We start from the raw sequence: 213,238 nt of genomic DNA, 5'->3' as shown, positions 1-213,238 counted from the left end.
TTTTTCCACATTCACTCCAACATTCAGCATTTCTTTTCCTCTCATCTTAGCCAATTTGACAAGTATGTAGTACTATCTCAGAGTAGTCTTAATTTGCATTTTTGTGATCAGTCATTATCATATAACTAGAAATAGTTTCAATTTTTTCATCAGATGATGAAATTAAAGCCATTTATAGTTATATGAAAAAATGCTCTAAATCATTTATTGATTATAGAAATGCAAATTAAAGCAATTCTGAGGTACCACCCTATATCTCTCAGATTGGCTAAGATGATAGGAAAAGACAAAAATAAATGTTGGAGGGGATGTGGGAAAACTGAGACACTGATACATTGTTGGTGGAGTTGTGAATGGATCCAACCATTTTGGAGAACAATCTGGAACTATGCCCAAAGGCCTATAAATCTGTGCATACCTTTTGACCCAGAAGTGCCATAACTGTGTCTGTATCCCAAAGAAAACATAAGGGGGGGAAAGGACCTACATATGCAAAAGTGTAGCATCTCTTTTTGTGGTAACAAAGAATTGGAAAATGAGTGGATGCCCATCAGTTGGGAGATGACTGAACAAGTTGTGGTATATGAAGGTAAAAAATATTATTGTTCTATATAAATGATGAACAAGATGATTATAAAAAGGCCTGGAAAGATTTACATGAACTGATACATTATATCATTGTATACATTGTATATGTTGTATGTAATAACAGCAAGAATATGCGATATGAAAGGCGTGGTTCTTCTCAATAGTTCAGTGATCCAAAATAATCCCAATAGACTTTGAAACGAAAATGCTATCTGTACCCAGAAAAAGATTGAAGGAAACTGAATTTCAATCAACCTTTGTTATGTTCACTTCTTTTTTCTGTTTTTTTTAATCTCTCCCATAGTTTTTCCTTTTTGCTTTGCTTTTTCTCTCCCAACATAATTCATAAAGCAATGTGTATGAAAAATAAACATACTACAAAAAATAAAAAAAAGAAAAACATGGAATTGGATGAACTGATGCAATTTGAAATGAGCTGAAGTAGTAGTACATTGTACACAGTACTGGCAATATTGTTTGATGATTTACTGTGAATAGCTTAACTATATTCTTAGTAATACAGTTATCAATAGCAATTCTGAAGGATTTATGAAAGATGCTGTGCATCTCTACAGAAAGGACTGGTGGAGCCTGAATGCATACTGAAAATACTTTTTCTTTACTATTTTTTTCTTGGTTTTGTTTGTTTTTTCTTTCACTGCATGACTGACCTGGAAATGTGGTTTCCATGACCGCATATGTATAACTACAATGTTAAATGGTTTTTCAATGAAAGGGACAAGGAGGGAGACAGTTGGAAACTCAAAATTAGAAAAATGAATGTTAAAGTTGTTTTTATATGTAATTGGGGAAAATAAAATATTAAATTAAAAGAAAAATTAAAAAATGTAATTGAGAAATATTTAGCAAAACAAAATCATAATAGAGCATAAATAATGTTACTATATGGTTTTCTGAGTCAATATGCTGCCTGCAGGAATCCTTAGATATTTGCTTTGGAGTTTGATACTCTATATCTCTGGTATTACCAACAAAGTCACACAGCATCTTATCCCAGTGTTTAATAATAGTTTAAAAGCATATAGGCCATGCTTTTTTTCCTTCTGAAATTTGATTTTGGCAATACCTGGCAGCAGATTAGAAGAAGTGTTTTATTTGAGTTTTTTTCCTCACTGTGTACTTTTCAAGACTCCAGGGCTCCATAATATTCTACCTTGATTGATGGCTCATCTGAACCCTCCAACTATTCAAACCCATTATTTGTAATTTTCTATTCTATGAATGTTTCAGTCCACATCAGAACTCAAACATTTCAATTGACATTTATAAAACTGACCAGCAAAGTAAAAACAAAGATTGGATCCCCACCATTGTCTTCCACAAAGAGGTTAGTCTCCCACAAATGCCCAGGAGAAGCTCCTGTCTGTGGCCCAATCAGGATCTTGGGCTTGTTTTCTGTCCACATTTCATTGCTGCTTCATTTTGCCTTGGAAGCTATCATTTGCCACTTCCCCCCAAAACTGGTCCTGCTGCCCATCACATCTGCTGCTAGTCCGCTTCTCCACTCTTGTCATCAGCTGAAGTTGTCTTCCTCCCTGGAAGAAGCTCTTTTGTGAAAAAGATCACGTGCTGGCCTATTTCTGACAGCAGTGCCCATCAACACCATACTGAGATTGGTTTTTTATCTAATCTCGTTCCCTTTCCAAGGAAGCTCCCCCAGGCTCTTAGGCTGGAGTAAGTTCCTTTCATCATGCAAACTATGCTGAAGTTTCTGAGTGTTTCAAGGAGTTATGTAACCACGCTGGAGCTGGCAATCTTAGCTTTGCATTATTGCCTCCTTGGCTAGATCACTTACCTCCTTATACTTATGTGTGTGTTCTTTTTTCTTTCAAAAATTCATATTTTAAGGGTGTGACCTATATTCAGAGGCAGTATATTTTCAAACCAATACAGTAATCCCAAATTTGTTGCCCTTTCCAAACAAATCCTATTTTCTAACCCTTTAATTATAGTAATTGCTCTCTTCTGGACCCTATCTAGATTTTCCACATCCTTTGAAAGACTGGAAAGGGAAAGAAGAGTGAAACAAGAAATTCTTCCAAATGGGATATGCATGGAAGGGAAAAGAATTTTCGAGAGCAGATTTAAAAAGTAGAAAGTGGGAAGTAAAAGAGATAGGCTCTCATTTCTATCTTTGGGGGGAAAGTAGCTATGTGGTATAATGAGAATAATATTGGCCTAAGTTGCAATCCCGATTGTGACATGACCTCACTACATGACACTGGGCAAGTGACTTAAACTTTCTAGATCTTAGCTATAAAACAAGGGGGTTTTATTACTTCCAGAGTTCAGCAACAAGCAGCTGTCCCATTAGAAATTCTTTAACTATAATTAAACATATCTGTATATGTATATGATTAAAGATATATATGTATTTGTATTATATATATGTATGTGTATATACACAATCTGCATTAATGGTAGCCTTCTTAGACAAGAAGAAGGCAGAGAATAAAGTAAAAAGTAAATAGCAGAAAACAAAAGAAAACCTATAAGAAAACAAAATAAAAATGGGCAATTCTGAAGAAAATGTGTAGTATTACTTTATAGGCTTCCTGAAAATGCAAATTATTGCTTTATATTTTTGAATCCTCATGTTCTATTGTATACATGAAAACATTTTTCTTTTTTCTTTTGTATTTGCTTAAATAAAATTTTAAGAGAAAAAATTAACATAAGCAATAAATATGATATACTATTGCTCTGCATATAATATAATCTCTTGAAATAAAATCTCTTTGGATGAAAAATGTGTAACACAGAATCAAATCGAAAGTATCAATGGCTACTTGGCCCAATCCTTGACCAAAAAGAATTTCTACTCTAACATATCCAACAACTTAGCCAGCTTTCCTCTGTTTGAACTTCTTCAGAGAGTGAAGAGATCTACTCTCTTCCTAAGGACTTTTCGAACCATCCCATCGCATATTTCTTTCAAATAATCATTATATGACATAGATTCAAGACACTTCTTGGCTTTCTCTTCTGACCCACAGTGAGGTTTTACAATGGACAGAACACTTTGCCTGAGGTCTAGAAGACTTCTGGTCAAAATCAGTCTCAGATAATTATATGCTAGCTGTGTGACTCTGAGCAAGTCATTTAACCTCTGTCTACTTCAGTTCCCTAAACTGTAAAATAAGGATAATAATACTTGAAGATCAAATGAGAGAATAATGTGAAAAGCACTCAACACAGGATTAGAAACTTCCTTCCTTCTTAAAATGTGATACAGAATTAAGAACAATTTTCTAGTTGTGTCTGACGAAGTCAGAGTAGACCTCCCTATTCATGGAAATTATACCCTTATTAATGAATCTCAAGATTGCATTAGTTTTGGCCTGACACATCATACTACCTATCCTGAAATACACTGAAATCTTCAGATCTTTTTTCTCCAAAAGTACTATTTATTTATCCATGTTCTCCAATCTTGTACATATGAAACTGATGTTTAATTTTCATCTTATATTTAGTTCAAAGCTCTAGATTATCAAGGTCATTTTGGAACTGAACTTTGTCTTCCATTTTATTACCTATTCCTCACGATTTAGTATCACCTATTAATCTAATGAGCATGCCATCTATGCCTTTACCTAAGTCCTTGACAAAAAATATGAAATAGTCAAGCATAGATGCCTGGGGTACTCCATTGGAAACCTTCTGCCCTCACAAAATGAAACTAAAATTTGAACCGAAGTCCAGTGACTCCCTAAAGAATGTTCTTTCCTTTAAACCATTCTGACTAAAGTACACTTAAAATACCAATTATAGGCATACCAAGGCTTTTGCAATCTGTCTTCATGGAGAAAAGTATACTTGTATACCCATTATGGATCAATACAGTATATCTGTATAGCTTTTTTGGTTAAGATTAATGAATAGGACATACTTGTATATTGATTTAACTCATTAAGACCAAATATGTTATGTACAATAAGCAACAAATTGATAGATTTGGAGATAATTGGATCTCACACTTGGAACTCTCCTCCTTTCTCCATGCAACCAGAAGTGCTTTGCTTGACCTCCTTTCTTTAGTCATTGACTACATTTTCTAAATCTCTTTTTCCAGAGATTGGCCACATGGGGGGCCACATGTCCCTTCTTTTGCCCAATTTTATTCATTCCTGTCCAGTCATTTAAGTTGAGTCAATTGATATCTGCCTTTCAAGAGAATCATTAGCTAATCTGATCATCTCATTATATCACTGCTCTAATGTGCTTTGGTCTATTTAATCGTTTCCTAGGCCATAGTAATATAACAGAACACAGGCCTCCTGGAAAAAAAGGGAGGGAAGAGAGAGGGAGGGAGAGAAAGAAAAGGAGGGAGAGAGAAAAGAAGAGAAGTAGAGATGGAGAGAGGAAGAAGAGAGGAAAGAGATAGAGACAGAGAAAGAGAGAGAGATAAATCCTATTTCACTTTGTTCAATACCTCAAGTATCTGTGATTTGATTGATAAAGACCACTTCTACTCAGATAGAGCATGTTCTATGTACGACTAAATTAAGAATGACCATGATAGACAACATGATCCTCTTATAGCCAAATCGGGTGATGATCCAAACAAAGGAACTGAATTGGTCTGATTTTTAAACAACAAATAGTTCATCATCGAATCATATTTGAAATCTTTCCAGTTTGCCAGTTGCCTTGTATTCCACTGATTTAACTTTGAGAACCCAGGTTCACCTCCATGCCCCCTTGAGGATTCAGACATCATGCCTTGTGTTGTATTATACATGACAGAAGGGGCAGTTGGGTGGCGCAGTGGACAGAGCACCAGCCCTGCAGGCAGAGGACACGAGTTCAAATCTGGCCTCAGACACTTAACACTTACTAGCTGTGTGACCCTGAGCAAGTCACTTAATCCCAATTGCCTCAGGGAAAAAATCATACACACACACACACACACACACACACACACACACACCAGAAGTTAAGCTGATGAAATGTTCTCTGATAACAACTGAGATATACCCATGTGTTAATGCCTTAATGCATCTGTAATCTCAGGCTATTGCGGGCTTCCTCCAGTGAAGCTGATTACAACTCCTCTATGCCTTCTTGTTTTAGCTCTTATCCTTGTCTTCCTGTAGATCCTTCTTCACAAGAACACTCAGAGGTTTGGGGACCTTCTAGATATTGAATAGATATCACTATTGCACATGTTCTATCCATTATCTTTCTATGACTTTCTCTGCATAACCTGCCCACTTCTTTAATATTGTTGTTACATAGTTACCCTTATCAAATTACTAAAACCCAGGGTTTTGCTCCATGATCTCTTGGATGATCTGCACATTAATTTTTTGGGGGGATGTGATTACCTATGCTTCATAGTCATGTAGTATCTCTGGGAAAATATTGGTGACAAAAAGAAGAGCCTTTATTAAAGGGAGAAATTGGAACCAATAAAAACACAGAACAATTTCAAAATTATTTAATTGTGAGGCCAGTTCATTGCTAAACTATAGCTTCTTTTTAACATATTTGTGAAATTTTGATTTCCTTCTGATATCTTAATCAAAATTTTTCCTAAATAGGAGTATATATTATTCTCATGAAAATTTTTCAGGGACAGGAAAATATAGATCAATAATTATTGATATTCCTCAATCTCCTTTTTTCATTAATAATGATATCTAGAACTAATTCACAAGCATATGCTAACCTCTGCTCTTTCAGATGACTAATCAGTCAACTAGCTTTTATTAAGTACTATGAACCACACTCTGCAAAATGCTAGGGACACAAAGAAAGGTGAGAAATAGTCCCCACTTCCAAGGAGTTCTTAGTCTTATAGAAAAGAATTGATAGCCCGTTATTATCCAAATTGTGTCATTTCTAGCCTCAGGTTATACTGGATCTGGTTTAACTTTTCTTCTCATTTTTGTTTTTTAGAGTACCATTTCTAATTCTTCATAGCACAAAGGAGCTAGGATGTTGGAGTTCAAGTGTGGTGAAGCATTGTCCTGGATAGAAAAAATAATTTGCTATAATATTTCGACAATTTCTCGCCTGATTTTTCATCATACTCTCCCAAAATAGGAGAATTCCTTGGAGCCTCAGTCCTGTCGCCATTCTCATAAGCCTGAACTGGGCTCCTGTGGGACAGCTCAGGTTACTTTGAAGCAGCTGCTGTTGCCATAAGAGCTGTCTGGGAGACCCCCACTTCTTGGTGACAAGATCACCAGCTGAGGAGACAGGACCACAGAGAGTGACAATGTCAGACCAGGTCAGAGAGGAGACTAAGGAAGGACAAAGGAGAAAGGTAGCTTTAGTACCTCAGTTCCAGGAAGGGATGCTTTTGAATGAATATTATGTTGAAATTTACAGTAAGAAAGGAACTTAGAGATCATTTAGTCCAACCCTTTTATTCTGTAGATATGAAAAGTTGTCAGAGATGTTAAGTGCTTACTCAAAGCCATGCAGTTATTAATATATATATATATATATATGAATTTCAAATCCTTTCACTTATTTTAGATTGGTACCTGTGATGTGATGCAATAGCATCATTGAATGATATCTTTTCTCAGAGATCTGTGCACAAGTGCTTTAGTTGTCTCCTTACTTTCAGAGCTGGACATGAGAAAATTGCCCTAATTCCACTTCAGTCATATCTCCTCAGGATATCCAGAGACTCACCCTGCAGGGTCCATGTCCCTGGAAATTATTCATCCAGAATTAATATTGTAAAGGAAAAAAGGCTTTTGTGATCATCTGCTCAACCCCATCTTAACAAATTAACAAATGAGGAAACTGAGGCTAGAGTGTGGAAATTCATGGCCAAAGTCGACCATGGAAGACAGATTAGAACCTGATACTCTTGACTCCTAGACTATAACTCTTTGCAGAACAACAGGAACTAATAAAGAAATCTTATTTTCCACATTTTTCACAGACATTCTTGATATTTCAATTCCTGGTCTGCAGGACAGACTCCACCATACCTTTGTATAGAAAATACTTCCTAATCTCCTTTGTTGCAATGAAGCTCATGGAATCCAACAAGACAATATATGTCTGAGAAAGTCCAGGCAATGCTTCACCCTCTCAATTAAAAACACATTTGCAGAACTGACTGCTAGAGAATAGCCACCAAGTTCTATAAGCTGAGAAACTTTCTTAGTCTCTCAATCCAGCACGTTCAGACAATTGCTGCTGAAAACTAGCAAACAAAAGAACAGCAGAAAGAAGGAAAGATTTGATTTGAAGGCATTAAAATGCAGCTAGGCTGTGCACATTTGTGGAAAAGCAAAGCCTTCATATTAAAAAACCTGATGGAATTTATTTAGCATAAAATCAAATTTCTCTAACATAAACTTGGTTTTGCCTTTGTAAGTTCTCTAGTGTATGTCAGAAGACTGAATCAGGTAGTGTGTGTACATGTGCATGAGTATATATGTGTTTTCACACACACACACACACACATATATATATAATATATGCATGGATATGCATCTTTACATTAATACATACACATTTATACATAATATGCTTTAAAATTTCACTTGCACCTAATTCTGCCTGAGATATGTTTATAGTCTTATTAATGTACAAAAGATATTGTATAAACAGCTTTATCTTCTCCTGGTTCCCCAAAACCCACAAAGGACAATGGGCTTTCTTCAAGTCCCACTACTTTGGAGTAATTTCCTTCCTTGTAATTAGACAGTGGCACTTTCTTACTAGTGTCAGTTCAAATGTTACCTTTAAAATGTTGCCTATCAAGCCAAAATGATAAGAAGAGAGCTATTTTATGTTTAATCTATCTCAGATTGCTTATTGTCTTGGGGCGGTAGGAGAGGCGGGATGGGAAGAAAAATTTGGAATACAAGGTTTTGCAAAGGGGAATGTTGAAAACTATCTTTGTATATATATGGAAAAATAAAATACTATTTTTAAAAAAGAACATACATGTTTGCTACCTGTCTGCTCTTAGACAATTGATTTGACCTCTCTGTGTCTCAGTTTCCACATCTGGAAAAGGAAGCCTTTCCTAATCATCTCTAAATTCTGGTGCCTTCTTCCTGTTCATTATTTCCTATTTATCCCATATGTAGCTTTTTGTATATATGTGTATTGATTGTTTCCTCCATTAGATCATAAACCTCTTGGGACCGGGACTATCTTTTGCCTTTTTTTGTATCCCCAACACTCAACATAGTACCTGACACATAGAGGATGTTTAATAAATGTTTATTGATTGATTAATTGGGTTGGATTTAGTGACCTCTAAGTTCTTTTCTGGTTCTACACCTATGTTCCTATAAGATTGGAGGGAGGCTAAAGGATGAAGAAAATTTCTATTCCTGGATTTCCATCATCCCCAAAATTGCCATTGTGTTCCCAGGAAGCCACTTGTCCTGACATCTATAGCATCCATTAATATGTTCACTTGTTAGGGTACCAAAGAGTAAAGACATTAAATCTCTAAGGGAAAGAGGAGGAAATAGGTCAGTTTTGATTCAGGAGAAAAGAAAGGGATAGAATCATTTTGAGGGATATAGCTCAATAGGGAAGCCCTTCAAAGTGTAAAGGGAAGTAAAGGTTATATCAGGGAAGCAATAAGTCTTAGGAGAGCCATTGGAAGGTGTGTGTGTGTGGTGGGGTGAAGTTCCAATTGGAAGTCATTAACTGTGGAATCTTGGAGATAGAAATAGGCTCATTTAGAGTTAGAGGAAGGCAGATTTAAACTTCATAAAAGGAATTTTCCCTCACATTTGAATTTTTAAAAATCGAATGGGTTGCTTTGAGTGGTGATGAGTGGATAGGATCTCAAAGTTATTAGGGGGAATCAGAGGTCAGCTACTCTAGTCTATCCTGGGATCTACCCTTAAAATGTCACCAAAACTCAACCAGCCTCTATTCAAAGACGTCTTGTGAAGGAGGAACTAACTGATCCCACTGAAAAATGAAGCATCTTTTATTTAAAATAAGCTACAGATTTTTTTCTTTCTTTATAGCTCCGATTTTTCTTGTGCATCAAGATAACTATATAAATATGTATACATATGTGGAATTTAACATATACTTTAACATATTTAACATGTCTCAGACTACCTGCCATGTAGGGAAGGGTGGGGGGAAGGAGGGAAAAGTTGGAACAGAAGATTTTGCAAGAATCAATGTTGAAAAATTGTCCATGCATATGTTTTGTAAATAAAAGGCTATAATAATAAATTTTTTTAAAAATCATTAAAATTAGCTATTAATGGATTTTTGAAATAGTGAGCTTCCCATGATTCTAAGTGTCTGATACTGCCCAAGGCCCTTTCCCTCCTCTGAGATCTTGTCATTCTAAGGTTGACCAAAGTGAGGGTGCCCATCGTGGCCCATGATGAAGGGGTTACAGAGCTTCACCCAAGCCCGAGGTTCCTGAGCTCCAGCTCAGCTATACTTCCAGAGGCACTGCCCTACGGACTAACCTTGCATGGATTGATAGCTTTAATCACACAAGCACAGCACCTTTCCTAATGATACAGAAATTAGTCTTAATGGCACTTTAGAAAAGAGAAGTGACACAGACCTGACACAACATTCTCATCCTACACAGGCATCGCACACCCGACATTTGCCTTTATTGCATCTGGAAGTTATGAATCTCTACAGCTGTGGTGACAGATGAATCTGTAATGCAAATTTCCTTTAATCTACAGTGACAGGCAGACTGGGGAAATTCAGCGTGTGGAGGGGATCGGAAGTACTGGGGGAAGGGGAGGATATAAGGTTCAGTAGGGGGGGGCACCAAGGGCCTGGGACCGCTGAAACAGGGGTGTGCTGGGACCACATACTCTCCTTTAGCTCATGGGAGCTGATTCTTACATATCCAGCATCAGCATTTCTACCTGGGAAATTGACAAATGCTACAAATCAGGGCTGGGTTTATTGTTTTATTGATTATCTAGATGTAAGAAAGTGATGAGAAAAATACTGATAAAGTAATTTCAGCTTCCGGTGCATCTATTGGTTTGTTTGTTTATTTTTTGGAGAACTGACTCAAGGGAGAGAAGCTAGGAGAGGAAAGAAGTGAGAGGATAAAAAGCTGGTACCTCTGCTACCTTGGAAATTTAAACTCCACTCTTTTCACTACATTGGGATGATAGGTGGGATTTCACCTTATCTTGTCTGGATCCAATATACAGCCTCTCTATTCTACCTTCATTCCCACCCTTCCCCTGTCTTTTGCCTTTATAGTATTTATTTATGCAATGACTTCTCCCTTTAGAATTTAAACTCCTTGAAGGTGGGAAAGTCTTTGCCTGCCTAAATCTCTCTCTCCAGAACTTAGTAAAGTGCTGACACATAGTTTAGTTCTTAATAGATATTTAGTAGATTTGTCTATCAGTGCTCTAACAGCTATCTAAAAGTTTCTGGGAAGGCATTGATCTGCCTTGGTAGAGGAATTTCACTAATGGGAGTTCATATCTTGATGAAAACAAAGGTCCAGTTGAAAAAATAAACAAACAGATATGGATTTATCATGAACTTTGAGAAAATGTTAACTGGCACTTTGAAATAAAGCAGACTCCATTAGAATTAAAATCTGAAAACTGTGAAACATTTTACTACATAAAGTGTAAGAAGGACTGAGATTTTGTTTAAATGGCAGGTAGGGCTGGGGAGGAGAATGGACCAGTGACAAGAAGGTTAGTGATATCATAAATTCATCAAAAATTAATTTCTATTAAAATCAGCATGTAGGAATTATCATGAAATTCACTCATAGAATTCCCAGTGTCTGAGTTAGAATTTTAAAGGTTTTACTAACAACTTACAAAACAGTTTTCTCTTCCTGTTAGTATTGAAAATGGAGTACTGATCATTTTGATATTGATGGTAATGGCACTTATTTGCCAACATCTGTTTATTTATTTGAGACAAGGTACTTTGAGAAGTCATTCACTTGTCCCGCTCATCCCATTCTCCCTGGTGTATCCCTAACATGATGATAGTAGGTTAAACAAGAACTATTTCCTAACTTTTAACCTTTTACCCACAGATCTATCTCCAATGCAAACAGTTGTTCAGTTATTTGTTTTGGGTTTTTTTTTTTTAACTACAAATAGTTTAGTGAATGTTTTGATTTTATTTTTAGAACTCTCCCTGTAGTTTGGGTTTGAGGTAAGGACAAAAAGTCTTGGTGCCTGATTACTATGATAAAAGTAACCTCATCCTTATTTTTGTCCCAATGAGATCGTTCACCTTCTTATGTTACACTGTGTTTTGAAGAGGCAGACCAAGCTGTCAAAGACCACGAACCTCCAGGGAGGAAAGGAGTGGTTACTTATGGAAGAAGGATAGAATTTCCCAACCAATGTGAGGTTTTTCTGACATGTGGGGAGAGAGTTGGCCTGAGGCAAGAGTTGATGAAAAAGCTATCTTTACAGGATTTATCCATTGTTCATCTTTCATTCTCAAAAGAGGGCCAATGACATCACAATGAAGTGAATTGGATTTAAGTAAGAAGAGCTCTGAAAAGTCCTCAGTCTCACTTTCTCTTACACAGTTATCAAAGTCCAGAAGAAAGACAAAAATCAAGATGATTTAGGCCTGATTCTTATTCCACACAGCTTCTCTTGTTTGTCCCTTCAATTGTCTGTGCTATGTCAAAGAAATTAGCTCTTGTAAATCTGTGGGAGAATACCTTCTGAAAGTTTGCACATTTAACCCACAGGCAAGTTCATTCTAGTTTGAAAAACTATTAGAAGCAAGAAAAGAACCAAATGTGATCCTAACATCATGAGCTTCCTCCATATGTGCTTCCTCACTGACATCCCTAGATCTATATATATGACTTCCCTTAGACCCCATTTCTGGGAGTGTCTATTGGCAGTCATTGTACATATCTTGTGTATCTCGCTAACACAATTCAGCTCACTCTTTGGGGTGAGTTGGTAAGGGGGAGCCCTGGAATAATCACAATTCTATATCATTATAGGTCACATTGCACTTTAAGACTTAGAAAGTTTCCCCATAACAACTGTAGGCGGTGGGTAGTATAAGAATTATCAGTTCTAGTTTCTGGGCAAATATACTGAGGTCAAGAGAATTGAAATGACTTTCTCATTGTTACAAATCTAGTTAAGTGTTGAATGCAAGTGTTAAATGCAGATTCCCTGAATCCAAGGTCAGAGGTTCTTCCATTTTGTTACCATGCTGGGCACTATGACTGCCGCCATATTGGAATAAGCAATAATGGCAATAGTAAGTTTCAGCTCAAGGAGCTATTCTGTTTATTTGGCCAGCAGACCTCTGACATCATCATTATAACAAAGACTCAACTAGTCAACTTCAGCCAAGAACAATTACTCGATTTTCCCCTAAAATCAATCTCCCATGCAATCCAGTGGAAGGAGATTTGAATCTGGATCTCAACTGTGGTACTGCTACTAACCAACCTAGTGATCAGAGACAAATCATCTAACTTCCATAGGCTTCAGTTTCCTCATCTGTATAATTCACAAGTTCAAGTAAATGATCTTCCAATAGTCCTGATAATTCTAAATCCTAAAGTCCAATAAAATTTGGCCAAGTCAATTCTAGGACAGGGATGCAGCAAAGGGAAAACTCCAAAGCACCTTTGCCTAAGCTTCTGGTCAACAAATAAGAACCATAGCCTAAATAAGTGAGTTTGGATCCATTTGTGATGAGATCAGAGGAATCTATCTAGCTGGAGCTATTTTGAAGTACATTTCCCCAGAAAGCTAAAATACAGTATTGATTTTTGATTCATGGCACCTCCCAGGCAGATTGCATCCATTTGTAGCCCTTTAAGTATAAAGGGATTTTAGTTTCTTGCTAAATGAAATCTCATAGTTTCCTCCATTGGTCTACCCCTCCTCCACTACTAAGTAACAGTAATTACCCAGACATACCTTCTGAGGATCCACAGTCTGTCCCTTGGGATTTAGAGGAGCAGGAAATCTTGATTCTGCTCTGGGTTAAGTATGCTGGCTGAATTTCTCAGGCACCTATTTGGAGATGCTCACTGATGTCCTTGGGGATCCCCATGTTCTATTGACAAATTAATTAAAATAACTTCCTCGGGAGAACCACACTTGGTGGTATAGGCAGCTGGTTAGCACTACTCTAGGGCCTGTCTTCACACTCCATATAGCAATGCTGGCTCAGGATTTTATTCTTCAAATATTGATCCCTTATGTTCTTGAGGGAAGATGAGAGCTATTGTTTTGAATGAAGAAAATAAAAGAAGATTTGAAAGATTCAGATTATCTGAATATTGATAATCATGCTAGATATTTTCTGAAGAAATAGGAAACCATTTTCTCTTATGTTAGTTTAAAGGTGGCTTCATGATCTTAGGATAAAGTTATATTCTTATTCCATGTTCTGCTATCAGATTTGTCCATTAGGACATTATGCATTACTATAGGCATCCTAAAGTCATGGAAAGAACAATGAGTAAAGAATCAGTAAGTATTTTATAATGTAAAGAGCATTAAGTTTAGTGTTGGAAAACTTGGAATATAAATTCAATCTCTTAAACTTCCTATTTTTGTGGTTTTGAGTGAATAATGTAATTTCTACAAGTTTCAGTTTTCTTATCTATAATGGGCACAGTAATACTTGCTTTCCTGCCCTAACATCTACCAGATTCATTATGGGAGTAAAGCTACATTTCCCAGAATCTCTTGGCCTATGGATTGTAGAAGAACAAGGACCCATTGCCAATAAGGGCATGTGCCCATGGTGAAATTGTTAGTTGGTCAGGGAATTTTTGGAAAAGCAAAGAAAGAAGAATGAAGGTCTCCATCAGGTTTGTCACCACTTGAAGCAATAGATTCTTCTTAGAAGAGCAATGATAACAGAAGAATCTGTATGATTGGGCTTTAAATGGAAAATTTGTTTTTGGAATAGAGAAAGGAGATGAGACATTCTGGTTATGGAAAAGGTGAGGCAAACAGTATTCAAAAAACGTCAAGCTTGTAGTGACATGAATAGATATAGCAGAACCCAGGAAACAGGTCATCCATGAGACATGAATTTGACCTTCTACTGATGTTAAACCAAGCTTGGATCCTTCCAGGAAGACATTCAAGCTGCTCAGACTTATACTATTGCTTCTTGGAAACCATGATTCACCAGAATGCTTTTTCTCTGAAATCCTAGAAGGAAGCAGGATTGGGATTATATAAATTTGGTGGAAAATGTGCCTTTATTATTTCATTGCCTTGCTATTTGTTTTTTGTGCTGGTCTTTGAACAATCTTTTCTGCCTTCCTTATTATGATGACCCTAGAATAGAATTACCTTTCAAAAATTCCCAGTTCTCAAAATGAGTAGAGGGCAAAAAGTGAGCCTGAAAAGCTAAACATCATGCAAGATCTGCCATAATATGCATCCAAATCTTTGGGGCGGCTGGACTAACAGCTGCATGAGAATACGATGATCTCATGGATGCAAAAAGTCGTCTAGTTATAAGGGATCATTATTACTAGGCTGAAGCCCATTGTTTGCTGGGGAGCTCAATCAGTTTATCAGACATGCTTACATTTGAGCATTTTGTACCTTCTTAGTCCTTAGCCTGAGTCTCTTTCCATGAAAACTTAAGTATATTCTCTTTCGGTATTTATTAATCATTGGTGTTGCAAAGTGAAATTCTCCATCAGTCATGAAAGAAAAACAAATAAGGGAGGGGAGAGATGAGCTGCTGCTTCCTCAAAGATCAGCTGCAAACAGAACTTGTGAGATGGAGAGCACAGATGCTCCTCAGAGTGATTTGTTCCTTTCTTTTCTTAACCTCAGCCTCCTATTGCCAAGGGAGCAGACTAATTGTTGACTTAGTACTTTCAGTCCATCGATGAGTGGAATGCATAATAATTGCTATCATTAGAGGAGGAGAACCACCCTGAAAAGGGAGGGCAGAGGCCCCAGGGAGGCAAGAAGACCAGCCTCCCACAGCTTTCTACACCGGCAATTATTAGGCTTATTGAATAGAGCAACTGGGAACGCTTCCAAGCACTGAAAATTTGGGGGAGCAGGTGTCATGCTCCATATTTTAAGAGTTCCTGGGAACTAAAGATTATGCACCCCGACAAATACACCTGCTTCTAGCACCAAAAGGTGCTGGAAAGCAGAGACTAATTTTGGGTTTTGTTTTTGTTGTTTTCCTTTGGATCCCCAATACTCGACACAATTTCTTGTCCAGAATAGGTTTAACAAATATGTCTGTTGAATTGAATGATATGGTATCTAAAGGCAGCCTAGTGTAAAGAAAAAATCACTGGATTTAGAACCCATGGCTCTCACTTATCACTCATGTGACTACAGTTTCCACATCTATAAAGAATATAATAAACAAAATTGATTTCATATAGTATTTAAACTTTGCAAAATTCTCTCTGTCTGTATATGTGTATACGTATATATATATGTATATACATATGTGTGTATCCATATTTATGTATACACACACTATATATGTGTGTGTGTATATATGTATATACATATATGTGTATGTATATATATATATATATATATGAAATTTCTTTTGCACTCTCTCCACAAGATCACCTCTTAGTCAATAAACATTTATTAAGTGCCCACTATATGCCAAATTTTGTGCTTTTCTTCAAAGCTCAGCTTTAATGCTACTTCCTTCATGAGAGTTTTCCTGAACCCCTGCATGAGAATTGTTGTTCAGTAATCTTTTCGGTCATTGCTGACACTTTGTGATACCATTTGGGGTTTTCTTTGCAAAAGATACTGAGTGATTTGTCACTTCCTTCTCAAGTTCATTTTATAGAGGAGAAAACTGCAAAAATGGTTAATTGACTTGCCTAGGGTCATATATGTAGTAAATGTTTCAGGCCATATTTGAATTCAGGTCCTCCTGACTATAAGCCAGGAATTCCATCCACTAAACTATCTGGCTGCTCATGTAAGATCCTCTCCCAAAATTAATTATATCAATTTTGAATATATTTATACATCTAGAGCACTTAGCCCAGTACTTAGCACAGAGTAAGCACTTAACTAATGCTTACTTACTTGTTGACTTGGCTACTTGTAATCTCTTTCAATGTATTTCTGTTTCAATGCAAACTCTGTTTCAATGCTCTCTGAGGACAGATAGTCTCTTTTCTTTTTATCTCCACTTTTTTGGCTCCTAAATACTTAATACATGTTTGTTGAATAATAGTAACCTAATTATTCAAATGAGGAAACTGAAACCAATAAAGGTCAAGCAATTCAATCACTGTCACAATTGGTATCAAAGGCAAAATTTGAACCCACCGGCAAATCCAATACCTCACAATATTGTTAGGAGCATTTTGTCAACCAAACCATTGATGGAAAATCAGTGGAAAGCATTTTGTTAACCAAAAAGTACCATACCATCTTAAACTCAGTATTATTTATAACTTTACTCTGAATAATTTTTAAGTTATATGCTGCAATGATGTCTGAAATACTGCAGACTATTTACATATTTACAGAAATATGTAAACTATAATTGCAAACTTAAAGGCCCAGGATTTAAAAAGGGCCAGAAGGATCATTTAGTCCAACTCTTGTCATTTTTCAAATAAGGAAACAGGACCAGGAAAGTTGTTACCCACCTAAAGGTTATACAGCTACTAAGTTACAAAACTGGAATTTTAATCCCTGTCATCTGACTCTAAATCAAGGGAATATTGTCCAAAATGCCGAAATTTATTCATCCCCTTACCTCTACTGAATCTCTCTTGTGCTTAGCAACTCAGCAATCACTAAACAATCAGCTGCTGAAATAAAGACTCTTCCTCTCAACCTCCTGAACATACACACACTGAATGCAGTTGTATCTAAAAGCTACCTTTCAGGACTAAGAAATGATACAGAACTCTGCTTGGACCAGACCACATCTGGAACATTACATTCTATTGAGTTGTAGATGTCACTGTTTAGCACCAGTATTCATTGATAAGCTGAGGAGGATATCAAGAAGGGAAACAGAATGATAAGGGAAGGCACCTGAGATCACTTCTTGTGAAGATCCATAAATGCAAATAGAAATGTTTAGCCTGGAAATGAAAAGGTTCAGAATAGCTGCCTTCAAGAAAAATCTGTTAATGCACATAAGGTTTAGATTTGTCTTTCTGGGCCAGGAGTTCTTAACTTTCGGTCCAGGATGGAGAAGTTACCTTTAGGGTCTGCTGATAGATTTCACTGGGTCTGTGAATTGTGATAGGTGAAAGGTGAAATAAGTAAGGGCGGGAATTTCACATCTTTATCTTCACTAAACTCTAATCAAAATTTAGCATTTCTTTTAGTTATTTAAAAGCATTATTCTGTTGTATCATATTCTGATGACTTCCAGATTTTCAGAGGAATTCTTGACAGGAAAAAAGGTTAAGAATCCTAGTTCTTAAAAGGCAGAAATGAGAGGAAAAGTGGTAAAGAGGCAAATTTAAGCTTGACGAGGAAGAATTTATTAACAGTTAAATATGACCAAAATTCAATTCAACTCAGTTCAAGGAGTATTGATTACATGTGATGCCAGCCGTTGAGAATAGAAAAAAAAAGAAATAATTCCTACACTCAAGGGAGGGCAATCTAAAGAGAATGAGGATTACAAAGCACTTAAGAAAAGAAACTACATAGTTTCTTTTCTTAAGTGCTTTTGTAAATATATATATATATATACTAGAGACTAGTGTTTTTCACATATAACTCTTTTTTTTTTGTTATACTTTGTATGTAGAAGTGGGATTTGGGGGGGTTCGTTAAATTCTGAATAAAAAGATTAAATTTTAAAATCAAACAAAAACTGTTCTTCTGGAGGTTTGTGAGAATCTATTTTTTTTTTTTTTTAACTTTGTCGGTCACTGTCTGGGTTTTGCTGGTAATATCCTTCCTATTGGAAATCAAGGAAATTAGGAAATTTAAAACATAGATGCAATAAAGGTCTTAAAACAGTGCCTTATGGGGTTTTAGTATGGGAGAATTTTTTTTTATGAGTGTCAGAAGGATCAGAGTCTCTTTAAATCACCTTCTTCATATTCTGATCCAGCCAAACTGAACTCCTTATTATTGCTTGTTTCCCTATGCTCATATAACACATGACTTCTCCCTTCCCTTCCAATTTCTGTATATTCTCATGGTAGGCCTAATCCTTTCAGATTTAAGAAATCCCATTTTTAAAGACCACTTTGACCTGTTCTACACAACAAATCATTTCCTAACTTCCTGTCATTCTCTCAGCCAGATTATAAACTCCTTGAGGGCAGCCACTTAGCCATAAAAAAATTCCAATTCCTAGAACAATACTTTGACCACGGTAGATGTTTAATAAATGTTTATTTATACAAATTTTATTTAAGAGGCATCTATCAGGAATTTTCTCACTTCTCATGGATGATATATACCCCTCTGGAACATTCTTCACTCCTATAGACTGAATCCAATCTCTCACTTTTTGGGGAGAGGCAGAGCGTTAAGTGACTGTCTTAAACTAAGTTCTCACTTGGAAACTGTGATTAATTTTTTTAAAATTATGTTAAAGAGGTCATAAAAATAGAAACCCTTAAATAAGGAGACAATAGTCTCAAAGATCTAAATTAATCCTTGGAATTGCTCAAGGGAGCCAAATACAAAGGCCCTTTGACTAATACCCTTCCTACTTCACCCTATCCCCTTCCCAAATCTTGTCTTTTCTCACTATTCTCTGCTGGTTCCAACGATGTGGGGATGGCTTTCTCTCTGTCTCTCCAACTTCCTGTCATGTCAGCAGCACAGCTGTTTTAACTCTACAGAATAGCTTTTCAATGCACTCTCACCCTAAATGAGGAAGAATCTCTAAAATTCCCTAGGTTTCCATGGGAGATGGGGAACCAAACCTCAGAATTCTCTTGTCTCACCAATGTCACTGCTCCTTTCTTTCTGACTCTCCACCCATTTCTTCCTCTCATTTCATTCCAGTAAAGCTTCTGAAACAAATGAGTGTAAAGCACTGTGCAAACCTTTAAGTACTATATAAATGGCATTATTATCATTATTATTATTAGTCATTTACAGATATTATAGAGGGAATTTCTGTCCTATTATGGATTGTTTCAGAAAATTTCTGAAGTCCCATTTCTGACATTTGTGATTCTGAATCTAAATTGTAGGTTATACAGAATAGATTAACTGGGGATGCTGATACCCAGAGATGCCAAATATATACTCATTTCATAGCTGCATTTGAGCAAATGTGATTTAACAATTCCCAACAAGTAATGGAGAGTAGTCCTTTGATAGAAACCTATTTTTCATATGGCAGTTCTTCACACATGGTTATAAAACATCCTTTCCCAAATGTTCTTAGAGAAAGCTTCTAGATAGCCAATTTAGCTTCAACTTAATTAGTCAAATAATCACTTATTAAGCACTTGTTAAGATTCTCTTATGTGCCAACAGATGTCACAAAGACAAATGTTTTTTTCTAGCTCTCAGGGAGCTTACATTCTATCACAGCGATGATAGCATTAATAATAATGATTATTCTTGCACTACAAGCTTTCTTTTTTAGACTAGAATGTAAAATCATCCCTACTGTAGCTGGTCTTACCATAGAACATAGTCATAATTAGGGTAGACATACCTGAACAGAGTTTTTCCCCAAGGTATTGATAGTACTTATATTACAGGAACTTAGAAATGATTGGTCTTAGCATCTAGTTAGCAATAATTGTTAGTGGAGAATGAAAGCTATCTCTCACTATTTCCCCACATTGCTTATAGGCCAAGGAAGAACTTTGTTTCCCTGCCACAGGCTCTCCTTTAGAGAGCTGTTCCAAAATGTCTCCCCAATCCAGCTGAATATATCTTTAAAAGTTAATTTGAGGACATTTTTTTGTTTGTTTCCTTAAAGTTTACTCAGTACATTTTTCCTCTGGAACTAAAAAAAAAAAAAAAAAACAAAAAAAAAACAACCTACTAGTATAGCTCTAATACTGAGTTTGTCTTTTAGACTTTTCCCTCACATAGTCAACAGAGTTTGGACATCAATAAATGTGTCCAAAACAGAACCAATTGTTTTTCCCTAACAAACCCTTCCATCTTCCTAACTTTCTTGTGGTATCCTTTTAATTATCCTCTTACATGACCTCAGAAGTATATTGAATTCTTCTTATCCATACTATCCAGCCAGTTGCAGGGTCTAATGGGTTCCATCTCTAAAGTTCCTCTCATACTTGTCTTCTTGTTTCCAGTCATTTGGCCACCATGTTAATTTAGAATCTCCTTACTTCTCACTAACATTTTAATTAGTCTTTCTGGCTTACATTATTTACTTTTCCAATCTAACCTTCACACAATTATTAAATTGATATTTCTTTTTTATGTATAACAGCTGCTTACTTTAGTTCTTTTTTTAAAAAGCTTTTTATTTTTAAAACATATGCATGGATCATTTTTCAACATTGACCTTTACAAAACCTTGTGTTCCAAATTTTCCTCTCCTTCCTACCACCTCCTCCCCTAGATGGTAAGTAATCCAATATATGTTAAATCCAATATATGTATACATATTTATATACTAATCTTGCTGCACAAGAAAAATCAGATCAAAAAGGGAAAAACATGAGAAAGAAAACAAAATGCAAGTGAACAGCAACAGAAAGAGTAAAAATTCTATGTTGTGACCCACCCTCAGTTCCCACTGTCCTCTCTCTGGATGCAGATAGCTCTCTCCAACACAAGACCATTGGAATTGGCCTGAATCATCTCATTGTTGGAAAGAATCACATGCATCAGAGTTGATCATCAATAATATTGTTATTTCCTTGTACAATGATCTCCTGGTTCTGCTCATTTCACTTAGCCTTCGTTCATGTAAGTCTCTCCAGGCCTCTCTGTGTTCATCCTGCTGGTCATTTCTTACAGAACAATAATATTCCATAACATTCATATACCACAATTTATTCAGCCATTCCCCAATTGATGGGCATCCACTCAGTTTCCAGTTTCTAGCCACTACAAACAGGGCTGCCACAAACTTTTGGCACATACAGGTCCCTTTCCTTCCTTTAAGATCTCTTTGGGGTATAAGCCCAGTAGAAACACTGTTGGATCAAAGGGTATCCACAGTTTGATAACTTTTTGAGCATAGTTCCAAATTGCTCTCCAGAATGGTTGGATATGTTCACAATTCCACCAACAATGTATCGGTGTCCCAGCTTTCCCACATCTAAATTGATATTCCTTAAGCACGGGTTTGACCAAGTCACTCCTCTTCTCAAAAAGCTCCAGTGGCTTCCTCTTGCTTTCAGAAAAATACAGATTCTTTTGTCTGGCATTCACAAATTGACTGTGACCTTTTCCAGACCCATTGTATATTACTTTCTTGTACAAACTGGCCCACTTCGTGTTCCCCACATACAGTATCCTATCTCCTATCTCCAAGCCTTTGCACAAACTGCCTCTCTCCATTCCTGAATCACATTCCACTCACTCCCTACCCCTATCTCTGCATCTTGGAATCCCTAGCTTTCTGCATGGCTGATTAAAATGCTACATCTTACATGAGGGCATTTTATTCTAATAATTTCAATTGTTAGTGACTTTCCCTTAAACCCTCAGACATATACTCAATGTTTACTTTGTATACATTTGTACTGATTAATTCAGGTACATGCTGTTTCCTTCCAATAAAATGCAAGCTTTTTGAGGTCAAGGACAACTTTATTTTGCCTTTTTTATCTCTATTTTTAGCTCACAGTAGTTATTGAATGAATGCTGAAGCAAAATGAATAGTTTGTTACTTCTTGAAGAATCCAAATAATATTCAGCTTAGCTACTTGATTACTAAAAGGGAAAAACAAACAAACATTGTTCTCAAACCTGAGAAGGTAATTAACTTTATCCTATTACATTGGTATAACTATCTCACTAAACTTGTTGATGATTTTAGTCAACTAGCTCAATGCAACATCAATGAATTCTGAGTGCTATCCCTATCATTAAACCCTCTTGGAATTTGACTGGATTCAACATACAAGGAGCCTTTCTTTTCCCATGATGAACTGGATATATATTTGAAGCACAGACTGTCTATTTCCAAGAGCTGCCTTGGGCCATTGCCATGGGCATGAGAAGTGGGAGTAGCCCCTGTTGGAATCTGCTCGAGCAGGGCTAATTGTACCAAACAGAACAGTTCAGTAGAGTGGAAAATAGTCCTCATATATCTAACTGAAGAAGATAATGACCTTTTAAATAACAGAAGCAATTTTATTTCAATACCTCAATTACTCTGAACTCTCAAATGTCAAAGTGCCGGGCACTTTCAAAATAACTTAATATAGACATTTATAGCACTTAGACACAGCTAGTTTCTTATCTAACCTAATTATGTGTTGTTCAGGAAATTGCAAAGCATCACAATTAATGTTATTTTTTATAGTGATACACAGAAGCTGCCTTTGACTTTGCCCATCGTCAGACAGGCTGCGATTCATGGGGAAGTCTCAGATTCAGGCGGACTTATAGAGACAATGGGGCTCCACTCTTCCTATTAGAGTCATCAGCCCCCAGCTTGTTGAGGGGTAGGTTCCCAAATGGTGGATATGGTTTGGTGAAAAACAAGAGGCCATTCCAAAAATAACTCACTTTGGGTATTTTGTACAAATAAAAAGCTCCCAAAGGTATAATGAGTGAAAGAGGGAATGGATTTGGATTCAAAGGACCTGATTTTGAACTTGAACTTGTCAGAGAGACCATGTCATAGTGGATTGAGAATTATTTTGTGAGTCAGGAAGACCTGGGTAGATGTCTTGCCTTTGACACATACTGACTGCATGACCCTTAGCAAGCTGATTAACCTTTGAATACTTCTACCCAGACAGCTCTCTGCTATTACAAATTGCTGAACAGTAGTTGGTAGTTTCTTCATCAAGAAGTCCTTATGCCAATGAAATCACAAGTCAATCAGTGAGCCAATAAAATTTTTTAAGCATTTATTATATTCCAGGCACTCTGCTAAGCATTGGGGATACAAAGAAAGGCAAAAGATGGTAACTGCTCTCAAGGATCTCACTCCAGTGAGAAGAGGGGATCTAGTCCAATCTCCATTCTCCAGTACCTCCTCACTTTCTGTGTGACCTTGAGAAAGCTATCTACCTTCTATAGTCCTTGATTTCATCATTTGTAGAATGTATTAGTTGTTTTAGAAATAATAACAAAACATTAGCAAACTGTGTAGGTGCTCTGATCTGGTAGAAGTATTCCTAGATATATCCCAAAAACATAAAGGAAAGAAAGAAAGAATCTCTATATACAAAACTACTGAAAACTGCCATGCTATACCAAAAAAAACCTGAAAACTAAGGAGACTCTTCTTATTCATTATGGGATTCCTGGACAAATTGTGGCATATGATGGGAAATTTTAGCACCATAAGAATGATGAAAAGAATGGTTTCATAGAAATTTGGGAAGGCTTATATGAGCTAATGAGTAAGAATAAAGTGAGCAGAATCAAGAGAAAAATGACCAGATCATAGTGAAATAATAATAATAACACTTATTTATGTAATCTACTATGCTCCAGTCAAGTGCTTGACAAATAATATCAGTTGATCCTCACTACATTCCCTGAAAGGACAAAATTTTGGGAAAAAATAATTGAGGAGGAAGAGAAAAGGAGGAGGAGAAGAAGAAGGAGTTCTCAATTTCTGATGATTAATAATCACATGCAAAAATGAGTTAAATTAAGATGAATCATCATTAAAAGAGACCCCAAAATCTGGCACAGAATTTTTGACACCTCCTTCTGGCTTTATCAAATAATTTTCTTTTGCGTGTTCACACCCACTATGTAGCACTGTAAATCCAGCACCTTCCTCCTTCATTGCCCCATCCTATAGCAGTTGCCTTTGCATTGGGGAACCATTTACTCTCTGCTGTATAAAATAATGGAGGGATGCCAACGGGACTCCTTTTGCCTCCCCACTCCTTTATGAAGAGAGAAGGAATCAGGCTAAGTGCTAATAACATGCAAAAGGAGGCAGACCCTGCTAGGTGAGCAAAAGACACTCTAGGGTGTAAGAAAGGCATTAGAATAACATTTAGTGAACTCAGGCAGTAACTTACTAAATGGTGCCGGGTACCTATACCTCCCCAAATGCCCAACTTATATTACACATTTAGCTTACTGCCCTGTCAGGATTTGGCTTCATAAAGAAAATAAGAGTCTTATGATGTCTCTGTGGAAAGTGGCCCCATGTGCAACTGTGGCTGTAACAACCAACAAAATGTCAGGCATTATCAAGAAGGGAATTGGACCAAAACAGATGCCGTACCCAGCCCACATGTCTAGTATCCATCTTTGGAATTTGGTGAGAGTTTGGGCTGCGGAAGCTAAAAAGGAACAAAAGAAACTCAAAGAAGTCACCGAAGGGGCAATCACAGTGCTATTGTCTATAAGCTCAGAATAAAGTTTTGACCCAATTCTTCTTTTTGGAAAGAAGACTGAAAGAGGACATGATCGTGGATTATAAAATCAAGAATGGTACGTATGAATAAAGATGTGTTGCCCAATCCTAAATATGCACTTCCTCTTTAACTTGCTTCTGTGCATAATTAGTTTCCTTCAGGACCAGCTCAAGCGAAGAAAACTTCATGACATTTCCACACACCTCATAAAGCTGTATCTTAGGTGTAGCTCTCCCCGGGCTCTTTGTAGAGTTTATGCTGAACATTTTTTCTGCTGAAGGGTCACAGGAGAAAGGATGTGTCGCACCTTCCTGAAGTTCATCTTCCCCATTACATGAATTTTTACATAGGAGTTGGAATGGACCTTCGATATCACATAGCCCAACGCCTTCACTTACAGAGGTAACATAACCTGCCCAGGGTCACATAAACATAAAGTAGAGAAGCTGGGAATGGGACCCAGGCTCTGTAATTCACATCCAAGGTTCATTTACATTGTTCTGTCTTACCTTCTTGATATATGTCCCCTTGTGAGGAAGGACTGCTGACTTTTTATCTTTAAATTCTAAATAACTAAAACAATACCTTCTTGGCATTAGACCTGTGATTTCATCGGCTTAGGTAACTCAAAGGGAGGATATTTCCTTTACCAGTGTCGACCAGCACCTCTTTTGAACCATTATCATCAAGTTTTCTGAAACAGCGAAAGGGTTAATGACTTACCTAGGAACACACTCATCCAGCGTAGGACTTGAAGCTCGATCTCCCTGACTTCATGGTAACTTCATCTGGAATAGAGTCAGTGCTTAATAAATATTTTAAATAATAAATTGGATCAAAATAACAAAATAAGTAGGACCCCTTTGAAACTGAATGAGCACATGGAAAAGAATGAAAGAACTACTTTACTTGCTTGTTACATTCATGGAATGTTTTACCTCAGAATGCATATATGTTTCAGGTATATTTTTCATATAGATGTCTTAACTTTGGGGATATATTACAGTCTCTCTTTCTGATGCTATTCCTCCTTTTAAACTTGAACACAGAAATTGCTCATTTTAATTCTTATGCTATCTGATTCTTGATTCTGAATGGTACTTTTGACCCCGATAAGTTAATACATTTTATATGGAAACAAAACTAACCAAATAGAATTAAAAATGTATCCCTTCTTGCCCTTTGCCTCTGTGATTCTCAGTGACTCCCTATTATAAGAGACATCTCTTTGTTTACCTAATATTTTCAAAAGCTAAGACATTCCAGGACAGAAATCAAGAGAAAGTGTTTTGGTAGATATCCCAACAGCATGGTAGTCCATGGATGCCTCTTGATCCATGTTAAATGGATCAAGTTAAATGAGTTAACTTAAAGTTAAATGTAAAATTTAAGAGAGAGTTAAATGTAAAATGGAGACAAGTCAGAGAGCTTGTGGTTTCATTCTAAGCACAGTTTGGTGTCTCTATCTTCCACTACTTTAGGATAAATAGTGTTTTTCAGGAGAAAAAAAGGCATTAACTAGGGAATCTCTGTTTGTATGCAATCTTTAAATTATCTCTCTGGGAGGCAGCTGGGTGGTGCAGTGGATAGAGCACCAGCCCTGAAGTCAGGAGGACCTGAGTTCAAATCTGTCTTCAGACACTTAACACTTCCTGGCTGTGTGACCCTGGGCAAGTCACTTAAACCCAACTGTCTCAGCAAGATAAATTAAATTAAATTAAAAAATAAGTTCTTTCTCTGGGACAAAGAACAGCTGGCAGCCAGAGGCGGCTATGGCAAAATCTACGTGTGATGCTACAAACGACACAAGTCTTTGAAATAACAAGAGAGTCAGGGCGTTGATGTGGTGTGGTCCTTTTGGCAACTCATAATATGGAGATGATGTCAGTCCGTATTTAGACAGGAAGATTGAGGGCAGGGAAGTTCTCTGTTGTGGAGCCCTGAACAGGAATCGAGTTTAAGTCACACTCTACCACTTACAACCTATATGACTCTGGGCAAGTTACATCATCTTTCTAGTCCTCGGTTTCCCCATTTGTAAAATGAAGAGGTTGGACAAAAAGACCTCCGAGGTGGCTTCAAATCCTGCTTCTCCATCCTATGTAATCATCTTGGCTGCTGGTCGTGGTCTCATTTGCCCTGACCTTTCCTTCTGAATGCTGACTCGTCCTTTTTCAGCTCCGTGGAATCCAGTGCCTGTTGTGGGTGTATGTGGCTGGTCCCCAAGGCTATGTGCACCAAATACATGTGTTTTCACCCAAGTCAGTCCTCCCCCACATGCCCACACCTACATGCACACTGCCACAGAGCTTCAATTACACAGACGGTTGGATAAGCTTGTTTTGTTAGGCTGGTCTTTGATGGAAACTAGTGGAGGGAGGCTACCCAAAGGATAAAAATAGCACAATCTTTCCCTGAGCTGAAGGAGTTCTATAATATTTGGTTTCAAATAACATATTTGAAGACCTCATTCTTTTATTCCTATTAGAGAGAAAAAAGTGCATAAAGGAATCAAACCATACCAGAGTTAGTGTGGGAATCAGGCACTGTCCCAGGATACAAAAATCTATAAATGATGATCTTAATTTTAAATTTATTTATTTATTTTATTTTAGAGAATGCTAACAGAACTTCTATCTTTAGCAATATAGAAATAACAGAACTTAGCAACAATAATTAGCTAAAAATAGAAAACTACAAACAGCAGGCTAGGGTAAGTGTCTATCGTGTCTCTCTTTACTTTTCACCCTCAAATGAGGTGAATTTTGCACACTTTGCCCACAGTCTATTATTTGGAACTTGCCTCTGTCTTAAAGGTTGCTTCTTAGGATTTTGAATAACTCCAAAGAATACATCAGTTCTTCATAATGTCATATTACAAAGCTTTTTCAGGTTTGCTAAAATTCCATCATCATTTCTTCTCTCCTATTATCTCTCTGTATCTCCCCCTTTTCATCCCCTATGGATATATCTTTAGCCATTCTCCCCTGGGCACTTTACCCAATGACCAAATGAAGAACTCAGCCTGTCCCATTATCTGGGGACCGTTCCAACAACTTTCTCCTTCTTTTAAACTTTACTCTTCCATGAGACTACCTAGATTCCCCCCACCCAAGCTGGGTGTTATATTTGCATCCTCACATCATAGGCTAGTACACATTTGTTTAGTACTCTTTTATCCCTATCCTCTTCCACTCTGTACTATACTTATTCTGGGATATGTGTAAGTGTACAATATTATATTGTGTGTATGAATAACATATGTACATGTGCATATATATGTGTTTCTATGTGTTTCTTTTTTTTTCTTTAAATTGGCTATCTTACTCCTTTGTATTAGACCAAGCTTTTTGAAGTTATGAATTGCCATTTTTCATCTCTGTATCCTATCGACGAGTATAAAACATAGATTCTTGCATGTAATAGATATTAAATGAGCTCTTGTTGAATTAGCTTGAATAGCTATGTTATTACATAGCTTTTAAATTAGGAGAGTCATCATTAGTTCCCAATAACTTGAAGGAAAGGATAATTTTATTTCAGCCACAATTTATTTTCAGCTGGGTTTGTCTAAACTAAGAGTGGCTTAAATCATGATCCAATCCTACACAATCATTCTTACAATCCCTAGCAAGAGAATTCTGAAATGAAATTTAAGCCACAGGAACATTCAGAGACAGACAGAGTGGGGGGGGGGGGGGGGGAGGAGGTGGAGAAAAGAGGCATTCAGAGTATGGGTATAGCCATGAAATAGGATCTCAAAAATAACCCACTTAATTTAAGGCAAAAATGAGTTTAAATATAAATTCTGGAACTCATATACAAGTATCAGAGAGCCACAGGATCCTATATTTAGAATTGAAAAATACCTTAGAACCATCTAGTTCAATCCTTTCATTTTATAGATGAGGGAAGTAAGAACCAAAAAGGTCATCATTGGCCCAAAGGCACATAAGTAGTAATTCATGTGTATATGACGTCTCTCCAGTTAAATGCAAATACCCTGCAGGCAGGAAACTTTCACTTTTGTCTTTGTATCCTCAGGGTTTGACACAATACCTGTCCCCTAATAAACATTTAGCAAATGGTTGTTAATTGAGTGATGGATTGATTGATGTGGTGTTTTCCCTTTTAAAAATAATTTTTTTCCAACTTTGGGAGATAGAACAAGTATTACTGCATTACTATACAAATGATGAAATTTAAATGACTTATCTATAAATATTAAAGTCAAATTTGAATTCAGAGGGACTCACATTCCTAAGGATACACCTTCAAAATATTTAAATGGCTATAGATGCCCATAGCTAAAGACATATCAGAGGAGAACTCCCTTTTCATTTGGAAGTGGCCATGCTTTAATGGTTAAAATATCCACCTCAGGAAAATTCCCTGGACTGATTTGGTTTGCTCTATAGCTTCACTAGGGAATTATTTGTAGAACTGAGGTTCTGAGTGAGATTATGAGGACCCTGGTCTCTCTGAGCTGCATTTAGGACAAGAAATCATCCTAGAATCTGGCAGGAATTTAGAATGACTGACAACCCAACTATAGGTATAAAACATCTCATGTTTAGGATGAAACCTACAGAATGCTTTTCTGGAACAAGAGTTGACCCAATAGGACATATTGATGCATAAGAAAGTTGCTACAAATCTGAGACTAACAACTATATTACTTCAGTTCCATGAAAGTCCTAATACTTTTTCCCTTCCAGAACTCAGTTGTTCCTATCAATCAAGCAATCAATCAGACAATAAGCATTCATTAAACAACTAATGTATGTTAGATATTGTGCTAGGTACCAAAGATAAAAAGGCAGAAAAACAGAAAATAGAAAAAAAATTGAAACATAATCTCAATAGTTTACATTCTATTAAATGAGACAATTTGCATATATGTATATATGTATGTGTATATATGTGTACATACATATACCATACATTAAAAAAACTATGAATTATCAAATAAAGATTTCTATTAAAAAACATATACCATACATATATATTTGCATACAAAAGATATATGCAAAATAAAGACAAGATAGCTTTGGTAAGGGAACTTCTTATGAATTTCTACTCAAAACAAAATGCATAATATTTCAAAAGAAATAGTTGGGATGGAAAGAGAGGAACCAAGAAAAGTTTTATGTAGAAAATCTATAACTGAACTCTGAAGGAAACGAGGGATTCTGAGAGGCAGCTATGAGTGATAGGTGCATTTCAGAAAAGAGATAGAACCATTGCAAAGACATGGAGGTGGGAGATGGAGGGTTATACTTGAGGAAAAATAGGACCAGAAAGCATGAGACTAGAAGAAATATGTGTCCAAAATATCATGAAGGCCATTCTAAGGCCATCATGAATGTTCAATGGGCTCTACTACTTAATATACTGGTTAATTACAGATTCTTTTCAAGAGCACTGGGGAACTTGGATGGAGATTTTTCCATGATGAATTGTATGGTGAGGCTTTCTTTGCTCCTGTGTTTTGAGTATGTGTCTTTGCTTTTCCTATTATCAGAATTCTAGGCAACGAATCTAAGGGAGCTAAGTCATCTTCCAGAATTACAAGGTCACATGCAAGGAGCCTCTGGTCTGTGTATGTCTCTTAGGGAACAGGGATTTGAGAAGGGATCTAGAGCTGCTTAAGTTGAACAGAAAGGTTCCCTAATAAAGGATGGCTCCAAGTTGATACAGATAGATTTCTGGACTAAAGTGAGATTCTGAAGCTTTCACTATTTCTAATCAAAATTCAAATAGCAGGGAAGATATAGCACCTTCATAAGGTCTGTAAAATCAAAGAACTGGCTGGAATCTGAAGATCTATGGCCAAACCCTACCTACAACTCTTATGACCTTTGGGACTCTGGATAAATCATAGAATCATTTTTGTGCCTCGGTCTCCTTTTACGTGAAATGATAATGGTTTGAAAAAATGGCTTTTTATGTCCCTAATATTTCTATAGCTGTGAACTATCAGGAGGGGTCCCTGAAGTTTTAGAACTCATTAGGTTAGTATATGAATATCTCAATTTTCTAACTCTCTGTTTCTTTCTCATTTTCTCTTTCTCCTTTCCTCTATTTCCCCTTCCTTTTTCTCTCCTTCTTTTCCCTTACTTTCTCCCCTCTCTCTTATCACTTCCTTCTTTCTTCCTTTCTCTCCTCAGAGTCTGAACCAATCAAATCACCTTGAGGGACAGTTCACATCACTTTAAACTCCTTGGGAGTTGGTTCTTTTCCATCAATAATCAAGAGCAGAGGTTCTTAACATTGGACAGTGTCTGACGAATGCCATGAAAAAAAATGTTTTTAATTGTACAAAATAGAATACATAGGATTATAAAGAAAACCAATTATATTGAAATATATCTATCAAAACCTTTAAAACTTCAACTTCAGAGATTCCCAGACTAAGAACCTCTATTCTATAGTGATAAAATGTTTATGGAATTGATCTAGGGGACTCTCTTAATCAATAGTCGTTACAATAGTGCTTTTCAAACTCTTGTCCAGAAACTCTTGGGGATCCTTATGATGCTTTCAGAAAGTCTTCAAGGTTGTTTCATGATAATACCATGGCATCTTAATTTATAATGCAGTAAATATTGATAGATATAATTCACATAAAAACTCTGGATTTCTCAACTATTTTTAAGGCATATTGGAATCCTGAGACCTAAAAGTTTGAAAACTGCTACCTTACAGGTGTTATTTAGCTCCATTGACATCTGTGTAAGTCTTTAAAACTCCCGCATCCAAGAAAGCTTTGAAAATCATTGAACAAAAGAAACCATGACCACCAAGTTCCCTGCCAAGCATTTTTGGCAGATTAAAAAATCTAATAACTTTAAGCACGCAAGATTTTTTTGCTTACTTCTCTCAATCTCTTGTCTTTTAACTATACCCATTTATTCAAGTTCCACCTCCTGGTGCTTGGTTAAATGATTTTTTTTCTTCTCTCTGAACACTGCCATATTTGAAATATACCATAACTTGCTCTCCAAAAAACAGTCAACTTTAATCACTACTTTGTCAAATTAGCCAGTTTGGGCTCTTTCAGCCTCTTTCCATAAATCCTTTCCTCCTTCCTCCCTTCTACTGAATCATTTTGTCTCCATCTTTTTGTTCCATCCAAATTGCCCAAGTTCTTTTTACTTTATAGGAAGCCAGGATAATGAAGAGTTCCTCAGATGCTGTTACATAAACATGAGGGACCGACAATTCTTTATCCCTTCCTTGAGATACAAAGCTTTTTCACGTGGGTCTCAGTGATAGTAGATTTTTAAAGTTGGAGATGCCATGCCTTCAATGTACCATGATCACATAAAGACAATAGAATGTAGTAGGTAGTGAATGAGCTGGACTTTCAATGAATCAGAGAACATGTGGGTTCCGATCCTATTTCTGACATTAAGGCCCTGTGTCACCTCAACCATGCAAGTCACTTTAATATTCTGGGACTCAATTTCCTCCTATGTAATATGAGAGGGTTGGATCTGATGGTCTCTGTGGTTCCTTTTGGTTCTAAGTATGTAATTCTATTTAACTTTAAAGCTAATTTAATTTAACTTTAAAAAATAATATTGTCCAATTTATCTACGCTGATGAGCTTTTTAAATTAAAAGTGCCATTGCTTGATTTATTTGACCCAACTTTAATTACTTCATTTTCTACTGTACCAATGATAACTTCTAATTTGGATATTTCCTCTAAATACTCCCATTGAAAGAGTTACATGTGTAATTTCTATTGAGTTACAGTGGAATGGGACAGACTCCAAATAGGCTTGGCGAATATTACATCAGGCCACTCAGGAGGGTGTCTAGTTTTCCTGGGCTCCTGCCATGTCCTTTTACCTGGAAAAAATGCAAAAAGCTTCACAGCAGAATTGATAATAGAATTTTTGCAATCCAGTTCAAATCCTGTAGTTCTTCTTCCATCAATTGTATAAATTCTCTCATCTGCAACAGCCATCCTGGTGCTTTATCATCTTACAGTGAAATTAGACATAGAAGCATGTGGTATAAAACTGAAGAGAAGCTTAGATGATCCAATGAGAACACAAAAAGATTTTTATTTTGCTCTATCTCCCCAGCATATAACACACTATCCATATACAGGGATTAGTTCACCATTCTATAATTTCTTTAGAATAGTGAACTCCCAGTTGATGGAGATCCCTGCCAATGAAGGTTGGCACCTTTAAAATAAATAAGACAAAATGGAAGAGGGAGGGTTTAGGAGAATGATAATGAATTCTGTTTGGGACATATTGGGTTTGAGCTGTCTCCAGGACATCTAGTTTGAAATAGTCAATAGTGATTGATGATGTTGAACTGAACTGAATTCAAAGGAACAATGGGAGCTGGATATATGGATGTGTGAGTCATTCACAGAAAGATTAATACATATACTCAAGAGAGTTAATGAGGTCAGAAAAGAAAATAAGAGAAAGAAGAGAGAACAGAGAATAGAAAAGAGGCCCAGGATAGAACTTTGTTGGAGAGCCCCAGTTAGAGGATGAGATTTGGATCCAGCAAAGGAGACAAAGACTGACCATGTAGAGAAGAAGCAAGAGGATAAGGAGAAAATGATGGTATCACAAAAACCCATATCCAGGAGGATAAAAGTAGTTGATATTGTTAAATGCATCAGATCTATTATGAGGAATGGAGACTAATTAAAGACTATCTGATTTGGCAAATAGATATTTGACATCTTCAAAGAGATCGGTTTCTTTTTTTAAGTTCATTTGTTTTTAATACACATTGCTTTATGAATCATGTTGGGAGAAAAAGATCAGAGCAAAAGGGAAAAACCTTGGAAGAGATTTAAAGAAAAACACAGAAAAAAGAAGTGAACATATCATGTATTGATTTACAGTCAATCTCCATAATTTTATTTCTGGATACAGATGCATTTTCTGTTCAAAATCTATTGGATTGCTTTGGATCACTGAACCACTGAGAAGAACCAAATCTTTCATACATTGCTATTTTTATGTATAATGTATTCCTGGTTCTGTTTGTTTTGCTCAACATCAGTTCATGCAAATCTTTCCAGACCTTTCTAAAATTAACCGTTCATCATTTCTTATAGAACAATAATATTCCATTACTTTCATGTACCACAGGTTGTTCAGTCATTCCCCAATGTTCCCAAAGGACATCCATTCCTTTTCCAATTTTTTGCTAGCACAAAAAGAGCTGCTACAAACATTTTTGCATATGTGAGTCATTTCCCCTCCTTTATGATTTCCTTGGGATACAGACCCAGTAACAGTGCTGCAAAGAGAGCAGTTTCAATCTAGAGATAAGTTTAGAAGCTGCCATATTGAACGCATCTGCTTTAGTGAATTTTTGAAGGAAGATGGATGACAGTTGCATAGGATAGGTTGATACTGCTAAGCTGAGATTTGACCTGTTCAGTCAATCTCCCCAGTGATGTGATTATAAGTCCACCTGAGACCCTGAGGGAAGGATTCAAAATGTCCAATTAATTGGTAATGGTCAGAGCTGCTCTAGAGCTGGCATTTGCCCTAGAAATCTGGAGAGGAGAGGAGAATGCTGAAAATCAACATTGGAGCACCGTAGGAGGAAGGGGCCTCGTGGTCACCCAATTCAGCTCCTCATTTTACAGAAGAGAAAACAGAGCCCAGGCAGGTTCTTTTAATGGCTTGTCCAAGGGTGGACAGATAGTAAAGAAGCAGAGCTAAGAATCTAGTCAAGAGGCTAGTGAATAGCACAGTGGATAAAGTGAGGGACCTGTTTTCAAATCCTGCCTCTAACACTTACTAACTGTGAGACCAAGATTCAAGTCAACTAAACTTTTTGGTCTTCTAGTTCCTTGATAATAATACCTGGACTCTCTGCCTCAAAGGATAATTATGATGATCAAAAGGGAAAATAAAGGGATAATGCTTTGGAAACTTTGAATCTTTAAAATTATAATTTATTGATAGTGGATGTATATCCTCTATCCTCCCTAGCTTGGGGGAAGGTTCTTCTTTCCTTCCTTCCTTCCTTCCTTCCTTTAATCTCTCTCTCTCTCTCTCTCTCTCTCTCTCTTTCTCTCTCTCTCTCTCTCTGTCTCTCTGTTTCTTTCTTTCTTTTTTTTTTTTTTGCTGAGACAATTGGAGTTAAATGACTTGCCCAGGGTTACACAGCCAGGAAGTGTAAAGTATCTGAGGGCAGATTTGAACTCAGGTCCTCCTGACTTCAGAGCTGGTGCTCTATCCACGGTGCCACCTAGATGCTCCTAAGCTAATATTCTTTCCATCTTAGTAATTGCCTTTGATAAGAGTAAATTTAAAAAGTCCCAAAGAAAAGACATAATAAGACATCTTCCTTTTCTTGGAAATTTGGAACCATGTTTGTGGGATGCTGCATACAGTGTCACACTATATGCATACATATAGGTATATGTATAGATGCATATATTTGTTCATATAATATATACTATTATTATATATATTCTGTAAAATTAACCTATATACATATAGATTCATTTCACAGAATTTTTTTTCTCTTTTTCTTTTTCTAACATATGGCTCTCTGGAAGAGGGTAAAGGGAATGAAACAGTGGGTAATCTAGGTAATTTTAAAAATTAAATATATTATATATATATATTAATAGAGATATATTTTTTAAAAATATATAGTGCTCTTACTAATATTTACACCTCTGCTGACAGGGGAGCCCTATCTATTTCACAACTTTACTTACATGCAGACTAGCCAGAGAGACTGGCACCCTGCCTGAGGAGTGGAACCTCCAAGACAAATAAAAAATAAAGGCATTCCACCCACATCTGCCAATGAGAAACCAGTAATAGTGCATAATAAAATGCCTGTTCCTTGATCAGCAGTCAGGACGCCCACACATTCCCTGCCACTAATGGCATTTTCTCCTGTTTGCTGATGGAGGACTCTTCTAATAAAGTTTAATGTGGAAGAACCAGGTGCATTTAACCAAAGTTGTAAACATCTCTAATTCTATTTAAAACCAGAGGATGCAGCACATTAACATTTGACAAGTGGACACTTAAGTGGGTGTGAAACTTAGAGAGCTTCTGGAAGGGACCAGGGTATCTTTGGCATCTTTTATTGATGACAGCAGGAAGAGGGGGAAACAGCACAACTCAATCCCTTGCTCCTTCCCTCCACTCAAATGAATTAGGTTTTCAAAATCCTTTCTAAAGCTCCTGATATGTAAAAAGACAATGGTTCTCAGGATTTAAAAAATGACCAGCCATGGGCCAGTTTAGCTTTGTGTCCATGAAAGATGGATATCAATTAATTTCCCCTGAATTAAACCGTTTAAAATCTAACTTTCAGAGTTAGAATGAACCTCTGTAGTCCAATCTCCTTGTCTTATAGATGAGGAAACCAAGGCTCAAGAACATTAAATGTTTTGCCTAATTTTATATGAGTAATAAAAATCAGAAGCAGAATTTGAACACAGATCTTCTCCCTCTTTCCACCAATCATGCTGCCACCCATGTCTTAGTTTCCTCCTACAAAATGTCTGGATTAAAAGTGGTGATCTCTTAAGTCCCTAAAGTCAGAGGCAGCTGGTGTTGTAGTAGGTAGATCACTGGGTCAGGATGGCAGATCAGTCAAGAAACATATATTAAGTTCCTACTCTGTGCCAGACACAAAGAGTCCCTGCCATCAAGAAGTCTGTGATTTAATGGTGGAAACTTCATGCAAATAAATATACAGAAGATAGATGAGAAAAAAAATTAAGGGAAGAAAGGCAGTAGAAACAAGAGGGAAAATTTCTTGTTGAAGATGCTGTTTTAATTGGGACATAAAAGAAGGCAGGGAGGTCAATAGTTGGAGTGGAGGGATGTTCCAGTTAAAGGGGGACAAGCAGAAAAATGTCAGGAGTCTAGAGAGTATCTTATTCATGAAACAGCCTGGAGGTCAGTGTGTGATTGGAAGTAGAGTTAAAAGAGCTTGGAAAGGTAAAAGGGGAGGATTATAAAAAGCTTTGAGCGCCAAAAAAAAAAAAAAAAAAGGATCTTGTATTTAAACCTGAAAACATAGGAAGTCATTGGAGTTTACTCTTGTTTGTTGTTGTTGTTTTGTCCTTCCTTCTCCAGAGGACCAGGACCTCTGGGAGGTGATGCTATCACATGCAAGTGGATTGGATTTGAGTGAGGGAGGGCTGGGCAAGGTCATGGCTTACTTTCTCCTCCAGAGCCACCTGGTCCAGTAGCCAGATACAGATACAGAAAACCACTTTTGTGGTTGAATGAGGATGCATGGGAATGGAGAAAGACTTGAAGCAGGCAGAACCACCAACAGCCTATTGCAATCATCCAAGCATGAAGTCATGAAGTCCTGCATCAGGGTGATGGCCATGTCAAAGGAAAGAATGGGGTGTAGGTGGTGATGCAATACGGTGAGGAGTCCCGCATGACTCTCAGCTAAGAGCCTGAGGGACTGGGAAGATGGTTTAGTTCTCTATAGTAAAACTAAAGGTAGGAAGCAGGGAAACTTTAATGGGAAAGTTAGAGATCTATTTTTGGACATAATTGAGTTTAAGATGTCTCCTAGATTTCTAGTTGAGATTTCTGAAAGACATTGGAGATATAAAATTAAAGATCAAAAGAGAGATTGGGGCAGAATAATCAGCATAGATGTATTAATTAAATTGCTGTGAGCTGATGAAACCACCAAGTAAAGAAGTATAGAGGGAGAAGAAAGAGAGGACTGGGGACAGAACTTTGAAGGATGTCTATGATTAGAGAACAAGATCTCAAGGAGATCCAATCCGACAAAAGAGACAGAGAAGGAATAGTTAGATAAGTAGGAGGAGAGCCAGAAAAGAGTAGTATTCAGAAAATCTAGAGTGAAACAAAAAGAAAAAAAAAACTGTGAAAGTTTACAGAAATCAAGGAGAAAGAGGCTTAAGAAAAGCCCCTTAGATTTGTCAAATAAAAGATCATTATTAACTGAAGAGAGGCATTTTAATGAATGATAGCCATTTAAACTGTCTCAATTTCCTCAATTGTAAAAAGGGGGAAAATAACACTCCGAGGGTTGTTGTGAAGACAAATAAGGTAATATTTATAAAATTGTTTAGCCCAGTGCCTGACCCATAGTAGGAACTCTTCCCCTAACCTTTCCTTTCTAGCTCTAAATCGATGATCCTGTGTTTCTATGAATGCAAATCTCAGTGAATTAGGATGGGATAGAAGTTTTCCTTCTCAGTTCTGAAAGCTCTGAAAGCCCTAAAACCTTGGGAATACTTTCAAACAGATTTTCCTATAATTTTTATTTTTCTTGGAGATTTCAAGGGTACTTGGAAGAATGGGGCACACTTGATTGGCAGCATCTGCTCCCTGTCTGCTTTGCAGCTCACCCTTCCCTGCTCTCTCCTAACTTCCTCCTTCATCTGTCCCAAAGCCCAGGGCAGCCAGGAGGAGATGAGCTGAAACCATTTGTGCTTCCTGCATCTGTTGGGGAGTCTTCAGCCCGGCCAGTGAGGCAGGAGACATCCACAAGCCCCACTCGGCGTCTGGAGCCAGAATTAGTCACAGGAAACGGTCTCCCAGGGAACCAGCAGGGGAAAAATGATGCCATTTGGGTTGTGAAAGAGGCAGTACATTCTAAATCACAGGCTCTCACTCTGGCCCACAAGTAGCCTCCAAGTACGGGACAGTCTGGTTCTCTTGTTTAGAAATAGGAATAGAGATTTAGAGTTGGAAGGACCTAAGAAGGCCATGGAATCCAACCATCTCATTTGATGGTGAGGAGCTGAGATCCTAAGAGCTGGGGTGTTTCATGAATAACAAATAACAAAGCCAGGCTTCAAACCCAGTCTTCTTATCCCAAATTCTGCATGCTTTTCATTATACCAGGTCACCTTTACATGAAGCAGAATCGTTTTGTTTATGTTATGAGAAAGAAGGAAGGAAGGAAGGAAGGAAGGAAGGAAGGAAGGAAGGAAGGAAGGAAGGAAAGAAGGAAGGAAGGAAGGAAGGAAGAATAGAAGAAAGGAAGGAAGGAAAGAAAGAAGGAAAGAAGGAAGGAAGGAAGGAAGAAAGGAAGTTAAGAAGGAAAAAAGAAAGGAAAGAAAGAAGGAAAGAAGGAACGAAGGAAGATAAGAAGGAAGAAAGGAAAGGAAGGAAAGAAGGAAGGAGGGAGGGAAGAAAGGAAGGATGGAGGGAAGGAAAGATGAAAGGAAAGAAGAATAGAAGGAAGGAAGGAAGGAAAGAAGGAAGGAGAGAAGAAAGGATGGAGGGAAGGAAAGATGAAAGGAAAGACGGATAGAAGGAAGGAAGGAAGGAAAGAAAGAAGGAAGGAAGGAGGAAGGAAGGAAGGAAGGAAGGAAGGAAGGAAGGAAGGAAAGAAGGAAGGAAGGAAGGAAGGAAGGAAGGAAGGAAAGAAGGAAGGAGGAAGGAAGGAAGGAAGGAAAGAAGGAAGGAAGGAAGGAAGGAAGGAAGGAAGGAAGGAAGGAAGGAAGGAAGGAAGGAAGGAAGGAAGGAAAGAAGGAGGAAGGAAGGAAGGAAGGAAGGAAGGAAGGAAGGAAGGAGGAAGGAAGGAAGGAAGGAAGGAAAGAAGGAAGGAAGGAAGGAAGGAAGGAAGGAAGGAAAGAAGGAAGGAAGGAAGGAAGGAAGGAAGGAAGGAAGGAAGGAAGGAAAGAAGAAGGAAGGAAGAAAGGAAGGAAGGAAGGAAGGAAGGAAGGAAAGAAGGAAGGAAGGAAGGAAGGAAGGAAGGAAGGAAGGGTGTGGAGTGGGTGCTGGACCCCTTTATCCAAATTAACTAATCAGAGACAGCTTCAGATACAAAGAGAAAGTCTTTATTTAGTCCCTGCAGGGAGAGGCTCAAGCACACCCGGGAGGCATCTCAGCTCCCAGCTTGTGCCTGACCAGGCAAACTAGAAAAAGTATAAGTGGTTGAATAACACAGACCCAAGTCTTTTCATTGGCTGGACTAAAAAGGAAGTAACCATTATTGACCAATGGTCACCAAATGCTGTCTGTTTCCTGTGGGTCATGTGACTTCCTGTCACTTCCTGAAGCTTAGACCCAGGTTCTGACCTTTCATGCTCTGGAGAATTCTAGGTCTTTAGATCATGTGACTTCCTGCAACTAAGACCTCTGTGAATAGGGATCACATGACTTAAGCCTAAGGTATGACTCCATCTCATAGACTTTGTGAGAAAACTTCATCTGGTCTCATTCAAAAGGAAATAAGGGAAGAAGGAAGGGAGGGAGGAAGGAAGAATCAAAGGGAGGGAAGGAAGGAGGGAGGGAGGAAAGAAGGAGGAAGGGAGGAAAGGAAGAAGGGAAGGAGGAAGGAAGAAAGGAAGGAGGAAGGGAGAGAGGAAGGAAGGGAGGGAGGGAGGGAGGAAGGGAGGAAGGAAGGAAGGAAATTACAGAGAGAGGAAGGGAAGGAGGAAACCAGCGTTTATTAAGTACTACCACGCGGCTCTCTCATTTAGTCTTCATCCCCCGGCGCTATTATTATCCCCATGGTGTAGGAGAGCCGACAGAGGCAGGAGGGAACTCCCCCAGTCCCAGAATCACCGTCCAAGGCGGGACTGAGCCCAGGACTGCGGCCCTGCCCCAGCTCACCCCCCACAGTCCCGCTGTGTTTTATCCCTAGGAGGAACCTGAAAGTGCAGAGGATGCGGTGTCTTGTCTGGTCAGTGAATTAGTAAAAGCGGGGAGAGGTTGAAGAGCTGGAAGAGTGAGGAAGGCGGGTAATGAAAGACTTTGAAGGCCAAAGAGTCGGTTTTCTGTTTGCTCTTGAAGCTGCGAAGGAGCCCCCGGAGCTTCTTGAAGGGGAGGCGGAAGGGCAAGGGTCAGAGGCAGCCTTTAGACTCGGGAGTACCACGGACTGGAGAGGCTTAGGCCAGAGAGGCCAGCCAGCATTTACTACCAGTCCAGCTACAGGGGGACGAGGGACTCCTCTCTCAGTCACCATTAAGCGGGACCACTGCGCAAGTGCTGGGTGTACAAAAAGAAGCAAACGGCAGTCCCTGCCTTCCCGAGGCGCAGGCACACAATTTTGTGGACCAATGATAGATGAAATCCAGGGGGAAAAGGGAGTGGCTCACTCTTCTCAAAACTCGTTTGCATATCCCAACAGAGAAGATTTGGGGAGTGTCTTACCATAAACCAGATAATTGTCTGGGACAAATGACTGGGATCTGCTTTCAAATATGATGGTTAAAAAGGAAACAAACGTAGGGAGCGCTGTTTAGTTTTTATTAGCGGGGATTGATGGAGATGATTTAAGAGCTATCAGCTTGCCCTTAGCAGACAAAGGTTTTCCAGCCACTACCCCCTAGGTATTCATTCATTTAACAGTAAAATGATTATCACGGCCTAGAAATTGCATTAGAGGGAGGAGGAAACAGGCACTTATTAAGCACCTACTACGCACCAAGCACTATGCAAAACACTACAAATAGTTAATTTGACCTTCACAGAACTCTGAAAGATAGATGCCATTATTATTCTCATTTGACCTTTGAAGAAACTCAAGCAAAAAGAGGCTAAGTGACTCACTGAGGTGGTGGTTGTCCTGGTGGTGGGGATGATAGACTTTCCTTCTCAAGGAGGACCAAGGACATGACTAGAGTGATGTCTTGAGTTGGATTTTGGGTAGGGCAGAGCTGAACCAAAGTCATCAGCCTATCTCCGGCTTCCAGAGTCATGGAGGCCAGAAGACTGGGGATGTCTCAGTGAGTGTCATCTCAGACAAACTGAGGCCTGGGGAAAGACCTTATAAAAATGGAGTAAGCCAGTCAAGGACAAGAATGAAGTCTCACAGTTCTCTATGTTCCCCATAGGGTCTAGACAGAAGTTCAGCTAAGTGTCTCCAAGCAGATTTGGACTCACAAGCCCTTTGCTTTATGGCACCTCTCAGCTGCCTCCATATTGTCCTTTGTCCTAAACACTGAAGATGCCAATAAAGCATTAACCTTTTGTCCAGGGCTCATGAAACTGTGGGTCTGAGTGAATGTGGATCCACAAAGAATTTATTTTCTGCTGTTATTAATTAATCTGTCAGCGTTGTGTGGAAGAGGAGAATATTCCCACTCTGGATAGAAAACAAGGGAGCTATATTAAAACCTCTACAATTCCCTCCAGACACCTTTGTTGAGTGAAGGGAATATGTGCCAGACAAGGCATGAGCTGGTAATCCATGGCTAAGGGTCCAGATGCTGTAGTGTGAAACCGCCAGGAGAGATACTCTTCCCATCCTATAGCATTTTTGGCTTCATAAGAAAATGGCAAAAACTAATGAGATGATGCCCCTAAAGTCATTTGAGCTCCATAAAGAAAAATTGTCTGCTCCTACTGTCAATTGAGACAAAAAAACTCAGAAAGATCTCTGAGAAGCAATAAATACAAAGCCTTAGGATATAACTTTTTAACAAATTGCTTTATGTATTAAAAAAAAATGACTGTATCATTATGTCTCTGTAAGGAAGCAGGGGAAGGAAGAATTATTCAGCATAGGATCTACTTCCCAGCAGCTATCCAGGTTTGTGGAAGTTTTCCCAGGTGTTATTATAGGACTTTCATCCATAAAACTCTCTGAATTTCCTTCCATTAGTAAGTACCTCAGGGAAAGAAATCTTCTGCAATTCCCTTGCAAAAAACAAGGGAAGGGGAACCTGGTAGCAAAGCTTATGTACAATTCCTTAGTTAGGTTCTGAGAAAACCAGATTGTAAATTGGCCACAGAATGTGCTATCAATGGAGACTCCCATCAAGGAGGGATTGGGGTCCACAAGGGTTTGCTGATTTTTTAATGGGATTGCTGCCTGTTATTTATTTTCTCGATATTTTGCAGTATGGTAATATATTTTTCTGCAGCAGTGATAGTTATACTAATTCCAGTGATTAAAGTATTCCTTAATTCTTTGCCTCTTTTGATTTCCCCCATTTACCACCACGAGGAAACTCATTTCTTCAATTACAAAATAAAATTTCTTTAGAGTGAGGATCCTTAACCTAGGTGGGGTTCATGAAAAAAATGTTTTGATAGCTATATTTCAATATTGTTTTTCTTTGTAATCTCATATATTTCACTTTACACGGTTAAAAACTTTATTCTGAGTTCAGAGGCCTTGCCAGCCTGCCAAAAAGGTCCAAGACATAAAACATAGTTAAGAGCCACCTTGCATTAGAAACACCACCTTGCATTAGAAACTCATTGAATCTCAAAGTTAGAAGGGATCTAGAGATCATGATCTCTCTAGTCCAAGCCAAACCTGAAAGGGATCCCATCTTTAATATACCAGATAAGTGGTCAACTTTCCTTTGTTTGAAGCCAGCTAGGGGGACCCCATGATTTTCCCAGGTATTCCCCATTTTTGCTCTGTGTGTTTTGAGATGTATGTGTAAGTTCCTGTGAGTAGGGATTGTTCCATTCTTTGTACTTGATTGTCAGTCTCTCGCATAGTACCTTGCATCCTGTGGATACTTATAGATTGACTGATAATTCTAATGATATTGACTTTTCCTTCACATCAAATCTTGCCTCTTTTCAATTTATACTCATTGCTCTTGGTTTAGACCTTTAGTACCAAGCAGAGCATAACCAATCTTTCTTCCACATAGCAACTCTTTTAATATTCACTTAACATTTTAACTTCTTTTTTAAAGATAGGGGAACTATCTCCCATCTTTTCTCCTCTCTAGAATACCCTCAGTTTCTTCAACCAATGCTCTTATGGCCTTATATCAACATCCTTCACCATCAAGAGGGACTTGCAACTAGGTGCTTCAATAGATACAAGTTCTAGGCTAGAGTCAGATCTGCAGTCATAGCCTCAGACACTTACTGGCTAGGTGATCCTGGTCAAGTCACTTCACCCATTTACTTTTATTACTTCAACTAAAAAATGGAGGTTCTAACAACTTTTTTACCCATGACCTTATTGTGAAGATCAAATGAAATAATATTTGCAAAGCACTTAGCTCAGTATCTAGTATATAGTAGGTGCTATATAAATATCATTCCCTTCCCTTCCTCCCTGTCTCTGTTATGTTCTAGCTTACCAGTGCTCATCTTAAAACGTGGTACCCAAATTGAACATCATTCTCCAGGTGTGATCTCACCAGGACAGAGGACTGGGGGACAGTCATTTGCTAGTTCTGAATAAATATCTCTAAAGCCTGTACTTAAGATCACCTTTGGTCTCCTGGAAATTGGGATCATAGCTTTAAAGATGGCTGTATCTCCTGTCTCCATTCTAGAATCACAACATAATTTAGAAAAGAAATGGCCAGAAGGAAGAAAAGGCTTTTGTTTATTATTTGTACAATTGACAGTTCATCTCAGGAACATTTGTTAAGCACTTACTATTGTCAGGCACTGTGTAAGCTCTTAACAAGTGTTATCTCATTTGATTCTGATTTTTACTTAAATTCTCCATGGATCTACTTTTTTACCAAAGAGTTTTGATGAATACTGTAAGTTGAGATCTATTCATGTTATGCTTTTGTTTCCATTTTTTCATCATTTCTCTTAAGATTCTTTTTATCTCTTCATATAAGTTTTTTTTAATTGTCAACTTCTATAAATAACTCAGTAAGTTAATTGATATAAATCTGTAAATTAATTTAGATATAATTTTTATCCTTTTGTTGCAACCCAGTCACAAGCAACAAGTTACCTTCAAGTATTTGTTATTCTTGATTTCTTTAAAGAATATTTTATAATCAAATGCATGTTTTGAGTATGTCTTTGAAGATTGACTAACAGATTTTTATGCATTTTGTTGTAATTTCCAGTAGAATTTCCCTTTTGTTTCTTCATGAATTTTGTTATTGATATATAGAAATCCTGATGATTTGTGGATTTAGTTTTTATCTTACCATTTCATTTATTAGCTAATTTTTTGGGATTTTCTAATGATTTTAGAAAATAAATAGGAATAATTCTTTTTTTTTTTTAATCAATGCTTATTCCTTTACTTTATTCCAGGGGTCATATTGCTGCCACGAGCACTTTTAGAAGTATACCATCTAATATTGGAGAGGAAGGTGGTTTTTTCTTTACTCCTCTCTTTATTGGGAAACTATCTAATAATAAAATAATTATAGCTTTTGACTGTAGATATGATGAAAAATTTTAAATTGTTGCTTTCATTTTTAATGTGATCAAATAAATATATATACATTTTCTAATGTTGAACCATCCTTTATATATTTAATATAAAGCTGACTTTGTCTTAATTTCTTGAATGCATATTTTGCATTAATATCCATTAGTGATATTCTATAATTCTTGATTTTATGCTTTTCTGGTTCAGGAATTAAGACTGTATTATAAAAGGAATTTGGAATAATGCTTCCTTTTTCAATTTTTGAGATTTTGTTGTGTTAATTACTTTTTAAATATTTGAAAAAATCACAAGTAAATCCATCTGCCTCAGATTCCTCCCCATCCTGCTTCAGTCTTGACAGCTTTGGATCTGTCTTTTGCAGATGGCTGCAAGGCCTTCACTTGCTTTTTTGAAGGAAGTTGGCTTTTACACAATGATATCAAGCTGAATTGAACCTCATAGTGCAACTGTTTTGGTTCTTCAAAGACAATGGGAAACCACAAAATTGTATACTTATATAAATGAAGGAGTGCCATGGAGAGGTTTTGGTACCATGATTTATAATGCTTTTGTAATTGGAACATTTCCCCAAAACTTGTCTGCTATGTTATATCAAAATCAAATCTTCATTTCATTACAAATGCATACTAATTTCAGTTATCTTCAGCTGGGCTTTCTTCCTGATGTTTACCATTTCTTTGATTCTTCTCTTCTACATTTCCAAGCTTAAGCCCTGCTGTTTCTAACCTCTTCTCTCAAGCTCCCAATCACTTTATTTACTTCCCTACATTTGGCTGATAACCATTTCCTCCCCCCCCCCCCCAGTTTTTCTGATAGAACAAAGATGTCACTCACTGGCATTAACTTGCTTTGTTGAAGAGGAAATGCCAATTCTGAAGATAAACACACTGTGTGGGACCATTTTTATTGAATATGTTCCTTTACCTGAGTGTAGAGAGAGGAAGTGAACATTACAGTCCCTTCTGTTTAATTAGAACTTGATTGAATCTCAGAATCAGAGAATCCAAAGAAAACTCAGAATTATCTAGCAGAACCAGTGCATAATATTAATCCTCATTATAAGCACAGCTTATAAGTGGTCATGCAGCCTCTGAAAAAGGAGAGGGAACCCATAAGTTCTTGAATCAATCTATGTATGCACAGTTTTGATTGTTGTTTTTGTTTTTATTTCGGGTATAAAACCTAAATTGTGTCTTCCATCTATGGCCCTGGTTTTGTATTTTGAGGCCAAATAAAACAAATCAAATGCTGCCTGCAGATGAAAGCCTTTTATATCTTGAAGGTAGCTATCATGCCATTGCTTAATCATCTCTTTCTAGGATAAACATTCTCAGTTCTTTCAAATTTCATGTTTTGTGTTTTCATTTTATTCTCACAAGGGCTGTATGTGGTGGATAGGCTAAAGAATAGGCTATTTTCCTTTCCCAGGCTATTTAGCTATTGAGGGAATGAGTCAGAACCAAAATCCAGAGGAGACTTTAAAATATATTATTTACATTATATACATGTTTCATGATGTAGCTCCCATCCCCAAACTTGCATAATGTTCATTCAACAATCCCTCACAACAATCAAACACATCAGAAAAGATCACATTAGGAATTCAGTTTATGCAAAATAATCCTGCTGTTGAAAATCTTGGATCTGATTGACAAGTTACAGGTCTATGCTTTTTCCTCTTTCTGTGCAGAGGGGTGATGGTGTCAGGTCCAGAAACCCCTTTAGCACTCCATGAAGTATTTCTCTAAGATAGCTTGGCCAGGTGGGTTTCAGTGTCTTGTTCTTTCATTTGTGGAAGATGGTCAGAAGAATTTTACACATTAAATTATTTCAGTTTATGTCCCCAATCAATGTTGATTGTATTCCACAGCTGAAAAGGGAAGCATCCTCCCAAAGTATCAAGAGAAAATGGCAGTAATGACGTATGTTGGGGGGCATAGCTAATACATAATTATGCTGTATACTCACATAGATTGTCTCAACCATAGAGCTCCATTGCCTATACCAATATTACCTCATTTGACCTCACAATATTGGTTTGGGGTGGAGGGTATCCAAAGATATTTCATCAGAGTAGGGATCTCCAGGTATAAAAATTGTCTCCACCAATGCATATCAGCAACTCCCCTGTAACTTATGGTCAGATTAGTGTTCTGAGAGAATTCAGAAATTAAAGTGATTTGCCCAAGATCACACAGCTAGCTAATATGCATTGGAGGTAGCCTTGAATTCAGGTGTTCCAGACTCGAAGGTCTGATTTCTGTTTGCCATAACATGCTGCTTCATCTTCATTTTGCATATAGAAAAGATAGAAACACCACGAAGAACCAAAGTTCACAGTCAGTTTGGGAATGAAACTTATTCTACTCTAAGCCCACTCCCAACTCAGGGGTTTATCCACTGGAGTCCCTGGGATCTTATAATCAAGGGAATTAGTAAGCAGCCAAAAAAAAAAAAAAAGCTTACAAATGGATTTTTAGCTTCTAGGTGCTCTCTCCATATGATTCTGGTCCTTTGGAAACCAATTATGACAGCTACCATCATACACATTCCTCTATAATGGCATTTTCCTCTAGCTATATGTTATAAGTTTGATATCATCAGTACAGGAAGAGTAAAAAATACATTCTCTAGGTTTCAAACAAAGTCCTGTGAAAGAGGAGACTTTAGGAGGTCTGTCTGAGCAGAAAACTATTTTCTATTGCTCTGGAATTTGAGAAGTGAGTCAGATAAAGTCCTGATAGGAGGAAGGAAGGAAGGAAGGAAAGGAGGAAGAAAAAGTAATGAAGGAAAGAAAGAAAGAGAAAAATAAAGGAAGGAAGAAAGAAAGCAGGAAAGAAGAAAAAGAAAAGAAATGAAAAAAGAAATAAAAAGGAAGTAAGAATGAAAGAAGAAAGAAAAGGATGGATGAAAGAAAGAAAAGAAAAAAGAAGGGAGGAAGAAAAAAAAGAAAGAGGAAAGAAGGAAGACAGGAAACAAGGAAAAAAGAAAAAGGAAGGAAGGAGGGAGGGAGGGAAATTAGGAGGAAGAAAAAGAAAGAAAGAAAATAGACAAATCCCTCATGGATTCCTTTAGAGAAGAGACTGAAGGCTGGGATTTCTGTGTCTTTGTCAGGAGACAACTCTGTGCCTCCTTTAAACACCAGGGATGTTACTGAAGAAAAGGCCCCACAACAACACAGAAGTGTAAAAGTAAAAAGTACAAAAATAAGGACTTTGTTTCTGAGGTTTCATAAATAACGGGCCTGATGAGTATTAAATAGGACACTGAGAAAAGCCCTGGGAGGCAGATGCTGGGAGGCAGGTTTACATCTTGTTCTCCTCAAAAAGGATCTGGGCATAGACTGTGCTGGTGGGGAGGCCCTTGGATGCCTGGTGGGGTTTAATCAGCTCCAGTTCAGCATATGTTAAGCTTTCCTCCGTGATTTTTGGCTGCAAGACAAGAACAACAACAGAGTTACAGATGACTGCTTTCTTTTGGATAGTGTACCATCACCCGAAGAGATCTCCCTTACCCTGAAAAGTGGGGACATGGGGGTAAGTGGTGAGAAAGGGAGAGGAGTTTTGTATTTAGAGGTCTTTAACCTCTTCTTAATACCTTTGACAAAAAAGTGAAGCTAGTTTATTATGCAAATATCAGCAGTCACAATTCCAGAAAAATTGATGGGAGTAAATGATCTGGCATCTAACCAGCTGACTACCCAACATCTGGACATATAACAAGAAAACACGCTGGTCCTTGGAAGCCCATAAGTTGGTCACAAGTCAAACTGATCAAAACTTCTTAACCCTTAAAATACTTGTACAGGCAGTTGTTTTGTCTTGTTTTATACTTTCATTCCATATATAAGCCTTGCCTCCATGAATGAACGTAGGGAGAAAATAAACATTTATTTAGTGCCTACTATTTGCCAAACATTGTGCTAAATGTTTTACAAATATTATTTGATTTGATTCTAAATGATGGAGCAGTTTAGTTTTGTCTTAGGAATTACAGAATCTTAGAATTAGAAAAGACCCTACTAGAAAGGACCTCTGTAAGATCATCTAGTTCAACTTCTCACCCTGCTTAGGATAGTGACGATGACAGTGGTAGTGATAATGACATTTATATAACACTTTACAAACACATATAACACTTTAAAGTTAGCAGCACGTTTCATAATTTTATTTAATTTTGTTGGAATTTTTCCCCAATATTGTAATGGTATATTTATAGACTGTTTCATAATTTACAAAGCATATTCGCCAAAAAATCCTGTGAAGGAGACAGACCAAATGCTATCCGCATTTTATGATAAGACAATGAGGCTTAGAAAGTTATGAGATTTGGCCCAGAAGCCATACAACTAGCAGAGCTGGGGTCTGATCCCAACTTTGGGAGCTGGAGATCTAGTTCTTTTCACTTCTTCCCTCTGATTTTCTGATAACATCCCTGATAAATGACTAACTTCTTGAATTCTTCTACTAGCAGGGAGCTCACTGACTCCCCATTCCATGACAGGATACCTCTTAGAGCTGCAGGATTTTTCTTTCTACTGAGCTGAGATCAGCCTCCCTGTCTCACTTGACTTCATCATCTTGGTCCAGGCAGATCAAATCATGAGGAATGAATTCGAAGCTACATGATCTTTAAAGTTTCCCATGTGTTCCAAGAAGGCAACAATGCTGATTCCATATCCAAGGAAAGACCAAATCTCCTCTTCTGAATCTTCTAGTTCAGGACCACTTGGTGAGCCATTCACCCAAAATGGCCCCAGCACCTGATTCACTATCTCAGGCAATTAATTATCCAAATGACTTTGGGATATTTCCAAAGGTTAAAATAACCCTCAGGGGATACAACTTGCCATCATTGGTGATACACAGAATGGGTTGCAGCTAGATTAGCACCAAAAATGATTCCAAAGCTATAGTAAATAAATGTTGTCCCATTCCAATCTGTCTTCTACCCAGCTGTCAAAGTGATTTTTTCAAGGACAAGGTCATGTCACCCTCTCTCATTGAATTCCAGTGGCTTCCTATTACTGCTAGGAAAAAAAGAACAAAATCCTCTGTTGGTATTTGAAGCTCACCCAAGCTGATCCTAAGATTCAGCCATACTGACCTATTTGGTGTTCCTTACACAGTGCACTTAGTCTACCAATTACAGTCTTTTTACTTGCTGCTCCCATGCCAGGAATACTTTCCTTCTCTTTGAATTCCCTTAAGATTCAGTTCAAATTCCACTTTCTACAGGAGGCTTTTCTCCATCTTTCCTGTTGCTACTGACTTTCCTCTTAAATCACATTCAACATATATTTCATTTGATCCTGAATAAGTCATTTGGTTTTGTTTTGGGAATTGTACAGTCTTAGAGTTGGAAATGACCTTAAAGATCATCTAGTTCAAAGCTTCCTAACTGTGAGTCATAAACCCATATGGGGTGATATAACAGAATGTGGATATCACAAAATTGTGATTTATTATCAGTATATTTTCGATTTGTATACATACTTTATATATCTATATACCCAGGGTCACAAAAATTTCTCCAGTAAAAAGTAGTTAATAGTGGAAAAAGTTTAAGAAACCTTTTTTTTCTAGTTTTAAGAAACTAATTCAATCTAGATAATTATGTGTTTTTGACAGAAAGGTGTCACAGTGCATAGACCATTAGACCTGGACTCAAGAAGACTCATCTTCATGAATTCAAACTCAGCCTCAAACACTTATTAGCTGTATAACTCTGAGTGAGTTGCTTAATCCTATTTGCCTTAGTTTCCTCAGCTATGAAGTAAGATAGAGAAGGAAATGGCCAATTCCTCTAGCTTTGCTAAGAAAACCACAAAAAGGGAGTCACAGAGAGTTGGATACAGCAAAATAATTGAAATCATATATATATATACACTCACATTCATGTTATGGCATATATAAATACACATGTGCACATAATAGTATGCATTTATGTATTTCGTTTATGCATAGATATTTGAATGTTGTCCCCTCTCATTAAATGTAGGTTTCTTGAGGGCCATGCCTTTTTACCTTTCTTTGCATCCCTAATGCTTATCACCATGTCTGGTACATGGTAATTGTCTAATAAATGTTTGTTGACTGATGGACAGATTCTTCCAGTTAAGAGTTTGAGCATGTTTGTTATTATTTTACATAAAGCTAAAGATTAAGGTTTGCTTGCCTCCTGAAGCGAACAGGATTAAGTGATTTGCCCAAGGTCACATAGCTAGTGTCTAAAACTATTTTTGAATTCAGATTTTTCTGATCCTAGGCTTAACATTCTATCCATTGCAGTTCATAGAAGCTCAGCATTCTATCCATTGCAGTTCATGGCAGCCTCTGAGCAATTAGAACTATCAAAAAATGGAATGGGATGCTTCCCCCAAAAGTCCCTTCCTTGAAAGTCTTCAAAAGTAGAAGCTAGGACACATACTTGTCAAGTATATTAAAGTGAGAATTCCTTGGAGTAAGGATGGTTCTAGCTGACCCCCAAGATCCTTTCTATCTCTCATATTCAGGGACTCTGAGAAAGGGAGATATGGAGAGAGATTGCACTCCAGGAATGGAGGTGGAGGTTGGGGCTGGTCTACATGAATGTAATGACTGGTTTAGCTTTTTGTTTTTCTTGTTTCTAAGACACTGTCATTCTCTGGCTCATGTTCATCTAGCTTGGTGTTCTTGCTAAAATTCAAAACACCTCAAGAGGCCCTTACATCCTCAACAAGCCTCTATGTTTTCATTGAATTGTAGGACATCAGGAATCCATTCTGTGAAGTTTTTTTTTTTTTTTAAGTACTAAAATCAAACCCCCTTAAGGACTAAAAGCTTTCAGCTCTCTCCTTGTAGTGAGAATATAGAGCAAACTGTGTATCAGAATGCCAGCTGGGTAACTGAATGAAGCTCCTATACATAGCAATTGAGGGCTTAGGGAACAACACCAAGGTTTTCTCCATTCAACCAGCCATTCTACAGTTGTAAAGTTCCAAAACTTCACAGGATAGAACCATTACTCTTTCTTTTCCCTCCTCTGCTTGCCTTTTGTTATTAAAACTATTTTCCATTTCTCACTCACCAACTAAAACCTGTTTACTGACTGCTTTTTGGGTTAATTACATCTGATATTATAATGATTCCATTTAGAAATACCATGTGTCCTAAAATAACCACCTAACACCCAACTCATGTAAATTTTAGAGCCAAGATTTATGAAATCATATTGTCCAGGTGTTTTATTCTATTACATGGAAATTGCATTGTTTTGTAGTGGAGAGTATCTGTTTATTCTTACATTATTCCATTATGTTGGGATATGAAAAATAACACTAGATTTCTCAATACAGGTCACTGGGCTAGCTGGGCTGATGTGTTGTTTTCATACATTTTTATGATGTTCCTATAGTAAACATAATTTAATAAAGCCAAAGCACACTAAATAAATAATTGCATCTGGAAAAGCAATAAAAACAAATAAAATTAGTACTTTCATAAGTGGGAAAGGTACTTCAATTACCGCTACCAGCAACAACATACCATAAAGTGCGTAGAATAATTTCCCTTATGCATATTTCTAGTGTGTAATAATTTGATTGAAAATATGAGGAAGCTCACAGGAGGTTCACAGTTGTGAAGTGCATACAGTTTCCAGCAAAAGATGTGTAATAACAATCCCCGGAATCTTGGAAGCAGCAATCATTTTTCTGATCGGCACCCGCGGCTATGGTTATCAGCCATGTGTTTAATTACATTTTCCTAGCATGGTTAACTGAAAATACATTCCTAATGGCCAATGAAAGACAATAGAGTTACTTCACTGCCTTTCACCCACTTTCCTCCTTTTTCATTATTATTTTGTCAGTGGAAGATTTGTACCAATTGAGATGTCATTTACTGAGAACCATTGCCAAACAAATGAATCTGAACTATATACTGAATTATCGATTAAAGCAAGAGTTAAGAAAGAGAAAGTAATGGGTCAATTATGAAGGCGATCTAATGGAAAGGCTATTATCCCCCCTTCACCTACTACCACACTAAGCTCTACAGTCTAGGATACTAATGCCAAATGGTCCTTGAAGTCACTTATTGGCTTAGAAAACCATAAATTAACCTTATTTATGTCATAAACTTGACTGTATGACCCTGGGCATGTCCCTTAAGCCTGTTTGCCTTAGTTTTCTCATCTATAAAATGAGCTGAAAAAGGAAATGGCAAACTTCTTCAGTATCTTTTGTCAAGAAAACACCAAATGGGATCACAAAGAGTCAGATACTATTGAAATGACTTAAAAACAACAAAAAAATATTTATTTTGTTAAATATTTTCCAATTACATTTTAATTTGGTTCCAGAAGCCCTGGACAGTTTTGATGACCATTGGCTAAGTGTTTGATACATCTGCTCTAATGGATATTATTGAAGGTAAGACTAAGCTAGATTTTATGATGGTAAAGTGTCATTTTCATCCATCGATCAATCTAAGTAAAAGATAGATGGGTAGGTAGACAGGCAGATAGATAGATAGACAGGTAGATAAACTGATCCCAGTAGAGATGACTAGGAGCTACCATGAGTTTTGACCTCACCCCATCCATGACATTCAGAATGCCAGTTTCTCAGCTTAATTCAATTATCAGGTTAGATAATTTAAGAGCTACTTTGAGTCATGCCCAACTTTTTGTGACTTCATTTGAGATTTTCTTGGTAAAGATACTGGGGTAGTTTGCCATTTCCTTCTCCAGCTCATCTTACAGATAAGCAAACTGAGGCAAACAAGGTTAAGTGGCTTGCTCAGGATTACACAGCTAGGAAATATCTAAGGCTGGATTTGAACTCAGGAAGATGAGTGTTCCTGATTTCAATCACTTTGCTGTGCCACTTAGCTGATGAGTTAGTGAATAAGACATTTATAAACAGATTACAGAATTACCCAACTCAAAATGACCATTCACTGAGCCTCTGATACCTTAGAGACCATGGATGGACAAAAGATCAAAATGACATACAGGAAAGACAAGTGATGACTCCTAAGCTTTAATCTTATAACAAAATGCAATGTGGTTTTCATTATATCACTTCACAGGGCAATTTTAAAATAGCAAGGATGTGTTCTCCTATTGAAAACCCTGCAAATGACATATTTACATGAGAGTTTCTTAAAAGAGGTATCCTATCATCATAGGTCACTTGTACTGACATATCCCTATTTCCATCATAAATTCATTATTGTGTTTTCCTTTATCTTAGCCTTCGGTGAAAAGAAAGTCAGATGTTTTTAATCAATTTCATTTCCTATTCCTCCTACAAAGTTGCAGTATTTACAGTGATCTCTTAGGAAACCTGTTTAGCCTTACATATGATCTAATTTTTATAACAAATCACATTTTGTCTTCATAAGTTTATAGATTAACTTGAAAGGGATGTCAGAGATCATCTAGTCCAACTCTTTCACTTGACAAATGAGGAAAGCTAGATAGAGCAGTGAATAGCTCTTGGTCAGAGAGCTTAGTCAGGAAAAGTTGAATTTAAATCTTGCTTCAGATGCTTATGTGCTATGTGATCTGGATTACACTTCTTAATTGTCCCTGGGTCTTGCTTTTCTTTCTTGTAAGTTGAAAGTGATAGACTTGATTGTCTCTAAAATCCTTTCTAGCTCTCAATTTGTGATCCTATGAAACCAAGATCCAGAGATGTTAATGACCTGTCCAATGCTACACAAGTATTACAGGCCAGGGCTAAGATTCAAACCTATGTCTTCTGAGTGCAAATCTAGTACTCTTCCCATGGCACCATATTCTCTTCTAATTGTTAATGCATCCTTGTCAGGAAGCTATAGACATGTCTTCAGTTTACAGGGACCGTGGAAAGAGAATGACTTATCTATAGAACAATCAGGTATCCATGGTGGATTCAGGAACAGAATTCTCCTAACTGCTGAATTCAATCCAATTTGAGACAATCCAAATTGAGAGACAATCCTAAAATCGACTAAAAAGGCACCTGGATAGTGGCTATTTGAAAGGGCACCAAACGGTCCCATAGCAAGTTATAGAATGTAAAACAATTGTGCTCCTGTTAAAATGTATATATGTAATTCCACTAAAATATATATCTCCTAACTCCGAGTCTAAAGATAAAGTATTAAAAGATGTTAAATCTTCTCATGCAGACACATACGAAACACAGAGACAGAAAGACAGACAGAAACAAAATAAGGCAGAGACAGATCAGAGGAGGGAGAGACAGACAGAAGTAGAGACAAAGAGATAGAGACAGACAAAGAAAGGCAGAGAGTAAGAGATTGTGTGTGTGTGTGTGTGTGTGTGTGTGTGTGTGTGTGTGTGTGACAGAGACAGAGACAAAGACATACCAAGCAAAGAGAGAGGATCAGAGAGATACAAAAAGTGATAACAAGAGAAGCAGAAAGACAGGGACAAAGAGAGAGAAAAAGAGATAGAGACATATAGCAAGAAACAGAGTGTGTTTGTGTGTGTGTGTGTGTGTGTGTGTGTGTGTGTGTGCACGTGTGTAAGAGAGAGAGAGACAAAGAGAGAAAGGAGAGAAGGGGTGGGAGTGAAGGAGATGTGAGAGAGGGAGAGACGGGGAACAGAAGGAGTAATGAAAGAAGGGAGGGGGGAAAGAGGAGAAAGGGAGAGGGAAAAATGTTTTCTTAACGAACTCTATAAAGTACGCAAGTTGAATTAAGCTTCAAGAATAAAAACAAAATACAATTGCTGGCCCATGCAAGTTCTAAAATGTTGAGAGTTCAGTTGGGTAATACCATTATGACAGCAACCGATCAATGAATAGGACATAGGAATGTTGATGTAACATCACCCTCATATTTGAAAATGGGATTCCAATTCTACAGAGTTGCACTATCAGGGATCTATGTACCCAGGAGAGAATCACATATTATCTGAAGTAGACTTTCCTTCTCTTTCCCTCCTCCCCCACAAGATAAGTGCTCATTTTTTATTCAATAGAAAAGCACCTGGTAAAAACCATCCCTCCTACAACAGCCACTACCCACAAAACCTGCTGCCAAATAACTCCAAGTTGGCCAGTCCCTCTATTGATAGATGGACCTCAATAAACTTTCCTAAAAAGCTCTCTCAGATCCCACTGAGAAAGCCCTCTCATGGTCATTTATCAGTCCAATAAGAATCAATAAGGCTGGGGTATTGATATACTTTGATTTAGAGTTCCAGGTTACTCACCTTCCTTGCCAGTGTCTATTTGGCTGAAAAAAGTAACATTTGTTTTTTATATGAGAAGGTTTTAGCATCAGGAAAAGGAAAAATGTTGGTGAGAAAGATAATATTAACATTTCAAGGTTTGCAAATTGTTTTGTAATTATACTCTTATCCCTCCCTAATAAGGAGATGTCCTTATTTATCCTAGGAAATCCTAGATGCAGGCTACAAGCCCAAGGGTGAACTATTCCCTCAGAAAGGATATGGTGATAGTGTTCTTAAGTGCCTTTGTCACAACAGAAGTTTCTAGAATGTATAACCAGTGGCTCAGTTAAAATTCAATGCTTTGTCCTTTATGTAGACTACAGTATTTAGTTTATTTTGCTACTGCAAAGCATTCAGGGTGGTATGGCACACAGATATCTGAGTATATCTAAGGCTGCCTATAAGTAATTCTATTCTGTGTGATTTGTGATTCTTATGCTATATAAATTATGTAAACAGGACACATGTACCATATGAATTTGGTGTCATTTGCAGGGACTGCAAACTTTTTGATGTGGAAGAGAATACAATGAGGTATTATTTCTCCTTCTTCATCCTATTTGTGTGTCACAAATGATTGTTCCAGGAGCAACCTCTTTCTGTGTTCCTTCCGTCTTTTATTTTCTCTATTGCTTTCTTAAAGCTGCTAATTTCCATGCCATGGCCCAGTAGTTGTGGAGGAAGGTAGGGAATGAAGTCAAAGGAGTGAAGGGAAAGAAAAAATATTTCTGAATCTCAAGACTTGTGGGGAGTTCAAATGTTCTTCTTTAAAATATTATAAAAGTTCTCTCTGGGTGCCTTCCCTGGAATCAGGATTTTGTCGGTCCCCCTTTCTTTTGTTTTTGGAGGAGTGTCTTAATGTCCCTGTTTCTTCTTTCTACGACTGCCTGACCTTGAGGATTAAAGGGTATGCCAGTAGTGTGTAAAATCTTATACTGTACACAAAAGTGTTCAAAATGTTTGGAGGTATATGCTGGTCCATTATGTTTTTATTTCTTGTGGCACACCCATAATTGTGAATGCTTGAATGAGGAATTCGGTGACCACTCGGGCTGTCTCTTTTGCTGCTGGTATGGCAAAAGTGAATCCTGAAAAGGTGTCTACCACAACATGGATAAAAGACAGATGACCAAAAGATTTATAATGGGTCACATCCATTTGCCAGATTTCATTGGGTCTCAAGCCACGAGGGTTCTTCCCTGGAGGCAGTGCAGGAGCATGGAAAGGAAGGCAAGCTGTACAGCTTTTTACTATGCTCCTAGCTTCTTCTTTTGTAATCCCAAACTGTAAACGCAAAGCTCGAGCAGCCTGATGGTACTTAGAATGGGATTCCTGGGCCTCCTGAAATAAAGGCGTACTGGCCAACATAGTTAAAAGGCTATCTGCCTTTGAATTTCCATCAAAAATAGGACCTGGAAGTCCACTATGTGAGTGGACATGCAGGATATAAATCTTACCTGGATGTTTTCTCACTTGCTCCTGAAGTTCCTTAAAGAGTTGATATATATTAGAACCTGCAAATTTTATTTGGGCTGTGGCAATTCTTTGTACCACACCTACTGAATAGGCTGAATCAGATATTATATTTATGTCGCTTGGGTAATAAGTGAGAGCTAACATGATTGCATATAATTCGTTCTGCTGAGTGGACTGAAAAGGAGTTCTGACTACTCTTTTTAAATCATGAGAGTATACAGCGCAAATATTTTGTTTGGCTGCGTCTGTAAAAATAGTTGGTCCTTTAAGAGGAACCTTAGAAACCTTCTCCTCAAAAATCCATTGCCAATTATGCAGTAGTCTGGTTATCTTTAATGGAGATCCATGTGCAAAATTTGGAGCCATGGCCAATAAAATTTGCCACTCTGGGATGGTTTCACAGCATACATTAATTTGTGCATTTGTATAAAAGGTGTATATCTTGTCAGGTCTTGTCCCAGATAATTGTACTGCTCGCTTAATGGCCTTTAATAAAATTCTAGCCACAAGCACTCCCCCACTGGGACCAAAATGTGGTGAGCTTTTTCTTCTCAAAACACAGCCAGGTGATAAAAGTTCAGATCTTTTATTATCTCCAATATAGCCCGGTTAGCTTAGAGGTCTATCTCTCTGCTTGGTTCCAAGAGCTCCCTCCGAATGTCGCCAAATCCAAGGGTTTTGTCCTTCAGCCTCTGCCTCTGCTTTCTTCAGCCTCCAACCAGCACAGAGATGGAATGAATCTCTTGTCTCCTTCACTTGGGGCTCGGCTAGCTTTCTGGTGAGTCTTTCAGACCAGCTTGGTCTCAGTGGGGGCGTGCAGGAGCCCAGCCACCTACCATAGTGGTGTGAGATGAAGATGAATCTGGTTGTCCACTGAACTCTCTTCTTATAGCCAATTGTATTACATTATATGTATTTAAAGAAAATGTGGTAGTTCAAACAGGTCCCTGTTCGGGCACCAAAATGTGGTGAGCTTTTTCTTCTCAGATGCAGCCAGGTGATAAAAGTTCAGATCTTTTATTATCTCCAATACAGCCCGGTTAGCTTAGAGGCCTATCTCTCTGCTTGATTCCAAGAGCTCTTGCCGCTTTGTCCTTTGCTTCTGCCTCTGCTTTCTTCAGCCTCCAGAGCCAGCACCACTCTTCATTCCGGTGAAATCTCTCAAAGTGCTCTCTGTCTGCACCAGAGTGCTCCTCTCTAATGCAGCTGAACTCTCTTCTGTGACCAGCCAGCCAAGTGGAATATATTCTCTTGCCTTGCCTCGGAGAGAGGGCTTCTGACGTAATTCCGCTGAAATCTAGACTTGTAGCTTCTTCACTCTGAAAAACTTCCTTGACTGGCCCATTGAAGCTCTATTTATGCTCCTTCAAGAGAGGGATTATGGTTTTTCTCCCATAGTGCTCTCTGGCCCAAAGAGCTTCAAGGGAGGTGTGAACTCATAAAGTTACAAAGTTTACTTTGTGAAACTCCCATACTTGTGAACTCCAATGAGTAAAGGTGTGAACACAAGCCTTGTATTAATTAGTTCTACTTAGTACCTTGTTTCAGGTTCTGCCAAAAACATCTTCTTGTAAGATTAGATCAACTCTAATTAGTTAGCAGTTTGTAAAGACTCCAACAAAGACTCAATGGGAAATGTAGAGTAAATAGAAAGCACCACATTTGGGAATGGGGGAAATGGAATCATTTGAACAGAAGTAGTAGGTATTTGCTGTAGTGATAGTAAAAGTCTTTTGTTTAAAGAACAGGTTTGGTGCCATTCCCTACAGAGAAAGGACAATTGCTAAGAATAATGAAGGTAAATAGCTCAAGTCTATAGCCATCCTAACTTTGGAGGTTAAAGAACACTAATTAGCTAAGCTAGTTGCCCAAGAACTGACCCCATATTTTGAGAGAATGAGCAGTTGCATTTATGGCAAAAGAGATAAACAGCCATGAGCAATGAAGATAGAACTACAGAAGTTAGTGAACAGGAGAAAAACCATGGCAAGGAGTCCTTAACCTCGATGTATGCTATAATCTCACCTGGAACCCATTATGAGTTACGGAGATTATAAAGGTTTTTATGGGGATAAAGGGAAAACCACTAGAAATAGAAAATGGATTCTTTTGCCTCTATAGCTAAGGTCAAGCATGAGTCATTTATATGTTCATTGCTACATAAATAATAGTTGTTCTGTTTTTTAATTAGCCTGAATGTTTTGTAAGGCAAGCTAATGAACATCTTAGTAGGTGGAGTGCTATATACTGATATACACAGGTGCCTCCCTTTCCCAGACTGGAGCGCTCCCAGTCTCTCACTGAATCTTAAGATTTGGAGGTACTTTTCTACTTCCTCTTCCATCTTAAAAAGGCTGTTTGGATGGATTATGCAAGCTATTTTGAAAAAGCATTAGAAAACTATGAGCCCATGAAACATGGTTTGCCTGGCTTGGCCCTAGATCCCAGGATGCCGATATGCTAAGGCTGAGCTGACCCAGAGACCTACATCCCAGACATGTTGACCCAGTGACAAAAGTAGAGCTAAGTTTCTCAGGTCCCTGATGTTCATTCCTGATTCCTCATTAGGTAATTCAAAGAGGACTCTCATTCAGTAATCCTGATTGATTCAATAGTGATAGGGTGCCAATTTGACTCTCACTAAAAACTATATAATTTTCAACACCAAATGGCTTGCAACCCTTCAATTAAAGTATAAGCTACCTGCCTGCCATTGGAAGTAGGGGTATTGGGGACCAAACATGTCTGCTGTTCTCTGTTGGCATCTGTTCTCCCCCATAATTTTTTTTTAAATTTTATTTAATAATAACTTTGTATTGACAGAATCCATGCCAGGATAATTTTTACACAGCATTATCCCTTGAAATCACTTATGTTTCATTTTTTCCCCTCCCTCCCTCCCCCCCCCCAAGATGGCAAGCAGTCCTATATATGTTAATTATGTTGCAGTATATCCTAGATACAATACACATTTGCAGAACCGAACAGTTCTCCCGCTGCACAGGGAGAATTTCTCCCCCATAATTGTGACAAATAAGTGACAATGTTATCCTTTGAGAATAATTCCATTCCCTTTGCCTCTGTAAAACTGAAGGGTGTTTGTTATTCCTAATGTCTTCATTATATGACACTGTAAAATCAGAACTAAAGATAGGATAGTAAAGAGAGTAAGAGAAGCAAGGAAATAAGGATTTATTAAACACCTACTATATATGGGCCACTTTGCTAAATATTTTAAAAATATTTCATCTGATCTTCCTAACAACCCTGGGAGATAGGTGATATTATTGCCCCCATTTTACAGTTGAGAAAACTGAGGCAAAAAAACAGTTAAGAGATTTGCCCAGATCACTCAGTGTTTGAGGTCAAATTTGAACTCAGCCTCATTCTTCCCAGTACTCTGCCCACTATGCCTCTAGCTAGCTCTCTGGAGTAAAGATAAGAGTCCACAAGAAGGTGAGTAAAGCCCATCTACAGTAAAAATTAAACACAGTAGAAAATTTTATAGCTCTGGATAATTTAGCAAGAAAGGGGCCTATGAAATATGCCGAAATGTAACCTGTTAAAACTACAGAAAATAACTCAATTCAATAAATGTTTGCTAAGCAGTTATTACACACAAGAGAAAGAGCTAAAGTATTAACTTTTGATGGAGAACTTAGCCATTTAAAGCTTTACAAGTCATCAGCTAAATGGATGTTTTTGAATTTCATCAACATGTGTATAGGATACCAAAATTCAATTATATATAATGACATTAAGCAAAGTACTGCTATTTGAAACCCCTCACAGTCCCACTGTGATAAGTCCTATGATCTAATACCATAATTCGTTTTCTGTATTCAGTGAATCTGTGACTGATATGCTAGATTTAATTCCCAGATGTCCCACAGAAGCACTTTTACTGGAAGCATCATTCAAGGGGATGTTTATGTTTAGGAAAATAGAAATTGTTTCTTGATTACCTAATTCTCCATAAGGTCTGTGTTAAGTAGTCTAATATGGACTGAAATACTTACCTGCATTCAGTATTTCTCAAGGGAATCTTGTTTGTACAGGGAAGTTGCCTGTAAAGTTATATCTAAGTCTAAATAAAGTTGAAATAGCTGTATTGGGTATAGGATCAAGTTATCTCAAATCTCTATCCTCTTCCATATTCCTGTTAAACAAGTTAATTCTGGGAATTTGCTTCAGACCTAGATTCTCAAGCTCTCTCAGTTTTAGTGGGGACTTAAAGAAGCTAGGAAGGCCAGGAAGAAAAGATGAAGAGGGAGATCACTGAAGACAGAGATCATACAGGGAACAGCCAGTGCAAGTAACAGCAAGGGAGTCAGAGTTATTACCTCAAAAAATACCTGGAGGGGCGTATAACATAAAAAGACTCGAAAACTATGACTGGGCTAAATAATGAAAGGCTGTAAAAGGATTTGGTCTTACAAGTAATAGGAAGCCACTGGGGTTCTGTGAAAAGAGAGGGGACATGGTCTTCAATTTCTCTCTCCAACTAGATTCTAAACTCCTGTTGTCTCCTTCTTGATTATATCTACCCTTTTCTCATCCAGAGATGACCATAGTGTTGAGTTCATGGTTGACAAGCAACAAATAATTTATTTCTTCTGATTAACAACCAGAAGTTAGATAAAAACTGATTGATATCGTCTTCAAATACTCAAATGGCTATATGTCTGTTTTGATTTGGAAGTTCCCTGAAAATATGCAGACTGCAACCAAGGTACAGCGGATTACCTGGGGTGTATAGACAGAGAAGACTTTGATTCAAATGAGTGTGGCTCTTGGACAAATCACTTAAGCTCTCTAAAACTAAGTTTTCTCTTCTGTAAAATAAATGAATTGTACTAAATAGTATTTCAAGTCTCTTTTAGCTTGAAAATGCATGATTCTATCATACTACAAAGGAAGGATCATTCATTGGTTTGTGAGTTATGAGCTTGTTTCTGGGGAAAAGCAATTGCTGAGTTGTCTGCCATGACAGTTCACTTGCCTGGGGCATAAGTCTTCCAAGAGTTTCTAAGAGAAGCAGTTCCGCTGGCCTAGAGTTATGAGATAGAAGTTGCTCATTTTGAATGTGACAAAAGATTGGATGCTGGAACAAATAGAGAACCACAGAACGCATGTGTTACCTGTATGTATTGTGTATGTTGATTTAAAGAAGATGATATATGAAGAAGATTGTATATGGAGATTTAAAGAGATGGTAAGCTTTAAATTATTTTCTAGGGAAATATACACACCAGAACTTTTCTAGGATTGTGGGACAAAAATAAATTATCATCTTATCATAGACAGAAGATGAAAATTTTGTTATTAACTATAAGTTAAATTGAGGTTAATTATCAGAGAAGACACAGAGACTGAAACTGGAAACATAAGAGAGAAATGAAAACAGAGTTCAGAACCGTGTGAAAGAGAGACCATAATACTCTGTATGTGTATGTGTGTGTGTGTGTGTGTGTGTGCCATCACCTGTTGTTTAGTCCAGATAAATGGAAGAGCAGATGGGAGGCAAAGAATCAGAGAAGTTATTCAAATCTCAGTGAAAAGGTGAGTAAGAAGCAGAGTGGAATAGCAAGAAATTTGTAGGGGTAGGCCATTTCAACTCAGAAGCCATATTCTAAGAAGGAACTTTTACAGATGGTTCTTGAGGTAGAAAGACAATACTAAAGTTACAGCTTGAATAGAAAGTGCATGAATTTTCCTCACTCATGTGTCTTTTTGGCCAATTACTTGTAAATGGATGCCCAGTCTTCCACAGAAATACTCGATAGATGAGAAAATGTGACACAAGTTTATGTGTGAATTGCGATGGATGTATTATTTCTGCATTTCCTTTCATTATAAGGACCTTGTTATTGGAATGACTTCTTTTTGGCCTCACTGTTAAGTCAGTGGCAACATAGCAGATCTAAATGTTGAACTACTCTGTTTTCTAGACTGGCCCCCATCACTGGAATGCTGGAATCCATTCTATCTTTTCTGCATCCCCATTCTGTCTCCAACCAATCTGAACCTGCTTCTGTAGAGCATCATTTCATTTCATCCAGGGTTTTGAAGCACTCTACCCCTTCATTACCAAAGGCACTGACTGCATTATGGAGAGCTAGACTGAAAAATAATATGAATTAAATACTGTTAGATACTCTGTTATCAAGATATTTTTGCACTTTACATGATTATGTAGAGTTATTTAACAGATAGAAGAATTTTATATTTTTGTGGGAAAAAACACATATATTCTGGTTTGTTCATTTTAGAGGCTTCAGGAACAAAAATGTCCCTTTAAAAATCTATGACATTTGAAAGAAAGAGAAGAATGGGATACAAGACTACAGAAATTGCAGAATTATGATACTTAATATCATATGACTATTCCAGATCACACAGCATATTTGGGAGATAGTATTTCAATTTAGGGCTTCCTTACTTCTGATTTCTTCACCTATCCTATATGTCTCTCAGTCTTAATCTTATCTCTCTTGATGGTCTTAACCTAAGAATAACTTAATTATAGAAATTGTCAATCCCTACATTTGCTACATCTATTTGAGGCCAAATACATTTCAATTGGATTCAACTTAACAGTCATTTGTTAATTCCTTTTCAGGTACAAAACCCTGAACACAAAGGAAGAGGTAAGGGAAGGGTAAATGGGATGAAGTTCCTTACTCTCAAGCAGCCTTTATCTTGTAAGGGAGATAAGGCATATTCAGAAAGCTCTGTGATGTAAACCACATGCATGTGTGCACATTAAGGTATTCACAGATGTGTGTGTTATGGAGGTCAGAGGAGGTCTAGGACACTTCTAGCTAGGTGACAGGTGCTAGAGCTGTATAAAACGAGATTAATTAACCTGCTCCCAAACCACAGGTCCTAGACACCCAAACTTATATCTCTGAAGAGAATTCAATCATCAGATCAAATGACTGAACAATCATTCTAAAATATTTCAACAAAGAAGTCCAAAGTAAATGAAAGCCTGCTATCTCTATTTACTTGCAAAAAATCAAGTAGGTGATGACCTCAAGATTAAGAGGAATATTGATTCAAATTTTGGATTTAGTAGAATAAAAAACCCTGTGGTTTCTAGTATTTGCTTTTAAGAACCAAAATGTGTTCACCGTAGTCTGCTTTTTTTCCCCAAATTATATTTTATTTCTAGTGCATTCTATTTGAGATGGAAAATGTCTTTTAATAATAACTCTCATATACTGCATGCTCAAAAGTGAAGTTTTTTTAATTAAATAGGTTTTTAAAAAATCAAATGTGAACACAAATGATATTGTTTCATGAGATTACAAAAATAAGATATAGCAAAAAGATTTTTAAAAAAAATGATTTCCCAGCAGTGCATTGAACATAGCTGCTAAACTCTCAATAAGAGAAAATAAGTTAGCACAATTCTACCCAATGGAAATAGAAAACTGAAACAGAAGCCCTTACACCAAATATCAATGACAAATATACAGGAGAAAGAACTCTTGGCAGAAAAACATCCTGACTGGTATAGGAAAAAGACCACCAAGGTTCATTCAAGCCCCATTTCTACCACTTACTAGCTGCATTCTTTTAGATAAAATTAATTTGAATTCTCTTATTCTCAGCTAGTGGCACAAGGAATAGAGTGTCTCCTCTCATCTTCCTGAGCTCGAATCTGGCCTCAGATACTATTAGTTCCAGCTGCCCTAATCCATATCTTACCACTGGATTCAGATGGCTCTGGAGGTAAAAGTGAGGCAGCTAACCTTGCACAGCCCTCCCTTACTTAAATCCAATTCACTTGCATGTCATAGCATCACCTTCCTGATGTCATGGTCCTCTTGGAAAATGTGATTCTAAGCAAGCCCCTTAACTCTTTTTACCTCAGTTGCCTCATCTATAAAATAAACAAAAAGAAGGAAATGGCAAACCACTTCAGTGTCTTTGCCAAAAAAAAAAAAAAAAAACCCAAAACAAACAAAAAAAAAACCCTAAAAGGGGTGGCAAAAAATCGGACACAACTGAAAACAAACAAACAACAAATTTACCTCATTGCTCTCATTCCCTCAGTAGAAGTTTCAGTTCTATTGCAATGCTATTTGATTTGTCCAAATAATACCAGGTAATAAATGACCAGTTCTGGACTAAAAGGATAAATGATGGGGGGTGGGGTATCTTTTTCATCCATAGAAAATTAAGTAGGAAAGTATCTATTTAGGACTAGGGATAGTATCTTATCCCTTCTCTGACTTCTATAACACATCTGTGAGTACTTCTCTTTTGTGTTTGGTGGGTACCAGGCACCTGAGGTGTGGGACTGCTGTGGCAGAATGGTACACATAATTCCAGATATAACTGCTGTACCCCTCAATTTTGCAAAGCATTTTTTTCTCTGTTACAAAGAATGGATACATAGACATGTAGACATAGAAAGAACATAACTGGGGGGAAAAATGTGGTGTGTAATCAAAGAACATTATCACTTGGATATTTCAAAAACCTATCAGCATAAGTAGAAAAATATATTATAGAAGTAAATAAATTATTTTTGAACATTCACTCTTAACGGCCATTGTCAACAGCTAATAATGTCAATAGCATCTAATTGCATGCTGTTACTCAGAAGTATTCAATCATAAGCTAAGTGTTCCCACCAAATATGTGTAGACAAATGTGTCAATGTCAATGGGAGGGGATAACTTAGGGAGAGAAGATTAATTTTACTATTCATTTACTCAACAGAATTCCCAAGTTAAGTTTCTTTCTCATAATTTGAATCTGCGTTATTGAATTCTTCCTAGAGAATACAGATCCAATTTGTTTCCATTAAAGTTTATGTTTTCTCAGTAATTAGTGAACAAAATATAACAAATCCTTAAAAGTACATTTTTCATCTGAATGCCCCAAAGGCATTTCAAACTTAACATGGCCATAATGTTATTTAATTTATTTCCCTTCCCAAAAGTCTCCCAACTCTCACACAAATTTTGTTATTTCTGTTGAAAGCAACAGTCTTCAAACCCTTGACCTTACTTTGAATCTGTCCCTGATAGTTCTGTCCCAGTCATTTTTCCAACAATGGCCAGACTGAAATTCCCCAAATAGATCAGATAATGCCAATTCCCTGCTCAAAAACCTTTGAATACTTTCTACAATGTTAATAATAATATCATCTTGTATTTACATAGAACTTTAAGGTTTATAAAATACAAATATCCTCACAACACTTTTGGTGAGGTAGATGTTAATGATAAAATACAATCCTTCAGTCTGGGTGTTTAAAATTCTTCTCAATGTGGCTCTCTATTGTTTTGCCAGCTTTTTCTGCATTCTGCTTTAATTAATTTGCCTTCTGGCTCATCTCTAATATCCCTTGTATCACCTCTGGGTTCTTGCATGGGAGCTCTCCCATATCTGGAATAGAGTCTTTCTTGACCTTCCTTTGTGAACTCTCCTCCATAGGAATCCAATCTGTTCATGCTTTTAAAGTGACTTCCTATTACTTTGTACAACCTTATTTGTCTAACTCCATTACAATGCAAACTGCTTCCGATAAGGGACTATTTTTTCTTGGTATCCCAAGTACCTGAGCACAGCGCCCTATAGGTACAATGTACTCAGTAAATAATTGTTGAACTGATAAAACTCTTTCATGAGACTAAAATACTATATTAATCTTTGGTGACTTTATAGATTGGCAGCATTCTGCATTTTATGGACAATTAGACAAGTGCCTTGGGTGTTCAGTTGTATGAGGCTCCAAGACATAATGTGGGTTTTTTTGGGGGGAGCAAAGATGTTAAAATGATTTGCCATTTTCTTCTCCATTTCATTGTTTTACAGTTGAGGAAATTGAGGCAAACAGGGTTAAGTGATTTACTCAGGATCAAACAGCCTGAAAAATCTATACACAATGGTGACATCTGGCTGTTCATGTGCCTCGAATACTGGGAGATTAAATCAATTGACCCAAGATTACACAGCCAGGAAATGTCAGAGAAGAGACTTGAGGGGGCACATGGCTCTGAAGCCAGTATTGTATCCAAAATGTTACACTGCCTTTCCTTTATAACTTACTTGAAATATGTAAGAATGGCTTGGCAATGACTTCAGATTTTCTGCACCTGACTCAAGGTGCTTTCCATGCAGTGAGATTCCAGTGTTCCTATGAGGGATGGAGGAAGTGAAATCCCTCTCTTCTTCTGAATCTCGAAGCAAGGAAAAGCTGACCTTCTTGGTCACTTGAAATGCTAAGAATCTTCTCTCGCCTTTGTAGAGTCTATCATCCCAGAAGAAATGACATTCCATCCAGAACTACTTGGTGCCACTCAAATGTAGCTGATGAAACCATTTCTCTCTCCCCTTTATTTTCTGACTCCTTCTTCAACCAATGAACGTTCCGTAATCACTATTCCTTCCAACATTCCAGCATCTATTCTTCCCTTCTCCGCCTCCCCCCACTCCTAATCCATCGACATACATAACTCCTGGTGACAATAATGGGAAATGCATGTGTACCAAGGGGAGCATAGAATTTTTATCTCTGCTGAAATGGTACCAATCCGATACAAGGAAGTTGTTGGGGTTTTTCATTTTTTTTATTTTTTTGCTTTTTTCCCCCAAGGCTTTTATTCAGGGCGACAAATTGTGTGATATTGTGTGTGTGTGTGTGTGTGTGTGTGTGTGTGTGTGTGTGTAATGGCGGTGGGATTTTTTTTTTCTTTTTAATTTTAAATCGAGATTATGTACATATTTTATGCAGGTTAATATATCCTTTTCATGTAAAATTTAACTGAAGCCAATTCTAACACATTAACGACAACAAGAGAAATTCTCCAGCTTATTATAAACATCCTTCAAAAAACCTGAAATGCATGTCCTCTGGAAATAATTTTGCCAGTATTTAGGTTATTATTAAAATCATCTCAGAATACTAACACTGGTGTCTAATGTGCCTTAAAGCCCCCTTTCCCCCCCTAGTTATGATAGTGAAACTCTTTTTTTGGCCCTGGTGGTATGTTCTCTATGGCTAGAACATAGTGATTAAGGAGAAAAGATTTTTTTTCCCCCATAATCCAAACAAGCTCTAAACTTGATGAGACAGCTCCATGTTATTCTCACTTCCCTGAGATCTAAGGCCACATCTAAACACAAACTCACTGAGGGGAATGATGAATGGAGTTCATTCTCTGTGTCTTTAACTCTGACAGGCCAAATGATAGCTCAAATTTCCTGTTGATGTTTGCTGAAATGTGAGGTGATCCTGGGAAAAAATGAAGCTGCCTTAGCATCCAAGATTTAGAGACTCCTGGGACTGAAAAGAAGCCCCGAAATTCACCTAGTTGGGCTTCCTCTTACCAGGTGGCTTAGACTATACATACAAGAGCAATACAAGATAGTTTATTTTCAGTAATGTTACTGATTTCTAGAAATGGAAATCTATGATCTCCTTTAGAAGTCAGTTAGCATGGTTTTATATTCTTTCTCTAACAACAGTTTTTTGATGTCTAACTAAACTCTTACTGAAAATTTGGGCTCCTTTGTCTTTGGAGAAAGTGGAAACAGAAGGCAGTGTTAACATAATGTATCCCTATTTTAATAAGCACTCCTATTCTCAGAAGTGGTATTTAAATATTATAGATGAAAACTTACTAATACCAAAAAAGTGACAGAGAATATGAACAATAACCTATTTGCCTGTTCTCCTGACTCTACAATCTTTGATTGTCATAAATATCAAGGTTTCTTTAACTTTTCTCACTTGCAACCTTTTTTTGCCTGTGAAAATTTTATATAACCAAGGGTACATAGGTATATATATATAAAATATGCATAAAAATCAATTTTTACTGACAATAATCATAATTTTGTAATCCCCACATTCAGTTACAAGACCTTATATAGTCATGACCCACAGTTAAAGAAGATTTGATCTAGATAAACATGCACTGAAGGCATTCTCAATGAAGGCATTGCTAAGAAACAAACACTTTCATCAATGATACACAACAGTAGGTCACATCTTTACTATTTCAAGATTAACTGAAAGATGCAGAAAATCTAAGATCTTATTGTATTTATTATTGTTTGTTACAAAAATGAATTCAGTATAACAAAATGCTTTTTATTATTCTGCTCCAACAAAGTGACTGATCCATAAAGTTGAATCATTTAATTGTAGATAAAGCAATGGAAATAAGTTCATTTGTCAAACATTTGATTAAAAAATATCAGCAAAAAGAGGATTATACTTGGCCAAAGTGCTCACCACTATAATGGGGAAGATCTAGCAAAATCCAGATTGACAAGTAATTCCCTATGGATGATTTGATCCTATAGATGCTTAATACTGTACAAACTTTAACAAGTTTCAGAATATTGCAGAGCTTCTTGGAAGAAATCTGTATACGCTCAAAGAAATCTGGCCCATCCATCCACACAGAAAAGACCAAATGGATGAAGGAATGTGTACCAATTAGATTTCATCATGCATCACATAATCATGCTTTAGAAATTGTCCAACATTATGTATATCTGGGGGAAATAGTACACTTGGATTCTAAGTTGAGCTCATAGTTGTACAGAAAGAAAAAAGCTGAAATGCTTTCAGGGAAGTGCTTTTTTGTGATTACAATTTTACAAAGAAAGGAAATTCTAGTTGATGTTAAGTATTAGAATACTTGGTCTAAACAAAGTTCTGATAAAATTTTCAACTTTAACTAGTAATTCAGATAGCTTGGTAGCAGGCAGAAACAGCCATTCACCTCCACTTTTCTAGATTGATGAACTCTATTAAATGCAATTCAAAATAAATATTGATTATGTATCTTCTCAACGTAAGGCATTGTGCTAGGAACTGAGAAACAAAGGAATTTGAGTGTATGTGTTTTTGCTTTTGTTTTTTTCAGGGACAGTTTCTATTCTCTGAGAACTTATAATCTAATGGGGAGGAAGGGATGCATAATAGCTAAGTATAGCAAAAGGTTAAACATGAAATAGAAAAAGGAGAAATTTAGACAAATTGATCTCAGAAAATCTAAGAACGGGGAAAACACTTTCAACTTTGGGATTAAGGAAGACTTCATAGAGAAGAAGGCCCCTAAGCTAGGTCTGAAAGGCAGACAGAACTTCAAAGGGTGAAAAGAAAGAAGTAAGTTCCAGAACAGAACCTAAATCTAAGGATTCTTAAGCATTTTTTCTTTATATGTGTCTTGGGCTCAGGAGTATGGAGCTCACCTGAGTATGAGCCAGTTGTTAAATTTTCAATATGAGCTTTTACTCCTGGGAAATCAGCAAACACTACAAATTAGGGTTTGATCTGTTTTGTTAATTTTTGAGACTTAAGGAAATAATGGAGAAAAAGTTTATAATGCATATTACACTTAAAAGTGTGTCATGCATGCATCCACCTCATAGAGAGTCAGTTGTTAAGTATTTACCAGCATACTTCTGAGTAGACCCCCATAGAAGTCTGGTGAAATTTATGAACTCTTGAAAATGTTTTTAAGTACATCAGATAAAAATGGATTACAAAGAAAACCAATTATTTTGAAATAGAATTATGGAAAAGAAATGTTTTAAGTTCACAAATCCCAAGTTAAGAATCCATAATAAGTGAATATACAGAGACAAGAGTTGTCGGGGTGATATCAGTAACAATTAATAGGGCCACTTTGAGTGACATAGAGAGTAAATAAGATGGTGCCATAATATATGGAGAACTGAGTCTGGAGTCAGGAAAACCTGAGTGAAAATCCATCTATAGACACTTTCTAGCTGAATAATACTGGGCAAGCCATTGATTTGTCTGATTCAGTTTCTTCAACTGAAAAGAGATAATAATAGCACCTCCCTCTGTTGTGAAGATTAAGTTGTGAGCTGTTGTGAGGATTTAAATGAGATAATATCTGTAAAATGTGTAGCATAGTGCATGGTATGTAATGGGTGTTATATAAGTGCTTAGTCCCTTCCTCTCATCCTCCCTAAATGGAATGAATATCAACACATGAAATAAAGTTGGAAAGAAAAGTCAGAACCAAACTGAAAGGCTTTATTTTTATTTTCTCTTATGGGCAATGGAAAACAGGCGAAGATGTTTTAATTGGGAACCTATTTCCCAGATTAGTAGAATTTTTTTTGTTGTTGTTGTTGTAAAAGATGAACTGGAGATGGGAGAAATTAGAGTGAAGATGACTAGTTGAAGGTTATTTCTTATCACACACTAAGAAAATGGTATTACTCTGAATGGGGGTGAAAGCAGTTTGCCCTGAAAGTCTGAGAGCAGACTTGAGAGGACGAACTAGCTAGATATATGTTGTGTGGTGGGGGAGGGAAGATCTTGAGGAAGAATAGTAAGAAACAACTTCTGAGTTATGAGCTTGGATTATAAGAGAATGATGAATTATGAATGAATTGTGTTAGGTATTTTAATAGCATTTTATTGTTGACTCAACAATGCCTGAGTTCCAACCTTTTATCATTCCTAACTAGTTTTTTTACTTCGTCCAAGATAGCTTTTTTAAAAAAATGGACATTATGAAACTTCATAGTGTTTTTTGATGGACCTCAGAGGCATATGCAGAAAATGGAACCAAGAGAAGGGCTAATGGCAATGCTTGCCGCAGGTGCACCAGGACACCAAGGCCACATTCTGCATAGGCCTGTGTTGGACCATCTAAGTAATTGATCATTTTGGATAGCTTGCTTCTCTTTCAAGGGCTTAGCAATTTGCCTCAATTCAACTCGATAAATAGCTATCAAGCTACCATTCTACTCAGTGGACTATACTGGATGCTGTGAGAGGCACAAAACACAGAGCTCACTTACAATTGCCCATAGCTGAGGAAAGCCATCATTCTCAATTCTGTTGTATTATTTACAGACTATGCCAGTATATGACTAACAACTGATTCTTGGGATAGAGTGGAAATCACATACATGACACAATTTTAAATTTATTCTGTATTATGAACATTTCTCCATTTCTTAACAACAAGATTGTACATGAAGCCCTGGTTTGTGGTGTCTGCTCATTTTCAGAGTGTGAATATTCAATGAAGATTTAACAACCAATTATTACTAGAAATTTAACAATCAGCTCTCATGAACCAGGTTGAGCTGGCTCCAGTATACCCCTGAATTTGACTTCAAAACCATTTCCTTTCTCCTTAACCCATTAAAATCCATTATCATTGATTTATAGCTTGAACATGCTTTAGCATTTATAGACTCTATCCCTTTAATTTTTTTAATGAGATAACTAAAAATATTTAAGGCATTAATTTGAACTCAGGTCTTCTACTTGACTCTGTTTTCTATACAATGCTTATATTTCCAGTACTTGGCACATAGTATGCACTCAGTAAATCATAACTGACTATTTACTCTTTCCTATGACGTTTTGCCACTTGGTTGGCAAGTTAGGAATAGGACTAAATAAGACAGTATCAGATGGACAACAATCAAACATATTTTTGTGCTTCAGATTTTAATGTATTTTATTGTAATAGTCTTTCTGGAAAGGCTTAGGAGTCTAACAGGCTGGACAAACTACTTTGTGAAGGGCCTCCATCCACACCAAACCACAGGAGGTGTTGACAAAATTCAGTCATAATGACCATCCTGTGACTTTGCTGATGATTATAGGTTTTTCTTCCCTTGCTTTCATACTCATGCCTCATCTTAAGCCAGTGGGTATGAGTAAAATCCTTCTCTCTCTGAGATAAGCATGCTTTTATTGTAGATAGAGATACTAAGATACCAAAGTGCATTTCCTGAATAATAGTTTGTTTAAAAAAATTTTCCTGTAAGCTGAGACAACACTAAGGCCTGGATTCCCATCAGTATATGGAAATGCAGTGAGTTTATGCACGCTGCTTTTTTGGTTTATTACGGGACTTCCCACCCCTCCACAAGATACAATGAAATCCAGTTCCCATTTTCTTATAGGATTGTAGTGAGACAAGTGCAAAATATCAGATAAATGGAAGCTGTAATTATTTCATATCCTTGTTTCATTGTCTTTTAAAGACTAGTTTGCTCAGTTTTGCCCAGAATACTCAAGATAATAGAAATAATTATTTTTTCTTCCCCTCTCCAGCAGCTCACAGAATCCACAACTGACCTTTCAAAAAAAGTCACCTTTCTGTCTTCTATAATTCGCCTTATGCCAACGAACTAATTACTGTATTTCCAAGAAATCTAAATAGGAATTTACCTGACGCAGTAAAGTATGTAAAGAGGAAGAAGATGAACTATATCTTGATCTCTTAAAAACCAAACAACCAAACAACAACCCAAATCATTACCATGTGGGAGGCAACAGCTTCTTGTTTACAAATAGACCTGAGCCTCCTGTGGATTGTCAGGATGATTGGATATCACCCTTCCCAGCTGTCCAAGTTTAAAGACTCAGATCTATGGGCTAACTGAGAATAATAGTTACATAGGCAAACTGGGTGATATGGGGGACAGAGTGAGAGAGTTAGACTTAGGAAATTCTGGGTTCAAATCCTGTTTCATATACTTAGTGACTGGGCAAGTCCCTTAAATTTTTTCAGTCTTAGTATCCTAATCTGTAAAATGGGGATGATAATAATAATATCTACTTCCCAAGGTGTTTTGAGGATCAAATGAGATAAAAATGGTGCTTTGCACTATAAACATTTGGATTATTATCGTTATTGCTATTCTTATGTGGCTCATTGCCCAGACTGAGCCTTTTTCTTTAACTTACCATGTAAGCATACTTTCTTTTTTGATTTCTTGGTTTAGGGTCTGTCCTGGGATCTTTTTTGATGATGATGATGATGATATGTGTGAGGCAAATGGAATTAAATGTCTTGCCCAGGGTCACACAGTAAACTCAGGTCCTTCTGACTTTCAGGGCCATCTAGCTGTCCTCATCTTTTTGCTTTTTTTGATGCTGATTCCTTCTCTAGAGGGGTGGCTAGGGGTATAGTGGGCAGAGCACTAGGCTTAGAGTCAGCAAGATCTGAGTTCAAGTCTAGCTTCAGAATTTTCCTAGCTATTTCCTTGCCACTAGAAAGGGAAATGGCAAATCATTTTAGTATCTTCATCAAGGAAACCCCATGGACAGAGATGCACAGGGCATGAAGAGTTGGGCATGGCTGCACAACAGCAGAAAGCCTTTCTGTGTTTTATTAAGAAATCTTAGTCTATTCCTTCCAAGGTGCCGCACAGAAGACCCGGTGCTTCTCTCCTCCACTGCTGAGACTCACCCTTTGCTTCTAGCCTTTTGTGGATGTTCCTGTCCATTTTCTATGGATTCTTGTACAGCATGAACTCTTATTCCCAACCCTAATGTGGATTCTTATGGTGAGATCATTTATCAAGATCTCCACTAGACTCAAATCCAATCCATATTCTGGAATATAGACAGAGACAGAGAGAGAAAGAGAGAGGGAGAGAGACAGAGAGAGACAGAGAAAGAGAGACAAAAGAAAAAGAGGGGGTCGATAAATATAGATAGATGATAAATTGATGAATGACAGATTGATAAAGATAAATGATAGATGATAAAATATAGGGAAAGATAGATGACAGATAACAGATCAATGATACAAAGATTGATTGATACAGATGGATGATAGATAAATAATAAGATATGTAACTACATTAAGCAGTATCTTCTTAAAAGATAATCATCCATATGTAATCTTTGAAGCTAGAAAGACACTGAAAGCGACCTATGACTTAGAGAAGCAAGGAATTTGAACGTTGCTACATTATCCCTAGGGCAGCAAGGTGGCACAGTGAGTAGATAACCAGGCCTGGAGTTAAGCAGACTCTCATCTTTCTGTGTTCAAATCTGACTCCAAACATTTATTTTATGTCATCCTGGGCAAGTCACTTAACTGTATTTGCCTCAGTTTCCTCATCTGTAAAATGAGCTGGAGAAGGAAATGACAAACCACTCCAGTGTCTCTGCCAAGAAATCCCCAAACAAGATCATAAAGAGTCAGACACAACTGAAAAAAATGAATAAATGAACTTTATTCCTAATTTTGTCATGAGTGATTTACACAGTACAGGTCTGATAGGAAGAGAATTATACAGTAACTCCCAAATTGATTTTACCTTTAAAATATGCTTATCTTCTGGGTGCTCTTCCTGCTCCAAGTCTCTCCCCATTCCTGTCCATCTTCCACTCAGCTGTCAAAGTGATTTTCCAAAAGTGCCCCTTTGACCATGTCATTCCCCCACTCAATAAACTTCAAGATTCATATCACCTCCAGAATAAAAAAAAGAAACTACTCTTTGATGTTTAAAGTCCAGCATAATCTGACTCCTACACACACACCCACTTCCAGTCCCGTTACACCCATACACATCACATACATACTCTAGGAACCAGTACCATTGGCATTCTTACCATTCCTTAAACTAGTCCTAGCATTTTCACTGGCTATTCTCCATGCTCTTCTTCTCAAGGACTTTGTCCCTGGATTCCTTCAGATCTCAGCTAAATTCCCCCAGAATCTCTCAGCAAAAATCAGCTAAAGACTCTACAGGAAGCCTTTCCCAATCAATCCCTCTTAATTTTAGGTCCTTATCTCTGTTCATTATTTTCTAATTACCCTTTATAATTTGTTTGTACAGGGTTATTTAAATGTTGTCTTCTTCATTAGGTTGTTAGTTCCACGAGAACAAACACTGTCTTTCTCATTTCTTCCTATATTCAGAACTTATCCCAATACCTGATTCATAGTAGATGATTAATAAATGTTTAATGACTTTAAATCATGCTGTGGTACTAGGAGTCTCAGTGGGTACTGGGGTAGGGAGCACATAGTAAAGAGAAATTCACTAGAATGATAAAGGGTTGCTGCCTTGGAAAGTTTAGTTCCCTTCCAAGGAGACTTTATAAGGTATTTTAATGCTTTAGGTGTTTCTGTATTTTTGTATGCAAAAATTTTTGTATGAAGGTTTTGTGCATATGCACTCCCTACAGCGATGGACTACCCTACTCAAATGCATTGTATCCTTGAATGTCTATTTGGGAGCTAACCCACATCTGCGGTCAAACCCAAGCCATATTTAGGGATTAGGCTGATATAGACTGCAAATGGGTTCAATGAGCCTAAGTCTTTCCTTTTTGGGTCAGCCCCCCAAGGCAGATCTAATCTGCTAGCCCAAAGCTTTAAAGGTCCTTGGACCATGGGTATAAAGCTAAGAAACAAGCTTATAAAGATGTTATAATAGCTGTAATCATATAGCAATCATTACATCATGTTTCTGTCCCCATCTGTTGAGACCCCCAAAAAGGAAAAGCCTTAGAGTAATTTTTTCTAAATGTTCTTGCCAAAATCTGTTAGAGCCAACAAGTAGATATTGACTGTTATTTCAGCAGACATCAAGACTTATTGATCCAAGAGATAAATATTGATTAAGGTGAAACTAAGGTCAATACTTGCCTCTTGGGACAATAAATCTTAACGTTCACTAAAACCTGCAGACACTACATATAACAATGTTGTGTACTGCAGGTTTTACCCTGGAATCCTTATAGGGAGTAGAGATCCACACATAGTTTGGTCCAGGGCTCAGCCAATTCTTTCCAATATGATGATACCTCATAAATATTCTTTGCTTTACATAACTGACAAGTTTCAGAAGTTGCATGTAAACCAAATATTTCTAAATAAAATGATAATTTAAATGCATTGAGGCAAATAGTGGTGAAAGAAATCCTCATATAAATCATTTTGTTAAATAAAGAATTTTCTTTAAATTTTAAGACGGGGTGTATCCCTATCTCATTGAATCTAGAAAACATAAGGGATACTCAGGGACCCAATCCCATTACTCATCAGCATGGAAACTTCGTCTTGCTCTGTTTTCAGCTTAGCTGGTTTATCCCTCCTTAGGCAACTGGACTGCCTATACTCCTAGAAGCTTACTCTATTAATACCACACTTAGTGTGGACATTTGATCGTCCTTATCAACTGCATCACAGAATTCCTGAGCTCAAGAGATCCTCTAATCTCAGCCACATTGATATCTGGGATTATAGGCATGTACCATCCCGCTCAGCTAAGAATTTCTTTTTCAGAACATTAGATCAATAAATCTTCTGATTTACTCTCTGTATAAATATTTTCATACATTGAGTTTATTAAAGACAAGTAAATCTCTTAAAGATTTAAGCAAACATACCTGGAACTAGGACCATTAATTCTAAAGATGTCTTTTGGTATTGATCTTAAATAGTAGGGATTTAACATTTCATACTTTCAAAGAAGTCAAAGCTTGTTTCAACCTTAGATGGAGAAGACACAAACAGAAAAAGAGGCAGAGGCAGTGCTATCTGTGGATAGAGGGCTAGATTCAGGGTCACAGTTCAAACCCAATGTCAAAAAGAATCCCATGTGGATGTGGGACAGTTGATGCAATCCATAGGTCTAAGGAAATGGGAGAAGGATCATATATCAGAAGCTAAAGAGAACCACTTTCCTGGAAGGGTAATGATGAAACTAACTGACTGCTGTTTTCTTAATATTTTTAAGCTAAAAACATCATTCACTTCTTTAAAAAAAAAAAAAAAACACTGAAAAGTGGAGGTGAAAAATAAAAGTAAGAATCAAAGGTACTCACCAGGATAACTTTTCTTTGTGGTTTCAGCAACTTTGGTTTGTGGAAAGCATTAGCTATTGGAGCTAAGGAAACAAGAAAATTTGTCAGCCTTACATAGGAGTTGGAGGAAACACGACAGTGATTATTCAAGATCATGTTCTTCTTTTCTTTACTTGGTCAGATATTCATAGGAATAAACAAAATTCTTCATCAAACCATCTCATGCCCCAGTCCACCATTTCAGATAGTTTTATATTCTTAAACATGTCCTTTGGGGATATCAAGGAAGTAAATGAGTGTTTACATCAGAATCCTTCTAGCAGTTCCTTTGTAGCTCCTTCTATAAACCTTCTTTCTCACAAAGGTGATAACTGGAAAGTGAACATCTCCTAGCCTATCAACAACTAGAACTACTGTGAACCAAAGTATTACCTCTGGAATTGCCTATCTATTTCTTTTACATTTGTCTATTTCTTTACTTTCATTAAATTATAATATTGATCTTTCCCCAGAGCATGCTGGAGAAAGTAATACTAATAACTATACCTAATAACTAATAACTTCAATAAAACATAGAACTTTAAACTTTTAAAAATATTTTCCCATACATTATCACAATTGATTTTCACAGCAACCTTCTGGAGAATGTAAAAGATATTATCCCATTTTCTTTTTTTGGTCAAACTCGTGATTTTTTTTTCAATATAGGGAGCTTCCAGCATGGAAACTCCCATTCCTGAATGGGATATCATATCAGCAGTGTGTCTATCCTGAAGAGTTGTCTGGGCCATGAAAATGCCAGAGAATCACAGAATCACAGAGTTCTAGATGAAAAGGCACGTAAGAGTCATCTAGTTAACCTCCTCATTTTAAATATGAGGACACTGAAACACAGAGAAGTTAAATGACTTGTCTAGAGCCATAGTGCCAGAAACAGTCTGAAATAGGATTTGAATCCAGGTCTTTCTAACTCTAAGATCAGCCCTCTGGGTATTGGGCCATTTTAAAAAGATAAGAAAAGTAGGATGCATAGAGATTAAGTCAAGTTGCCCATTATCACAAATGAATTAGATCCAAAACTAAAGCCCAAACCCAGGTGTTGAGTACTTCCTGACCCCCTAGAATCTCTCCATAGTAACCAAGTGTAATTCCTCTAATATATTTAGCACGTGAAAGGTATACTTTAATAAAGTAAAGTAGAATGTTGGGGTTATCTAAGAATTCCAAATTATAAAGAAGTTTCCTTCAACGTCAGTCAGGAAAAGGCAAAAGCATGCTCTAGGACCTCTCCAATATTTAGGCGTTACAGTAGAGCTGAGTACTGGGAAGAAGACGTCATGTCATGAGCTGCGTTATTTAGGCCTTTCCTCTTTGGAGCAAGAAATGGCAATCACTCCATATCTTTGATAAGAAAATCCCACATGGGATCACAGAGAGTTGGACACAACTTAAATGAATGGACAACAACTAATTATTATAGAAAACGTAGTGTAATGTAGTATGGTGGACAAAGTTCTAGAACACCTGGATTCCAACCCTTCTGAAACATAGCAGCTATGTCACCACGGGAAAGTCATTTACACTTTTTGGATAACTCTCCAGGACTGTAAATTAGAGACACATTATGATATGCAGAGCATAAAATTGCAGATCCTTTATAAAGAATTATGTAATTAAGAGTATATTTACAAGTATTATGCAACCACGAACCTCAAAAATAAGTCTTCCGATTTATAAAATTAGTTTCTTAATGCCTCTAGTACCCAACCTCATAAAATTTTCCTGGATATATATGTGTGTGTGTGTGTGTCCACAAATATGTGTGATTATCTATCCCTTTGCAACTTTAAGGACATATGTACATTTCAGCTCTTATTATTATTCTTACTGATATACTGGCATATTCACTATATGCCATCAGTCTATAGATTCTGAATCCCTCCTTTCAATCCAATTCATAAAACATCTATTAGTCAGTGTTTACTATGTGCTCACAGGAAAAATTCCAGACAAAATTTCAGGACTTTTTATGCTTTGAGTTTGTAAAGATTCATGTCCCTCTCAGTACCTTTGGCAGGAACTGCAGGAGGGACATCAGGCTTCTCTTTCCTCTTCTTCATCTTTTTTGGTTGGAGAGGTGACAAGCTTGTTACACTGGTGACTGTCTCACCTGAGCTGTAAAAACAAAGGCTCCTTGTGAAGGGTCTGAACAGTCAGGCAGGAAGGAGAAGCATAGAAAGAGGCAAAATGACTGGGAGGCAAGAAGAATGAGAAAGAGTCAAAGAAATAGAGACAGATGGGGAGATGTGGAGGAGATAGAGAGAAAGGAAGGAGAAAAAAGGGGGGGAGGAAAGAGAGGGAAGGGAAAGACAGAGGAGAGAGAAAGGAGGAGAGAAATAAAAAGATAAAGAAATTAGAGACAGGAAGGTGGAAGAGAGATGTGTGAGAGAGAGAGAGAGAGAGAGAGAGAGAGAGAGAGAGAGAGAGAGAGAGAAAGAGAGAGAGAGAGAGGTGAAAAAGAAGGAAGAAAAATGAGGAAGAGAAAAAGATAAGGAAACAGGCAAGGAGAAAAAGAGAGAAGAAGGAAGAGAAAAGAAGAGAGTAGAGCGAGGAAGGGGAGAAAAGAGGGAAATAAACAAGAGAAAATCAGAGAAAAATAGGAAGGAGAGTAAGACAAAAAGCAATAGAGAAAGACAGGAAGACAGAAAAAAAAGGAGTAAGATAAAAAGTGAGAAAGAAGGAAAAGAAAGGAGAGAGAAAGACAAAGAAATAGAGCTAGGGAGACAGAAGAGAGAGCAGAAGAAGAGAGAAGAGGAAGAAAGAGACAAAGAAACAGGAAGCAAGCTGTTTGCACGTTTCTTTTCCAAGCAGTGTTACGGCACCTGCCCCATTTGTGCTAAAGACCCTAAGGATCCCAGTTATCCCCTCTCTCCCTCCAAGGCAGGTCAGCATCATTCTTAATTTGGGATCTGTCCATGAAATGCAGTCATCATTTTACTCCCTATTTCACCTCTCATGTCCCGCTTTGTGTCTTTTTATAAGAGGTAATATCTGGACTATATGTCTTCACGAAAACTGTCTTAAAAGTACTTAGATTTGCATAGTGCTTCACGAATGGGACTGATTGGATGAAGTATTTCTCAGTATTGAGTCACATGATCCCCGTTTCCAGAGCTGGGACCCTGGGGAGGTCATATGATCTCTGGAGGGATGAACTTTGCTCTCTGGAGAGATGAACTTTGAACTGTGGGATACAAGAAATTGCAGGAAGTGACGTGATCTGTGGGAGGCAACCAACATTGGTGACCATTGGTCAAGAATGGTTACATCCTTTCAGTCTATCCAATGAGAAGGCTCAAATCTTTTGCTTTTAAACCCTGGACAAGCCAGAAGCTGGCTAAATAATACTACTACTAATAATACTCTTTCTTTCATAGGCTTGATGTGTCCAGTAGAATTAAGTCAGCCAAACACTTTTTAAACTGAAAAGATATACAGTAACTATTTGTTAGTCTTGTCATTACCAGGACAGATTCTAAGGTACGATCGCACTAAAGCTCTATTCTTGATACCTTCTTCCAAAACTCTGGGCTTCAGTCAGAACCATTAGAGTGTGAGATGCCCTTAGGCCGGCTTCGAATGTGGGCTCGGGGACAAACTACAACCGGTGAGCCGGGACGGCCAACGGCAGGAAGGTTCCCACCCAGGCTGGCTGCCCAGAGGGCAGGGAGTGAGAGGGAGCGACTCTCCGCGCTAACTCAGCTGCTGAATCAGAGAGCGCCCGCAAGGGTTGGGGCGTGTCCGCAGTGCCAGATTACAGTCACTGTAATAGTGGTCTCGTTATTAGTGAACGAGGAAGCAAAACAGGACAGAAAGTCGCTAGGTTTGAGTGGGAAATTAGGCATGAACAGCACTAACAAGTAAATATTATCAATAGGGCTTAAATCCACAGTCAAGCAAATGTTATATAACGCTATTCATTTTTTCAATAACAAGTTACTGAACATCATTTGTATGTAAACAGCATCCTATTAAGCATAAGTCTCTGAATGAACTAAGTGACTATACTTGTCATTGATTATGCCCTCCAGCTTCTATCAAACTAGCCTGTTGGTCCTTTTCCATTCATACTATCCCAACTCCCGTCGCTACGCCTCAGTCTGTGCCTCCTTCTGGAAGTACCTCTCTTCTGCCTCTTCAACTCCCCAGTGCCCTGCAGTGCCAGCTCCGCTGCCCTTATTGGCACAGCCTTTTGTATTTACTTCTCTCTATCTGCTTATCACTAAAATAGGATGTAAGCTTCTTTGGGATGGAATGGATTTGTTTCTGGCTTGGTGTTCCTAGCACGCAGCACATAGTGGGTACTTCATAAATGTGTGTTGAACAGATTGGAAGCATTAGTTCTGTATTTCTTGTGAAAAGAAATAAAGCAAATGAAAGGAGAAGGGAAAAGAAGTCAAGGCAAAGAAAAGGAAGAAAAGGGAAGGGAAGGGCAAGGAGGGGAAGGGGAGGGGAGGGGAGGGGAAAGGGAGGAAAGGGGAGAGGAAGGAAAGGGGGGAAGGGGAGGGGAAGGGAAGGGGGGGAAGGGGAGGAGAAAGGAAGGGGGGGAAGGGGAGGAGAAGGGAAGTGGGGGAAAGGGAGGGGAGGGGATGGGAGGGGAGGGGAAGGAAAGGGAGGGGAAGGGGAGGGGAAGGAAAGGGGGGAAGGGGAAGGGAAGGAAAGGGGGGAAGGGGAGGGGAAGGAAGGGGGGGAAGGGGAGGAGAAGGGAAGTGGGGGAAAGGGAGGGGAGGGGATGGGAGGGGAGGGGAAGGAAAGGGAGGGGAAGGGGAAGGGAAGGAAAGGGGGGAAGGGGAAGGGAAGGAAAGGGGGGAAGGGGAGGGGAAGGAAGGGGGGGGGGGAAGGAAGGGGGAAGGGGAGGGGAAGGGAAGGAGGGAAGGGGAGAGAAGGGAAGTGGGGGAAAGGGAGGGGAGGGGATGAGAAGGAAGGGAAGGGGGAAGGGGGGGAAGGGGAGGAAGGGAAGGGAAGGAAAGGGGGGAAGGGGAGGGGAAGGAAGGGGGGGAAGGGGAGGGGAAGGGAAGGAAAGGGGGGAAGGGGAAGGAAAGGGGGGAAGGGGAAGGGAAGGGAAGGAAAGGGAGGGGAAGGGAAGGAGAGGGGAAGGGAAGGAGAGGAGTGGAAGGGGAGGGGAGGGGAGGGGAAGGGAAGGAGGGAAGGGGAGGGGAGGGGAAGGGAAGGGGAGGGGAAGGAAAGGGGGGAAGGGGAGGGGAGGGGAAGGAAGAAGGGGAGGGGAGGGGAAGAAGGGGAGGGGAAGGGAAGGGGAGGGGAAGGGAAGGGGAGGGGAGGGGAGGGGAAGGGGAAGGGAAGAGGGGAGGGGAAGGAAAGGGGGGAAGGGGAGGGGAGGGGAAGGGGAAGGGGAGGGGAAGGGAAGGAGGGAAGGGGAGGGGAGGGGAAGGGGAGGGGAAGGGGGGGAAGGGGAGGAGGGAAGGGGAAGGGGAGGGGAAGGAGAGGGGAAGGAGAGGGGTGGGAGGGGAGGGGAAGGGGAGGGGAGGGGAAGGGAAGGGGGGGAAGGGGAGGGGAAGGAAGGAAGGGAAGGGAAGGAGAGGGGAAGGGAAGGAAGGGGAGGGGAGGGGAAGGGAAGGGAGAGGGGAAGGAAGGAGAGGGGTAGGAAGGGGAGGGGAAGGGAAGAGGGGAGGGGAGGGGAAGGAGGGGGAAGGAGAGGGGTGGGAAGGGGAGGGGAGGGGAGGGGAAGGAAGGAGAGGGGTAGGAAGGGGAGGGGAAGGGGAAGGGAAGGGAAGGGGGGGAAGGGAAGGGGGAGGGGAAGGGAAGAGGGGAGGGGAAGGGAGAGGGGGGGAGGGGGAAGGGAAGGAGAAGAGAAGGGAAGGAGAGGGGTGGGAAGGGGAGGGGAGGGGAAGGAGAGGAGAAGGAAGGGAAGGGGAAGGGAAGGGAAGGAGAGGGGAAGGAAGGGAAGGGGAGGGGAAGGGAAGGAGAGGGGAAGGAAGGGGAGGGGTAGGAAGGGAAGGGGAGGGGAAGGGAAGGAGAGGGGTAGGAAGGGAAAAGGAGGGGAAGGGAAGGGGGAGAAGAGGGAGGGAATGGGAGGGAAGGAAGGGGAGGGGAAGGGGAGGGGAAGGGGAGGGGAGGGGAAAGGGAAAGTAAAGAATAAAAGGAAAGGGAAAGGGGAGAGAAGGGAAAGAGAGGGAAGGGAAGGGGAGGATAGCACAGTGGAAGGGGAGGAGAAGAAAAACGGGAGAGGAAAAGAAGGAAAGGACAGCAAAGTTTCCAAGCCCACAGGGCAATTTCCTACCCATTATGACTCTAAGTTGCCTCATCTATAAAATGAGGGAATTTAACTGCATTATCTCTAAGACCTTTTCTAGCTCCAGATCTATGATCCTAAGAAATTTTCATCTGTAAAATGGGGTCACTGGACTAGAAAATGCCGAAAGTCCCATCTAGCTCTAACCAGACTGAGTTCTGATTCTCCAACCACAGAACTCCTATGATTTTTGGTTTTGAGTTTTTGAGTTCTGTTTCCATTCTGAGGCTGTCATGTGCGTATTTGAACACCACAGGGGCATTCAATCCAAACTGTTATCCTCAGTGCATCTTAGTTCCTCCACTGAAACAATAATACTGTGAGCACATTTGGCTGACAAACAACATGTCTTTGTGCCTCGGGTTACCAATAAAAGAAAAGTGAGGGTATTATCTTAGGGTCAAACAGTGTGGTATTATATCTCTGACAGGAAAGAACAAGTTTCTTTGGAGCCAGAAAAACTGCAGAAGTTGGGAAAACATGCACGGATGGAAACTCCCGGAAAATGAGGATGCTTGGTTAGCTGGAGAGCGCTGCTATTTGTGGGTAGCTTATTTTTAAACATCATTGCCTGATGTTTCTCTTTCTCTGGGTTGGGGCAGGGCCAACACACTCCACATCCAGGGGACCTGTATTTGTGTGGTGGACAAAAGCCTTCAGGGATTCCTTCCAAATCTTAAACACTTTCCATCCCAAAAGGATGTCAATTGCTTTGTGCTCTGTTTCTTCACATTCTGAATTAACATTTTTGCTCACTAGACCCTAGTGTACTGTAGAAGTGGGTAACAGTGAATTGTCTCCCATCCCAATAAGTCTTGTTCAACTTCCAGATTCTCAAATGATATTTATAAAAATAGCCATTTTTTTTGGTGTTTTCGGATTTAAAAGATATTTCCCTAAAAATGACAATTTGAACTTTGATAGCTTCAGTACTATACACCATAACATTTTAAAAATGATATATAAAAACATAAACACAGTACAGGTTAGGGCACCGAGCTTGATGTCAGAAAGGTCCAGATTCAAATCTGGTCTCCTATTTAATTTCTTTGTTGCTTTAGGGATACCTCTCTCTACCTCTGTGAATTCCCTTGATTTACTTTAAATGGACTCTAATCTGTTGATGGAGGAAGTGACCACACTCAAGTTTCCATAAAATGGCAAAATCACAAATCCTCTGAATATAAACACTAGTGAGTTTAGGAAATCTATGAGAATAAATCAAATTGAGATTAACCAAAAAACAGAAAATGGGCTAGACTTGGAATCAAGAATCTTGAATTCTGCAACTTCAGGTAATGCAGTTAGCCTGAATCTCAATTTCCTCATCTATAAAATGGGGATAAAACTTATACTTCTAATCTTACAGAGTCATTGAGAGGAAAGCTCTTTGTAAAGTCTTAGAGTGTAGAAATAAGAGCTCTTATGAGTTATTATTTCTTGAGATACTGTGATATGGCAACTACAGAGCTACACTCAGAATTAGGAAGACCTGGGTTCAAGATTATTAAAACGTTTATGGGCTATGTGACTCTGAGCAATCACACAGTATCCCACACAACTCTTTAGCCTATAAATTTCAGAATGGTTGTTTAAATCCTATGGTAAAAGTGTGTCCAAAGTGAATTCTCAATGAAACCATAAATCCAAACCAGAAGTTAGTATTTCTTTGATGAGTAAAATGATGACTTTAATAGTGATGATTTCATGCAAATAGACAAAAATATTCTTTTTATATTTACATCTGGGCTTTCTCCTTTTTATATTTTTAAATTTTTTTTCCAACTCATTTCTCTTCCTTTTTTCTTCTCTAGCCACAATTTATATGTGATACTACTGATGATATTCAGTAATATTCCTCTTACTTTTCTGTTTTAGTGAAAAAATAAAGCAGGCTAAAACCCTAAAGAGAGACAAAAGATTTCTTGATTCCACATTATGGCTGTGATTAGAAGCAAACTACCCAGCAACCTCAAGTCTTCATTGCTCTCATGCCCTTGGTGCGCTGGAATAATGTGAGCCATCTTGACATGAACATTTTAGAGGGGAAAAAAATCCTTTCAATATTTCCCACATCTATGACATGCTCTTATCTCAAACATATTGAAAACAGTGGGAAGAAAGTACAATCAGACTTTTTCAATGTCAGCTTTCTGGTCTACTTTTAAAGGCTTTATTCATAATCTGCTTGCCCACCCCAGCTGCCTTTCACTTGACCTTCAGAAAGGAAGACTCATTACTGAGGAGGATATCTTGAATCCATAAAAATGGCAGAGCTTCTTGGCAGAAATAATAAAAGTCCATTCAGAAATTGTGCCCATACTCAGTAACTCAGCCTCTCAACACTTTTGTGATACTGTTGTCGTCTCCTTTGTAGAGTTTGTGAAATCCTTGTTTCTCGTTTACCACTCATCATCCCTCATAAACTTCTCTTTCTGAACGGGATCTAGCAAAGAAGGATGCTCATACTAGAAGTTCATCACTTCCTGCTTCCTACATGGGGATTAATATCACACCTTGGAAACATCCAAAAGGATTAGATAAAAATTCTTATGCATTGTGCAATGGGAGAGCCCAATTCAGTCCGCTTTGGCAACCCAGACACTGTGTTAACAGCGAGAAAGATGGCAGTCCCTGTTCTGGAGAACTCTGTAATTTATGCAAAAGTATGTTGTTCTCGGGGAATGAAGCATGCATGCAAGCCAGCAAATCCAAAGATACTTCAAAAGGAAAAGGGCACTTATATCCAGCTTATCAGGAAAGGTTTCATGTGGAGGGAGGGAGCTCTGATTCTTAGGAAGTTGGAAGTCAACCTCAATGTAAGAAACAGACCACTTTGTTCTAAGGAAGAATGATGCTATCATGGAGGAGATTTATGGAAACATCATGCCCTGTGGTGGTAAGGAAAAACCAACAGAGCTGTTCACAGATACCACATAGGTTCCCATGGAAGTCTTCTTTTCTGGAACTTTGGGTGATGGGGTTATAATATTCTGAGGAATCTTCATAGAGCATATCTACAACTTCCAGCCCCACCTTCAGTCTGACCTTCCACTCCATTTAGTGAAATGTAATGCTTCCTTGCAAGCATGATTTGTGATGCTCTTAAAGGAACAACTTCTGCTCCTTAATTATATATTGCCTTTCCCTTAAAATCTTTATTCTTTGAATTCTTCCCTACTTCTGTACTGGGTTGACATTGCATTACCTGGAAGGGATAAAGGCCCTTAAATGACTAGCATATTAGCAAAGATTAAATTATTCGATTAATCCAACATGAGCTACTATGATATTGCATAAGGCAATGGTGCTCAGGGAAGGGAACACAAGACATGGAAGTTTAAATGAGAGTAGGGGGAGAAGACAGGATGTAGGCCAGGCTATCGAGAGCCTGTGAGACACAATAAACACTACACCATGTTGGAGAGGATAACCCAAAGAATTAGAAGCTGAGAGCAAATATGTTTGCAGGGCATATGTTTCTGGATACATGCTCAGAACATCATGAGAATAATATTCAGGTCTCTTAGGCAAAGATATGAGTATAGACAATTTTGTTTTAATAGCAAAGGAAAGTAAAACAATTCTAGGCTCCCTGGTTGAAAATAGAAAGAAAATAGTCCTACCTGTTCTGGGGGCATTTCACCAAATAATGTTTCACTGTAAAAGGAAAAACAAAACAAAACAGAAGACTGTAAATAAATGCTATTTCATAACTAAGTGTTTTAGGAGTTACCAGAGATTCTGGGGCTTGGGAAAGCTGCTTGTCTCATTACCACTAGACAGTCACCAGTTTGGGGGTCCTATAGGACCCATTTTGTGCTTACCTCTGGCTTACTGGAAATGGGAGGTGGGGGCCTAGCAAGAATTCCCTGGAACCAATGTAATTGTGCTATTGAAACCCAAGTCAGCAACTGAAAAAGGTCACAAAAATCCACCCAAGCTCTAAGGAACAATTGTATCAATAGGAATTTTCACATAAGGAAAATTATGACCTAGATGAAACTCAGCTGTGATATTATGCATTGTGATATGTGTTCAGTCTATCACCCTCTTCCATAAAGGGGGCATTAGTTATCAAAGAGTTCTGTCACACAGAATACTGTTTCAAAGCACATATCATCTGCACACTAACTGTTTTAGAATTTGCTGATTTCTAACAGACTCAGTAGCACTTTAAGTTATTTATTGGCACTGAGCCTCAATCACATCATCTATAAAATAGGAGGGTTCCGTTAGATTAAGGATTGTTAACCTGGAGCCTGAACTTTAAAAAAATTGTTCTTATTTAGTCATTTTCCAGTCATATTTGACTCTTTATGACCCCATTTGGAGTTTCTTGGCAAAGATTCTAGTCATTTGCTATTTCCTTCTCTAACTTATTTTACAGGTAGGAAATTGAAACAAATAGGGTTAAATGATGTGTCTGAGGCCAGATTTGAACTCAGGAAAATAGGTCCTCCTGATATATAGCTATATTTAACTATAACTGATTCCCTTTAAAATATTGTGAATTTTATTTGATGTACTTGAAAAGATTATCCTGGGAAGTGGGTCCACAGGCTTCACTAGACTACCAGAAGGGTCCTCAACACAATTAATGTTAAGAACTACTGTTCTAAGTAATCACTAGGTCTTTTTGTCCATCTATGAATTCCATGATCTTATTATTTAACACTTTGTAAATTCATTTTATAAGACTTAGGCTGTCATTTTAGCTTGTCAAGACCTTTCTGAATACTAATTCTGACATTCAATGAATTCTCTCTCTGTCTCAGCAACAGGACTCTCACAGAATTGATAGGCATGGTATTTAAATGGAGAAACTAAATGTGAGATAGCAGACATTTCCTTTCCAGTTGAAATTAATCCATTACTCGGTTCTCTTCAGATACGGTTGTTCAATAAGTTGTGAATTCACCTGAGTACACTGTCATTTTGTCTACATTTTTATATATTTTTCTACCAGATCATATGAAGAAACAAATTCCTTGTCAGAGTACAAATACATTTTATCTATGGTATCCTGTAGCAGGGAACAATGGAAAGACTAAAGGATCTTAAGTGGGAGGACCAGTTCACAGCTCTGTTGCTTTTACTTGTGTGACTTTTGATATCTCTAACCCTCAGTTTTTTCATCTATTCAATGAAAGTGCTTGACAAGATGACCGCTGAGGTCTCTTCTAGCTCTCAAACTCTTATCCTTGATCTCCCCATTTAATAATTTTATCCAAAAGAAAATTAGGCTAAGTCAGACATGACTTGTTATTAGTATACCAGGGTTGGCTTCTAATGATCACAGCATTCCTTCTATTTTCAGATAGTTTTCCTTTTAAATCCATTCTAGAATGTGAACAAGATATTCTACGAGAGTGAACCTCAGGCGGAGGAAAAGATGGTGAAGAGTGCATAGAATATTACCTGAGCCTCCCCTAGCTTCCCTCAGAATCAACCCTATAGCAAGCCTCTGCATGGATTCTGCAGAACCCACAAACATTTGGAATGAATATTTTTCCAGCCTAAAATATTTTAGGAGGACTTCAGGAAAGGTCTCTTTCAGTTGGGCAGGGGGAGCATGGCCCAGCACAGAAGTGGCGTGGGGAGGTCTGGTGCATGGAATCTAGTTGGAGTCTCCTAGGTAAAATAAGCAGCATTGGGTACTTGGCCCTAGTTTAGAAGGCCAATAGTAAGAAGACTTGCTGTGAGACCTGCAAAGCAACTACAGAAGGCAATTGGGAGCCCTTGAACCCCAGCACAACAGGGAGGATTTGGCCAGGCCAAGGGGAAGCCTGCAGTACTGGCCCACACAATCAATGAGAAGCCCTTGTCTCCATGGAGAGGAAGGTCGGCATGACCTCCCCTGTGCCCTAAGAGCAGCCTCAACCATTAACAATGACTGTAGAGAACTTCTACGGAGATAGGGGAAACAAGAACACAAAACTATAGCGGTGAGATAGAAGAAAAATGGAGAAAGGAAATGAGAGCTTTGCAGGAGAGCCATGGGAAGTTTGGAAGGAAAAGCCAACACACCTTGAAAAAAGAAGCACAGAACTTCATTGAAGAAAACAATTCCTTTAGGAGAACAATTGGCCAAATCCAAAAGGAGGTAAAAAAGCTAACTGGAGAAAATAATTCATTAAAGAATCAGAATTGGACATATGGAAATAAATGACTCAATGAGAAATCAAGAATCAGTCAAACAAAATTTTAAAAGAGATAAAAAATAGAAGAAAATGTAAAATACCTTATTGAAAAAATAGCTGCCCTAGAAAATAGATCCAGAAGAAAAAATCTTAAGAGTTAGTAAACTACCTGAAATGCACAATGAAAAAAAAAAAACCTATACAACATCTTTCAAGAAATCATCAAGGAAAACTACCCTGATGTTCTAGAATTAGAGTGTAAAAGTCATTGAAAGAATCCACTGATCACCTCCTGAAAGAGATCCCAAAATTAAAACTCCAAGAAATATTGTATCTAAACTCCAGAATTATAAGATCAAGAAGAAAATATTGCAAGCAGTCAGAAATAATTCAAATATTGAGGAACCAAAATCAGGATTACCCAAGACCTAGTAGCTTTCATATTAAAGCATTGATGAACCTGGAATATGAATTCCAGAAGGCAACTTCCCAGCAAAATTAAGCATTATCTTTCAGGGGAAAAGATGGACATTCAATGAAGTAAGAGATTTCATTCATTTCTGATGAAAACATCAGAGTTGTGAACAGAAAATTTGATCTCCAATACAAGATTCAAGAGAAGCATAAAAAGGCAAATAAAGGAAAAAATACGTTTTTCAAAGAGTAAAATGTTTATATCCCTACATGAGAAGAAGATACATGAAACTCTTGAGAACTGTATCTTTGTCAGGGCAATTAGAAGGGGTATAATTTGTAGGTATAGTTATAAATTGATTTTAATGTGATGATATAAAAAAAATTTGGGATGGAAATGGGGATTGTACTGGGAGGAGAGGAAAGTGGAGGTAAAATGAGAGTAAATTGCATCCCATGAAGAGGTACAAAAGATCTGTTATAGTTGAGGAAAAGAAGGGAGGAAGATGAGCATTGTTTGAGCTTTAATCTCATCAGATTAGAGAAAGAGAAAATCAATGAACTGGAAATGCAACTAAAAATGCTAGAAAAAGAACAAATTAAATACTTCCAATTAAATACCAAATTAGAAATTATGAAAATCAAAGAAAAGATTAATAAAAATTGAAAGTAAAAAAATATTGAACTAATAAACAAAAGTAAGGGTTGGTTTTATTTAAAAAAAAAACAATAAAATAAACTTTTGGTTAATTTGATTAGAGAAACGAAAGAAGAAAACCAAAATTACCAGTATAATAAATGAAAAGAGTGAACTTACCACCAATGAAGAAGAAATTAAAGCTATAATTAGAAACTATTTTGCTCAATTTTATGCCAATAAGTCTGATAATCTAAGTGAAATGGATGAATCTCTACAAAAATATAGATTACCCAGGTTAACAAATAAATTGCTTAAATAGTGCCCATTTTAGAAAAAGAAACTGAACAAGTCATTAATGATCTTCCTAAGCCTAAAAAAATCTCCAGGGTCAGATGGCTTTACAAGGGAATTCTGCCATTTACAGAATATTTAATTGCAATATCATATAAACTTCTCAGAAAAATAGGGGAAAAAGGAGTTTTCCCAAATTCCTTTTATGATATAGAAATGGTAGTGATTAACCAAGAAGGACCAAAACAAAGAGAAAATTAAAAACCCAATTCCCCAATGAATATTAAGGCAAAAATCTTAAATAAAATATTAACAAAAAGATTATAGCAACTTTTCTCCAGGATAATACACTATGACCAAGTAGGATTTATATCAGGAATTCAGGGCTGTCATATCAAGAAAACTATCAGCATAATTCATCATATCAATAACCAAACTAACAAGTAATAGGAGTATCTCAATAGTTACAGAAAAAGCATTTGACAAAATGCAATACTTATTCCTATTAAAAATACTAGAGAGCATAGAAATAAATGGAGTTTTCCTGAAAATGATAAGTAGCACCTATCTAACACCATCAGCAAGCATTATATGTAATGGGGATAAACTAGAAGTATTACCAATAAGATCAGAAATGAAAACAAGATTATCCACTATTGCTACTCCTATTCAATATTGTAGTAGAAATGTTAACTTTAGCAATAAGAGAAGAAAAAGAAATTGAAGGATTTAGAGTAGGTAACAAGGTAACAAAAACATTCTTTGCAGATATGATGGTGTACTTAGAGAATCCTAGAGAATCAACTAAAAAACTACTAGAAACAATTAAAATGTCAGCAATTGTGATCACATTAAGTTAAAAAGGTTATGTACAAACAAAACCAATTCATCTAAGATTAGAAGGGAAACAGAAAGCTGGGAAAATTTTTACATCCAAAGCTTCTGATAAAGGCCTCATTTCTAAAATATATAGAGATTTAACTCATACTTATAAGAATACAAGCCATTCCCCAATTGATAAATGGTCAAAGTATATGAACAGACAATTTTCAGATGAAGAAATTAAAACTACTCCTAGCCATATGAAAAGATGCTCTAAATCACTATTGATCAGAGAAATGCAAATTAAGACCAAAAAAAAAAAAAAACCATTACAGACCTCTCAAGATGACAGGAAAAGATAATGATGAACGTTAGTAGGGATGTGAGAAAACTGGGACACTAATACATTGTTGGTGGAATTGATTCTATTCATTTCAGTAAGAATCAGTTCATGTAAGTTTTTCCAAACTTTTCTGAAATCAACCTGCTCATCATTTCTTATAGAACATTAATATTTCTGTTACATTCATATACATAACTTATTCAGCCATTCCCTAATTAATGGGGATCCATTCAATTTTCCAGTTCCTTGCCACTATAAAAAGGGCTGCTACAAACATTTTTGCACATATGAGTCTTTTCCCCTTTTTTATGAGGTCTTTGGATACAGACCCAACTAGAGACACTGCTGGGTCAAAGGGTAGGCAGAGTTTGATGGTTCTTTGGACATAGTACCAAATTGCCCTCCAGAATAGTTGGATTATTTCACAACTCTACCAACATTAGTGTTAATTTCCCCACATCCCCTCCAACATTTATAATTTTTTTTCCTGTCATCTTAGTCAATCTGAATCATGTGAAGTGGTTTTGGAAAGGTATTATACAATACTGTACACAAGATTAAACAATGATCAATTGTGATGGACTTGGCTCTTTTCAACAATGAAGTGATTGAAGGCAATTCCAATAGACTTGTGATGGAAAGTGTCAGCCACTCCAGAGAGAAATATAGAGACTGAATGTGGATAAAAGCACAATATTTTCATCTTTGTTGTTTGTTTGCTTGTTTGTTTTTTTCCCTTCCTAATATTTTTCTTTCACTTTTTTGATATGATTTTTCTTGCACAGCATGACATATATGAAAATGTTTAGAAGAATTGCATATGTTTAATCTATATTGGATTGCTTACTATCTAGGGGAGGAAGAAAAGGGGTGAAGGAAGGAGAAAAATTTGGAATATAAGATTGTGCAAAGGGGAATGGTGAAAATTAATTTTGTATGTATTTGGAAAAATAAAAAAGCTATTAAAATTTAAAAAAACTGAAAAAGAATGAACCTCAACATTTTACTTCTTTGGTAATATTTCCAGTGTCAAATGCAGGGTTCTGCACATGGTTATTTTTAATAAATAGATATGCTCTGAATGTTTGACAAAGGAAACTTTTTTTAGACTACAATTTTATATATGAGATCAACAGCTGAAGTCAAAACTAAGAAAGGGGGAAACAAGCCAAAAACAAAAAAATTCTGTTTAAAGAAGATGGAAAATGCATAATCTAGAGACCACTGTGATTCACACCTCTATGCATTTATGATCATACCTGTGAATAATAACACATGACTTTAAGAACTCTAATTGTTATATAAATTTAATTTTCCCCTATAGCATTATGAATTTTGCTTTAAAAAAAATTCTCCATAGTAAATAATTTGATCCTATTAACTGACTGATTTGATTCAAAGAACCCTGTGAATAAGATTGCTAATTTAGAAGAACTTTCTTTCTAGGAGGTTTTTGAAGTTTGGGTTAAGTATGAGGGAGTCAGAAGTTACTTGAGCCCATAGGGCATTGAGGAGGAGGGACCAAAAGAGGAAGAGGAAGGCACATCTTCTGGGATATAACCACAAGATGGCATAGTAAACACACATAGCCACTCCCTGCTGTCCCAAGAAAATAATCTATAGATCAGAGAGATGGGAAATCGGGGGGGGGGGGGTGAGGGGGGGGAGATTCCCAGAGACTCCTTATAAATTTAAGATGGTTGGCAACTCTACCAGAGGAAATCCATTTAAACTTTACTTTTTCCATATCAAAGTCCTATATTGATAAGAAGACCTCTAAGGTTTCTTCCAGAATTAACATATAATTGGAGTGTTTGACTAGCATTGCTCTAAAGAAGTTAAAGGGATTATTACATTGAAGAGTGGTATTTTTGTGGGGTATGAAATATTAGACAGAGCCTGTAGGCAGCCCCCCAAGTCTTGTAAAGACATAATTAGTGCTGCATAGTAATGGAAATTTAGGAAGACTAGAAAAGTCTCTTCTCCCCACTCCCACCAAACATACACACACACACACACACACACACACACACACATTTATGTATTTTCCCTCTCTGTATTTTAAGTGACAAAAAGGATAATTTTAATGGGAAATAAAGCCCTTTATTCCATAATCAGAGATTATGATTAAAATGCAGATACTCTTGGGGAAAAATGAATTTTTTTTCCTTATGGGTGCATAGATTTAAAGCTATTAATATCTTAGAGATCATCTACTCCAAACACCTAACCTCTTTTCTTTTTTTTTAACAAATGAAAATAAAAGTTTCTAAACATTATGTGATTTGTTCAAAGTTACACAGCTAGTTAGTGGAATTGTGGGGATTCAAATCTATTCTTTTATTCCAAATCTAGTAGCCTTTCCATCATACCTTATTGCTCATTAACATCTGGTTATTTCTTGTGATTTGATTTTGATTGGAAAAGAAAGAGTAACTACCAGATAGGAGAAACCCAACAAGTGGGTTAGGGGAGCTAAGGGAACTCAGAAAAATCAGGGTAATCAAAGACAAATTTTGAAGGCTTCACAATCTTGCTAAGGGCTAACCCATTCTAAAATTAAGGTAGCCACTCTCTAAGCAGCCCATCCTTCCTGTTGAGTTAACAAAAGGATACAAAAGGAAAATATCCTTTTGGTTTGTTAACTCAATAAGAAGGATAGGCCTAATGAATAGAAAGATAGTCTAAAATTTGACAAGCTTTGGTTTTAAATCCTACCTTAGACATATACAGGCTGAACGATTCTGGGCAAATAACTTAATTTTTCAATGCTAAATAACTCTTTAAGACTCTAGATGGCAAAGAAGGTGCACATCTGCATTACTAGAGGGAGATTTTGCACTAGCAGACTCCAAAAGCAAAGAAATTACAGGTCTAGCACTGTGGGTTTCATGTTAGAACTCAGAAGCCTCTTAGCTCAAATATTTGAAGACAAAGGAACATCCATTTCAAGATGAAAGAAATCTTAAACTAAGTCCTGGAGAAAAGTTGACTATTCTGGGTTTTGATCTTGTATCCTTGACACTTAATCACCAGCCCTGGCCATCAATAAGCATTTTCATCAATCACTTAAATGACTATTATGTGTCAACACTGTGAACAGGTGCAGAGATGAAGTGGAACATTCCCTGCCCTCAAGGGGCTGGCATTCTATCAGGAAAACAACATATACAAGTATATACATAGTAAACACAATGTAATTTGGCAGAGAAAAAGCTTTGAGCTTTGAAAGAAACAAGTAATTTTAAAAACCAGAGGTGAAAAAACAAGTGTATTCCAGGCATGCATCGGTCACCCAAGCATCTATGGCTCGGCCAAGCTTTATTCTAAATACTAAAAACACAAAGACTAAATCAAAATAGTCCCTGCCTTCTAGAAGATTACATCTATTAAAGGAGATGATGTACATACAGAATATATAAAATCCACATAAGGATTCTGGGAGAAATCAACAATCTCAGATATGCAGACAATACCTCTCTGGTGGCAGAAAGTGAAGAATTAAAAAGTGTCGTGATGAGGATGAAAGAGGATGTTAAAGACTAACATTTAAGAAAAACAACTCAGATTATCGCATCTGGTCCCACCAGTTTCTGGAAAATAGAGAAGAAATGGAAGCAGTAACAATTTTATGTTCTTGAACGCAAGATCAAGATCATTGCAGATGGTGATTGTAGCCATATAGTTAACAGATTTTTGCTCAGGAACTGGAAACCGAGAAGATGTACATCTGGGAAATGGCTGGGGAATGGCTACATAAATTATGATATATGAATGTAATGGAATATTGTTGTTCTGTAAGACATGACCAGCAGGATGGTTTCAGAGAGGCCTGGAGAGACTTTAACTGATGCTAAATGAAGTGAGTAGAACTAAGTACAACCAACCATTGCATACAGACATAACAAGATTATATAATGATCAACTATGAAGGACTTGAGTCTTTTCAACAATGAGGTGATTTGAGATAATTCTAATAAACTTGAGATGGAAAGAAACATCCACATCCAGAGAGAGAACTGTGGAGACTGAATGCAGAACAGAACATAACATTTTCACCTTTGTTATTGTTGTTGTTTGTTGTTTTGCTTTCTCAATTTTTCCCTTTTGATCTAATTTTTTCTCAAGCAGCATGGTATATGTGGAAATATGTTTAGAAGAATTGCACATATGTAATCTACATTGGATTACTTATTGTCTAGGGAAGGGGGGAAAAGGGAGAGAGGGAGAAAAATTTGGAATATAAGATTTTTCTAGAGTGGATGTTGAGAACTATTCTTTGCATATATTTTGAAAAAAATAAAAAGCTATTATTAAAAATCACAATCATTTTTAAAAGACATTTGCTTTGTGACAGGAAAGCTATGGCAAAACTGGATAGCATACTAAAAAGCAGAGGTTCATATCGTTAAAGCTATATTTTTTTCCAGTAGAAATGTAGGGCCAAGAGAATTGGACTAAAAGAAAAACTGAGCATTCCAGAAGCTATGCTTTTAAATTCTAGTGCTGGAGAAGACTTTGGAGAGTCCCTTGGATGACGAGGAGATTAAATCATTTGAAACTTAATGAAATTAACTCTGTTTATTGGAGAGACAGATAGTGATGCTGAAGCTTAAATACTTTGGCCACATAATGAGAAGACAGAACTCACTGGAAAAGACAATTTCTGGGGAAAACTGAAGGCAAAATGAGAAGGGAAGGGACAGAAGAGATGAATAGTGTCATGGAAGTAATGAATATGATCTTGGACAGACTTCAGAAGATGGTGTGCCGCAGTCCATGGAATCACAAAGAATCAGACATGGGAGAGGGGTACTAGCCAGTAGGGATGAGGAAAGAGCTCATGTAGAATGGGACTCTTAACACTGATTTTAAGAGGGAAGGAAGAAGTCCTTGTAAGGGATTAGGATAGCCAGGGGTCAAATAAAGAGTCAGAAGATTGAGTATCTTGTATAAAGAAGAGCCCATTTGATTGGACTATGAACTATAGGAAAAGGAATACTATATAATAAGATTGGAGCCAGGGCTTTAGATGCCAAATGGAAAGTTTTGTATCTGATCTCAGAAGTAGCAGAGACAGTAATGGTTTAGTAAAGGTTTGCTCAATTGAATTCAAGATCTCCCCAGTTCAACATCTCCATTTTACAAACAAAGAAACTGAGGGCCCCCAAAACAAAGCAACTTAGTTGCTCATGGTCACAGATACTGTAAACAGTCAATTCAAATTCAGATCAACTGATGTGATATCCGTTTTTTGCCACATTACCTCTCATTCGACATTCCTCTGCAGGGAACATTATGATTCCCTCCAACCTTTCCTTCCTCCCACCAATTCTTTGCCCTTTTACCTCTAGAGTTTTGTGTATTTGTACCAAAGATGACATCTGCTTGATCAAGTTTCTCATAGTTCTGCTTGAGTGATTTTTGCACAGAATACCAAGCACAAGGGGAGGCTTTTTCTCACATTGATCCAAAGAAATGATGGATCCTGTTGACCAGTGTGTGTGTTTAACAAAATAAAATAAAAGTGGAATCCACAGTATTAGCATTCTGTGGCTGCTCTGCTGACCACTAAGGCTTTACAATACAGCTGGATATGGAAAAAGGACTCCCCAAAATCTTATGGTAGGAGATCCATCAGTAACTCTTCACATCTGTTTAGTTTCTGAAGCAAAAGCCAAGAGTCTAAAAGCAGTGGTGTGGCAAACTCAGCTTGCCATCATCTCCACATCCAGCTTAGTTGTTTCTGACTCAAACCATCACGAGTAACAGAAAAACCACAGAATTGGATTGTAGCTGACACCACCAATGTTGCAAGAAGTAAGGAAAAAGGGAGTTTTACAATCATGGAGTGTGGAAGCTGGAAGGGACTTTTTTTTTTTTTTTTTTTTTTTTTTTATAATAAATTTTATTTTATTTAATAATAACTTCGCATTGACAGAATCCATGCCAGGATAATTTCTACACGACATTATCCCTTGCAATCACTTATGTTTCGTTTTTTCCCCTCCCTCCCTCCTCCCCCCCCCCCAGGATGGCAAGCAGTCCTATATATGCTAAACATGTTGCAGTATATCCTAGATACAATACATATTTGCAGAACCAAACAGTTCTCTTGTTGCACAGGGAGAATTGGATTCAGAAGGTAAAAATAACTCGGGAAGAAAATCAAAATTGCAAATAGTTCACATTCATTTCCCAGTATTCCTTCTTTGGGTGTAGCTGTTTCTGTCCATCATTTCTCCAATGAAACTCAGTTAAGTCTCTTTGTCAGAGAAATCCACTTCCATCAGAATACATCCTCATACAATATCGTTGTCGAAGTGTATAATTATCTCCTGGTTCTGCTCATCTCACTTAGCATCAGTCCATGTAGGTCTCTCCAAGCCTCTCTGTATTCATCCTGCTGGTCATTCCTTACAGAGCAATAATATTCCATAACGTTCATATACCACAATTTACCCAGCCATTCTCCAATTGATGGGCATCCATTCATTTTCCAGTTTCTAGCCACTACAAACAGGGCTGCTACAAACATTTTGGCACATACAGGTCCCCTTCCCTTTTTTAGTATCTCTTTGGGGTATAAGCCCAATAGAAACACTGTTGGATCAAAGGGTATGCACAGTTTGATAACTTTTTGGGCATAATTCCAGATCGCTCTCCAGAATGGCTGGATTCGTTCACAACTCCACCAACAATGCATCAATGTCCCCGTTTTCCCGCATCCCCTCCAACATTCATCATTGGTTTTTCCTGTCATCTTAGCCAATCTGACAGGTGTGTAGTGATATCTCAGAGTTGTCTTAATTTGCATTTCTCTGATCAATAGTGATTTGGAACACTCTTTCATGTGAGTGGTAATAGTTTCAATTTCTTCATCTGAAAATTGTCTGTTCATATCCTTTGACCATTTATCAATTGGAGAATGGCTTGATTTTTTATAAATTTGAGTCAGTTCTCTATATATTTTGGAAATGAGGCCTTTATCAGAACCTTTAATTGTAAAGATGTTTTCCCAGTTAGTTACTTCCCTACTAATCTTGTTTGCATTCGTTCTGTTTGTACAAAGGCTTTTTAATTTGATATAATCAAAATTTTCTATTTTGTGATTGGTAATGGTCTCTAGTTCATCTTTGGTCACAAATTTCTTTCTCCTCCACAAGTCTGAGAGATAAACTATCCTATGTTCTTCTAATTTATTTATAATCTCGTTCTTTATGCCTAGGTCATGGACCCATTTTGATCTTATCTTGGTATGTGGTGTTAAGTGTGGGTCCTTGCCTAATTTCTGCCATACTAATTTCCAGTTATCCCAGCAGTTTTTATCAAATAATGAAATCTTATCCCAAAATTTAGAATCTTTGGGTTTGTCAAACACTAGATTGCTATAGTTGACTATTCTGTCTTGTGAACCTAACCTTTTCCACTGATCAACTAATCTATTTCTAAGCCAATACCAGATGGTTTTGGTGACTGCTGCTTTATAATATAATTTTAGATCAGGTACAGCTAGACCACCTTCATTTGATTTTTTTTTCATTAATTCCCTTGAGATTCTCGACTTTTTATTGTTCCATATGAATTTTGTTGTTATTTTTTCTAAATCATTAAAATATTTTCTTGGAAGTCTGATTGGTATAGCACTAAATAAATAGATTAGTTTAGGGAGTATTGTCATCTTTATTATATTTGCTCGGCCTATCCAAGAGCACTTAATATTTTTCCAATTATTTAAGTCTGACTTTATTTGTGTGAAAACTTTTTTGTAATTTTGCTCATATAATTCCTGACTTTCCTTTGGTAGGTAGATTCCCAAATATTTTATGCTATCAACAGTTATTTTGAATGGAATTTCTCTTTGTATCTCTTGCTCTTGGATTTTGTTGGTGGTGTATAAGAATGCTGAGGATTTATGGGGATTTATTTTGTATCCTGCTACTTTGCTAAAATTATGAATTATTTCTAATAGCTTTTTAGTAGAATCTCTGGGGTTTTCTAGGTATACCATCATATCATCTGCAAAGAGTGATAGTTTGGTTTCCTCATTGCCTACTCTAATTCCTTTAATCTCTTTCTCGACTCTTATTGCAGAGGCCAGTGTTTCTAATACAATATTGAATAATAATGGTGATAGTGGGCAACCTTGCTTCACTCCAGATCTTACCGGGAAAGGTTCCAGTTTTTCCCCATTGCATATGATGCTTACTGAAGGTTTAAAATATATGCTCCTAACTATTTTAAGGAAAAGTCCTTTTATTCCTATGCTCTCAAGTGTTTTTATTAGGAATGGCTGTTGGATTTTATCAAATGCTTTTTCTGCATCTATTGAAATGATCATATGGTTTTTGTTTGGTTGGTTGTTGATATAGTCAATTATGTTAATAGTTTTCCTAATATTGAACCAGCCCTGCATTCCTGGTATAAATCCTACTTGGTCATAGTGTATTATCCTGGGGATGATTTTCTGTAATCTTTTTGCTAATATTTTATTTAAGATTTTAGCATCAATATTCATTAGGGAGATTGGTCTATAATTTTCTTTCTCTGTTTTCAGCCTACCTGGTTTAGGTATCAGTACCATATCTGTGTCATAAAAGGAGTTTGGTAGGACTCCTTCAATCCCTACTTCTTCAAATAGTTTATTTAGCATTGGAGTTAATTGATCTTTAAATGTTTGATAGAATTCAGATGTAAATCCATCTGGTCCTGGGGTTTTTTTTCTTAGGGAGTTGATTGATAGTTTGTTCTATTTCTTTTTCTGAGATAGGAGTGTTTAGGATATTTACTTCTTCCTCTGTTAGTTTAGGTAAGCTATATTTTTGGAGGTATTCTTCTATTTCATTTAAGTTGTCGAATTTATTGGCGTAAAGTTGGGCAAAGTAACTCCTAATTATTGCTCTAATTTCCTCTTCGTTAGTGGTGAGTTCTCCCTTTTCATTTTTAAGACTAACAATTTGATTTTCCTCTTTCCTTTTTTTAATCAGATTTACTAAGGGTTTGTCTATTTTGTTGGTTTTTTCATAGAACCAACTCTTAGTTTTATTAATCAATTCAATAGTTTTTTTACTTTCAATTTTATTGATCTCTCCTTTTATTTTTTGAATTTCAAGTTTAGTGTTTGATTGGGGGTTTTTAATTTGTTCCTTTTCTAGCATTTTTAGTTGCAAGCCCAATTCATTGACCTTCTCTTTCTCTATTTTATACAAATAGGCCTCTAGAGATATGAGATTTCCCCTTATTACCGCTTTGGCTGCATCCCATACATTTTGGTATGATGTCTCATTATTATCATTTTCTTGGATGAAGTTATTAATTATGTCTATAATTTGCTGTTTCACCCAATCATTCTTTAGTATGAGATTATTTAGTTTCCAATTATTTTTTGGTCTACTTTCCTGTGGCTTTTTATTGAATGTAATTTTCAATGCATCATGGTCTGAAAAGGATGCATTCACTATTTCTGCCTTACTGCATTTGAGTTTGAGGTTTTTATGTCCTAATATATGATCAATTTTTGTATAAGTTCCATGAACTGCTGAAAAGAAGGTGTACTCCTTTCTGTCCCCATTACATTTTCTCCAGAGATCTATCATATCTAATTTTTCTAGTATTCTATTTATCTCTTTGACTTCTTTCTTATTTATTTTGTGGTTTGATTTATCTAATTCTGAGAGTGCAAGGTTGAGATCTCCCACTATTATAGTTTTACTGTCTATTTCTTCTTGCAGCTCTCTTAATTTCTCTTTTAGGAATTTAGATGCTACACTACTTGGTGCATATATATTTAATATAGATACTTCTTCATTATTCATTCTACCCTTTAGCAAGATATAGTGCCCTTCCTTATCTCTTTTGATTAGATCAATTTTTGCTTTAGCTTGATCTGAGATCAGGATGGCTACCCCTGCTTTTTTGGCTTCACCTGAAGCATAGTAGATTTTGCTCCAACCTTTTACCTTTAACCTGCATGTATCACCCCGCTTCAGGTGTGTTTCCTGTATACAACATATTGTAGGATTCTGGCTTTTAATCCATTCTGCTAACCGCTTCCTCTTTATAGAGGAGTTTACCCCGTTCACATTTATGGTTAAAATGACCAATTCTGTATTACTTGCCATCTTGTTGACCCCGGTTTATGCTTTTCTCCCTTCTTACTCCCTTACCCCCTCCCTTACCCCCCTTCCCAGTATTAAGCTTGTGAGCTCCCCTTGCTTCTCACAGCCCTCCCTTTTTCAGTATCCCTCCCCTCCCCTTAGAGTTCCCCCCCCCCAACTTACCCCTTTCCCTCCCAGTTACCGTATTCCCTTCCACTTAGCTTATTCCTTCCTTTTTCACTTTTCCCTTCTCACTTTTCAATGAGGTGGGAGAAGTTTCACCATAGATTGAATATGTCTAAAATTCTTCTCTTACTGCCAATTCTGAAAGCAGTAAAATAGTCACTATTTTCATTCCTCTCCATTCTTTCTCTCAGATATACTAGGTTTTCTTTGCCTCTTCATGAAATGTAGTACCCCCACTTTCCCTTTTTTCTAGTACAATGTCCTTTCCTCAACTAGTTTCTAGAACAAGGTATACATGTATTTTTTATACATCTTTACAGCCGAAATATAGTTCCCAAGATTAATCTTTACCTTTTTAGATTTCTCTTGAGTTCTGTGCTTGTAGATCAAATTTTTTGTTAAGTTCTGGCTTTTTCATCAGAAATAGATGAAATTCACTTATTTCGTTGAATGTCCATCTTCTTCCCTGGAAAAAGATGCTCAATCTCGCTGGGTAAGTTATTTTTGGTTGCATACCAAGTTCCTTAGCCTTTCGGAATATCATATTCCAGGCCCTTCGATCCTTTAATGTGGATGCTGCCAGATCCTGGGTGATCCTTATTGTGGCTCCTTGATACTTGAATTGGGTTTTTCTAGCCGCTTGCAGTATTTTTTCCTTTGCCTGAGGGTTCTGGCATTTGGCCACTATATTCCTTGGTGTTTTGATTTTAGGATCCCTTTCAGTAGGGGATCGATGAATTCTTTCAATGTCTATTTTACCTTCTGTTTCTATGACTTCTGGGCAGTTCTCTTTGATAATTTCCTGGAAGATAGTGTTCAGGCTTTTTTTTTCATCATACTTTTCTGGAAGTCCGATGATTCTCAGGTTGTCTCTCCTGGATCTGTTTTCCAGGTCTGTTGTCTTCCCCAGAAGGTATTTCACATCCTTTTCCATTGTTTGATTTTTTTGGATTTGCTTGACTGATTCTTCTTGTCTCCTCGAGTCATTCAATTCCAATTGTTCGACCCTGATTTTCAGTGAGGTATTTTCTTCACTCACTTTTTTAAGATCTTTTTCTAATTGTCCAATTGAGTTCTTTTGTTCTGTGGAATTTTTTTCCATTTCGCCAATTTTGTTTTTTAGAGAGCTGTTTTCTGTTTCCAGTTCACTAATCCTATTTTTCAAGGATTTGGTTTCTTTATCCACTCTCTCTTTAACTGACTTCTCCAGGCTCTTTTGCCAAGCCTCCCTCTCCTTTTGCAGAGCCTCCCTCTCCTTTTCCCATTTTTCTTCTAGCTCCCTTGTGAGAGCCTTTTTAATTTCCTCCATGAGATTCATCTGTGCTGAGGGACATAAGGTCTCCTCCTTCGGGGATTCACCTGGGGACTGTTTGTTTTTAGTCTCCTCAGGGTTTGGAGTCTGCTCTTTATCTGTATAAAAGCTGTCCAGGGTTAAATTCTTTTTCAGTTTCTTGCTCATTCTGTCTATTTATCAAAGACAAACTATCAAAGAAACAGAAGGAAAAAAAACCCCTTGAATGGAGGCTGCTTTCTTTGGGGGAGGGGCAGGGTATTCGTGAGGCACAGGTCCTACTGTGCTATGGCGCCTGCGCGCTGAGATCCGAGCGCTCTGAGATCCGAGCGGGCTAAGACACTGTGGGGGAGGGGTGGCCAGGTCCCTAGAAACTCCAGCTGTTTGGGATTGTATTCTTCACCCCCGGTGTTTTTAGCTTCTCTGCTGGGCTGCTGACTTGCTCCTATAGCAAAGCTCTCACCGCAGAGACGGCTGCGGTCCTACCCCCTCTCCGCTCCACCCGGTTCTGAGCTGCTATCTGTGCTCTGGTTGCCGCTGCTGCCCGCAGACTGCTTCCAAATACCGTCCCCGCCCTCGCGCAAAAACAGACCTTTCTTGACGAGTCTCAAGGATGGTTTCTCTTGGTAAGTAATTGTATGGTTTTTTTTTCAGTCGAGCATTAATTCAGAGGCATGAAATGAAATGAATAGTGAGAGAAAAACACGGAGATTACACAGAAGTGTATTTCCTCTCCGCCATCTTGGCCGGAAGTCCCTGGAAGGGACTTTGAAGGAAATCCAATTCCCTCATGTCATAGAAGAGGGAACTGAGACTGAAAATAAGATGATTTGACTTTGGACCCACAGCTAGTAACTACCAAAAGCTAAGATTCAAAAAGAAGACTTTAAATCTAATGCTCTTTCACTACCATTTGCAGCTTTTCTTTTAGGGCTAAACTGGTTCTGGAAGTAGAAAACAGGTCAACCACAAAAGTGATTTTGAAAGGAATTTCTTCTTCCTGTTATGACCTTCCTTAAGGATATTTGCATGCGGTTCATTCATTAGTTTCTGAAATTTCTTTAGCACTCTATATTCCAACTAAATTGACTTCATTCCATAAGCTCCCCTTTGCCATTTTCTTCTTCGGCTCATTTCACAGATGAGGAAATTGAGGCAAACAGAATTAAGTGACTTCCCAAGATCACATAATTAATAAATATCTGAGGCTGGATTTGAATTCATAAAGATGAGTCTTTCTGATTCCAGGCCAGTGTTCTAAGTCATCTAACATTTCTTTCTCTCAGTATAGCTAAGACCATATTTTCCCTACCATTAGTATCCTTCACCCACTTTTACTCTATTCTGAGCCTTCGCACTCTTATTCTTACTCAAGGTCACATAGTTATTAAATAGTTGACACAGGACCAAAGTCTTCCAGTTCTAGAACACGTAGAATACTTCTACCTGCCCTCAACCAGTACCCACAAGTCAGTGGGTACTGAAAGTACATGACAGTTCATCCTCTATCTGTACTTCTCATCACATGCAGTCCCCTTTGCTTAGAAGGCACTCTCTTTTTACCTGTACCTTAGAATTGCTAGTTTCCTTCCAATTGCAATTCAAAGATTACCTTCAACAAAGGCTTCCCTGAAAGCATCCTGATCTCCATCTTCTTATGCCCTCTCTCTCCCAAATTACCTTGTGTATAATATGCATGTATCTTGCATATATATACACACATACATATATGTATACATATGGATGTATATTGCTTTCCTGATAGAATGCAAATTCCTGGAGGGAGGACAGACACTGTTCATTTTTATCCTTGTATCCTTAGCACTTATCACAGTGCTTTAGATAGTAGATGTTTAACTGGTTTTTGAAAACTCACTATTTCTTTTCATCTTCCCCCCATTGCCTGAAATCATACCCTCCTTACTTTAGCCTCTTAGAATACTTAGCTTCTCTAAAGATACATCAGACTACTGGAGAATTGATAAAGTTAGGAATTGGACCTATGTCAGCTAGGTAATAAGACCACTAGAGTCAGGAAGACTTTCATTCAAGTCCAACTTCAGATATTTTCTAGCTATGGGACCCTAATCATATAACTGCTGTATGCTTCAGTGTACTTAACTGTAAAATGAGAATAATAGAACCTAAATTGTTGGAATCCTTACAAACTGTTAAGTTTGATAGAGACAATAATTATCTAATTTAGCATGGTTCAGAATGATTGATCTGATCTTACAAGGAGATGTTATGGGCCAGAAGAAACAAGGTACTAAGTAGAACTGATAAAAACAATGCTTGTGCTCACACCTTTAGAAAGCTCATATAAGCAAGAAGCTCTTAGGGCCAGAGAGTACTCTGGGAAGAAACCCATAATCCCACTCTTAGATCCCACAATCCCACTCTCTCGGAGAAGGAGCATAAATAGAGCTCCAATGAGTTCAGCTGAAAAGATTGAGAGGGGAGCTTCAAGTGAGTTCAGCCAGAAGCCCTCTCTCGGAGGCAAGAGAGATTCATTCCATCTTCCACCTTTGTGCTGGCTGGAGGCTGAAGAAAGCAGAGACAAAGGACAACTGCGAGAGCTCTTGGAACCAAGCAAAAAGATAGGCCTCTAAGAAAAACTAAGTGGCCTATTTTGGAGGAAGCAATAAAAGATTTGAACTTTTAGCACCTGGCAGCATTTGGGCGATTATTACTTTTAACTGAAACTAAGGCTGCCTCCAGAAAACCTCCCGGAGAAACCTGCTCCCAGAGAGAACCATTATATTTTAAAGAAGAAAAACACCACACTAAATCATACAAGTTTTTTTTAGGATGAAATGGAACTAGAAAGAATTTGTAAATTCTAGAATGCTATATTATTGCTGAGTATTCTTATTATGATGACACTGGCAAAGGGAACTCTCAGGGAAGAAAATTCATCCTACCAATGCAAGTTATCCCTTCTCACAACACTGCCTAAAAGCCCTAAGGGTAAGTGACTTGTCTAGAATCACAGTCAGAGTCAGATATGGAATTTAATCCAGATTTTCTTGATGCTAAGATTTGCTCTCTGTGAACTACAACAACCCCAAACTTGATAGGAAATTTAGGGAGATAACAGAGAAATAAAACACCTTGATCCGTTTCAAATGACTTGATCAAGATGAACTTCATTGCAATGATACTGAAAAAAAAACTCGTAGAAATTACCAGTGCCCCATTTTCAGTCTAAGATCTCTGAAAGATCTTAGATAACTGAACAGGTTCTGCATCATAGAAAATGTGCTTATTTCTTTGGGGGGCAAGATGGGGAAAGGAAGAGAAGGGGCACATTACCAGAATGGATTATTAAAAGGATGGTTTTACATCCCAGAAATTGAGATGTTGACTCATTATCAAAATAGTTCCAGTCAGAATGACCTTACTTTTCTTTTAAAATAACATTATTGTGCTAGGACACCACGATGATTTGGTAAACATGTCTTCTTTAGACTTCAGCAAACATTTAACAAAGTCTCTCATGCTACTCTACTGAAGAAGAGAGAGACGTGGCTAGATGGTAAAGCTGCTAGATGAATTCAAAACTTGCTGAGTGATTGAACCCCAAAGGCAGCCACTAAGGACTCAATGTGTTAGAGGAAGGCCTTTAGAAGAATGTCGGAGGTATCTTCCCTTGGTTCTGGGTTGTTTAATTGCTTTAACAGTGAATTAGAAATAGATTAGGGCACAGATAGTTTGTTTTTTGAGTTTGCAGATGACCCAAAACTGAAGAGAACAAGATGAAATTTAAAGATCTTGACAGTGTGGAAGGAAGAATAGAGACAGAATAAAATAAAATTTAGGTAATAAAAGTGATGTCTTAAAGTTGGGTCCTAAGCACACTGGATAGAGTACTGGGCTGTGGGATCCTGGGCAAATTACTTAACCCTGTTTACATCAGTTTTAACATCTGTAAAATGAGCTAAAAAAGGTACATGGTAAACCATTCCAATATCTTTATCAAGAAAACCCCAAATACGATCATGAATAATTGAAAATGATTGAAAACAATTGAACATACACAGTTGGATTGAATAATCAACTAAACAAATAGGAGGAATGAGAAAAGTGGTTGAACATCCAGCCATTCTGGAGAGCAATTTGGAACTATGCTCAAAAAGTTATCAAACTGTGCATACCCTTTGATCCAGTAGTGTTTCTACTGGGCTTATACCCCAAAGAGATACTAAAGAAAGGAAAGGGACCTGTATGTGCCAAAATGTTTGTGGCAGCCCTGTTTGTAGTGGCTAGAAGCTGGAAAATGAAAGGATGTCCATCAATTGGAGAATGGTTGAGTAAATTGTGGTATATGAATGTTATGGAATATTATTGTTCTGTAAGGAATGACCAGCAGGATGAATACAGAGAGGACTGGCGAGACTTACATGAACTGATGCTGAGTGAAATGAGCAGAACCAGGAGATCATTATATACCTCAACAACGATACTGTTTGAGGATGTATTCTGATGGAAGTGGATCTCTTCGATAAAGAGAGCCTTAATTGATCAAAGATGGACAGAAGCAGCTACACCCAGAGAAAGAACACTGGGAAAAGAATATAAACTGCTTGCATTTTTGTTTTTCTTCCCGGGTTATTTATACCTTCTGAATCCAATTCTCCCTGTGCAACAAGAAAACTGTTCGGTTCTGCACACATATATTGTATCTAGGATATACTGCAACCCATTCAACATGTAAAGGACTGCTTGCCATCTGGGGGAAGGGGTGGAGGGAGGGAGGGGAAAAATCGGAACAGAAGTGAATGCAAGGGATAATGCTGTAAAAAATTACCCTGGCATGCGTTCTATCAATAAAAAGTTATTTAAAAAAAAGAAAGAAAAGTGGTTGAACCATACCTGGTGAAAGATGAGAATGTCATGATGAATATCTCAATCTCAATTAGATTCAACAATACATAGTAACTATAATTTAATGTAATACAACCATAATTAAGAAGGGTTTTGGGTATATAGAATGTGAGGGAGTAGTCCTTCTGGGCTCTGTCCTACTCAGATTTTTATCGAAATATGGTGTTCAATTCAATTTTAGGAAGAAAATTGAGAAAGAAGAATGGAAAGGGAAATGTCCAGAATGTCTAAGACCTCAATGCTATACCATGAGATGATGGATCAAAGAATAAGATGTGTTTAATCTGGAGAAGAAAAGCCTTATTGGAAAGATTATTGCTCTCTTCAAATATTTTAAAGGCTGTCATATGGAAGTGAATTAGCCTGTATGACTCTAGTGGGAAGATAGTAGCAACAAACAGAGATTAAGAAATAAAATTACATTCAAGGTAAGGATTTTTTTATTATCGAGAGCCATTGAAAAGTGGAACAAATTGTTTTAGGATAAAATAGGCTTCCCATGACTAATATGTTTAAACAGAGGCTGAATGACAACTTGTTGAAAATATTTTAATAGGTATTCTTATACAAATCAGAGTTAGAGTAGATGGTTCTGAGTTCCTTCCTGTCTTTGAGATTTTGTGACTCTTGTTTCTGTGATGAGGTGATTTCTAAAAACCCCTTCCAAATTCTAAACTCATGATTCTTTCTTCTAAAAACATAAACAATAAGAAGTTGTTAATTTTATTAATGATGTGAATAAAAGCATGAATGGTATCATTATTAAAATTGTTTGCCTACACAAAATTCATATGAAATTGGGAGGGATAGTTGGCATTAGACTTCAAGAAAATCTTGACAACTTAGAACGATTGACTCCAAAATTAAATCTGGGCAATGAAGCAAAGTACAGAAGCCAGTAGAAACAATGGACTTCTTTTATCTTACTTGCTTAGATCAGAGACCCAATTTGACTTTCTCTTTACAGTAAAAAGTAGCAAATTATATGTTCCTTTGAATAAATCCCTTGGGACCAGTTAGGTTGTACAGTGGATAGAGTGTCAGGCCTGAATTCAGGAATACTTATCTTCCTGACTTCAAATTTGGCCTCATATACTAGCTGTGTGACTCTGGGAAAGTCACTTACCCCTATTTACCTCAATATTCTCATCTGCAAAATGAATCGAAGAAGAAAATGGCAAACTACTCCAGTATTTCAGCCAAAAAAAAACTAAAATTAAAACTAAATGGAGTCATGAAAACTGAATGAGTCAGGACTGAAAAACAGCTTAATATGAACAGCTTAATAAAGTCAATTAGATTAACTTCTTGGCTGACTGATTAACAATCAATATTCATCAATATTCAGTCATTAAGATCACCTAAAAGGAGGATTCAATTGCACTGAAATCAATTCAGAAACAAAGCCTGTATTAGAAATATAATATACATCTACATTTATATATATATATATACATGCATGTGTATATATATATATATATATACATATCTAAATATATAGGCATATATGTATATATGTATACTTGCACAATACAGTTAAAACATTCCTTCTGGCCATCTCAGTGGCATGCCATGCCAGTGAATATAAGTCCTTTGACCTCTTAGTTTCTCCTCAGGCAACTCAATAACAGTAGAAAAATATAGAGAATTTGCTAGGTTAAATCATCAGTAATGGAATTTCCATGGGATTCTATGTCCATGAATCCACAGGTCTAAAACAAAGAAGAAAAATAAACATGTTCCTTCCAAGAGCTACATTTCACAGCAGAATATGAATAACCTTCAAAAGGACTCATCTTATAAAAAACTGCTCCTTGGGGGAAGGGATCATTCTCATTTTTCTGCTTAAATCCCTAGAACTAGGTACACAATATGCTTATTAAATACCTCTTAAATGATCAAGTTATCTATTATTTGTCACTCCATTTCTCCAGCAGAAGCACTAACAAAATGATCTAAATGTCAGTATTCTTCCTACCCTAACTATATCTAAATACTGACTATGAAAAGTAAAATTGCCACCCTCCAGGTATCTTTGAGTCTTTAAGTTTCTCCTGATGCTCTTAACAGCCAACCATTGCAATAAAATACCTCTTGGCTAAGGGACTTGAGTCCTTATCCAACATTGAGACATAAGGCTTAGAAACTATTAGAAAATATCTATAGCACCGCTTTTTATGGCCCATCCATTGGGGAATGTTTAAACAAGCTGTGACATATGCTTGCAATGGAATATTATTATGCTATAAGAAATGACAAGCAGGATGATTTTAGAAAAACCTTGCAAGGCTTGCATGAACTGATGCATAGTGAAGTGAACAGAATCAGGAAAACTTTACACACAGTAACAGTAATACTGTTTGAGGAAGAACTGTGAATGACTTAGCTATTCTGAGAAATACATGATCCAAGAAAATTCCAAAGGACTAATGATGAAGCACACCATCCACTGTTATTGAGATATGAGAAAGAACTGATATTAGAATGCAGACTGAAGCATGCTATTTTTTTCACCTTTCTTTCACTTTTTTCTTTTATTCAAGTCTTCTTGTTTAAAAGTGACTAATATGGAAATGTTTTACATAAAAAATTGTTAGCCCTCCTATTTGCTGAATTCCCATCCTACCACAAATAGGGAAAAAGATGAAAAGCTGAAATATTTTTGCATGGGATGGCTGCAACCACAATAAATGGGCAAGTCTGTATTTTATTAGGATCCAAACTGAAGTCTTCTATTGAAGACAATGTGCTTGGGAAAACTTTTAAGAATAAATCATGGAGGCCTTTTGGCCACAATATTTTATATTTTCCACAGTGACTCATAGTTACAAAACCCATTAACCCATAATGAGGAGTTCCTGGTATTATTGGCACTCATGAAAAAACACAAACAGCTTTATTGCACTGGGAAGGAATTGAATAGTGTGTTTTTGCTTGGAAAATCAACAGGTATGTTCAATCAAAAACAAATATAACCTTTAAAATAAGGTATCTTAAAAAAACATAAGTTAAACTAATTTTTGAATAAAAACAACAAAGAAGAGAATCTACAGAAAAAATGTGCTGGCACTATAGAATGAGCCTTGGACTTCCCTTGGCCTCTCCTCATGCTGGTTAATTTGGCCAAGAGTGGGCACAACCATTGTCACAGGCTGTCCAGACAGAACTGCCAAGAAGAGTCTGAGCAGATGGACTGAGGAATTGGTATTTGTCAATACCAATGATGAAATCGAAATTGGATTCTCTTCTATTTCACAAATTGTGAGTAATGTTTCAAGGTGCCAGGAAAATGTCCCATTACACGGACTCAAGCTCTTAGGAATGAATTAAATGGTCACAATCACAAAGACATAAGGTCTCTATTCATCCAGGTCCTAATGGAGTCCTCCATCTGCTCAGATAGATAGCATTGATTTCCAAGGCAAGACGTGGAAAAATCTTAAGCTAAAAGAAAAATAATTATTATTATAAGTAACATTTATATAGCACGTTAAGTTTTTTAAAAGGGCTTTCTATGAACTCATTTAATCTTTACAACAATACAGTGAAGGAGATGCTAATATTTCCATATTATAAGATGAAAAAACTGAGACACCCAGAGTTGAATGAATCACTCAAGTTCACATAGCTAATGGACAATTCAAGCAGGATTTCCTGAGTCCTACATTCTATCAGTGCATCTAGCTGCCATTGACCCACGGATCCAAATTCTTCCCTCCACCCCAACTAATTGAGCTGTTTTAAGTGTAGGGCAAACTAGTCCAAAGCCAGATTGCCCGGGGAAAAAAAGCCAAGACATTTCCTATCAAAGGGTGGTGGGACACTTCCATAGCACATCTCATTTCTCTGGAGCCATCTTAGCTATGGTGTCAAGCTTACACCCAGCTCCTGCTGGCTTCTCTAGCTACTTTAGCATGCACCTTCCTGTCATTCTATGTGCCCAGTCTTAGCTTCCCATCTGCAACCTTCCTTGCCCATCCTATTTATTTCAATCAACCAAGAAGCCCTTCTTAAATACGCACATTAAATACGCAGCATTATACTATGTTCTGGGGTGCCAGAGAAAAAGTGAATTGGTCAATAGCTCCAGTAATAAAGGAATCGATCTTCTATTGATGGAGTCTTAATCAAGACTACTACGATGGGCTATCTGACCAGTCCTGGTGCCATTTTCTGTCTGAGTTTCCTGATCTTGGTGCTTATCTGTCTAACTAATCTCTCAGTCTAATCATCCTCTGCAAATATTTGTTACCGACACCTGCCAGTCTGACTTACCTGGCTCTCAACCCCACCCTGGGTCATACTCTTAGAAAATCAGTTAAACATTAATCTAGACTGTTGGCAGCATTCTGTTTCTAGGGAATGGTAAAGACAAAAGCATCTCTAAGAACAAACACATCTGGAGATGACTACCAATTCCACTAACTAACCAGCATGCAGAGAGTACTTAAAGTTTCCAAGGATACAAAGACAAAATGGTGAACTGTCCCTGATCTCAAGACACTTACATTTTATTGGGGTTAAAGATAAAATGTAGAAACACATAATATTATTTTCCTTTTAGATCTTATTTTTCTTGTGCAGTATGATAATTGTGGAATATGTATAGAAGAATTGCATATGTTTGACATATATTGGATTACTTGCCTTTTAGGAGATAGGGGAAAGGAAGGAGAAAAAAAATTTGGGACACAAGGTTTTGATTTTGTCTCTTATATAAAGGATGGATTGGAATAATGGAATGCCTGAAATTTAGTGAACCCAATTAGAAGATGTACAACAATTTAGATAAAAGATGATGAGGATTTCAGTTAGGGTAGTGGGAGTCTCTCTGTAAATGGAGAAGAGGTAGAAGGTAAGGAGAAAGATGATGGAGCTAGGGCCATTTCTCCATGCTACCTTACACTAGAACATCTCACTTCTTCTTTTCCTCTCTCTTCATTGCTTTTGTACATCTAAACACCATTTCCCCTTCTCCCAAATCCTAATATTGGCTAATAAGTGTGAGTAATTTTAAGGCAAAGGAAGTGAAATATTTTGAAATAAGTGTCATCAACCACTAAGGCTCTTGAAAGTCATTTCAGCATCTCCATGAGTCTTATCCACCTATTTCATTTTTAATCCATTCAACCTGCTTATCATTGAATATTGGAATTAAAAGTATATAAATAGAAATACTCATTTCTTATTAATAGGCAATTCAAGACTAGAAGAATTTTAGAGCTCACCTGTTCTAAATTCCTAGATCTTAATGCTTTTCATTTATAGCTAATGATCAATACTGCAACAATCTATACATATAAAAATGTTGTTTTCCATATGATTAGAGTAATACACCTTTATGCAGGAGATCCCAGATCCATCTGATTATTTAAAAATTGTAACAATATTGTTTTCTATTATTTCTCATTCAACTGCATTATTTTCAAGCCACACTTGTCACATAGTAGATCTTGATGGGCCAATTGAAATACAAGCCTCTATTTAACATAGTGTTTTTAAGAGAAAGTTACTCAAAGGTACAATCTTAAAAACTTTTGGAACATAGCATGCTTTCCAAATGCTTAGGAGAGTATGCTGAGTCCTAATTAATCAAACATACAGCTGTGACTGGGCCTTAGCCTAGAGCATTTTTTAAATCATTTTTTACTTTATTTTTTTAAATCAAGAAATCAAGTGGTCTCAATTGAACTAATTCTTTCACTTTGAGTACTATGATTTCAGACCTACACCACCACCAGAATCCATCCCATGATTTCATCAATATAATACTCCACTCACAAGCACAAATTAAAAGCTTTCTGGAAATGGCCTTTAAAGGATTTGTTTCCTTAAATTGCATATGCTATTAATAGCACCTAGAATTTGCATTTTTTATTAGAAGTATATGGTAAGTATTTAATAAATGCCATTGATTTGGATTGACAACTTAAGGATTCTTTTTTAGGTACCATAATATAAATGAGTATATTATTCTAATTCCAATTCCTTGAAGGAAAATACTATCTTACTTTTATACTGGTATTCCTAGTGATTAAGAGAGAACACAAAGTAAGTGCCTAATAAATGCTTTTTCATTCATTTTTTGACTAAAAAAACCCCATGCATGTATTAAACACTAGAATTTGTAGATGTGATTTTTCTCCTTAAGGGCTCAAATATAATGACCCTTGAGTCTCATTTTGGTTGACAGTTGTAAAAAAAAAAATTCCTAATTGAGTCAGTTTTTTGAAAAAATACTTGAATTGCAATACATCAATGTAATAGATGTTCTCTTCTGCTTCTAGTCCCTATGATGGAAGAAAATTGCAGAATATTGAGTACCATAGAATGAGACAAGACTTCTAGCATTATCTTTATTTTCTATTGGGCAATTCAACACAACTACTAAAAGTTAACTCCTTAACTTTTTTAAATTACTCAGTTGCTAGAATGTCCTTAAATTTCACATCATATGCATGGTGAAGTTAGACCAAGAAAAGTGAGTTGAAATTGTTTTTGATCAATGGCTACTGCTTGAAGTATATTTTCTTTTTTTTCCTTTTTATTATTTTTTATAGCTTTTTATTTACAAGTTATATGCATGGGTAATTTTACAGCATTAACAATTGTCAAACCTTTTGTTCCAATTTTTCCCCTCCTTCCCCCATCCCCTCCCTCAGATGGCAGGTTGACCAATACATGTTAAATATGTTAAAGTATAAATTAAATACAATATAAGTATACATGTCTAAACAGTTATTTTGCTGTACAAAAAAAAAAATCAGACCTTGAAATATTGTACAATTAGCCTATGAAGGAAATCAAAAATGCAGGTGGGCAAAAATAGAGGGATTGGGAATTCTATGTAATGGTTCTTAGTCATCTCCCAGAGTTCTTTCGCTGGGTGTAGCTGGTTCAGTTCATTACTGCTCTATTGGAACTGATTTGGTTCATCTCATTGCTGAGGATGGCCAGGTCCATCAGAATTGATCATAACATAGTATTATTGTTGAAGTATATAATGATCTCCTGGTCCTGCTCATTTCAATCAGCATCAGTTCATGTAAGTCTCTCCAGGCCTCTCTGTATTCATCCTGCTGGACATTTCTTACAGAATAATAATATTCCATAATATTCAAATACCACAATTTATTCAGTCATTCCCCAATTGATGGGCATCCGCTCAGTTTCCTGTTTCTGGCCACTACAAAGAGGGCTGCCACAAACATTCTTGCACATACAGGTCCCTTTCCCTTCTTTATGATCTCTTTGGGATATAAGCCCAGTAGTAACACTGCTGCGTCAAAGGGTAGGCACTGTTTGATAACTTTTTGAGCATAATTCTTGAAGTATATTTTCAAACTGGTTCATTCTGAGCAGGTTGGGGCAGAGATGATAATATCTCAAGGGCTGATGCTATCAGATAAAAAGTCAAGTGTATCTGTCAACATCATTTCTGGATTTTGAGTCCCCCAGATAAGGTAAAGTTGCCCTGCCACTCAGCAGATCCATGCTTCCCCACCCATCATCTTGTGGGCTGTCTGATACTTGGGCAAGGCTGAGAACTCACTAACTCTTCCAACAACCCCTTGGAGAGTTGGAAGCTGTCAAGAGTTAAATGTGCCTGATATACATTCCTCTTAGGAGCTCTTTCTATGATAATAATAATATAGCTTTAGTATCAGAGAAAAGTAGAAAGGAAATCAGTCAATCAATAATCATTAAGTGCATACTATGTGCTAGGCACTGTGCAAATCATTCATTTATTCATTAATTTCTTTGTAAAATAAATGACTTGGACCAAATGATCTTCAACATCCCTTTCAGATCTAAATCTATAATCCTACAATTCTTTGGTCATTTTTTTTTGATGAATAGATATCAGGTGCCTCTTAATGAACTGAGTACTATACTAAATGCTAAGGGAGACAAAAAATATGGATAAATGATACACCTCACCTTAAACTTTGAGACATACAAAAACATAAGTAGGATGCTAAGAAGGAAAAAAAAACACAATAAATTTGGAGCTAGATAACCTGGGTTCAAATCTCACCTCTAACATAATTTTTATATCATTTTGAGCAAGTCTCCTCTCTGAATTTGTTTCTTTAAAATGAGTGGATTGAACCAGGTAATCTATTAAGTTTCTTTCCAGTTAACTCCTATAAAGGCCGATAAGCAAAGCAAGGTAGCTGATGTGTTTAGAGGAGGAAAGCTCTGATTATAAGATCAGGGCCTTGAATGATGGCATTAAGCTAGGTCCTCAAGAATGAGTACAATTTTGTAGGGAAGGGTGGGTAGGGAAGAGCATTCTTAGTATAATAAGAGCAAAATAATAAAAGTGTCAAAGGCAAGCTTATCCTTACAAGGACAGGTAATTGGTCTGGAATTTATTAATAAGGACTTGAAATTCATGTGGCAAGGGTGATCGAAAGAATGGAAAATTAATACAATAATTAATGATGCTTAATGACATTATATATTAGTGGTAAATGAAAGAAGACAAAGTGAATTCTGAATTTCTGAATGTGAATAGGATAAAAATAAGTAGAAATATATCAGTCAGGTAAAAGAGCTATTTTAAAAGGAAGATAAAAGGTGGTGATTGTTGGTGACTGGGAAGGGGATAAGGTAGGGTTTAAGGGCATATTCAGTTTGAAGTCCACAAGACATATAGGTAGAAGTACTAAAAATGTTTATTAAGAAATTGGGATCGAGGATCCTAAAGCTTGAAAAAGAACCACCATGATAAGGGTGGTATTCCACTGTGGGAGTAGATAAAGTTATCAAATGAAATAGAGAGGAGCGGGTCAAGGACAAAACTCAAGGTGGTAGCCAACTTAAGTTGGAAGATAATGATGAGGAAGCAAAAAAAGAAGGAAAGAGGCTATCAGAGAAAGATAGACCCAAGTGAGTAAAGCCACAGAAACAATGTCGGCCTTCTTAGTGCTCCTCAAACAGAGCCTTCCATCTTCTTACTCAGTGCTTTCTAATTGGCTGTACAATCATGCTTGGAATATCCTTCTTTACCTGCAGTCTGGTCTTCAAGATTGATGTCAAATATCACCTCTTGTGAGAGACATTTCCCAATCTCCTCCTCCTCTTCCTTAATACTAGTGCCTTTCCTTGACATTATTTTCCAATAATATTCAATGAAGTTTGTATATAAATAGTATTTTCATGTTCATTTTCCCTATCCTTCACCAGCAGGTGAGCATCTTAAAGGCAGAGTAGCCTTTCTAAGTATTTCCAGTGCTAAGGACTGTGACTAGCATAAAGCAAGTTCCTAATAAATGCTTTTTGACTGGCTGAGAAGCTAAGGAAGGCAGGAATTCTGAAAAAGGGGGAGCTGGTCAGTGTTCAACTATGTTCACATTTTTCTTTGGAAATCAAAGGGATAAGAAGTGTCTCAGCCTCAAGTTCTATTTCCTGCACTACTATGCCCTCCCATGTTCCTTTCCCGTACTGGTTTTTTTGACTAGGTAAGATAGATCATTCTTTGTCGCATTTCTTACATAACCTTAATCACTCAATACAAGTTGGTTCAGTCAGATTGAGACCTCTTAAAAATTTTAGCTTGGAAAGGCCACGGTCTCCCACTGCATCCAGGGCCATCTCCAGTCATCCTGATCTGTATCTGGCCACTGGACCCAGATGGCTCTTGAAGGCTCTTGCATAGCCTTCACTCACTTGAATTCATTTACATGTCATGGCATCCCTTCCCTGTCATGGTGCTCTTCAAGAATTCCTAAATAATTATGGGTTTTAAAATAGAATTGTGTTTTACCCAAAAGACAAAGTGACATCAGCTGCCTTCCTGGGCTTTACAAACCTAACATTCCCAACCCACAAACAGCAGACCTTATTTGCTTGCCATTACCTCTTGATTTCCTCTTGTTAAGCAGAGATTGGCAGAGAATAATCAAAGTGAAGAGGAGGACACTGAGGATCCCGATGCAGCACACGAGTACAGCGTACATGTAGAGATCTGAAAAGACAGCACAAAGGGGTCATGAGGAGGTCTCAGGAGACCAAGTAATACCATCTCCCAGTGAGGGAAACCTCAACTTCAAAGGCTCCTAATGAAACATCAAAAAGAGTGAGTGTGTGTATCATTGTATGTGTATACATGTGAACATGTATTTTATTTACATATTTGTACACAAATATCTTAGCTTTAACTTTACACAGAGTGCACATATACATGTGCAACATATATGTATATATTTACCACATATGTATATATTGTGTACATAAATACACAGAGATATTATATATTTGAAACCAAAAGACTACCAAAAGATTTTTAGGATATCAATGTGTATCTTTTTATGATGTTTATGTATATATGTGTATATATGTGTATGAAATATCTAGGGTGATTTTAAATACATGACATATCTCTTTGTGTGTGTGTATATATGTGTGTGTGTGTATATACTACATATATATACAACATACAATATATAAATATATATTCCTGATAATTATATAGTTATATATAATTAAAATAAGGTTATATTATTTGTAGATGAAATATTGTTGTTTAGTTAATTAGTTATATCCTAATCTTTGGGACCTCATTTGGAGTTTTCTTGGTAGAGATATAGGAATGGTTTGCCACCTTTTTCTTAGTTTTTTAATGAGGAAACAGAATTATGTGCTTTGCCCAGGTTTACACAGTTAGTAAATGTCTGAAGCCACATTGGAACTCATGTCTTCCTGATTCCAGGCCTGGAGTTAGCATTACAAGGTATTATTATCCCAAAAATTAAGAAACGGGTTTAGAGAGACAAAGAAGTATGCTCTTGGGGAATCATTCCATAAGTTCCAGAGGCAGTTTGGTTTCTCCTGCTTTCAACTCCAGTATAACACCTCCAATACCTCAAAAAATAAACTATTTATTAAAAAATAAACACCTTAAAACACATAACCCTGAACTATTTGTGTAGACCCCTTCTCCCCGCCCCTCTCTTCCTTCTCTTTCTCTTTCCCTCTCCCCTCTCTCTTTCTTTTTCTCTCTTTCTCTCCCCCCTTTTATTCACTCTGTCTCTATTTCTCTGTGTCTCTGTTCTCTGTCTCTGTCTGCCTCTGTCCTGTTATTGACAGGACTGATCAAAAAGTTAAAACGGAGATGTGATAGCACAGGAATGTTTTGTGACCTCATTGCAACCCAAAGCTGAGAAATAGTTGAAATCTGTAACCCCGCAGGGCAGTGCCACAAAATACAACTTGGGAGTATCATAAGAATGGGCTAGTGATGAAGGACAGAGAGAAGAACTGGAGCCTCTAAGCACAGTCCTAATGAGCAAAATATAACTAGGAAAGGGTTAGGAAAGGGTCTAGAAGCACATGGGAGCCTCTTACCTGCTGAAGTCATTCAAGGCAATATGCAAATGATGGGCATAACATCTTGATGAAATAAACGTCCAAGAAATTCCTCTTAGTGACTGTCTGCTGGTAAGTTAGGGATATATTGTGGATACCAAAGGATCATGGAGGCTCTGAGTTTGGTCTAGCTTTTGCTTGGAGGGAGAGAGAACCTAATCTGGGTAGAGCAAAAAAGGATAAAGGCTACCTCTAAAGCCGAACTATTTTTAGCATTTTAGGATCATAAATCTAGATTCACAAAAGACCTTGAGGAACATCTGCTACCATTTCCTCATTTTATATATATGAGGAAACTGAAAACTGGAGAGCTGCCTCAATCTAGGGGTCTGCCCAAAGGCACACAAAGTCGCAAAGGCAAGAACATATCCGTTTTCTTGTACTCTTGCCTTCCATTATATTACTTAAGGTAAAAGGATCACAAGAGCTAGATATGGGAAAGACATCAGAGGTCACGTAGTCCAAAACTCTCATTTGACCAGTGAGGAGAATGAAACTTATTAACTTTTCCGTTTCTGTGATTCTGGTTACATGGGAATCCTCATATTACCTATGGAGATGTTTGCTCCCTTTTCAAGGGTAAGGCGAAGGAGCTAAACCCTAGCTTTGCTGGCCTAGGTAAGTAATGGCAGTCAGTCCTTCCTTTGTTCTAAAAAAATATGATTTGATAAAGTTAAAAGCAAACCTCTACAAAGCTGGTTCAATTCGTCCAAGTAACTGGGATTTCCTGACTAAGGAAGGCCAAATAGACAATCTGATGTCATTGTCCCCCATTTCAACCAGTTGTTTTGGAACCATGTAGACAAAGCCAATGTGTATAGATTGTAAGGGGAAATTCAGTACCCTAGGGCCAGGAAGGAACTGGTAACAGTGAACACAAGAGGAAACTGATTCAGCCACCATATTATAAAACAGTATGCTGGTAGAGGAAGGCAAAGGGGGGGTAGGGAATCTTTACCCCGTTGCCCAGAACAACCATTGTTGGACAACAGAATTATTCTCCCCTCTTGCTGCCAACCAATTCCCCTAAAACAGTTCATCTCTTTTGGAGCAGAATATAGCTAAGCTATTGTCACTATGCCCAGACTATAGAAGATGGGCCCATTAATCAGAGAACATTCATAGAAAGTGCTCTGGGGTTCAGCCGTAAGTTCTGGCTCTGTTTCCTAGCTGGGGCAATTTTTTGTTTCAGGGACAAAGTCAGAAATCAAACAATTGTCCCACCCACCACCACCCCAGTAGTAGATTTCGGTATGGGATAGGGGAAAGAACACTGAATTTGAAGTCTGAAGACCTGAATTCAGCAATTCTTAGAGCTTAGACCTTACCACAAAAGCATTTAATTTTTATGGGCCTCAATTTCTAATCTTCAAGATGGGAATGCATTTATTGTACCTTCATGATGCCATTATGAATATCAGATAAGCTAATTCATGTGAAATGCCCTAAAAACCTGTGAAGGGTTATACCAATATAAATTGCTACTATAAATAGCATTAGAATAGTAATATTCTGATATTATTATTATCCACCCTTTAGTCTTAACCTTTGTTCTCTTGTATGACACCTATGGGATTTAGTAAGATACCTGAACTTCCAAACCAACAAGGCCACAGAGTTGTCTGAGCGGCATTGCCTTTCACTAGCCAGACAGCCAGTTTAAATGGAAATTTGTAGTTAAACTCATTTTGGAATTAACTTTAAAGAATATTACATTGGCCATCATACCAATAATTCTTTCTCCTTCTCTATTCTTACCCCCACACCCCAATGCTCAGTACCTTGTTATTTATTCATTGACTCCACTTACTACCCTGTCCTTTGTCATTAATTTTCAAAGGGCACAAATGTAATTTTAAAACACAATTGCAAACAGCCATGCAGAAAATATCCACCCATCACCTCCTCACTGGCCTCCCTGAAGCAGATGTTGGGCCTAGAAATTTTGTATATGGATTCATGCATGAATGGCAGAAGGGCAAGGTGATAGGACCCCAGCCCCATTTCATTCCAACAGAGATGAAGTGCTTTAGGAAAATTAGTGGCAGTAGGAAGGGAGGGGATCTCTGCTGCCCAGCAATGTTTGTTCTAGAATAAGGGGCAAAGATTTCTTCCCTCAGGATTGCTTTATAACATGGTGACCCAAACATTCTTGAAACCAAAGGGCAGTAGCCCAGTTTCTAACCACTTGCATAAGCCAACTTGGAAAGATTGAGAGAGAGGGTTTTGTTGTCACTCAGGAATGAGAATTCCAACAATGTGGCCTTCATATAGAAAATGCCAATAGCTTACATTTCAAATTTAAAAATGGATAACATGGATGCTTGGATGAGCTCCATGTATATCAATGAATAGATCCATGTCTCTCAGATGTCTTATCTAGCTTGTAATATCACCTCTCTCAGGGTAAAATATCTGAGAAGTATCCCAAAGGATTCCGACATTTCACCAACAAAAAAAGTCTAACAAAGCTCTCTCTGTGCTAGAAGCCCACATCCAGGTGAATTAAACCCCACAAAAAGAGAAAGAGAGATATCCATCAACAGCCTTCAGTCTTCCCATACAAGGACAAAAGGGCAAAGGGGCCCTACATCAGTACAGTTAATATCGCAACAATTTTCCTAAGAGTTTTAAAGTAATAGAAATGAGTTGCTATTGTACAAGTTTTAATTAGCCAGAATTTTGAAAATACTGATTTTGAAATATTAAGCAATAAATACACATTTGATTTTTTTTGTGTGTCTGTGAAAGGCTCTTAACTCTTATTGACATTGATTCTCTTTGTAGAGAATAGAACATAAGGATGGATAGAAATTGTGGTAAAAGTGATCTATAGGTTAATATAATATTATCAACTAGGTGATATAGTGCTGGGGGCCTGGAGTCAGAAACAATTGAGTAAAAATCCAACTTTGCACCCTTACTGTGTAACCCTGGACAAATCACTTAAGCTCTGTCTGCTTTAGCTTCCTCAACTATAAAATGGGAATAATAACACCTCCCAGAATTGTTGAGTATTAAGTGGTATAATTAAAAAGTTCTTGGCACATAGTAGTTGCTTAATGTTTTTCCTTTCTTCTTTATCAGAGTTCAATATAAGCTTTACTTGGTTTAGCTGTAATTATATTGCCTTACAGAGATAAAACTAGATCTGTATTGATCTGTATTTTCATTGATATAGGGAACTCCCAGGTGATAATACTTTCTCTATTGGGGAAGGTGGCACTTTCTAGTCTTAGAGAACTGATTAGAACTCTGAGAGATTAAATGTTTTGGGCAATGTCACCCAGCGAATGTGTGTCAGAAGTGAGCAGGGTGGTGACAATGAGTAGACCTTTGCTTAGGAAAATCACTGTAGTGGCTATGTGGAAATTGGATTGTAATGATGAGAAGCTGAGAGAGAAATCAACAAGGAGGATATTGCTGTTGTCTAGGTGACTAGGAACATAGAATCTGACTCCCTCCCCATTTACTAAAGAATATATAGTGACTGAAAAGCAAGGAAGTTTTGGAGCACATGATAGCAATTAATAGCAATTAAATAGCAAAAAAATAGATCCAATAAGGGATTATTGAAGAAATTTGTTGAACAATTAGTAGAATGAATGATCTTTCTTTAGCTCTGAGGAATAGTGCTTTCTATGTTTTGTATGACTTCAGATGTGTACAGTTGATATTCAATTGCCTTCTCAATGGTTGAGAGAGGGGCAAAAGGGAAAAAGAGAATTTGAAACTTAACTATTTAAAAAATGAAGGCTAAAAGCAAACAAACAAACAATGGGAAGAAAAGGAATATTGTTTTGACAGCTGTATGGAGAATGGTTTGAAATGGGAACTTGAGGCAGGGATACCGATCAGGAGATCAGGACATTATTGGAGGTGTCCAGATGAAAAGGTATGAGGGGCTAAATTAGGATTCATCAATGTGAATGGAAAATGGAACAAGGAAACAAAAGATATTATGGAATTAGATTTGGAAAGATTTAGTAATCAAATGCAGGGAGGAGAAAGAGATGACTCCAAGGTGGTGCACCTTGATGACTGGAATAATTGTGACATCCTCAACAAAAACAGGGAAGGTTAAGTATGGGGGAAAGGATAAGTTTTCTTTTGTATATGTTGGGTTTGAAATGCCAGTGCGACAACTAGTTGGAAATTTCTAATAAGTAGTTAATGAGGTGAGGCTAGAGCTCAGAAGTACATGAATGATAAATTATTTTTAGTCATGTCCAACTTTTTGTGATCTTATTTGGAGTTTTTCTTGAGAAATATGTTGAAATGAGGTTCGCTATTTCCTTCTCCAACTCATTTTACAGATAGGTAAACTGAAGTAAATATGATTAAATGACTTGCCCAAGATCACACAGCTAGAGAAAATCTGAGACAAGATTTAAACTCAGATCTTTCTTGCTTTAAAGGTAGGCCTCTCTTCATTGTGCAACCTAGAAGCCAAGTATTATATAAATGCTATCTCATCACCACATCATTATTATTGTCATCTCTAAGTTTGAAACACATTACTTCACACCATCTGAGTATTGCCATTTAAATATATAAGAGACAAAGGGGAAAATAAATATGGTTGCCATAGTAAAAATGAAAACTTAGGTTTGTGACTCCCTATCTTATACATGATCAATGACATTTGATTGTGAGGAAAATATATACTTTACCTTCAAAAAATGCCCAGGTCTCTTTCTTTTTCTCAAAAGTGGAATCATCTGATGCTTTGGGAGAAATAACTGAAAAGGAAAAAAAGATACTTATTTATTTATTTATACACACATATATACACATATCGAACATATATATGGTATAACCAAATGATTTTTATGAAAAAAGAAAATTCACCTTATATGGTGATAAATCTCATATTATATAACAATTTTATGCACTGCAGTTATAATGTACACTGTTAATGCTTACTAATTATAGCACAAATGACAATTTTATTTCATTAGACTGTAACATCTCATTTATCCAGCATCTATGGGCCCAATAAACCAATTGTCTAAATGACTGAAATCTATGTCTCCAAAGCACAATGATTGTGGTTACATTTGTCTTTTCTGGGAGGTGTGGAAAGGACTCATGATTTCATTGGCATAGAGAGGGGTCATAGTGGTCAGAGAAATCCCTTCCACTGCGGTGGATTGGCAGTTCATGTATAACTTATGTAAGACAGTTGCCCAATGCAATGAATGATTAAATAATGCCCATAACTACCTTACCAGGCAGGTATATGAAGCAGGTCTTAAAAACTCAGGCATTCTTGTCTCTCTTGTTTATTTTAACCATTTTAAATTGGCATCACCCAAATGCACGTGTGTGTGTGTATAGTATAATAAACACACTTGTTTTCTTAATGAATTCTGAGACACAATTCAACTCTTTTTTTTTTTTTAAACAACCCAGGGTTAACATAATAAAAATCTATTATCTCTACTATTTAATATCTGACATCCTTAACTTTTATCCTGTCAGCTTCTACTTTTCTTAATGTTATTGACCATGCCTCTAACATCGTCCCCCACTTGATAATTCAAACAATGTTTACTAAGTACCAAGGAAAAGCAAGGTGCTGTGATAAGTAATGGTGATGCAGAGACAGTCCCCAACTTCAAACAACTTATATTTATTGCTCCCTAGAAGCTAAGATACTAGATTTCTGAGTCTGTTAAAATTTTTGTCAGTTGTATGAACTGATGTGGGAAAACATTGTCCACACAATCAATAACATTGTGTGATGATCAGCTATGAATGACTCAGCTCTACCTACCTACACAATGATCCAAGACAAATACAAATATATAAATATAAAAATACAAATGCTATCTCATCACATCAATATCACCATCATTTCTAACTTTGAAACACACTATTTCACACATCTTGAAAGAGTATATGTAGTTTTAGGTTTTAGTTTAAAATAATATTCTAAATTTTGACAGGAAATGTGAAAATCTCACTATTTTTCAGTCCCTCAAACCAAAATTATACATTAAATCCTATTCTCCAAACAACTACCATCTTATTGTGAATAGATGAGAAAACTCACATATATAATAATAATTACATAGTACCGTCTATGTACCAAGCACTTTTTACAAATATTATCTTAATTTGAGCCCTCCAAGAACCCAAGGAAGATAGGTGTTAATATTATTCCCATTTTGCAGATAAGGAAACTGAGGCAGACAGAAATTGAGTAGGATCACAGTTAGTATTTGAAGCTGTATTGAATTCAGGACTTCGTGAAGAATTATCTAGTTGAAAAATGATGAAGCTTGTTCTGCTTGGGTCCCAGAGGGGTGGATGAAAATTACAAAGAGGGAAAATTTTAGCCTAACCAAAAAAAAAAAAAGAATGAGATCTACCCAGAAATGGAACAGATAGAATCAGAGAGCAATGATTTTGTGGTCATGGGGTCTTCAAGCAGAAGTGGGATAACCGCTGGTCACTTGAGGAAGGCAGTGAGAAACCTGCAAGAAACATGGTCTGTAGGCAGTGGCCCTGACCTTGAATCCTAGTTCGGCCATTTATTATCTACATGACCTTGGGCAAGACACTTTGACTCTGAAACTCAGTTTCTTCTCTGTAATATGGGGAGTGGAATTAAACAATCTCTGAGAACATTAAGTTTACAATCCTTCTAATTTTGCAATTGTTCTAAGTAGATTAAGTTAAATAACAACTTGGGGATTCCTAACAGTCTCAGTGGTCTTCACTAACGTGCCTTTTGAAAGTTAAGCACACCATCTTGGGCTCACATAATGTTGTCATAGTGTCCACTTTCAGCCAGATTAATCTTAAGGCAAAGAGAATCATTGTGATTTTCTGCTCCCCCAATTTTAATTCTTTCTATCTCTGAGTACATAGGAAGAAGCTATCCCAAGGTTAGATCCATCCATCCCTTTCATCTTGAGCACCAAGCAACAATAATTTTTCTCCCCTCTGATGTTTGACTTGTGCAGAGGCCTTGTTGAGCATAGAGAAGAAATAACTACAAGAGGTCATATTATGAAGTCATCCAGCTTATGAGTTCTGAGCCTTTAGGGCAGGGGTCCTCAAACTTTTTAAACAGGGGGCCAGTTCACTGTCCCTCAGACTGTTGGAGGCTGGACTATAGTTAAAACAAAACCTTTCATCTGTGGGCCTTTAATTAAAGAAACTTCATAGCCCTGAGTGAGAGGGATAATCGTCCTCAGCTACTGCATCTGGCCGGCGGGATGTAGTTTGAGGACCCCTGCTTTAGGGGATCACTTGTGACCCTCTCTTGCTTTCTGGCTACATAAGAGAACAGCGGATCTGGTCCTCTGGGAAGGAACTCTCGGAAGACATGTGCTCTTCAGCCTGAAAGCTATGACAATATTTGTGCAGGATAAGGCAGAAGCAAGGAGAGGAGCTAATGAAAAGCAGGGCCATGGGGAGAGAGCACACTTCAGTCGTCCAATCATCAAAACTGACATGGAGAGAGGGATTTTCAGTTTGCATAGCCTCAGCTGATCCTTACGACTCAAGGCAGAACAGAGAACCTGCGTTTGGTGTCCTAAGACTGAGGCTGAAATGCGGGGTTTCCCATTTATTACCTGGGTTGATCTTGAGCAATTAACATGACTTTTCTGGGTTGTAGTTTTTTCACCTGTAAAATGAGGGGACTGCACTAAAAATAATCTTCAAGACCCGCTCTCTTATCTCTAAGGCTGAAAGATTAGTAATAATAATCCTAAGTGGCTTTCAGGTAGAACACGAAGGTCTGCAAAGTACCTTCTCTCTGTTATTGGAGGCAGTTAGGTGGCAAATTAGAGCAATGGGCTAGGAGGTGGAAAGAGTTCAATCAGCACTATAAGATACTTACTAGTTCTGTGACCCTAAGTCCTTTATTAACTTCTGTCTGCATATTACCTACCCACTAGGACTGTTGTGAGAATCAAATAAGAAAATATTTGTAAAGCACTCAGCTTTACAAATTGTGCCAAAGGACAACTAGGTGACACAGTGGATAGAGTGTCAGATGTGGAGTCAGAAATACTCATCTTTCTGAGTTCAAATCCAGCCACAGACACCTACCAACTTGCGTGATCTTGGGCAAGTCACTTAACCCTGTTTGCCACAGTTTCCTTATCTGTAAAATGGGCTGGATAAGGAAATGACTTAAAATGACAGCAGCAAACAAAAGTCAAAAAGGGAGGATCAAAAAAGAGTTGGCTATAATTGAAAAACAACGAAACACAGTATAGCAAAGTGCCTGACACACAGAATGTGCATAATAAATGCTTGTTTTCTTCCTTCCTTCCTCTCTTATTTGGTATTCACAACAATCCTGGGAGTTGGGCATTACTATTATCTCCATTTTATAGATCGGAATTGGGCACATGTTTTAAACCCCCAAGGCAGTGCCTGTTGGATAAGAAGGGACAGCTATCATTTGAGATAGACAAGGAAGGAATGAACCCTCTCCAATAAGCAAAGCTCCCCCAACATCTCTCTAAATGTACCTTGTGCAGACAATATAGTAATCTGTGAGATGATGGAAATAGAACTTTAAAAGCTCAAGGAGCTTGGAAGGGGCTGAAGTCAAGGGAAGTGGATAAAATGTTTTGATGGAACACTTTTTCAGACCAAAGGAAAAGTTGCTGAATTTTCAAACCACATAGAAAGCCCTGATAACATTTTCTTACAGTAAAATGCATGGTCCCTAGACCAAGAGGAACTGCAGCCCTAATGGACTCAAGTGAGTCAGGAATTAGAGGCCATGCAGCCTTAGAAACATGATCCAGTGACTGTTGGGTTTCAATTTGCTCTGCTCTACCTTGTAGTACAGTAGCGCTCACTGAAACCTGAATCATAAAGAAGGGGATGAAAACATTTCATCTTCAGCTTGCTAGTGCCATCGGACCCATATAATGACCCTGTGACTCCCTCAGAAACCCATTTGTTTTTCATATTTAAATATTTCCCTTTGTTTCCAACTATTGTGTCTCTCAGCTGCCTTAGATATGCTATAACCCAAATGGTACCTCATCTATAAAATGGGAATAATAATAGCACCTACCTTCCAGGGATGAAATAATAATTATAAAGTGATTTTCACAGTGTTTGGCATACAGTAAGCACTTTATAAATGTATATATAAATATATGTTTATAAATAAGCACTACCATGAATAGATAAAATCATAACAATAAAAAAGGTTTTATCAACTTTAAATCACTAAATAAATATTCTCCATTGTCATTTTTATCTTTAAGGGCTTCTGACCCCTTTTTTTCTTTTTTCAGTTATTTCCCAGAGTGATGTTACCCAGGGTAAATATCATGGTTTGAGCCATGTGGCTCTGTGAGGGAACAATGGGACACATGATTACATCCACTGCTATGACATCAACCAGAATTTGAGGGGCCATAAAAAAGATCTTGTGGTCCCATTGCTTAGCCAGCCACTCTGGTAAAACTTGGTTGTAATTGCTCTGAATAATGAAACATTGCTAAAGAACACAGAGTAGGAGACAAACCAGGTGACAAAGTGGTTTTTGTCATTCTTCTTTCCATAGGAAAAATGATAAGAAAATGGACACTTTTTTGGCAGTCTCTGTGAAAGGTAAGAAAAATGGGCAGTTTCCTGCCCAGAAAATCCTACAGAGTTCCATGGGAAAGGAATCTACTTCCCCATTTTACAGGATTATCACAGACAATATCCAGCAGTGTTTATTCTAAGAAAAAACAACTGCAAAGTTGTGGGAACTTCAATTCGGTGAGCTTCAATATCTTGTTAAAAAATGATGGTTACATAAAGGACAAGATCATAATGCAGAAAAATCAGGGTTCAGTCATGGTAGAAAGGAAAATAATCAGTACAGTATGTAATTTCAGAAGGACAGGGAAGTCCCCCTTATTTCCCAAAATCAGTTTCTCACCTGTTCACCAATACCAAAAAAAGTTCTTTCACAAAGAACAAACACTGTGATGCCTCAGTTAGAAATAAGGCTTAAATTGCAAATGCCTTTGGAAGAGGGGACGGGGTGACAAACTCATATGAAGTTGTCATTGAGTCTGTCTGAGAACACATTTTACAAAAAGAAGAGTGTGAGGGAATCTAAAGGAGTATGGTGGAAGATCTCTCACACACACATATCCTTACCTGAGATTAGAAAGATTAGGAGGAAGGTGCTAAGAAAAGAGATTTTATATAGATTGTCACTGGGTGCAGCTGTCAGAGAGGGGCTGGAGCATCGATGGATTCTTCTCTGGAGCAATCAGGGAAAGTTAGAGATTAGCCTCATGGTCGTCCCCTCCTCTGTGGGGGTCATACTTCTGTAGAGATCATAAGCAGCTTTGTCTTGCCATGTTCTGTCAGAAATCCCACTCATGTCCCTGAGATATTTCCCCTATAAATCCATAGCTCACGCCATCTTGGCTGAATCCCTTTGGGTCAGTCTACCATCACACTCTGGCTCCTGGTGTCTTTTCCTTCACCCCTCTCTCATGCTTCATGGTGTCTCTCCTCTCATCCTCCATTTTGTCTTATGCCCTTTTCCTTTTAACTAATTAATCCTTTGGGGTGCTGACATCTAAGGGACATGCTCCAACCTCATGTGATGTTTTCTTTCTCCTGGATAACTGTAAGTTCCACTAGGGGATTTATCTTTTCCATCATTAATTGTTAAAACCCCTTTCCTTGCTATGGGCTCTCCCAACTATTTCATATTTACCACTCCTACTGTCTACTGTTTCACTGCATTTTGTGTGTAACCTCCATTCCTAAAAAAGAAAAAAAAAACTAGTTTTTTTGTCAAAGAGAATAACCATTGTGAATTCTTCACATGACCAAACCCCAACATGTGGTACTCTCCTAAATCACATTATTTAGAGCCTACAGCCACATCATTTAGTTTAGATTCCACATTACATACACACACACACACACACACATCTGAAACTGCATATATTATTATATAAGGAGGACACTGGAAGCTTTTATTCTCTTCTAATTCAGAATCTGCATTCCAGAGCATTTTTCTTTCCTAATATCTAATAATTCCTAGATATGTTATATAGACAGATAGATAGATATAGATATGCTATAACCCAAATGGTACATCATTAATTACTTGCTAATCAGGTATTTAAGGAGATAGTTACCCTCACTGAGACAACTTTGTTGCTCTTTAGGAAAATTCATTATATGAAAAGCCAAATTTAAATACAGAGAGAAAAGAAAAGCAAGAAAAGAGAGAAAGAGAAGAGAGAGAAGAGAGGAGAGGAAAAGAGAGAGAAGAGAAGATAGAAAAAAGAGAGAAGAGAGAGATAGATTCAGAGAATAGAAACAGAAGAGGAGAGATAAGAAGGGAGAGCAAAAAAAAGAAGAGAAGAGAAAAAAAGAGACAGAAAAAGAGAGGGACAAAGAAAAGAGAGAAGATAAAGATAAGTGAAGAGGAGAGGAATGAAGAGAAGAGTAGAAAATGGAGAGAGGATATTAGTGGTGAGGAGAGCCTAAAAGAGGAAAAAGGAATGCCAATGAGAAGAGAGAAATAAAAGAAAAGAGAAAAAAGGACAGGAGAAGAGAAAGAGAAGAAAGAGAAAGAGGAAAAGAGAAACAGAGGAGAGAAGAGAATGGAGAGAAAAGAAAGCAAAGAAAAGAGAAAGGAAAGATAAGTGGGTTTGGCTCAAGAGGTTAGGCTGAGTAGTGGCAAGGAGAGGAGAAGGTGGTGCAGCTTGAGAGGTGAGGCTGAGTGGCGAGGAGAAGAAAGGAAAAAAAGACAAGGATAGGAAAGTGACAAGGTGAAGAGAGAGAAAAAAGGGGAGAGAGGAAAGGAGAGAAAAAGAGAGTGAAAAGAAGAGAGACAGAAAAAGGAGCAGGAAAAGAGAAAAGAAAGAAGAAAAAGACAAGTGGAGAAGAGAAGAGTGGCAAGAAGAGGAGAAAGTAGAGAGGAGATTAATGGTGAGGACAGCATAAAAGAGGAAAGAGGAATGGCAAGGAAAAGAGAGAGATATGAGAGAGAAAAGAGAGAGGAGAGAGAAGATAGAGAAAAGAGAAGAGAGAAAGAAAAAGAGAAAAAGAGAGGGAAGGAGAGAAGAGAATGGAGAGAAAAGAGCAAGAAAAGAGGAAAGAGAAAAGATAAGTGGTGCTCCTTGAGAGGTGAGGATGAGGGAGGGGCAAGGAGAGGAGAAAGTGGTGCAGAGAGGTGAGGCAAGGAGTGGTGGTGAGAGGAGGAGAAAAGAGAAAAGAGAGTGTGGCAAGGAGAAAAAAGAGAAAGATGAAAAAAATAGAAAAAGAAGAGGGAAGAGACAAGAGAAGAGAAAGAAAAGAGAGAAAGATAGTAGATAGATAGATAAAATATATTAGATTAGAATAGATAGAAGGATACCTTAGATAAATAGGTTAGATAGATTAAAGAGAGATACAGAAGAAAGGAAAAAGAGAAAGGGGAGGGGAGGACATGAGAAAACAAGAGCAGAAAAGAGGAAAAGACAATGACAAGATAAAGAGGGGAAAGAAAGAGAAAAAAGAGTGGAGAGAGGAGAGAAGAAAAAAGGAGAGGAGAGAGAAGAACAGAAAGACAAGTAGAGAGCAGAAAAGTGGCAAAAGGAAGAAAGTGGAGAAGGAGAGATTAGTGGGGAGGACAGCATAAAAAAGGAAAGAGGAATGTCAAGGAGAAGAGAATAGAAAAAAGATTACAAAAAATAGAGAAGAAATAGAAGAGAAAAGGAGAAAGAGGAAGAGAAAAGAAAAGAGAGAAGAGAAAAGAGAAAGACAAAAGATAAGTAGTGTGGCTCTAGAGGTGAGGCTGAGGAATGGTGAGGAGAGGAGAAAGTGGTGTGCGGCTCAAGAGTTGAGGCTGAGTGGCGGCGAGGTGGGGAGAAAAAAAGGGGAATAAAGGGAAAAACAGTGGCAAGGTGAAGAGACAGCGAGAGAGAGAGACAGTGAAGAGAGAGAAAAAAGAGGGGAGAGAGGAGAGAAAAGGAAGAGAAAAGAGAGAAAAGACAAGTGGAGAGGAGAAGAGTGGCAAAAAAGAGAAGTGGAGAAGAGAAGATTAGTGGTGAGGACAGCATAAAAGGAAAGAGGAATGGCAAGGAAAAAAAAGGAAAGAGAGAAGGAAGAGAAAAATGAGAGTACAGAAAAGAAAAGAGGAAGAGAAAAGAGGAAAAGAAGTGAAAAAAGAGAGTAGGAGAGGAGGGAAGAGAATGGAGAGAAAACAGAAAGACAGAAAAGAGAACGGGAAAAGTTAAGTGGTGTGTCTCGAGAGAGGCTGAGGAGAGAGGCAAGGAGAGCAGAAAATGGTGTGGAGAGGTGAAGTGAGGAGTGGCGAGGAGAGGAGAAAAAAAGGGTGGTAAGGAGAAGAGGAGAGAAGAGAAAAAGAGTGAAGAGACTAAGAAAAAGAAAAGAGAGTAGATAAGATGGATAGATAGATTTGAGAGATAAGATGGATAGATGAATATATATTATATATTAAAAATATTAGATAGATAGATAGATGGATAGGTTAGAGAGAAAAAAAAGAAAAGCAGAGAGGGAAGAAAAGTGGAAAGACAGAAAAGGAGTGGTAAGGACATGAGAAAACAAGAGCAGAAAAGAGGAAAAGAGAGTAGCAAGGTAAAGAGAGAAAAGAGAAAGAGAAGAGAGAGAGTGGAGAGAGAAGACAAAAAGAGAAAAAATGAGAGGCAGAAAAAGGAGAGAGAGGAGAGAAAAGAGAACAGAAAGAAAAGTGGAGAAGAGTGGCAAGAAGAGAAGAAAGTGGAGAGATCAGTGGTGAGAACAGCATAAAAGAGGAAAGAGGAATGACAAGAAGAAAGACATAGAGAAAAGAGAAAAGAAAAAGGGGAACAATAAAGATAGAGAAAAGAAAGAGAAGAGAAAGAGCAAGCGGAGGGAAGAGAAAGAGGAGAGAAAAGAGAATGGGAAGGAAAGAGAAAAGAAAAAAAGAGAAAAGAAAAATAGTGTAGCTCGAGAGGTGAAACTAAGGAATTGGTGAGGAGAGAAAAAAGGGGAAAGAAGAGTGGCAAGGCGAAAAAAGAGTGAAGAGAGAGAGAGAAAAGAGAGGGGAATAAAGAAAAAAGAGGAGAGAACAGAGAGAGGAAAAATAAAAAAGACTAGTGGAGAGGAGGAGTGGCGATAAGAGGAGACATTGGAGAAGAGAGAGGAGATTGGTGGTGAGGACAGAATAAAAGAGGAATGAAAAATGGCAAAGAAGAGAAAAGAAGAAAGAGAAAAAAGAGAGGAAAGAAAAAATAGAAAAAAGAAAGGAGAGAGCAAGAGAAGAGAAAGCAGAGAAAAGAGAGAACAAAGATAAAAGAGGAAAAAGATAAATGGTGCACCTTGAGAGGTGAGGCTGAGGAGAGGGGCAAAGAGAGGAGAAAGTGGTACAAAGAGGTGTGAGGTAAGGAATGGTTAAAATGAGGGAAAAAAGAGAGGAGATTAGCAAGGAGAAAAGAGATAAAAAAGAAAGAGGAGAAAAGAAGAGAGAGCTGAGACAGAAGAGAAGAGAAAAAGGAAAGGAATCATGAAAGGAGAGTAGAAAGATAAGAGAGATAGATAAGATGGATAGGTTGCACAGATTAGATACTGAGATAGATACATAAAAAGATAGATTAAAGAGAAGAAAAGGAAAGAAAAATTAAAGAGAGAAGAAAAGGAAAGAAAGAGTAGTGAGGACATGGGAAAACAAGAGTAAAGGATGAAAAGTGGAATGGTAAAGAGTGAGAATACAGAAAGAGAAGAGAGAAAAAAGAGGACAGAAAAGAGAAGAAAGATAAAGATCAAGAGAAGAGAAAGGGAAAAGGAGAGAAGGGAATGGAGAGAAAAGAGAAAAACAAAAGAAAATAGACAAAACAAAGATAAGTGGTGTGGCTTGAGAGGTGAGGCTGAGAAGTGCCAAGGAGAGGAGAAAAAAAGAAAAAAGAATGGCAAAGTGGAAGAGAGAACAAAGAGAGAAAAAAATAAAGAAAAAAAACATGAAAAAGCAAAGTGGAGAAGAGAAGAGTGGAGAGAAGTGAAGAAAGTGGACAGGAGAGGCGATTAGTAGTGAGGACAGCATAAAAGAGGAAAGAAAAGTGGCAAGGAAAAGAGAGAAAAGAGAAAGTCAGAAGACAGAGAAAAAAAGAGAGGGCAGAAAAGAAAGAGAAGAGAAGAGAGGAAAGAGAAAGAACAAGAGGAGAGAAGAGTGAATGGAAAGACAGAAGAAAGAAAAGATAATTGGTGTGCCTCGAGAGGTAGGCTGCAGAAGGGCAAGGAAAGGAAAAAATGGTGTGGAGATGTGAGGGTGAGGAGGGAGGGAGAATAGAGGAGAAAAAAAGAAAAAAAGAGAAGAGTGGCAAGGAGAAGAGAGAAGAGAAAGAGAAAGGGATAGTAGATAGATATATAGCTACAAAGATAAGGATATATACGAGAGATAGATAAGATGGATAGATAAATAGATAAAATATATTAGCTAGATGAGATGGACAATGAAGTAGATAGTTTAGATAGATTAAAGAATGAACATGAAAGAGAAAGCGTGGTGAGGACATGAAAAAACAAGAGGAGTAAAGATGAAAAGAAAGTGGCAAGGTAAAGAGCAAGAAAAGAGAACAAAAAGAGGACAGAAAAGATCAAAAAAAGACAAGAGAACTGAAAGAGAAAGAGAAGAGAATAATGGAGAGAAGAGAGAAAAAGACAGAAAAAAGAAAAACAAAACAAAGATAAGTGGTGCAGTTCCAGAGGTGAGGGCGAGGAGGGGCAAAGAGAGGAGAGAAAAAAAGAAAAAAAGAGGAAAAAAGAATATCAAAGTGGAGAGAGAGAGGGAGAGAGAGAGAGAGAGAGAGAGAGAGAGAGAGAGAGAGAGAGAGGAGAAAAGAAAGGAGAGAAAAAAAGAGAAAGAAAAAGCAAAGTCTTGAAAAGGGACAGTGGAAAGAAGAGAAGAAAGTGGTCAGGAGAGGTGATTAGTGGGGAGGACAGCATAAAAGAAGGGAAGACGAATGGCAAGGAAAAAAGAAAGGAGAAAAAAGAGGAGAGAAAAGATAGAGAAAAAAAGAGAAAGAGCAAGAAAAGATAAAAGAAAAAAGAAGAGGAGAAAATGGACAGAAAACTAGAGAAAGACAGAAAAGAAAAGAAAAGAGAGAAAAGATAATTGGTGTGCCTTGAGAGATGAGGCTGAAGATGGGCTGAAGTGGTGCGGAGATGTGAGGCAAGGAGTGGCGAGAAAAGGAGAAAACTAGAGAAAAGAGGAGAGTGGCAAGAAGAAATGAGAAAGAAGGGAAAAGAGAAGAAGAAAAAGAGATATAGTAGATAGATAGATTAGATGGACAGATAGGTAGATAAGATGGATAAATAAATAGGTAAAATATATTAGCTAGATGAGATAGATGGATAGGTTATATAAATTAGATAAGAAGAAAAAAGATAAGAGAAAAAAGAGGACAGAAAAGATAGAAAAAAAGAGAGAAAAAGATCAAGAGAAGAGAGAGAAGAGAATAGAGAGAAAAGAGAAAAAAGACAGAAAAGAGAAAGACAAAACAAAGTGGTGCGGCTTGAGAGGTGAGGCTAAAGGGGCGAGAGAGAAGTGGTACGGCAGGAGAGATGAGGCTGCGGAGTGGCAAGGAGAGGAGAAAAACAAAGGAAAAAAGTATGGCAAAGTGAAGAGAGAACAAGGAGAGAAATAAAGGAGAGAAAAAAAGAAAAAATGGAGAAGAGTGGAGAGAAAAGGGGAGAAAGTGGACAGGAGAGGTGCTTAGTGGTGGGAACAGCATAAAAAAGGAAAGAAATGATGGCGAGGAAAAGATAGAGAAAAGAGAAAGAAGAGAGAGAAAAAGAGAGGACAGAAAAGATAAAGGAGAAGACAGAGAAAGAGCAAGAGAAGAGAAAAAAGAGGAGAGGAGAAAATGGAGAGAAAACAGAGAAAGACAGAAAAGAGAAAGAGAAAAAATAATTGGTGTGCCTCAAGAGGTGAGGCATAAGAGGAGGAGTAAGGGGAGGAGAAAGTGTTGTGGAGAGGTGAAGCAAGGAGAAGTGAGAAGGGGAGAAAAAAAAAGAAAAAGAACAGTGGCAAGGAGAAAAGAAAAGAGAGGAAAAAAGAGAGATAATAGTAGATAGATACATAGATAAGATGGATAGATAAGATGGATAGATTAAATAAGTAAAATATATTAGCTAAAATAAGGTAGATATAGAAGTGGATAGGTTACATAGAATAGATAAATGATAGAGAGATAGATATGTACATAGGTAGGTAGATAGATTAAAAGGGAGAAAAAGAGAAGAAAAGGAAAGAGGAAAAGTGGTGAGGATATGTGAAAACAAGAGGAGTAAAGAAGAAAATAAAGTGGCAAGGTAAAGAGCAAGAGAAGAGAGAAAGAAGAGAGAGAACAAAAACAGGACAGAAAAGATCAAGAAAAGACACTTTAAGAAGAAAAAGAAAGAGAATGAAAAGAGAAAAAGACAGAAAAGAGACAAAACAAATTTAAGTGGTGTGGCTTAAGGTGAGGCTAAGGAGGGGCGAGGAGAGGAGAAAGTGGTGTGGCTTGAGAAGTGAGGCTGAGGAGTGGTGGTGAGAGAAGAAAAAAAGAATGAATGTCAAAGTGAAGAGAGAACAATGAGGAGAGAAGTAAAAAAAAAAGGAGAAAAAAAGCAAATCAATAGATATACATAAGAGAAATAGAAAAATGTATAGATAAATATGTAAAATATATTAGCTAGATAAGAGAGGTGAATAAGGTTAGGTAGGATGGATAGATTGATTAAAGAGAAGAGAAAGGAAGAAGAAAAGGAAAGGGAGAAAGAGGTGAGGATATGAGAAAACAAGATGAAAGGAACTTGGCAAAGGAAGAGAGAACAAAATGAGCATAGAAAAGATCAAGAAAAGACAAGAGAAGAGAAAGAAAAAGAGAAGAGAATAAAGAAAAAAAGACAAAACAAACTGGTGCAGCTTGAGAGGTGAGGCTAAGGAGGGGCAAGGAGAGGAGAACAAAAAGAAAAATGGAAAAAAGAATGAATGGCAAAGCGAAGAGAGAACAAAGAAAGAGAGAAATAAGAGAGACAAAAAAGCAAAGTGGAGAAGAGAAGAGTAGAGAGAAGAGAAGAAAGTGGACAAGAGAGATGATTAGTGATGGGAACAGCATAAAACAGGAAAGACGAATGGCGAGGAAAAGACAGAAGAGAGGGGAAAAAGAGCGGACACAAAAGATAGAGAAAAGAAAAAGAAGAGAAATGAGAGAAAGAGCAAGAATAAGAGGAAAAGGAGAGAGAGGAGAGAATGGAGAGAAAACAAGAGAAAGACAGAAAAGTGAAAGAGAAAAGATAATTGGTTTGCCTCAGGAGATGAGGCTGAAGATGGGCAAAGAGAGGAAAAAGTGGTGGGGAGCCATGAGGCAAGGAGTGAAGAGAAAAGGAGAAAAAAGAGAAAAGAGAAGAATGGCAAAGAGAAATGAAAGATATGGGAAAAGAGAAGAAAAAAAGAGATATATAGTAGATATGTCAAATGGATAAATAGATAGGTAGATAAGAGAGATAAGAGGGGACAGATAAATAGGTAAATATATTAGCTAGATAAGATAGTTGGCTAGGTTGTAGAAATTAGATAGATTAGATAGCGAGATAGATAAACAAATATATAGATTAGAGAGACAGAAGAAAAGGAAAGTGTGGTGAGCTTTTTCTTCTCAAAACTCAGCCAGGTGATAAAAGTTCAGATCTTTTATTATCTCCAATATAGCCCGGTTAGCTTAGAGGTCTATCTCTCTGCTTGGTTCCAAGAACTCCCTCCGAATGTCACCAAATCCAAAGGTTTTGTCCTTCAGCCTCTGCCTCTGCTTTCTTCAGCCTCCAGCCAGCTCCACTCTTCATGTCATTCCGGTGAAATCTCTCAAAGTGCTCTCTGTCTGCACCAGAGTGCTCCTCTCCAGTCCAGCTGAACTCTCTTCTGTCACCAGCCAGCCAAGTGGAATATATTCTCTCTTGCCTTGCCTCGGAGAAAGGGCTTCTGGCGTAATTCCGCTGAAATCTGACCGAGAGCCTCTGTCTGTTTCTTTTATACAAGAGGGAGGAATTGTGGGATACGAGAGAGAGGGATTATGGGTTTTCTCCCATAGTGCTCTCTGGCCCTAAGAGCTTTAAGGGAGGTGTGAATTCCCAAAGTTACAAAGTTTACTTTGCAAAGCTGGCATACTTGTGAACTCCAATGAGTAAAGGTGTAAACACAAGCATTGTACTAATTAGTTCTACTTAGTACCTTGTTTCAGGTTCTGCCCAAAACATCTTCTTGTAAGATTAGATCAACTCTAATGAGTTAGCAATTTGTAAGGATTCCAACAGGAAAGAGTAGTGAGGACATGAGAAAACAGAAGTAAGGATGAAAATAAAGTGACAAGGTAAAGAGTGAGAGAAGAAAGAGAAGAGAGAGAACACAAAGAGGACATAAAAGATCAAGAAAAGACAAGTTAAAAGAAGGGAAAGAAACACAGAAGAGAATGGAGATAAAAGAGAAAAAGATAGAAAAGAGATATAAAACAGTGGTGTGGCTTGAAAGGTGAGGAAAAGAGAAAAAAAGGAAAAGGAAAAAAATGGCAAAATGAAGAGAGAACAAAAAGAGAGAATGAAATAAAGGAGAGAAAAAAGAAGAAAAAGCAAAGTGGAGAAAACTGGAGAGAAGAAAGTGGAAAGAGGCGGTGATTAGTGGTGAGGACAGCATAAAACGAGAAAGATGAATGGCAAGGAAAAGGGAAAGAGGAGAGAGAAAAAGAGAGGACAGAAAAGAGAAAAAATGAGAAAAGAGTGATAAAGAGTAAGAAAGGATAAGAGAAAGAGAGAAGAGAATGGAGAGGAAAGAAGAGAAAGAGAAAAGATAATTGGTGTGCCTCAAGAGATGAGGCTGACAATGGGCAAAGAGAGGAAAAAGTGGTGCGGAGATGTGAGGCAGAGTGGTGAGAAAAGGAGAAAAAAAGAGAAAAGAGAATGGTAAGGAGAAACGAGAGAAGGGAAAAGAGAACAAGGAAGAGAGAGTAGATTAGATGGCTAGATAGGTAGATAAGAGAGATAGATAAGATGGATAGATAAATAGGCAAAATATATTAGCTAGATAAGATAGATATAGATGGATAGGTTATATAGATTAGATAGTGAGATATATAGAAACAGAGATAGATTAGAGAGAGACAGAACAAAAGGAAAGAGTGGGGGAACTCAAGAGAAAACAAGAGGAGTAAAGATGAAAATAAAATGGCAAGGTAAAAAGTGAGAGAAGAGAGGAAGAGAGAGAACAAAAAACACAGAAAAGATCAAGAAAAGACAAGTTAAAAGAAGAGAAAGAAAGAGAAAGAGAGACAAAACAAAGATAAGTGGTGCAGCTCTAAAGGTGATCCTGAGGAGGGGTGAGGAGAGGAGAAAGTGGTATAGGTAGAGAGGTGAGGTTGAGGAATGGCAAGGAGAGGAGAGAAAAAAGAGGGAAAAAGAAGCATGGCAAAGTGAAGAGAGAATAGAGAGAGAAATAAAGGGGAGAAATAAGAAAAACCAAAATGGAGAAGAGAAGAGTGGAGAGAAGAGAAGTGGACAAAAGAGATAAATTGGTGATGGGAAAAGAGGAAAGATGAATGGCAAGGAAAAGAAAAAGAGAGAAAAAAGAGTTCAAAAAAGAGAAATAAAAGACAAGAGAAAGAAGAGAGAGAACAAGAAAGGATAATAGAAAAAGATGAGAGAGGAAAGAATGGAGAGAAAACAAGAGAAAGACAGAAAAGAAAAGAGAAAAAGATAATTTCTGTACCTTAAGAGATGAGGCTGAAGAGAGAGATAAAGAGAGGAAAAAGTGGTGCAAAGACGTGAGGCACTAGTGGCGAGAAAACAACCAAAAAAAAAAGTGGGCAAGGAGAAACAAGAGAAAGGAAAAGAGGAGAGAGAAAAATATATAATAGCTAGATAAGAGAGAGGTGGATAGGTTAAGTAGATTAGATAAGTAGATAGATAGATAGATAGATAGAGATTAAAGAAAGAAAGGAGGGAGGAAAGGAAAGAGGTGAGGACATGAGAAAACAAGAGGAGTAAAGATGAAAGGAAAGTGGCAAAGTAAAGAGCAAGAGAAGAAGAGAATAGAGAGACAACAAAATGAGGACAGAAAAGAAAAGACAAGAGAATAGAGAAAAAAGACAAAACAAAGATAAGTGGTGTGACTTGAGGTGAGGCTGAGGAGAGAGGCAAGAAAAGGAGAAAGTGATGCGCCTCGAGAGGTGAGGGTAAGAAGTGGTGAGGAGAGAAAAAAGGAAAAAATGAATGGCAAAGTGAAGAGAGAACAAAGAGAAATAAAGGAGAAAAAAGAAAAAAAAGAAAAATGGTGGAGAGGAGTGGAGAGAACAGAAGAAAATGGATGAGATGATTAGTGATGATGAACAGCAAGGAAAAGAGACCAAGAAGAGAGAACAATGAAAGGACAGAAAAGAGATAAACAAAAGAAAAGAGAAAGAAGAGAGATAGAGGAAAAGCAAGAAAGGATAAGAGAAAAAGGGAGAGAGGAGAGAATGGAAAGAAAACAAGAAAAACACAGAAAATAAAAAAAGATAATTGGTGTGCCTTGAGAGATGAATCAGAAGATGGGCAAAGAGAGGAAAAAGTGGTGCGGACACATTAGGCAAGTATAGTGGTGAGTGAGAAAAGGAGAATAAAGTAAAAAGAGTAGCAAGGAGAAACGAGAAGGGAAAAGGAAAGAGAGAAAAAAGAGAGTGAAATATAACAGACAGACAGATTAGATGGATAGATACATAGGTAGATAAGAGAGATAGAGATGGATAGATAAATAGGTAAAATATATTAGCTAGAGTAGATGGATAGAGAGATGCATAGGTTAGGTAGATTAGATAAATACATAGATACATAGATAGAGAAGAGAGAAAAAGAGAGAGGATAGAAAATGATAGAGAAAAAAAGAGAGCAAGAAAGTATAAGTGAACAAGGGGAGAGAGGAGAGAATGGAAAAAAAAACAAAAAACAGAAAAGTGAAAGAGAAAAGGTAATTGGCATGCCTCAAGAGATGAGGCTGAAGATGGGCAAAGAGAGGAAAAAGTGGTGTTAAGACATGAAGCAAGGAGCAGTGAGAAGAGAAAAAAGAGAAGACTGGCAAGGAGAAATGAGAAAAATGGGAAAAAAGAAGAGAGAAAAAAAGAGATATAGTAGATAGACAGATTTGATGGATAAATAGGTAAATATATAAGGTAGATAACATAGATAGATGGCTAGGTTATAGAGATTAAATAGATTAGGTAGTGAGATAGCTAAATAGATATATAGATTAGAGAAAAAGACAGAAGAAAAGGAGAGAAAGAGGTGAGGACATGAGAAAACAAGGAGTAAAGATGAAAAGAAAGTGGCAAGGTAAAGAGCAAGAGAAGATGGAAAGAGAAGAGAGAAAACACAGAGGTCAGAAAAGATCAAGAAAAGAGAAGTTAAAAGAGAGAAAGAGAGGAGAGTGGAGACAAAAGAGAAAAAGACAGAAAAGAGAAAGACAAAACAAAGCGGTGCGGTTCAAGAGGTGAGGGTGAGGAGCGGGTGAGGAGAGGAACAAGTGGTGCGGTTGAGGAGAGGAATGAGGAGAGGTGAGGAGAGGAGACAAAGAAAAAAGACAAAAACAAGGCAAAGTGAATAAAGAACAAAGAGGAAAAAAGGAGAGAAAAAAGAGAGAAGAAAAAGCAAAGTGGAGAAGAGTGGTGAGAAGAGAAGTGGACAGGAGTGGTGATTAGTGGCAGGAACAGCATAAAAGAGGAAAGATGAATGGACAGGAAAAGAGAAAGAAGAGGGAGAAAAAAAAGAAGACAGAAAAAACAAAGAAAGAAAAGAGAAAAATGAGAGAGGAGAAGAGCAAGAAAGAATAAGAGAAAAAGGGGAGAGAATGGAGAGAAAAATAAGAGAAAGAAAAGAAACGTGAAAGAGAAAAGATAATTGGTGTGCCTCGAGAGAAGAGGCTGAAAATGGGCAAAGAGAGGAACAAGAAACAGTTTTTAAACAGAAAAGATCAAGAAAAGACAAGTTAAAAGAAGAGAATGGAGACAAAAGAGAAAAGGACAGAGAGAAAGACAAAACAAAGTGGTGCAGCTTGAGAGGTGAGGCTGAAGAGGGGCGAGGAGAGGAGAAAGTGTGGTGTGGTTGAGGAGAGGTTGAGGAGTGGTGAGGAGAGGAGACAAAAAAGAAAAAAGACAGAAACAAGGCAAAGTGAATAAAGAACAAAGAGGAAAAAAAGGAGAGAAAAAAGAGAGAAGAAAAAGCAAAGTGGAGAAGAGTGGTGAGAAGAGAAGTGGACAGGAGTGATGATTAGTGACGGGAACAGCATAAAAGAGGAAAGATGAATGGCCAGGAAAAGAGAAAGAAGAGGGAGGAAAAAAAGAAGACAGAAAAAAACAGAGAAAGAAAAGAGAAAAATGACAGAGGAGACGAGAGCAAGAAAGAATAAGAGAAAAGGGGGAGAGAATGGAGAGACAAATAAGAGAAAGACAAAAAAGAAAAGTGAAAGAGAAAAGATAATTGGTGTGCCTTGAGAGGTGAGGCTGATGATAGGCAAAGAGAGGAAAAAGTGGTGCAGAGATGTGAGGCAAGGAGTGGTGAGAAAAGAAAAAGAAAAGTGAAGAGTTGCAAGGCAAAACGAGAGATTGGAAAAGAGAAAAGAGAAAAAAGAGGTGAGATATAATAGATTAGGTGGATTAGATAAGTAGATAAGAGAGATAGAATGGATAGATAAATAGGTAAAATATATTAGCTAAGTAATATGGATTGAGAGGTGGATAGGTTAGGTAGGTTAGATAAATAGATACATAGATAGATTAGAGAAAGTGACAGAAGAAAAGGAAAGAATGATGACTACATGAGAAAACAAGAGGAGTAAAGATGAAAAAATGGCAAGGTAAAGAGAGAAAGAGGAGAGAGAATACAGAGGAAAGAAAAGATCATCAAAAGACAAGTTAAAAGAAGAGAAAGAAATAGAAGAGAATGGAGGCAAAAGAGAAAAAGACAGAAAGGAGAAAGAGAAAACAAAGTGGTGCGGCTCAAGAGGTGAGGGTGAGGAGCGGCGAGGAGAGGAGCAAAAGTGGTGTGGTTGAGGAGAGGATGAGGAGAGGTGAGGAGAGGAGACCAAAAAAAAAAGACAAAAACAAGGCAAAGTGAATAAAGAACAAAGAGGAAAAAAAGGAGAGAAAAAAGAGAGAAGAAAAAGCAAAGTGGAGAAGAGTGGTGAGAAGAGAAGTGGACAGGAGTGGTGATTAGTGGCAGGAACAGCATAAAAGAGGAAAGATGAATGGACAGGAAAAGAGAAAGAAGAGGAGAAAAAAAAGAAGACAGAAAAAACAAAGAAAAGAGAAAAATGAGAGAGGAGAAGACCAAGAAAGAATAAGAGAAAAGGGGGAGAGAATGGAGAGAAAAATAAGAAAAAGAAAAGAAACATGAAAGAGAAAAAAGATAATTGGTGTGCCTCGAGAGAAGAGGCTGAAAATGGGCAAAGAGAGGAACAGAAACAGTTTTTAAACAGAAAAGATCAAGAAAAGACAAGTTAAAAGAAGAGAATGGAGACAAAAGAGAAAAGGACAGAAAGGAGAAAGACAAAACAAAGTGGTGCAGCTTGAGAGGGTGAGGCTGAAGAGGGGCGAGGAGAGGAGAAAGTGTGGTGTGGTTGAGGAGAGGATGAGGAGTGGTGAGGAGAGGAGATAAAAAAGAAAAAAGAGACAAAAACAAGGCAAGGTAAAAAAAAGAACCGAGGAAAAAAAGGAGAGAAAAAAGAAAAAGAGAAGAAAAAGCAAAGTGGAGAAGAGTAGAGAGAAGTGGACAGGAGTGGTGATTAGTGGCGGGAACAGCATAAGAGAGGAAAGATGAATGGCCAGGAAAAGAGAAGAGAGAGAGAAAAGAGAAGACAGAAAAGACAAAGAAAAAAGAGAGAAAAATGAAAGAGGAGAAGAGCAAATAAAGGGGGAGAGAGGAGAGAATGGAGAGAAAAAAAGAGAAAGACAAAAGAAAAGTGAAAGAGAAAAGATAATTGGTGTGCCTCAAAAGATGAGGCTGAAGATGGGCAAAGAGAGGAAAAATTGGTGCAGAGACGTGAGGGAAGGAGTGGTGAGAAAAGGAGAAAACAAGAGAAGAATGGCAAGGAGAAATGAAAGATGGGAAAAAAAGAAAAAAGAGAGGGAGATATATAATAGACAGATAGATTAGGTGGATAGATAGGTAGATAAGAGAGATAGGATGGATAGATAAATAGGTAAAATATATTAGCTAGGTAAGATGGATAGAGGTGGATAGGTTAGGTAGATTAGATAAGTAGATACATAGATACATACATAGATTAGAGAAACAGAAGAAAAGGAGAGAGAATGAGAAAACAAGAGGAGTAAAGATGAAAAAAAAGTGGCAAGGAAGAGTGAGAGAGAAGAGAGAAAAAGAAGAGAGAACACAAAGGACAGAAAAGATCAAGAAAAGACAAGTTAAAAGAAGAGAAAGAAATAGAAGAGAGTGGAGACAAAAAAGAAAAAGACAGAAAGGAGAAAGAGAAAACAAAGTGGTGCGGCTCAAGAGGTGAGGGTGAGGAGCAGCGAGGAGAGGAGCAAGTGGTGCGGTTAAGGAGAGGATGAGGAAAGGTGAGAAGAGAAAAAAAAAGACAAAAGACAAAAACAAGGCAAAGTGAATAAAGAAGAGGAAAAAAAGGAGAGAAAAAAGTAAAGTGGAAAAGAGTGGAGAGAAGAGAAGTGATGGATAGATTTTCCACCAGGAGAGTGGCAGGATTAGTGGCAAGAACAGCATAAAAGAGGAAAGACAAATGGCACTGAAAAGAGAAGAGAAAGAAAAAAGAAAAGAGAAAAAGGAAAGAGGAGAGAATGGAGAGAAAATAAGAGAAAGACAGAAAAATGAAAGAGAGAAAAGATAATTGGTGTGCCTCACGAGATGAGGCTGAAGATGGTAGAGAGAAAAGAAGAAGAAAAAAAGAAAAAAATGGCAAGGAGACCCGAGAGCTGGGAAAAGGGAAGAGAAGAAAAAAAGAGTGAGAATATAGATAAATGGATTAGGGAATAAATAGATAAGTAGGTAAGAAATAAATAACACGGATAGACAAATAGGTAAAATATATTAGCTAGGTAAAATGGATAGAAGTGTATAGATTAGGTAGATTAGGTAAGTAGATACATAGATAGATACCGTATATACTCGAGTATAAGCCGAGTTTTTCTGCTGGGCAGAAAATCCCCTCCTCGGCTTATACTCGAGTCACTAGATAAAACATGTGTAAATATCCCTTTGAATGTCCCCCTGCTGTGTAGTATACAGCACGAGTGCCGACTGTGATACTACAGGGCTGGCCATTGCTATGGTGATGCGGCTGTTCCTGTTTACTAATGCTGGCAACCACTCTACATACGTATACTGGCACCCGCTCTCCTCCTCTGTGGGCACCAGTGCGCTACCTAAACCTACTGATATAATAAGTTTTCTCAGATTTCTGGGTTAAAATTAGGGGCCTCGGCTTAATATTCGGGTCGGCTTATACTCGAGTATATACAGTACATATATAGATTAGAGAGACAGAAGAAAAGGAGAGAGAATGAGAAAACAAGAGGAGTAAAGATGAAAAAAGGGGCAAAGTAGAGTGAGAGAGAAGAGAAAAAGAAGAGAGAACACAGAGGACAGAAAAGAGCAAGAAAAGACAAGTTAAAAGAAGAGAAAGAAATAGAAGAGAGTGGAGTCAAAAGAGAAAAAGACAGAAAGGAGAAAGAGAAAACAAAGTGGGTGCGGCTCAAGAGGTGAGGGTGAGGAGCAGCAAGGAGAGGAGCAAGTGGTGTGGTTAAGGAGAGGATGAGGAAAGGTGAGAAGAGAAAAAAAAAGACAAAAGACAAAAACAAGGCAAAGTGAATAAAGAAGAGGAAAAAAAGGAGAGAAAAAAGAGAGAGAAAAAAGTAAAGTGGAAAAGAGTAGAGAGAGGAGAAGTGGTGGATAGATTTTCCACCAGGAGAGTGGCCAGGATTAGTGGCAGGAACAGCATAAAAGAGGAAAGACAAATGGCACTGAAAAGAAAAGAGAAAGAAAAAAGAAAGGATAAGAGAAAAAGGAAAGAGGAGAGAATGGAGAGAAAATAAGAGAAAGAAAAATGAAAAAGAAAAGATAATTGGTGTGCCTCACGAGATGAGGCTGAAGATGGTAGAGAGAAAGAAAAAAGAAAAAAGAAAAAAATGGCAAGGAGACCCGAGAGCTGGGAAAAGGGAAGAGAAGAAAAAAAGAGTGAGAATATAGATAAATGGATTAGGTGAATAAATAGATAAGTAGGTAAGAGATAAATAACATGGATAGATAAATAGGTAAAATATATTAGCTAGGTAAGATGGATAGAGAGGTAGATAGATTAGATAAGATAGATACACAGATTAGAGAGAGACAGAAAAAAGGAGAGAGTGGTGAGGGCATGAGAAAACAAGAGGAGTAAAGATGAAAAGAAAATGGCAAGGTAAAGAGTGAGAGAATATGGAAAGAGAAGAGAGAACACAGAGGTCAGAAAATATCAAGAAAAGACAAGAAAAAAGAAGAGAAAGAGAAAAGAATGGAAACAAAAGAGAAAAAAGACAGAAAAGAGAAAAGACCAAGACAAGATAAAAGAAGAGAGAGAGAGAAAAGAATGGAAACAAAAGAGAAAAAACCAGAAAATAAAAAGACAAAATAAAGTGGTGCGGCTCGAGAGGCGAGGCTGAGGAGTGGCGAGGAAAGGAGAAAGTGGTGTGGTTCGAGAAGTGAGGTGAGGAGTGGTTCGGAGAGGAGACCAAAAAAAGAATGGCAAAGTAAAGAGAAAACAGTGAAAAAAAAAAGAGAAGAAAAAGCAAAGAGTGAAATAAAAAGAGAAAAAGGAGAAGAAAAAGCAAAGTGGAGAAGAGAAGACTAGAGAGAAGATAAGAAAGTGGACAGGAGAGGCAATTAGTGGTGAGGACAGCATAAAAGAGGAAAGAACAAATGGCAAAAAAAGAGAAAAAGAAAGAGAAAAGAGGACAGAAAAGATAGAGAAAAGAATTAGAAGAGAAAAGGAAAAGAGAAAAAGGGAAGAGAGGAGAGAATGGAGAGAAAAGGAAAAGACAGAAAAGTGAAAAAAGATGATTGGTGTGCCTCGAGAGATGAGATTGAAGATGGGCAAAGAGAGGAAAAAGTGGTATGAAGACAAGAGGCAAGGAGTGGCGAGAAAAGGAGGAAAAAGAAGAGAAGAGTGGCAAGGAGAAACAGAGATGGGAAAAGAGAACAGAGAAAAAAGAGAGTGAGATATAATAGACATTAAATGGAGAGATAAGTAGGAGGTAAGAGAGAGGATGGATAGATAAATAGGTAAAATATATTAGCTAGATAAGATGGATAGAGAGGTGGACAAGTTAGGAAGATTGGATCAGATAGATTAGAGAGAGAAGAAAAGGAACAAGAGAGTGGTGAAGACATGAGAAAAGAGAAAAAAAGATGAAGAGAAAGTGGCAAGGTAAAAAGTGAGAGAAGATAGTAAGAGGAGAGAACAAAAAGGACATAAAAGATCAAGAAAAGACAAGTTAAAAGAAGAGAAAGAAAGAAGAAAATGGAGACAAAAGAAAAAGATAGAAAAGAGAGAAAAAAAGTGGTGAGGCTTGAGGTGAGGCTGAGGAGTGGCGAGGAGAGGAGAAAAAAAAAGAAAAAATAGTGAAGTGAAAAAATAACAAAGAGAAAAAAGAGAGAAGAAAAAGCAAAGTGGAGAAGAGTGGAGATAAGAGAAAGTAAGTGGACAGGAGAGGCGATTAGTGGCAGAAACAGCATAAAAGGAAAGAATGGCAAGAAAAAGAGGAGAGAAAAAAAGAACAGTAAAGATAGAGAAAAGAAAGAAAAGAAAAAAATGAAAAAGCAAGAAAGGATGAGAGAAAAAGGGGAGAGAGGAGAAAATGGAGAGAAAACAAGAGAAAGACAGAAAAGTGAAAGAGAAAAGATAAGATAATTGGTGTGCCTTAAGAGATGAAGCTGAAGAATGGGTAAAGAGAGGAAAAAGTGGTGTGGAAACATGAGGCAAGGAGTGGTGAGAAAAGGAGAGAAAAGAGAAGAGTGGCAAGGATAAACGAGAGATGGGAAAAAAGAGAGATAGTAGAAAAATAGACAGACAGATTAGATGGATAAATAGGTAGATGAAAAGAAAATAGATAAGATGGATAAACAGGTAAAATATATTAGCTAGATAAGATAGAAAGACAGATGACTAGGTTATAGAAATTAGATAGCTTAGATAGTGAGATAGGTAGATAAACAGATATATAATTTAAAAAAAGACAAGAAAAGGAAAGAGAATGCTAAGGACATGAGAAAACAAGAGTAAAAATAAAAGTGGGAACATAAAGAGCGAGAGAAGATGGAAAGAGAAGAGAGAGAACACAAAGAGGTCAGAAAAGATCAAGAAAAGACAAGTTTAAAAGAAGAGAAAGAAAGAGAAGAGAATGGAGACAACAGAGAAAAAAGAACAAAGGAGAAAGACAAAACAAAGTGGTGTGGCTCGAGGTGAGGATGAGGAGTGGAGAGGAGAGGAGAAGAAAAAAGAAAAAAGAGGAAAAAAGCTTGGCAAAGTGAAGAGAGAATAAAGAGAAAGAAATAGAAAAAAAGAAAAAGCAAAGTGGAAAAAAGACTGGAGAGAAGAAAGGGAAAGGAAAGGCAATTACTGGTGAGAATAGCATAAAAGAGGAAAGACAAATGGCAAAAAAAAAATAGAAAAAGAAGAGAGAAAAGAGGACAGAAAAGATAGAGAAAAGAAGTAGAAGAGAAAACGAGAGATAAAGAGCAAGAAAGGATAAGAGAAGAAAAGAGATTAGACAGAGAGAGACAGAAGAAAAGGAGAGAGATTGGTGTGAGGACATGAGAAAAATAGAGGTGTAAAGATGAAAATAAAGTGGCAAGGTAAAGAACAAGAGAAGAGAGAACAAAAACAAGACAGAAAAGATCAAGACAAGTTAAAATAAGAAGAAAAAGAGAATAGAGAAAAAAGAGGAAAAAGACAGAAAAGAGAAAGACAAAACAAAGATAAGTGTATGACTCGAGAGGGTGAGGGCTAAGGAAGGGAGCAAGGAGAAGAGAAAGTGGTGTGGCTTGAGGGAGGCTGAGGAGTGGCAAGGAGAGGAGAAAAAAAAAGAAAAAAGGAAAAAAGAATGGCAAGGTGAAGAGAGAATAAAGAGAGACCAAATACATAAAAGAGAAAAAAGAGAAGAAAAAGCAAAGTGGAGAAGAGGGGAGAGAAGAGAAGTGACAATGAACAGGAGAGAGATTAGTAGTGGGAACAGCAAAAGACGAATGGCAAGGAAAAGAGAGAGTAGAAAAAAATCAGAAAAGACAGAGTAAAGACAAGTTCAAAAGAAAAAGAAAGAAAAGAGAATGGAGACAAAAGAGAAAAAGACAGAAAGGAGAGACTAAATGAAAGTGGTATGGCTCGAGGAGAGGATGAGGAGTGGCGAGGAGAGGAGAAAAAAAAGAAAAAAGAGGAAAAAAGCATGGCAAAGTGAAGAGAGAATAAAGAGAGAAATAGAGAAAAAAAGAAAAAGCAAAGTGGAAAAGAAAAGACTGGAGAGAAGATAAAGTGGAAAGGAGAGGTGATTACTGGTGAGGATAGCATAAAAGAGGAAAGACAAATGGCAAAAAAAAGAGAGAAAAAAGGACAGAAAAGATAGAGAAAAGAAATAGAGAAAATGAGAGGTAAAGAGCAAGAAAGGATAAAAGAAAAGAGATTAGACAGGAGAGAGAAGATTGGTGAGGACATGAAAAAAATAGAGTAAAGATGAAAATAAAGTGGCAAGATAAAGAACAAGAGAAGAGAGGAGAAGAGAGAGAACAAAAACAAGACAGAAAATATCAAGATAAGTTAAAATAAGAGAAAGAGAAGAGTGGAGAAAAGAGAAAAAACAGAAATGAGAAAGACAAAACCAAGAAGTGTGTGGCTCAAGAGGTGAGGCTAAGGAGGGGCAAGGAGAGGAGAAAGTGGTGTGGTTTGAGGAGAGGCGAGGAGAGGAGAAAAAAGAGGAAAAAACAATGGCAAAGTGAAGAGATAACAAACAAAGAGAAAGGAGAGAAAAAAAGAAAGGAGAAAAAGCAAAGTGGAGAAGAGTGGAGAGAAGAGTACAGGAAAGGTGATTAGTGGTGGGAATAGCATCAAAGAGGAATGAGGAATGGCAAGGAAAAGATAGAGAAAAGATAGAAGAGGGATGGCAAGGAAAAGATAGAGAAAAGATAGAAGAGAGAAAAAGAGAGGACAGAAAAGATAGAGAAAAGAAATAAGAGAAAGAAGAGAATGAGCAAGAGAAGAAAAGAGAAAAAGAGGAGAAAAGCAAATAGAAGAGAAGAAAAAGAAGAAATACTAGACAGAGATGATAGATATGATGGATAGATAAATAGGTAGATAAGATGGAATACATGGATAGGTTAGATTGATTCGATATATAGCTAGATTAAAGAGAAAGAAAAAAAGAAAAGTTGTAAAGATATGAACAAATAAGAGTAAAAAAGAGGAAGAGTGGCAAGGTAAAGAAAAAAAAGAAAAGAAAAAAGGTGGAGGGAAGAAGAAGAGGAAGGGAAGAGAAGAGAAAAAAGGAGAGAGAAAAAGGGGAGAAGAGAAAAGAGAGGAACAGGAGAGTGAGAGAAAAAGAGAACAAAAATAAGTGGAGAGAAGAGTGGAGAGGAATGGATAAAGTGGAGAGGAGCTGAGATCTGGTGAGGGTGAGAAAAACATAAAAGGAAAGAGGAATGGCAAGAGAGAAAAAGAGAAAAAAGAGGAGAAAAAGCAAATAGAAGAGAAGAAAAGAGAAAAAGAGAGGACAGAAAAGATAGAGAAAAGAAATAGAGAAAAAAAGAAAAGAGAACAGAAGCCTGAAGAGGATAGAGAAAAAAGAGCAGAGAAAAGTGGAGAGAGAAGAAAGCATGTGAGAGAGAGAGAAGAGAAAGAATGAGAGAAGGAAGAAAAGGGGAAGAGATGAGAGAAAGAGGAAAGGAGAAGTGAGGAAAGAAAAGAGAAGAAGCAAAGAAGGGAAGAGAGAGAAGGGAAGACAGAAGAGAGAAGAGAAGGGAAGACAGAAGAGAGAAGAGAAGGGAAGACGGAAGACAGAAGAGAAGGGAAGACAGAAGAGAGAAGAAGAAGGGAAGACAGAAGACAGAAGAGAAAAGAAGACAGAAGAGAAGGGAAGACAGAAGACAGAAGAGAAGGGAAGACAGAAGACAGAAGAAAAGGGGAAGACAGAAGACAGAAGAGAAGGGAAGACAAGACAGAAGAGAAGGGAAGACACAAGACAGAAGAGAAGGGAAGACAGAAGACAGGAGAGAAGGAAAGAAGAGAAGGGAAGACAGAAGGAAAGACAGAAGAGGGAAGACAGAAGACAGAAGGGGGAAGGGAAGACAAGACAGAAGGAAAGACAGAAGAGGGAAGACAGAAGAGAGAAGGGAAGGGAAGGGAAGACAGAAGAGAAGGGAAGGGAAGACAGAAGATGGAAGAGAAGAGAAGTCAAGTCCAGGGGGTGGAGCCAAGATAGCCGAGTGAAGAAAGCTAGAAAGCTACTCGAGCTCTCTGTTTCCCTTGACAACCCCCTGAAACCGAGCTTCTGAACAGAGTTGGATGGAATGAAACCCCTCTCCAGCTCACAATAGCCTGGAAAAACTCCAAGAAAGGTCGGTGAAAGGGGTAGTCAGCCCAGCCCAGATGGTGTGCAGGAAAGTCAGTGAGAGATGCTTAAAGACAAAAGGCAGAGGTCTGGCTCAACAGCAGAGCAGACTTGTGGGCCCGCTCCGGTCAGCTCAGAAGACAAATTCTGGGAAAGCAGGTTTTCTCCTAGAGGCAGCAGGTAAGGCCACCTGCTACTGTGAGCAAGACGCCAAAGCCAAGGATCGCCTGTGCTTGAAGGTCAAGGCGCTCAGAGCTTCATGGGAAGCTGGGGCGAGCAGCCCCAGGAGCAGAGCTCGACCATAAAAGGAACAAAAAGGAGAAAAAAGGGAGAAAAGGAGCAGAAAATAACCTTAATCATAGAAAGCTACCTTGGTGATAGGCAAAACCAAAACACTGACTCAGAAGAGGGCAAAATGGCCACAGAGGAAATCTCAAAGAGTGAGATGAATGGGTCTGACACCCAAAGAGGCTTCTTTGAAGTGCTCATAAAAGACTTTAAAAGGCAAATAAGAGAGGTAGAAGAAAAATGAGAAGAAATGAGAAGAGCAAAGAGGAGAAAATAAAAGAAACAGGGAGGGGGAAGCATGGGGAAAGGGAGACAGGGAGGGAGGGAGGTTGGGAGGGAGGCAGGGAGGGAGATAGAATCTTCACTATACAAAGTATTTTTATAATAAAATATTAGGCACTAAAAAACTTAAGCTCTTTTGGAACACCAAAAGATTTCTTTAAAAGCTGAACTACATTTGACTAATATACATTGTGCTTGTATCTAAATCTGTGTTTATGTCTTTCCGCTGCTTGGAGAAGTGATCTAAAAATGAGAGACTTACAGAACCTTATTTGAGCATTAGAGAGGTTGAGTGATTTGTCTATAGTCATGTAATTAGTCTTTATAAGAACTTTGGCTTCTTTGAACCACAAGTTCTGGCTTATATGTATTATATCAATGTCTCCAAATGTTTTTGATCATGCTTTCCTATCAATGGAGCATACACCCCAAGTATGCTTATTCATAACCAAATAGAGTATTATACTAGTAGTAATTATGAACATCAGAAAATTTAGATAAGAGAAACTTTTAAATCATGAGATAAAGATGAAATACTTAGAATTAACAGAGTATCACTGAATTTATCTTTATTTTATTGTATTATTAAATTATAAATGTATTGTTGAAGGAACTACATAGTGACACCTACAGTTTGTAATAAGAAGAATGGCAGTTTATGAAGATGGGATTGGATTGGAGAGAAAATTAAGATAGGGAGAACAAATGTGAGGCTATTTAACAGCTCAAGTGAGAGCTTGAGGGCCCTGAATGAGGATGATGGACATACTCAGGAGTGGGGCCACTTGCTTCTCCAGCTCATTTTTGAGGCAAACAAGGTAACTTCAATTGACTTTGTCTTACCTTGGATGGTAATCCAAAATGATACCCCAGGCAGACATGCTAGCATGCCTCTCTAAGTGATTCATGTAGTCGCTATGGAGTGATTGGGGTATTCGAGAGAAGTTCATTCGTAACATGATGAAGAAATGCTCATGCTGTAGTGATCAGAGCATTATATCAGACCACCACTGGCTAGGATTCTTACCTCAGGTATGCCTTTAATTAGCTGTTAGCTTATATGTGATCCTAGGTAAGTCATAATACTTTTCTGTCCTTCGTTGTTTCTTCTGTAAAATGTAGTGATTATATCATCTCCAAGGTTCCTTCTAACTCTTATATACTATCATTTTGTAACTTTATAATTATAAAATATTCGGGGTTGGATTAAAAATTTCTTAAGATGTTTTGTAGCTCCCCAAATTCTGATTCTGCAAGATATGGCTACTAATATGGTGGCATCCAGTGATCAGAAATGCCGAAGAGCACTCAAATATTTCTTTTATAACTTAAGAACAAAGCACAGTTCACTTTTTTGGTGGGATAGAAAAGACCATGGAGAAGGTCTTTTTTTTGTAAGTCAGGAAATAGCAACAGCCCTAATGCTCCTTTTGGTTATCTTATAATAAAGTATAATCAGAAGCACTGACCAGGAACACTATCATGCTACCATGCTTTGCCTAGAAGTTAAAGGTGGTTTGACACTTGGGATACCTCTTTGAAATGCTATGGGACAGTGAGTTACAAATGTTACCCTGAATTACCTATAGGGATTTGTATTTCAGTGTTTTTGTTTTTGTTTTCATTTGTGTCCTAGTCTTCATGACTCTATTTGGGGTTTTCTTGGCAGAAATCATTGCCCACATCCTTTTCCATCCCATTTTACAAATGAAGCAACTGAGGCAAACAGTATTAAGTGATTTACCCAAGTTACACGGTTCAAGTGTCTGAGGCCAGATCTGAACTCTGGAAGATGAATCTGCCTGGTGCTCTATGCACTATAATGCCACCTAGGTACCCCTTTCTCAGTGGATTAGATGTAAATGACAGTATGAATTTCCAAGTCACAACTATTCTTAACTCCCTTCAGACCAGAATGAAGGAGGAAAGCATCTAGATGAGACATTGGGATATAGTAGAGAATTTCAAACACACAAAGGCCAAGATTGACATACTGCCTCTGACACCTTTTAAGGTTGACACCTTTTCTAAGGCTCTAAGACCAGAAGGTGCAGGGAAGGTGCTGCTCTGTCCTGGCAGAGGGATTTTTCTCACTGGAAGTTCCCTAAATCAATGAAATTACAAGTATCAATGCCCATCCTTATTTTCCTATGGGTAACCTGAACTAGAAGGACTTCAGGTTTTGCAGGTTTTCATTTCTGCATGTTCTAATTCACAAGTGATGTACTTAGACCAAAAGTCTTATGTTCAAAGCCTATCTCTGACAAAGACCCCAGCATGACTTTGGACAAGACAATTAACCTCGCTGAACTTTTATTTCCTCATCTAAGGATGAGGACCAGATGGCTTCTAAAATCCTTCCCAGTTCCAAATCAATGATCTTCTCATCTTTCTCTGTACTCAGATACTCTGATTTCCTTCATGAAATACTTTACACAAATTCAAGGGTATGATAATGGATTTGTTGCTAAAACAAAATGAAGACTGTCTTTCATTCTTAATTCAAATACATTTAATTTTCCTCTTCCACTTCTTTCATTGGAGGTCAATTTTCAAGGAAAAAATACCAAAATATGAATGTAAGATGTTTTTGTGTTATTTATAGCTGGATAAGGGATCGCAGGGAGAAATGACAGAAATCACACAGTTGCCCTATATCCCTAGAGAACTCTCATGACATATCCTCTATAATCATTTGGACTTCCAAGGACTCATCAGAGTTCAATCTCCATATTATGTCACCCATCACACCCCCTTCTTTTTCAGCTCACCAAAAAATAGCTCAAGACCACTTTCTCTAGAGATTTCAAAAAGCCACATATCAAGAGAACTTCTTAGTAACCTGAAACATTTGGTGAGAGAAGCCCATGTTTAACCATTCCCTCCTTTTTGTCAGCTGATGTAGTATTTGTAAAGCACCATCTAATGACATTTCCTTTTCAAAGTTCTCAGAATAAAATAAACATGACTCTTAAGAATGACCTGATTACTGAATAAAAGGACCAATTTTTATTCTCTAAAATACAAATTTTTAAGTAGATCTTTCAAGTTTTGTAGCTGGTACTTTTCCACATGCACCTTCATGATGAGTTTATGCTGCTCAATCTTTGTAGATGGAAATAGACGTTTAGATGGATAAACAGCATTTGTTAGCACTATGTGCTAGTCAGTATACTAAGAAACAGAAACACATATACAAGTAAGCAAGATGATCCTTTACCTCAATCAACTTCCATTCTAATGGGAGAAAATAGCAGACAGGTACATGCTAGAAGCCATGTGTAGTGTGACGTGATAAAGCAGGAACAAATAGAGGCCTAGCATATGAGCAAATGAGGTTCAGAAAGAATTAGCAACTTGCTCATGTTCACACAGTCCACAGAGGTGGATCTTGAACCCAGCTCCCATTCCACCATACTGCCTACCTCTCTTCAATTAGTACTCATGCTTCTCAGATCTCACTTTTTGCTTGCATGTTTTAAAGCATACCTCTATAAAAAGGTATCATTCCCTATTCCCTTTCCCCTAGAACATTATGGAATTTCACACTATGGGGCTCTGGTTGGAGTTCTCCCCAGAAATGGCTTGGTGGCTTGAAAGCTGCAATTTACTGGCAAATGACCAAATGGCTTAATTAATTAAAGGTCTAGCTGGAATAGTCTTGCCCAAGGTCACACAGATCAAAATAACAGGAAAATAAATTCATGTATGTGTGTTTCTATATCACTCTGAAATTCCTAAAAGTTTCATATATATACATATATACACTCTCTAACACATCAATATACAAAAAATCAACATGGTTGATTTTAAATGGCATATACATATGCACTTAAAACTGAAAAAGATCTCCAAGTCTCATTTTCCTGAAATCTTAGTCTGTTATCATTCACTCTGTGCATTCCATGGAGACAACGCCAGAATGTCAGGAAGTAGCCACAAAAGCTGAGTTCACATCCCAGCTTTATCACTCAGCAATGAATAAATCATTGAGCATCCTAAATGTTGATAGAAGACAGACAAAAACATAACAGTGACTGCCCTTACAATCTTTCAAAGAATGTGCAATTACACATACAACTCTACCTGTAAGTCTGAGGGAATTGCTACTCGCAAGCTGGTGGCTGGGAGGACATCATGAAAAGTGTCAGGCTGCAGGTGGGATGGATGTTTTGAAGGAAGCCAGAAATTCTGAGCAAGGATTGGGAAAGGGTATGCTGGGGGCCATGAGTAGCCTGTCCAAAGGCATCGGGATCAGATTTAGAATGAACATCATAGGAGAGAAAGAGCAAGAAGCCAATTTTCCTGAATCAAAAAGAGAGGGGAGAGCACAGCGCCACATTTGGGAAAGACCTGGACGAAAGGTTTAACTGCTAAACCCAAGAGCTTTCTATCCTAGAGGCAATGGGGAACCACCAGAGCCTTTAAAGGAGGAGGTCAGGTCAGTGCTTGAGAAATATTACTTAGAGACAGACCACTGTGTGGGTCAGACTGGAAAGGAGAAAACTTGAGGCAGGGGAGCCCCACTGAAAAGTTATTGAAAATACAAGTCATTTTAGCTCATTAGGCCTCAGGTCTCACATGAAAAATGAAGGGTGTTCTATAGTCCCTTTAAGTTAACCTAAGATTCTTCTCATTCTTTTTTAGTCCAGATATAACTTAGAAGCAACTTTCTATTCTAAATAGAAATCTTTAGTGTTAACAATAGAAGCAATTTGTGACATCTCTGTCAATTGAATAGTATTTCATTCTTACAACATGCAAAATATATTAATTAGCTTTTATTTTGTCTTGAAAACCTGCAAAAGGTATGCTTTATTCACTCTTTTCAGAGATAATCATTTTAGCTAAAACATGAAACAAAATATTGACAATCAAATATCCAAAGGGCCACGTGGAAATGACCTGTTCTCATAAGTCTGCCCATTTACCTATTTACCACTCAAATATAAGAACTCCACTACTGAACTATGCAAAGTTAACACTCGGACAATCACTTAAAGTATCAGCAGAAGAAATTAACTAGCTAATTCCATAGTCTCTGGAGACACAGAACAGATAATTAGCAGTGAGATTTACTAAGCATTACTGCCTAATTAAGCATACATCATGATGTTTAAAATATCAACAAGTCCAGACAAAAATAAAAATAGATGACCAGAGTGTAACTTAAACACTGCTTAGGATAATTCTTCCCTGTATGTTTCCTCACTCTTACCAATGCAACCACTAACATAGAACCATCTACATGTTTTAATATCCAATGCAGGCAAGAAGGGAATATTAAGTGCTTACTAAATGCCAGGTGGTGTGCTAAGTGCTTTAGAAATATCATCTCATTCTATCTTAACAACCTGAGTGTTGGGTGCTCTTAATCCCATTTTACAGCTGATGAAACTAAGGCAGACAGAAATTAAATGACTGGCCCAAAGTCACACAGCTAGTAATTATCTGAGATCACATTTGAACTCAGATCTTCTTGATTTGTTGGTCTGTATCCATTTCACCAACAAGTTGTCTCTGCAAGAGCTAAGCTGAAATCTGATGAAATTACCTTAACTGGGGGATAATCGGGCAAGGTGGAAGTGGAGAGACTTCAGAGTGACAGAGTGAGGAAGAACTGGACCCAAGTCTCGTCTCCAACGCATACTGGCCCTGTGACCCAGACACATCCCTTCCTTCTGTGTGCTTTGGATGACTCTCTAAGATGCTAAAGTACAGGGAGGATTCTGGGAAGATTTCAGTTCTCCAGATTTCCCCCACAAACAGAACAGATTTGTGCTTCAGGACAGACACAGATTGATGAAAAATCTTGGGGAGAACAAGGGCCCTTCGGGCACAACCCAAGAGCCAAAGAAAGACCCCAGACCTGGGATTAAGCTGTATGAAGTGCATACAAAGAGGAGCGGAGGCCCCCGGGATGAGCTGGGCACCTCAGCAGGAATCACAGAAACTTTCCCTTCCTGGACTGTGTGAGGAGTTGGGGGTTTGAGTGCAGAACAAGAAGTGACCCTCTGCCATCAGGAAAGCCAAGCTCAGCCCCGGGGAAGCAGCCCACTGAAGCGTGCCATTTCACTCGTTTGTTTTCCTTTCTCAAGGTTTTTTCTTTTGTTCTGATTCTTCTTTCACAGCATAGCTTATATGGAAATAGATTTAATATGATTGTATGAGTATAACATGTCAGATGGGCTTGCTGACTTAGGAAAGAGAAAGAGGAAAAAAGGAAGGGAGGAAGGAAAAAGTGGAAATCACAATCTGGTAAAAGTAAATGTTGAAAACTATCTTTAGACTTCCGGCCAAGATGGCAGAGAGGAGGCCCACAGCTGCATAAGCTCCGCGTTTTCTCTCAGAATCCATTTCATGACAAGCCTCTGAATTAATGCTTGACTGAAAAACCCCACAAATAGTTACCAAGAGAAGCCATCCTTGAGATTCGCCAGGAAAGGTCTGTTTTTGCCTGAGGATGGGGACGGTTTTAGATCGGGCGCAGGCGGCGGGCAGCAGCAAGAGCACAGAAGGCAACTCACAGCCGAGCAGACCAGAGGGGGTGGGGGTGGGTGATTGTAGCCGTCTCTGCAGGGATAGCTTTGCTACAGGACTGGATACTTTGCCCTGGCAGCAAGCCAGCAGCCCAGCAGAGAAGGTAAAAACACCGGGCGAAGAACACAACCCCAAACAGCTGGAGTCTCTCGGGACCTGGCCGCCCTCCCCCTCCCCCCCCACAGTGACTCAGCACGCTCTGGGATCTCAGAGCGCAGGCGCAGCACAGTAGGACTAGTGCCTCACTGCTGCCCCCTGCAGTCTGGAGAGGAAGCTTGGGAACACCACTCAGCCCCTCCCCCAAAGAAAGCAGACTCCATTCAGGGGTTTGTTCTTTTTTTTCTTTGCTAGTTTGTCTTTGATTCTTTTACAAAATGAGCAAAAAACTGAAGAGGACTTTAACCCTTGACAGCTTCTATACAGATAGAGAGCAGACTCCATATCCTGAGGAGACTAAAAACAGACAGTCTCCAGGTGAATCCCCAAAGGAGGAGATCATCTGTTCCTCAGCACAGATGAATCTCATAGAAGTAATTAAAAAGGCTCTCACAAGGGAGCTAGAAGAAAAATGGGGAAAGCAGAGTGAGGCTTGGCAAGAGAGTCTGGAGAAGTCATCCCACTCAGTTAAAGAGAGAGTGGATAAAGAAATAAAATCCTTGAAAAATAGGATCAGTGAACTGGAAACAGAAAACAGCTCTCTAAAAAACAAAATTGGCGAAATGGAAAAAAATTCCACAGAACAAAAGAACTCAATGGGACAATTAGAAAAAGATCTTAAAAAAGTGAGTGAAGAAAATACTTCACGGAAAATCAGAATTGAACAAGTGGAATTGAATCACTCGAGGAGACAAGAAGAATCAGTCAAGCAAATCCAAAAAAATCAAACAATGGAAAAGAATGTGCAATACCTTCTGGGGAAGACAACAGACCTGGAAAACAGATCCAGGAGAGACAATCTGAGAATCGTTGGACTCCCAGAAAAGCATGATGAAAAAAAGAGCCTGGAGACTATTTTCCGGGAAATTATCAAAGAAAACTGCCCAGAAGTCATAGGAACAGAGGGTAAAATAGACATTGAAAGAATTCATCGATCCCCACTGAAAGGGATCCTAAAATCAAAACACCAAGGAATATAGTGGCCAAATGCCAGAACCCTCAGATGAAGGAAAAAATACTGCAAGCGGCTAGAAAAACCCAATTCAAGTATCAAGGAGCCACAATAAGGATCACACAGGATCTGGCAGCATCCACATTAAAAGATCGAAGGGCCTGGAATATGATATTCTGAAAGGCTAAGGAACTTGGTATGCAACCAAAAATAACTTACCCAGCGAGAATGAGCATCTTTTTCCAGGGAAGAAGATGGACATTCAACAAAGTAAGCAAAATTCACCTATTTTTGATGAAAAAGCCAGAACATAACAAAAAGTTTGATCTACAAATATAGAACTTAAGAGAAATCTAAAAAGGTAAAGATTAATCTTGGGAACTATATTTCAGCTATAAAGATGTATAAAGAATACATGTATACCTTGTTCTAGAAATTGATGTGGAAAGGACATTGTACCAGAAAAAGGGTAAAGTGGGGGTACTACATCTCATGAAGAGACAAAGGAAACCTATTATATCTGAGAGAAAGAATGGAGGGGGATGAATATAGTGGGTAACTTACTGCCTTCAGAATTAGCTTTAAGAGAAAAATTTTAGACATATTTAATTTATGGTGAAACTTCTCCCACCTCATTGAAAAGTGAGAAGGGAAGGAATAAGCTAAGCGGAAGGGAATACGGAAACTGGGAGGGAAAGCGGTAAGATAGGGGGAGGAACTCTAAGGCGAGAGGAAGGATACTAAAAAGGGAGGGCTGTGAGAAGCAAGTGGTGCTCACAAGCTTAATACTGGGAAGGGGGGTAAGGGGGAAAGAAGGGAGAAAAGCATAAACCGGGGTTAACAAGACAGCAAGTAATACAGAATTGGTCATTTTAACCATAAATGTGAATGGGGTAAACTCCCCCATAAAGAGGAAGCGGTTAGCAGAATGGATTAAAAGCCAGAATCCTACAATATGTTGTTTACAGGAAACACACCTGAAGCGGGGAGATACATGCAGGTTAAAGGTAAAAGGTTGGAGCAAAATCTACTATGCTTCAGGTGAAGTCAAAAAAGCAGGGGTAGCCATCCTGATCTCAGATCAAGCTAAAGCAAAAATTGATCTAATTAAAAGAGATAAGGAAGGGCACTATATCTTGCTAAAGGGTAGCATGGATAATGAAGCAATATCAATATTAAACATATATGCACCAAGTGGTGTAGCATCTAAATTCTTAAAAGAGAAATTAAGAGAGCTGCAAGAAGAAATAGACAGCAAAACTATAATAGTGGGAGATCTCAACCTTGCACTCTCAGAATTAGATAAATCAAACCACAAAATAAATAAGAAAGAAGCCAAAGAGGTAAATAGAATACTAGAAAAATTATATATGATAGATGTCTGGAGAAAATGTAATGGAGACAGAAAGGAGTACACTTTCTTTTCAGCAGTTCATGGAACCTATACAAAAATTGACCATATATTAGGACATAAAAACCTCAAACTCAAATGCAGTAAGGCAGAAATAGTAAAAGCATCCTTTTCAGACCACGGTGTAATGAAAATTACATTCAACAAAAAGCCAGGGGAAAGTAGACCAAAAAATAATTGGAAACTAAATAATCTCATACTAAAGAATGATTGGGTGAAACAGCAAATCAAGGACATAATTAATAACGTCACCCAAGAAAATGACAATAATGAGACATAATACCAAAATGTATGGGATGCAGCCAAAGCAGTAATAAGGGGAAATTTCCTATCTCTAGAGGTCTATTTGTATAAAATAGAGAAAGAGAAGGTCAATGAATTGGGCTTGCAACTAAAAATGCTATAAAAGGAACACATTAAAAAACCCCCAGTCAAACACTAAACTTCAAATTCTAAAAATAAAAGAAGAGATCAATAAAATTGAAAGTAAAAAAAAAAACTTAAATTAATTAATAAAACTAAGAGTTGGTTCTATGAAAAAACCAACAAAATAAACAAACCCTTAGTAAATCTGATTAAAAAAAGGAAAGAGGAAAATCAAATTGTTAGTCTTAAAAATGAAAAGGGAGAACTCGCCACTAACAAAGAGGAAATTAGAGCAATAATTAGGAGTTACTTTGCCCAACTTTATGCCAATAAATTCGACAACTTAAATGAAATAGAAGAATACCTCCAAAAATATAGCTTGCCCAAACTAACAGAGGAAGAAGTAAATATCCTACACAGTCCCATCTCAGAAAAAGAAATAGAACAAACTATCAACCAACTCCCTAAGAAAAAATCCCCAGGACCAGGTGGATTTACATGTGAATTCTATCAAACATTTAAAGAACAATTAACTCCAATGCTAAATAAACTATTTGAAAAAATAGGGACTGAAGGAGTCCTATTAAACTCCTTTTATGACACAGACATGGTACTGATACCTAAACCAGGTAGGCTGAAAACAGAGAAAGAAAATTATAGACCAATCTCCCTAATGAATATTGATGCTAAAATCTTAAATAAAATATTAGCAAAAAGATTACAGAAAATCATCCCCAGGATAATACACTATGACCAAGTAGGATTTGCAGGGCTGGTTCAATATTAAGAAAACTATTAGCATAATTGACTATATCAATAACCAAACTAACAAAAACCATATGATCATCTCAATAGATGCAGGAAAAAGCATTTGATAAAATCCAACATCGATTCCTAATAAAAATACTTGAGAGTATAGGAATAAATGGACTTTTCCTTAAAACAGTCAGGAGCATATATTTAAAACCATCAGTAAGCATCATATGCAATGGGGAAAAACTGGAACCTTTTCCAGTAAGATCTGGAGTGAAGCAAGGTTGCCCACTATTGCCATTATTATTCAATATTGTATTAGAAACACTAGCCTCTACAATAAGAGTTGAGAAAAAGAATAAAGGAATTAGAGTAGGCAATGAGGAAACCAAACTATCATTCTTTGCAGATGATATGATGGTATACCTAGAGAACCCCAGAGATTCTATTAAAAAGCTATTAGAAATAATTCATAACTTTAGCAAAGTAACAGGATACAAAATAAATCCCCATAAATCCTCAGCATTTTTATACATCACCAACAAAATCCAACAGCAAGAGATACAAAGAGAAATTCCATTCAAAATAACTGTCAACAGCATAAAATATTTGGGAATCTACCTACCAAAGGAAAGTCAGGAATTATATGAGCAAAATTACAAAAAACTTTCCACACAAATAAAGTCAGACTTATATAATTGGAAAAATGTTAAGTGCTCTTGGATAGCCGAGTGAATATAATAAAGATGACAATACTCCCTAAACTAATCTATTTATTTAGTGCTATATCAATCAGACTTCCAAGAAAATATTTTAATGATCTAGAAAAAATAACAAAATTCATATGGAACAATAAAAGGTCGAGAATCTCAAGGGAATTAATGAAAAAAAAATCAAATGAACATGGCCTAGCTGTACCTGATCTAAAACTATATTATAAAGCAGCAGTCACCAAAACCATTTGGTATTGGCTAAGAAATAGATTAGTTGATCAGTGGAATAGGTTAAGTTCACAAGACAGAATAGTCAACTATAGCAATCTAGTGTTTGACAAACCCAATGATCCTAACTTTTGGGATAAGAATTCATTATTTGATAAAAACTGCGGGAATAACTGGAAATTAGTATGGCAGAAATTAGACATGGACTCACACTTAACACCGTATACCAAGGCGAGATCAAAATGGGTCCATGATTTAGGCATAAAGAACGAGATTATAAACAAATTAGAGGAATATAGGATAGTTTATCTCTCAGACTTGTGGAGGAGAAAGAAATTTGTGACCAAAGATGAACTAGAGACCATTACTGATCACAAAATAGAAAATTTTGATTATTTCAAATTAAAAAGCCTTTGTACAAACAAAACTAATGCAAACAAGATTAGAAGGGAAGCAACAAACTGGGAAAACATCTTCACAGTTAAAGGTTCTGATAAAGGCCTCATTTCCAAAATATATAGAGAATTAACTCTAAAAGAAATCAAGCCATTCTCCAGTTGACAAATGGTCAAAGGATATGAACAGACAATTTTCAGATGATGAAATTGAAACTATTACCACTCATACCATACCACTATACCACCATACCACTTGGAAAGAGTGTTCCAAATCCCTATTAATCAGAAAAATGCAAATTAAGACAACTCTGAGATACCACTACACACCTGTAAGATTGGATAAGATGACAGAAAAAAATAATGATGAATGTTGGAGGGGAGGCAGGAAAACTGAGACACTGATGCATTGTTGGTAGAGTAGTGAACGAATCCAACCATTCTGGAGAGCAATCTGGAATTATGCCCCCCAAAATTATCAAACTGTGCATACCCTTTGATCCAGCAGTGTTACTTCTGGGCTTATATCCAAAAGAAATACTAAAGAAGGGAAAGGGACCTGTATGTGCCAAAATGTTTGTGGCAGCCCTGTTTGTAGTGGCCAGAAACTGGAAAATGAATGGATGCCCCTCAATTGGAGAGTGGTTAGGTAAATTGCGGTATATGAATGTTATGGAATATTATTGTTCTGTAAGAAATGACCAGCAGGATGAATACAGAGAGGCTTGGAGAGACTTACATGAACTGATGCTAAGTGAGATGAGCAGAACCAGAAGATCATTATACACTTCAACAACGATACTGTATGAGGATGTATTCTGATGGAAGTGGATTGCTTTGACAAAGAGACCCAACTCAGTTTCAATTGATCAATAATGGACAGAAGCAGCTACACCCAAAGAAAGAACACTGGGAAATGAATGTGAATTATTTGAATTTTTGTTTTTCTTCCCGGGTTATTTTTACCTTCTGAATCCAAATCTCCCTGTACAACAAGAGAACTGTTTGGTTCTACATACATATATTGTATCTAGGATATACTGCAACATATTTAACATATATAGGACTGCTTGCCATCTAGGGGAGAGAGTGGAGGGAGGGAGGGGAAAATCGGAACAGAAGTGAGTGCAAGGGATAATGTTGTAAAAAAATTACCCAGGCATGGATTCTGTCAATAAAAAGTTATTATAAAATAAATAAAAAAAAAAAACTATCTTTAAATGTAATTGGAAAAAAAAATACTATTTAGTGAACAAAAAATAAAATGATTAAATTACCTAAAAAAAAAGATACAAAAGCAAGGTTTACTTCAATGGGCTGAATATTTTAGATGCTATATTTTGACCTAAATAAGACTCCATTTCTCCAGTTCCTAAGATGTACTCAATGTTGAGACAAGGCCCAACTAAGAAGGCTACTTATTTTGTGTTCTCTCTCTCTTTCTCTTTTCTTTCTTCCTCTCTTTCTTTTTCTGTCTCTTTGTCTCACACACACACCCCAACTCTACTATATGTCTTGCTTTTTCGGGAGTTCAGCAATTACTACTTCTTTCACCTCGATAGAGTGACAGAATTGTGTTCTCCCATCTATAGAAATAGATTCTCTATTCTCTCTCTTTCTCTCTCTCTATATATATATAGATTCTCTATAATTCTTTAGATTACACTGTAATGTTCTTCTCTAAAGATTTAATCTTCTCTGGGAGCAGCTTTCTTGGGAGGCTTCTGGAGGCAGCCTTAGTTTCAGTTAAGTGTAATCATCCCAAATGCAGCCAGGAGTTAAAGTCCAAATCCTTTTCGCTTTCAAGTCTTGTCCTTCTTTGGGCCCGGTTAGCTTTCTTGGAGGCCTGTCTCTTTCCTTGGTTCCCAGAGCTCTTGCCGCTAATCCTTTGCCTCTGCCAGCTTCTGCCTCCAGCCAGCACAAAGGTGGAAGTTGGAATGAATCTGACTCTGCCTCCGAGAGTGGACTTGTGCCTTAGTGGGCTCCTCCTTATATATGCTCTCTTAAAGGTGTGAATCTTGTGGAACTGTAGTAAGTACTAAGTACATCTAGAGAACTGTTAAGCACCCTCCTAAACAACCATTGTCTCTATCAATTCCACTTGTAAGAATTCTAACATTACACAATCTAGAATAAACAGTGAAAGGGTCAAGAGGCATCAAAAATAAATGGTATGAGCCCACACCTTTAGGGGTAAATCTGTCTCCTTCCTGTGCCCCAGCAGGGTTAGATGTCTTTTCTAAAGCTATGCCAGGCCATTAGACAGAATTACAACTCATTTCTGCTTCTGCTCCTTGCAGAAAAATTTCCAAATTTCAGACTATCCCATAAGTTACCTGAGGAACCTGCCTTGTTGCTTCCTGGCGTAGTTCTATGATTTAGAACTAGATAAGCTCCGACTCATTTTCAGATCTAATACTATTTTTAAGAGGTGATTGGGGTCAAGTGAATTGCCCAGAGTCACAAACTGGTAAGTATTACGTTTCTGAGGCCAGATTTGAATTCAGATCCTCTTGACTCCAGGGCCTGTGCTTTGTCCACTGAGTTATCTAGCTGCCCCCTTAATGATACTATTTTAAAAATAAGTAAATTTTTAAAAGGGAGATAATGCTTAAGGCTACATAGTAAGATTTTGACAAAATCTGGACTGCAACCCAGGATTTCAGAAGCAGTTGCTTACTGTATTATGATTTCTTGGGTTTGGCTTAGGGTAGAAGAGATGATGCACTATGACAAATACTAAGGCTTGAAGCCAGAAGATCTACATTTGAATTATACAATCTCTATGAACCTCCATTTTCTAATCTGGAAAATGGGTATAATGACATTTACACTATCTATCCAATAAAATTGTCATGAGGAGATAATTCAATGGGTCTGAGACCTCATCAAAGTCTTTCCAGTTGGGCAGACCAACTTTATTATCCTAATTTCTTACACTGTTACATTTATATATACAAATTTATGTACAGCTCTCCTTTCACCAAGTTGTAAGTTTCTATAAGACCAAATGCATTTTCCCTTTCTTTATTAGGCATTTAATGCATCCTTATTGATTGATCTATGTCTGTTCCCATAAAACTCCTATACAGAATCTAGTCAATCAAAACATACAAGGCTCTTCATTGGGCCACCACATTCCTGAATACCAGGCCACCATCTGATATCTTCCATTGACTTTACAGCTTAAAGTAATTATTTTGTAAAAGCTGAACTGATCTTGTTCAAAGTACTCTATTACAAAATTTTCTGGATCCTCTCATTAGCATGCTCTTTATTTTTAACCATTTTTCCTGGTTCTCTTATCTTCCTCTGGCTGACAGAAACACAGAGCTGATCTCAGCCTAGAAAACTGAGGTTCTATTCCTTCCGCTAACATATACTAACTGGGTGACCTTAGGCAAGTCATTTAATTTCTAAGTACTCCAAGATAATTGAAACTATAAGTAGCAGAACAGTTGCCACTCTTTAGGAGAGAGTTTTCTCATTCAAAGGTCCCTAAATTATTGAAATCACACACCCAGAACAAGTAGACATTTCTTCTGTAGGAGAGCAAGCTTTTATTTCCAGCTCTCTAATTTACTCTCTAAGTAACCATCAGTAAATCACTACCCTCTAGTTCAGTTTCCTTATTTCAGGAATATGTTTTCCACCTGCTTCTAACCTAATTAGGAAGGTGTAAGAATCCCTCTGTTAGAATGAGGGGAATAAAATGCCCTCATTTATAGGAAGGGGAAAAAAACACAGGATCACCTCAATGGAATAAAAGATCTCTTCAAGGCAGAAAACAATTGGCTTTCCTATACACATCATGAATCTGTAGCCTTATACCAGCCATCCACCAGAGTGGAGACACATGAGCTTTTTCATGAAATTAAATGGCCTGACTGAAAGCAATAGTATCACTCAGAGGAAAACAAGGTACATCCCCTAAGGACTGTATTTAAGTCATTTCATTTTGCTGGAATGTTAGCACCAATCTCATTCAACATAATTTTGTTACTTGGCTCAGTGCTGCTACTTAAATTGTGCTAAGCCCGTCTCTTAAGATGCCTTTCCCCCTCATTTTTGCTGCTTTTCTCCAGCTTGAATATAACTTATTGGAACTGAAGTACCTAGAACTGAATCCATTAGAGCAGTTATGGTCTCATCAGGGCTGTAGAGGAGGAATGAGCTCTTTCTTACTCAGGGACATGAGGCCAATTTATACTCAGACCAAAATGGAATAGATTTTCATGGGGGAAGTAAGGGAGTTGGCTGCCATAACACAATAATTTACAACCCACGATCGCTCCTAGGTCTTTTTTGTTGTGTCAATTTTTCTTAAGTTTCTGTTGCTTGCTGAATGTCTACTTGAGACTGTTTTTCCCCAAATGCTTTCCGCTGCCATTTTACAAATTGAATTTCATTTTGTACTTCCTGCCTTATATTTCTTACCTCTCTGGATCCACTCTTATTATATATTTCAGTCCTCAGTTATGTTAACATCTCCCCATATAGCATTCTCTGAGAAAATGTTCAGATCGTGTTTCCTCCTTTGTCAACATCTCTGATAAAATTTTCTAGTGAAATGGGACCTTTCTATGACCACCATAGTTGTTCCTTGAGATTTGTCTGTAATGGGCTGAAGCTCTTGAGTCCTTGCACTGAGGTCCGAGCACTTGAGGCTAATTAGCAATTGGACAATACTCTATTAATAGATGCTTGGAGAAAGAATGGCCCCGCCCACTCTCTGTGCAAGTTGGGTGTGTTGCATAGAAGACTGCTAGACGATTTGGTGGGTGGGATGAGAGAGCCAGAGGCACTGCTGGCCAGATTCGTGTTGTTATTCCCCTTCACCTCCACAAAGAATAAAGATCAAGGATTTTCTCTTATCCTGACTCCAGCTGATCTTAAAATTCTCTTGGTGCTAAACGCGGTCATCACATTTGTCATTCGTGATCTCTCAGACGATTTAATATCTACATACTCAATAATTTTCTTATTCAAAGACACAGAATAATTATCAAAGCCATAACTAAGGCAGAGTAATTTGGACTTTATCCCAGACCATGGAAACCCCTAATATGCTCGTTACTTCAACAGGAGAGACTCCTATATTATAGGGTTCTTATTTTTGCTTGTATCATGGACCCTTTTGGCAGTGTGGTGAAGCTGTTAGAGACCTTCTTAAAATAATATTTTAGATGAATAAAATAAAACAGATTATAAAAGAAACTACTTATACTGACAAAGCAGCTATTTTTAATTTTTAAAAAAAGTTTATGGATCCCAATTATAGGCCCCAAGTAACTAGTTTCCTCTTCCAAGCAACTGAATTCATCTTAACTTTTTGTATTATTTTTACATTTATAATTACAAAGCAAATTTGAAAGCATATGGCCATGCTGCTTATCTTGGATACATTTCATGATTCTTGTGCAAGGCTCCAAAATTTCTGATTAAAGATCTGACAGTTATATGGTACATGTGGCATTTCCAATTTTGTTATTTTTATTATCACTATTAAAGTTTAAGATCTCATCTAGCATGATTTTTCTAAAACTCCAACTCCTCTCCTGAGCATATTTCCATTACCATTGAGTCTAGGGGCCACAAATTTCCATTTATCTACTCCATTATTTTGTTCTGCACAGAACGGACATGGGATTATACATGAAGAACTTTCAGAATAACTATACTCAGAAATGTAGACAATGATGGAATTATGTCTTCTCAAAGTTGGAAGGAACCTCAAAGGTCATCTAATCCAATTCATACCTGGACAAGGACTTCCTCTATAGCAATCTTGGCTGTGGATTGGCCAGCCAGATTCCATTTGATGATCTCCAGTGATAAGAAATTAGAATCCATTTCACTTTCAAACAAATCCAATGGTGGAAAATATAAGTTTCCTGAGGATAGGCATTTTCTTTTGTTTTCTCTTGTATTGGTACCTATAGAAGACATGATCCTCATGCTGGTGGAGATTGCAGTCCATTTAGAGACAGAAAGCACAATATGTAGTATATTTTAGGAATAATATAACAGTATATTATTTGGATTAATGGTGTCATGTAGTAGAAAATTTTGATTTCTGAGTTTAAGAATATGCAGTGAATTCCCAATTCTGCTCTCTATATGAACTTGTGAACATCACTTAATTTCTCTCATCCTTAGTTTTCCCATCTATTATAAGGGAGCATAGTAAGATGATCTCACTAAGGAACTTCCCACAACATTAAAGGATGGGTGGTATGGGCTGGCAGAGATGAATTTCAAGTAGGGCTAATGGTTTGAATAAAGGATTGATTATGTTAATGTATTACCTAGAAAGGATATATCTATTCAAAAATTCAACTGCTAAAATATACTACTGTGGTTCACAAAGCATTGGAATTAGAGACAGAGAACATGGGTTCAAATCCTGGCTTTGCATTTTTGTATCAGTTAACATATGTGAGCCAGTCTCATTATCTGTACAATAAGAAGGGTAGAGCTACATGATCTTTAAATAGGTTTCTAGCTCTAAAGCTATGATGATAGAAGGGATTGCTTAATGGCAATATGTGTGTATATATGTATTTATGTTCAGTTCATATGTATATATCTATACATGTAAATGCATATTTAATTGCTATGGACTCATTTACTTCACTGGGAACTGGCCAAATAGAGAGACCTGAATAGACATCATTCCTGATGTCTTGAAGCATAATAATTTCTTTTAATAGTATTTTATTAAGATTTAAGCTTTGCAGGAACTGAATGTAGACCACAACATAGCATTTTCACTCTTTCTGTTGATGTTTGCTTGCATTTTGTTTTCTTTCTCAGGTTTTTTTTCTTTTTTGATCCAATTTTTCTTTTCTGCAAGATAACTGTATAAATATGTATACATATATTGCATTTAACAAATATGTTAACTATTTAACATGTGTTGGATTACCTGCCATCTAGAGGAGGGGGTTGGAGAAAGGAGGGAATAATTTGGAACAGAAGTTTTTGCAAGCGTCAATGTTGAAAGGTTACCCATGCATATGTTTTGTAAATAAAAGCTATAATAAAATAAAAAAAAGCTCTAAGCTTTGCCATCTATATACTCTAAATTTATGTAGGCTACATCTCCAGATATCAGGGTCTATGTACATAAAGTATCTATTTGACTGGGCATTCTTATTGATTTCCTTCACCTTCTAATTCCATGGTCCTCTTAATTCTTAAAACCTTTCTCCTTGTTTTGAACTCTGTTAACATTCCTATTTCCCTTTAATGGGCTTTATCAATATTTCACTTTTCTCATAATGATTCTCAGACAAAAACCAGTCTTTTCTTCTTCTTTGCTCAGGGTAGGAAAGTATAGGACTAAGTATTACTTCCATAACTCCCATTTGACTTTATTTGACTGGTAATCTTTTTCAATTGACTAACCTAGTCTATAATACCTCATCCCAAGAAATATTAATTTTACATTCCCCTTTCCCATTCTTTAAATTGTCTTGAGAACTAAGAGCTTAAATGATGTGTTTTTAATCATATAGTTAGTATGTGTCGGAGGCAGGTTCTGAACTTTTTCTTTTCCTGACTACAAAGCCATCACTCTACCTATTATGATATTCAGTCTTAATAAATTTCAAACTAATAAATTATACGAATATGAAAGGTCAGATAAAACATAGCTTTTTATTTTTCCAAATAAATTTTCCAAATGAACAGTTTTCAGCATTCACCTTCGCAAAACCTTGCATTCCAAATGTTTCTCCCTCTGTCATCTCCCCAAGACAGCAAGTAATCCTATATAGGTGAAACATAGGGAACTCTTCTAAACATATTTCCATATTTGTCATGCTGTACAAAAAAATCAGATGAAAAGGGAAAAAAAACACGAGAAAGGGGAAAAAAAACAAGCAAACAACAACAAAAAAGGTGAAAATATTATGCTTTGATTGACATTCAGTCTCCATAATTCTTTCTGTGGATGCAGGTGGCACTTTCCATCAAAAGTCTATGGAAATTGCCTTGAATCATGTCAGCTTGAAAAGGGCCAAGTCCATCATAACTGATTATCACATAATATTTCTGTTACTGTGTACAATGTTGTCCTCGTTCTGCTCACTTCACATAGCATTAGTTCATGTAAGTCTTTCCAGGTTTTTCTGAAATTGCCCTGGCCATCATTTCTTACAGAACAATAATATTCCATAGCATTCATTTACGTAACTTATTCAGCCATTCTCCAGCTGATGGGCATCCACTCAGTTTCCAGTTTCTTGCCACTACAAGAAGAACTGCCACAAACAGTTTTGCACAGGTGGGTTTTTTCCCCCTTTTTATGATCTCTGGATATAGAGTAGAGATCAGTAGAGATACTACAAGATCTAAGGGTATGCATTGTTTTATAGTCCTTTGGCATAATTCCAAACATGCATAATAATTTTTAGATGACAGAAGACATAGAAATAGCAGAATAAATAAACAAAATATTAATTCGGTGAGTAATTCCATTGCATATCAGAAAAAGTGGATTCATGGAATAGAAAGCCAGATTGAGCTTTTGTCAGGATACTGAAGACAGGAAAGACAATGGGGATTAGAGAAAAGAGTATCCAGGGGATTTCCCAGTCAGACAGGATGGGGTCAGAAAAGTCAAGCCCTGCTCCCATCATTTCTTTCCCTCTAATCAATAATGCTGCTCAGATTCTTCTTCATCACCTCTTGCCTAGATTACTATTAATAGTTTTCTGACTGATCTTCCAATTTTGTTCTTCTCTCCTCCACCTGCCCATTATATAGATGCCAAAATAACCTCCCTGACAAACAGAAGTCATCCCTCTATTCCAAAGCCCCCAGCAGCTCCCCACTTCACAATCTAGGTCTCTTCTATCTAGCTCACATCGCTCTGTGTAATTCCTCTCTGTGTGTGTGTGCTACCATCACACTGCATAACTGACTGTTCCTGAATACCATCCTACGTAGGTATGTGTCAGGCACTTTTCAGTACAATAGATAAAACCTTGGACGGCCTTAGGAAGACCTGAGTTCAAATCCTGACTGGGTTATTAGCTTTCTGACCTAGGTTTCTTAGTTTCTGCCTTAGGTTATAGCACAAACTTCACAGGGTTTTGTGAGAATGAAATGATCTCACATTTATAAAGGACTTTCAAATCTTAGAGCATTATTTAAATGTGAGCTATTAATATTACTGTAAATCTTAAAGTGCCACATAAATATACTTATTGTTGTTGTTATGTCTGACAAACACTGAGGAAGCAGAATGGTTAGAGCATTCAAACAATTACTCAAGGTAGGACCCTGGGAAAGTGCTTAAACTCTCTCAACATTAGTTTCCTCATCTGTAAAATGGAAACAATAGCAGCTTACAGGGTGGGGGGTGTAGATCAAAACCAAATGAGATAAATAACAAATGTGAAGCATTTTGCAAACCTTTAAACATATAAATATTCTTTTTATCATTATAAAGCCTTAGCTCAGGTGGTTTTCCAGTTAAAACCTTGCCTACCATTGTTGCATGCTCTCTCCCTTTCTTGAGTCTTCTTACATCACTTCGTAGATCTCAATCTGCCCCTGTGTAACTTACCTTATATCAAACTTCATGCATGTTCTGTTCTCACACAGAATGAAGATAGGGATGGTTTACTTTTTTAAAATATTCCTAGCACTTAATACATGCCAGACTCTGAGAAAGATCTACTGAAGAAGGTGACTCAACCTTTACCAAGCTAACTGAATGATGGTAAGGAAAGACTTTCCATCAACTAATTTCAAGTAGATAGTCTAAAAAACTTTGGAGGGAAAAACTTTGGAGGCGAATGTGCCTGAGACAAGAGTTCTTAAACACACTGGGTTCCAAGGGGTTCCTCTAAGGTCTTTAATGGTGATTTAAGCAGTAAATAATTTAAAGGAATATCCTGAACAGTAAGCTACCCTTGGTTCACAATACAATTTTAGTTGTTGTTGAAAAAAGTTTTTAGAACAAAACATATTGGGAACCACTGGTCTATAGAATGTAGAAGAAAAGTGAATTGCCTGAAGTCCCAAAGTGTGTATCAGAAGTAAAACTTGAGCTAAGATCTTTCTTAGTCCTACTCTTACTGGACCATGCTTCTTTTCTCTGAAGAATAAACCTAAAATTTCATGTCATCAGAGAGAAAGGGGGGGGGGGGAAGAATAGAAAATGGTGAGTAAATGATGAAATAGTAGTCAGAATAGTTATCAGGTTTCTTCATTCAGCCATTGATTTCTTTGTTTGTTTGTTTTGGATCAGATCTATTATGTTGCCATTACAAGGGATTTCTGACAAGGGAAGTCCCTTTACTAATCAGTGCCTGACTTGCAACCTAAGGTGCTGATTGGGGAACTAGGAGGTTGAATGATTTGCCTGGAGTCACACAGCTGGGACAGGATCCCATGTCTTTTTGAGTCAAAACCAAGCAGTTAGTTCCTATGTCATACTACCTTTCACATTGGTAAATAGACATCATTCTAATGGAGCCACAAATACATCCACATAATTCTTAAGCAGGAATCTGCTTGCAAACCACTCTACACAATTATCTCTTCTGTACTTCATGATGTAGGTTTCCCCTAACTCACCAAACTGGTTTCTGGCTTCTTCAGTTAACCATTCTTTTATTCCCTTTTACGAGATTGTTAGGTGAAACAATTTCTAATAAATGGGGGAAAGGGAGAACTGTTTATCTTCAGTTCCTCATTTTTAAAATCACCTCGTTTGACTTAACTCACTTCATGTTTAAATGGCTCATAAAATACAAACCTGAACAGTAAACCCAGATTTCAGCAGGGAAAGGAGGTCATAACCCAAGCAAGAAATTGGCAAGGTAAAGAGTAAAACCCCGAGGGCTGGAAAGAATCATTTAATTCAGTCCACTTATTTGAAATGTCATGAGAAAGAAGGTCTTGGCTTATTCTGTTTGATCCACAGGATAGAACAAGGAACAATGGGTGGAAGTCTCAAAGAGGCAAATCTTGGCTTGAGGTCAGGAGAAACTTCCTCTCAATTAGAATTATCCAAGAATGGAATACGATGCCCCAAGAAATGGCAGTGTCCCCCTTACTGAAGTTCTTCTAAGGAAAGATAGTAAACCAGTTTTCAGGAGTTGTTGGTAGTGGGAAAATTTTTTAGGGAGTTGTGGGAATTGGGGTTCTTGATGTCCTTTCCAACTTGGACCTTCTGGGAGTCTATGAGTTAAACAAATATTAAAGAAACAAAGGCCTGGAATAAGAATCCTACAGGTCATATAATAAGAGTTATAATAAAAAAAATTCCAAGAATCTATGGAAATTCCTAGTGAATATTATTTCAGGATATTTGTGACATCCTTCAGTTCTCAGAACAAACAATTCACAAACTTTTAATAAGGACTTACCATCTTTAGATTTGCCTAGACACTAAGCACTACACTAAATATAGAATAGAAAGAAAGATAAAAAGACAAAAAATAGTCCCTGACTTCAAGGAGCTTACATACTAATGGGGTGAGGGGGAGACAAAATGTAAACTGATAAATACAAGTTACATATAAAGGAGAAGGAATAGAAGATTCAAAAGAATGAGGAAATAGAGACCTTTGCTGAATGGGACATTTGATCTAAATCTAAGAGGCAGAATAAGAAGATGATAAAGGAATTAAAAAGCAATGTAGAAAAAATGAAGAGAAGGGCATAGGAATGGGGTGGAGGAGAAGTTGGCTGGAAGAGAACGAACATATAACAAAGAAACCCCCAACATGGAACACTTCCATTGCCATTAAAATTTCACAAATTACCTAAGGCTATATTCACGATGGAGCATTTTTCCAAATAGCTAAACTGGGGTGAATCTAAACTCAAATCATAGAAAGTAAGTTTTCATTGAACAATGGACTGGATAATTGCTTTGAGTGAATGCAGAATGTTCTAATTTGTTCAGAGAAATCATTGCCAAGCTATTCAACATATGGCTCTAGTATGTACTTTAATATAAATAAAGTAGATAAACAGGAAGCTATTTTACAGATTACTTTGGGAAATAGTACCTCTTTCATAACAATCAGCTATATGATTTACTATCCTTGATGGTGGGAAAATGTGTGCTTTTATTGAAAGTTAGTTGCTTAATAAATTTAAGTTTATATAGGGAGAAAAATTATACAACTATACATTGGATGTAAACCTTTGCTCCAGGACAATACTGCCAGTAAAGTCAGAAGGAAAATTAAATTTGACTCCTTTATTTTAAAGGTCTTCATTGACAAAAACATCTCTCTCAAAAAAAAGATTTCTCATCATAATAATTATACATTTATTTGATTTTATATCAAAGTGAAATTTATTCACATTTTTCTCTGGTTTTACAAATATAGAATCAAAGGAAGTGGATTGTCTATATTTTCTTGGGCATCTACTAACCTGGATAGCCTACAGCATGATTAATTCCCCAATAACTCAGGATACAATTTTAATCAGTAAAGAAAAAATATTCCTCATAATTATATTCTTATAACATAAAGAAATTATTCCTCATTAACAAGGCATTTTCCTTTAAGATGTCTAATACTTTATTCATATATTACTGTTTCCATTTTACACATAATATGGTTGAGTCAAAGGAACTCATGTGATTCCCTGCCCTTTCTCATATTGGCAAAATTCAGGAGCTGAACTTAGATATTCTATATTATCTTTGTATGAGTTGTTCTCTTTTAGCTCTTGACTAAAGGATAGGATTATTTTCCAGCTGTTCCCACTAGCCCAGAACACCGAGATACCAACATTTAATAGAAATGACTTTTGCCAAAATGCAAATGACTAATATTTTCTTTCTGGGACCCTTGTTGAGCTACTAGGTCAGTATTTTTTCTTCCCTAATGAAATACCCTTCCAAAGACAAGCCAAACTCCACAATTATTGATTTGAATTTATAAAGCAACCTAATTAAGACAAAGGATGAGGAAACAAAAAAGATAAAGGACCATTCACCCATATCCTCTCTCCTCTAAAAAGAACAAAACACAAACAAGCAAATGAACAATAATGACTATGTGGTAGAACTCAACTGACCAAATCATAATTCAACTCTGAACACAGATGATGAACTAGACAATCCTGTGTCTTCCTTTATATCCCTAGGGCTTAGCACAGTACCTGACATATATAGTAGGTGCTTAATAAATGATTATTGACTGACTGACTACATTTTATTCTGTTTGGAGAAGCATGGCACAGCTTAGGTATTAGAAGGACTTGAGATCAAGTCCCATATCTTACATATTATAGCTGTGGAGCCCTAGACAAGTCACTCAACTTCTCAATGACCCAGACAACTACCTACTTAAGATTAATGCAATAGGTGAGTTTCAGTGAAGGTATTTTTCACACTTATCAAATTATACATCTTAACAGCAACAATGAAAATCCAGAATCTCTGGGGGTTTTACTCAATTGTTTGCAGTATCCTTTTACTCTCAATAATGTCTTCATAAACCTAAAATCAAGCAATCGATAAATCAACTAGCATTTATTAGGCATTTACCATGTGCCCAGGAATCACATTATATGTTATGGGTACAGACAAAATAAAGCACTGTCTGCCCTTAAGGAGTTTGGAGCTCATTGGGAAGACATCGAGTATATGTGTAGACATGTACAAAACATGTACAAAACATACAGTAGTACATTTTTATGCTCAGTTCCTCTCCTATCTAAGTAGAACACTATCTCAAGGACTGCAGAAATAAACCACAAAACAATATAGTTCTTGCCTTCAAGAAGTTTATGTTTATGGGATGGATGCAGCCCAGACATAGTTGGCCCTCTGCCAGGATGTGACCCTACCCCCACAGGATGAGAGGATTCCTTACCTCTGAGTTCTGTGGCTGCCGTGCCGTTCGACCACGTGGTCCACTTACTCTTGTGTTTGCCGACTTCATGGACTTTGCATATGTACCTGCCTTGATCTGCTGGCTGAAGGTTTAGAACAGAGAGGCTGTACAGTCTCCCGTACCTTTCTTCCAGGAGGCGAAACCTCTGACGGTTAAAACTCCGGCTATAATTTCCATAGTACTGAACCATCTTCAGTCTTGTCATTTTGATCATTAGCTTCTCCTGTGATGGAGAAAGTGCAAAAAGCCAACGGATGGCCAGGAAATTGTCCTTCCGTCTTTTCTGGGAAACATGACAAAAAAGGGTCGCGTTTTCTCCCTCCAAATACTGGACAACTGGTCCTGGTGAGACTGTTACATTGAGGGCTTCACAAACATCTGCAAAGAAAAAGACAAAGGCAATATGAGAATTCAGCCCTGCCCTTGAATGGAGTCGGCTTATTTTCATCCAAGGTTCTTAGTATACAGCTTCACCCCTTACTAGGGTTCTTCATCCCAATTAACGGTAATGTACAGAGACCGCAATTGATTTCAACAAGCATTTTTAAGCAACTACCATGTAGAAAGCATTGTTTTATGTGATGGAGACACAAACATAAACAGGAATAGTTACTGCTCACTCCACAGGGGACAGTATATAGACAGACATATGCTGTGTGTGTATAGATAGAAAAAAGGAGAGACAGAGACAGAGACAGGAGAGAGAAAAAGAGAAAGGGGGAGAGAGAGAAAGAGAGAGAGAGAGAGAGAGAGAGAGAGAGAGGGGGAAGAAGGAGGGAGTGAGAGACAGAGAGAGACTGAGACAGAGAGAGATTCAGAGACAGAGAGAGAGAAAGGGTGAGGGAGGGAGAGACATACACACAGAAAGAGACAGAGAGAGAGACAGAGACAAACAGAGAGAGGGGAACAAGGAGAGAGGGAGAGACAGAGAGAGGGGAGGAGGGAGAAAGAGATAAAAAGAGAAAAGGGACAGAGAGAGAAAGAGGGGGGAGGGAGACAGAGACAGACAGAGAAGAAGAGAGGGACAGAGACAAGAGAAAGAAAGACACAAAGAGACAGAGAGAAAGAGGGAAGGAGGAGAAGAGGGAGAGGAGAGAGATATAAGGAGGGAAAAGGGAACAAAGGAGGAAAGGAAGAGGGAGAGAGAGAAAGAAAAAAGGAAGGAAGCAAATAAAGAAATAAGAAGGGAATAAAAGAGAAGAAAGGGAGATGGAGGGGAAAATGAAGGGAAGAATGGAAAAAGGAAGTTAGGAAAGATGAAGAAAAGTTAGAATTAAAAAATATTCATCCAACATCAGTTTCCACCTTTGAAAAGAAAATGACTTTCAAGATTTTGAGTCTCTTTAGGACTCAGTTTCCTTCTCCATACAATGAGGAAGTTGGACTATATACCACTAAAGTCTCCTTTCACCTCTAACATTAAAAGTATACTTGGAAATGATGTTAAGGATGATATATCCAGCTTCCAAGCACCAGCCTAATAGGGATAGAAGATAATGTAACTGTCTTCTTATTCTTTCCTAACCTAGTCATTGCAAACTCCACTAAGGCCCTTTAACAAGGATCAACATGTGTTGTACCAGAAATGAATCAAGTGAAACCAGATGTGTTAGTCTAAGGAAATAACAACCAGCATAAAAAATCCTAAACGGGCCTTCCTATTTTCTCTTCTGGTTCACAGAACCATATACTTAGAGCTGATAGGGACTTGAGGGGTCCCTATCATTTTGCATTTGAGGAACTGAGCCCCAGAGATGCTGAATCACTTGTTGGTCATACAGCTACCCGTAAGTACCTTAGCTAGGATTCGAACCAGGTGTTCCTAACTCCAAAACTCATTCTCTGTTCATAGAGAACATTAGCATTCAGTTCTCCCTTCTTCCCCTAAGCAATGCAAAACCAATAATCTCCATGAAACTGGAGTTTTCATCTATCCAGATGAAGAGTTCAGGTGTTCTTTACTGCCACCATATAAAAGTGGAAGAGTCTTTAGGTGCTATCTAATGCAGGGGCTCTTAACCCTATTTCATTGACACCATGGTGTCCCAAATTCAGCTCCAAATAGTTTGGGGAGAATTGTTAAATTTTCAGTATGGACATTTAGAAATCTTCATCTGCTACCAATGAAGACTGATTTGTCATTTTTGTGAATTTTCTAGATTTAGGAAAGTGATGGAGAAAATGTTAGTAATGAAGATTAAACTTTAAAATATGTCCTGCAGCCTTGTTTTTTGAGAGAGCAGATATTACATTTACCAGCAATCTTGCATGGATTCATTTGTTCATGTGAACCTTACCTTCTCAGACTAAGGAAATAGTTTTTAAATAATTGCATGGAATGCTAAGTTTCATCCACAGATCAGCATAAATACAATATCACCCTCATTCAAATCATTTGGGATAGTCAAAGTGAGCAAACTGAGACCCTAAGATCTGAATCTAGGTCCTTTGCCTTGCCTGAATGCCTTCTCTCTTTTTTCATATATTTCTAATTTTTTGGATCTCATCAGTTCTTAAAGATGAAATAAAAAGAAAAGGAGGAAAAAATCCCAAAGTATTGTTAAAACTTAGGGAATAGAAGTGTAACCTGACATTTACTAAGAACTACATACCAGCATTTGCCGGTAAAGGCAAATTGTCATCATTTCCTATGCAGACATACACCTGATAATGGGAAGAAGTTCTCAGAGCAGTCCTCATATGTTTGTATCTCCTATGACTTCTCAATCTCAGAGGAGCTGAAGATGAAGGGTTAACTGGGAAATGAAGGCAATTTCCCTTCCGAATCCATCCATGATTTATAATTCTGGTCCTGATTCTTTGAGGAAATCTGTTTCTCAATCTCTTAATAATAGAGATCAGACCAATTGAACTATAATGTCCATCCCAGCCTTGAAGTTCCAATATCAAGGTCACATAGGAACAGAGATCCAAGGTAGACAGAACAAAGAGATTTGGAGCAAGGTCAATACTTAGCTAAGCTTAAAATACTTGACAACTAGAGGAAACCTCAAAGGGCATTTAGTCTAAGCCCCTGCTTTTAGAGATGAAATAACTGAGACCCAGGAACTTTAGACTCATTGATCTCTTAAATTCAACATATCGACAATTGAATTTATCTTTTCCCCAGTGTCTCCCCAATTTTGAATTTCCCTATTAGTCTTGTGGACACCACCATTTTCCCAGTCACTGACTTCCCTTAATTCCTCCCTCTCTCACCCTGTCTCTGATATCCAATCTGTTAGTAAGAACTGTCATTTTTCCTTCCTAACATTTCTCGCATATACTTCCCTCTCTCCTTGGGCAATGCTACCATCCTGGGGCATCCCCTCATCACCCTCCTCCCAGATTATGGTAATAAATAGCCCACCCTTTCATCTCCCTGTATCAAGCCTTTCCCCATAACAGTTTATCCTCTCCTCAACTGTAAAATTAATCTTCCTAAAACTTAGTTCTGATTATAACAGAAGCTCCCTGTCACTTCAAGGATCAATTATAAAATTCTCCATTTAGTATCCAAAGCCATTTATAATCTGGTCTCCTCACAACTCACTCACTGCATATACTTTGATTCAATCTTTGGTCTCCTTGCTGCTCCTTGTCATTCTATCTCTTGCCTCAGAGCACATTCCTTCCCCCCTCATCCCTCATCTTTAAGAAACCTTTTCTGATCTCCCTTACCATTAATGCCTTCTTTCCATTGGTTATGTTTCATTTATCTTGTATATCAAAGCTTGTTTGTAGCCACTTGTTTTCATTATCTCTCTCTCTCTCTCTCTCTCTCTCTCTCTCTCTCTCTCTCTCTCTCTCTCTCTCTCTCTCTCTCTCTGCCTTTTTGCCTCGGTTCTCATCTGTAAAATGAGATGGAAAAGGAAATGGCAAACATCTCATATCTTTGCCAAGAAAACGTTCAATGAGGTCATAAGAGCTGGACATGACTAAAATGCCTCAATGACAACAAATAGATGTTTAATAAATGCTTGTTGACCAACTTTCTCAAAGACTCACAGAGGCAGAACAAAAAATGGGACTTAGATCTTTTAACTCCAAAGCCAGCCCCTTTTCCATTGAATGGATCTGTATTTGGTATAATTGAGATAGAATAAAAATGAGAGAGAAGGGGGGGAAGAAGAAATTATAAGAAGAGATTTTTATGTATATATGTTGGAGAGAAGGAGTGGAGAGTAGGAAGGATTCTTGAAGTCTTCTTCCTGCTCATTGCAATTTCAGACGTTTATGTTAAATTATCAGAGGACTCCATAACCACAGAGGGTGGTCTTCTCTAAAGCAGCTGCTATAACTAAATAAAATCAGTAACATCTGGAAAGTAACGATTTATAGTCAAGTTTTCTTTATTATATCTGGCCATTGCATATTTTAAAAAGACAATGCTGTAGCATTCTCAGCCAAAAAAAATTATCCTTTCTAATTTTTAACATTATGTTAGAGGAATGGCAAACATCCATTTCTGGATGGAAAAGGGGAAGAGGGAGGCAATTGTTGAAGTCAGTTATTTTCCTGGCATTTAAAAAAAAAAGATGGAATTGAAATGAATAAGAAAGGCTTGATTAGATCAAAGGCTTGTTGAGGGCAGCATCCATGTCTTTTGCTTCTCACAGTACCTAGCCCAGAATTATATGAAATGAATGAACACTTAAAGTCTAAATATAGGCAAGAACAAAAGTAATGATATTGAATCCTGATGCTGCTGTCCAAGATTAGTCCTTTTATTATGATAATGTTCATGCCCTAGCTGCCTTTACGGCCTCCTTAATTACTTAGTTCTTATCTCTTTATAATAAGACTTTTGTCTACCACCATTCTCCTAAAACAAGTATCTACAGTAACCTCAACCTAGCTTCAGCCCTTATCTTTCTTGATCCCTCTGTATAGGACTAGTGATAACTTTTCTTTCCTTGGCTCCATATCATAGTCTAATGGTGCTCCCCATACCCTTCTCTTTGCTCTTTGCTCCCACTCTTTATCCTTTCCCATAGCACAAAAAAAAATATTCTCCAAGATTTTGGACTCAACCTTTTCTCCATTACTCTGACCACTCTCTTTAATTGTAAATTCCCAACTTGACTCTTTTGAAATACTATTCATTTATCAAGGCAAAGTCCAAATGTTACCTCTTTACATGGCTTCTCCCCAATCCCCTCAGCATAAAGAAAGTTGTCCCTGATTTGAAATCCCCTAATGGTGGATTTATATCTTTCTTATAGTACATACCCCGTTCTGTATTGAATTAGAGATTAAAGTGAGCATTTAGCTTAACTTCCCTACTTAGAGTAGAATATAGACTGCCTTCTAAAGTGAGATTTATTTTTTAAATATATCTAATATTTATATATATATATATAATTTATTTGCATGTGTTTATAAGTATATAGATATATGTGTGTATATGTGTGTGTGTGTGTATAAAGACAAATAGAAATAAATCAATCAATATAGAGCTAAATATCATCTATTGCCTATGAACATAGTAAGCTCTCTGAAGGCAAGGACAGTGCCTTGTTTATTTTTTATAATGCCATGGCTTGGGTTATTACTATGCAAATATTACTTAGGACAACTGTCCTTGGAAGAAAGCATGAGCCCAATATTGTGTTAAAAGTGCATTATTCCAAATATGGGCTCTACTTTTTCTCTAAATATGGTTTGAATAAAGCTTGAGTTTGGCCTATAATCACATTATTGTTCAGTATATACCAATAAATAAATAGAACGGGGTGGGAGGGGGGAATGGAGCACTAGGAGAGAGGAAAGGAAAGTAGCTGAACCAGGGAGAGTAATTTCCTGAGTTCATGGATATACATCTGGAAAGAACCTCAGAGACCACTTAATCTAGAGCCCTTATTTTAGAGATGAGGTCTCTGCTTAGGAATTAAATGTGCATATATTAGATATACATGTATGTCTCTATGTGCATAGGTATGTATATATACACATGCATATACATATACACTTATATGCGTGAATGTGCATCCAGATGTGTGTATTCTCTCTCAGGGAATAATCTCTATTTAGAGACAACCCACTGCCAGACCAACACAAGCATATTCATGGGTTGCATTAAAGAAATATGATTGAAAAAGACAGTCTGATAACAAAGGAAAGAAAGGAGTCATCTATGGACGGACCATGTGGCTTGTTGGTATCTTTGAGTTCCTAAAACCAGAAAAGAAAGCCCCCCTGTGTGGCTTGGAGTCCCCAGGGACCAGGAAGCCCCCTCTCCCCCTGTGTGGCTTGGACTCCCCAGGGACCAGGAAGCCCCCCTGTGTGGCTTGGACTCCCCAGGGACCAGGAAGCCCCCCTGTGTGGCTTGGACTCCCCAGGGACCAGGAAGCCCCCCATGGGTGTGGCTTGGACTCCCCAGGGACCAGGAAACCCCCCGGGTGTGGCTTGGACTCCCCAGGGACCAGGAAGCCCCAACTGGGTATGGCTTGGAGTCCCCAGGGACCAGGAAGTCCCCTCTCCCCCCGTGTGGCTTGGACTCCCCAGGGACCACGAAGCCCTCCTGTGTGGCTTGGACTCCCCAGGGACCAGGAAGCCCTTCCTCCTCCCTCTCCCTCCTCCCCCCCTCGCAGTCGGGCTGAGGCAGGTCCGGCCGCTGACCGCGTGCGGCCTGAGCGCAGGCAGACTCTCCCCGGGGCTCCCCAAGCCCCCCGAGTAGCCCTGCTGGCAGAATTCCGGGCCCGTGTGGGGAGTCCTGAGTCCGAGCGCTGCGGGGGCTGCAGGGCCGCCCTCGGGAGTGACTCCCAGACCCCGCCCGGGGCCCATTTCCCATGACAGCGCCCCGGAGAAGCGGCCGCTGGGTCCCAGGACTTTGTCACCCACAGATGGCTCCCTGCTGGCGATAGGGAGAGCGGAGAAAGGCGGGAAATCAGAGCAATATGGCAGCATGACCGGACAGCCTCAACCCTGCTCACCAGCCTCTTCCCATTGACGCCGCAGGAAAAGCCAGATTATTTCTAGTGACTGAATGTGAGGGGAAAGAGCCGGAGTCTCGGTCCCGCAGAAGAGAGCGGATTCCCTTCTGGGAGGCCGGCGAGTCCTGGGCTGCTCTCGGCGTCACAGCCCAGGTGAGGGGTGCAGGAAGCCCTGGGGCCGAGGCGGAACCCCACTGCTCTGCAATAAGGCCGGAAAGCATCCAAGGAGCAAGAACGCTCGTCTGCTGTCTGTCCCCTTCCTTCGGGGAGAGAGGTGGGGGGAGAGCAGGGACGGAACGGTCCGTCAGACATGGCTGAGGGGCCCGCTTGGTTGGTGTCATTGGTTTTATTGCTTTTCTTCCTTAGAGGAGAGAGTTCTGAGGGTAGAGAACAAAAACAGTGTGGAAAAAGGAAAAATAGAAGGTTCCACCTTATTTAACGGTGCTCTTTATTTAAAGGCTTTAATTTTTCTTCTAGAGATGCCATTTACTATCCACACACACGTCAGCCAACTGATTACGTCAGCCAACTGATTACACTCTCTGAACCTCAACTTACTCATCTGTAAAATAGAAATCATAACAGTGCAGCACTCACCAGGCAGAGTTATAGAAAATATGCTTTGCAAATGATAAAGCCACATGTAAATGCGAGCCATTATTCCTGTGACTAGTGTTTCCATAATTAAATCTCAGTTTCTCCAATTAATCATCCAAGTTCCCAGTTTCCTCACTAAAGGAACAATTTCAAGTGTCTACTCTCAAAAGGTTTGTAACTTTTCCATTCGAGTCATTAAGCATTAATGGTACTTAATATGGCAAATGTTGATGGAAAAAACAAACTTGAATAAGACTTGGCATCTTATCTTTACACTCCAATAGAAGGAATAAAGCAAACCTACAAATAATTATTTTATACAATAATACATGATAAAGCATCAAGAAAGTACATATTTTTAAAAGTTATGTGAGGTCTGAAGGCCAAAAACCCATAGGCTGACAGATTTAGAATGTGAAGAAATTTTAAAGATTATTTAATACAACTCTTCCCTTGACAGTTGAGAAAATGGAGGTTCAAGATAGGTAAATAATGTGCCCAAGTTCACACAAGCTTAAAGTAGAAAAGTTGGGATTTGAACCCAGGGTCCCATGACCCTAACTTGAACAAACATTCTTTTCATTGCACCATGTAGTCTCTCAAAGGTTGTGAGATTGTCCAGGGACAATCAAGGAAGACTTCCTGGAAGTGGTAGGGGTGGAGTTTTACATCCAAGCAGAAGTTAATAATCCTTTTTTTGTGTCAGTAGGGTAAAGCCAATGGATTCCTCTGAATAAGGCAGCTATTATTATGTTAACTATTAATGTTTTAAGATAGATATAATAAAATACACAAGTTTATAAAGGAATGGAAATATATTGAAATGCAATTATCAAAAAAGAAAGTTTATGGACTCCAGGTTAAAAAGCCCTGAATTAAAGAATTTAGCCACTGAGGAGGGGAAGGAAAGACCTTCCTTTATTCCAATCTTCAGAAGAGATTGGAATCGAATGAGCCAGGAGATACAGAATATTCATTGTTGACTGGTGTGAAGAGGGAATATGAGATCAAGATGGAGAGTCCAGATGGGACTAGATTTTGGAAAGCCTTGAATGTCAGGATAAGAAGTCTGAATTTTAATCACTAGATAATAGGGAGACAGTAAACACTTTTAAGCAAAGGAATAATCTGACCAAACTTAAGAATAAAGGAGATTATTTTTGCCACTGTACAAAGAAGAGAGAGAGAGAGAAGAAAGATGGGACAAAATGGTAGGAGGATCTCACAGTAATCAAGGCAGACAAGGGTTAAAAATATAAACTAAAAATTTGAGTCCGTGGACTCTGGTAGCTGAATAACATTGTAGCTGTGTGATAGAGAGCAGCAGATCATAAATCCCAAGCTGTGTTACTATAGGGAAGACAGTCCTGACTTGCTAGTCAAGAGATGGTGAATTCAAATCCCACTTTTGATACTATGTAAGTGACTTTCAGAAAAACATTTGACATCCTTACACTTTCATATCTATGATCCATATTTACAGGCCTCATAGAAAGCCAATGAAACAATGCTCAGATTATTTGACCTCTTACATTTTTATTAGGATCATTTATACTTTGAAAATCAAGCAAATAGTTGATTTATTGTTCTATTGGATGTCAAGACTTAAGTGACTAGAAAAATATTTAGTAAAATATATTAAAGTTCAAAGTGCTTTGTGCATACACTCCCCCCTTAGAAAGCTTGTTGTTAAACACTAGCACCTACATGGACTAATCCCCTTGTAGGAGACAGCATCTTATTTCACATACAGATAGACACAGAAACAAATAGAGAAACAGAAAAAAAGGACAGATTTCCCCTCGAATCTCTGCCTCTTGACAGGTGTACTTGAAAGCTTTTACTCTTTATTTTTAGTGCCTTTATTGCTAGGATCTGATTCCTGAAAAGAACCTTTATTTCTGCTTTTCTCTTTTTGTCTCCAATCTTGCTATCAACGGTAACAGAGGAAGAAACTCCTTTCATTTTTGCACGGCCACCTGGCTGATGCTCAGTTGCTCCTGAGAAGGGTTTGACTCCCCTTAGAGGCATACGCCTGGCATCGTGTCAGCCTTGAAAGAGCTTTAAAAAAGAACAGCTTCTGAAGACCAAGTCTACCACAAAACCTTCTACAAAGGGAGGCAGAGGAAGGCGGCTCACAAGTGGTTAGCTTAAAATTGGAACCAAGGGAACTGAACTCCCTTTGTTTCTGCCCCTTCTTCCTCCAGACCCTTGTGGTTAGAAGCAAATATTTTTGAGCATTCCCACCATCACTCCTACAAATAAGTGGCATTTACATATACTTTAGGTTTGCGAAGTGATTTCCACAGGAAAGTTGTCCCCAAAGCATTAGCAGTTTGAAATAGCACTGAGTCTTTGGGAATACTCTCCATTATCCCATTTCACGTTCATAGCAACCCTGCTAAGTAAGTGTTATTATTATCCCCACTTTTACAGACAAGGAAATTAAGGCTGAGGGAAAGTGAGAGTCTTGCCCAGAATCACACAACTATTAAGTGTCTGAAGCAGAATTTGAACTCCAGGACTTCACCCACTGAGCATTTGTCTCTACTGTATGCAACATCCTGTGGTAGATCTAAAATGGTTTTAAGAGATGATCCTTATAGATCTGAAATGGTTTGAGATGATCCTAGATATGATAATGTATTTAGAAACACAAAATATGGACTCTAGTCCTCCTTGTGAATGTGACCTTGTTACTGTTGCAGCCCATTAATGTTTGTCCACCCTGTTTGATCCTCTCATAATTCAGTCAGTCAATTAGTCCATAAGCATTTATTAGGCACTGGCTATGTGTCAGGCACGCAGAGGGTCTGACCAGTGTACTAAAGGCTTCCCTCACTTTTCCTACATATCTTAAAAACACCAATAGCACATAGGGATTATCCATCAATTATCTGTCAATTTCATATGTCTATCGATCTATCTATTATCTAATTCAATTGGTCTTTCCTTATCTAACTCTATCTATCCCTATATATTTATCTATCTATTTATCTCTCTATCTTTCCCTATATCTATGTATCTCTCCTATTTATTCATTTATCTATCATCTAGCTCAATCTCTCCTTATCTAACCCTATCGGTCCCTATATATTTTCTATTTATTTTTCTCTATCCCTTTATCTTTCCCTATACCTATGTATCTCTTCCTATTTATTTCTCTATTTGTCTCTCCCATCTATTTATCCATTTATCTGTTCATCTGTCTATCTATCTGTCTATCGATAGATTATCAATATGGGATAGTAGATAGCCTGTCTTGAAAAGAAAACCTGGTTCTGCTTCTAACACATACTCTGTATATAACCCAAGCAAATCCCTAACTTCCTGGTACTCTAGACAACATTCTAAGACTGTAAATTGCAAAGCAAGTGCAGCCCTGCCTTAGTAGCAGGTGTTTCATACCACACCCATGGAATAATCACCGATCTCATTCCTATCCCTATGGAGAGCCCTTAGAGAGACACCTCAAGTGGACAACAAGTTGGGTTCAGAATTAAGCAGGAGAGCGGGTTACATTTCTTTGAGAAATTGCCAAGTTCTTTTTAATAATCTCAAACTCTTCAAAGAAACAAAGGTCCATGTTTTAATATGACTTTTCATCTAGTATTGTATGGTTGGAAGACATGGAATATTTCAGTCTCAGAAGTTATGGACACATGAGGAAAATGAACAATTCAAGAGTTCAGAGAAGGGATTATCTGAGAAGACTTCTAGGAAGTAGTTACTGTGTTAGATGAAGGGCAGTGGACAGTTCCATGAAAAGGGAACTGTGTGAGCTCAAAAAAAAAAAAAAAAAGTAGCATATTCAAGGAGCTGGACATATCAGTTTGGCTGGAGGATGTGTAGAAGAGTAGTAGTTTTGTGTACTGGGAGATTAGATAGGAAAGTATGGGTCAGATCAAGGACTGTTTTGAATAATAAACCAAGCAGTTTGGACTTTATCCTGTGGCTGGACTTTATCCACAGCCAAAAGAACATAGAGGTGAAGCAGAAAAGTAATGAGCCACTCTATTTACTAACAAGTGAGGAGTGGAAAGTATTCTCTCTTTCTCTCCTCCCTTCCCTTCACCCCCCTAGGGAAGCTAATAAACTTTGCATTTTCATAATATTTTATCTTACATAAAATAAAATATGTTTTCCTGAGTTAATTCAACTTTCCTTCTTTCCCTAACACCTGTTTGAATTCAGCTACGGTTATTGGAATGCTGCTATAAATTTACATTCCATTAAATATGGTAAAGGCCAACTCTCCAGCTGCTTCTCCACAAAATCTCACACTGTCCCCTCTCCCTCTCCAGATTCAAAATCTCTCTGGGTTTCCATTTGTAACCAAATATGTTATCACCCAGTGTGCTTTTACCCAAAGTAATGAATTCCTTCAAGTATTTCAGTCCATATCTCCTCTCCTCAAGTTGTGTTCTAGTTGGCTCTTTACCTAAATCCCAGAGGTAGCTACATTTCAGCAGTGACATCCATGCCAGAGTCTTTTGGAACAAAGTGATATTGCTGATGGAAAACCAGGCAATACTAAGCCTGCTACCTTTTAGAATTTCACAACCAAAATAAAAGCATTGTATAAAGAAAAGTTATCATATTTATTCAGGATTATTTTCATTTTAAAAATAAGCACTTTGCTCACATCAAAAAATAGGACAAACAAAAGATTCAATATACCTAGAGATCTCAAAGCACTACAGAATACATCTAAATTCATATCAAATACGTCCAAATATTCATACTTGCTGACATTAACTACTGATTTCTAATTTTTCCAACCAAACCTCATGGTCCCATCACCCACTGTCCACCAGGCACGGGATACCCCTTGCCAATTAGTTACTCATCTCTGGGCTTCTAATTCTGTTTGAGATGTCCCAGAGTCCCAACCTGTTCTAAACCTTGGACCCATTGTCTATCTACCCCGTCATTACTCCCCAATATCTCTGGTGCCTTGCCATCTGCCCTTCTATTTTTCCTGCCCCAATATGACCTGGCCTTCCCATCTCCAATTAATTGAATAGAAATATGAATTCCCCCTTTTATGTGCTGCCTCCTGATAATAGAATAGAAGTTCCTTGAAAATAGGGACTAACTCCATTTTCTATTTGTACATCCAGTGCTTAAAACAACGCTTGGAATATTGTGCTTAAATAATGCTTTTCTTTTGTGTTCCATCCCAAAACTAAAAAGGTTACCTTGGTTACAGGTTACTGAGACACCTCTCCACAGGGGACAGCTGATCAGTATTCAGCTAAGAAGATCAATCTTTAAAACTTGGAGTTTTTAAATAGTTTCATTACTTTCAGTTGTTACATCTTTCTCCCCTTTCCTTCTATTTCTCCTTTTCCTCCCTTCCTCTCTTTCTCCCAGTCTTCTTTACTGGCTTCACACTTATATTCACTTCACATAACCAATTTATTCACAAGTTTTGCCATTTCTACCTTCACAACATCCCTTCCTCCTTTTCTCCCTTCCCTCCCTCTCTCCCTCCCTTCCTTTCTTCTTCCTTTCCTTCCTTCCTTCCTTCCTTCCCTGCTTCCCTCTTTCCCTCCTTCCTTCCTCCCTTTCTCCCTCCCTTCCCTGTCTCCCTCCCTCCCTCTTTTCCTTCCTCCCTCTCTCCCTCCCTTCCTTTCTTTCTCCTTTCTTTCCTTCCTTCCTTCCTTTTTTTTTGATTTTTTTGATCACTGAATTTGATCACACAAATTTTGGTCACTGAAACCTCACGAGATATCTCAGGAGTTTAAAGGCTAGGTTTCTTTCTTAAGGATCATGTCTTTAACCCAAATCACTCTGGCTTACATTGGCCAATAATACCCCAAGAGTCATTTGATTATTGTTTGGGTTCTGATGGCTCAGAGTGAGTGTAAATAGCAATTATCTATTTTGTCCAGAAACCTTGAGGATCTTCCCCACCTAGACTGATTTTTTTTTTAACTAGGTAAAAAAAAATCATTTTTGTTTTATTTCTTAACCTAATCTTAATCACTGAATGAGCATTGCTTCAATCAAACCGAGACCTGGGAAAGACCTTAACTTAAAAGGGCCAAGGTCCACCACTGTACTCAGGGCCATTTTGAGTCATCCTGCCCTATTTCTGACCACTGAATCCAGAGAGCTCTGCAAGGGAAAGAGGCCGGATGACTCCCCCACTTAAATCCAATTTCCCTGCAAGTCACCATCTCAACTTCCTGCCATCATGGTCCTCTTCAAGAACGAAGGACAAACAACAACAAAAACAGTCCCTTCTCTCTGCCACCGCCCGGTACAGGTTATCACCAATTTCTATGTGGACTATTTCAATAGACTGACAGTGGGTCTCCTTGCCTCAAGTCTCTCCCCATTCCAGTTCATCTTCTACTCAGCCAAAAAAGTACAGCTATGAACATGTCACTGCTCTACACAAAAATCTCCCATATCTCCCTATTACCTCCAAGATTTACTACATAATCCTGTTCTTGGCTCCCAAAGTTCTTCATAAACTGGTCCCTTCCTACCTTTCCAGTTTTTCTCATCTCTACACCCTCAAAGATCTAATAACACGGCACCTTCTTCCAGTTCCGTGAACAGGACACTTCATCTCCTGACTCCATCTATTTTCACGAGCTGTCCCCTAGTCCTGAACTACCCGGTCCCCTCATCTCCACCTCCTTACTCTCATTTCCTTCTACACTTGGTTCAAATGCTACCTTTCTGCAGGAGGCCTTTCCTGGCCCTTCCTAGCTACTTCCTTTTCTTTGAAATTATTATCTAGCTAATATGCTATGATAATCATAGCATATCATAAGATATTAGTAGGGGAGGGAAAGTAATCTCATATATTACATATATATCATATTGTATGTATGCATATATATATGTATACACACACACACATATATATCACAAGTAATATATAAGATAATCTCAGAAATTTTGCATTTGATGCCAGAAATAACAGGGAACTATTGGAGGTCATTGTGGTTTGAGAATTAGAACTGTGCTTTAGGAAAGCACGATGCCCTTTCTCCACTATTGCTCTTGCTCTGAGATTATTAAATATGTGTATACCATTATCATTGTATATTATATCATATCAGAGAAAATGCATTTATTTGTGTATGCATATTATATACACATGCACATATTCACCTACATAAGCATGTGCATGTATATGAATGAGTGTATTGTATATATGTGCAAACAATTATATATGTACATATATGCGTGTACATAATATATGCCTACAAATGTCATGCAATGCATGTATTTGTAGGCACACAAATATCATGTATGTATATGTATATGTGAATGTGTATATAATATGTGCCTACAAATGACATGTACATGCATGCATGTATGTGAGTGCAGGCGTACACATGAATGCAGATATTGTGTGTGCATACAAACATCATGTATGCGCACATATGTGTACATTTATGTGCCTACGAATGACAGGCATGTGCATGCATATATGTGAGTGCATGCGTACATATAAAATCATGTGTGTGCACATCTGAATGAGTGTATGTGACATGTCTAAAATGCCGTGTGTGTACATGCATATATATGTATGTGTGCACAAATATCATGTGTGGGCAAAGGGCATTTCCTATTGTCTTCTTCCTTAGAATATGAGCTCTTTGAGACTGGGATCCTGTTTTTGTTTTTCTTTTTCTCCAGTGTTTAGCAGAGTGCCTGACATAAAAAGCATTTAATGAATTTGCTGGCTATTTCTCTCTTCTTCCCCTCTTTCCTTCTCTACCTTTCCGTTTCTCTTTTCCTCTCTTTTTCTCCTCTTTTCCTTCCCCCTCCTTCTCTCTATATTGCAAACCAAAACAGAGATCTGGAGAATAGGAAAGGCAATAAATATAAGGACACACTAACAAACCAAAGCAAAATACCACTTTCGTTTATCCATCCAAAGGGCAAAGTGCCAAGTAAAGGAGCACACAGTTCCAGAGGTGACAGACAAGGGAAAAGATACATGAGGCTATTACACTATCTGGCCCAAACCCACTTTCAGTGTATTCCCCTCTGGCGTCTAAGTGCGGAGTACGACTGAACCAGATTTTCCTCTGGGTCTGCAGAAAGTTGCAAAACAATCTTTCATAAGAAATCCCCTCTAGAGCCTGAGAATGTTTGCGGCTGACTCTTCTGTGTGCTGTCCCTTTTAAACAGTCACCAGACTCTCTCACTCTCTTGTCTTAAATGCCTCCAATAAACAAACTTTTCCTTTCTGTTGTTTGACCGGGAGAGCCAGCCAGCTTGGAAGCCAGCTTCATGACAGCTTCTCCAAACAGAAAGTGCAGAGCCGCCTCAAAACAAAAAGGGGACGAGGCAGCCGGGGAGCCGAGGGAAAGAAAAATTTAATAGTCAAAAGCTCGGATTACAAGAGGCTCCAGGGCCAAGATGTGGGTCTGGGTCTGGGGCATCAAAGGGAAAGGACTGAGAAAACATCGCACGAGGAGCCGGGGTAGGCGCCCTGAGCCCACTTGGGGGGTGGCTGGGTGCAGAGCTCTCCAACCGGGCAGGCGCCTGCCCTCCTCGGCTGGTGGGTTTGGGAACTCAGCAGGGGGCTTCCTAGGGCTCCTCGGTAAGTCTAGGAACTCGCGGAGGAGCGGTCCGCTACCCTGCTCATCCTGGAACCGGGAACCTTACGACTGGGGGAGACCGAGGGAAAGTTGGGCATCACCTTTTCCTCTAGCTCCTCTCCCTGCTGGACTGGGGGAGAGGGAAGGATTCTCTCTGTCCAGAAGCAGGGAATGGAAGGGGGAGGACTGAAGGGGGAGGGGAGGGCGTCTGTTCCCCTCCCTTCCCAGGGTCATCTTGGAAAGCAAAGGAGCAAAGGAGCGGAGGGAGGAAAGACATGAAATCCAGAGCGACTCCTGGCAACATAACTTCCCACCAGCCCCAAGACAAAGTCCTGAACTGGCAGGGGCGCCCTCCGGTCCTCGGGCAGGGAATAAAGAGCCCCCAAATGCAATCCTGCCCCCCGCTCCATCAACTCCAAGATTGGAGCTCCCGGCAAAGAGGCGCCCACGAGCCGCTGCGGGCAGACTCCAGCCCCCGCCAAAGTTACTCTATCAAGTTGCGCCGGCGCTGGGCCGGCTGCCCCGCCGCCGCCGCGCCGCCCCCGCTCCACTGCCCCTATCCCTGCCCCGCTTACCCGGGACCGGAGCCCGAGCCGCCAGGAACGCCAGGGCCAAGGCCAGGAGCCGCATCTCCCCATCCACTGCCCGGCGGGACTGGAGGAGAAGCGCCGCTGCTTCCTCCCTCCCTCGGATGGACCAACGGAGGGACGCGAACCCTCCTCCCGCCGCCGCCTCTGGCCTCCCTCCCCACCCCCTTTCCCCCCACGCACGCCTCCTCTCCCTTCTCTCTCCCCAGCCTCCCTTTTCCCCTCCTCCTTTTCTTTCCCTCTCCGTCCCGGCCTCCCTTTCTCCTCCTCCTTTTCCTTCCCTTCCTTTCCCTACCTTTCTCCCCTCCTCCTATTTTCTCCCCTCCTTTTCTCGTCCCCACTCTCCTCCTCCTTCCCCTGCCCTAGAGTCTGCTGTACAATTTCCTGCACTCCCAGCAATTTGGAAAGTTTCCTTTCCCCTCCCCACCACCCAACCATTTGCTATTGAAAGCGGGGAAGTGGGGGTTGCAGAGCCTAGAACTTTTGTGGGAGGTGAGACCGGTTAACGCCTGGAAACCTCAGCCGCAGAGGCCGCGTCGGACCGAAGGAGGGAGATCCGCACAGATGATCTGCCCGTCCCTCCGAGTCGGCAGCCTCTGGGTTACAAAGGCTCTTTTGTAATGGTCAAGGAACAACTGGGAGGAAGGAGGGAGGAGGACCTTCTATCCCCCATCCTCATTCCCCCTCTCAGATCTGGATGAAGTTAAGAGAGGTTCTAGAACAGACCTTAAAGCCTGGGAACTGGGAGACTATATAAGCAGGTTCTTTCCGGGCCCAGGTGCTCGTGGGATCGGGGAGGTGATCGCCTCTCCGCCTGGGAGAAACTCAGCTTTTCTTCTTGGTGCAGCGTGAGAGCTGGTGGTGAAGGGACCCGCCGAGAGCTTTGGGGGACACTCAGGAACTGTTCATCCTCACTAGTATTTCCTCCTAACTTCAGATCAAGTCGTTGATCAGGGATCACAAAGACACAGAGGAGTGAGTGGGATGGGACCGATAAGAGTATAAATTCTCTATTATCTCTTTGGACTGCTACCCCCAAAGTGCAGCAGAGGACTGAGCTCGGCCTTAGCCAAAGCTCCTGCATCAGGAGCTAAAAAGATGAATAAACTAAAGAAAACAGCGTAATAAAGATTTACTATAGATCAAAAGGGGCAACTACATGGTGCCCCCTCTCCTACGGGGCCTAGAAGCAGGAATTCCTGCTCAGATACTAGTTGTGTAACTCTGGACAAGTCACTTAACCCTGTTTGCCTCAGTTTCCTAATCTGTCAGATGAGCTGAAGAAGGAAATGGCAACCCCTCCAGGATCTCTGCCAAGAAAACCTTAAATTGGGTTGTGAAGAGTCTGAGATAACCCAACAACAACAAAACAGTGTATAGGGGGAGGAAAACAAGATTCAAATCTTGCCCCTGGCCAAATACTCTGACCTCAGGCAAGTCGTTTAATTTCAGTACCTCCAGTTCACTAAAGCTATAATTATGGCCAAGTGTATTGATAAACTGCATAACAGATGACAACTGTGGAGGCTTCTCAAATTGATAGCTCCAACTCAGCAAAACAGAACAAAATAAAATAAAAACTGTTGGCCATATGAGATAGCTTTGTTGTATTGTCTAAATTTTGTATTTGTATTTATAATTACCTACCAGGATGCATAGAGGGACATCGAACACCTACCAGCTATGTGACTTCGGTCTATTCACTTACTTCCTCAATTTCCTCATTTACAAAACGAGGATAATAGCATCTAATAGGGCTGTTGTTAGGATCAAATATGATATATTTAAGTGCTTTAAAAACCTCGAAGTGCTGTGTAAATGTTATTACAGTATCACTGAATGAATGTTTACAAAGCTATATTCTAACCTGTGCCCTATAAGCCTTGTTGTTGTTGTTATTATGTTGCTACCCTGATGGGATATAAGGTCCCCCAGGACAGAAACTCTCCCTTTTAAGCTGGTTTTCCCAGTGGCTAACACAAACATAGCACATTGTAGTTGCTTAATAAATGCTTGTGCATTGAAAAGAGCCTAAATCACAGGCCTCTTACAGAATAACCCACGAACAATTATGGGTAATAAGTTCCCTTTTCTATTAACTCCAAGTTTGGGTGCTGGATTCAATAACTGGGAAGGAGAGTGTGACCTAGTGTAAGAGAAGACTGACCCTGAAGCCAAGCAGGCCTTAATTGAAGTCCCACTTTGATCATTATTACCTGTAACTGTAAGCTAGAGATAAGTTACTAACCTGCCTTGATGCAGTGTTTTCATGTCAATTCATATTGGAGGAAGGTAAATAATGAGGAATCGCTTGGATCTTCTTCAAAAAAGGAGGTGAACTCAAGTGTCAGGGTATTGGGATCTTTCTTGGATCTAATATTATCTTGGAAAAACCACTTTATCTATTGAGCCTGCAGGTTCTTTGAGGAAAAAAAATCACATCAAGGAAATGATCTAGACCCTAAAATACCCTTTCTATGCTTACAAAGTATGTTCTTTAAAGATTGAAGAAGCAGCATAGCTATATTGGCTATATGCTTTTCAGGTTGGGAATATATAGCTATAACTATAAATATATGTGTGCATATATACATATATATCATATGAATGTATAAAATATAATATATAATAATAAATAGATTTTAATGGGACCTGTGATTTTTATGTAATAAGGAGATCCTGATGAGTAAGCAGGTATATGTCTTAGTGTATAGAGTGCTGGACCTAAAGTTCGGAAAACTTGAATTCAAATCTGAGCTCAGATATTTACCAGCTATGCAGTCCTATAATCTCTGTCTGCCTCAGGTTCTTGATCTGCAAAATGGGGATAATAATAGCACACCTTCTCCCTCAGTGGTTATTGGGATAAAAATGAAATATTCATAAAAACACTTTGAAGACCTTAAAGCATTATAGACGTGAGTTATTGCTATTATTATTATCATTACCATTATTATTATTACTTCTCTATCAATTCAGATCAGCACCTGTTTATCAACTTAAAAGTTGATTGAGGCACTGATTAATTGAGACTTGCCAGAGTCAAATAGCCTCTCTCTGTCAAGGGACAAGACATGAATACAGATCTTCCTGACCCTGAACTCACTTCTCTGACCACTGTACTACATTGCCTCTTTCCAGATCCAAGAGTAGTGTGCCAGCCAGCTTTTGTAAGTACCTTACAATTCTGTCTTTATGGGGCTGTGGGGTTTCTGTTCTAAAGGACACCCTTGTGTTCCAACTAGAGGCTGCAGATATGTAGTGGACATACATTATCAGAACACAGCTTAACTAAACCATTTCTTCTTTGGTCTACTATTCCCTGACCCTTGAGCTGTTTTCAGCACCAGCCTTGAATCTGACTTTTAAAAAGATTTGAGGGGCAGCTCGATGGTATAGTGGATATAGCACTAGCCCTGGAGTCAAATTCAGCCCCAGACACTTAGCACTTCCTAGCTATGCGACCCTGGGCAGGTCCCTTAACCCCAATTGCCTCACCCCAAAAATGAATGGATGAATGGATGAAAAACAAATGAAAAGATCTGATAAAACTTAGAGAATTATTTCCCTTCAATCTTTGGTAGGTTTGGACTCTTCTTACAAAGAAGAAAAAACAGATTCCAATTCTATATGGACCTACTACAAGTTAGGATATAAAGATATATATGATATGGACTAGGTTTACAAGCTTATGAGAGTGACAAGTGGACAAATAGCTATCAGTTACACTCTTTAATAAAAATAAAACATGAGGGGTTTTTTTTGAGTTAAAATTTTTTTAAGTGCATTAAATGAAAATGTTTGAGAAAAATGGAAAAGAAATAAAAGCTATGGAAGAAAGAATTAGAAAGATAATTAAGAGCTTAACACAAGAGATACAAAACCTTGCCCAAGCAACAAACTCTATGAAAATTAGAATGGAACAAATTGAAACCAATGTATTCATGACACAACAAGAAATATTAAAGAATTAGAAAAGAGAAGAAAAGTATTCCATAATAAAAACAACTAACCTGAAAAACAAGTCAAGAGGAAAAAAATTAAGAATCATTGGACCATCTGAAAGCCATGAACATATTTCAAGAAACTTTAAAAGAAAACTGCAAAAATCTCTTAGAGCCATAGTGAAACAAAATGAATCTGTCAGGATTTGAACTCACATCATCTCATTTCAAATCCAGCCCTCTCTCTTCCTGAGTTCACAAAGATTCAAAAAGACATCTTCCTGAGTTCAAATTTGACCTCAGAAAGAGTTGCGTAACCCTGAGCAAGTCATTTAAGCCTGTTTGCCTCAGTTTCCCCATCTCTAAAATGAGCTAGAGAAGGAAATGTCAAACCACTCCATTATCTTTGACAAGAAAACCCCAAATGGGGTCAAAAGAATTGGACACAACTTAAAAGCTGAAAAGAGGCCTCTTCCTCCAAATACTAATTGTTTTCAACCATGACTAATGAGGAACTGATAAGGAAGAGAACATAAACCTACATCACAGAATTATGGGGAATAAAAGAGCAATATCATCAACTATAACATTACAGATAATATCTTCCCCCAAGAGCTGCATTAAATGAAGTCTACATTTCTTCTAAGAACAGTAATATATGAACCTCTAAATGTAATAGGTATATAAAAGGCATTTCTAAGTTGACTTCATTGGTCATTCTTGTGGCTTGATAAGAGGTTGGTAAATGATGGCATAGAGGACCAATTCAACTTGGTTTTTAAAAGTGTAAAAACTATTCTTACTTTCCAGGCCATACAGAAACAGACAATGGACAAGATTTGGCCTATAATCTCTAGTTTTCTGCTCTGTTGTATATAATTTATATATATATACATATATAAACTTTAAAGATGAAGGTGTTATGGGTACTATACAGCAATTCACTAAGTAGATTTATTTATAGAGAAGAATTCACACATAATTTGGGGTCAATTTCTTCTTCTGTGTGTGTGTGAATATTTTTAAATGTAGAAGGAATTCATGGTTCAGGTATAGGTTAGATTCCATGGTCGCTGAAGTTCCCCCTAATTCCAAGTTTCAAAAATATATATTTATATACACATATGTACGTGAATGTATGTGACTATATATGTAACATCAGGAAAACTAATTTCTTTTCTCTTGAATCAGAAATGAAATTCATATATGAAATTTAACCCCAAAGGTGAAATGCTCTTAGTGTAAAATTATGGTTACACAGATTCTGGATCTTTCTATTTAGTTGAGCAAGCCACTCCTATACTCCTATATATATATATATATATATATATACATATATATATATATATATATATATATATATATATATATTTTAACAAAACAAAGATTCTTAATCAGTTTTGAGCAATGGATCCCTTTGGCAGTGTGTTCAAGCTAATGGGTTTCCTTCCAAAATAGTATTTATGAAAATGTAAAATTAAAAACTAATTATATTGTGTATATATATAGTATGTACTATATATATAGTATATGAACCTGTATATATATATATGTATATATATATATTATACAATTATGAATTTTTAAAATTACAATGACCCGAGGTTAAGAAACCCTTCCATAGAACTATATCCAGGTCTCATTAACTCCAACAGAATGTTTATAGAGTCTCCTTAGTAATAATTGATGTCCTGGTGACCGTGGATACAGGAGTCAGTTCCTCAAATGATACAGTTCCTCAAATGATAGTTGAGTTGAAATGTTAATAAAATTTCTGTTCTAAGGTTATGTTTCATTGCCAAAGAATCTAAGGATATCCCAGTCTCCTGGAAAATGGAAAGTAAAGGGAGGAAAATTAAAAACAGTAATCAGTTTCAGTAAATCAAGGGATCATCGCACTGATTCCAAATTTGTCACTGAGTGCCCCATATAGTAGAGGTGAATTAGAAGGTAAGCTTGAGACAATACCTTCTACATGAACGTAGCTTTGCCTAATACTCCCCAAATGCTCATGCCTTCTTCCTCCAAAATATACCTTTTAGTTTTATTGTATACAGTTTGCAAGAATAAAATGTAGGTACACATATATGCAAAAAAGGTACTAGACATCTTTCTGGGTCCCTTTGAGTTCTAACATTCTCCTTTTCTAAGTTGGATCTAACACTTAATTTGCTGTTGAACATAGTAGCCTTAACTTAGATCTCAACTTAAAGCTTTATTTTTTCTCCATGTCAATAGACAATGTACTTTAAGTAGAAGAACAAAATTGCATGTTTACCCTCCACATTTATTGATGACTCTTCCACCCCCTTCACCACCACCATCCACTACCATTCCCTAGCTCTTCTTGGCTTATTAGACCTTTCTCTTGCCTCTGTCTAAAGCCACATGGGATCTTGATCTTACGAGCAATTTATATTATTCCTTTTCTTTTATGAAATCAGATCAATTCAACAAATACACATGCACCTTCTATCAGTTATAAGGCATGGGACTATGTACTGGAGATAGGAACTGAACTTAAGATTTCATTATAGGTATAGATGCAATAAATTTCCAGGTTAGGAAATTCTCTCTATCAGTCAAGTGGGTACCTTGTCTAAAGAGCTGCCTGGAAGTATGAGAAGGTTGACTTGCCCAAGGTTACACTGCTTAAATGTCTCTAAGGCATGACTTACCCTCAGCTTTTTGGTTTTAAGGAGAGTTCTCCATCTACCATGCCCCAAAGAATTTTTATTCTACTGTTACAACTTATATGAAGATAAGTAAATATTGACCTGAAATACAAGTTAACATGAGGAATGGGAACACTGATTGAGGCAGCCAGGAATGGCTTCATATGGGAAGTGAACCCTGAGCTACCCCTGGCAGAAAGGTCAAGAGCTTACAAAACAAAAATGAGAAGAACAGATTATAACCTAGTTGGACTAGAACATAGAATGAGTAACATGAAGTGGGTCCAGCAAATTAGCTTGGAAGAAGAATAGAGTATTTCATCATAGAACCAACCAGGAGACCTTATCTACTTGGAGCAGAAAAGTGGCAGGGTCAGACAGGTGCTTTAGGGAGATTATGATGGTAACTTCATGGAAGAGTGAATAAGAGAGAGATTTGAAAGGAAAACAAATATGATGCTGCTTTACAGGAGAAAATGAGGCTTTGAACTAAGGCTGTGTTCAGGTAATCAAAAAGGAAGGAATGCATATGAGAGTTATTGTGGATTTAATAAAAGTAATGGAGCTTGGCCAATAACTAGATATGAGGGAAAGGGATATGAGAATAAATAGATATGAGGGGAAAAGATATGAGAAAAAGAGAAAAGTTAATACTTTGTGGTCCTGGGAAAATGGTATACGTAAGAGGGGGAGTTTGAAGGAAGGGACAGTTTTAGTAGGGGTATGAGTTCTGTCTTAGGCAAGTTGAGTTTTGAAATATCAATAAGAAATCAAGGAAAAAAATGTTTAACTAGTAATTGGTGATGTAGCACTGAGAGTTCAGAAGAGAGAGGAGGTTTAAATATGTAGAATTTGGAAGTTTTCTGTTTTTAGACCTTGGGTGAGAGGTTCCCTCCTCACATAAAAAAGCCCACATTCACTTTGTGCATTTCCCAATACTTTTTATTATAGCCTTACCCAGCTTGCCTGAAAACTTCAATATCTGCTACTAATCTGAGAGTAATCTCTAGCTCACTTTCTAAGAGCTCAGGCTCATAAGGCTCAAAACTTGAACTTACTTGCAAATTAATGGAAGCGGATTGATAGGACTCCAATTTGAGCCTGTAAAAATCAGTGATACTTCTCAGGAAATAAACATCCCCAAGAGACAAATAACAGTCTGGGTCCATGATATGATTTGACTTCCCTTACTCTACAGTGCACCCCAAACAACCATCTCTCTTCTTCATATACAATGTTCTTTCGTTCATCCTTGTGCTCTTATTTTGCCTTTTTTCCATAACTCGAGTCCTCTCTCTTCTCACTGCCATTTCACAGAATCCATCTTCCTACCATGGCTAAATAGATCAAGCATTACTTTCTACATGAAGCTTTTCCTGATCTCCTTGACTGAACTTCCTTATTTGTATTTATTTTATGTTCATTGCGTATATGCTTGTGGCCTTCTCTGTTAGAAGTAAATTTCTTCTGAGGATGGATTGTGTCCTTCATAAAGTTTGCAACCCCAATTCTTGGCAGATAGCAGATACTTAAATACTTGGTTTTGGTTTTGCTAGTTTTTAACTGATAGGAGTATAGCTGAAGGCAGCTAAGTGGTAGAGTAGATTCAGAAAGACTGAGTGAGTTTAAAACTGCCTTTCAGACACTTGCTGTGTAACACTGGACAAGTCAGCTAACTCCATTTGCCTCAATCTCCTTATTTGCGAAATTATTTGGAGAAGCAAATGGCAAAGTGTGCCAGTATTTCTGCCAGGAAAACCCCAAATGGGATCATGAAAAGTCTGATACTAATTGAAAAATGACTGAAAAAGAATACAAATGGGGAGAGTGAGGTTGTTCCCTTCTGGGGCTTTCATCTGTAGTTTTTCCTTCTCTATTCTTGTATGCTTCTAGAAGCTTTTGCCTCTGATAGTCTCAACAAACTCAGAAATTGTTGTTCCTCATTAGTGTTTCCAATCACCATCTTCTTCCATTATTCCAGCGCAATGATGCCTAGAAAGAAGCACTATTTTGTTGTCTTTTGTAGACACTCTTGCTCACTTTCAGCTCTCATCCCAATGGCTCTCCTTCATTCCTGAATTGGGTCATCAGTCTCCAGAATTTGAAGGTTCATCTTTCCTCCAACAGATTTTTGTCACCCCTCACTTCTCTTTCTAGTTGTCAGTTTTCTTCTCCTTCAACAAATGTTAATTATCTCCCTTTATAGGAGACCAGATCATTAAATTGACTATATGGATCTATAGCTGAGCTTTTAAAAAAATCAGTTCCAGGTAGTATAATAAGCACTCAAGTTCAAATCTGACTTCAGACATTTAATAGCTATGTGAGCCTTGACAAAGCATATAACTACTGCCTGCCTCAGTTTCCTCATTTGTAAAATAGAGATAATAACAGCACCTACCTTTCATGATTATTGTGAGAATTAAATGTATAAGGTTTTCCACAAATCCTAAAACATTATATAAGTGCTGGCTATTATTTTTAATCTCCTTTTGATCAAATCCACATCTCCATTAATCTTCAGTCTTCTTTGGAGTTTGGTTTTCACAGTCATGTAGTAGTTATGGGAATCTCTCTTTCTTTTTCCTCCTCTGGGGCAATTGGGATAAGTGACTTGCCCAAGGTCACACACAGTGTTAAGTATCTGAAGTTAGATTTGAATTCAGGTCCTCCTGACCTCAGGGCTGGTGCTCTACTTACTGTGCCACCAAGCAGCCTCAGAATCTCTCTTTCTTGACATATATCTGTGTCTCTCTCATTAATCTCATGTAAGCTCATTAGTGCTTTCATCTTCTCTCCTAAGCAACCAGGTGCATTATCAATACTTTCTGAGTGTGGACTGAGTGTGCTTCTTCTTTCTTCATTGGCCCTCTATTCCTACAACAAGCCTTTGCTATTACCCAAAGTTGCTTCCAAGTAATATTGAGAAAAGAGAGTTGGATAAGTCCATGTTATCCCAGTAATTCTACATAGATATTGGTAAATTGGGAAAAATTCTATTCTCAGACTACATGACTAGAGATAATCATTGATCATATAGCACTTTATGAGGTCACCAAGGGACAAAATGTAGAGACAAGTATACTAGATATAGATGCTTATCTAGTAAATAAAACTTCTCAAGCCTGGCTTACTCCCAGTATCTGCTCCGAAGCTGAGCTATTAAATGCTGCTATAGAAGCATTACAATTCTAAATAAAGCTATTTTTTTTTATCTTTTTGACTTTTTTCCATTGAATTACATTTATTTCCTATTCTTTTTTCATCACCTCTCTGCTTTTGGGAAGTAAGTAGCAATCTTCATCAATTGTCCTCTGGAATCATGACTGATTATTGTATTTATTACAATTAAGTTTGAAAGTCTATTAAAGTTGTTTAACTTTACAATGTTATTTAAAAAATTTTTTCCTGGTTCAGCTCATTTCACTTTGCATAAGTTTATACAAATCTTCCCAGATTCCTCTATAATTATCTTTTTCATCATTTCTAATAATACAATAATATTTCATTACATTCATATACCATTATCAGATGTTCAGTCATTTGCCAATTGGATATTATCTTATTATATATATATATATATTATTTATATATATATACATATACATATATATGTATATATACATATATATGTATGTAGGTCTGTATTTTTTAATATATTGATCCTTTTTTCTTCTTTGATCTCTTTGATTTATAGGTCTAGTAGTCCCTTATGGAATCAAAACATATGCAGTTTAGGGATTTTTGAGATATAATTCCAAATTTATTATTAGGACAATTAGATAAATCTAGAGATCCATCAGCAGCACATTAAAGATTCACTCAATATTCCTGCTCTTCTTAATTAACTCCTGGATCCCACTGTATAACAAATAAAGCAGTTTCAGACTTTTTTCTCCTCTCCAAGTCCCCACTTCCACCTTCACCCTCATTTCTCTCAGCAGATGACCTATGCTTCTATTTCAATGAGATTTCAGCTACTTTTCCTAGGTCCCTTCATCCCCAAGGCCTCATACCTCAAAATTTTCCAAACTTTCCCCTCTAGTCTCCTTTTCTAGATTCTCAAAGAATTTGATAACCCTCCTTGCCAATGAAAACTTCTCCATTTTACTTAAATCCTTGATCCTACAATTTTATTTCTCCTCTGAGAGAATTTACACTATTCATTATTTTCATCTCCAATCTCAAACTCAAAATCCCCCTCTCTACTAACTCCTTCCTCGCTGTCTGGAAACATTCTTAGGGCTTTTCTATCCAGAAAAATAAACAAAAAACCTTTTCTTAATTCCACCATCTCTTCAAGATATTTTTCCTTCTCTATTTCACTATTAAGATCCTAGGAAGAGAATTCTATCTCTCCTCACTGCTTCATTTCCTCACTCGCATAATTATGACTTTTAAACCTACTACTCTACTAAACCAATTCTTCAATGATAGTTTAATTGCCAAACATAATCTTTTCTTTCATTCGCATTTTTTTTTTTTACTCAACATATTAACCATCTTCTGTATAGGTTATATGTGTGTATGTGTGTATATATATGTATATATATACACACACACATATATATACACATATACATATATATCAGTATATATATTAAAAATATAAAGATAGAGGAAGCTTGCCATGGCAACAGTTCATGTGGGGGAAAAATCTGGTTTTAATTGACTGCAAGCTTAACGTGAGCCAATAGAATGATGCAGCCCTAAAAAATTTAGCACAATATTGTGCTGGCTTAATAGAAACACAATGCCTAATCCTAGGAAAATTATTTTTCTGAAGTACAGGTCTGATAGCGCCTCTCTTCTATTCAACAAACCCCAATGGCTTCCTATTATTGCCTCTAAGATCAAATGGAAACTCTCCTGTTTGCATAATATATGGATGGAGAACTGGACTCAGAGTCAGGATCTTTGGATTTCAGTTCTGTCCCTGACATATATAGGCTATGTAACCCTGGCTAAGTCACTTCTCAGTGCTATGGGTCATTAGGAATATATATTGCAAAGGAGGTGCTGAGCTACATTGGTGGAGGGAGTTTCCTCACCTAGGAGTTCCTTAGACCATGGAAAACACAGCTTCAGTCCCTGTCCCTAGCTTTATCAAAACCTGACTGCAACCTACCTCTCCAGCTCTATAGTGCTGTCTCTCATACACAGCTCTTCATCTCCTAGCATCATGCTTTTTCCAAGGCTGTCCCCTTTTACTGAAAGATACTCCCTCTTCACCTCCACCTCCTGCACTTTCTAGTTCCTTCAAGATCTTGTTTCAGGATACCTTTCTTCATCCCCTGGTTGCTTCTCTCCTCCCAACTACTTTGTATATATTTGCACTAACTCATCTGGATAAATCGTGTTTCCAAAGTAGAGAATAAGTTCCTTGAGAACAAAATCTATTTTTGACTTTGTATTCAGAATTTAGCATAGTATCTGATATACAGAAGGTACTTAGTAAGTTGACTGACTGCTTTTAGGTCAGTGCTTTTAGGAATACTTATATTTCTGGGTGACTTAGAGAGTGTAAAATACTTAACTCTTTAGATAACAGAATCAGGGTAAACAAAATACATATACCGGAAAAATGGATTCAAAAAAATCAGTTTCACAATTTATTGGGTGAGGAACATGACAGATAATAATAGTTCATAAAGAAAAAGAACTTGGGTTTTTATATACTACAGAGCACAAAAATGAAAACTGAGTTAAGAATGAGACATGGCAATAAAATAAGCTAAGGTAGAGTAAGGCTGTATTGAGAGGTATAAAGTTGTTATTAGTCAAACTTCATTTTTGAAGAGAACTGGGGAGGTGTTCAGTTCTCTTATTGCATTCTGTCTTGAACAAACTCCATTTGGAATAGTGTGCTCAGTTCTGGACATCACAATTTAGAAAGTGTTAATTGGGATAATGAGAGGATGGGAGATCATGTTAGATAAGGATTGAAGAATGAGGATATTTAATTTTGAAAAAAAATTTAGGGAGAATATGATAACCATCATATTTGAAAGTCAATTAATAGAAAAAGTTGTTCACATTTATATTGCATTTTAAGGTTTGTAAATCATTTATATAATTGTCTTATCTGATACCCACAATAGCCCTGGGAGACAGGTGTTATTATCTCCATTTTACCAATGAGGAAACTGAGAAAGACATAGGTTAAGTGGCTTGTCCAGTCGCATAGAAACTTAAGTGCCTAAGGTGTAATCTGAATTTAGGGCTTTCTAAAATCTTGAGACTTGTTCTATTTGACTCCAGAGAGCAGAGCTAAATACAACAGATGGAAGTTGCAGAAAGTCAGATTTTAGATGAAGTGAGGAAGTCAACAGTTATAGTGGTCCAAGAGCTCTTAATGGGGCAGGAGGTAGGAGGGGGTCCCTTCACTGAAGGTTATTAAATGGAGGTTGCATAATGATACTGTAGAAAGAAAGCTTGGTTAAGTATAGATTGGACTAGACCAAAAGCTCATAACCTTTTGTTTGTAATGCATCTCTTCAGCAAGTTTAATGAAATCTAGAAACCCATTCTCAAGAGTAAATAAAGTGTAGGAAACCAATTTTAATGAAACACAGCTATCAAAATACTAAAAAAGTTGTGATACACCAATACATGTGTTTCTTATATTAAAATATTACTTAGCAAAGTGGTAAATTATTTTAAAAAGGCAAGGTTAACTTTGTTTTAAAGTGTGAAGCTGTTAAGATGAATAAGAATAGGAACAGACACGTCACATTAGACATCCAAATGGATAGCTCTGAAACTGCTTTTCTAATGGAGGCTTAATAAATGTGTTGATTGAGCAGTTGTCCAAGATGCTTGTCTTTGACATTGAATGGTAATAGTTGTAGTAGGCTTGTTTTACCTTCTCAACTCTCCCAAAAGAGGTCCAACTCTAGGAACAAGTGTAATGTTAGAGAGGCTACTGTTATACAAAATCACTAATCAACCAATCACGACCATCCTGGTGCAAGACAGGAAAAACATGGATCTCGTCAGCTATCAACAACATAGTATAAATGAGTTTAATGTCCTATAGCCTCCTAAGGTGTATATTTTATATACTTTTATATTTTAAATATTTATATCTAAATTTTATTTTTGCATTTTTCCTATAAAATGCTTATGGTATTTGTTTTCAAACAGGACCTACTAGGTACCAATAATAGGACTTATCATCCAAAGTTGGGTTTAACAAATAAATGTTTGAATTCAATAACAGGCTCTGTAGCATTGTATGGGAATGGAAGTTCAGAGAGGTGTCTCTGACAACATGGGGCTGTATAGGTCAGGATGAGAGAGATGGAGAGAATGAGTCATGAATTTAAACCAGCCATTTATGTTCTTAACGTCAGATTCAGGCCAGTCCTTCCTTTTGTCTGTGGCCTTGTAATCGGGAACAGACCACATGCATTTTGACTCACTCCATCACCCTTTTTAGCCAGAAAGCTCTCGTTGGACAGTCGTACAGCCTGTATCTCCTGTCCCTTCTTTTACTCTGCTCTCCATTCCAATTGTGCAGAGTGTGAAGGGTGGTTGCTGCCTAAAGACACTGCTGAGGTCCTCTTCATGTTCCTTGGTTCTCTTCACCATTCTCGTGGATCTGGTGATAATTTAAAAAAAAGATTGATAATTATAACTCATCCATTGAATTGCCCTTTGGTTTAAAAAAAAAAGGCTGTACATAAGACCAAAAGCTGTTCTCCAAGAGGGAAGTTATCAAAGGCTATGAGCAAGAAATTCTCAAAAGAATTGCAAACTATAGTCAAGTGAAAGAATGCTTCAAATCAGCAATAATTTTAAAATATAAATTTAAACAACTTTAAGGATCATGGAATTGATATTAGAAACAATCTAATCCAATTCCAACATTTTATAGAGGAAGAAATTAAAGGATAGAGAAATTACATCCATGTTTGAGATAAGGGCTTCCTAATTCTACATCTAATGTTGAAATCATTCTTTCCTCATATTCAGTAAATTGGCAAAGTAGATGAAAAATGGAAATAGAATTGAAAGGACTTGAGAAAGACAGAGTGCTTCTATACAATAAGCTTCTGGAGAGCAGAGGATATTTTATTTTCATCTTTGTAATAATAGCATCTACAATAATGCAGGGTTCATAGCAGGTGCTTAATAAATGCTTCTGAATAGTCCCCTTCCTGTACTCTATGGTTAGGCCAAAGTGACTTCCTTCTTGGTGTTCACACCCAAAAATCCATTCTTTATCTCCATGGTTTCTCTATTAGGTCAACAATTCTGGAAAATACTTTGGAAATATGGAAAAATATTAAAATGATCATATTCTTTAATCCTAAAGTTCTTCTGTTAAGCATATACCTTAGGAAGATCAACGACAGAAAGGCCCCATATTATCAAAATGTTTATAACAATTTTTTTGTGTGGTAGCAAAGATCTGGAAACAAAATAAATGCCAGATAATTAAACAATGACTATGGCAAATTGTGATAAAGTAATATGTATGATAATCATAATTATGGGAGACTCCAAAAAACTTAGGAAGATATATGAAATAACAACTGAATGATGGGCAATTATAATGACCAAGCTACAAAGTGAGAACTATTTCCTTTTCTGTCTTTGTAATCACCAGCATCTAACACAATGTCCCATACACAGCTGGTGCTTAGTTAATGATTATTTCTTTTAACTTTATGCTTAAACCAAACTAACCTCCTTATTTTTGCTCATTCACAACAATTTATCTCCCATTTTCTCTGCTTTTTTTTAGCTTTTTATTTTCAAAATATATGCATAGTTTTCGACATTTACTCTTGCAAAACCTGAATTCCAAATTTTTTCTCCCTCCCTTTGACACCATGCAATTCAATATATGTTAAACATGTGCAATTATTCTATACATATTTCTACAAGTATCATATTGCACAAGAAAAATCATTTCAAAAAAGGTAAAAAATAAGAAAGAAAACAAAAAGCAAATAACAAAAAAGATAAGAATACTATGCTATCATCCACATTCAATTCCCGGAGTCTCTCTCTGGATGCAGATGGCTGTCTCCTTCACAAGATCATTGGAAGTAGTCTAAATCATCTTATTGTTGAAGAGAACCATCAGAACTGCTCATCATATAGTCTTCTTCTTGCTGTGTATAATGATCTCCTGGTTCTGCTCATTTCACTCAGTATCAGTTCATGTAAGTCTCTCTAGGCCTTTCTGTATTTATCCTGCTGATCATTTCTTACAGAACAATAATATTCCATAACATTCATATACCATAACTTATTTAGCTATCCCCCAATTTATGGGCATCAGTTTCCAGTTCAATACCACTACAAAAAGAGCTTCCACAAACAATTTTGGGATCCTTTTCCCTTTTTTGTGATCTCTGAGGCAGTCTCCTTGCCTTTTCTACAGCTACCTCCCATGCCTAGAATGCCCACCTCACTTAAGTCTTTGAGAATCCCTCCAAATCTCTGATTCAGTAGCTTCTTCTATGTGTTATTTTCTGATATTGTCTCTCCTGTCCCCCACCAGCTACTAATCACTTCACAAATGACCTTGCATTTATTCCGAAATGTTTTGTATAAGCATATATATATATATATATATATATATATATATTATATATATATATTATATATATATATATATATATGTGTGTGTGTGTGTGTGTGTGTGTGTCTCAACTGTACCCATTTTTATCATTGCATTCGCCATTGCCTAAGATAATGCCTGGTACAAAGTAATAAGTTCTTGTTGGTTAATTTATCAATAGCAGAGATGACAAAAAGAAATTCACTTCCATTCTTTTATTGAAAAGATAGGATCAGATTGCTTGCTGTCTTGGGGAAGGGAAGAAGGAAGAGGAAGGGAAGAGGGAAAGGAAGAGGGAAGGAAAGAGAAAAATTTGGAACACAAGGTTTTGCATGTACTTGAAAAATAAAATACTATAAAAAGATAAAATAGAGAACTTTGGGTATGGTTGTTTCATGCTGTTGTTTTGGTTGAGCTTTTTAAAAAATAATTGTTTTGAGGGGAAAATGATGGGGTAGAGGAAAAGAGGGATATATTTGGAAATAAATATAATGTCAAAATAAAAGACATTAATAAAACATTAAAAACCAGTTTATGTTTTGCAGGAACTCATTTA

General features: G+C 37.8%; 1 protein-coding gene and 2 long non-coding RNA genes across 3 annotated transcripts; 2 read left to right on the top strand and 1 right to left on the bottom strand.

Moving 5' to 3' along the window:
• Positions 1 to 46,603: 46,603 nt before the first annotated feature.
• Positions 46,604 to 196,654, bottom strand: VSTM4 (V-set and transmembrane domain containing 4). Its single transcript, XM_051981892.1, has 8 exons — positions 196,475 to 196,654; positions 179,771 to 180,169; positions 125,907 to 125,975; positions 119,726 to 119,833; positions 88,373 to 88,406; positions 80,505 to 80,611; positions 78,458 to 78,519; positions 46,604 to 48,569 (listed from the first exon to the last, which is right to left on the bottom strand). Exons 1-8 carry the CDS (start codon positions 196,527 to 196,529, stop codon positions 48,444 to 48,446), a joined length of 960 nt encoding a protein of 319 aa, XP_051837852.1. The 5' UTR covers positions 196,530 to 196,654; the 3' UTR covers positions 46,604 to 48,443.
• LOC127551814 (uncharacterized) lies at positions 109,958 to 119,945 on the top strand. Its single transcript, XR_007951180.1, has 2 exons — positions 109,958 to 110,288; positions 119,751 to 119,945. It is a non-coding gene; the product is annotated as an uncharacterized LOC127551814 (long non-coding RNA).
• LOC127551809 (uncharacterized) lies at positions 130,646 to 132,995 on the top strand. Its single transcript, XR_007951175.1, has 2 exons — positions 130,646 to 130,833; positions 132,405 to 132,995. It is a non-coding gene; the product is annotated as an uncharacterized LOC127551809 (long non-coding RNA).
• Positions 196,655 to 213,238: the final 16,584 nt, after the last annotated feature.

The sequence above is a fragment of the Antechinus flavipes genome, chromosome 2 (genome assembly GCF_016432865.1).
Source record: "Antechinus flavipes isolate AdamAnt ecotype Samford, QLD, Australia chromosome 2, AdamAnt_v2, whole genome shotgun sequence".
In the NCBI taxonomy this organism is placed as follows: Eukaryota; Metazoa; Chordata; class Mammalia; order Dasyuromorphia; family Dasyuridae; genus Antechinus; species Antechinus flavipes.
Note: the sequence above shows the minus strand (reverse complement) of the source record. Positions and strands in the feature narration are given on the sequence as shown.

Coding starts and splice junctions, on each gene's coding strand:
- VSTM4 (XM_051981892.1), bottom strand. CDS start 196,529: ATGCGGCTCCTGGCCTTGGCCCTGGCGTTCCTGGCGGCTCGGGCTCCG. Junction 180,170..196,474: donor GGCTCGGGCTCCGGTCCCGG/GTAAGCGGGGCA, acceptor TTTTCTTTGCAG/ATGTTTGTGAAGCCCTCAAT. Junction 119,834..125,906: donor GACCTGGGCATTTTTTGAAG/GTAAAGTATATA, acceptor CTGTCTTTTCAG/ATCTCTACATGTACGCTGTA.